General features: G+C 44.3%; 3 protein-coding genes and 1 long non-coding RNA gene across 5 annotated transcripts; 1 reads left to right on the top strand and 3 right to left on the bottom strand.

The window, feature by feature from the left end:
- Window positions 1–722: 722 nt before the first annotated feature.
- ACAA2 (acetyl-CoA acyltransferase 2) lies at window positions 723–18,427 on the bottom strand. The gene is made up of 10 exons (XM_057405684.1): window positions 18,331–18,427; window positions 14,016–14,182; window positions 11,907–12,035; window positions 9,833–9,949; window positions 8,233–8,380; window positions 6,459–6,634; window positions 5,353–5,482; window positions 3,058–3,128; window positions 2,271–2,425; window positions 723–1,376 (listed from the first exon to the last, which is right to left on the bottom strand). The coding sequence occupies exons 1-10, from the start codon at window positions 18,344–18,346 to the stop codon at window positions 1,292–1,294; spliced, it is 1,194 nt and encodes a 397-aa protein (XP_057261667.1). The 5' UTR covers window positions 18,347–18,427; the 3' UTR covers window positions 723–1,291.
- Window positions 18,428–21,238: 2,811 nt separating this feature from the next.
- LOC130597294 (uncharacterized) lies at window positions 21,239–23,591 on the top strand. The gene is made up of 2 exons (XR_008971713.1): window positions 21,239–21,658; window positions 23,307–23,591. It is a non-coding gene; the product is annotated as an uncharacterized LOC130597294 (long non-coding RNA).
- Window positions 22,636–174,425, bottom strand: MYO5B (myosin VB). Of its 2 annotated transcripts, XM_057405669.1 has the most exons (40): window positions 174,346–174,425; window positions 144,980–145,090; window positions 142,048–142,219; window positions 138,978–139,122; window positions 122,921–123,077; window positions 120,260–120,403; window positions 119,234–119,315; window positions 114,460–114,567; window positions 112,114–112,223; window positions 110,274–110,539; window positions 101,588–101,669; window positions 99,887–100,027; window positions 92,757–92,879; window positions 91,427–91,510; window positions 86,171–86,320; window positions 85,943–86,040; window positions 81,509–81,595; window positions 73,055–73,166; window positions 71,424–71,635; window positions 68,671–68,827; window positions 65,938–66,177; window positions 60,557–60,796; window positions 55,055–55,139; window positions 52,385–52,533; window positions 51,486–51,605; window positions 50,226–50,363; window positions 47,398–47,460; window positions 44,388–44,627; window positions 43,480–43,577; window positions 37,338–37,415; window positions 33,960–34,158; window positions 33,218–33,311; window positions 31,850–31,993; window positions 30,609–30,760; window positions 30,174–30,263; window positions 27,823–27,973; window positions 26,375–26,660; window positions 25,103–25,277; window positions 23,946–24,026; window positions 22,636–23,153 (listed from the first exon to the last, which is right to left on the bottom strand). In XM_057405669.1, the coding sequence occupies exons 1-40, from the start codon at window positions 174,370–174,372 to the stop codon at window positions 23,001–23,003; spliced, it is 5,544 nt and encodes a 1,847-aa protein (XP_057261652.1). In that variant the 5' UTR covers window positions 174,373–174,425; the 3' UTR covers window positions 22,636–23,000. The 2 variants fall into 2 exon arrangements, with proteins under 2 accessions (XP_057261652.1, XP_057261653.1); XM_057405670.1 differs by lacking the exon at window positions 37,338–37,415.
- A 5,669-nt stretch (window positions 174,426–180,094) lies between these two features.
- Window positions 180,095–197,307, bottom strand: CFAP53 (cilia and flagella associated protein 53). Its single transcript, XM_057405667.1, has 8 exons — window positions 197,180–197,307; window positions 195,746–195,975; window positions 193,359–193,532; window positions 187,272–187,575; window positions 183,824–184,039; window positions 182,516–182,732; window positions 181,920–182,022; window positions 180,095–180,377 (listed from the first exon to the last, which is right to left on the bottom strand). Exons 1-8 carry the CDS (start codon window positions 197,237–197,239, stop codon window positions 180,161–180,163), a joined length of 1,521 nt encoding a protein of 506 aa, XP_057261650.1. The 5' UTR covers window positions 197,240–197,307; the 3' UTR covers window positions 180,095–180,160.
- Window positions 197,308–209,186: the final 11,879 nt, after the last annotated feature.

The following is a 209,186-nucleotide window of genomic DNA, read 5'->3' as shown; positions in this document are numbered from 1 at the left end:
ACACTTGCCTTGACCTGAATTTCTTGCTAGGCTAGGCAGTCAGGTTTTGAATAACCGGCTGTTGCTCACAATCACCACAGCTCATGCCAGAGGAGTAGCAAGAAGGAGTTGTATACAAGCAATATTTTGACAGCAAACAGAGGATGAGAAAGAGTAAAGGCTGAACTTTTTGCTACTATTTTAGTTTATGAAGCACAATACAGGCCATGCAGAAGTGCATGCTGCTTCTGACATGAGATCTGTCCAATTAACTGTGAGCATCTAACACAGACATCTACATCAGAGCAAGCTGCAAGCTGCTCTTGACAGTGAATTGAGCCTAGAGCACAGTCAATGGCCATCTCATTTCATTCACACCTCAAGTACATCACATCAAATGATTCGTAAGTTGAACTCCACTGCCTGTGAGAGACAAGATAACTTGCTCTGATGTGCACTTCTCGGATTAGCTAAGCACAGCCCCACCTTAGAGTGACCCAGGAGATAACAGATGGTACTATCAGAAGAAGTTAAGAAATGAGTTGCTGGATGTATGCAGACACAACACAACTTGGAAGGCTGGCAGATTTGTTAAGAATTCTCTAGAAACTACCTAGCCAACACCAGTTATTCCTCAGGCAGGAGAAGCAGTCTCTCCAAAAACAAGCACTGACTTACCAAAAGTAACAATTCCCACAGCGATTCACTTTTAAAATAAACAAACACATGAACACGAAGCCCTTTTTTTTTTTCCTCTTGTGTTTATTGTTCTTTTGAGGGGCACAAAGGAAATTTCAGCTTTTGCTCATTTATTTGCCCTTGTAAACCAGCAGGGTACAGGTTATAGCCATCAATCTACAATCAGTATATACTTCAGGTCTCCAATTAAATTTTAACATTTCCTGATGATAAAAGAGGCACACGTGCCAGACAGCAGCAGCAACTGAAATAAGAAGAGTTTAAGCAAAACTTGCTTAAAAAGCTACACTGACTATTTTAAGGCAGGTTTGGTGAAAGTTTGACAGACAATTTCCTCAGGAAATGAAAACAATAATTTCGCCTACAGAAATACATTAATTTTGATTGAAAAGAGGGTTTTAGAAAATACTTCATCAGTGTGAAATTATTACACTTCCTTTAGTTAGAAAGACAGTAATGAATCCTTTTGTTCAGAATTCAGACTTCTCAGCTATTCCTTTACCTTGCAGGAATGGCACAAAGTGAAGGCAGGCAGTGATGCTCTGTTGTCACAAAAGGCAGTAGTTTCTCAGGGAATTAGTAATTCAGGCAACACTGCAGTCTCCAGAATCTCTCAGGCTGTGTTCTCAATGATAATAGCAATACCTTGTCCACCGCCAATGCAAGCGGACCCAACTGCGTATTTCCCACCACGACGCCTGTAAAAACAGTGAGATTGATTTACATTTATAAAACCACAGTAGTTGTTGTCCTGATTTTATGAAAGGAAACTAGCCATCAACTTGGTACCACTAAAGATGACATTTTAGAGTGTATGTCGCTGTTCTAGAAAAATACCATTAAGCCTCAACTGATGTTGAAATATTTCTGTAGAAAAAGGAGTTACATGTCAATCTTTAGCCATTTGAAAGATTGTATGTTATATTGTTCTTAGAAACAGAAAGAATAACATTACAGGACACTTGTGGTTTCAACACGTAATATGAGTGGCGTAAATAAGACAGGATTTTATTGCCAAGGTAGTATTTTAAAGCTAAGTTTTCTGCAGCAATACTCCAAGAAACAGTTTTCTGCAAGGTACAAATTAACTGAAGCTTTGTGGTTGAGCATTAATGTTGCAAGTACAAGCAAAAAGATAAGAGTGATCTCTGCCCTGGGGTGGGGGAGAAACCAGGAAAATTCAGATTAAATGGTGTTAAGCATTTCAAGCAAGCCAAAAAGAGTCAAAATTTCTGAGAGTGGACTAAAGGAGAAAGAAAGTGATGACAAAGCCTTTTAAATGCACCCTGTTAAGAAAGAACAGACTTTGTTCAAAGGCCATTTTAAAAAAGGAAAGCTTCCCACTGCCTACTGTGGGGTTGGATCAGATGTAGAAGAAGCAAAAACCCTGCAATGAGATCAGAATGGAATACGAGGCAAGCTGCAGGACCTGCACTAGTGCACAAAGGTAACAAAGTGTACTTCAGTTAGTAGAGTTCTAATCCAGTCAACTGGAAGATTTTAGTCACACAGCATCCACGCCGAAAATCTTTTGCATGGGTAAACACATCAGCATTGCATTCACTACCAGAAGCTATCGGCTATGTACATACCTCAACTCATGAACCAGATGAGCTGTGATCCGTGAGCCTGATGCTCCCAAAGGATGACCTATCGCAATGGCACCTCCATTGACATTGGTTTTTTCAGGGTCAAGGCCCAAAACCTTTTCAACAGCTAGGTATTGCGGTGCAAATGCCTCATTCACCTAAAACACCAGAGGAACAATACAAACTGTTCATGTCTGACTTGCCACACAAGCCTTCAGTAGTATGTGTGCACACAAGATGAAGTGCACCTCATTTATTGTCCAGGTCATTTTGACAGAGAAAAATATTAAACATATAAAAGCATACTCAGACAACATACGAATTGTCAGGCCAAGCCAATGTAAATTCAAAACCTCCTGGCACATGTGATACAAAGTTCGTATGCAGTGCATTTAAAAAAAAAGAAAGGCATGTTGTATTCTGATGCAGTGTGCTCATAAAGAATCCTCTGCTCTGATTAAAAATGGCCTTGGTCACAAATGGAGAAGTGTGACTAACCTTAAACATTAAAAAATCCAGCCAGCAGAGTAAAACTTCATGTCACATGAGGATTTTTTCCATGGAATTCTATCATGCCATTTCCACATCCACATGCCTAAGGTTGTTTTTTTTTTTTATGTTTTTTATTTTAACAACTGCGCAACTGTTGTAGAAACTAGATGGAAAGAGGTCAGGCAGGCTCCAGACATGAAGAAACACCTACTTTGTGATGGCGGGCTACACGTATGAATGGAATGTTTCTGCTAAAAAGATCAGGAGTAACCTTACTGTTCATATTAAAACTCCTTACCTCTACTAAATCCATGTCCTTCAGGGTCAATCCTGCTTTCTTCAGAACCTCAGTAATTGCAGGTACAGGGCCTAGTTTGAAATTGTATGTGCAGTTACTTAAATGAAAAATTAACTAAATAAAAGCTTATAAACATGACATACATAGGATAGTTTCATAAAAGCCTCATCAGATTTCCTCCCATGAGCTTCTCTGCAGCCAATGAATTCTGGATATGCCACTCACCTGCTTTATTAGGTAGTAACAGAACTCCTAAATCTCAAAACTATTTGGCAGCCTTCTCCACACACTGCCAGGGAAAGTCAGGAGTGTCACTACTGCTGCACAGCTGGTAAACACAGACATAGCTTTCAAGTCAAGAGAACTGACAGTCCCCAGCCAAACAGAACTTCATGGCAGTTTTGAGGTTTTCTCTTTCCCTGTACTCTTGGCTCAGCTTACTCTTTCTTCACAACTTGCAGCCTCCAGGTATACAAAAAAGAAAAAGGCAGGGTGTTCTAGAGTTTGCTGGTCATGTGCTTAGTTATGGGTATTGTTGTTTGATTTTCTTAATATTATTTATCTGAAAATCTTCTAGTAAAAGTCCCCAAGAATAAAATGCTCACTTGGACCCAGGTCTCAGCTACTGAAGACAGTTAAGATTTTTTCTGGGAATATTACAGAATTTGGCCATAAAACTGTTTCAATAAGAAAGCTGACACCTATGACCTAGTATAATCCACTAGAGGAGATGAATCTCTCAGCTACCTAAGGAAAGAGACAGTCAAAGAGAATTTGAAAGGGTTAATTAGATATGTGCTTGTACGACAAAGATATTGAGATCTTAGATGGCCATTTTGGTTATTAGACAGAAAACCCCAATCCTAGAACATTAACAAGCCTAAATTCTATCTCAGTATCAAAAACTGGTGATGAAAACTCACAGTTCAAAGAATAAAAACCATAAAAATAAGTAAATGACAGAAAAGACAGAAAAATTAAAAGTAGGGGCCCAGTTCAAAGCTCAGTGAATTATCAGAAAGCCTCAGGCTGCTTAATACTGAACTAAATGCATCTCATTACAGATTTTAGTATGCCAGTTACCCGTGAGAGTAACGGGTGGGTCTCATGTGTACAATACAAAGACCATTAATGACAGCCAAGCAGACATTTTTTCCTCTCTTTTTCTCTTTTCTTTAAAAACAATGAATTCTCTCACTAGACATTGTGAAGCAGGACTCCTCATCACTATCAGTATGTGAAAGAGCAGTTGCTTAGACTGAGCTCCTGTTCTCAGATCTGTTGCTGTCATGTCAATGAATCTCCTCTGGTCTTTTTGAGATGCTGGGGACAAGCTCTGGCGTTAAGAAGCTGGGATACTAAATGCTTCTCCATATGATTTATGAAGTTTTTAAACAAGCTAAAAGAGTTGCCTGACTTTGAAAGAATGGGCTAGTTTAGAAAGCACAATGACAGCATGAAGTCTAGCGAAAGAAATCCTCCCTCTACATTTGCTTTGAAGGTTGTGTTAGTTGGATAGTCTGATCGAGAAAACAAATCTGACAATGCTTCATTTGCATTTCTACTGACACATGGAACCAGCCAACAATGACTTCTCTGAACAGGATGTCAGAAAGGAAAAGATGCCAGGATACAACACTGTCTACAAACTAAACAGAAGGGAAAATCCTGGTATGTCTGGACTGGCTTTGAGGGTTTGTGTTAACAGCTACTTGATTAAGGAGCGTAAAATACGTGACTGAAAAAAAGATTTGGTTTGCCAAAATAATATCTGAACAGATGTGTATCCTGGAATCCCACCTTAGGTTGAGCAACTAAGTAACTGCTGAAAAGTGTGCACTTTTCAACCAATACTCCTTCAGTAAGAGGTGGAAAAGGCAACTCATAGTAGCCTATTTAAATAATGGGATTTAAAGCTTCAAAACTGGGAAACTAAAGTGAATTTCAGGAGGAAATGGGTTTTAAAAAACATTAAGGAAATATCTTTTTTTTTGAGTAACAGAGAGAGGAAAAAAGGAGGAAAAAAAGGGTGCCTGGGAGACTATAGTTCAGTGTTAATGCTGTAAGTCAGGCAGTGCACATACCCTTCCAGCCAAATTGAGGAGTAAGTCACTCCCTCTGAGTAAGAGGGGTGGAGTGATGCAGAGGAATGGACAGTCAGTAAACTACATGAGCATCTTCAGAGCCTCCAGACTGAGCACACTGCAGTCTCTCTTTCTTTCCACAGAATGCCCAATACAAGAATATTTTAGTGCTGCTTGATCCTATAAAATAATGTGCTTTATTGCAACTTACCAATGCCCATTATGGAAGGATCACAGCCAGATGAGTGATATGCTACTATTCTTGCCAGAGGAGTAAGACTGTGTTTTTTAAGCGCCGATTCACTGGCAATGATGACTGCACCAGCCCCATCACATACCCCCTTGCAACAAGAGAGAAAAGCATTCTTAGTGGAGGAAAAAAAAACAACAAACCAAAAAACAAACAAAAAGTCCACTACACTAAGTATACCCCTCAGAAAAAACTTGTGTCCAAGTCACCAGTATCAACATTTAGCAGACAATTGTATTATTGTTTATTCAAAACAACAAACCACAATCTATTCTGTGGACTGTGATAAAAAGTTAAATAGAGATGTTTAATTAATTTCAGTGTTTTAGAAAAGTAAAATACATTTTTGCCACTTAAAGTCTCCCTTATGTTGGAAACATTGTTCTGTTGACTGGCAAGAACAGTGTTAATATTGTATAATACATGTATTAGAAATTATAAAAGATGCTTTACAGACACAGTGGCTATGATCTATTTTAGGCAGGAAATCAGATTATATGATCACAGTGGTCCTTCTGGCCTAAAGATCATTAATCACTTGGTTAAGATAATGACTGTAAGAGGAACAGTCTGTAATAACATGTTGCTAAGCACCCAGTCTACTCTGCATAAGAACAAAATGTGGTTTGGACTAGAGGATACTAATTGTGGTACAAAGATGATCATCAGCAACAGACCCACCTAACATAATGCATAATTTGTAAAACAAATATTCAGTAATCACTGCCACCAAAAAAAGTACAAAGAAAAGAAGGTGCCTGTACACAGCCACCGCAGGTACCAGCTGTGTAACTCAAGCCTGATGAGGAAGTGTCCATGCCCCACTAAAAGAACACAGCAATCCAAAGAACCAAATTTTAGGACACAGGAGCAGACTGAAGGATCACCTGCCATCTTGGGGCTGAAGCATTCAAGCAGAGGCATTCCATTGCAGAATTAGAAATCATTTTTGTCACGAGACACCACTGATAGCCAAAGGCGGCTCACTGAGACATAAATACAGTGACACTAAATTTGGAGAACCTTAAAGGTGACACTTTCACAACCCAAGGCTTTGACGTACTCACTGAAGCATTCCCAGCAGTGACTGTTCCATCCTTTTTAAAGACAGTTGGGAGTTTTGCCAATTGTTCCAGAGTGGTCTGGGGTTTGGGATGCTCGTCCTTTTGCATACTTTCTTTCCCCTTTTTGGTTTTCACTTCAATTGGTGCCATCTCAGCATTAAAGTAACCAGCATCATGAGCTGCAACCACAAAAAGGAAAATAAAAGGAGTCTGATATAAATATCAAGCTGATTGCACAGCATGACCAATAATCCTATTTTCATACGCACACAACTTTTGCTCTATTTTAACCAAGAGTTCAGGGACAGTACTGTTTATGCTTTATTTTGCTTAAATAGGCTGGTTGGTGCTTTATTGCTTGTTCAGGTTTTTCTTTTAGAAACTGGGCAAAAACTCTAAAAATACATTCTCAAAATTCTCCAAAGGAAGTCTCAAATATTGAAGTTATATTTCAGCTTTCAATAAGTGAACTCTTCTTCCTTCCTCTGTTTTAATACCTAGATTTTTTTTATACACATTCCCCTTTATTGTTGCTTTATTCTACAGCTCTGTCATTCACCAGAAGGCAAGAAGCTGTAAGTCCCACTCAGAGAGGAATGGGGAAAAAATCCTAAGCCACATCTTCTCTGTTGACAACCAGCATAAGCTATTGTATATCAATTAAAATCCTGTCCAAGGGGCACCCCCACAGTATCTCAACTCAAGTCATAATCTTAGAATGGAATTCAGCTGCCTAAGCAACCTGAAATAATTTAAGACATTGTAGCTACCTAAGATGCCCACAAGAGGGCCACATCACCTAAGACGACACTAGGGGCCAATATTCAGGCATCAAAACACCACTTTTCATATTCACACGGTTGATACGAACACACAGATTTAAAAGCAAAACAATTCCTACCTCCCAAAACTAAACCAAGACTGCCAGCCTCTTCAAATCATTCCACAAATGCAACTCTAAGGGATTTAGAACTATGACAGTGAAATTGCCATGTCTAATGTTGTTTAGCTTCTGAACTTCTCACAGTTAATTCTACATAATCTTTTTCTTTCCTGATTAACCACAAGACTCTCTCTTTAGTGTGGAATAAGATTAACTAGTCATAACAAGCAGACATGAAAACAGCAAGGCAGAATCCTTGAAAACAAGAAAGAAGCAAAAGCCCCCTTCAGGGGCAGAGTTTGTAGCAAAAGCTGGAGGAATGGCAGGATTTAGCTAACAAGATGAACAGGAAATGCAACGTATGACTAAGAAAAGTTACAAAAGGCACTGCTGCACACGCCGTAAAAATTTAAAATCTTCCTTTGAGACTAGCAGCTGTTAAAAAGCAGCATCATTAGAATCTAAAAGTATACCAAAGTCTTTCCTTCTTAGGTTCACCTTCAGGTTGCAATGCATTTTGAGGTCCCAGTACGATCACTACACATTCTACTGGCTTTTGGTCTACCATCCTCCTTACATTATTAATCAAATTTACAGGAACCAAATGACTCTAAATTATGGCTTTGGCCATGAAACCACCTAGAGAACAGTTTTTAAACAGGTCCCGAACAAGTATCCCCTCTTCAGATTCCATCTGCTCTAACTGTTCAAGGTTTGCAAAAGAAAGTAAAAGGATTTAGATCAGAGGGCTTGAATATCATCTGAAAATCAGAAGACAAATTACACCAAGATGCATAAGCTACAAAAAAAATTAAAAATACTTTTAATTGACTCTAAAACCTCTAGATTTGAAACTAGTATCATATAAACACTTCAATTCCTAAATTTACTAACCAGCTTTGCATCTCTGTTGCGTTTTGAAAGCATATCGGTCACAGTCTTCTCGCGTGATGTTGTACTTTGCAGCCAGATTTTCAGCTGTAATTGCCATAGGTATTTTAACATGTGTATCTGTTAGAGCTGCCCACAGTGTGTCTTCCAGCTGCGCAGAACATAAGAAAATTATAAAGCACAGCAGTATTAACATTTATTATCGACAGTTTCTAATTATTCAGTAGCCTCTTGAAAACGAACGCCTCTTTGTAAAATTAACTCAGGTTACCTGTGGATACTTTATTTAAATTAGAAAATAGTCCAAACAGTCTGCAGGTTCTTGTGTGCTATTTCAGTTAATAGACATTGTGCTCTAGCACGGTTCTTTCTACTCACATGTGGCCTTGAGAGATCTGAGAAAAGCCTACAAGTCTTAGCATTTCAGTGTATTTTACTGCTGCATGAATTATTTATTAGAGACCTATGAGAACACATGCCTGTCTTTCTGGTTACCAAAAGGGAAAGATGAGGAACTATGAAAAGGCACAGCAGCCTACTGATTCTTCAGGTCTTTCTCTGCTATCAGGCAAAATCACCTTACTGGGACCCAAAGATTCCTGTAGGGAAAACCTCTCCGGTGAGGAAACACCCAAGTTTAACTTCACTTAACCTGACAAAGGCAAGCCCAGTCAGTCCAGACAGGTTTTGCCATCTATCCGTGACCAGCAAAGTTCTGCAAGATCAATCACTCATTCACCTGCAACTGTGTAAGTCAATTATCTTCATGATAAGAACCCAGTGGCACCTAAGGAGACTCAGTACATCAGCAACCTTGTGAAGGTTTTCTTTGTAGGATCTGAGACTTAGTCACAGTGCCACACAAGACTCACTGAACAGAGTTGGTATTTCAGATTCTCAACCTTCATAACAGAAATATAGCAAAAAACCCCTAAGGACTGAAAGACTAAAATACCCTAATTCAGCATTTTGATGTTGGTTACAACCCACTGAGTAAATCGAAAATATCAGAGGAGAGCTGGATCCAGCTGCAAATTTCCCACAGTATTCACTAAGGATTTTTGTCTTCAGAAGAAAATGCAAAAATAAGTTATCTATCAATGTATTTAAAATCAAGTTTCCCCTTTAAAAATTGAGAGATGATTAAAACTTGGAGATACACATGTTCTTTACCAGTTTATCCACCCACTGCTAGCGTTACTAGCTTTACCTAAACCGTATGCCTCTACTTAACAGCCTTTGACAAGGTTTTATGCTCTATACAGTAACTCGATGGGATGTACCAAGTGAAGTAAGTTTTGTGTCGAAGAGTTTATTGATACATTTAACATGGGACAGGAATTCAAACATGGGCTTGGGAAAGCTGGAAAATTGGCACGCCTAACAAAATTGCCTCAACCTACTGTTATGATAATGTCTGAATACTTGATTCATGCCTTGAAGAACTAAATCTGGATCTAATCTCAAGTACTTTAATTTGCAAGGATATAGTATCGACAAGCCTGATACTTTATGTTGCTCTGTAAACATGACTTTGTTCAGAGAAAAAAAAAACACAACAAAACAAACAAACCAACAGGTGAAAAAAAAAAAGGTACTAGACCTTGAGGTCTGCTCCCAATCTAGTTCCAAATCGAATGTTTCGAACTGCGTACGGTGCTTGGCTCATATTTTCAGCTCCACCACATAGAACAACTTCTGATTCATTAAGGCAAATTTCCTGTTAACAGAAAAACAAAACAGATCTAGGACTGGTTTTGTAAGACAGTAAGAAATGTTTTAGAAAAAGACCTCACTGCCTACAGAGCCACAAACAGAGAATGCATTCAAGCTTTGTCACATGTACATTTATGAAGGGTTCACCCTTCTATTAAGATTAGGGTCTGTCTCTTTCCTGACATGCTCTTTCTTCCTCCTTTCAGTAAGGAATGATTATACCAATGATGAAGGAAGAGAATATGGGTGCACACAAATGACAGGATGGAGGAACAAAGCCATTAAGCATCTGCATGCTTGTGTGGATCGGTTCACAGATGGTTGAGCTCTTTCTTTTTGCACTCCCAATCTTCTCAAAAGGAACACAAATTAAACCATGAAGCCTGAAACCAGACCTTACAAACCTAAAAAATAAGGGACATCATTTTATAAAACATTAGACATGCAAGCTGCCAAAATAACCCCCTAAAACACATTAATTCAACACAACCTAAAAGTCCCAATTACTAAACACACCGTAAGTCCACCCAAAAATTATGCTTCTTTAAAATCGGTTCAGTCAGGTGGGCAGTTAAGGTGGTTTGTGTACTGGAATGGAAGCAGATGAAGTGATCTTCATAAGCATTTCAGATAACTACTTAGTAATCAGCGTGACTGCTTTGTAGTCATACAAATGAGATTCTTCCAAGATGCTTCCTATAGTTACTAAAAACTTTGTGCATGTTTGAGCAGCTCAGAACAGAAGCTATAGCTTTGTTCTGTGCCAGGGAAATACAAAAGCATTAGGTGCACTGATGAAATGCCATCTTTGGAAAAGACCTCACAACCACACTTCCAATGTAAGTGGTCAAATTCTCCAATAGACCTTTTTCAGTGAAGACCAACACATACATAGCCTTTGCAGAAAGCACTATCAAAAACAGTCAAGTGGATATTATTGTAAACATGTAACCTTAAGTTTACATTGTCTTTCACATATTTTCCTGGAGAGGATCAGACCTAAAATGATTCTCTAGCCATTGGGAACTTTCAGAAATAAAAAAAAAAAAAAATCAACAACAAAAAACCACCACCCAAACAAAAGCCAACTCTGTGGCTGCTCAAAAAGCTACAAAATACCCTTTAATTTTGTAAAGTCTAGACCACTGCTAGTGTCACAGACCACTGGTCTGTATGAATAAATGAAATAAAAATCACCATACCACTATATCATCCTGCTCAGTACTCAGTGGTCTTGGCCAGCCATTCAAAGAGAAGTTGATTTTCTTCTGTTTTAGAAGAAGCGACTCTACAAATTACCTAACCCATCAGATGTTTTGGATCTTTGAACAAAAACACACAAAAAACACAGTATGCTCCTAACATAGCTAGTAGGTGAGATTCCGTACAATGATCAAAGGGTGAAAGCCTCCTGTTGTGGTTCTGATGGCCAGTAATTCCAATTTGTACAAACAGGATCACAGAATGCAACTACTACACAGCTGAACACTATTTCACTGGCTAACACCAGCTGCATTCCTTATGTTAAACTCAAAATAGCTGTAATGATGATCTTTAAATCCAGCCACAAAGAATCTGCAGAGGCTGAACTCTTCCACAGGACCATGCAGGGCAATAGGAATTTTCTAATAGTGGTAGCCAAAAATCATAGAATCATATAATATTATGGTTTGGGTTGGAAAGCACCATTAAGATCATCTAGTTTCAATCATCCTGCCATGGGCACGGACACCTTTCACAAGACCAGGTTGCTCCAATTCTCATCCAACCTGATCTTTAATTCTGCCAGGGATGGGGCAGCCACAGGTTCTCTGGGCAACCTGTCTGGGTTATGGGATAATAATAATTACTCATCCCAAGCACAAAGTCCACATTTCTACGCAAGCCTCTTCTCTCATTAACTGTCTGATGTAACAAACTGATAAAGGTTACAACTAATGCAGAAATACAGAGCTTTATACCTGACATCCATTGGCAATGGATTGGAAACCAGAGCCACAAAGTCTGTTGACAGTGAGGGCTGGAACTGGGACAGGAACCCCCACACGCAGACCAACATGCCTTGCAATATAAATTGCATCTGCGGAGCTCTGTGGACAGAACAAACAGGTTTTGTTACACTCTAATTTCTTTGGAGTAAAAGTCCTGACAAAAAGTCAGAACATTAAAAAACACAACAGTGTACAGCAGAAATCCTGCTAATCAAAAAGACATCATCCTATATGATCAAAAAGGGCCAATGTCTTAACATGCTTTTTAAAGAAACTGTGTTGCAAAAGTGAGATATCAGGCCAAAAATGGGCCTTCAGATGTTGATACTGAAGTCAGCAGTTTCAGAGTCTTATGTTTTCACTTATCCCTTATTTTTAAAACAGCATACACACAACAGACCTAAGAGCAGAGCCTGCCTGGCAAGGAAAAATTATTTTAAGGTAAATTAAAATTGCCCAGACTAAGAGGGGGAAGGGTGCCAAAAACCAGCCAGTGTGGAAAATGCAGAGATGACATTGCTGCTTCATGTCCACTTGGAGAAATTTCGCAACTGCGCTCTAACTGGACACTGGCCTGATCTAACATGAAATCTTGTTCCTCTGAAGCTTTTCAAAGACAGTTCTACCACATTTCTATTTCAAAAGCAAAATACTGCAAACAGAACACTTCAGAACCCACTCCTTTAATAAACCAGGCTCCAACATGAAACAAAAACAATTAGGTTACTGTATTACAGCTACTGAGTCAGCAGATGATGATGAGCACAGGTACAGCATAAAAAAATTCTAACAGTACTGCTATAGGTTTGCAATGGATCTTTTTCCAGAGAGAACACATGCTCTTGGGGATCATGTCCTAGGTTAATAGGCTTTATAAATACAAAAAAAAATCTGTGCCTAATGCTATGTGCCAATACAAGTTCAGAAAAAAAAAAAAATAAAAATTAATCGAGCCACTTCTGCTGAAGAAGGGGAGTTTAAAATGTTCACAGATTCATAAATATGTAAACTTCATCAAATAATACTTAAAAGCAATACAGGATTAAAAAAAGAAAATCTACTGGGATGGGGGAGTATGATGCAAAGGAAAAAAAATTTCAACATGAAAAGACATTTTATTAGGAAAACTGTATTTTTTTCACATGAAAGCATTACAAGAGATTTGGATGCAGCAATATCATTTTTCTTGGCCCCAAACAGTTCTTACAAAATCTAAAAAGTTGAATAAAAGAAGCTGAGATGGTAGCTATAGGAGACAGAATAATCAAAAGCTACTCTTTAGGATGAAAATCCTTAAGAAGGAGTACTGCATGCTTGTTATCATGAAAGTTCTCAGGATTTTGTTTCTTCTGCACCCTTCAAACAGTGCAAAATAAAGAGTGCTACCCTTAACAAAGGTGAAGTCAGAATAAAAAACAAACCAAAAATGCTCTTTGCTGTCCTGCCTAAAACAAAGACTCTCACCTAGATATATGGATAACTGCAGTTTTGCAATGCTGATGCCCTGCATACAACAGCATCTGCACCACAAGCTCTTTGGAAAAGACATGATTGTCTAGATGCCTCTGCCAATCAAGGCATGTATGCTTTCAGCTCAAAATAAGCTCATATTGAGTAAAAAAAAAAAATATCTATAGAAAATTCAAGGGAAATGGACTCATAAATTACAGTCTCAAGAAAGACAGGAGATTTTAAATCCAGTGAAAAATCACTGTTACACAGTTACTGTCACACAGTTACAGAGCTGAGTTGCAGAGCTCGTCAATAAAATAGCAGAAATGTACCAGGGATTGCCAATTAACCATTTGAAGACTGCACATTTTTTAGAAGATAAGCTTGTCCTAGTTTAAACTACCTTTCATACTAAAAAAGAAAGCTAAGACTTGCTCCCAATAATATCACAAATCATGTGGGGTATGTCCCTTAAACATGAATAGGAAATACTACACTATAAGTGTCACTTCATTTCCAACCCTTTGGTTTATTTTTGGCTGCAAAACAGAGGTAACTATCTATAGGACCATACTGAAGGAGACAACTGAAGTCGTCACCAACCAGCAGATTTTCCATGCTACCAACCTGCATAACACTGCCTACAACAACACTGTCGATGATCTCGGGAGAGACCTTGCCAGCAGCCAGTGCAGCTCGAGCAGCATGTTCTGTTAGGTCAGTGGCTGTGAAGTCCTTCAGCAAACCTCCATAAGTCCCAAAAGGAGTTCTCTTTGCTGCAACAATGAACACACCTGCAAGACAAGCAAGAATTATCCAGATGTGCAGAAGCTAACAAACAAAACCTCACCAAGTCAGCCTCGACATCCTACATTCACAAGCAACTTCATAAATATAGGCAATGTGAATGTACACAGTTCAAGATAAGGTATAGGATATAGCAATACTTTAGACAGGGGAGGTATGTAGAATTAATGGTCAGAAAGGAAAGCTGGGAAGATTCTAGAAATACCTCCTTTACACAAAGAGTTTTCAGAAAGAACAACACAGTTTGGATACCGCTGAACAAAGGAGGCTGCCGCACCACATCAGACATCAGCGCTAGCATACTGAAAGGATGAAAGTAACATCCATGGAATCCCACAGTGGGCACCCCTGAAATAGTCAGGTGAGGAACAGGTCTTTTGAAAAATAAGGAGGCCATTCCCCTATCCTAGAAAAATCAGGCTTATACCCTGAAACAGTTTTCAGAAAGAAAAGAAAAAAAACCCAAACTTTTTATATGCATTTTAACTTTGACTCCTTTAACTTAGGAGGAAAAACCTTCTCTACTCAAAAACTTTGTGCTATTTCCAGAATTATACAGGCCATCTAAACTGTATTAGAATCAGCCTTCCAGTTTCAGAGAAGAATTTCAGAGTTTTCATAGAATCCTAGAATGATTTCATGTTGGAAGGGACCCTAAGGCTCTTCCAGCTCCAGCCCCTGCCTCAGGCAGGGACACCTTCCACTAGAGCAGCTTGCTCCAAGCCCCTGTGTCCAACCAGGCCTTGAACACTGCCAGGGATGGGGCAGGCACAGCTTCTCTGAGCACCCTGTGCCAGCGCCTCAGCACCCTCATAGGGAGAGCTTCTGCCTACGAGCTCATCTAAATCCACCTATCCCCGTGGCCTCTGGACTCGCTCCGAGAGCTCCACATCCCTCTTGTGTTGCTGCCCCAGAGCTGGACTTAGGACTGCAGACAGAAGGGAAGAATCCCCTCCCTTTCAACAGATAGGAGAGCACATGCAAGCACCTGTGTACTGAGGCATTGGCCAGAAGCAGTCTATGTGAATTTTGGCTTGGGAAAAGATGTCTCTGAACCAAACCAAATATTACTGACTGCGTGTCTCTGCTTTCATGTGCACCAACAAGCAGGAGGCAGCCTGTGAACTTTCCCCCAGTTGAACAACAGAGCTCACACCTCCCTTTTCTACAGCTGCCACGAGTTATTTTAAGTAACGCTGGAAAGATACATATTGATGAAAGAATGAAGGCAAATGAAAATGTTCATTAAGCTACTCATGAACACTGTTTTCAGGCTGTTAGAGGCTGCAGGATCCACATTCTTTGCCTGTTTTGTCAGTGACAGAGTGCTCTGCTTCTCACATATCTGGAGCCCAGGCAGCATTTCTAGAAAAGGACCTTCCAAACTGGTGAAGGTCAAGCTTGTCCCACTGACAAGGGCTTGAACACAATGTCAGGATCTAAAACATGGAATAAGTACTACACTTAAGATCATCTGGGAAGTACCCCGAAGTGGACTAAGCAAGTAATGAAGCTTCAAGGATAGGGATGAACATGAAATGTCGCTTTCAAAGACACATAGACAGCAAAACTAGTGTGTCACCCTCACACCCTGATGCTGCCCAGGGGCTTCTTTCTGGGATACCCCAAAGAACTTAGAAAGAAATCTTTGCTAAAGACACTACTGCTGCTCCCTTAAAATGCAGTGCTGACAGGGTAACTATTCAAAACCTGAGAGAAGCAAAATTCATTTCCTCAAAGGAATAAATAGATACTACACCTCCAAACAGCCCACTCTTCAGGTTTTTTAAACACAGAGGGAACACCACAGTCATTGCAGAGGCCTCTGCATATTCAGAGGTCTGAAAAGTAACAAAACTGGTATTGCAGGGAAGGTTCTGTACCCAGGGTTGCAAGGAATGCTCAGAACTGACTCCTCGTCCACATGGTGTACGCTACATCAATTGTCAGTTTTCACTCATAATTTATCATCATGCAACTGAGAGCAAGTAATTTAATTTAATCCCAAACAATTCTTAATCCATTGACTGAGCATGTTTTACTTTGGTTGCACATACTAAAAACAAACAACAAAAAACCCTGAAGAAAACTACTAACAGAGACAAAGTGTGAGCCCCTACAAGATTTTTTAACAAGGGTGAGGATGCTTTAACTGGTTTCTGTCTATGGAAAACCACTGTGATCAACACAGTCATGTAGAATTAGCCCCTGGACTCTCCCAAGTAATAAGGTGAAAGATGTAAATTTATACTAATAGTTTTCAGTTAACTATCCAAGATGTCTTGTATTAACAATAATTTATGGATTGTTAAGTTTGAGTCTTCGTTAAATGTTAATAACATTGGTAAAATAAAGACCCTTTGCTCTTTTAAGGGTTATCTCACATTTCTAAATTTATCTTCCTTGTGACAAAGCAGACTTTTGACAATCATCCTTCCACATCCCTCCCTCAGTCCCCCAAAATTGTGCCATCCAAGCTCATTACACAGGTTTGCGGTATATCAGCTCAGGGAACTGGTCAAGCTAAATGAACTTGATTTCCTCCCTTTTGGCCAGGTTGCTGGTAATCCACATTATTTGCTGAATCACACACACAACACTGTTGCCTTACAAACAGTATGGGGGCAAGGATGGAACTTTGCTCTTACACCATCCTTTCACGATAACAAAGTCTTTCATCGAGGTTACTCACTGCTGCCCACTTCTCAACAGCACTACAGAGCCAACACATAAACCAAAGCAGATCACAGAACCAAGACACCTGAAGACTAACCCAGAGATGGTGGAAAATGAGGGGCTAGTTTTCATTCGGATCAGTTCTGTGCCCAGCTCTTAAGTCTCCATTAATTAGTACTGTCCTGCATTACCACAGAAAGACTTGCAACATCTGCAGTTTTCCAAGGTGACAAACATTGGATGAGAGCAGAATATTACAAAATGCACAGGAATCTGTAAATGTTGGGGCAAGAAAGCAAAGGACAGTCTGAATCCTTACCAAACAATTCAAGACACCTTTTAAATCTGCTTTGCTGCCAAATGGTGATCTGCTATTATAGGCCTGCAACATTCTCCAACCCTCCAACATTTCTCAAATGCACTTGGTATGAAAATACTTGTCAAGTCTTATTCCAAAGACCTAAAAAACAATCAGTTGCTCCCAAAAGTTAAGGAGCAAAAACAGCTTCTGAAAAATACTGTGGCAAGAGGTAAGATCATGAAACAGGCACAGAAAAGCAACATCAAGCAAGTATTACGAGCAAAGCTGCTACAGCTCAGTAAAGCAATACAGAATTACTGCTGCGCTGACCTGACAGGCTGCTGGGACTGAAACCTCAAACCACAACTTACAGGTATGTCATTATTTAAGTGCAGTCTGTCAAGTAGCAAGGCACCATTAAATAGACAAAAAGCCCCATTTCAATACAGTTCAATGTTACTTCTAAACAAATCAAGCATTAAAGGGCGTGTTTATCTAATTTTAAGAGGCCCAAGGTAGAGCAGAAAGCACTTTGAGGAACTGCTGACACTCTGAGTTTATCCCGCACTGTTCATGCTAACAAACACAAGCAAGAGGTGGATGGAACTAAAGAACCCGGCAGTCGCTGCCACTATAAGCGTCACTTCTAATGACTTTTACTCACTGCCCGTTAACACGGGACACACATTCTCACCCTTTGCTAGAGGTGAGTTTGTACCGCAACTGCCTTAAACGCCACAGGAAGTCAAACACAGCCTATTCCGTTGAGTAAAATGGAGCTCAAAAAAGAGAGGACTGCTACCCGCACCGTTTCCAGCTGTGTTTTTTGAGGGTCGCCTCTATTTCCAGCTGTTTATGCTGACACAACGGGAAGGAAAATCACCACGGGAAGTGCGGGGGGGGAACAGGGGAGGGGACCAAAAGGGGCTCCAGAGGCTCCATGTTGGAGGCACCCCCCACTACCCCCGGTACAACAGTCGGGACAGCCGCGCCACACACACACACACACACACACACACACACACACACACACACACACACACACACACACACCCTCCCTCCCCATAGAACCAGACCGGGCCCCGCTCCCCCCTCAGAAGAAGAGTCAGACCCCCAACCCCGACCGCCCCTAGGTGGGGCGGGCTGACCGGCCCTCACCCCGCAGCAGAGCCATGGCCGCACCGCTCCACTCCACTCCGGGCTGCTCCGACGTCCGCCGCGCCCACCTCACCCGCCGCACATTCGCCACGCTGGGGGCGGAGCGGGCGGGCACGCCTAGAGAGAACGTTTAATTAATTAATTAATTAATCTTATTTTATTTCATTTCGAGTTGATTTGATTTCTTTCTCCTCTAATCCATTCTCCGCGCCCCACTCCTGGAAAAGGCTTTGACGAATCGGAGGAACCGGACCCTGAGGTGTTGCCCTGGCAACGGCGATGGGAGGCGCGGGCCTGCTCCCTCCGTACCTCCCTCCCGGTCCGGAACGAGTCGCCGCTGAGCACGCCGAGATCCGCGGGACCGCTGAGGAAGGCACCTGAGACTCCCAGAGGCGGCTGGGGTAGCCCTGAGGGCAGCGACGTCCGCGATGGGGTGAGGTGACCCCCGCCCACCCCCCGAACACTGGGGTTTAATGGAGGTTTGGTGGCCCGGCCGCTCCTGTTTCCCACCTTTAGTTCTGACGAGAGTAGGACTTGCTTCACGGTCTTCAGAAGGACTCTTCGTCACGGACTGTAGTGATGGGACAAGGGGTAATGGTTTAAACTGAAACAAGGGAGATTTAGGTTGGATATAAGCCAGAAACTCTTTCCCTGTGAGGGTGCTGAGGCGCTGGACACAGGGTGCCCAGAGAAGCTGTGGCTGCCCCATCCCTGGCAGTGTTCAAGGCCAGGTTGGACACAGGGGCTTGGAGCAAGCTGATCTGGTGGAAGGTGTCCCTGCCTGTGGCAGGGGTTGGAGCTGGAGGAGCTTTAGGGTCCCTTCAGTACAAACCATGTTGTGATTCCATTTTATTTCCATGCAATGGTAAAATGCTAATTCTTCAGTTGAATACGGTCAGAAAGAGTACGTTTGCACAGTTTTGTTCACTTGCTGTTGAAAATGGAGGAAAATGAATAGTTGCTTCAAATGCATCTTTTCCAATTTTGTCTTTTGCATATCACACAATGGGAGGGTCACCTCTGGAGAAGTCTTTCCGTAGTGGTGTCATCACAGTGTTTCAGTTGAAGTATCCGGATAAGTAGCCACTGCGCTTAAAACTCTTAAACATGCCCCCAATTACTTTTTCACTGACACAAGTCATTTTAGAGACTGTAGAATAAACCACATGAGGAAAAAAAAATTTGTGATGCATAAATTCAGTATTTCAAAGCAAGTTCCTGGTGAAAATGTAACATGTATGTTGCCCTGGATGTCAGACAGCACAGCCTGAACCTCACATTTGAAATGGTGGGTTTGTAGTGGTGGTGCTTGGTGTGATTTGTGTTTTTTTGTTTTTGTTTTTTTTTGTGGGTTGTTTTTGTTTGTTGGTTTGGTTTTTTTTGAGGGTTTCATTTTTGGGTGTGGTTTTGTTTTGTGGTTTTTATTCCTAATAGCACTTTTCTGAGATACATTATACATGTGAAAAACCCCAGTACTGGTCAGTATTGTTTTCTTACTAGGAACTTACTAGGAAAAAAGCATCTTTGTAGACCTCTGCAGAGTGAGACTTTATTGGCTTACTTATAAATCCACAGACAACTTTTTATGAGAGAACAATAAAAATATCCCCACATTTTAATGCTTGTTTCGGAGAAACAGTGGTTGAGAAGTCAGTTACCTTAGTAACAGCTAAAGGCACACAGCGGGAAAATGCTCAACTTAATATTTAAACATAAAAACAGATCCAGATAACAGCCAGCTTTCTCAAAGCCATGCTTGGTGTTAGATTTGCTCTTTAAATAAAGAAGTGCCAATCTGAGGAAAGAAAGGCATGCTTGACCATAGCAATTTAACAAAATTCACATTTGAAAACAAATAGCTGTCAGAAAAGATAACATATATTAAAGATATTTCGTAGACAGTCCTCTTCAAGATGGATTTTAATTGATAAACATCATTATCACCAACCAAGGCATTAAATCCCAGTTCCCATCTACACTACCTAGAGTTTTAAAGTATTTTAAGTATTTATACTGTATGTATAAATTATGATCCTGAAAATGCCAGTGAAAGACCATTATCCCCTAGAAGGCCATTAACCACACTTCACAGTTGCAATCAGCAACAAAATTGTTGCAGAAGTGGGTTCTGCAGCAACCTGTCATTTCGTCTGCATGCCAACCATTGCTTTAGTCAATCTGTTGTTAATTATACCCTGAACACTTTACATCAGAGAGAGGTAGAGACCTGAAGAGCCCAAGAGGAAACTGTTGGCCTAAGATGAATTCTGAAAAATAGCTCTGTTTAAACAGTTTTACAGAAAGACTGAATGCTGCTCTGAATGATTTTTTCTGTAATTTTTAGGTGTTTACCACTATGGGGTGGGGGGAGAAAGGAGTAAGATACAATTAAAAAATTAAATTGAGAGCATCGCAAAAACATTCATTTGGAAACGTGGCGAGAGGTAGATGTAAGAAATAAAAGTATGGTAGATGAGTGGGTGACAGAAGAGCATGGGTTCACTGGGCATAGACCACAAGACAGTGGCATTACCCTTATATATACGAAGGGGAGATGAAGGCACTACTGAATGTAAGCAGTAGATGCAATGCTCGAAGACTGTCTTTTGGAGGTAGTGTTGGTGCCACACAAGAAATCGGTTTTCTTCTATAATTAGTTGGGTGACAGGGGCAAAGATAATTTCTCGGCCTTAAATTGGTCCTTCACTGGTAACAGCCACGCTAAACCATGGTCTGTTTGAAGCAGGGTTATTTATTCACCGGCACAGACCAATATAATTCTTCACAGCACTCATCTTTCTCTTTAAAAATGTGCTTTTTGGATAGCAATATACATATATAGTACATACAGGACCTATTACAGTTTGTATATACATTGATTATATACATGATGTTTAAATCAAAACACAATGCTTATCTAAAAATGTGACTGCAGCGTGGCAGGATTTAGTGTATCTTTACAAGATTTCACCTACTTTAATCCTCTGAGCAGGTAGGGTACCTGGTGATAAAATTTGCTATTTGGATCTGATTTACACCAACTAAAAGCAGTCAGATAAGAAGAAGTTTGTGGGTTTTTTTTTCAGGAACCACAACCACAAAGTTCAGATAGACTTAGACAAGAGCACTATGGAAACCACTCAAGGTGATGAGAAGAGAGGGGCTTTTGCTGCATTTTGGCATGCTGAGCTCCAGTAGAAGGATAGCCACTGACCACTTTGCAGACCCATCACTATTAGGATCACTGCAGCACATCACTCAGCCATGGCTTTTCCCCATCTCAGTGAGAAAAGTGGCTCCGTAGAAACCGATTATTCACCACATCATGGTACGTACTCAGAAAAATAAATGACTTCTGCTGTGAGGAGCTGGCCCCTTACAGTGTCTGCATAGTGAGATCAGGGGGTTGGTCCATTTTAATTTATAAGTCAGGTTAAAAAAAGCGCCTAACAATTTGAACTGATTGCAGTTGTTCACTGAATTTTGTTGTAGACAAAGAGTTCATGCTCACTGTTAGAGAAATACATTACTAACACACTGACATTTTTTTTTGTGTTACACAGAAACATTTCATTGCTTATCCACTCCCTTTATTTTAGAACTATGTATTCTTCATTTATATAACCACTGTATTTGCACAGCTGGTAAAATTCCAGATGTCTGTCAGACTGAATAGTTTTTCCACAGTCCTGCTACAGCTAGGAGTAACCCACTGAACCAAAGTGAAGACCTGATGATTAAATCAGGCTGTGTTAGCACATCTTATCTACACATGAGATTCTGACACAGGCCATGTAAGTATATGAACCTCGATAGCCACTGGATGAAAAGTTTCTGACTTTCAAAAACACAGGGAAAAGGCAATAGCAGATATCAGGGTGCAGCTTGTGTATACTAAACCCAGGAAGCCTAAGACAGTCTTAAGATAATTTCATGAGAACAAAACCCTTGCAAGTCACTAATGTAAATTTGGTAACAGAAGAAAATCCAAACATGCCATTTCCCATGAAGCAGATTCACTGGATGCATTTAGGAGGAGCAATAGCATTTCTTAAACATAGAATTTGGCACAAATTCTGTGTCAGTGGAAACAAGCAGTGTCCAAGCCCATAACCTTAACCAGCATGATAAATACGTACTTGCACTTTCTGCAATTGACTTTCTCAACTCACTGTTGTGATAGGGTTACTAGCAAGAACAGGAGGCAGGATTGCTTGTCACATGATTAATACCTATAAAATCACCTGGCTATCAGACAAATTACATGTCTTTAAAGGAGGCAAGCATGTCTCAGATTTTGGTCTGGATTTAACTCTCATTTCTTCCTAGACACCTATGGAAACCAGGGGGGATCTCACTCCCCATTCTTTTTTGTTAGTGTCTTTTGGAGATGATTATGGGCTTTGAGTGTAAAATCAAACAGTAAGAAATAAATCTACATTTCAAATGTCATTATTTCTGAGCTGCAAATTACTAAAAAAAAAACCCAACATCACATACAGATCAGTCTGTTTTTAACTGTGTAGTTTAGCATCCAATTATCACTATGTATTCATTTGTCTACAAGCCTGTTTGGTCTGTATTTAAAGAGCTCCTTAAATGCCTTTCAGGATTTTTCTTTCCTTGCTGGAGATCTCTGGGTATGAGAGGTGGGCTTAATTGTACTGTCTTCAGACTTTATTGAGAAATTCCAAGTTGAGAGAAGCAGGGAGATCGATAGAGTCCATGGTTATGGAGGATGGGTTGAACGGGAACAAAACTGGGAACATGTGCTTGAAGTCTAACAGCAGCTGCGGAGGGTCATTTCGCTCTTGCAAGTGCATCTATAGGAAGTGTAGGAGAAAAAAATTAATTTAGTTGTTGCCTTTTCTTTGCATTTGTCATGTTTAATATCACAAAAGTTTGAGAATGTACACAATTCTAGAGATACCGCAGAAAAAAAAAAGTGAGAATTCTTTTGTTCTCTAATGCCACAGCCATCTTTTCAGCAAATATCTACAGCAACTTCTACAGTGACTGTAGGAAACACTGCTTCAGAAGAACCCAGATACACTTTGTGCATGAACACAAAGCAAGATACAGGGCTTGGAAACAACATGACCCCCTTGTACAGCAGCAGCAGCACTGCATGTTACCTGCAGACCATTTTTGATTCAGCTACTTGGTGACAGAGACATATTCTAGGAGTAGCTGAACATTATTTCCATTTCCTTTTCCTGCCTCCTCCTTGTGAGCATTAAAAGGTATTCGTGTTTCATTTATTTATTTCTCCTTTGTTACCATTTTCTATCTTCTATCTCTGAAGTAACTCCATTTCACTGATGCTTCGCTGACTCCTGCAACCTTATTTCTGTGTTGTGTTGCTACTGAAGAGCTTTGGAATAGCTGAGCTGGGAAAATGGGTGATTATTGCTCATTGTGATTAACAGGCCACTTATCCCTGCAGCTGTATGTTGCAAGTAAGCATGTGCACATGCTTACTTGCACTAAATTTGGGACAACATGCAGCAGCATGCCTATTACAAAACATCCGAGTTGGTAATGACTTAATACAGATTAGTACTTAATACAGTCATTAGTACTATCTCCTCCATTTTAAAGCCCTTGAAATTTACCTGTATGTCTCGAATGAAAGCTACTGTCACGCGCTCTTCAAACTCATTCACCGGAGTGTAGAGATTAAGTATCTTTACAATCTGTTGAAAACAAAATAGGATTACAGACAATCATGAGAAACCAAACTTTTCCAGAATACAAAACACCACTAAAAGCTTGTCTTGTTATAGCCATAACCAAGGACAGGTTAGACAGGGCTTTGAGCAACTGTGTCTAGTGGAAGGTGTCAGGGAGGATCTAGATGATCTTTAAGGTCTCTTCCAACCCAAACCATTCTCTGATTCTATGATAACAAGTCTCCCATGACACTACTGAGAAGCAGAAGTAGCACAGATATCATCCTGGTGTTTCTTTGCTCACTCTAAGCTATGGAGAGCCTTTACAGGCCTATAAAAGCCACTTCTTATGGCAAAGATGGTCATCTGGGAATACACTTGAACAACAGATTTACACAGGGACTCCGTTCAGTTGGCACAGTGACACAGGTGACCACTTCCCAGTACTTCTGATGTCACCTCTGCAAGACTTCTGAAGCTTCCTCACTTCTGCTCCTCCACTACCACCCATTGGCTTCTCAAGAACACATGTTCAAGACAAGGAGACAGAAATACAGGAGAAAGGATCTCCAAGCACTGGAGATCAGCTCACACCTCTCACTTCTTTCCTCCTACACCATTATCAAATGAGGACCAGGCAATCCAGCAGCAAAAAACATGAGTTCATATCCTTCTGGAATGGAGTCTTATAGTTTATGGTCAGAGCCTGCCAGCTTACATGGGTAGTTATCAACTTCCTGCCCCAAATATGAATCTTTGGTGGGCATCCTGCAGACCTAGCCAGGTTAGACCCTGGGAAATGGCAATGTGTGGGTTTAAAATTCCAAGTGTCTGACTTATATCATGAAGTCTTTGGGGCTGGGTTTCAACTTTGCATGTTTCTGGAGCTCCAGTGTCATCAGTGCCACTGTAGGAGAGGAACCATTGCGGAGACCACCACTGACAGGGGTTAGTACTTACCAGTAGTCCTCAAAAGGACAAGGTGCCCCCACCCCTGGAATGGCATGCTGAGTCCAGGCACTGAAGAGCTGGCACCAGGACACCACCCTTTCCCATTCCTTTGGTTATCCTGTGGTGTGAATCTCTGGCCTGCTCCTTACCTGCTGGGTCGTGAGTGATGTGCACAAGGAGCAGATGGCCTCAGCATCTTCTGAAGTTTTCTTTTTCAGCTGCAGAAGCTGTGCTGCCTGAATCAAGGGCTCCAAAGTTTGTGCTGCTCCACTCTCCTGCAGATTTTTCGCACGGATCCATTCCTCCAGCTGGCTTATGTTAAACCTGGGTAAGCAACCAAGATAAGACATAAGCTGACAGCGCAGAGATAAGACATAACATCTGAAAAATCCTCTACATGACTCAAGGTATGCTGCAGTGCTGGTAGATGTGACTTTTTGTGATTCATATTTGTGATACACATGACAAGACAGAACCAGACCAAAGCTTAATACTCAACAACTCAAAGCAAAATCTATATTCTAGGTACCTTAGAAATAGATGAGCTATGTAACAGCTGAGCACAAGAAAAGCACAAGGGCTGTGCTTTTGTACAGCCTTTATGTTTGTTCAGATTCAAAAGTCAATTAAGCTTTTGACAAGCTTTCAAATGATAACAAAATCCTGCAAGATACACAAGTATCTTTGAAAATATTTACACAAAAAATTGCCTGTGCCTGTGTCCACTCCCAGGCGGATGGGGAACATGCAAATTATCCACTGTGGGAAGGAGAGAGGGTAGCAAAAAAAAAAAAAAAAAAAGGTTTAAATCACTTTCACTACGAAAGAAGTTGATAGATTTATGCCAGGGCTGATAAACATTCATGGCCCCTTTGTGGCAGGTTTGCACTAGATGCCTTTTCAAATTTCAACCCTTATTACACCACTATGCTAAGACAGCAATGGGGAATGTAGGCCTCTCATCCCAGCCCAGCAGATCCTTTGCTGCCACTTCTCTGCAGTTCATGAGAAGCTGGAGGCACTGCACACAGGAGCAGGGGTTAACATCTTTAAGGCTGGAGTCTTTGACACTACAACATACAAAAATCAGAGACATGGCAGAAGGAGAGAACCAGAGACTTCTCCATCCCAGTGTCCAACCTGTCCTACATCACCTGCTCAGTCTTGGTGAGAGAAAGGTGGGGAAAGCATACCCCAGAGAAAATTAGTATAACATATATTTAATTCACAAGTGGCACAGTAAACTTCATCACACAGGCATTACACAATGGGGGTTAGATTTAACTGCATCAGTCCTCTGCTGAATCCAGTTTCCCTCCTTACTTACACCATTGCATTTTATTTTCCTATTTTCCACTACCTTATAAAATTAACAAGGCTTCCTTAAGTAGGTACATCCCTGCCCCAAGTCACTGTCCCACCTTAGCTGCATGCCCGTGCTCCACGAGCAGACATCCTTCCTTAATAGGAGGTTGTTCAGGGCAACTGCATTGATCATGTAGAACAGCTGCTTGAAGACCTGCTGCACGATCTCTGGGTCCATACCCTGGTCACACATGATGGTGTGGAATGCGTTCAGCTGGCGAATGATTTCATCTAGGCTGTAGGAGCTGTCACCCTCTGCCATGCTGGAGGAGCGATTTCTGTAGCCCATTGGTTTGACACCAGAAAGCCCTTGGATACTCTCATTTTCCAACACCGCAGACACTGAAAAAGGGGGAAAATGAGCTAAAAGCACTTCTATCCACCTTTTAGTCACTAGAGGCAAGAACTGATCCCTCCATGAGCAGTTCCAAACATGCAGCAGTCTCAGTAATGCAACATGATGGATGCTGTGAGGTCTGAAAGCAGGACAGATCCATGAATTGCTGGTTTACTATGATAATACAAAATAGTTAAAGCACAAAATATATCTATAAGGTCACACTTTTTTCTTCCTTGGTGTTATTACACAGAAATCACTTAAGATGCTGCAGAAACAGGCAACAGCTCTCTTTTGAGCTGTAATCAGTTCTCTCTGTATATCCACCACAGAGCCTTAAATTCTGCAGTTAAAGTGATTAATTGGCTCTAAAGATTGGAAGAAATGAAGATAGATTAGAAGTAATAACAGCCTGACTAACTGATAGAGGAACAGGACAAATTTCTACAACAAGCAGGAGGTACATGCAGTGATGGTAGGCAGTGATGCCATCTGGTATAGCCAGAATTTGTGCAAGGACTTTTGGAGGGTAAAGGGAAAGAGTCCCAGATACAGAAGGAACCAGCCTGGGAGCTCAAGAAATACACTAGTAGCTAGAAAATATAAAGCACTGAGAACAACCCCTCAATTAGCTTAGCGATGAGGAGGACTAATGTAGATGGGGAGGCAATTCTTCTCATACTGGCTCACCCTGGCAAAACAAGGGCTTTATTAGTCTCTTTTTTTCTCTTCCCAATTCTCTCCTCCCTCATAATGTGCATTTCCACCCATAAAAAGCTTAACTGTGAACATGATATGGAGGAGAACTGTGTTCCTACAGACCCACCAGCACCACCTCACCTCTGTCACCACCTCTCCAATAGAAATGAAGGGGGTATAATTTATCATTGGGGGGTGGGAGGGGGGATCCCTCATCTCTATTAGTTTCTATCATAGGGGAAAATATAAATTCATCCAGGTCTGCCTCCCTAACTCCAGGTCACTGCTAACACAAGGACCTCCTCCAAACCAAGCCCTTATGTTTTGTAACATATGCCTTCTGACCAACTACAGGCTTTTCCTTTATGGTGAGGTCATTCTAGCACCATACAAAGGTCTGAAAAGCCCTCAGAGTAGATAACTACGGTGAAAAAAAAACCACCCTCCTAAAGGCTAATGTGAATTTACCAATCATGTGATGGAATGTGCCCTCTGCTATCTTAATGAGCTGCTGGTAGATCTGGATGGAGAGGTGGTCCAGCACCTGGCGGTATTCAGTCAGGTCAAAGTTCTTCAGACAGTGCTCATTCTGTTTAGGCGTATTTTGTGTCATGAAACCCTGAATGAGAGATTAAAACACCTAGTTTCATTATTCCACCTATTTATAGTCCAGTAAACCACTCTATTAAAAAAAAAGCAACAAACAAACAAACCCTTACAGTACAATATATCCAGAGATGTTACCAAAGGACATTGTTACTCTATTATAGGAAAGATCTAGACTCATAAATCACCTTTGATTTACTCAGCCATTTGTTCATAAATTATTACTACAGGTCTGCTTTTTGAAGAAAAGTACCATTAAGTGAGAAGTCTGCCATTTTAGCTTTAGCAAGGAGCAACATCTGTATTAACTGCAATATATATATGAACTAGAAAATGACATTTCAGTCACTGAGAAACTTTTTCTAGCTATTTATCCCTGTAAGTCACAATTATTTATGGGAAACCAAGTATTTTGAGATTGATAGTTTAGGAAATAATTTAAAGAAATTTAACCACATGCTGTATGTTTTGACAATATTTTTAAAGATCTGAAGTGTGGAAATCTCTCCAAGTAACTGAATTTATTCCCTGCCTTTTGCTGAAGCAGCAGCTGACCTCTGATCCTGCCATGGATGCTGTAGCCACAAGTTCTGGGCTCAGACATTAGTGCTAGTTTTGCTGCCAGAAGCAAATGTGATCTAACTTAATTCTGTAATCAGCACAGCCACTTTAATTGCCTGTTCATATCGTTTTCTTGTTTTGACACCAATTGATAGCTATGAAACTTTTTCTGTTGTTTGCTGACTAGTAAGATATAAAAATACAACATGTACAATTTGAGTTGACTTCAGAATTTCTCCATTTTTCTGAAAAATTCTATTTGCATTGCCAGACTGCATTTAGCTTGGGATTTCCTTTCAAACCTGTTTCCTTTCAGATAGGTTGGATTTCAGATGAAAGAGCAGCATTTTGAAAACTGTTCAGAATTATTTTTCCCCTTTGCTTTTCCACCAAATTATCAACTTAACTTGCAAATAGTGGTTCACTTAACATAGTAAATTATAGCAAAGAATCTGAAATTTAAGTTTGGGTTCCCTTTTTTTCCTACCCTGCTGGTTTTCTGGGGATTTTCCTGAAATGTAATGTTCTTATCCAGGCAGAAGAGGGCGAACAGGAGCTAAACAATGAGTAATTATCATCGAAATTAATTTTCTTTTTAATTTAAATCTTGGAAGTCCAACACTGAGTTTTACAACCAGTCATTATCTTGTGAATGACCTGAATAGTTAATTTGATTCTATGATTTTTTTTCATTTATTCTTAAAAGCTTCATTGCTTAATATATCTAACACAAACCAAAACTAAATGAGAAATGACGTATTTAGCTCTGTTGAAAATCTTAATACCCAGAACATATGGCTATAAGGATGGCAGTGTGTGATGTACTAAGAGGACTATTACGATCCGATTTTCTCAGATCAGCTATAATAAAACTTATTTCACTTATGAAATATTACTAAGGTGGCAAGAAATGAGAGGATTTATTTCCAAAAGCTTACATTATGATTTTCATTTTTGCCCTCTCAAAGTGTGGTTATTTTGATCTAGTTGAACAGAACAGGAAAAAAACTATCAGTAGAAACGTTAAAAAAAAAAAAATTGCAAAATTTGGGACAATTTTCCCCCGCCTAAAAGTCATGGTTAATGAAAAGCTGCAGGACCTACTAGAACTAGGAGATCAGCCTTCAAAACACCCTACCAGAAGGGAATCCCCTGTTTGGACAAATCAAAGTGCATGGTTGGCTATGAAATTTAAACTGTTCTGTTGCATGTGATGTAGGGTTTGTGCCTTCAGGTCTCAAATGTTGAGATCAAATATCAGTGCAATGCCTCATGAACATTTGGTCCACTTCAGACTACACAGAAGGGAGAAATGTTTCACCATGACGGTGATTGCCCAGAGAAGCTGTGGCTGCCCCATCCCTGGCAGTGTTCAAGGCCAGGTTGGACACAGGGGCTTGGAGCAAGCTGCTCTAGCGGAAGGTGTCCCTGCCCGTGGCAGGGGCTTGGAACTGGATGAGCTTTAAGCTCCTGTCCAACCCAAACTAGTCTGGGATTCTGTGATTCTAGAAACTGCCTCATGTTATATCCAAATTAACCAAAGAGTGAAGTCAGAGATGATCCCTGACGAGGGAAGCCACTAGACCCAGGAGACCTGACAAACCTTCCTGGAGGAATACCAACAAACTCAAGATCAATGATGAGTTTCTTACCGCATCTCCGCTGTACTGCTTTAAACAGTGCAGGAGGCGACGTGTATTCGCCAGCCAAAACGATGTCATCTCAAAATCATTACTGTGTTTCTGGAGGAGCAAAATTAAAGGAATGTGAGACTCCCCTCCTTCAGTGGGGGATGCTGGCATAGCAAAACAAAATCATTTTGAGTTTCCTCATTTAGAATCATAAAGCTCTCTCTCTGCAGATGGGCAATATTAGCCATTTGTTCCCTGCAAACATTCTATTTTTAATCTGTAAGTGCAAACAATTATATTGCTAGAATATTAATTCTCCTTGTTCTTTTAAAAAAGGAAGCCATAAGAGTAATATGGTTTGAAAATCACTATGAGAGCTGAATATCACACCTTTTGACATGCTTATTACCAGCTTAGATCATCTCAACCCCAGGACAAGAGAAAATGGATACCTACCTTCAGCACTCTCTTAATGCCATTGATGGTGGAGGTGAGCAAGGAGTGCACTTTCTGGTCATCATTGATGTAATCCGCATGTCTGATGCACATGTAAAGGATATAGGCAGGAAGGCAAGGAACAGTAGCAGACACCGCCTGGGGCTTGAGATCTAGAAGGTTTAGTGAGGGTTTTTTTTGTTTGTAAATCCTCTCAAAATTCACCAACTAGCAGGGAAACAGTGAGCACCTGAGCTGTACTTGTAACCTGGCAAACCTGTCTGCCCCAACCCTGGGAGGGCTAGAGTTTGGCTCTGTGACTTGCATCCCTCTCTGCAACATGGACGCAGAACCAGAGGTACAACTGCAGGACAGATGGACCTGCTGGAGCCTGGCAAAGCAGAAAAGTTGCAACACTACGCCTCAGGAGAGTAGCCTTGTCTGCATTGAAGTTTTTGACAGCGTCCCATTTCACCTTATGGATGCATAGGTAGCATTAGATCTTACTTACCATATAAAAGCCTACCCAAGAGGCACACAAACAACCTTAGAAAAGCCTCCTAAGGCTTTTAGGACTTTCTCCTGCAGAGTATAACCCCCACCACTGAACTCATGACGTAGTAAATCCTTTCCTTTATGATACTGAATCCTAATGGCAGCTTAGGGAATTTGCAGCTTCTAAAGAAAAAGCCTGTTTGATTAGGGGAACTTCAAAGACCACAGCAATGGGCTAGCACTGCTCTTTGAACACTTTTTATATCCTTACTGGTTTCTTCTGGGGTTAGAGAGGGATGGTAAATACTAACACTTTAGCACAACTTCCCTAACAGCATTGAATAAGGGGATGCTACAGCAATTCCGATCAGACCTTCAAGCACAAAGGAGCTCCCAAGTTTATTATCTGTTATTTATCATTATCATCTCATAAACCAAACTACTTCTGTTCCATTGCTGCACAAAATCCACAGGGTCTATCCTTTGCTATCCCCTCCCTATCAATTACCACACTGTATGTAGTTCAGCAAGTTACTGCCTGCCCTACAGCCTCCTTTTTTGATATTTTTTTTTCCTATTCCTAAGGATTATATCCATGCTGGTCTACCTACTTAGTGCTGCACTGATCTGCCTACCAAAACTGCTGTCACCACAAACATGCAGCCCTCAGAAAGGATTAATTTAAGAAGATCTATTTGTCTACCTTGAGATCTCAAGTTTACAAACTCTCCCACTCAAGAGAAGAAGGAAACAAGCAAGCTCCTCACCTGTAATGAGGTTTTGGATGAGAAGTGGCTCATCTTCCTTATAATATTCCAACATGCCCTGAAAATTTTTCTCCTTCCTCTGAACTGCAACTTGCATGTGACATTCACGCTGCCTTCTCTCTGCTGGTACCACAGTCTGGAATGCTGTGAAGAGGAAAGAGCATGAAAGGTGGTACCTGGCAATTGAGAACTTTTCAGTTCCTCCACAGCCCTAGAGCAGACACCAGGACAAAAAAGTTATATATTGTTTCCAATAATGTCATTATCTTCAACAGACTTATAGAGATATAAAGGACCAGATCTTGAATTACCAGTCAGCAGTAGTTCTGACTCTGAATGAAAGAAAGAGCACAAAAGCTGGATTTAAGGAGGGAAAGATGAAGTAATTTTTATTTTCTAAGGAACCACAGGCTAGAAAGTAATAACTCTGTGGGAAACTTTTTAGTGTATGGCTTTCACAGAGAGGAAAAAAAATAGCCAGACAATGAAAATACACTGAAACATCGCATCTCCTGGCTGGCTGTAAAGCTGAAGAACCATGGTGGCACACCATTAAACACTGTGCTTCCATAAAAGCTTAATAAAAGAGAAAGGACCAGCACACAAGTACTGCAGGAAACAGCAGCCTGCTGCATGCAAATTACAGTGACAGAGACCAGCTGTGTGAGCTATGGAAGCTCTCCAGTTATTCAGCTTAATTTCACTTAATGCCTAGTTTTCAAAAATTAGCTCATGAGAATGGGGATCTCTGACTAATCATGGCATCTCCAGAGAATGGGAAGGTCCTTCTATACAACACAGATGTCACATCTGAGATGTTTTCTGATCAAGCAGAATATATGCATAGATTTTAATCCTAAGTGGTTTTAATTCCTCCTTAAAATTGCCATATCAGCACACTTGCCTGCTAACCATTGGTATCCTCTCTCCATCTCCTCGTGGGTCACATCATCAACAGCAATGAAAGCAAAAAGGTTCCTTTAAATACCCTCCAAACCCTGATACACCAAGTGTCAGACCATCATCTCCACCAAGCGCTCGTCCCCCATCACTTCCTGGGCCCACTTCAAAGTTTACCATGTTCAACAATGTTAACAAGCTAAAGCTATAGCAGTGCAGCTGTACTTGCTCGAAGGCAGCCTAAGCATGACCCAGGAGCACCATTTGGACATTCGGTTCCCTGCTGTCACGCCAGCAATTAGCTCAGTGCTTGCTCCTAGTTCAGTGCCAGAATGAACAAAATCTTACAAAACCTGCAGGGACCAACCAAAGGCCAACCAAAACCTGCAGGGACCAACCAAGGCCAACCAAAGAAGCAAAACCAGACTGCTGCTCCTGCACCCCAATGTCTACTAACGGCCAAGTCACCTTGAAAATCTTGGACCTTCTTTATATAAACCTTCAGCTCCTTCTTCAGCTTCTTCTCATTCTTTTCCAACTTCTCTAGCAATTCTTTAAGATCCTGAAAAACAGAAGATGCATTGGGTTTAAAATAAAACATTAAGCCCAAGAACAACTCTAATGGGGAGTTTGCAGCAGGCGATACTTGCAACACACCACCCAGAGCATTTTACTCCTGACTTTTAATCATGTAAACAGTTCCAACACTACTTACATACTAGAGTTTAGAAAGGCAAGAAGTCCTCACCTGACCTCAGAAGTGACCAATGTTCACTCCAGATACAGGAGGTGAGATAGGAAAGATTTATGACCAGCCAAGGCCAAGTTTTTGGAGTTAACAACTGCCCTTCCACACTCCCAATAAATGCAAGTAAGAAGAAGGATTGTGTTATCTGTGTGCATAACTACACGTTACAGTGATCTCATTTGTTAGGCAGTGCCACAAAGTGGACAGGCTTAAAGAAGATGAAAAATAAAAATAAAGCACCTAGGAAGTTACAAAAGTCATACAGCCATTGAACAATAGTCCAAGGCCAAGTACCAACACTCCCCAATGCTCCAGTGGGAGATGCTGAAGGATTCTGCAGAGTTCAGGAGGTGTGAAAGTGACCCCAGTGCCTTTCTTCCTATTCATGGTACCTATCTCCTTTCTCTCAGCATAGCTTTTTTTTCTTCTTCCTTAGGCTGTGTTTTTAGTACAGCCTCTTACCAGATTCTCATTGGTGAGACGTGTAATTTCTCGCTGGAGTCCAAACTCCACCTGAACCTCTGGAGAGAGCTGCAGGGTCTGCAGGAAAGACTCCTGCTGCTTCTCCATCTCTTCTTTCATTGCGTCCATCTGGTTCTTCAAATCTTCCACCTCCTCTTCATGTTCTCTTCTCTGATCCTGTAGCTGTGCTTCCAGCAACCTAAGAAAAGGACCACACCTATCAGCCTGTGTTTTCAGCATTGTGGTTGTAACCACCATTTACATCCTTCAAAGCTGGCCAACTTGGGAGATGTTCCCAGTCAAATTCCAATAAAACTGACACAAGATGGGATATAAGGAAGAAATTATTTACTGTTAGGGTGCTGAGGCACTGGAATGGGTTGCCCAGGGAAGTTGTGAATGCTCCATCCATGTCAGTGTTCAAGGCCAGGTTGGACAGAGCCTTGGGTTGGCCTGGTTTAGTGTGAGGTGTCCCTGCCCATGGCAGGGGTATTGGAACTTTATGATCTTAAGATCCTTTCCAACCCTAACTATTCTATGACTCTATGATTCTAAAGGGGTGCTGTGGCTATCACTGGTACATTTGTCTGAAAATTGTCTGTCATTGCTATACTGAAGATCAAATACTTGTGAAATTAAGAGTAATGAGATCAAAAGTCTGGCTTTTTTTTTTTTTTTTAAAGGAAGTACAAAAACCCCAACAATTCCAAGAGCTGTAACAGTATCACAAATTTGAGTTCCTTTACTCTTTCCATTAGCAAAAAGCAAATGCATGGCAAGAAATCCATGCAGATCAACACGTATGATCTTTTTGCAAAAGCTCAGCTTGAAGGGCATTTGTTTTTGTGCTCATTTCCTTTCAAACTTTGGTTCTTTACTCCTGTAGTAGTCTCTAAATATTAAGAGAATCCCAGACTGGTTTGGGTTGGAAGGGAGCTTAAAGCTCATCCAGTTCCAACCCTCTGCCATGGGCAGGGGCACCTTCCACTAGAGCAGCTTGCTCCAAGCCCCTGTGTCCAACCTGGCCTTGAACACTGCCAGAGATGAGGCAGCCACAGCTTCTCTGTTGATTTTCTGTCATCTTCATCAGTTCCTGCTTTCAACATTGCTACTGACTTTGCCTGGACCCTTCAGCAGGGAGAAAAAAGACTTCTACTCCATAACAAATTGTACCTCCATGACACACACCTGACAGAAGCCATGAAAACCAGCCCTTCTCCCACTTTTAGGTGGGTACCAGACTTTAATAATTTGTCCTGCCAAACTTTCCTACTCCCTCTTCCCCTACTCCAGGTCTCCTTCTAGCCGTGCCCTGAGCCTGTGCACAAGGACAAACTTGGGCAGGAAAATGGCGAACTAAAGTATGCTATTTAGTGAATGCATTAACCAGCTATTTCTTAAAACCATTAATCCAAGGGAAGAATGATTCATTGCTTGGATGTTAACTCCCCTCTGTACACACCTGATGGGAATGTTGATAAACCCACCAAGTGACATCGTAAAGCGTATTCCCTGCCCTCTGGTAAATGGAAATCTCCCCATCAGTCCCCCAGCTCTTTCAAGAAGACCAAAGAAAGTGACTCCAGAAGCTATGAGGACTCTAATGAAGGGCCAGCAAACGCAAAATACTAGTCCCAAACACAGAGACTAATTAGTCACATTACACAGGGTGATGGTGGCAATGAGGAAGATTGACAGAGAGGGATAACCAAGTCGTTGTCCTTCCTGTAGCTCATTGATGTGCTCTTCTGGGCAGAGCTACAGACACTACACCCCAGGCTCATGGGCTTTGTGTCTTTGTGACACTGATGAAAATGGAAATCCCCAAAGATGAGGAAAACTGGTGTTGACAGCTTCACATTCACTCAAGACACACACAGACATGGAGCTGTGCCAGTGGGAAAAAGCTACAACTCTGGGAAACTCATGGAGAAACTAGGAAACTCATGGAAATTCACACCTGTGAGCAGTTCCCCTGCAGGAACAATTAAGCATGGACTATTTTTACTGTTTTGTTTTTTAAAGCCTGTATAAAAGAACATATACTTTCTACGAAAGATCTCTGCATAAGAGGTATTAATCATGCTCCGAGAGCATGGGGTTTGTTATTGTTATTGGAAGATCTAAATAACCCAATCTCTACTCCTATTTTCTCCATCCCAGCCAAAACCAGCATATCCAGCAAAGACAGAAAATCATGTTTTCCTGCTATAGAAACCTTGTCAATAATGCATGGAGTCTCGTAATCATGTCAGGAGTTATATTCTTAATAGGCTTGGAAAATACAGGCCCACCATGAAATTAATATTAAGTACTTAATTTCCATTTTATTTCTTCACATAGGTTCAGATTAACAGTGAGCCGCCTGCAGAAAAACATCCCCCTTCTATAAATTTCCTGTATTGCTTTGGAAAACAGATGAATCATCCCTCTTATTGTTCCTGTTATTGTTTGGTTTTACTCTGATGCCTATATATCAGACCACTTTAGACTACTTCTACAAAAGGTTTGTTTCCCTCTCTATAATGTCCTTAATCACCTCATTTCACCTTTTATATATATATATTTGAATATATATATATATTTGAGCCTCATAATCACCCTGTAGAAGAGCACAGATTAATTAACATTTAATTATCAGCTATTCCAAGCACCAGGTTGAGCCAGGAGAAGAATCCAGGGGTCCTTCTGCCTAGCTGTATTTCTAAACCTTCATTAACTTGGAGGTGAGAGATCATTACAGAGCAAGCATCATCCCCAGGAGATACGGAATTTGCAGGTACTGCCCCTGTGTATCCCGCTGGATATTTGCTCACTAGATCCAGACATGGGAAGGATGGCACTGGGTGTCCACCTTCCTCCTTATACCTACAGGCAATGCACGGATGGGAGCACACAATCATGCAAAGCAGACAGCATCGCAATACAAGCGCGGGGACTCTACTTCTGACATGTCAAGAATGGGGAGAAAGCATTTTCAGGAGGTGTCATGTCTTAATGCAATTTGCAAAAAAACCCAAACAAATTCCATCTAAAAAGGGGCTGGGTTTTCTTTGGCATCGTGGATATTACAGCTTCCCAACACCTTTATCTCACTACTTCCCATTAATGTAATAGAATTCTCACTGAACCACAGATCAGGCATTAATGGCAACAGCCACCAGCAGCAATGCCCAATTAGAAACACAACTCCTCTGAAAATTAGAGGAGGGTCTCATTTCCTCCAGATTCCTACCTCTGGCTGCTCCCAAAGAGGACAACAGTTTCCTATAGAGGACAACAGGACAACAGCAGAGGAAGGGAAAGAAACAAAAAGGCAAGTGAAAGGGGGAGAGGGGAGAAGCAGCAGGGGGAAAGAGAAAAGAGAAAGTGTTTGACCTGGCAACTTGCTTTAAACCTTGATAAGCCAAGCCGAGCTCTCCATCTTCATTGAGATACCCCCAGTCCTCAGTCATGCTAGAAATAACGGACAGAGAAAGGAAACAAGAAGGACAGAGAAAGACAAAAGGTCAATTGCAATAGAAGGGAAAAAGGTGCAGAACCCGTATTAATTTAGTTTTTAAACCACACTTTCATTACACTGTATTTCCTTTTCCACCCTGCTGAAGGAGAAACATGCCCTGCCTGTGCTCCATATGACACCCCTGGTTGGTGAAGCTTTTCCTTCCTCCCCAGCTATAAAACATGTCCTTGTGCATTCCCTTCCTGCCCAACCCACTGCAGTTAATATGGGAACCCAACATCATTTGGGTTGGAAAGGATCATCGCAGATCACCCAGTCCAGCCTTATAGTAGGTTACCATCATTCCTGGGATGTTACTACTTTTACCAAAAAGCCTGACTCCTGGATTTCAGAGCCTGAGTTTTTCTTTCTGTATGACTAAACTGTTTCCATATGACTGCAAAGAAAATTTGGGAAGCCCACATCACACCAGCTGGCTTTAAAACCAGGGAGGAGGAAACAAGGACTGTGAGGGATAAATCAGAGAGCAGAAGTCAGCACAAGGGGTAAGGAATTGCTGCCCAAACACAGACAGGGTAAAATTAAAGGCACAGAATGATCCTTAGCAGCTCCCAACAGGCTGCTCCCTGTCCCAAAATTAAAGCTGGAACAGCCTGCAAGCACTTCCAACCTACAGTGCAAACACAACACAACCCCCTATTTTATTGCTTACTGATCACTTGGAACAGCTTACTTCTCTTCCAGACCTTCTATCCTCTGGCACATCTCACTAATAAGACATTTTAAAAATGAGTTTCTCCATTTCATTCCTTTTGCAGCAGCTTGCACTGATCTAAATAATACTTGCACTGATCTTTCTACTAAATAAATTTTCTTCCTTGTACTTTAGCAGGATCAATCATCAAGTCAAAACCATCAGCCCTTCCTCAGAGCAAACTTTGGTCCAAACAGCCCTTGGGCATTTGTTTCCTTATATCTTAGGTAGAAGGATCTTTATATCAAATCTCTCCTATACCCAATCCAGGCAGAAAAATGCCTCATGTCTCTTGTCACTTAAATACTAAAAGATTCCTTTTAACAGTTGAGTTTTTGTTGATTTTTTTCGTGTTTTGTGTTTTTTTTAAGGTCTAAAAGGCAGGAAACTCATTCGTCTTTTTTAATGAGGTGTTGAACACATGACAAAGAGTGATATAAGCTGGTCAACCTGACCAGGAACATTTGCTACAGCCAGATTTTACTTAGTTTTGATGTCAGTTTAGAAGCAGTTTTTCTTTCTGGAAATAATAAAAAAAAATAAATCACAACAACAACAAAAAATCATTTAATATATCATTAAACTTTCAGACCAAGAATAAAAGAACTAAGTCAACATGCATCTCCTGTTTTGAAAAGAGGTGTAGCAGATGCCATTCCCCAGCAAACAAAGCTCTGCATATTTAAGTGCAAAAGAACAACACAAAACTTTCCACAGCAAATTTTCACACAAGGAAAGCAGTGAGAAATATGATGCTGGAGCACCACCATGAAAGGATTCAAGAGGTGTCTCACCACTGCAGACAGCTTGTACATCTATTTTAGTGTATGAGCACAGCATTTCTCAAAACTAGCAAATATTTCAGGCATTAACATCTGGAAAATTCATCATGAATTTAAATTGAAGTCTTCTTCTCACCTCATGCGTAGCAAGTTTCCAAAAGAGTACATTGGCTGACTGATACAGGGAGGTTTATTGGTCTGATTTGGACTTATTTGTTAGTAAGGCGTTTTTGGGGGGTTCAGGTAATCTTAACAGAACATGTGCTTTGGCACTGAAACCCAAGAAAAAGCCCAGGAAGGATCCTCACTATTTATTTATGTCAGTAATATGGAAAATCTCACAAAACGAGCAGCGTTTTTAAGACATGCATCTTCTTGGAACAGCTCTCCTGCTTCTTTTAATCACCCATGTTGAGGTAAATGAGGAAAGCAGCTCAACAGGGTGCCATTATACTAAGATAAAACTGCCCTGAGAAATCAGCATTCAGTCCATGTCCATCAGCCAGCATGGATTCAGAAATCACCGAGATCCCCTTACCCAGAAGGTCATACTGACCAATACATTAAAAGTCAACAGGAGTCCTTTCAAGCTAATTAGAGTAATTGGTATATGCTAAAATAATTTTGTAAAATGCTGGGTAAATCCATCCTTCTCAGAAATATGGCTGAAAGGAGCTGAAATGACATGGTTTACAAATACTCATTTCTCCTTTATTTCCCTGTCTTGGAGGTTTGGGTCTGAGAGTGCAGCTGGTGACCTTGCAGTTTGCAAACTGCCTTCATGAAAGGAGACATGAAAGGAGACAAATTCCTGCCTGCTGCCTCCCTCTCCTCCTCCATGTAGCCTTGTGCAAGTGACTTAAAGGAGGTGCACATACACCCAACCCCAGAGATGTTACTTTTATCATCTTCAGATCATTATCATCTCTCAACAAAGAAGAAAGCATATTTGATGTTCAAACACAGATGTGGTTGTTGTTTTTTTTTTTAATTAAGTGGAAAACTAATGCACATCACAGATTAGATACAGGACAGAATGAGAAGCAGTGATAAAAAGCAGCACATTGGAGAGTGGTAAGCAGAGATATGAACCCTTTCCCATGGGATGGCCTCTTCCAGCTGCAAAAGCATCCTCCACATGAAGCCCTTGACTTAGCACTGCAGCTGCAGGTGGGAGTTACCCAGAAGAAAATAAAGAGCCATGTATTCTACAGAAATCACTTGGAAGTTATCACAGAAGTTAATTTCAAAGACTAAGCCCGATCCGCTTTGAGCTGCCAGGTTATTATCTCTAACATCATCACCTCATCTTTTGTTGGCTCTAACTTTCCACCAAGATCAAAACAGGCTTGAAAGAAAGATCCCGAGAACTGAAACAGGAAACAACTTAGCTTTACTTTTGTTATTGAAGCAGAAAATTAGCTGGCAACTAACTTGATGCTTTTTTGCAGTTGAAAGTCAGGAAAAAAAAAAGGAGGGGGGGGGAATAAAAATTAAAAAAAAAAAATAAAAAGCTGAGCTCACTGCATCTATTAAGGGGCTGTTTTTTAACTCAAACTTCCCCTTGACCTGGCATCAAAGGGCTTTACCCTGAGAGCAGGCTGGAGAAAGAACTGCTGCATGGGCAGGGTTAGCAGCACCTGGCAGTTTTTCCTGTTTTCCTCCTGCTGTATTTAAAACTCCTGCATTATATAGACATAGAGTGAATAAAAGGTCTATCTCCCACCAAGGTAAAGCCATGCTCCATCCACAGCCTATATAGCTAAAATGTGACTTCAAGCTAGGAGTGACCATCGCAAGTTAGGCGGACCATGGCTTTACCACATCAGTCAGACTGGACTGGTGGAAGAGAATCCACCGCAGTTAGAAACTGCCCTCAGATTGAGAGGGACCAGGGTAAAGAGAAATAGAAATGCTTCTTGCTTATTAGTCCCACTTGAGAATTGCAATCCCACCAGGAAAGCTGTCCATTAAACTGTCCATCATAATCTCAATCTATGAATCAAGATTAGAAAGAGAAAACAGTTTTATTTCTCATGCTGCCACACTTGACTCTAGAGTATGAATGTGAATTAGTGCTGGGTGGAAGAGATATAATTTATATCCATGAATACAATAATCCATGCTCCCTGAGCTTTTGTTTTCATCTATTTTATTGCCATTGACTCCAGCCTACAGTTTAAAAATCAGCTCAATATACAAACAAATGCACAGGGAACCATATAACTGGGAAGCTGGCTGTGATTAATCAGCCACTGGATAAATCACTACAGAAATCAGGGTGATATACATAGAGCTGCTGCTACTGAATTATATGAGCCTAGCTCCAGCCAACCTTCATATGAGAGGTAAACAAGAGGAATAATAAGAAACTGAGCCTGGAGGTAGCAGATTTCCCTTACCAGATTTTAAGAGGCCAAAAAACCACCAAGACCTGATCACACAAACTTCTTAAATTGCAGCTCACCTGTCCCATTGCAAGGAAAGAGATTTGTATTCCTGTGGTAAATTAGATCATTGCAGCATTTCTGATGATTTACATGCTTGATTCAATCCTCCCTGCAGAAGTTTTTAAGTCTCGAAACCAGAGCAGCCAAAGAATCATAGAACCATATAATGGTTTGTGTTGGAAGGGACCTTAACAACCATCTAGTTTCAAGGACTGAAGTCTCTTGGCAGGCTGAGTGAAATCAGACAACACATACTATATCAATGAATGCTGGGGAACAACGATACAACCTGGTCAGGCACATGCTCTACAAAAGCAGCAACTCTTACTTTGACTCAAACTCCTTCACCAAAGCCTGGGCACAGACTAACCATCCCTACACATGTCATACTGGAAAATGCAGTTTAGGGAATAATGAAGGCTGTGCTTGATAATGGGATTTCACATCCCATATCAGTGCCTACACCTCCAGGATAAATTTTGAAGGAAAAGTGACCAAAAAACATACCTCACAGTAGAAGCACACCAAGCCCCAGTGATTTACTGACAAAACGGTGATGTTTAAATCAATCTCATCACTTTTGCTGCAAGAGGTGCAGAAATTTCATCAGGAAGTTTACTTCAGGAAAATAAATATGCAATGGCAACAAACTGGAAAAAAATCCAAACCCTGATCCTGATCCAGCCAGACATAATGTCCAGGTGAGAAATCCTTGTCACAGGAGTCCTAGACCCCAACAATCCCAACTCCTCCAGGTCTCCAGCCCAAAGAGAAAGGTGGCAGAACTAGTGTGGGCAGAGCCTCAATTCAAGCCATCAGGTTTTCCACGTATGTTTAAACACAACGTGAGTGGAACCCAATCCTTCCAGCAAGCCCATCTCTGTACTCACACACTAGATTTCCACAGGTTCTCCCATGGCTTTCGCAAGCAGCAAAGTAGATGCATATTCAGAAAATCCAGCCCATACTATGACAGAAACTTTGAGGGACATACAGCACAGACACTATGCCAAAGTTGACTGCACAGCTATATAGAATCATAGACTCATGGAATGGTTTGGTTACAAGGGAGCTTAAAAGCTCATCCAGTTCCAACCCCTGCCACGGGCAGGGACCCCTTCCACTGGAGCAGCTTGCTCCAAGCCCCTGTGTCCAACCTGGCCTTGAACACTGCCAGGGATGCCCCTCTGCTGCACTCTGGGGAGACCCCCCTGCAGTCCTGATCCAGCTCTGGGGCAGCAGCACAAGAGGGACGTGGAGCTGTTGGAGCGAGGCCAGAGGAGGCCATGGGGATGCTGCGAGGGCTGGAGCAGCTCTGCTCTGGAGCCAGGCTGAGAGAGCTGGGCTGGGGCAGCCTGGAGAAGAGAAGGCTCCTGAAGGGGAGACCTGAGAGCAGCTCCAGTGCCTGAAGGGGCTGCAGGAAAGCTGGAGAGGGGCTTGGGACAAGGGATGTAGGGACAGGGCAAGGGGAATGGCTTTAACCTGCCCGAGGGGAGACTGAGATGAGCTCTTAGGCAGAAGCTCTTTGCTGTGAGGGTGCTGAGGCACTGGCACAGGGTGCCCAGAGAAGCTGTGGCTGCCCCATCCCTGGCAGTGTTCAAGGCCAGGTTGGACACAGGGGCTTGGAGCACGCTGCTCTAGTGGAAGGGGTCCCTGCCCGTGGCAGGGGGTTGGAGCTGGATGAGTTTTCAGATCCCTTCTAATTCAAACCAGTCTGCAAATCTGTGAATCTATGAAGTAATTCTTAAGTATATTCCAAATCCTAGTCTTCTGCTATTTATGTAGTGGAAGCAAACTCAAAACCCTGTTCTGCTCACTTCTATGCTGTCTTTTCTGCCTGACCAGTATCTCCCTTCCTTTGGGGATACACCGCCTCACCAAGCTGGGCTCCTCACCCATTACAGTATGTGTGTGTCTGGTCCTTTATAACCCATCCTTGACTCACGGTGCAGAATACAATCCAAAAACCGGTAACTCTAAAACACGTTGTTGACTTTGGTCTGGATCCCACCTCTCATACTTTGCTCCTTCTGTCAGCCCCTCCTGCTGCTACAAAGTGGTCCACACTTACTGGTTTGTCTTGCACATCCCCTGGTAGGCTTCAATCGCGTCCTCCTGATCAATGTGCTTGTCACTGTTCGGCCATCTGGTGTCACTGGCGATGCTCTCCTAAATTCAACAGCAAAACAGAGCATCATGACATCCTGCACGTCTCTTCCTGTGTTTCAAAGTTACCAATACTGAAACTTCTCTGTGGACTCCATCAGACTAGAAAGTTTCTATGAATTCACATGCAGGCAAACAGACAGTAGCAAAGATCACGAGATGGAAGGAGGATACAGTGAACCTGGGAGGGAGATAAGAGAGGTGGCGTGGACTGAAATACAAAACATAGCAAAACCTCAAGGAATAATAAGGCAGTGAATTAAAAAGCTGAAGTAGAGGATGTTCAGAAAATGAGCTCTTCATTGGAACAGGCTCTAAACAAAAAGCTGTCAAATGACTGTGATGGGACAGGCTCCCTTCTTTCCTACGCACCAGCAGAAATAGCTGAAACATTACAGCTGCACCACATCCAATGAGCAGAATCTGGTCCAGAAGCTCTTTTTCCCCATCCCATTTCCTTGCAGAATAAGCCAGTTGTCACAAAACGTCACTAGGAGCATTTCAGACCATCACACCCTGGTGCGGGGTTGGAGAAACTCTTCCTTTGTGTGGTCTGGCCAGACCTCATCAAGTATGGGGTCAAGCACCTTACAACAAACAGTACAGACCACCATGGGACATATCATCCTGAGCTGCCTGATGTCATGGACTGTATCTTATCCATAGGCAGAACATCCTATAACCCTGCAGAACCTGCTACAATCTCCCAGCTCCATCCTGCCACCCGGAGCCTACCAAAGCAGAAACTGCATTGCACAGGCAGTAAGAGAATTTCCAGCAACAGAATCGGAAAAGGAAAAGAAAATCCATTACCACGTTTTTCCCTATCTCCTTTTGCTGGGCTGCCTTCATAATTTGTGTCCTCAGGATGAGCACCTCTTCTTTCCTCACTTCCAACTCCTCATTGGCCAATTTCAGCTGGTTCAGTAACAGGTTATAACTGTCCTGAATATCGTTGGATGAGTTGTTCTGGGTTGCTTTGTCTGCGATAGCTTTCCTCAGCTCATTAAGCTCATTCTTCAACTTCTTGTTCTCCGACTCCAGCTCTTGCCTCTGGAAAATACCAAGCCATTAACCAGTTTAGATAAACTGTCTTGCATTGCCTCCTCCTTTTCTGAGATAACTCCGTTACCAATGATCACTGAAAGATCAGTTCATGCCAGGATCTGTTTTTTGCTGCCTGACCAGCCATGTGTGGTTCAGAAAAGATTTTTGCTGTAACCAGCAGCCTGTTGCTATTTAATAAGAGCACTACAGGGTGACACAGGTGATTTTTTTTTATTTGTTGACTTTGGTTTTAAACACTAAAGCAAGCCATTAGAGAAGCCAAACATGTTTGTTTCTCCTCCACTCCTTTTTCCTTCTCAATCTAGGAATCACGACCAGCTCCACAACGTTTAGTTCATCTTTCGTATTCATTAGGTAAGCTGGAAGATGTCAATTTACATGACCCTTCATCATGACAGACATCCCGTTAGCTGAGCTAGGGCTGCATGAATTCCCACTACAGCTTCTTTTCTCACACACTTTGTAATTCCCCTGTCCCAGTGCAATGTTTGCAGTTGGAGGATTTCTCACTCTGACATCTTGTCAGTTGCTGGCACTTGACAGGCAGGGGCAATGCTGTACAAGTTTGACACCAACAGCTTCTCCTGAATAATGATGAACGAGCTTCACCGTGTTTCCAGAGACAATTGAAGGACTTATTTGCTTTTGCATGACAGTAAAAGAAAGAAGAATAAAACTCCAGCAGCTAAGACAGACTTTATTTCAGTATCTCACCATGAGGCTTTGTTTGCAGGTGATAACAACACCTCTGGCAGCTCTTAGCCAGCATCCAAAACCTATCTGGAGCATCCCAGCTGGGTCAAGAGCAGCTCTGCTCCTGTGGATGGGGAGTTCTTGCTATGAGTCATAGACAGGGAGGCAGACTCCTGGGGTCCTGCTCACAGACCAAATCCCAACAACACACCTTCTCTTTGCACCAGATCCTCCATCACCAGCTGCTGCAGTGTGGCACTCAGGATTGCTCCCTCATGCACCCAGACCTCTTACACCTCACCTAAACCCAATGGAATCCATATCCAGCTACAACACAGCAAACCCTAAGACATCTAAAGACAAAGCCTGGTGTCTGACTGATTTGGGATCAGCTGCTTCCTAGGGACAGACTTTCATCCATGTGCATTTTCTTATGTCTACAACAGCACAAGCTCCTTCACCACTTAAATCCAAGTGCTTCTCTCTCCTGAGGCTGTTTGACCCTTTCCACACCTTTCTCACACAACCCCTCTTTACCTGTGGGATATCTGCTTCATTATCTGCTTTGGCTGAGGTGAGCTAACGACTCAAAAAATGGCTGGGGATAGGGGGATGCGACCAATTCATACAATTCATACAACGTGTAGCTAGCACAGCTGTGTAAACCTCGTTTCCATAGGAAACGGGTGTTACAATTATAAATCCTTACAAATTATAAATAGCATGCCTTATCACAGCAGAGGTGTGAACAGAATAGCTGATTTGGCATCTGGACAGCCGGCATACTCCTAGCTGAACCAACATAATCAGTAACAGAGCATATTTAGGTACTTTTATGCCATCTGTCATTAAAAAAAGAAAACACACAGAAAGAAAAAGAGCAAGAAATGCATTAGATCCAGAAATTCCTCCACAGCCACATTAATCACAGCTCAGCAGAGGGAGTGTGTGAGACAATGGCTTTTCTGTAACTGTTTTAAAACAAGAGAGTGGAAAGTGTGTGCACTGTGGGAAATTGATACCACACTGGGTTTAACTCTTCTTGCTATGTGGTTAAAGCATCAGCTTGCTTTCCACTCTTTTCTGATCAAGCTCAGAGGCAGGTTAAAGGTAAGATGAAAGCAATTGCATGCTTTTCTACACAAACAGCTTCTGTGATTTTTGTTATTTGCTGGGTAAACCCCCTGCTTTTTCTTTCCCCTCCTCCTCCTCCTTTTTCCGTTCTTCTGTCTCTTTTTTTTTTATTCCAAAATGGGTCAGCCACACTGCTAGCTCCATGGACTGGTCATATCAAGCTGTGCTCTGGTTAGAAGTGAAGCCAGGAAGATGAGGAAAGAAAGCAGTTATCAACAACCCTGCTCCAAGAGCTCATGTCCTGGGCTCTATTCAGAGGTTACATTTAAATTCATTCCCTACTCCTTTCTCACTGGATTTTGTGGAGCAATAGTAAAATATATATATATATATATATATATATATATATATATATACATGGGCAAGACAACCACTGTCTCCTGCCCATACACCCTTTTTGCATCAGCATCAGTGATGGCAGGATAGAAGCCAGAATAAAAAGCTTTGAATGTGGAAAGAGAGATTTTTACTTGTGCCATTTCTTCAGCACAGTCCAGTACACCTATTTATTTACCAAATTATACAGCCAGAACATCCAGAACATGAACTCACACTTGTCCGAACAAGTACAGCATTATGGAGGTGTGAAAGGGGTACCCAAGCACTAACTAATTCACACCTACTGCAGTGTCACATCAAAGGAAACAAAAGACAGTCCCAGTGGGAATAAGTGCAGTGGAAGAAGCACCTTTTGGCATAAATGGGCTTGTTACTGCCATGGATGACTCAGAAACAAGCAGACGAGCAGATGTTGCTGCAGAGAAATGTCTGTGAGCCCACACCAGGCCCAGGAGCTGATGGAGAACTGCAGTTTTCCAACTACATGTCAAAGAGCCAGAGCCAGGTTATTAACACATTCAGACAATTTGTTTAGGGCTGTTGGAGCCATCCAACAGGTTGCAACACTGAGCAGGAGCTTCTCACTCACCTTCAGACTGTTGTATGCAAAATCCTCGTGCTCTGAAGTCACTTCAGTCTTCACTTCTGTCACCTGCATGGATTAAAGAGATAAGTTTATATCTAAAAGCAGCCAGAGGTACTGGCTTGCATCACAGGATGGCTAGGCAAGTCTCCATCAACAGCTGCTGCAGAGCTGCCGGCCAGCTCAACCATAATAATGTTATTAATTGCCATTTCACCGAGTCCCAGCAACAGGTAGTGGGGCAGGAGCCACTTCAAGAGCAAATGGATTAATCTCTCATTAACATCCTGACAACTGTGGCTCACTGCAGCTTCCAAACAATGACAGTCATTAGGGGAATGATCTTCAACATAGCAGCTGGAGAACAGGTTTTTAATCTGCCTCTGTACTAAGGAGAGGTGCTGGGGCAGTCTCCTCTTTCATGTTTCCTGCAAACTGCCAGAGGTGATCAGTAAGAATATCTGCTGAAGCAAGTAGTTACTGCTGATGATTTTATTTGGTCTCTTATTGCTTTTGTCAAAAGATCCATAGATCTCACACCAGAGGGTAACAAAATAATTCCCAAACAAAACAACAGAAGCCCCAGAAATTACAAATATGAAACCAAAGAGTCATGGCATTTGCTCAGCATTTCATGTAAGAGCATCTTTACTGCTTTAAGACACCATGCACACAGCGCTGCTGTTTCACCACATGCATAATAACCCATACTCTGGTGTCTGATCAAGCCACAAAGTCTCAGTTACAGTTGTCAGGGTTAAATCTATACAAGAGATCTGCTATTAAAAGTCTCCTATGCCAAACATCAGCTCACTGAGACTAGAAAGCTGTGTTTTCAGGCTCCAGTTGCAAGCCTGCATGGGCTCCTGCCTCTTAAGTTACCATTAGACTGTTAGGAATCTTGATTTTTATCAGTATTTGGGTTTTAAACTGCTTCCAAGCAAATGACCCAAACTGTAGGAATCCTTAGGAAGAAGACCAGGTTGGACAGGGCTTGGAGCAATCTGATCTGCTAGAAGGTGTCACTGCCTGTGGCAGGTGGGTGGAACTGGATGAGCTTTAAGGTCCCTTCCAACACAGTCAGTGGGTTTGGGTTTTTTTTTCCCCCCACAAGGAAGAAAGATTATATATCAAAGGAATATCCCTGCCCTGCAAAAGGAGAACCCATTCTCCTAACATCTGTCTTGCTATTTCTGATTTACTACACCATTTTTTTCAGCTACATTCTTAGATGATAATTACTGGAGGAAAAGAAACCCCCCCAAAACACCAAACCACACAGATCATAACAATAGCAAACTGAGGACAGAACACTGACTGACATGTCTACAAAGTGCTTATCCGCTCACACCACACTGCTGGGTAGAGTGGAAGCCAGGACTGCAAAGAAATGCTTGAATAACTCAAATGGACTGAAAGCAAGGGCTGCTGGAGATGTGTGTACTCACACAAAATACATTTCAGCTGAGATTTTTTACTATATGATTTTGTGACACTTAAGGTTTGAAGATTGACGCTGACAATATAATACACAATTGTGAAAATAACATACTAAGCCAGCTAAAAAGCAATCATTAAATGCACAGAGTACAGCTCTTACCCAATAGGTGTCCCTATGGGGGAGGAGAGGACAGGTTAAGCCTGACAACTGAGCCCAGTAGTTACGATAAAGTCTTCCTTAATTCCACCCCTATTCTACATATTCATATAATTTAATTCAGATCAGTAGCTCCCACTAACCATCCCACCTTCTACCAATGATCAAGTAATTTGCAAAAAGTTACTTAACTTACTGCTTTACTACACATGCTTAGGGAAGGGTCTTCTTGAGCAAGGGTCTTTTGATTTGCGGGCGTGAGTTTTTAGTATTGAAATTAGATTATAATGAGGGTAGTTCATCAAAAGGAAACCCTTACCATATTGTGCTGACTCGTGAAACCACATACTAACTAATCATCAAGTCATGCAATGGTTTGAATTGAACGGACCTTAAAGCTCATCCAGTTTCAACCCCCTGCCATGGGCAGGGACACCTTCCACTAGAGCAGCTTGCTCCAAGCCCCTGTGTCCAACCTGGCCTTGAACACTGCCAGGGATGGGGCAGCCACAGCTTCTCTGGGCACCCTGTGCCAGCGCCTCAGCACCCTCACAGGGAAGAGCTTCTGCCTAAGAGCTCAGCTCAGTCTCCCCTCGGGCAGGTTAAAGCCATTGCCCTTGGCCTGTCCCTACATCCCTTGTCCCAAGCCCCTCTCCAGCTTTCCTGCAGCCCCTTCAGGCACTGGAGCTGCTCTCAGGTCTCCCCTTCAGGAGCCTTCTCTTCTCCAGGCTGCCCCAGCCCAGCTCTCTCAGCCTGGCTGGTCCAGAGCAGAGCTGCTCCAGCCCTCGCAGCATCTCCTCTGGACTGCTCATAAAGTAGTGTTGTTTTTCAGGTCGCATGACCCTTTAAGAGTCTCTTGTATCTGTTCAGGCTCTTTCACAGTAATACAAGTTTCAACTTTTCAACTAAATAGTATGGAGCTTGGGAGGCTCTAATCACACATATTTTGATGTAAAATTCTCTCACTTTACCAACCCTTGTTTATCAGCTGCAAGTTGGTTTGTCAGTACATGGCATCTTCACGTTCCAGCACCTGCAGAGATTACAGGCCTTGTCATGCATGGTGTCTTCTCTCCACTCCCTGTTCAGTATCACTTACCATTTGCCAAGTGCAAGGGTTGCCTGCGGAATTATTGCCATGCTCAAACCCCAAACCCTGCATTGTGCTTCCTCAGGCAGTCAAGGAAAGCCAGATACCAACATGAAATACTAGTACCAATGAAAACTTATCTCTTACCTGGGGTTTCTTGCTCTCTTCCTCCTTTTTCTTCAGCTGGGTTTGGAGCTTCTTCCTCTCCTGCTCGAGCTCCCTCACTCGCTTCTGTAGCTTCAGGAAGAGGGTCATGTCCATGGCTGCTTCCTCCATCCCAACCTCCTGGAGAGCAACAAGAGAGCAGAAGAAAAAGAAGAGACCTCAGTCAAGCTGTATAACCACACACAGTCCAGATACACCCTGACTGTACATCAGCACCAACTCCAGCCGCAGACAACAACAGGAGCACCCCAAGAAATGGGTGTACTTTCAAAGACCAAACCTCCATTTTGAACACCTATTTTAATGTCAATAAACAGCCAACGTGTTTAATAAATCACTGAATGTTTAGCAGCCAAATAGATCAATGGGTTGATTAGGGCCACAGCTAAGAACATTGAAAACACCCTGCTGTGTCCCTTCTAGCCAAGTATTCATTAATTGTTTTTCAGTTGGCTTCACCTGGAATACTTTATATTAGAGCATGTTCAACACTGATTACTTTGACTTCAGCAAATGCTTTCAGACCAGTTCAGAAATACTAAAGCAACGTAACACAGCAGGCAGCAAAGGGAAGTGGAGGGTTCTGCAGGCCCGGTATATATAGACACAAAATAGGGTCCAGCCAGTGAGGTGGCTGATTCTAGGAACATTCATCATCCATACATGCTTTTCTGTCATGAAAATGGAGTTTAAAAAGCAGCCTATTCCCAGAAATGTAAGCAAAATACACACTTCCCTTTCCCATATGATTCTTAATAGCTAGAGAATAATTTATGCTGCTTTTTTCTGCATTAAGAGACTGTTGATTAAAGGGACTGTGCTGGCCAGCAAACACCCGTGAAGATGCATTGGAATGAAAACACTCAGAGCAAGGGGATAATCAGTTCCAGCATCCTTGCAGAGAAGGATCACTATACAGCCATTGCCTTCAGTGCTAGGAATAATTCCATGTAGCAATGCTGACCACGCTGATGAATTTTCAGTCTTTAAGCTGGTATTACCAAAAGGCAACACTATCATTTTAGAGCCCCATTTAAGCCTGATGTTACAAACAATTAAGCATTTGCCATTGCACTGCAACCCTACAATCCCTCTCACACAATTAACGATGCAATTCTGTAACACAAAAATCAATTTCATCCATCACACCTTACAGTCCAACCTGCATTCCTCCCATGTGCTCCAAGATCCATGTCAATCAAGGCTCTCCTCCTACCCCTGAGCCTGCCCAATTTACTGTACCTCCACCTGTGGCATTATGTCTTCGGTGTCTCCTATCTCAGAGGCTGAGATGGATGGGTAATTGGAATCGGACTCCAAACTGCTCTGGTTGGATGGGTTTCTTCTGTGCCCAGGTGCCTGCTGGCAAGGATCAATGCAGATACGTAAAGCCTTGAGGGTTTAAAGACAGATTCTTCATGAAGCATTGTTTCTTAGAGCAAACATTTGTCTATATATTAAGGTTACCCTTAGAAAAGGCTTGACTGCCACCTTATAGCAAATTCCATTTTCTAGTTCCTATGCCCTACCATCATATTCATGTCTACACAAGGGAATACTTCAAAATATGAAGTGATACCAAAGCTCAGTTTCAAAACCCTTCTTGTATTAAAGGCTCTTCATGACACCAACTGCCCAGTAAGTGTGAACACGCAAATCTTAGCTCAAGATTATGCTGTTCACAGCAAGCTCCAGGGCTTTCTTTAAATACTCAACCATCCACCTAATCCAGCAGCACTGTTATCTAATTTTCAACACTTTCTCAACAGTTCAGCAAAACTGAATCAAAAAATGTTAGCTTTTGAAATCCTGAAGCCATGTTGTTGGGTTTTTTGTTTTGTTTTTAACCCAACACCTACACATGAACATCACTGAAACAAAAAGCAAAACAAGAAGCATGAACCAGCTTTTGAGATTCACAGAGATCTCTAACCAATTAAGAGAGAAGTGTGAATGATTAGACTCCTTCTTGAAGGCACACATATGGTTTGGCTTCAGTGTAGAAGTTCAGTCTTAGAAATATCAAACACAAACTGCACAATAATGTCAGGTCTAGTAGTAAGTTCTAGTGAGTCACATTGTCCACCCACCAATATCGGGACCAGGACATAACAGAATAAGGATAATTTCAGTTTTGTTACCTTCATAATAGTAATTTCATCCCGCAAATTGTCATATCTCTGCTCCAGCCTTGAATACTCTTTTACCAGGTTCTGATAACGAGCTCTCTCTTCTTCCAGCTCTTTCTTCATCTGGATATTTTCCTCAACTGCGATTCGTGCAAATTCATCTTTACAATAAGAAGAAAAAAAACCAAACTAATTGTGATCTTCATCTCCAAAATGAACTTCTTGTAAATATGTGCAGTAACAATGACTAATTAACAAAATACTCTCTGCCAAGAGCCTTTAGAATACAAGGATTCTTCCCTGTGAGGGTGCTGAGGCACTGGCACAGAGTGCCCAGAGAAGCTGTGGCTGCCCCGTCCCTGGCAGCGTTCAACACCAGGTTGGATAGGGCTTGGAGGAACCTGCTCTAGTGGAAGGGGTCCCTGCCCGTGGCAGGGTGTTGCGACTGGACGATATTTAAGGTTCCTTCAACCCAAACCAGTCTGGGATTCTCTAATATTTAGAGACTGTTGCAATATCTATATCTGTCTCCTTGCTATTTGGAACAGTGTCATGGTTTAAACCCAGTCAGCCATAAATCATGCAGTTGCTCTCTCACTCCCCTCACTTCTTGCCCTACCCCTGCTCCCAGAGTTATGGGGAGGAGAATCAAAAGAATGTAACTCCCATGGTTTGAGATAAGAACAGTTTATTAACTAAGGTATAACACAAATCACTGCTGCTACCACCAATAATAATCATAGAATTATAGAATCGTAGAATAGTTAGGGTTGGAAAGGACCTTAAGATCATACAGTTCCAACCCCACTGCCATGGGCAAGGACACCTCACACTAAACCATGTCACCCAAGGCTTCGTCCAACCTGGCCTTGAATACTGCTGGGGATGGAGCATTCACAACCTCCCTGAGCAACCCATTCCAGTTCCTCACCACCCTAACAGGAAAGAATTTCCTCCTTAGATCCAATCTAAACTTCCCCTGTTTCAGTTTTAACCCGTTACCCCTTGTCCTGTCACTACAGTCCCTAATGAAGAGTCCATCCCCAGCATCTGTATAGCCCCCCTTCAGATACTGGAAGGCTGCTAAAGGAAATAACAAGGGAAGAGAATGCAGCACTTCACCACCCGCCTACTGATAACTCACCCCACCATGCCCGACCAAGCACCGACTGATGCCTAGTCCAACCCCTCAGTCCCTATCCCTTCCAGTTAACTCTCAGTTACATCCTGGGCATGACGTGTTGTAGTATGGAATACTTCTTTGGTTAGTCTGGGTCAGGTGTCCTGTCTCTGCTTCCTCCTGGCTTCCCCTCCTCCCTGGCAGAGCATGAGGCTCACAAAGTCCTTGGTCAATCCAAACATTTGAGCAGTAACTAAAAACATTGGTGTTATCAGCACTGTTCCCAGGCCAAAAGTCAAAAACACAGCACTGCACCAGATACTAAGAAGGACTAAAAATGACTGCTACTGCTAAACCCAGGACAAACAGCTTGAAGTCTTCTGCTCAGAGAGCAGAGTCCTCTACCATTTGCGTTCAAGAAAACTCTCCAGCACCTATAAACCATCAGATCTAATTACACTGAACCGTTCCAGCTTCAGTTCCCATGGGCCAGCCATAAACCCACTCGGTTAAAGACCAGCTCAGTACGGAATTCAGTCATGTTTAAGAAGTGGTACTTGCTGTACTTAAAGACTTATTTGCCTGCTTCCCACCACCACATCAACAGCAGCATCTCTTTCTCTTGTCATCATCAACCATTTACCATGCTAAGACTCTGGTGGCTGAAAGTATTTTAGATCTAAATAAATTTATTTATTTGCCAAGACCTCCTTTTTGGAAACAAATCTGGTCCCTCTTTCTGAGAAACCAGGCAAATACACTTGATATATCCTTTTAAGATGAGTGAACACCAAACTCCCTTCACCAGCTTTCCCCAAGATTTGATGCTCTGAAAACATCCTTTAAGAGGTGAAGAAATACTTGCAGCAAGTTTCTTTTTAACACATTCATTCCTTTATTTTGCATCAGGCTGAAAGCAGAAGATACTTCGTAAGTACTGTGAGGCAATGATAGATACAGCCACAAAATGATGCATGATGCTCTTTGTAAATTCTACAATAAAATCAAAGCTGAAAATTGTGATAAAAAGTAAAAAAATCTCAATACAAGCATGAGAGTTTCTTTTGTGGCTTGCGACTTTCCCAGACTGCTTTCCTCTAAGTACCATGTAGGTCTCTGCTTTAAAAACACTCACAGACTCCCATCACATTAGAGAAACCCTTTGTCACAGCTCAATCTCGTTAACTGTGCTGTTCTGTGGATCCTTTTTTCATCAATCTTGGATGCTGTTATGCTCTGCCCTCCACCCCAGCAGCCTTGCTGCCTCCCACATTACCCACAGTAAACGCTGCAACATAACCAAACTAAAAAGCCTTTTTAGGTACTTTATTCCATATTTCGCCAATTAAACCAGCCTGTGTTTTACCACCCACCAGTAGGACAGCACAAACTGAACTACCTGCACAACAAAACAACGACAAAAACCACCAGGAAAAGGCTGTGGGAAGATTAGCACTTTTTAAGGTAGAAAAGCACACAGGAAAAAAACAAGTTATGGGGAGAACAATGGAGCTCCTCATTTAGTAGAGTCATTATAATGCTATAAGAGTTTTTTTTCTTACCTTCAGATTGACACAGGATCCTGCTGTTAAGCTCCTCTTTTTCCTGCTTCAGGAAAGTATTTTCTTCTTCCAAGTCAAATATGTGCTACGAAACAAGGCAAAGAATCTTACTTACTGCAGGTCAGAGCCTTACTGCAGGTCAGAGCCTCTGCAAAGGGATTACATTTCACCTGACTGGAGCTAGGCAGCTTTGTTCAGCCTTTCTTTGCTGTTTAAAAGATCCATCTCCTTGCACACATGATAACTGGCAAAGCATATGAGGAGTTGGAGTGTACAGGAAGTGCACTGCAAGAACAGAGACTAACTTTTCCTGAGTGCATTTTTCCCTTAAATTAATGTTTTCAGCAGAAACTTACAAAATACTGAAATTGGTGACCAGGATCTACAGGAGTGAAATGCTTATAAGTGATCAAGTCAATAAACCAGACGTTTATTTCCACTTCTCAATGGACTTCATCATTATCTTCATGTCTTCAAGAACTGGTTGCTGCTGGGGGGGGGTGTGCTGAAATTCTGCTGATTGTTTCAAGCAATGTAGGACTTAATTACATAAGATCGACACAGTGAATCTGGGCACTAAAACTAAATAATTCAGGCTTTTTTAACTTCATGTGTACTGTATACAGTTCAAGTAACTGTCACTTTAATGCTTCATGCTGCTACAGAACCTCAAGTAAAGGGATGCACGACATGTACCCGGGCTTTTAGTAATAGAAAGGGAGCATATATAGCAATAAATACAAAAAAATAATGAAAACAGAAACTAAATCCTGAAAAATACTGGTGTTTGAGGTTTTTTTTACTATCTCTTTATTAAAAACGAAGGGAAGCAAAACAACTTGTCACAACTACAAGGCTGTGCTGATGCTGAGAGCAACTGATCCTGTAATTCTGTTCATCCTCAGGAATTTTGATGTATTCAACACAAAAATATCAGGTTATCAAGTGCAATATGCTGCTACAGTTAAGCAGGATGGTTCTGCTGCTGTCAGGTAGGAGAAAAAAACTGACATATCATCCCAGCATAATGTCATTCCATCTACCTCCTCCATCTCATCCTCTAGCCACAGCTTAGGAAACAGCTACAGACAGCAGAAGAATCTCAAGATGCCAAAGATAAACAGCACTGTACACACCATAATAAAAGTTTTCTGTGCCCAAGGATAATAATTTTGCTGTCACCACTAGATAAAGTTTGTAGGCAGCTCAGCTGTCACACATTCCTAGCACAGACTTCATGCTCAAATCAAAGCACTCCATAGACAGATAGGAACAACCTCATGGGTCGCAGGCCCTTGTCCTCATGGGGGACTTCAACCACCCTGATATCTGTTGGAGGGATGGTATGACCCAGCACAAGCAATCCAGGAGGTTCCTCGATTGTGTGGAAGACAACTTCCTTCTGTAAGTAATAGAGGAGCCAACAAGGAGAGGTGTCATGCCTGACCTCGTGCTCACCAACAGGGAAGGGCTCGTTGGAAATGTGACACTCCAGGGCAGGCGTGCTTGTAGAGATCATGATATGGTCGAGTTCAAGATCCTCAGGACAGTGAGGACAGCTTGCAGCAAGCTCACTGCCCTGGACTTCAAAAGAGCAGACTTTGGCCTCTTCAGGATCCTGCTTAGTAAGGTTCCATGGGATACAGCCCTAGAGGGCAGGGGGGCCCAAGACTGTTGGTTGATATTCAAGGATCACCTGCTACAAGCTCAGGAGTGTTGCATCCCAAACAGAAGGAAGTGCAGCAGGAGGGCCAGGAGACCCCCTTAGATGGATAAGGTGCTGCTGAGGAAAATTAGAGGGGAAAAAAAGAGGCTTATAAAAGGTGGAAGCAAGGACAGGTGGCCTGGGAAGAATACAGGGATGTTGTCTGGGAAACTAGGGAGCAGGCTAGGCAACAGGGCAGGGGCACCTCACACTAAACCATGTCACCCAAGGCTCTGTCCAACCTGGCCTTGAACACTGCCAGGGATGGTGCAATTCACAACTTCCCTGGGCAACCCATTCCAGTGCCTCACCACCCTAACAGGAAAGAATTTCCTCCTTAGATCCAATCTAAACTTCCCCTGCTTAAGTTTGAACCCGTTACCCTTTGTCCTATCACTACAGTCCCTAATGAAGAGTCCCTTCCCAGTACCCTTTTAGGCCCCCTTCAGATACTGGAAGGCTGCTATGAGGTCTCCATGCAGCCTTCTCTTCTCCAGGCTGAACAGCCCCAACTTTCTCAGCCTGTCTTCATATGGGAGGTGCTCCAGTCCCCTGATCATCCTCAAGGCCTCCTCTTGACTTGTTCCAACAGCTCCACGTCCTTTTTATGTTGAGGACACCAGAACTGCACACAATGCTCCAGGTGAGGTCTCACGAGAGCAGAGTAGAGGGGCAGGATCACCTCCTTCGACCTGCTGGTCACGCTCCTTTTGATGCAGCCCAGGATACGGTTGGTTTCTGGGCTGTGAGTGCACACTGAAGCCAGCTCATGTTCAGTTTCTCATCAACCAACACCCCCAAGTCCTTCTCCTTGGGCTGCTCTGAATCTCTTCTCTGCCCAACCTGTAGCTGTGCCTGGGATTGCTCCGACCCAGGTGTAGGACCTTGCACTTGGCATGGTTAAACTCCATGAGGTTGGCATCAGCCCACCTCACAGGCGTGTCAAGGTCCCTCTGGATGCCATTCCTTCCCTCCAGGGTATCAACCGAACCACACAGCTCGGCGTCATCGGCAAACTTGCTGAGGGCGCACTCAATCCCACTGTCCATGTCAGTGACAAAGATGTTGAACAAGACCGGTCTCAACCCCGATCCCTGAGGGACACCACTCGTTACTGGTCTCCAGCCGGACATTGAGCCATTGACCACAACTCTTTGTGTGCGGCCATCCAGCCAGTTCTTTATCCACCGAGTGGTCCATCCATCAAATTGATGTCTCCCCAACTTAGAGACAAGGATGTCGTGTGGGACAGTGTTGAATGCTTTACACAATCCAGGTAGATGACATCAACTGCTCTACCCCTGTCCATCAGTTCTGTAGCCCCATCATAGAAGGCAACAAAGATTGGGTATACATAGTTTTAGGATATGATCTTCAGTGACTGGACTTGTTTATCACATTCCTGTTTCCACTGGAGACATAAATTAGCTGGAATCCAAAATTTGTCTTGTGTTTAAAAGAAACCCAATAAGAATAAAAAACACTCCACTGAACACAGGTAGAGGCAAGCAGAGTAGGTTACACACTGGCCAAGCAGCACAAATTCTGTATCTCTGGTACCTACATTGGTACCTTTTGTACTTCTCGCTTTTCTTTCTATAGGAATCAGATCTTTGAAGATGCTTCAAACAGCACCTGCTTTGAAGGATTTATATGGAAGATATTCAGCAGTGAGCACTTGTAATGGCTTCAGTCCTTATTTCACTGTTACACTGGAAGCACCTGCTCATGAGATCTGTCTCTTGTCCTCCCCTAATCTTTTGAGGAATGATAATGGCATTTAGGATTTCCATAATAAAATTCCTGGCCAGGCTTTGAATCATCCTAGCTCACCAAGTGAGAAGATTAGGTACTACCAAAATCCCTAGGAAGTTAGAACTCACCCACATCTGATGTTTTAAACTTTATCTCAAATTCAAATAAGAAAACCTATCCTAAAATTTAAGGAGCTGGGGAGAAAAGCTATAAGGAAGAGACTAAAGGATATTTTTTTGGTATCATCATCATAGCTAATATGGAACCCCAGCTAATGTCAATGAGATTAAGGCTCTCATTTCAGATTCTAAAGTGTCTAATGATTTTAGGAATCACCTCCAGGACAAATCCATCCCATCACAACCATGGCCATGGTGTAATCTTGATAATGAAGGTATAAAGTGCTTCTCACCTAAATTCAGTTTCATGACAGTCCCCACCCTTTTGGCAGCTATGAGAACTCAGAAACCTCTATCAGAATTTTTCTTAGAAAGTGTTTTGGCTGAACCATCGTTTCCAGGAAGGAAACAGGTCTTTATCTTCCCACTGACAAGGAATCAAAGGGAGTGATTGAAAAATAATGTCAGAAACGGCAGCCTGCACTGCTCAGTAAAAACATTTTAAAATGAAATCATTCGTTGTAATGGTAAAGTGCACAGTATTTGTTATGCTGTAGGCACTTCTACAACAAGGGGAAGCTTTTGCTTTGCTTTCAGGCTTTTTGAAATCATTCCTTCGGTCATTAAATCAACCTTTCTTCTGATTTGCAAACAAGAACAAAGAGAAACAGTTTTTCCCCAGATGTATCACCTTTAAAATAAAGCATCTTTTCAGGATTTTAAAAGCCTGTGCCTCAGCCATCTAATGAACTGAGCCCTGTGCCAAAAAGGATCTTCTAATTTGATGCTGGAGAGAAGAAAATCACTAATTTCATACATCCTGTGTGGGTGCAATACATGAGCAAAGAGCAGAGCAACTGCTTTTTTGCTGGTCCAGCCAGGAGGCAACACGTGTAAAGGCTGAACACGCTCTTGAAAAGAACTGCCAAAGGTGTATTTCAGCTATGCTTGCTGATCAGAGTAAGTTATCCTGACCACACAGTCCCTACACAGTCCCCACAGCTTCTCACCCAAACCCACCATCTGAGGACTTGTTCACAAGGGGAGGTTGGCCCGGGGATGTGCCCTAAAAGAGCTCCATCCAAGCAGTCTTCCATCATAATAAACCCACAGCTATTCCCAGACCTTTGGGGTTTTTTAATCTCCCAAAGTGTCTTCTCTTCAGATTGTCACACACAAAGCAGTATTGTAGCTGCAAAACAGCTTTTTCTACACAAGTAGAGTAAAAAAGCCCTAAATTCTTTCCAATAGCATGATCAAAGAAAATCACTTCAATTGTCAAATGCAGAAGAAAGATCACAGATTTAACCTGAGCAGTCGCAAGCATTCACAGCAGGAAACTAAACCTTAGTACCTTAGGTTATGAAAATGGGTGTGAAGGTTACTCAGAATGAGCCTGACCAGCAAAAAGACCACAGGTCCCACTCTTCAATGTGCCCACAACACCAACCCCTATGACCAGCTGCAATGGCCATGTACTGCATGGCAGATACTGAAACCTCATTTTCCGTATCAGTCTGGGCTGAGGAAGGACATCCTCCTAATATATACAGCATCAGCAACAGCCTTCTATAATATTTTGCATTACATGCCATGATGAATTGCTGTTCAGCCTATATGATTAAGAGCCCTTATTTCCAGACAGGTCTGGGTTTGGGGAGTTTCTTCTTGGTTGGCAGAGCCAAAGGCATCAAGATAGGGTGTCCTCCTGACATGACGGAGTCACTGCTCCTTTGGGGATGTCCACCTGCCCTTCCTGCCCCATGACCTGGTTAAAAGACAAATTGCAGGGGGTTTCAGTGACAAAGAGAAAAGGTCTTAACTAAAAACCAAATACTTTACCTTTCGGACTTAAGGAGTGAGCTTTCACCAGTACGGCCACCTGCAGGAGACCTACATATGAGATGTGACAGAGGGACCTACCTTTCTCAGTAAGTCTTTCTCCTTAAAGTAGCTGTCTTCCATGACCTTCCTCTCACTATGAGTCTTTTCAAGCTCCAGCCGGAGGTGCTCCATCTCTTCTTGCAAGCTGACAAGCTGGTTGCCATCACCCTGGTGGCTCTGCTGATACCGCAACAGCTCCTTCTTCAGCTTTTCCACCTCAGAGGAGTGGGCTGACGTAAGCGTTGAGAGCTGCTCATGCAGAAGTTTGTATTCCTTGTTCTGTAGCGTCCCAAAAAGAAGAAAGTAAGACCGTAACTGGGACTGATGCATGCACAGATGCACTACAGAAGTAACCATTAGAAATCCTTGAGCATGGTGGGTAATAAACTTGCTATAATGAATATTCCCATGCATATGCCAATAAAGCTCACAGAGCTAAAGGCAATTTCAAAACTGTGACAAAAATCTCAATATTTTGATAATGATTATACAAGCTTTTGTTAAATTGATGGTTACTCTTGAAGTGAAAGCAAACAACACTTGGTAGCACTGGCAACCAAAACAAAAACCTACACTTTCATTACAGCTTCCAAACAATGTTGCTTAATGCAATTGGTTTGTCCTTTTTTTAATGTCTGTAATATTGGGTTTGCAGTTTATCCTTTTATGCCTACTCCTATGCCCACAGGAACCAGGGGTGACAACACACGGTAGCATAATTGCAGCTTTGAGCACAAAGAGCTCCCTAAACCCCAGGTTTTAGTCATGTGCCAGCTCAACTGTCTTTATTTGCTCAAATTTTCTCTTTTTAAAGCATTTAGCAATGATTTGCCCCAAGTTTTTAAAACCTGAAAATTCAGCAGCCTCATTTCATTTTCATGGTTAAAATCAAAGTCAGTGATTAGTCAGTGACTAATAAAACACCGTCGATATTAGCTAGGCCCAGAAAGGACAATGAATTCACAACAGATCGAGAGCTTCAGTGAAGAACCTACCACACAGGTTTGCTAACAACAGGTCGATAATCATGAGAGCAAAATTTAAAGTATAATCTGGGTTTTTCTTCTTGAAAACTTTCAATACAGCTGCAAAGATCTGGGCTCACGTCATGTACAACAGATCCAAAAAGCATTGCTTTCTTAAACAGGGCTTTGACGGATATTTCTCTTATCAGAAAGATCAGTTTTGGCCCTTCCTGGTCCTGCTGGAAAACATCGCTGTCCAGACCAGATGAGTGTTTTGCAATTTAGCTTTCTGCTGTTTCTCAGAGCTTCAATCACCCGCAGTGTGACACCAGCTCATGAGAAACTCGGGAAGTTTTTACTTGATGTAGAGGCATGATAAGCTTGATGTGAAGCAGCCAGAAGACAGAAGTCTTTAAAGACACAAATGTAACATTTGAAAAGTCAATGGACTAAAGAAGTCCTGATACAGTCAGGGTAAACAGTAAAGGCGTAAAGTCACAGATCCTGAGATGCAAATTCATTTAGATTCTCACCCGAGTCAAATAAGCAAGAAAAAAAAAACTTCAATGCAAAAAAAAGCGTGATCATGGAATGAACGGTTTGGGTTGAAGGGACCTTAAGGCTCATCCAGTTCCAACCCCTGCCACACGCAGGGACACCTTCCACTAGAGCAGCTTGCTCCAAGCCCTATCCAGCCTGCCTGGCCTTGAACACTGCCGGGGATGGGACACCTATCTCTGTAACAGGGCCAAAGGCCCATAATAATTCCTGTACAATAGCTGGTTTTCAAAGAACTTTATAACCTAGAAAAGAAGAAAAAAAAACCACAACGATCCATTCAGGAAAGTAGAGTTTCATCTTCTAGGTCTACACAGGTTCTTCTGGAGCAGACAAGCCCTGGACAAATGCATGGCGAGCTGCTGAATACTGGAAACCTGCAGCCATACTTCAGATTCATCTCCTGGATTCCCAAACTGGCTCATAGGATCACTTCTTCTACCATTGCTCTGGTTATCCTTTTGGTCCCTCCCTAGGTGAATTCCCAAAGCACCTCTCTCTTGCTGCAACCTCAGCTCTCTGAAGCAAGATTAAGACATATCTCCAGTGGAAAACCAAGTAAACAGGGGACATCATCTTTTCCTTCACTTCCTTGTAATGAATTATTAGTGAACAGCAAAATTCAGTGCTCTTGTGGTGTTGAGGAAATTCCTTATTTACTTAAGGAAAGCTTTGCAGGGAATGGCAGTGACTACTCTGGTTCACAAATCTCTGCTGCTTCTCCCAGCCTTTGCTTGTTCTCTGACGCACAGCATTTCATGGCTTTGCATCCCAAGGTTTACATATATGATTTGAACAGAAAGAGGGGAGACTGAGATGAGCTCTTAGGCAGAAGCTCTTTGCTGTGAGGGTGCTGAGGCGCTGGCACAGGGTGCCCAGAGAAGCTGTGGCTGCCCCATCCCTGGCAGTGTTCAAGGCCAGGTTGGACACAGGGGCTTGGAGCAAGCTGCTCTAGAGGAAGGTGTCCCTGTCCATGGCACGGGGCTGGAGCTGAATGAGCTTTAAGATCCCTTCAACATAAACCAGTCTGGGATTCTGTGAATTTTGCACAGCAGCCAACTAAGATTTCAATCCATATACAAGATAAATGCACAGGAATGCTTTTTCTTGTTATTAGCTACTAAAGCCATGAGAGAACATTTCCTTCCCTGTATCAAAACAACTGGTCCCTGCTGCAATAAGAGATTGCTCAAAAGACCCTGTTAAACTTGAACTTGGTTATTTTAAACCATTATCCAGCCCAGCAGGGCTGTGATCAGCTTGGTTTCAATCCAGGCCCTGCGAACCAATCTAGGGTTTATTTTGCTACCAACAGCAGAGACAACTTCACCACTGCTGTTACCCGAGCAAGCTTTATTCACAATCAATGCTGACAGAGATACTGCCCTTTGCGTTAACAGTGCTAGGAGCTCACAGTAAGCCTAAATATTGGCTGCATGAACACGTAACACTAAATTAAGCAACAGCCTTAAAAAGTGCGTACATTTAAAGAAAGTCAAGTAACTTAAAAAGAACCCCAAACAAGAAGTGGTCCAATGTGGGTAGAAAGAAGTGGTCCAGTCCGGATATTTCACAGCAAAACGGACTTAAATCTTTATTGTGTGTGGAAAAAAAAAAAATCCCTCACCTGATTTTGAGACTGAATTAAATAGGCCCCAATAATGGATGCTAGAGGATGTGAGCTGAGGCTGACATACAACAGGTTTTAATGTTTTCAGAGAAAGGTCTTCTCTTCCTCAGGAGTGCATGGACTATTGCATCTCTATTCATTCATGAGCTAAAGTAGCAGCAATAAAAACATTTTGCATCACACTAGCTGGAAAATGATACTAATGCAGCTCTCGAGGTAACCCATAAGTATTTTTTTTTTCCTTAAACAGTTAATTGGCATTTTTAAAGCTCATCTTTATAGATTAGCAAGGACTGAAATCAAGATACTTCAGGGAAACAATTGTGCAACAAACTCGCTGCTGCCAGAAAACATGTCCACTGGAACAGTGCTCATTAACACTTCTAAAGCATCCCAGGGAATCCTGTGAGTCCTGAAATGGTGGTTAAAATCTGGTCTCTGGACAGACTACATAATAATACAGAGCAATTCTTTACTGCAAAAGCTACGTAGAAGGCATCAAAGCAACTCTAAAATGTTCTGTGTGGGGACCGAGGCCGATCAAGACAAGCTCCATCCCATTATTTCTGCCTACTTAAAAGCTCTCCATGTCTCCTTCCCTAAACTAGACATTTCTGGTGCTTTCACAATCTACAAAGGGAAAGCTGACATTAACCAGAGACTGTTTTTCCTTTATTGTTCCACCCCCACACCTTTCCTAGCACTAAATGGGCTGGAGCCTGGGGGGGGGGGGGGGGGGGGGGGGGGGGGGGGGGGAATAACAAAAATGTATACTGCCACTCCACTGCCGAGTCCAGTAGCTCAGCAGACCTAACACATGCTCATTGCACAAGTTCTGCCCAAATATATGGACTCATCCTAATTAATTACACCGTTTACCCTCCAGATGAAGGGTCATATCTAACAGGTTTCTGACATTTCCCTGGTCTAGGGTGAAGTGTCCTTGCCCATGGCAGGGGGGTTGGAACTCGATGATGTTAAGGTCCTTTCCAACCCAAACCAGGCTGTGATTCTACGATTCTATACAAATACATAGAAAACCTTAAAAAAGCTATGGTTTGTCTGCAAAATCCAAGTGTGCAAGCAGGCATTTTTGAGTTAAACACCACAGTTTAAAAGTCAGACTCTACTGCGGTGCAAGCCAATTAATACAGCAATGGAAGTGGCCTGCAGTAACGCAAATCCCTGGGTGTCTTGACTCCGCGGCATCTGAGCCAACGCAGAGTCATTTCTCATTTTCTTCATCACAGGACTTCTCACGTCCTGCAGGGATGGGAGTGATTTAAGGCCATAAAAAAACCTGTGTGACGTACAGATCCCTGTTAACATCCTAACAGAATGATAAACTGCAACTACTAATAGTTGGTGCTGCAGTAAGTAGGTATCCTGACTTATACAGAATGTTTCTTCTGCCTGTGAAAAGGCTGGTTAAGGATATAGGTGGATATGAATTTCCCTGCTCATAGCAGCTGATGCAACTGGGTCCATTTCTTATAATCACCCCTGAAAATCTTGCACAGTACTGGGAAGCAACATAGAGAGTATTTACCAGAGTAACTTGCAGACATGTGAGTAGGCGGGGGAAACTCTCCTCCTAAGTGTGTAATCAAACTAATATTCTGCAGATCATTAATGACAAGTGGCAACTGGTAAAGAACTCTGTGTAAGACCATCAAGTCATCCACACAGGCATCTACCATACTGTGCCATCTCATCCCTCATCATGATCTTACCTCTGAGCACGTTACGTCCAGTAACACAAGAACATGCTCAAACTACTTAGTGAAGTATTTACCCAATTTACTGTTTACCTTCTAGGTAACAAGACTCGTGACATATGGTTCAGTACAACAAACTGAGGCAGGCAGTCTGCATTCTTAGTGCTTACAAAGCAGGAAGTGCAATGGAACAATCCAGTCCTTTGGGACATGGGGATTTCACATGGAGCTGGCTTGGGTTTTCAAACAACAGCTTTCAAAATTACCATTTTGTCCTCCACCCCCGGGTCCTTCTGGGCAGTTCTCACAACAGTGACAGTGCAGCTTTTCCAGCTTACCAAGCAAGCTCTTCATAGAGCCTGCTGGAGACCCAAGATCCAAGTGCATCTGCTCTTCCATGGTAGTGTCCCAGATCTATAGCCAGCAGTAGCAGAAGGCTGTCACCACCATGGCATCCTTCCCAGACACCACAGAAAAACAAAATCCTTTCGAGGAAGGACAACAGCAGACAGGCAAAGCAGCAGAGGATCAGCACAGCTCAGGACATACCTGCTCGTCGATCTTCCTCTGGAGCTGGACCACCTTGTTCTCCATGCCAACATTGAGCTTCTTTAGGTGTTCTGCTGAGCGGGCCTCGATCTTCAGTGCCTTCAGCTGCTGCCTGGCCTTCATGCGCCGGTAGTAGCACTGCAGGACAATGGTGGCAGCCCTGACACGGCGGAACCGAGTGCGAGCCAGCCAGCCCCGGGTGTACTTCTGGAGAGTGATGGCTTTGTGCTCCACCAGGATCTACAGAACAGGCACAGGGGAAAAGTCACTGTAAAGGTAGCAACAGCCCTCATCTGGTGCAACACAGCACTCAGCAGTTCCTAATCTGCCTTGGAACAGGATTCTCCTCCAAGGAGCAGTGTAGAGGGTAATGGCTGGAGATAGAAGCTGTTATTTTGCATCCTCTTTCATAGATGGGAAGGGGTACTTCAATCACCCCTCCTGGGGGGAGTTCTCCAATCTCTGAGCTCAACTGATGCAGGCAGGACACATCCAGTCCTCTCTTAGGAGCCATGCTGCTCACTAAAGAAGGTCAAGTCTTGCTTAGCCAGTGCAATGAGGGGTATGATCCTGTCCAGTAGGTAGAAGACTTGATGGGGACTGGGAACATCAGAGCTCAAGTGAGACCTCACCACTTCCAGGATTCCCAGGGCAGTGGTGGGATCACCATCCATGGAAGTGTTCACACACCATGCAGACAAGGCCCTTAGTGACATGTGTTAGTAGTGGCCTTGGCAGTGCTGGGGTAAAGGTTGGACTTGATGATCTTAAAGGTCTTTTCCAACTTAGCTGGTTCTATGTGTTTATGGACCACCCTGGAACAGTACTCGGATACAAGAGATCCACAGCTAGCAGAATAAATACCCATTAACAAACACACCAACACTTAACAACAAACCTACTGTCCCCTCAGCATCAGATGTAATTCGCACCAGAACAGGTTTGTAGATTATTTTTTTGTGTGTTCCACCCCTGCATTATGATAATTTATACAGCAGATAAAATGCTGTCCTGGTGGGATTCCTTATCATGCGGATGACCTTCAAATAAAACCCTGGAGTCCTCTCAGTACAGTCTGCAGCCAGTTCTCTTGCATGATTCAATTTCTGAGAACTTGTATCCAGTTTTGTGAAACTTCTGGCACTTTTGATTTAATTTCCCTCCCAAAATTTACAACTATGTTTTCAGTAGGTGGCAGTTCAACTGCTTTCTCTAAACCTGAAGGCTGACATATGAGATATAAAAGCATGCTGTTAATAACATTCTTATGTTGATCTATGCTGTCGTATTATGAGGAAAGAAATAGCAGGAGAATTTTAAGATTACAAGACACTTTGCTGTTATTAGCTGGGGATAAGTTGTCTCAGAAAAGATACCACAGGAGCTTCTCTTACAAATCTTTTGTTTCACCCTAAGGCTTTCTTTGCACTTGCAAATTTTAATTCAGAATAAAAAGATTGTATGCACTTAGGATGCAGTAGGAGCTGCTCTGAAATGAGCTTTGTACATCTCCAGCCTTGTCACTCTTACAGATGTTTGGGCTGGGGGTGCCCAAACAGGTAGAAGAAACCCTAGTGCATTGACCTGGGGGCTTACTCCGGTCTTACAACAGGCCTTATAACAGCCTGACCTCATGGAGGACCTGTAGTCCTGCATCTGTTGCTAAGCGTGCATTTGAACCAATGCCTGTCTCCAGCACCTATATCCTGGTGCTCCAGAGATAAAGGATGCTCAGTTTTGAGAAGCCTGACCTTCAGAGCCAACTTCTACAACTTAAGATTTTGAGTTATCTCGGTACTCAGAGAGTTTGAATGCTGGACCAGCTGCCTTTCCTGTAGAGGCTTCTGATTCAAAAAATAGATGCTGATAAAGCAGTGGCAGCATAAATTCCTGATCACCAGCATCCAGCTGCTCCGTTTCGGAGGACATCATTGACCTCTCTGGTAGGCTTCCATCAACTCCCAAAGCAAGATTTCCCCTGCTGGCTCATCATGCCTCTGACTTGAATTCCAGTATCCTCACAACTAGGCATAAATTCAGGTGACTATGAAACTAAGGCTGGACCTGAGGAGCAGACTGAAGATTTCCCAGAGTTGTTCTTAGTTTCATAGAATCACAGAATGGTTTGAGTTGGAAAGGACGTTCAGATCATCCAGTTCCAAAGCCCCCCGCCATGGGCAGGGACACCTCACACTAGACCATGTCACCCAAGACTCTGTCCAACCTGGCTTTGACCACTGCCAGGGATGGGGCATTTACCACTTCTCACTTAGTGCCATCAAGCCTTTACTTCCTTGCTTCCAGCTCCTGGTTTACTAATGGAGATAATTAATTAAAGAGGGATTTATATCAATAAATTACTTGACCCAACTGGTCCTCCTTCCATTCTGGAAACAGCACCTGCACCACAGCTCAGATACAAATTCAGCTTGCCAGGGAGGTTTTTGCAGAGTATGGGTTAGATCGAATGACATTTCCAGATTTCCACAATGCCTTCTGGCACCCAAATCACTAACTTCATTTAGCTGCTCTGCTGAAGTGCTGCTGCCAAAATCTTGTTTGCTTGCATAGCTTTAAATGGCAATGCTCGCCATCGCCATGTGCTCTCCGGAAACACCAGAGGCTGTCGGCTTCATAAAACATCAAAGTGGGCACAATAAATACATCACCGTGCTATGCCAGTGGATGTAAGGCTCTTCCTACTCTCCTAATGCCACTCCGTGGAGTCAGTACCTTGTGATAAATCCTCCTGACAATCATGCCCCGAGCAAAAGCCTGAATGGTGATGGCTGCGCTGCGGACCCTCTGGTAAGCTTGGAGGGTCCGTAGCATTCGGTACTGCTTCTGGAAGATGATGGCAGCTCTTGTCCTCCTCAGGTGCTCAGCGAGTCTGCAAAGCACAGGAAAAAAAGGTTAATAGTAAACTAAACTCCCCTTCTTCTGTAATAAATTCCAAACTGGGCAGAGAAAAACTTCTCATCCAAAAGTAGCTTCGAGGTATTCAAGAAAGACCAATTCAGCAGTAGGGTTAAGAGAAGAGCAGCTGATAGCATGTCTCTGTTATAATAATAGGAACATGCATGCAATCATACAGCATCCATGGCACCCAGGAGCACTGGAACTAGAAATTGACACGCCTCATGGTTCCTAACTACCATTTAAAACAAATATTTTCCAGCTTTTCCCTTGGTTTGAGCTCTTTGTCTTGAGTACTTGAGCCAATCAATGTCCAGGTTGGCTTCATTGCTTCCCTAACTATAAAAAGCAAGTGTGCTGAGTATCTACCAACTGAGAGAAAACAGCAGCAAACTGATTTGACATTTAAACTGGTGCGCACTGGTTTAGCTACATTCATGAGCAGATCCCCAGGCAATTCACAGAGAGTAAATAATGAGGGATGTGCTCAACTCCGTGGCATGCTGCTCTCATTCTCCAGCTGAATTCATGTTCAATCTGCTGTTATAGAGGTTAATAAATGCCCATAAAACCTCCACTTAATTTTATAATTAGCTCATTTTGCTGAATTTATTATTTATTGCTGTCTACATGAAGCATTATATAGATCTTTATTGTAAGAATTTATAGATATTCGATCTACTTTGTTTTGTGAAAAGCATATCAAAACCAAGAGACATATCAGACTGGTTTATATAGTCTCCTTCTCATTAGGACCTACTGAATCAGAGCTTATTAAAGAGGACAAGGGATAGTCCATTTCCAAAAGAGAAGAAAGCAGTTATTTAGATGACATCCATCCCTATGAACAGATGACCCAAAAAATCATGTTGAAGAACTGCTGCAGGTGGTTTTGGCACATCTGCTTCCAGCCTCTCCTTTAGCTCATACCCCATCACCTCAACATCACCAGGCATTCCTCCTTTCCCCTTAGAGGGATGGTTGACTGATGTGAACTCAAATATAGAGTCCAAGTCTGTAGGTGTGCATGGGCAGCCCATTGGAGAGGCTGAAGTTAATCATGGACTCTCTTTCTCTTAACCTTCCTCTTATTGCTTCAGTCTCATTTGCCTTGTCTTGAAGTGGGCTTGAGACTGCAGCTATGAGCCTAGAGATGTACGTGGACTTCTAAGGACAAGAAGAACCTGTGCTCAGTTTTAAACAGAAGTCACCAAATTGTCCAGCTTTGCTTATTGGCGACCTTCTCATCCCCAGATTCTCCATGTTGCAAATCCCTTTTATGAGCACAAATAACACCACAAATTCAGTTAGCATCTCTGACATTCTTCCAAAATACATCATAGAGATATTGTATGAATTAGAGGAAATGCTTGGAAAGAACACGGAAGTTCTTCACCTTTAGTACCCTCAATAACTGTTAGAAATCAACATTCATCCAGCAACCAGGAGTGAGGAAATTACTATGCAGGAACCTTGTGGCATAATGACAGCATCTTATGTTGCCCAAGTGCAAACAGTGCCAACTGGGCTGCAGGTTAGGTGTATTAGCAATACTACTGGTGGGCAGATGCTAACTCAGAGCCAGGGAGAGAACATTGCTGCCCAAAACCAAACAACACAGCCAACATAACAAAGCTTCTCTAAGGAGAAAACAAAGAAGGAAATAAACCTGAAAGGATCGAAATATACTGCTCATTACTATCTGCGAAAGCCCTGAAGCCAGCTTGGCTAAATACAGGCCAGTGGCAGTGTTTGACGTAAATAAGGGGCACAAGATGCAAGGTGGCCAGGGTGTTGGGATGCTATTACATTGCTTTACTGCTCCCTCACAACCACCCCACATCTGCTACCAGCAGCTTACTCTCCAGCACATTGTTACCTACACCCCAGAAATCCCAGCAAGGCATCAACATGAGGCTCTTGCACACAGAGAGTTAAACATTGAGTTCTGTTATTCTGTACTGTAAATAGCCCCATTGCCAGTGATTTGCAGTGATCTTTCTCACTGCAAATGATACAGCAAAACAATTCTGAGAACTTCCCTTGAATACCAGGAAGCACAAACCTAGTACCTGCAGAAGAGGAGCACATACCAACCAGCAAAGTACTCACTGAATGACACAAATGCCCTTTATCAGAGGTACTCAGAAAAATATCCGCTCTGTGAAACACTCATCTACATTTCTCAGAATACTGCAGTCATCTGTTTATAACCTAGCTGCCTATGCCATAGCACTGGCTCGGTACCTAGAAATTAAATTTATATAGATATGAAATCATTCAGTTTGAGGTAAAGAATTTTGATCTCTTTACCCTGAATAAAGCTACAGAGAGAGGCCAGGAATGAGTCGTGACTTCAGCAGAGAAGCTTTCACTGTAGTGGCATCTACATGCCCAATATGGGTCTTGTCTTCACAGGGCTTAAAGGCAACACCTCATGCAGAGCATTTTCGATGTTTCTTATATAAAATCCCCACATTTAAGGTCTATAAGATGGAACAGATTGAAAATACAAGTGCCCCAAAGCACCTCCCAGCCAGCCCTTCCTCAGAGGGCTCCCCAGGACCCACCTCCGTGCCAGGTGCCCACGTACGTAGCACTGGATGATGACTGTAGCTTGTCTGAGCTTTTTGTACCTGACCCGCTGCAGCCAGCCCCGCACTGTCTTCTGAATCATGATTGTGGCAGCTCTGAACTTATCTGCTCGCAGTTTCTCCAGATAAGCCACCTGGCCTGCACGGAAAAAGATCTTCGTACGCCCAAAGTGGAACTTGTCTGGATCCTTTTCAAAAACATAAAGGAAACGACATTTAATTAAGGCAAACATTTTTTTTTATTTTTAGTAAAAATAGTAAATACAGCTTAAACCCCCTACACTTTGAATCTATATCAGGTCAGCTCCCATTTATTCTTAATTGGGTGATTAAGGTACTAGGCTGTAAACTGCTTGAGCTTCCATGTACCCATTGAGGAATGCAGCACTAGGATTCAATCTTAAGTTACATATATTTACACAAAATCTGATTTTTTTTTTCACTTTTTTAGGGTTTGTTTCTAAATTAAATAGAGAAATGCAACACCAGAGGACTTCAAGTAAGGATTTCTTTTTGAAAAGAATACATTTTACATGTGAGGTGTCCCTGCCCATGGCAGGAGGGTTGGAACTGGATGATCTTAAGGTCCTTTCCAACCCTAACTATTCTATGATTCTATCTTACATCTGCAAAGTCATGTATGCACTGCAAATGGCTTTCAGCTAAAGGAACCCTTGGTGCATGAGGAGAATGCTTTTTCCAGAGAGGAGCCCAATTGAGTAAATTCCTCAAAATCCCACGAGGAAAGCAAGAGATTAAACATTCTAATCTGGCTAAGGAGCTCTGTGCACTGGGCTGCTCAATGGCAAGACCAGAGGAAGAAACCTCTGTGTTCACATTTCCAATTTAAAAGTAATTCACATGAGTCTCATAGATTCCTAGAATCCCAGACTGGTTTGGGTTGGAAGGGACCTCACAGCCCACCCAGTTCCAAACCCTGCCACGGGCAGGGACACCTTTTCCACTAGAGCAGCTTGCTCCAAGCCCCATCCAGCCTGGCCTTGAACACTCCCAGGGATGGGGCAGACACAGCTTTGTGAAGAAAACCCAGTTTTGTGAAGAAAGGTGGCAACAACTTCTTATTTGCTTGAAGGAAAAGAGTCTCAGTGTCTGGAATGCTTTCTCTCTATATTAGTGGCTATTGAAAGTCTCCCTCACAATACAGGGCATTTACTGCATTTTTCTCTTACTTATTTGTGCAAGAGGTATTTAATGACTGAATAAGGTTCATGGTGCTGTTCAAAGCTGAACTTCTAAAATATGCTCCAGCTATGGCTATCCAAAACTAAAATGAGGGGCTGAGGAGACAAGTTTTCTAGACATGGTCAGTTGTTCACATCCAGCCGGTGACAGCAAACTCTGGACTTCACCAGCACTGAAATGGCATGTTCAGCTTGACCACAATGAAGAGATCCCATATCAAACCTGCTCTCGCTACCTCCTTATGAGACTATCTCATTCTGGAGAAAGCCCCAGGCTGACCAGGCTGAAGAAGCACCTGCACAAGCATCAAGTGAAGTAGGAGCAGGAAGAGCACTTCAGATCATATCAGTGCCATGAGCATTTGTGCTGTAAAAGTTACTGCCAAAGGTTTGGTCACAGCTCACCTTAATGAGGTCTTCCAACAGGGTCTGACATATCTGTTTCTTGTCGCTGTTACAGAGGTCTCTCTTTTTCATAAGAACACGATACCTATTGAAAAAGTCATGGTACGACCATCTGAAAGCAAAGCACACACAGGATTAGTCTGCATGCTGGGCATAATTTCTTTAAAATAAGGCATTTGGAGTCATAGATGACTCAATAAATGAAACTCATGTACCAAGGGATCACTCACCACTACCCTCAGGACGAAAGTCACATTAGTTAGGTCGCCTCAAACTTGATCCCAAATCTCAGCTCTCCTCTGCCACTGAATGACCTTATCTACGTACTTCTAGCATGACACAAAGGCCATGAATCACCATGTTTTCCCTCCTCCTGATGTGCTTTGCAAGCTGCTGCATTTTACCAGTCAAATTTAACAACACTGTTCCCTTTGGAAAGGATATGATCATTTTGAAGACGCTATGGATTTGATTCAGCAAAATATAAAAATGGTTAAAAATGCAACCTTAGACACTGAATTAAATAGAAATTCTTCTTTATTTTGCTTTTCCAAACTCTGTTGAATGTTAATTTTAATCAGTTCAGTAATCCATGTTGAGGTCTGTGGTCCAGACTGTAAAAACAAACACAGAATCTTAAGACTCTGACAAGATAAAGCAGCCACTGGGAAGATGCCTCGCTGTCACCAACAGTTAAGTTTCAAACATGCAATGCTAATAGCAGGAATTAGAGCACTGCGTCTTACTGCTAGGAAATACCATCCCCTGCCACTGCTGTTAGACGTAGAGCCTGCAGACTGCGTCCTGAAATTGGTTCAGCATCTGCCAAGTTTCTGCCTTCTCCAAATTAACACAGTGAGTTACAGACCCCTCAAAACCTGAGTGCTTAATTAAAACACTAGGCATTTCCAGCGAAGTCAAGCATGACCATCATCATTTAAAAATATATGCATAAAAAAGGAAGATGAGAGAGAATTACAATGATTCTGATTTCTGCCCTCTCTCAACAAAGCCATCTGTGAGCTGATCCTCACCCACATGGATATACTGGCAGCCAAGATGAGAATACACAGTATGAAGAGCAGCCACACAGAAACATCTCCTCCTCTGCCCAGCTGCTCCATGCATATCTTTTTTCCTGTATTATTACACCCAACTCTTCTTGCTTTTCCACTTCCAGAGATCAAGAGAGGGGGGAAGAAAGGCAAAATGCATTGCAAAGGGCCAGAGTGATGCTTGTAACAGGTCTTACACTTGGCCACTTTGCAGTGGTGGGGCTGAGCAAGACATCACACCTCCACCTGTGCTCCTCCCATGTTCAAAGACTGCCATCTCTATAAAATGCTTCATAGAATAGAATAGTTCAGTTGGAAGTAACTTACAACAGTCATCAAGTCCAACTGCTGATACAATCTCTACTGAAACTTCCTGAAAGCTAGGATATTTGGTAAAATAGGCATACCAAAAATTTAATGTGTACTTCAAAATACATGACCAACACTGCCTCACATCAGTTCAGAAAATGCACAAGGACAGGAATGCCACTTTAATTAAAATCAATACTCTAATTAGAAGAGTGGAAGAAAATGTTTACAAAGAGAATGAAGGCTTAAAAGCAAATAAATATATAAATAAATGGACTGCTAAGGACTGGGAAGTGCCAAAGTGTCACACAATTCCTTCATGGACACACTGCAACCAGGACATCATTTGCAAAGAATATGGGAATGGCAAAAATCGAGTCGTTAGCATTGCACCTGAAGCAAAAGATAAGATGGAAGGTTCCTAGAGACAAAAGCAAGAAGGAAATTGTGATGAGAGGATTGCCCATGGGCAGATTAGCTCTGGATTACCCAGATATTGCGATGATCCCGTACCAGTCTACATGGACTAGCTCAGAGGCTGAACAGCCAAGGCTACCCACCTTCAAATAACCAAAAGTACTGGATTATCACTTGAAAAAAACCCAAAGACACCTGCTATGGGAGGCTCTCACCGGGGTGAGGTACAAGCAAGACTGCAGGCTTGTGCCATGTGGGGTTTAAGCATAAACTTGCCGTCTCTTTGCTTTCTAGATGTTTTTGTTTTATAATTACAGTTCCCATTTTGTACCCACACCTAAATCCTTTTGTTTTGTGCGAATAAAACGCATTTTCTCTTTCAGCACATCTGAGGCTTCCACAGCTCCAAATCAAACCCGATAGGAGAAGCAGAGCATGCAATGCCCGAGGCACACAGTCCAGCACGCAATGCTGGAGACCTCCTGCCTGGCTTTAGTATTGCTCAAGCTAGGAAGAGCTTGGAAAGGGAGAAAAGGGAAGGAGGGAGTATTCCCATTAAGTGTCCAGAGTCAGTTCAGGGGCTGGTGTTATCAAATGCTATTTGGAGGCCAAAATGATCCTGCAGGTGCCACCCAGGCTCCTCCAGCAAAGAGCGAGTGGAGAAGAGGCAACACATGGGTCAAAGGTGGGCAGAAAGCAGGAAAATCCATCACCTTCCTGCACCAAGACAGACACAGAGACCCTACAATTGCTTTCCAACAAGAAATTCCTTGACAATAGATCGTAAGTCACTGTACACAAAGGTCTTTCTTCAGAGCCTTTTACATTTCACAAGGTGGTAAAAAACGATCTTCCTTCCATCTGTAGTGTAACTAATTCACTTGTTAGGAATTAGTCTCACATGGGATATTGGAAGCAGCAGGAAATGTGCTCACTGACTGCTTTGCCAGGCTGGTGACACCTGTAGTCCTCTATCCACATCTCCCAGCGGTTCATAGCTCAATGCTACACCTCTATGGCACGTTTCACCCTTGCTGCAGTGAGGCTGCTCTCACCAGCCTCACTGATTTAGCAGGAGATGACACTCCTGAGATCACACTCCTTGTATTATTGACCACAGGATACCAAGACAAAAGCTGTGCCACGATGGGGCTCTGCTGGTCCATCAGCAGTTTCACTGGAATACCTGCAGTCCCAGTTCACAGCAAAAGAAAGCTGCAGGGGCTCATAGGTGCCGTTACAGGATCTGCCCCTAGAGAATGGAACAATCAAAGCACTCAGGTTTAATGTAACATGCCTGGTTAAACCACTTCAGGCTCAAAGCAGTGTAAAATTCCCTTACAACTATGTGCTTTGAGAGAAACAGACATGATCCCAGAACCCTACATAGGAGATCTCTCTGGTGCAGAAATACCAAAGCTCCATGCTTTAGTGAACACGGACCTTTTATTTTTTCTGCACACATGTCTTTCCTTTAAGATTCAACATCTGAGAAAAGGGAAAAAGAGAAAATTTCTTTCCCTCCTGCTAGACCACAGAGCGATTCCCAGCACGAGATAAAAGATGTGCCATGTTACTGCACAGCTTAGCAGGTCAGGAGAGATTATGGGAAGGTTATACCTCAATTTGACTTGTTGACAGGTATTAAATTACAAGCAGATCTCAGGCTTTCAGAATGCTGCCACACAGTGCACAGCACTGTACACCTCATTGCTAAGAGCTGGAAACCAACAGCAACTCAATAAATACCATTCCTTATAATTATCAAGTGATAAGATTCAGACAGGTGGTACAGGCAAAGAGCTGTGACCAGGAGGATTTTGGTACCTGCAGAACTGGGAAGGAGGTATGAAGGAATAGATGGATATTACTCACTTTCTCAGGGAAAAACATAATAATCTCAGGGCTGAGATCAAGCACAGCTGACCTCAAAACATAACAATTTTGCTTTGAAGTCAGCACAGGTCACTAAAGGGAAGAGGCAATAGAAGCAATGTAAGGACACAGTAAAATAACTTATGCCTATGAAAAACACAACCCTCCTTGGGCTTTAGCAACAAGGAGAATGCACGAGGGCTTAGCCAGGAGTGGGAGAATTGGTCAACCCAGCAATATCTTTTTCAGCTACAGGAATTAGACAGAGAGAATAACCCATAAGACACACCACAAATTAACCCCTGTACCTGCTGTTTAACAAACAAGATTTGAGTGCTTCATACAAAACTACAACCGGGTGCAAAGCAAAGGGGCTGCTCCTGCCCAAAATCATAGGGAGATGAACCTGAGAGCAGCCCTCGTGCTGCAGAGTCAGCTGGATTGACAGCAACCTTGCAATTAAAGGGAGGGCTCAGGTAAGAAATTGGGGTGAAGTTCTGACTCCCAGGAGGAAGCCTCTTAAAAGCATCTCTCCAGTGAGTGAGCAACTGCCCAAAATACCTCCAACCTATTGTTTAGGGTGATTACAGCAATGTTAATTCAGCAGCACTGAAGAGCAAAACAGAGTATAATAAGAGCTCGAAGCTTTTATGACTTAACCATCATATGGTTTCTTTCAGTGGCCTAAAATAACTGAATGCAAAAATATTTCTATTAAGGGTAAATAATTAATTATTCCCCTTCACCCAAGTCCCAGCTTCGTGTAAGAAATCCTGCCAGTCCCATGTGTAGCCATGCTTCATAGGGGTCAATATTTTAAGCAGTAAGGAGCTGGACTATATTGATCTTCCTACAGGAGCTGAAGCCTGTTTGGGGGCAAGCAAGTTGAATATCTGAGCCAAGATCTGACATGAAATTATTTTAGAAACTGTGGTTCAGGAAGAAAATTTCTCTTGCTTTGTTTACTGCAGCAGACCAGATTTGCCTTTCAATTAGCTCTAAAACATGCAGGCTGGCATGGCTTGAAATTATCTGGAATATATTCAAAGAGAAGAATGAGGGGGAAAAACACCCTCTATTTACATATTACACCTTTGTTGGGAGTGGGGCGAGTGAGCAAACACAACTGCTGGTAGCCAAAGTCATTTATAAGTTTTGTTTTCCTGAAATGACAGCTAAAGGCACATTATAAAAGAAAAGGTTTTATACCCAAGGAAGCTCATGATACATTTCAATTGTAAATGTTTAATGTTTATAGAGTTTAGCAGCTGTGATTTCATACGGAATTGATACAAAGATGCTGCGTCTGACAACCAGCTCCAGCAACCAGAGGAAGCAGCCAAATGCCAAGAGTACTTAAACAGTAAATTTCATACATAACAACTACAATAACGAGTATTTCAGGGAGACTGCAATGACAATGTTATGCAGAGTGATGGCATGCTGGGAGACCACTGTCATTGTACCGTTGACTGGAAACCACAAGAACCAGCAAGTAGTTTTGACAAAATCCAAGTTAAAAACTTGTTGTAAAAGAGTATTTCATTATTAATGGAAATCTGCACCAATTAATTCTCTACAGACCAATCTCAATGTAGCCAGTTTCTATAAAGATGATGAATGGTTTCATAGCACAGAGACATCTTCCATGCTTTACCCACAGAAGGTGATGATAGATTTACTATCTATGCATCTAAGACAGTCCATTCATCACAGTCATTTATGCACATGCTAACAAATACATTTCTTAACTGCTGTGTAACATTTCAAAAGCAAATGATACATTTCCAATTTACTTGAGATAGAGGCACAGTGCAGCGTACCATGGAAATGATAAAATAAAGCCAGGCGTACCCAACGTGGGGAGTGCAAGGCTTCATCTTTCAGTGGGAGCATACCATGAGTTACAGGGGTTGAAGAACACTACAAATGACATTAAAACTTCTTCTCTTCTTAAAGGAACCAGGTAGAAAAAAATTATTGAGGCCTCAAGACATTCAATTCTTAAACCCATAAAGCAACCACAGTGGAGAAGCGTGAAATAAATTATCCAGAGATCTCTGACCCAAGGCCACATCACCCTCAGAAGTTACTCTTGTGACAGTATGCTGGAAAACATTCAGGTGTAAATACTACAGGATGAAAATAAACATTTTTTCCCTGTTTCTGTAATAAAACTTCTCTTGAGATAAAACATCCTGAAAAATCCCTGTTGCCCTAAAGGTAAATTCCTTTCACCCAAAGGAAGCAAAACCCACAAAGATCAAGTTTTCCATTATTACTAAGTGGTTTAAATGTATAGCCTTCTCACGGGGTTAATATTTAAAGAAATGACCCTCCTTTCTGGTTTTAGCCTCAAAACAAAAAGAAAGAGAAAAAAAATAATCCACACTTACTGTGATGAAAACTGAGAAGTACCACATGGTTGTAAAAGTGCAGAAAGAACTAAAACATCTATTACGTTTCCCACAGAATAAGATCCTGTGGAAGCAGCTTTTGCCAAGCTGGTTTATAAAACCAATTCAAATATACAGATTATTCAGAATCTTTCAATGATGCTGTCCAACTCCTGCTTTCTCAAGACAGGAACTTTATGACCAAGGAGGGTGAAGCACTACCAGAACCCAAAGCAAGTATCTTATTTAGCACAGAGCTGTTCCTGTTCCCAATTATTTTCTAGAAACATAAAAAAAAAAAGCAAAACCAAAACTCTGCCCTTGAAGCACCCCAAATACTGAACTAGTGAAGGTTATTCTGAAAAGCTGAAATAGCTTATTTGCACCCTTTTTTTTTCCCCTGGAGGAAGGACGAAATCTGATGAGTTACAGTGATAGAAGATTTCTGTATTCTTAGTATCTCGAGACAAAGACCTCATAACCAAAAACAAGCAAACAGAGCTGAAAGCATCACTTTTGAGTTTTTCACGATGGAGTGGGCTTCACATCAGTCAATTATTTGTCATAAATAGATCTTGGCTGGCCTGCAAGTGCTGCAGTGGTTTCTCTCATCTGTTCCCTTTCCCCAGTCACTAATTATATATCAATTTTAGAGCTGTAGGGCCTAAACCACAGAGTTAAGTGAGCAGAGGTGGGAAAAGGCTGCAAGTTTGTAGGAAAATTATGGATGGGGAGGTACAGGTTCTCCCTGCAGCTATGCTAAGACCAGCAGCAAAAGCCATGGACAGCCCCCAGAGCAGAGCTCCTCAGTCCTCCCCTGGGATGCACTGCTGCAGAGCCAGGAGCCCAGACTGCACCTGGGAGCTTGAGTACTTGCTTGGTGAGCACAAAACTGCCTTTCTGTGGCCTCCTCCAAATGAAACCAGGGCTGTTTCCCTGCTTTAGGGCTTTTACTGCAAGAGGACAGACAGATTTGTTCCTGCAGCGACTTTAACAAAGAAGAAAATAAAAGATCCAACCCATGGGCTGATTTTTAATTCCTCTCTGTGGCTTAGAGATCATGAAATTTAAGAGCAAGTTTTTATTAGTTACTTCCACAAAAGCCTTGAAGACTTTAGAGATGGGGTGGTGCTGGGTCCCCTAACTCCCATGGAGGACCCAAATCTCTACGTACCTCTTCCACCCTCCTGTACTGACAGAGGAGAGAGAAAACTGTTCGGTGGAACAACTGATTTAATTTATTTCCTTCCTGAACCTGAGCTCAGCAGTTTTGGTGGGTTTTGAACTCACCAGTTTTTGCCTGTCCATGGAGGTCACTGCCCAACAGAGGTTAAGTGCATCAGACCCACTTCACCTTATCACGCAGGAGTCACCATCAGTTGTTACTGTTGTTTGCTGCCTTGCAGAAGATGTGAGTAACCAATAAGGCAGCACACTCCTCCCCAAAATCCGGGACAGGGAGTTTCTCATGGTGTTCAGCATCACGCTTAGCTGACTCTTTACGGAGCATATTTATAACTCCTTTGTTCCATAAAAAAAGGCTGATGGCTATGCTGACATTAACACAAAGCTGCTTGGCACTAGAATGCAATTGATGCATTTTTAGAATTATTTGCCCTTGTCATCTTCAAGGCTTATTTATAGTTTATGTTTTCTGATTTATGAGGCCCTAAAAACCTCTTCTGAATTTCATACCATAATCAGCAAGAGCCATGCCACTCATAACCTTTCCTTTTTAAGATGCAGGTGTTTGAAGCCCAGTATGCTTCGGATGTGAGGTGTGAAAGTCTGTGATAGTAACTTGCAACCCTATTTTCTTTCTCTGTAAGTATAATCAAATTCCTTTTTTTTGATGAAATTACTATTGCAGCATGGGGGAAAAAAAAGGAAAGTAAACTGTACAATGCAAGGAGCTTTTATATGGGGAGCTTCAGGCAAGCAGGATAACACTTGCTTCCAAGCAAGAGGGGTGCAGAGGATATAGAGCCGCTGCTTTGCTACTTGCTGTCCACTTCCATATGGGATCAAAGCTGAATTCCTGTATCTGCCATGTACCAGAATTTTCAGAGATTTCACCACAGCAAATTACTCCTCAGGACCAAACTGAATGGATCAGATGAAACACTGGACACAAGAACACACCTAGGGCAGCCTCACTTTGCAGCTCATCACTTGGTAATGAATGTCTTTCATTTGAGGAGCTCACAACCTAATGGGGGTTTTGCAAAATGAAAGAATAAAGAAAAAAGGCAAGAATCTATCTTGGACATAAACCAACTAAATAAAACCCTGTTTGTCCTGAAAAAATGGTGTCTTCTGCTCCCTTCCTTGCCCCAGACAAGGGACTTGCTGAGGAAAGCACACCAGCAGCACACCACCACACTGAACTCCAACCACAGTACCTGGATGGGAAGCCAGCTGCACTGATGCGGATTGTCTCCAGCACTCCACAAGCTCTCAGCTGCTGCACCACTCTCTTTGAATCAAACCTGCAATTATATTTAGGGTAGAGATTAACATAATGAGAAGGAATCCATAGTGTCAACCCATCTGATGGCAACTCCCCTTTAGAGACAGGGATTAGGTTCCAATTTGTGGACAAAAGCTCTGCTCTTGTTATTAGTATAGGGGCTGAAGAAACACGGAGATCCATGGATAGCTTTTGTCCATAGCCATTCCCTTGCAAACTTTAGTATAACCACAAATCCCATGCCTTGCTTCGGGAACAGGTTGCACAAATGTCATTCGTTTCCCCTCCATGTCACAAGATGCTGTGCTTTTCAAGTGCAACAGACCTTCCTATTGCCCTATTACCAATGCCAAGTGGTGCTCCTGGGACAAGATGACAATCTGTTGCAATTAGTCTCTACATCTGTAATCTACCCACATACATAAAACAACACAACTACAATGAAGAAGGGAAGCATCTACCCTATCACAAGCTGCCTGATGAAACAGGCAGTATTACTTTTGCAGCTATAAGGGCCACAACGTATTTCCAGGAAAAAAAAAAGTCAAATTCAACAGCAAAATAAATCTGATATATTAGATTCCATAACAAAACCGAGTAATTAACAAGTCTCATGGATTTGGAAACCTTATGCTTACCAAGAACAGTGGTGCTCATGCTCCGGGCTAAGGGCTTTGGTAGGCATCATGTGGATATTCAAGCTATCTCTCCTCTCAGCTGTCTGCCCTCCTCTTTTCAGCTGGCACTATCCCTTAAAATGGCATCTCATTTCCATCAGCAATTGGTGCTGAAAATGTTCATGCCAACTTCCAGCTGAACACCCGCACTGTGCTCTCTCTGGTTCCTGGCATGAACCCACTTTCAGATCAATCTATCTCTGCACAGAACGAGTCCAGGTACCAGCATTTTCCACTACTTCTCCCTCCTTCCACCCCTGACAGCAAATGCACAAAGAGGTCCCAGCTCTTCAGCTTGAGACACTGGACCCTGGAAGAGGTCGTTGGATCAAGCCTGGACTCATATGATGCAGATGTCCATAGCTGTGTTAGGTCTCCAGAACAAGGCAAGGAACAAAAGCTTCTCAGGTACCTGTTTGTCCCTTCCTGAAAGCCCAAAGTCTTTACACCTGCAGGTCAAGATTTCATGAATAATTCTGTTTGGCTCTTGCTGTGCAAAAGAAGCATAAGAAATAGTCTCCTGCTGCTTTGTGCATCTTTAAATTCCCTGGGCCTGTCAAGTCTGCATCAAGTTATTCACTACAACACCATAAACACGATGCAGGATGGAAAAATCAGCCTTGACTGTCACTCACTTCAAGGAAGAATCCACAAGGGAACAATTTCCATAACAATGTGTAATAAACAGGACTGGCAGATGGATGGCAAGCTTCAGTCCTGGAAGATCCCAGGGAAATCTACACTGTACACAAGGGGAACTTTCTGCAGTGTGGTCAAGCCTTGCTGAGTGCAGGTGAAATGCAGGAACCAGAGTGGCTGCAGTCATTTATCAGCATGGAAAGCCAGGACTCTTTCTAGCAACAACTCCAGCTACAGGCTTAGGCTGAAATAAGGGGCATAAAAGCAAGAAAACACGCATTATTATGAAGTCCTTTTCCTTGCCACGGGAAGTAGAAGCAGCTGGCAGTTTGTTTTTGGCTTGGAAACCCAAGTAAGAGATCACAAACCCTGCCCGAAACAGAATTTGGAAGAAAAACTGTCAAAGTTACAGCTGAAGTCAGGCATTCCCCTCACACATCTCTCTCTGAAGTCTTCTCCATGAGGGATCAACCTCAGATGCAGCCTGCGGTTAGACACAGCAAATATGATCGTGTGGTGCCAATGCTTCCTCCAGGCTGGAAGCCTTACACTTCTCACCCCCCTAAGAAACAAACCTGACATTTGCACCAAGATGTAAAGTAGGAGTGAGAGCAATGCAGAGTGCAGTCTACCTCCCATGTCCAAAAGCTGAGGCAGCTAGATTGTCCCCATGGAGAAAAAGTGTTTCCTCATCTCCAGTCTGAGTATAAGCATAACATAATGTGTCAATTTGTGGCCATTGACTCCTGTCCTACCATCAAACACCACTGTATGATAGCCCCTCTAAATTCTGGAAGGCTGCTGTTAGGTCCCTTGTCTTCTCCAGGCTAAACATCTCATTTTAATGTAATGAAATGTAATGTTCTTGTAAGATGAAAAATGTTGGTTTAGGAAGAGGAAAAGGTCTGTGTTTTTTCAATGAACAATGAACATAACAGAGTGTTCTACATGCTACAAGATACCACTTCACTGCTAACCCAAAGCAGTGCCACTGATGCTCCATTTCACTAATGCCTCCTGACACTGTGTGTTTTTCAGTACAAGTGCCTCTGAAATGCAGACTCCTTTACAGCCATCCCATTATTCTCCAGACCTGTATGAGTTTTACATATAAGCAAATAGACTCTATTTGAGCCACGTTAAGGATACAAATTCCTCAAGCCAGTGGCAGCAAGATCGACACTGACCAAGATTTCCTGCTGAGGGAGGAAGAAATAATCTCTTGCACAAAAAATCCCAGCATAAGACACCTTAACCAGTTTCTTCCAGTTTGTAGATGGGGATGCTCAACCCAAAGCACCCTCCTGTTGTTTCCAGCCCAATGTGACTCCTGCAGTGCTGCTGGCTGTGCAGACACCTGCATGCTACTCCTCCACAACCATTCTTGTGTCTGTTTTGATTTGCCCTCTGTTCCCAAAATCCCAAACTTTGACAACTCAGATATTTGCCAGATTAGGAGCACCACATTGGACTGAGGCATCACTCAGACTGCAACCAGAGACACACAGAATTATCTTCATGGTATTTGCTACCCATAACACCTTAGGAGTACTTCATTTAGGTAATTATTGCATCTTGACAACCAGGAGCTTGCACATTTATAAAACCATGTTAACTGTATCCTGAGCATCACATGGAAAACTGAACTACAAAGTTAAAGGCAAAGAAGTGAAGATGGATGGGCTGAAAGTAGAGCCAAGCAGGGACATGGAATCTTGGAAACACCCTTTGGGAAGGTGAAGCCATTTCAACATGAAGAGCATCTACTACACCTTCACTACAGAAAAGTTAGAAAACACTTTAGTGCTTTATCTAAAGGAAGCAGCCAAACAAAATTGTAATCCTGAATTTCACAGAATTATAGAATCATAAAATTTCATTTAAATTGACAACCTCTGCTATAGGCAACAAGCGATTGAGGCCCTAAGCACCTCCAGTACCTACAAAATGGTACATGAAATAGATAAAAGAAACCCCACAGAAACTGCTGCCCCAGACAGCCAACAAAGCCTTCTCCACAGCTGTTAACTAATCATCTGATGAATCAGTTAAATGTAAGTCAGTTCCTGAATGTTTCCTGACCATTAATACTCTTTGCTTTTCTGTTTGCAGGGGAAGAACAGTCAAGCTGGGGAAGCTTCCTGGGGCATACATATCCACCATCATATCATGACCAAGGCCAAACCCATTTACGGATGCTTTGCCCTCCTTTGCAAGATATTGTCAGAGCCATCTCTGCACTCGAAGGTAGCTGCATGCTCACCAGGAGCACTGAAACTACATTGGATCAGCTGGAGAACACTGCCTCCCTGCTTATGGGTTACAATTATAACTGCTTTCTTAAATGTCACCACCTGCAGTTTATGCCAGAGCCTTTAAAGGACATCACAACGACATCTACAAGGCCCCTGCACACTAATAGCCAAGCCTTTTTAGAGTTAAAGGCAACAAAATTGGGTACTAGTACATTATCAAGATGTCAAATAAGGCTAACAGCTACTTGCTTACAACATCCACAGCTTGCCTTACATCTCTAAACTACAGTGACCGAGTCTGGCTGTTTGCTTCAGCGGTTCACCCAACTGGAAACCTGCCTGAAGTTGATAAAGCCAGCTCTTTACTTTTTCCACATTTATTTTTGAAGTACCAAGACATTTCTATTCATTTTACAAGCCATTTTGCAAGCATAGTACTTACCTCCACTTTTTCATTTCTTTCTGTGCTACTTTTCATAGTTTAAATAGTCATAGTTATGTAAGTTGAAGTGATTCCAAGTTGAAATTTTATAAAGACCCTACCACTGCAAAGCAAGGATGCTCAGTATTAGCAGAGTGTATCTGTGAATTTGTAGGACCTGCATAAGTTTTTATTTCAGGGACACAAAAAACCCACAATGAAAGCAAAGAGAAGTGACTCCAGCAATCTCCAAGGGCCTTCTAGTATAGGAACAATCTTACAAGGGGGAAAATCTCTTTAGCAAGAGGAAAAGTCCAAAGCACACTCTGTTGCTATAATGCTGAACACATTTGCTTGTCTGGAAGCCCACTTACTTGAAGGACAGCTTCTCATCGTTGGGCTTGATACAGCGCACGTAGTGTGGGGTGGTGGCATTCAGGGTCTCCATGAGTAAATGCAGTGAGTTGCGGAACTGAAAGATAAAACCAACAGATTTTATTTATCTCTTCTTCAAATTGAAGAAACAAGATCTTCACTGCAATGATGTACCTGGATCCCCTCATTTCTCTGCCATCGACTGACCCACTCAAATCATACGTTACCTGGTGCCCCACTGTTTTCTTGTGCTCCTTATTGGCAGCTTTGATGGCTGGTCTGGCAGAACGGACACTGACTTTGGGTATTTCCTTTCTCACAGAAGTGGTGGATGCAGCATCCTTCTCATCTTGGAATAAGTCTGCTACCATCTGATACTAAAACAAAAGACAATGTTTGAGCACCTCTGGTGCTGTTCTTTCTTGAGTGAACCCACCCAAGACCCACTGCTCCAGTTATTTTTCATCCATTTTAAAACAGGAAGAGGAAAAAGAGCTGTAAATTGAAAGCAAGAAGCATTTTCCACATAAGTCACGTCACCAGGAACATGAACCATTCTGTTTTGTACTTCATCAAAGCTTGAAAGATGCACATTAAATCAAACAAGAAAAAAGGAAGTAAAAAGAGGATGGTTAGCTCCAAGGCTGGATTGCTGAAGTATTGTTCAAGGCACCAAGTCTCCTGAATGTGAGGTGATGCTTGCTCCTAGGCTTTGTTTCAAAGCAGTCATACAGTCCTGACCACAGCAGGGACACATGTCCCTGCAGTGGGGTCTCTACGTGCAGGCAGGCAGGAGCCTGCTCCCACCACAACCACAGAAGCCCTCTTTTCAAAACAATTAAGAGACGCCAGCACTTCCTAACTAATCACCTGCATTCAGCATGAATGAGCAAGGTGACAGCAGGACCGCTGTTCTGAAGCCCTGGAAGCACTGCATTTAGCTCCTCAGATCCCTGAAGTCTGGGATTCCTGGCAAGCCAGCAGCAACATTTCCACTTCATGAATGGGAGAACAGGTGAGCTGGCAAATCCAGTTAGTGCTGTTTGGGTTTTGAGGGGAACTTGTGTACTAAATAAGTCACAACCTCGTCTGTTTAGCAAGGATGTTAAATTTCGCATCTTGGATCCAGCTATGCACCCACACTGCTGCCAAGCTCCTGCCAAGCTGCACTTACATCCAAACAGCAAATTCTTCAATAAAAGAATTTTCTTCAAGGAAAAACCACTGTCACCAAGTGGGATTTCACTTGTCACAAAGCTGAGCTGGGCTCCAGCCTGGTGACACTGCCAAAGCACCCGTGACGCTGCCCCAGGACCACACACACCACCAGCAATGCCCACTCTGGAGCATGGGAGAAAGCATCAACATCGCACTTCACTTGTCCACACAAAAACACTGGCACAAGGCAGCAGCTCACTGCAGGTTGCTCTTGCCTCCATCCCAGACTCACCTAAAAGCCAAACTTAGTTGTATATCCATTAAGCACACCATTAAGAAGAAAGCAGGGGTTTAACACTATGTAGACATTAACAGGCAGCTCCGTGCTATAAAGGGCTGCCTGGCTCCCTGCCACATCCCTGGACTAAGACAGGAACATTTCCAGCCCCAGTCTCACAGGCTGTTCTCACAGCTTGCTAGCACAGCAGCCTAAATACCACTGTGGAAAGGAAACTCTTTGCATTACACTAGATAATCGCTCACAGGCTCCAGGACAGCACCTGCTCGGGTTCTCCTTCATACTCACTATTTGTATCATTGTCTCTGCAGCTCACTCATCTCCTACCAGAATTAGAGGCTCAGACCTTCTTTGCCTAACCCTGTATCCTCTCCCCCAAAAAGCTATCCTCACAGCTGTATTTCAATGACATGTCACTGTCTTTGACTCCTTCAAACACAGGATGCCTGCATGGCAAAGTGCTTAATGCTGGAAGACCTCCAACACAGGCTCCACTTTACTATCTCATGCTTGACAAAGCAGTAAAATCCTCAGCTATAATTTCAGGTTTCAAAATATCTTCTCAATACACAGCTAGGCGTGCCATCCACCCCTTCATTCACCTGCTATTCATAACAGCACTGCTTGCTCTTGCACAAACACTCAGGAAGAACCTCAGAAGTGAGCTTTCAGCTTGTGTAATGCAAAAAAAAATGGTGTAACCGAGATGGTCTTTAGCAGCCCAGCATTTATTCCACAGATGCTGGGGGATAAGAAAGGACAGATCCCTTTTTCCCAGCTGGTGGAGTCAAAAGCATTGGATCACTTATTTGTAATTACAGAGAACTGGGACATAATAACTTCACAGCATGCCTGTATGCTTTTAGTCAGTGTTCAAATCAGTCTCTTTAATTCAAAGAACATCAACTCTCAACTGTTTTAGCTGACCAGCACTAACAAAACTAATTGGCTTCTTTATAAAGTCCCTTTCACCACCTTGTTGATGGCAGTGACTGCATTCTAATTAGCAGAAGGCAATTCTGCCTTGGTGGGAGTGCTTCTTCAATGATGCACTTGCTGAGAGAAGTGTTTAAGTCCTTGACTTGTTAAATTGAGTGTTCCCCCTTGCCCTGTGTATCACTTTATTGGGAACATAAAGAAGAATGCAGTTAATACTTCATGCAGGCCTGATCCTGAGTACAGGACAAAGTCTTCATGGCACAGCCTTTTGCAACACGAACTTAAGTTCTAATCCAGCTGGCACATTTGAGCAGCAGACTCAGTGCCGGCACTGCTGCTTGTTTTGGTTCAGAGAAACCAGGTTGCTTTTTACAGCCAAAGAAAACAAACATATCTATCTGTTTATACTGGTGGAGAGCACATGGCAGGTGAGAAGCAAAACAATCAGGATAATTGAATCCACCAGCCAGCGGGGCTAGAGAAAGCAAGAGCAGAGGATTAGGTTTGGGAAGCTTTGAATGGGGAGGGTGACGATGCTCCTACCAGAAGAAGCATTGCTCTTCCTCCCTGGAAGGAAGGCACAGCATCAGCACAGGCTGACAACAGCCGTTGCTCCCAGGTCACTAAAGAAATGCCTCAAAGGCAGATAGTTCATCAGACTATCACCCAAATGTTCTCAGAGCCAAGTGTATTTGAGAGTGTTCTAGGCTGGATCACAGTGGAGATGCTGGTGTCACCTACAGAGCCACCGCTGTGCATTCACAAGGTCCTAACACCTTATTCCAAGGCACATTAGCTTAGTTTGCAGGCCAGGTAAACCCAAATATTTGGTTCTGAGGCATACACATTAATGGCTTTTTAGGTCAAGAAAACCAGTGGCAAGGAGCAGGGTTTTGAGGTTTTTTGCTATTGAACCGAAGCCCAGCCTGCTCTGATACTGTATTATGCTCCCTGCATAAGAGAGACAACAATTTCAGCTTTTATTTATGCATTTATTTATGCATTTATTTACTTTGAGCAAGAAGTTAGAGGTGGCACCATCCCTACCACTCTGCAACCCACTAGTCCCGTGAGTTACATCTCTGCACCTATGGGGAGAAGTCTAACTGAAAACCCTATCACTGCCTGCTCTGCAGCACTACCTCCAACAGCAAGTTCAGCACTTGCTAAATAATTCATCATACAGCATCAATTATTCCTGCAGGTTACCTGGTGTTTTTAATAAGCTCTAATCATGCCCGGTTTTCACCCTGGGGGAACTGGGAGCTTCCTGAACACAAAGAACTCTTGATTTGGGCATTATTAAAGCCCAGCTTCACAGTTATTAGACTCACAACTACCCCCACGGATGAGAAAATTGCACCTCTTGCCATCTTCATATGAATTCACTGCTGAGATGCAAGGCAAGCCACTGATGACACTCAAGTCCTTTCCCATTCTCCTCTCTCTTACCTTGGTCAGGAAAAAACTCCTGCTTAAAATGCTCCTAAAAATAATACTTCCTCCATCTCCCCATATCACACTTACTTACGGTGGCATTTGGAAGGTCACAGCCAGCACTAAACCCAAGGGAGGGTGGCATAAAGAAGAGATATCTGAATGCACAACACATCTGCTGCAGCACACAGGGGGAGATTCACAATTTGTAATGAAAAAAAAGGTAATGCAAGTTAATGAAGTGGCCCATGGTGGGGAAGCTTTGAGGTGGTTTGGAGAAAAGCAGATATATTCCTTCGCTACACCACACATAAGGTCTGGTGGAAATAAAGGTGCCTAGAGTCATGCAGTCTCAATTTTGGCTGCTGAATGGAGTGTTGGGTTTTGCAGGGCTGGTTTTCATACTGACTCCTTAAGGGTTAAGGCCATTTTAAGTCTCGACTCATTAACTGACAATGAAAGACTCAAGGTGGCAGGAAGGAACTTTTGGTCTGGTTTTAAACAACAAGGACTTGTCGTTAAAACCTTAGATGTCAGTTATTGATGCTTTTAACCCAACCCACCCAAATGCAGACAGAGCACCCAAGTGCTCATGGCAAAGAATAGCGCAGTAGCAGAAGCCAGTATAAAATCTGCTAGTCTTCAGCTTGAAGCCCACTTGCCAAGGGCTCATTTACTACAGGCATAACCCATGCCAAAGCCTGCAGAACCCCACAGCTTCTGCTTTTCTGCTTCCAACAGCCTGCAGAGCTCATGGCCCTCAGGACTAAGGGAGACTAAACCCCATGTGCCAAAAAGCTCTTCACCAGGAGAGCTGGTTTTCAAGGTCAGTCAATAAATCTTGTTTGGTACCCAATGTACGACGTGTTGACAACTTGTACAATACTCAGGAGAGGAGAAGTACATGGCACAAAATCTTGTAATACAAGAGTGGCAGCAAACATGACCATCAATGTGTTAATTTGTTAATATTATATATTGGCAGCAGTGTCAAATAGCTGTACAGCAGCTGGAATGTTTGGAGTTGCACTGGATTTCCATCATTGTATGTTAACCCTATTTTTGCACCCTAATTATTAAAATAACTAAAAGTCACAGGGCCAAGTATGATGGACTACAGCCAAGGAGAACAGCCATTTTCATACAGAAGGTTGGTAGGGTCAGCAACACTACCCACAATATACAAACTACACTGCTTAAGTGGCTTTTAATCCAAGAACACCTTCAGTGCCAGGTGTTGGGTGGGAAGCGCTGAGTAGGAGTTAAATTGAATTTACTATGTCCCAAAACTAGCTGTTCCTAGTTTTGTTCCTGACCAAAAAAAGAAGAGGATCAGCAGGTTTGGAAAAGATTCATGTGATGCATCTTGACAGCATACCAACACGTCTCATCCAACAAGGTGCGGGAGAGCAGAGGACCAAGCACATCCACACCTGGGCACAACCACAGCCCCCAGCTCCCTCCCATCACTCCTCCACACCCCACTCCTTTGCCTCGTGTGATGCTGTTAGTAGCTGGAGACACCTACGTGTTCACATACATAGCATGCTGTGACATGGCATGGGAATGAATGTATGAAGCACATGCACTGGAAAGAAGCAGTGTCAATTTAGCTCCAACCAAGACCACTACCCCAACTTGTGCCTTTTACCTTGCTGGCTTTCAGGATGTTGATCTGTTCCTCATACACAGTGTCCCTGTTCTTCTCCAGAAATCCCTCACTCTGGTATTCCACCTAGCAGGAGACAAAGGAAGAAGCGCAGAGGTTAAAGTCCAGCCACACAAGGACAAATACCTATAACTGCACCCCTACCGTCAGGAGTTAAGACCTGAAAGACCTGAAAGAGAGAAAGAAGGGGGACCAGCTGGAATTTAAAGGTCACTCTTTATCAAAGAAAGTGAATCTGAATGAAAGCAAACTCCTCACAGACTGTTCCTTAGTCATTAGACTGCTCTATATGGGACCCAACTGCACTTCCATGGCAACCAGGAGTAAAAATGCAAAGATTATCAATACCTCTACATGCTCTTTTGTTCATTCCTGAATGCCTTGTAAGCTGATCAATAAATATAACAAAAATGCCCTGGCTATGCCTCTTGTTTCTGAAATTGCTGAGGGTTGGGATGCAAAGGAAGGATTTAGAAAGGACATAAGAAAATCTTGTTTTTTGCATTCAAAGTTGACTAAAATAACTCACACACATACACAAAAAAGGGGGAAAACTTGCAAAGATATATTGCTTATGAATGATGCATGTGCAAAATCACATGTTTAAGGAAAGGTATTGACCTTTGCCATGAAAAGTGCTGCTTGCATTCAGAGCAGACCCGGTTAGGAGAAGCCCCTGCACAGATCAGAACTCCTGCATGTCATCTGGCTCCTTGAACACATCGCCAGGTTGTTCTTATGTTTCCCTTTCTAACAGGGGTGTTCCGGACAACTGCGACCCCTTAAGATTATTTGCTGTGAAGGACACTTGTCACATCAGGGATTCAGTGAAGCTGGAGCCCATGGACAAGATGCTACAGCACCAGACACTGGGATTTAGAGTCCTACAGCTGGCATCTTGTCCCTCAGAAGGGTGGGATCAGCCCAGGGTCACCTCTTATGCACTCCTCCCCACCATGCCTTGCTGATGCTCACAGCTCCTGCTCTTCAGAAGTAATTCCCTTTTCCAATACACTTTCATCAAGCTGCCCTTATAGAAACCCATTTTGTTGCAGCTTTGAGAAAGAGGATTTTTCTCTCCTCTAGAAAGCACTGTTTAAAGCTTAGTGCGATAGTTTGGAGCCTGAAGTCCTCCAAGCTGATCTAGATTTGAGCACCGAACCGAGATTACTGGCAGCCAGGCATCCCTATCACCAAGAAGCAGCTCACTGGTGCTACAGACTAATTTTCCTTCACAAGGCTCTTTCTTCCCATCCAGTCATTTCCCATTTCTGCATTCACGTCCCAGAACACACGACATGCACCCGGTTACCTTATCAGCAAAGTGCAGGACAATGAAGGAGGTGTTGGACATCCGGGGCTTCTGGAAGTGCTGGCTGTTGGCGTGCCGGTCATACAGCTTCTGAGCCCAGTTCTGGTCAGTGCCTTTGGGAACCTGAATGGAGAGAAAATGGACCAAAAATGTCATGGTCAGGCATGCAGAGGAGGTGCAAGGAGATTTTGGAAGAGCCCTCTTTGGGGGTGCATGTAATCCATGTGGGCTACAGGAATATTTGAGAAACAAAGTCCATCCCCCAGCACTCAGAGCACCAGCTGTTTTATTTTCATGTATATTCTTAAAATCATAGAATAGAATTATGGAAGAGTTCAGGTTGGTTTGAAAAGACCTGTAAGAAAATCAAGTCCAAGTTCCAAGACCATAGAGTTCTTGTTAAGCACAGTAAAAATTCATTTCCAGTGAAAACCACCCAAATGCTGGTTCTGCTCCAACAGCCAGAATAGCTCTTGTGAGGGCAGAGGGGGAAATAAAAAAAAAGATTGAAGAAGTGTTTTTTGCAATTAATTTACACTAATTGCTCAGGCAGTAATATTACTTTTTTAAAATGCAATTTTTGGTGACCAAATAGTTCCACAAACAGCCACTTGAGACAACACACAAGAGGGTTGTGTTTTATTTCATTAAAAATAATGATAACAAAATTATAATTTCAAAATATTAAAATAAAAATAATAATAAAATTATTATTCTTAAGAAACTTCTGTCTCTTAGGAGGCTTGGGAGTTCATTTGGACACATTAACCCCAGTTGCACATAGTGTTGGCATTAATTCAGCAAGGAAATGAATGACTTTTCATAAATCAGCAGTTATAAGTAGGGTTTGAGCTCATGTTCTTACTCAGCACCTGCAGGTTTTACCCACTAAATAACCACAAGATTCCTCAGTTAATGCAAGATAGGGGAGTGGAGACAAAATAATCATTTGGGTTTCTTCTATTATTTTTTAAGTCCATACAGCTGTATAGCAGCAGAGGAGGCCATGGGGATGCTGCGAGGGCTGGAGCAGCTCTGCTCTGGAGCCAGGCTGAGAGACCTGGGCTGGGGCAGCCTGGAGAAGAGAAGGCTCCTGAAGGGGAGACCTGAGAGCAGCTCCAGTGCCTGAAGGGGCTGCAGGAAAGCTGGAGAGGGGCTTGGGACAAGGGATGTAGGGACAGGCCAAGGGGAAGTCCAGATACATTTTTACAGTTAGGATCTGTAGAAGCAGAGATAAATAAAAAGCTGTGGGGAGGAAAGCGAGGCAGCTTTCCCATGTCCCGTGTTGTAGTATGGGAACCGTTTGGATGTTGCATTTTGGACTCCTTCTAGCAGTGTCTATGGAAGAGCAGGATGGAGTAGCCTTGACTGGAAGGAGTTGCCCCATCCCTGCCAGCATTCAAAGCCAGGTTGGATGGGGCTTGGAGCAGTCTGGTCTAGTGACAGGGGGTTGGAACTGGATGAGCTTTAAGGTCCCTTCCAACCCAAACCAGTCTGGGATTCGTTGATTCTGTAACAATATATTGTAACTTTTGATACCCTTATGATTACACTTCCCATAATGACTTACTTTTTTAGGGTGTATTTCTGTCCCTCTCTGCTAACCAGCTAAAACCCCCAAAGCGTTCCAAAAAAACATAAGGGTATTTGGGGAAAACAGCTTTGCTGTAAATAACTGTTGTTTTGTACTTTTCCAGCACAACCAGTTTGCCACAAAGCAAAACTCTTGAAAACTGAGGGAAACAAGGAGAGAAATTGTTGCAGCTGAGGGGTAAGGACCACAGTTAATGGGGTTTGTCTGCATCTCTCCATCCACAGCAGGAGGCACAGACTGGTGGACCCACCATCACTGTCAACAGGACAGCAATGGTCGCACACACATATAATTTCTAACAAAAAATAGCTGACTGGATTATTTAGGTAAGAAAAAGAGAAGAGTCAGAAAAAAAGTGTTAGGCAATATTTAAAATTAGACAGGACAAAGCCTGGAAACCACAGAATAATTGTGCAGAGTCAGGGAAGGCTCTGGATCATCCATCAGGTCTTTACATAGACCTTTATATGAAAACTGACATGGGAAACAGGGGCAGCAAACAGAAGGAAAACTTGAGACAGATAAGGACTATTTTCTAATGCTGCTTTGAAACAGCCTTTGATTTCATGACAGCAAACCAAAGCACACCAGAAAGGTTCTGGACACAGTGACAAGCATCTCCCACCCCCATTAAGTGGAAGAAACGGCTGAATTAAATGAAGCAGCAACTCCTGCAAGCCCTGTTATCACAGATGTATTTATATTTGACAGTTCTAAGTGTAGCCGGTTATGGATACACATGGAAATAGCACAAAACTATATATAAACATTAAAAGGCATTTAGATAGGCAATTCAATTATTCTAATTCTGTGCAGTTCTATTGTACAGAATTGCTATGCAACAGACGTGTGTTTATGACATTTTATAAATGCAGATGAGTTTCTTTTCATCAGCTGTAGTATTTCATATTTATATGTAAAAAGCATCCTTTCTGGTGCTATCATTAGCTGTGTACTGCTCAAGACCGAGCTGGAGGTGCAGAGCAAGAGTACCACAGTCACCTGAGCTGCCAGATGCTTATTTAAGAGATGAACTTCAAAGGCATCACTCCTGCCTCCCAGAAAGAGAGGTTCACCATACCGACACCACTCCCTGCTCACCGTTGTGCAGCCTGGGTATTTTTAGCTGCCTGAGAAGAACCTGATAGGGACTAAGTCCTCGGGATAAAAGCTAACAGGGCCATTACTTGTACTACTTTAACAGCTTTTGGTATTGGTTTGGCAGTTTAAGGCCGCTGGAGAAGTTATTTAGAGACTATCTCATTAGTGCAAGACCTTTTTTAAGGGATGGGGAAGAGAAACCAACTGATTTGCAAGTATTGCACGGAAATCTCTAAATGGGAAAAACCTTAGAGTAGTAGTTTCACAAGGTCGCCTCTTCCGCTCGTCCGCCCTCACCACCCTTGTGCCCATTACTGTGTAAAATTGATCAGGCAGCGCAATCCCAGCCAGTGTCACCTCCCATCTCCAAATGCTGTCTCCTGACCTCTGAGCTGCCAGGACCTTCTGCAACTGAAATCATACAACCCCAGACTGGTTTGGGTTGAAAGAGACAATCTCAAAGCTCATCCAGCTCCAACCCCTGCCACGGGCAGGGACACCTTCCACTAGAGCAGGGTGCTCCAAGTCCCTGTGTCCAACTGGCCTTGAACTCTGCCAGGGATGGGGCAGTCACAAATTCTTTGGGCAGTCTGCTCCAGTGCCTCACTACCCTCACAATAATTTCTTCCCTATATCTAACCTAAATCTCCCCTAAATTGAACCTACCCAGCTGAGCCAGCATCAGCCCCCCAGGCTCAAGTCCACTGCTTTTGTATCAGAAACACCCCAGGGTCAAGAACCCACCATGACCACCACACAGCTCAGGAGATATTTGGGATTGCATGGATTGAAGAGCGAGACTCCCTCCACCATCACCTCCAACAGAAGGACAATTAACTGGATAAAAGAAACAAAGGTCAATTCTGACCTAATCATCTGAAACACAGTAGGAGCTATTTGTATTTTATTTCTTTTCTCATTATTCCATTGTATGTTAAATCCTGAAGAGAGCCTGGGCTTCATCCACGCTCCAGAGACGTGTTCCGCTGCAAGTGATGTGTCTGACTTTTAAGTCACAAAAGCTGACAGCGTGACGTAGATGATGTTATTCTGCCTTTGAATGCCTGAAAGGAAAGCCCAGAGGTCCAATCTCCGTGTATCTGCTCATGGAGCTGAAATCCCCCAGACAGGACAGGGCAGCACAGGAAGGCAGCGTGCCGATTTCTAGTGTTTAAAAACCTAACTATTCCAGACAAGGAAAACACATTTGCTTAAACACCCAAAGTTCACAGCAATGCGCAGAGAAAAGCAAGATGGAAAACCAGTCTGCTAGAAGCAGACCTCAGTGTTTCTGGCAGTTGACAGAAGGACACAGGAAAGGTTAAAGAGCACCTTTTGAAAATATACTTGGCACATTAACAGCGTAACACGATGGCAATGTGCCATAAAACACAGAACCACAAGAGAGTTCAAGAATATGAGAGAGCTTATGCCTTTGGTTAGACACATCCCCCTTTGGCATCCTTGAGGGTCACATCACCCCTCAGCAGAAAGAATTTCACTGAGGTCCCTAATAAATCTTGGATAACAATGATTATCCAAGATTATACCGTGATTAACATATCAGGCCTTCCAACCAGCCCATTCTTAATCAAACCCTTTTAGATGCACATCATGCTAATGAAAATCTTTTTCAGTAGTTTTTCCATTTCCACTCCCATCCCAACAGCATAGGCCAAAGCAAGAAAGCAGCCAGGCAGCAAGACACCTTATGGAGAAACCTGGACATCCACAGCAGCTTCTGACTGTACTCCCTAATGGCACTTGGGAAGCATACAGAAAGCAAGCAGCACTCCAACAGAGCAAGTAGTTTAAGCCTGAAAAGCAGAATACCTCATCCAGCTTTGACACAGTGATTTGACTTCATTATTTAGAGGATTTTCAACTTCCATTGAGGATAATTTACACCTCTTAAAAAAAAAAATAAAAAAATCAACCTGTCTGGTCCTGTTCTTCTCTAAGCAGTGACAAGACTCTCATATGACTTTTGTTAGCTGTACTGCTCCAGCATGTAGCCAACCACCCCCTCCCCAATCTCACATTAAAGACTTAAAGAAAGCCATACTGTGAAGGAAGAACATTAGCGACAAACCCTCCACTTTTGCGCTAATGTTTCATTATGTTGCCAGGACCCCCTCGATGCCCATTTCGAGTCCTGCAGTATATTTATCTGCCACTGAATGTGCTAACAAGATGACTTAAAATTACCCTATTGTGGTCTTGTGCCTGTCATGGCCAGCTCTCCCCAAGACGTGAAACACTGCTGGGGGGTAAAGATTTTCATCCATAAACTGTTGCTTTCGGCTGACAGGCTTTGCTGAAATTTTCATAAAGCTGGAAAACACTTCCAGGTTATTACAAAAGAGACTACTACAGGGCCTGTAATAAAAGCCTGTGACTAATGACAGCATTCCCACTGACAGGTAAATACCCAGATAATTGGCATTTGATGGGGTGCAGGGAATAGGTCTTGTGTTTCATTCTTTTAGACAAAAGAACCCCAAAACATGGAGGAAAACAGTAGTACTAGGCGTATCTACAGCAAAGTTGCCCATATTACTGTTGATGCATAGGAGCTGCTCCGACTAATGCCATGTCATCAGCAGCAACCAGTGCCAGGTGCTTTGTAGAGGAGCAAAGAGTATTATTAGTCAATATGGCATGAGAGAAACTTTACAATACCCAGGAGCTTGTTATCGCCTTAAGAATTTATCAGGATTAAAAGAACAGAGACCAAATGAAATAGTGCCGAGTATCAAGCACTATCTGACCTCCTTCTGAGCCAGCACTGGGTAAGATGCTATTTTTAAGGGCATGGAATTAAGTTTAATTTTTTCTCATTTTTAAGGAGTTTTCATAAGACTAGATTTGAAAATCAGCCCTAGGTATTGCAGAGACACCCAGAATGCCTGTACCTCAGATGAGGTCTGAGCATGGGACATGCAGGTTGGGACAGCCCTGTCATGCCTGGGACTGGAGTCTTGCCACTTGGAGAGAGCAGCTGCTTGACATGTCACCTGCCTTCCAGACAAGGCCAGGTCACACATCTCCTTAAATCCCAATAGGGACACTAGTCTAAATAATGGATCCAAAAATCTTTCCCTCTGATGCAGTGTGACACTCATGCTCTTGGGCCACAGGACCTGTCCCATACCCATGGATCTCACCGACCCAGCAAGAGTTCAGTCTGTCCTTCTTATCACCTTGGCTATCCTGGTAAAGGGGCCCTTCCCTGCTTCAGCTGTCCCATCAATCCCTGCCTCACCCTTCCCTGCACTTGTTCAAAAATGTTTAAAACCCTCCCACAATCAGTAGGACACTTCCTGACACAGAATCAGAGTCTCAACAGAAACTCTTCCCAAAGACAACTTGTTGAATGCACCACAGCAAAACCAGTCTGAGGCTTCACAAGGCACCCACATCCAGCAAGAAAGCCCTTCCACCAGGCTATTCTAAGCCTTAAAGAGGCTCAGTTCATGGTTGAATGGGTCAAGCTTCAACTTCTAGCTACTGCACACTAGGGTGCTTTGTGTCAAAGGGTCTGAAAACCCTCCCACTGTCTGACTTACACCCACTCATGCAGCACTTCAGTTTCTTTATCCTCAGCATCACAATGTTTTATATGTTTTATAGATTTGGTAACACTCTCTCTGGTATTTCCTCATTATCATTGTTGAGCATAGAACAGAACCAGACGAGACATAAACTGCCCTTTTCATCACAGCATCACATTGAGTTTTCCTGTTGAGATGATGATACCTAAAGACTCTGGACTTTCCACCTACTCTTCAAACCAAAGATCTTCAAAACAGGCATCCCACCTTCCAAAGAAAATCTCCCATCTTCCATTTCTTTTCATAAATAGATTTGATAATTCATAGCTGAACAAGGAATGAGTGAGTCCAACCTTTCTTATGGATTCTCATGAAAGTTTGTGGTTCTGGCCTCATTTCTCAACTTTCTGGCAAGATTAAATTTAGGCTAGTATGAGAGAGAGAGATTGAGTAAAATAAGGCAAACTACCCTCCCAACATCACTAGTATCTGAAGCCTGCATGTTAAAGGCAGCTAACTTTACCCAAAATAGCTACCACAAGAGGACTCAGGTTTCCTTTGAGACAAAATCAGATTGGAGACAGGGAGCTCCTGGATAACACTGAAGGAATCAAAAGTCAAAGCAATGACTATTCCTAAGTACAGCCAGGCCAGAAACATGAGTTCTAGCAACACATGGTGAGATCAGGTACCCAGGTTGGTAGCAAATGTCTGCCATGGAGGGTCTTAATGGTCCTAAAGCAAAAAATACCAAGAGCCTACCCCAGCAATGCATGTGAAAGGAGATATTTACTCTCTTGCAAGCTACCACAGGTTGAAGCCCATTCTTCATCTTTTGTAGAAATAAAAATGCCAGTGAAAAGGTAGGTGGTCCTCTTTACCTTGCACTCTTCATCCAGCAGGTCCAAGATACCAAGTTTTGCCTCTATAAGATCTATGCAGGGTTGGTTATCGTAGAAGTCTATGAGAGTCCAAGGGATTCCTTCCTTCATGTACTCTTCTTGTTCCAGCTTAAACACATGCTGAGAATGGAAAAACAGCAGTTACTGACTGTGACTCCAGCCAACACAGCACCAGCAACTTCCCCATTCACCCACGCCTCCCTGATGGAGTATTCTGTCAGGACATCCAGATGTCATAGAAGCTTTAGATGCCCTCACGTACAGCTTTGTATAGGCTCTGCCATTTACTCAATCTAGCTGCTGGCAAGGAAAATAAAAGCATTACACTAGGAAACCACAGGACAGGAGAAAACAGAAAGTTTTTAAATGACTTTCAGTAAAAAACAACAATATCAGTACATCTGGGTGCAAGCCATATATTGAAATGGCAACGATGTATGTAACTCTTGGGCTGACAAAGATCTCTCTCTCCCTTAGTGCTCTGCTGATTAACACTAATGACCTGCAGCAGGTTCACAAGCTGGGAGAGTGCATGTGCCTCTATCTCTGAGCAGAGCTTCACAAAGAGCATCCATCATCCTACAAGGGATATCAGCAGCAGCATCTGACTCAGGAACACTTCTATTGCAGATTCTTGTTTTAAGGAAAAAAAAAAAAGTAAAAAAAAATTAAAACTCCTTGCCTGGCTTCTGTATCTGCACAAGCAGATAAATTGTCTGTAGCTATTTCTGAGATACCCTAAGCATATTAAAAAATGATTTTTCAAACGCACTTTTGTCTTCAAAGATAGCTTTTAAAAATCTCTTCAAACATGTCATCTCAGAGTTTGAATTAATAAGCTTCAGAAGTGATAGCTGGACATACTGAGTAAGATATGAATAGTGCAAATACAGTCCATAATTTACTTTTCATTTTTAGCAGCAGCAGCGATCTGATAAATTAGATATACTGGAAATGTTCATGTCCATGCATATGATACAGTTTCAAAGTGCCAAACTACTCTGGAGTACTTAGCTGCTCATATTTAACAATTTTTCCTTTGTATCCTGAAACTAGTAGTACTTTTTTTTTCCCTGCTGACAACAAAAAGCAGGTGACAACCCCTTCCTGGTTTCACTCCCAGTGCAAGTAAGTGCTTTTATCTAACAAAATAGAATAATCTCTGTTTTTTGTGAGGCAATTTCAAGTGAAAAACAGGGAGTGTGTCCAATCCTACTATTTAATACAGAGCTTTTGTTGCAGAGGTTTAAGCCACACTTAATGGGCAGGTTTCCACCCATACTTTTTCTCACACTGGAAAACTGGACTCAGCACAAGAGCAACCAGGCTTTGGTTTAGGACTGAAACTACACCAAAAAAAAAAAAAGAGAGAGAGAAAAAAAGAAAAATTGGCAAACTATCTACTTATTCAAAACCATCATTGAACCTCTGAGTAAACCATTTCAAGCCTGTTCCAGTATCAAGCTGAGCCACATTGTCAACTTGATGTATTTAATGCAGCTGCAGTGTAAAATCATCACCTGTGAGACGATACCCCAAGGACTACACTCATGCTGTCCATGAGATATGGCAAGGCTGCAAGTAGATGCCATGAAGTAGAAGCAAACATACAATAATCCCACCTTAAGAAAATCCGTATTTTCTGCTAACTTTTATGGAACATTTCCCCGCTGATCTTACCAAGTTGAACTGCTGCTGGAGCTTCTCGTTGGCGTAGTTGATACAAAACTGCTCAAAGCTGTTCACTTCAAAAGTTTCAAACCTGCAAAGTGATGAATAAACCGGCATCAGGCGTTTCTTTGTCTCAAAACCTACTTTCCTCTGCAAGGGTGTCATATGCATGATGGGGAGCACCAGCTACTCAACCATCTCTTCGCATTCCTCCTATCCCAGATCCACACTTTACTCCTCATTCCCTGAAATGTCTATCTTTCCTTGCCACAACTCGAGGGATTTGAGAGGTCTCTCTCTCTCTGCGTAAATGAGGTATCTGGTACGACTGTAGCTTCCTGCCCATCAGGCAGAAGTGCTGTCTGGGATAAGAAATGTAACAGCCTCTCTCAGGGAAAAATATTCTGAAATATTAAGTCCAAGTATATTCCCTGCAAAGGTGATAAAGAAACAGTAGCTGCCGTCTTAAAAGACCAAACATGGTATTTTTAGCGCAATTCAACAGAGCAGAAAACCAAGGTATTAAATCCATAATTATAGCCTCCATATTGCATTCCTGACAGCATAAAAATTGGATACATGTAAGCAAGTGAATTCTGGAAAGCAGAGGGAAAAATAGTGCTTCCAGCTCCAATTTCAACACGTTCCTTAGGAGCTTGGTGTTGGCCTTGGTGATCCTCTCTTCACCAGCGCTTCCAAAGCTTCCCTTGTCAAAACATAATCCAAACCCTCCACAGGCCAACTCCAAACCGAGCTTGAAACTGGTTTCCTAGTCACAAATAGCAAAGAAAAATCTGCAGTTCTTACAGCACAAACTACAGGCAAGCAGCAGAGCACCAGCAGAGCCTCAGGGTGACAGAGGCTGAAGCACTTGAAGCCCAGGGACAGGCAGAGGGAGTTGGGTTTGTTCTTAAAAAAACAGGACCACCAGGAATTAATGTTATTTATATTTCTGTTTTCAAGGCACACTTGGAAGGGAGAGGAAAAAAGTCTTTGACACATGACTGTAAGGATTAAACTAAGGGAACAAGTGGCAAGGCTCCCTCTGCTTAAGAATAAGCTGCTGCAATGATAAATGAGCTTCAAAGTAATTGCTCAGGTAATAGGTGTTGTAAGAGCTGGCAGAACAGACTTAAAGCACTAAAAAAAATGAAGCCCTTTTCCCTTCCTTTCCCCCCCTTGCCCCTACAAACATAAATCAGTATTTCTGGGGACTACCGGGCTGTTATCCATGTGATGCAGCATTGTCAGGTGTTAATGCCCTCACCATACAAAATGCCTGGGCCCTTAAGGAAAGACAATGCAAAAATGCGGAAGAAAAAGGGGGAACAGGAGAAAGAATCCACTTTTGTGCTTTTATCAGCCACACAGTCCTGAAGAAACCCAGGAATGCTCCCCTCTCTGTCTGTGCCAGGGATGGCAATCCCACCAATCCCAGGCACAGCTACAGGTTGGGCAGAGAAGAGATTCAGAGCAGCCCAAGGAGAAGGACTTGGGGGTGTTGGTCAATGAGAAAATGAACATGAGCCGGCTTCAGTATGTGCTCACAGCCCAGAAAGCAACCGAATCCTGGGCTGCATCAAAAGGAGCGTGACCAGCAGGTCGAAGGAGGTGATCCTGCCCCTCTGCTCTCGTGAGACCTCACCTGGAGCATTGTGTGCAGTTCTGGTGTCCTCAACATAAAAAGGACATGGAACTGTTGGAACAAGTCCAGAGGAGGCCACGAGGATGATCATCCATCCCTGGCAGTGTTCAAGAAACTAGGTTCCAGGGAGATACCCCCCAAAAACGGGGAAGGACCCCCTGCCTTCTCACACAGAGGGGGATGGCCTGAGGCAGCCCCTGCCCTGTAGCTGTTGCGCAGAGGTAGGGGACCAAAAAGACGACGAGGGTTGGAAGCAAGTTCCGGGTCGACGTCGTGGGAAACCCTCCCCCCTTCCTGCCCTGCTTCCCCAGGTGTCCCTCCATAATAGGTTCGAGGCCCTGGATCTTGAAGGAGAGGTAGGTGAGAATGCAAGGCCAGCCCACAAGGCCACATAGGAAAAGGGAGTCGACTTTGCACCTCAAGACTGCCTCTGTTAAGAAAGAAAGAAGGGTCATTGTAGTAGGGGATTCCCTTCTGAGAGGAACAGAGGGCCCGATATGCAGAGTTGACCCTCATCATAGGGAAGTGTGTAGTCTGCCTGGAGCCCGGATCAGGGATATCACCAGGGCGCTCCCCAACCTGGTGCACCCGACAGACTATTACCCGCTGCTGGTCTTCCAGACAGGTGGGGAGGAAGCTGCTTCCCGCAGTCTGAGGGGGATGAAGAAAGACTACAGGGCCTTGGGGCGGATGGTGAAAGAGTCTGGGGCTCAAGTGATCTTCTCCTCTCTCCTTCCATCTTCCACTGATGATGTGGGAAGGAATGGGAAGATTCAGTTCATGAACAATTGGCTTCGAGACTGGTGCTACAGGCAGGGCTTTGGATTCTTTGATAACGGCTGGTTTTATAGGGCACCAGTCTGGACAATGACAAGTGAGAAAGGTTTGTCTCACAGAGGGAAGAGGATGCTGGGGCACGAATTAGCAGGGCTCATTTGGAGAGCTTTAAACTAGATTCGAAGGGGGATGGGGTTGCAGCTGGGCTTGCCCCAGTGGGGCAGCGCTCCAGAATTAATGAAGACTGGGAGGCCTCCTACAATCCTAGGGTGAAATCGGTGTGCTCAGCTCGCTCCCTGAAATGCCTGTACACCAATGCGCGCAGCATGGGAAATAAGCAGGAGGAGTTGGAAACCTGTGTTAAGTCAGGAGATTATGATCTGGTGGCAATTACAGAGACGTGGTGGGACAGCTCACATGACTGGAATATAGTCATGGAAGGCTATGTCCTTTTCAGGAAAGACAGGCCAGCCAGGCGGGGTGGTGGGGTTGCTCTTTATGTGCGGGAGGAACTACAGTGCACCGAGTTCTGTCCAGGGACAGATGATGAGCGAGTTGAGAGTCTGTGGGTGAGAATTAAGGGGCAGGCTGGCAGGGGGGATACTGTTGTAGGTGTCTGTTACAGACCACCGGATCAGGGTGAGGAAGTTGACGAGGCCTTCTACAGGCAGCTGAGAGCGGCCTCACAGTCACAGGCCGTGGTCGTCGTGGGGGATTTTAACTTCCCTGATGTTTGCTGGAAGGACCACTCGGCAACCCAGCCGCAGTCCAGGAGGTTCCTCCAGTGTATGGATGATAACTTCCTCCTGCAAATGGTGGATGAGCCGACCAGGAGAGGAGCGCTGCTGGATCTCATCCTCACTAACAAGGAGGATCTGGTCGAAGCAGTAAGGGTTGAGGGCTGCCTTGGTTGCAGCGACCACGAGATGGTGGAGTTCAGGATCTTGTGTGGCAGGACTAGTAGAATACCAAGTAGAATTGCAACCCTGGACTTTAGCAGGGCAAACTTTGGCCTTTTCAAGCAATTGCTAGGGGAAATCCCATGGGCAAGGCTGCTTGAAGGTAAAGGGGCCCAAGATAGTTGGTTGACATTCAAGGACTGCTTTTTCCGTGCTCAAGATCGGAGCATCCCGACACGTAGGAAGTCAAGGAAGAGGGCCAAGAGACCTGCGTGGCTAAACAGGGAATTGCTGGGTATGCTCAAGTGGAAGAGGAGAGTTTACAGGTCATGGAAGGAGGGGCTGGCCACTTGGGAGGAATATAAGGCTGCTGCTAGAGGATGTAGGAAGGCAGCTAGGAGGACTAAGGCATCCTTAGAATTAAACCTGGCAAGAAGGGTCAAGGACAGCAAAAAGAGCTTTTTTAAATACATGGCAGACAAAACTAACACCAGAGGCAATGTAGGCCCACTGATGAACGGGATGGGTGCCCTGGTGACAGAAGATAAAGAGATGGCAGAGTTACTGAATGCCTTCTTTGTCTCTGTCTACTCTGCTGCGGGCAGTCCTGAAGAGCCCTGTACCCCTGAGACCTTAGATGAAGTCAGGTCGACGGAGCGGTTTGCCTTAGTCGATGAGGAATGGGTTAGAGACCAGTTGAGCAATCTGGACATCCATAAATCCATGGGTCCAGATGGGATGCACCCGCGGGTGCTGAGGGAACTGGCGGAAGTCATTGCTAGACCACTCTCCATCATCTTTACCAAGTCTTGGGAAACGGGAGAGGTGCCTGAGGACTGGAGGAAAGCAAATGTCACTCCAGTCTTCAAAAAGGGCAAGAAGGAGGACCCGGGTAACTACAGACCGGTCAGCCTCACCTCCATCCCTGGGAAAGTGATGGAACACCTTATCCTTGGTACCATCTTAAGGCATATCAAGGATAAGAAGGTTATGAGGGGCAGTCAACATGGCTTCACCAGGGGGAAATCATGTTTGACCAATCTCTTAGCCTTTTATGAGGAAATAACACGGTGGATGGATGATGGCAGAGCGGTGGATGTGGTCTACCTTGACCTCAGCAAAGCATTTGACACAGTCTCCCACAGCATCCTCGCGGCTAAAATGAGGAAGTGTGGACTGGATGATCAGGTAGTGAGGTGGACTGCGAACTGGCTGAAGGAGAGAAGCCAGAGAGTTGTAGTCTATGGGGCTGAGTCTAGTTGGAGGCCTGTAACTAGTGGAGTGCCTCAAGGGTCAGTACTGGGACCGGTATTATTTAATATATTCATCAATGATTTAGATGAGGGAATTGAGTGTACTATCAGCAAGTTTGCTGATGACACTAAGCTGGGAGGAGTGGCTGATACACCAGAAGGCTGTGCTGCCATCCAGCGAGACCTGGATAGGCTGGAGAGTTGGGCAGGGAGTAACTTGATGAAATATAACAAGGGAAAGTGTAGAGTCCTGCATCTGGGCAGGAACAACCCCAGGTTCCAGTATAGGTTGGGGAATGACCTGTTAGAGAGCAGTGTAGGGGAGAGGGACCTGGGGGTACTAGTGGACAACAGGATGACCATGAGCCAACACTGTGCCCTTGTGGCTAAGAAGGCCAATGGCATCCTGGGGTGTATTAGAAGGGCGGTGGTTAGTAGGTCGAGAGAGGTCCTCCTTCCCCTCTACTCTGCCCTGGTGAGACCCCATCTGGAGTATGGGTTGGAACTGGATGATCTTAAGGTCCTTTCCAATCCTAACTGTTCTATGATTCTGTGATTCTATGATGTTGTACCTGGAGCCAGTGTAGCCCGTGCCAAGCAGAGGATGCTCAATTCTTCCCCATCCCACAGGAACTGAGCTTTACAATCTTTAATGTAACAAGATCTGGTGTATGGGACCAACAAATGTTTGATATAAACGCATGACCAGAGCCTCAGTGATTAGCATGTCCTGAAAGAGCTCCTGCTATGATTGATCTTGGTTGTATGGCCATTGCATAATGAGGATCACTGCCTTCATCTCTTGTAACTAAAGGTACACAACCTTCCCAGGACTCTTTGGAAATACCAACACCTGCAGGTTCATGATCAGAGGAACAGGGCAAGAAAAGCTTTAATTGGAACAGAGATGAAAAGGCAATGGTGAGCTAGGTGGAAATACCCAAGAGTGGCAGTACAAGAGAGAAAGATAGCAGAGTGGAAACTCTTTCGACTTCAGAGACAGCAGGTGTGATTTATGGACCCTCTCAGCGGGTGCTGGTCAGGGGCAGAGCAGCTTTACTACATCAACTCCAAGGGAGATCATGTGAAATAGCTAATTAAAGGATTCTGCCAGTGCAATTTGCTAACTGATGGAGCAGACCTGTCGCTAGCTTCATGTATGCACTCACCAGGAGGTCCTACCTGCCCAGAGTGACTGCACTGACATGACATCCTAATGGGAAAAGCAAACAAATGGCTGTTTGGTTTCTAATCCTTTCAGTGCACCATACCTTGGTGTATTAAATAAGCTTATTCATGACTCCAAACCATCCCTGTGGCTTCCAAGAAGGCACATCATCAGCAGGTACGAGGCGACAAATACCACATTTTGGCTTTTCTCCTATTCTCTATTCTGCTGTGCAACTAGTATACCCTAAATCCACTGCAGCATCAGGGTTTATGCTAAAATATTTAAAGTTCATAAATAAGTCCAGCATACAGCTGGCCATGTGGGTGTTCACACTTCACATGGCAAACAGAGGGAAAACAAGTTATCCCACTCAAGTCCAGGAATGCCACATGAATTCACTCTTCAGATTTCAGTATTGCTACTATAGCAAATAGCATGCTTTCAAATAAATACAATAAAGGCTTTTAATGCTTCACCCTCTCACCTCAATGTTAGAAGAGAATAAAGAAGTCGAGCATTAGAGATTTAGGAAATAAACCCAATCATCTCTGCACCTCTGGCTTGGCTCCTGTCTCTAAAAATCCCACTTATGGGGACAGCTGGGGCAGCTGTTTCCCAGCTGCAACACTGGGACAGAGGTGCTTTGGGAATGTCAGAGACATGTGGTGAAGGCTACTCGCAGGATCCTGCCTTTCTAGCTTAATTTCTCTCTCAGAGGAAAAACAGACATGGGGGGAGGGGGAAGTCCAATATTTAGCAGAATGCATTAAAACTCCCAAATTACTGAGTCTAGGGAATGACATGACCTTCAAGGACTGCAGAGAGCCAGGCTGTCAGCACCTAAAACCCCTGAGTTGTGAAATACTCGGTATTCAGACAGCCCTACCCCTTTATGAAAGGGATTTAAGAGCTCTTTAAGATTTAAGATTAAGATTTAAGAGCTCTTTAAGAGCTTGGGCTCACACACCAGCATTATGGGCTGAAGCATGGACACCCTCCTCCAGCAAACCTGCTTCTTTTGATAGGACCTGCAGGTCCTGGAGGAAAAGAAGCCCTCCTGTACCCTGCATTGACAGGAGTGCTGTAAAAGCGTCTCTGGACGTGATGCACCAAGGACCTGCATTTGAGGCATGTTTTTCTTCCACACTAACAGGTTTTCAAGCCCTGCTTAATCTTTCATGAGTGTTACATCCTCAAGTCTCCTTCAGGTTTCTGAAAGACTGATCTGATTTTCTCACTCAGACATCTAGTTTTCTGCTGTGACCCACTATCGGCTGCATGGCTTCATCCCAAAGCTTGCTTTATGACACTCCAGCCTGTAGAAATCTTCATCTGTAGGGACATTGATGAGAAACAGCTTTTCCATCTCATACAGCCTTTGAACCAGACTGTGCCAATCCCATCTCATTATTTAACATCTTCCAGGTCCTGTGTTATCTATTGAAGAGAGCCCAGACACTTGCAAACCTTTGAGAGCAACCTCACCATCTCAAACCATCTCAAATACCACTGATATCCCAAACCCAAAAAGAGGACTGTATTCTTATCATACTTAATACAAGTGTCCCCCTAAACCTTGCCATAAGGCCACAGTCACTGGTGGAGATGAGCAGGCAGTGGACTACACTGATGCTCCAGCACATTCTAGCAGCCTTTCTGCTGCTGTGGCTGCTCAGCAGATGTTAGAATCAACATCCCAAACACCAGTAGCTGTAGAAACCCCATGGGAGGTTTCATACCAAGATCAAGCTCCAGTAACTGTGTAGGTATCATAGCCATAAAAGCTTTCTGCACCTGACCCAGAACAGCTTTGGCAGGATTTAATTCTGAACTTCAGGTTCACCTAGACCCAACAGACCTTCCCGAGAAGTCTGCCATTACAAGAGATTTGAGATTGAGCAAGCACAGCAACTGCACTGGGTCAGGGACTGGTTCCTGAAGCAGCTACGACTCATCCATCCCTCATTCTCCTCCAAAATAGGGGCATCTTTATATGTTCAGGGAGCACAGCTGGTTACTGCTGTCCCACTTAGAAGCACAGAATGGTTTTGGTTAGAAGGGATCTTTGAAGGTCATCTAGTCCAACCTGCATAAGTAAGGACATCTTCAACTAAACAGGTTGTTCAGAGCCCTCTCCAACCTGACCTTGAATATTTCCTGTGATAGGGCATCTACCACTTCCCTGGGCAAACCTGTGACTTCTCCCTTGCCCTTACTCCCCCAAAAGACAGAAAATGTATGGTGTTGAAAGAGGAGAAGGGAAAACCTAAATCCCGAAGACCTCTTCCCTTTGCCACCCCACAAGTCGCAGAATCCCTCCCTTTCTCCTCCACCTTCTGCTTCTTTGCAGCACTTCAGCTAAAATGAGCGCAAGCTCAAGCTACCAGCTCTCAAGCATCAGGGTGACAGGCTGGACAGTAACTGGCATGCAGTCCGAATTTAGAACAGCTCATTGCCCCTGAGGTTGCAGGCTGCAGTCCTTGCCCTCTGCTATGGTAGAGCTTTTTGCACCTTACCCTGTCCTGCAGCAGGTTTCCAAAGACCTCTGAAAGACAAGGGCCCTGCAGCATCAGTTTCACTGCTAAAGAAGCAGTTTCTTCAAACCACACAGCAACCCCAGGAAGAGCCAAGAGCAGTCTTTGGTCTCCATATGGGCATCTTTACCCCTAGCTCATCTTTAAGTGTGATGCCTTAAATAACACAGGGGACAGAAATCCAAAATGGGAATGGCGCGGGAGGTAAATCCCAGAAGGCATCACTCAAACATCTGTGTGCTCAACTCTGGGGTTAAGGTGGCACAGTCTTAAGGAGGATCTAAAGTGCAAACCATACACTATTGCACCCCTTTCTATTGCTCCCATTACCTACCACAAGACAAGGCCAAGAAAAATGTGAGAGTTAAATCAGAAAGGACTAACTAAACAGCCTTAAAAGCAGAAAGCTTGCCTACCCGTAGATATCAAGCACGCCGATGAAGGAGTGCTGCTTAATGGTGGTGTGCAGGGACTTGTTGATGTGTTGCATGATCCATCTGAAGAGTCGGGCATAGATGTGCTTGGCCAGGGCGTTCCTGGCATTCACCACTTGCTGCAGGGACATGCTCTTCACATAGGTCTCGGCCCTGGTAACCAGCTTGCGATGGCAGAGCCAATGCTCCATCTGGCTGTGCTCCACACCCAGCAAGCTGCAGAAGCTGTTCAAGTGATTGTCCTCACTCTGGGGGTAACAAGAAGCAAAGTCAGCAGGTTGGTGACACCCCAAAGCTGGAGATTCAACATCACGTTCCCAGATAGTGCAAGAAACAAGCAGCATTTCATAACTGTGTAGGGAAATACTGTGTTTCAATGTGGTTGACAGGAAACAGGAAAGCAATGGGCACTCATCCAGTTGAGCTAGCCTTCATGGATATGGATGAAATGGCTTACACGGAGCTCTGAATAATAGTATACCCTGTAGCTTTCCTCTGGTCTGGCCATCCTCAAGGTCTCCGTTTTCATAAACAGCAGATAGCCACAATCACTGTCAACAGGAAGGAGCACTTTCTACTTTACTCCTCTTTGAGCTGCAGCTACACACTCCTTCACAACAACCTTGATTAAGCCTGAAGTTAAAGGCTAGGGAATGCCATTACACCATGCCTTTCACAAACTAACTCCCTTTTGAATAACAAACTCACAAAATGTGCATCACCAGAAGGGCTTGTGTTTTGCATAATCAATACAATGAGATATGAGCTTCATTTTCTCTAGTGCATTGTATTTTCTTTCCCCCCTCAAAGTAAGACAAGGCCGTTCTGCGTCTCTGTTGTGCCGAGGTAGTTGACACTGCATTTTGGACAATGAGAAATTAATTTTCTTTTCCTCAGTGTAGTAACACAAAAGTAAAGGAAGTAAACAGTTTCCAGATACATACATGTACAGAAGGTGAATGGGTTTGGAGGAGGGGGGGGAAATGCATTTTAAAAGACCTCTAGGATGCTCTATTGCTGGGATATGTTTTTGACTACAGATTCAAAGTCAAAACAGGACCGATTTAATAGCATGCAATTACATCTAAAGGTAATTAAACAACATGAACTCCTTTATAGAACTCAACACTGTCAGAGCAGACCATTTTCACATATCCATGTTGCCAAGTATCAAGCAAACTACCTCCAGTATCTAATTGAACACCACGTTACCTCAAGGGTAACACTAAAAGTGTGCACAGAACCTGTTTCAGTACTTTAGTTAGGAACCCCAGTCTGGGATGTAATGATAGCGTTTCCCATATAATTGCCTTTTTTTCCCCCTCTTCTGAACAAACACAGAAACAGAAAAAAAACACCACTAAGGCATTTTTAGTCTTATTTATACATGCTAACTAACTGTGCTGTGCTCCTTTGGATACTGGATGGCCACATTACAAGCAGCAGCTTCATGGGTTTGCTAATATAAAAGTGGTTCTAGAGCATCACACCTTTTGCTGGTGGGAGTCACTGTTCACCCAATACTCTGGGCACCAAGTCTTTTAAGAAAGCAAGAAGAGTTAAATAGGGGTTGGGATGTAAGGTGGTAAGCAGCCTTTACATCACCTCATTCACAGGCTGGCTAGAGAGGAGAAATAATGCATTGTCTTCCAGGAAAGTCTAAGCAGCCAGGAAATTATGGTGTGTTTTCAAAAAATTCAAAGAAAACCAGCAGAAAAAAGGGCTTTCTAACAAAAGATACTGCTGTGAAGCTGAACACAGTGTGGCCCGATTTATGAGCATGCAAAGCTCCCCATGTACCCCACTCTTGCTGGTGACCTACCAATATACTACAGGCATCGCCGTCTCGTTCCACTCGGATTTCCAAGTTCCCTAGGTGCAGAATGGCAGCAATTATCCTAAAAATGGTCATCTGATGAGACTCCTTCACTCCTATGGGAACAATTGATAGCCAGTTGTCACAACAGAAAACAAACTGCAATTTTCAGTTCATTTGAAAATGCATACAGTGTTTGATTTCCTTCCCAGGATGCTGCGTTTCAGAGCTATCAGACCTCTCCCAACAAACACATCATAAGCACTCAGTAAAGTCATCGCTCAAAAATGAGAGCGGAGGATGTGAGAGGAGCTGCTTATGTTATTTCTTTGGTTGCATCGAAGCAGTTTTATCACATATGGGTTTAATACTATTGTGAACATGTACAAAACCAAGGACACTACTCCATAATGATCAAACAGGCCCAGAGCTGTAGGAGTTCTGTGGCTTTCACAGAACAAGGAGTCACTTCTCTGTGATCTCAGTCTAGCAGCAAGATCTTGCTGATAACTGGAGCAAGGAAGTTACAACTTATTGCTGGCATCCCACAAACAGAAGAGAAAATTAAAGCCATATGCATGATGCACAGTGCCTCCAGACTGGTGCTACCACTGGATACAACAATTCACCATGGAGGTGATGCAGAGCTCTTATCTTACCATCCCCATTGCCCCAATAGGAGCTATGTCTTGTGGGTCTTCACAGGGATTGTAAGATATTATTGTTATATATTATTTTTCTGGCAGGATTTTGCAGGCATTCCCAGCAGGAGCTTTGCCCAGCAGCTGCCTGCACACAGCTTTCTTGCTGCATCTTGCACTTTTACATCCCAACTGGGTTTCTGTACCCCTTTTGTGTTCAGTGCTGGTGTCCTCATTACACACCCAAGGTCTGAGACATTACCTGCTGGTTTTTGAATTATCGAGAGCTTCCCCCTCTCGGGATTTCTCTGTTGTCAGCACAGTGAGAAACGTTTCAAGGTTACTGAAAGGAGCAATGCTCTGCTGTTACTTGGCACTCTTAATTGAAGTTAAGCCTGGCTAGGGTGGAGATTTGCAGATAAATATGACTTCTTGTTACACATACAAAGACAGGACTAGAAAGCGTAGTAGCAATTTCACCAGTCCCTGAACAGAACCAGAGAGAGCTGGGAAACACTGAAAAAAAACCCATGATAAACAAAGCCAGAGGAAGCACATGAAGAGCAGTAAAACATCATCAAATTGGACGAGGCCTTGAGTGATATGGTTTAGTGTGAGGTGTCCCTGCCCATGGCAGGGGGGTTGGAAGGTGATGATCTTAAGGTCCTTTCCAACCCAAACCATTCTATGAAATTGGTCGTGGAGGGAGATGCTCACACAGTGCTTCACAGGGACCAGCAGGAGACAGGGGGTCAGCCTGGGGACGTAGAGAAGGGGACCAAAGAAAAACTATACATGGGGAGGGGGAGAAAGCTCCCTGGGGTTTACAGCCCCCTGGGCAAGTTTGGAGCATTCAGTGGAGTAATTTTTAAGTACTTCACCAAAGTCATACAAGCCAGATGAGAGGAGGGTTAATACAAAGACAAGACACTGCTTGTACCCCAGAGAAAAAGAGGTTGAGTCCATCTAAAACACAAAGAGGACAAATGCTGTGTGGTTGCAGTACATCTGTTCAGAGGCATTTCACAGCCAGCTGTGAACATCATGAGCTTCTCTCCCAACACGTGAAATGCAGCAGTGAGGCACCAAGACTTACCGGGATTTAAAAACATGGTTTCAGATAAATATTAATAAACAGGGAAAGTTTTCACCTGCAAAAACTGTTTTTCCTTTCAAAGATCTGGTGCTGCAGGCAGGTGATGGCATTGCTCAACTGCAGCATGCGCAGGTGGTTGTTGGAGTGGTAGATTTTGCAACTGGCCATGCAAATGTGGACTCTTCAGAGCACGGATGTAGTCAGCAAATTATTCCCAACCATCAGTTACTCAGTACAATACTGTGCTGGTCTGAAAAGTGACATCACCCTCAACCCAAATACAAACTGAACTGCAGAGTAATAGCTTTTTTCCTTCTTGTAAATAGGGTAAAAACTAGCAAATCAAAGCTGCAGTACAGCTTTGACTCCACAATGGTTTATGTAGGTTTCTCTTAAACCCAGTGTCTTTCTCCATTTCACTGCTGCTTCACAGAGAGCGGTATGAAACACTTCGCAGCTCATAGTAAAGAACAAGGTAAAGCCAACTAGATCAATAGGAAATATGGATTTTTATACCTCTCGGTGTTAAAGGAGAGCCATATAGTGCAGGCAAAACACTGAATACATTTGCAAGAGACTTCTGCTAGGAAGGTTCCAATGAGAGCAGCCCCTTACCAAGTAGGGTGAAGGCATGCCTTGTTTTCTCAAAGTCATCAGCATCATCCACACCATCAATAGACGTGTCACCTCCCTGAGATGTGTAGAAGTAGTCTTCAGCACACGCTAGGAGAGAATAAAGAGAAGAAATACATCACCATGCAGCACTTATCCCCCTGCAGCCACTCTCCAGAGTGTGTACTGGGATGCTCCCTGTCCCCCACCACCTCATTCCCAAAGGGCACCCACCTCTTTTGAACCACAGTTTACTCAGAAATGGATGAAGTACAACCTTGATAACTGAGTGTAGCTACTTCTTGCAGTGATGAAACCCCTTCCCCATGCAAAGCAAGTTCATTCAGAGCAGAGCTAGGGTGTATTTGCAATTCAAAAAACGTCTGTATTGCATGGGTGTTGACTGTTTGAAATATGTTACTACTTTATTCTTTTTATCCTGTTTCACATACCCACGACTGATTCAGATACTTTAAACCCTTTTCCACATAATGCCTTAAACCTGGGGAGCAAAGGGAATGGAGAATCACCTGCAGTGCCAGCATTACACCATTTGAGTACCCGTGCTTTAGCAGTTATTTCAGGACAACACAAAACTAAATCCTACGGAGACTGAGATGCATTTTAAATGCAGATACAACAAGAAGAGACAGCAGGATTGATACCCATTTTAAAGCTGCACAAGCAATTGCCCCTCCTTTAAACAAGAGCTTAGCTGGGGCCAAAACTATAAAGATACAACCCAAAGGCTGCTAGGCTGAGTGCTGGCAGAGCTGGAGCAGGCTTGGGGAGCCCAGGAGGTGGGCAACTTCCCCATCCTACCCAGAATCAGTCCTCAGCACCAGCTTCGGCTTGCTTCAAACCAGGGAGCAGTGACTTGTAAAGAAAATCTCAAAAAAACTCATTAACATTCACAAACATATTTCTGAATTATCATGGAAGTAACGACGAAACCAGCCTACTGTGTGTTCCACATCAGCCTGCTGGTAACCTTTAAAATCACTGCAATTTGTACCTTTTTTGAACCACATTGCCACCAGAAGGTCCTCATCCCTTCCCAGACCTCCTGCAGACGCTTTTGCATTAGCTGTACTTTCAGGCTGTTAAGAAAAACATTTAATTCTCTCTGGTATTCAAAGCCCTGGGACCCAGAGATTTCAGTAACTCTGCTCATGGCTGCAGCATCAGGAACAAGGCGCAGAAAATGTTGTCTGGAGTCAGAGAGCTGATGTCCATCCTGGTGCTCCCAGCACAACAGAACTCACCCAGCCTGTGATGGACCACCTGTGCTGTGGAGCCAGGCTGAGAGAGCTGGGCTGGGGCAGCCTGGAGAAGAGAAGGCTCCTGAAAGGGAGACCTGAGAGCAGCTCCAGTGCCTGAAGGGGCTGCAGGAAAGCTGGAGAGGGGCTTGGGACAAGGGATGTAGGGCCAGGCCAAGGGGAATGGCTTTAACCTGCCCAAGGGGAGACTGAGATGAGCTCTTAGGCAGAAGCTCTTTGCTGTGAGGGTGCTGAGGCGCTGGCACAGGGTGCCCAGAGAAGCTGTGGCTGCCCCATCCGTGGCAGTGTTCAAGGCCAGGTTGGACACAGGGGCTTGGAGCAAGCTGCTCTGGTGGAAGGGGTCCCTGCCCATGGCAGGGGTTGGAACTGGACGAGCTCTAATGTTCCTTCCATCACAAACCAGTCTGTGGTTCTAGGATTCTGTGATTAACAGCTTGATGTTGCTGCACATCATCCTGCAAGATGCATCCCAAGCTGGTGGTTGTTGATGGTACAAGACATCAGTCGCCAATTTCATACATCAATACTGGGATCTGTTTCTGCCTCAAGTCATCTCTGGTGTAACTGGTTCTAATATTTGTATTTCAATCTGTATGCAATGATTTTAATAACCACAGAAACCATTTGATTCACTGCAAACAAATAAAACACATTCCTGCTTTGCACCATTGACCAGGCATCAGTAAGTTAATCACACTTGGGAAGGCACCGTGCTGATTACTGACTCCTGCATTTTTAAGTCAAATATTTATTTTCTAGTTTAAAATCAAGCCTTTAGAAGAGCAAACACTTACTAGTTTGCTCTGTTGGGCTCACATAGAGACTCTCTTTATTTTCCAGCATTTTACAATATAAAAGATAGCAACAACAATTCTTTGTGTGTGTTCAAGACCCAAAGGAGAGAAAAAAGCCCCAACATTTGACATGGAAAAATATATATCCTCCTTGCTAGCTAAGAAAAGATGGATTTTCACATCAAGATACTCTTGTTTTGTATAAGCCTTGGGAAGATAAGGTTGACAGGTATGTAAGGTACAGCTTACATGAGTAAAAAAAAGTGTGTTTTGACTAGTCATCTCAAGATACAGGCTGGTACACCTGATGCAAAGTTGGTAATGAAAAAAATCCCTCAAAAGAAAGAAGAACCAGTCAACTGTGCACATCTGCACTCACAGAAAACCACCCACCACTATGAATTCAACAGGTCAAGGCAGAACCTGGTTCACCCCAACAAAACTAGCTCATGGCACCCATGTACCCCAAAAGCCATCCCCACCTAGCACATGAGAAGCTACGAAAACGTTTTGGGGAAGTATTTTTAAGTTACTGCAAAGTGACAGTGCAGGAAACACCAAAGACTTTGGATTTTGGAAAGAATCACTTCTTTTCCAGTTGCTGCATTCCACCCGAATGCAGAAGCCGCAGGATGTACGGATACCTGTGTACGCTGCAATACAGCAAACACACAAGTACCATGGAAAAGTGGAGCTGGAGACTGACACACACTGACAGCATCAAAGTTTGATTAGAAATAACCCATCCTTGTGGGCTAACAGCCCTGGCACCCATTGCCTCCTACGGTGCCAGCTGCTGCCATTACACATTGTCCCTTGAGACACTGAAGTTGAGAGCCACAGTCACAACAGCATAAAGATGTCCTGGATGATGCACCAGGAGAGCAGAGTGCTCTCATTCTTCACCATTACTAGTCACAACAAATACAGACAATGCTTTTAAAGAGCTGTGCTGAACAAGAGTGATACTTCCTCTGATCCACATGTTCCCAGGAACAGAAAGGTGGTTTCACAGCTGGAGCTCTCCCATATCAACTCATCTCCCAGACTGAGCTGAAATAATTTAGGTCTGAGTTTTAAGATGCCAGCAGACATTATCATTATCCATGCTATCTTCGCAAAAATGAGGCACATAATCCCATGGGAGAAACTCTTTAAAGTGCTCAGAGAGATGTGCTTTGGGGTCATGTGAGTCTGCAATGGGACCAAACACGTGCTCCTCAATGGTACCTGGGAAGCTGCTGTCAGAAGAACATCATTTTGGTGCCCTTAGAGACCAAAAGGAGCCCCAGGTCCATCACAAGCCTTGACCTACGTGCAGAGCCAGGTTTCACACTATGGCTGGTGTACAGTGAATCATGCAAAACCTTCACCCAGGAAGCCTGAGACAGACATTATGGTTATGCCTAGACAGTCTCTGAAGTTATCTTATGACTTGGCAAACTCATGATGTGGTTGTCTGATTTGGTGTCACTGAGCAGAATATAGACTACAGTTGAGTAACACACTGACATTTACTGCTGACAAAAGGACAAGAAGAGGGGTGCTTCAATGTCAGCACCAGCACTCAGTAAGTGTAGCCCACATGCCTACTGTGACCCAAAAAGTCATTAAGACAAGCCCAGAATTATACAGGAACTGAATCTCTCTTGATCTGCCATTCCCCCATAGCTGTGATGGAAACCTCTGAAGGACTGCAGGGGCAAGATGCTCTGAGCTGGGATCACAATCCACCTTGCTCACCATTTGAAGTACTTAAAAGCACGTTTTAAGCCTTGCTTCTCTTCTTAAGCAGCAGCAAATGTTCAAGATTTTAAAAACATAATTACAACACATCTCTATACCCGCTGCTGTAAACCCTTTTATTCAGGTGTCTTACAGAGGTTTTGATGCAAATCCTGTCAGAAAAAACAACTCGAGAGTTTACCACTGAAAAAAATATAATGGATCATAACTGCTCCTGCCAAGACTCTGGCTGGATCAACCCATACTCACATATTTGATTTAAAACACGTGTTTTTATGCAAGTTTCGCACAATATTAACACACGATCTCCCTGCATTAGCTAGTGTCTACCACAGTGTGTTGTTTCACTGCAGTTCTGCAGGCAGTTTCTACAAAATACATAGGCTTCTTCTCATCTCCCACTATGGCTAACCTCCAGGAGAAAGCTCCTACCACCGGCAGCGCTTGCAGAAACCTAACAGCACCAACCAGTGCAACACAAGCTTCATGCACATTCTGAAGCAAGCTGCTGCACAGCAGAGGTCATGAGGGCTGGTGTCTCATCACAGATTCACAGACTGCTTTGAGTTAGAAGGGACCTTAAAGCCCATTCAGTTCCAACCCCTGCCACAGGCAGGGACCCCTTCCACTAGAGCAGCTTGCTCCAAGCCCCTGTGTCCAACCTGGCCTTGAACACTGCCAGGGATGAGGCAGCCACAGCTTCTCTGGGCAACCTGGGCCAGCGCCTCAGCACCTCATCCCTACCTCAACCATCCAATGTGCCGCATGCCTGAAGATGGTATGAGCAAACCTGGGTGCCACTGGGGACAAGCTGCCCTTTGAGCTCATCTCCCTTTACCTCCTCTCACTGAACAGGCACACATGACATCAATGACCTGCATTTCTAACCTAATCCTGTCTTCCTGTTGCCATCACAACTAGCAGCCACACCAGTGCACAGGGAGGTAAAGTACTTACTTAGCCCAAGGTCTTTGAATTCTGGGAGACTCGCTGAGGCACAAAGCTGATAGAAGATGTGGTAGTTGCGCTCGTCCTCCGCCTATGGGAAAACATTGAGTTACCAGAGGCACAAAGAGGTTACAGCACTGCTCCCATGCTCAGCCCAGTGCTCACTGAGCCCAGGGCTATCCCCACCCCATCTCCTGCTTCCCACCATCAAGACCCTCTCAGTGCCACCAAGAAGACAGAGATCTTTTGCCATTTGGGAAAGAGGAGGTGCTAAGCCTTGTCCTGACCCATGTACCTTGCCCATTTTGCAAATGAAATAAATAACTTTATATTATCTTCCATGCCTTATCCTTACCTGGGATAGCTGTGCTAACAGAGCTAGCAAGCACCACTTTGCAAACTGACACTGCAACATAAAAAGAGGGGGCCTACACTCATGGCTTCCCAAAGTTGTTTTTTTTTTGACTTTGTGGGTTTGGGGGTTTTGTTGTGTAAGGACACAAGTGTTTCAGGCGCTTATGACCTAGATGCCAAGCACGAACAAGAAAGCTTGTCCTGAGCCCAGCACAAGAAACCTGTGTGATGTGTCACAGCAGTGACATTAGCCTCCTCAGCCCCTCTCCTGCTTCTCCTCCATCTTCAGACCTGAAGACTGTTGCCTCGAATTTATTTTTCCTAGCTTTTCATGAAAAGCCTCTTTTTCAGTAAAAACCTCTGCTGCTGCCCAGAGAAAGCTTTCCATCCCTGCCCATCAGCCAGGCCAGGAGCATTGGTCCCTCCTTTGGGCTCCAGCCTCAGGTAGATGGAGGGAACAACCAGAGCCCAACTAACAAGTCTCCCAGGTACTTATGAAGTCATCGTGATCATCAAGAAAAACTGCAAAAGACTGAGTCTGAAAGACACATCTTGGAGCTGCCTCCACCAGGAAAAATACTTTTAGAGTGATATTTTTAACCCACAGAAAGACCCAGACTACTAAATTTCCTGGACTAGAACATAAAAAGAAAGGAAGAAAAAAAAAGCACAACTCCTCACCTGGAATACAACTCGTGATTTTTCCAACAGGTAAGTCCTCATATTGGCACCAATGATGCGGTATCCTTTATCAAAGCCAATCTGAATGTATTTCCCAAAGCGACTGCTGTTGTCATTCCTTGTTGTTTTAGCATTTCCAATTGCCTGCATGAAACAAAATTAAACATTAACCTTTAATTTTTAAGTTTTTTTAAACATTTAAATGTGTAATCAGTGTTACATAAACACTCATGGGAGGATTTGAGGAAAACCCCTTCCCAGATGCAGAAGGCAGAGCAACAACATGACTTTTGGGAAAATTCTTCCCTGAAAATCTGGTGTTTCAGAATTTTTATAGAAGAAAAATACACAGAAACAGCAATGAGTATTTGCACAGTAGTTAGATCATCTACAACCCACCAGCCACAGCACTCCTGTTTTGTCTTTTCCGCCACTATTCCCCTGCTCTGAGATGATGTGCCTCAAGCAAGCACAGAAGTAATGAAAGGGGATGGACATGTACAGACAAGAGCCCTCAGGCGCGTCTTGAAGGATGTCTGCCTGTCCCAGCCTTTATTTGAAGACTACCTCAACCTATGGCACAGCTCCTGGGGAACACGCCAAGCACACATACTTAGCAAGAATCACAGTATTACCTACAGCATCACATTGACATCCTCCAAAACTTTTTGATCATAGAACCTAATGCCTCCAATTGCATGCAGTGGACTCCCCAGGGAGTTACTCTGCAGTACATTGCTGCCTACTGAAAAGAGGCTGTTGCACATGCAAAGCTGCTCCTTGCTGCCTGGCCCTTTGGCTGCTCGACCTCTCCATTAAGTTTTGAGGGTTCTTTGACCCAACAGCCTCAGCATCGCACTCAGAGCAAGCCCTGCCTGCTCCATGCCCTATCCATTCACCACCAATCCAACCCCTATGTAGCTAATGCATCTCCTTCCTCCAAGGCCCATTTATCATAGAATGGTTTGATTTGGAAGGGACCTTAAAGCTCATCCAGTTCCAACCCCTGCCACAGGCAGGGATACCTTCCACTAGAGCAGCTTGCTCCAAGCCCCATCCAACCCCTTTACTGCAGCTCACCCTTCCACATCACTTAGAGTGCTCCCAGACTCACAGCCCCACTTTCCACCTCCAACCCTCCAGCACTTACACCAGACCATACATAAAAGCAGCAGGGCAGAGGCAGAGCATTTGCACTCCATTTCTGCACAGAAACTAATGCCCATTCCCCAGAAAATGGGGTTCACAAACTGCTACAACACACACCACAACCAGGTATTTTGCTTGCTGAATTGAGCATCCAAAATACTCTCATTGCCTTATCTCATGTGCTTTAATTCCTTGGCTATAAAGCAGATACCTGCCCCATCCTCCCAGCAGGGACATATATCCTACACATCAAACACAGCCCTAAGGACTATTTGACAACACACACACCCCTCTACTCCATCTTCACGTTAATTCTGGGGGTTTTGCACATCAGGCAGTTCTCTTTCTTGATTTTTGCATGAAAAATGTTCTCAACAGTTTCCAGTAAAGACAGACAGGGTCCCTGGCCCCAGCACTCAGAAATTACATCCAGAACTGAACACAGGCAAGAAAATTAGAGCAACAAAACTATGGAGTCACACAGAAGAACAGTTTGCACTATGAATTTTTCCTTGGATGCTTTTTAAGTGTTTCCAGGTATTGCAGCTACATTTCACAGAGGCAAAAGAGACGAGCAAGGAAAGGAGTAAGCCAGCATGAAGCCCACGCTGCAGCAGATCATTGAGTGTTCTCTGCCAGCCTTACAGTTCTTACTCCTCACTTGCACAGTCACTTGTTTTATCATTCCAGCTAGCACCCCACATCAGGCAGCACGATGCCAGACCACACATGCTGCTTCTGGGTCTGGGGTAGGCTTGGTTTTTGTCCTAGATCAGCCACCACCTCAGTGTCTATTATGACAATTCTGGCCATGAGTGGTGGGAAACCTTCCTGCAGGTTAAACCAAGCCTAAGGTTAAGTACAGGACTTGAATTGTTTTGCAAACAAAGGCACTCTGACTCCAAAATCCCTTTGGAAAATAGGTTTAGACATTAATTTTCACCATCTAGACATGGTGCAATGAAGTAAAGTCACTTTTCCCCTTTTATATTTACAAAAGGAGAGTTTTTTCCTCAGAGTAAGAATTTCCCTATAACGAGGCTTGTTATTTCCCTATATGACCGACTGCAATAGAAAATTAACAAAAACAGAACTGCATTGAAATATCTGAAAACAGATTAATCGTTTTCTTTTATGTTTCACCCTTCTACAAGTAAATAAAATTAGGAGGTACCATGCAGTGGTAAAACAAGGAGGAAGGTGAACATGACAAAATACTAATGATGAGCCTACCACTCAGGTTCTCCACTCTGAAGCCCCATCAAATCCCAGCTCCTGAAGCCATGCTGGGGATGTACGGACTCAAATTCAAGACCATGAAATAGAGGAGCAATCGGGCCTAGCTAAATGGAAGCTATCAGTGTATTTCTGTGCTGCAGCCCAGCTCAGGGCTGTTGTGAGGCTGCAAATCAGGTTTGGCTCACAAGCCCCTGCAGCTCTCACTGTTCTGTGACTTCTGGAGACACACAGAATTCACTGCAAGCAGGACAAAGGAAATGCTGCGGCTTTTACCTCCATAACTGGGATCGATGAGAGGACTTTGGTCTCGATGTTGGGCTCGCTGGCAGAACCACCAACGGTTGCAAAGAAGCGCATGGCATATTTGGCAGAAACTGTCTTTCCAGCACCAGACTCCCCGCTCACAATGATGGACTGGTTCTTCTCATCCCTGTTGCAGCAGAGGAGAAAAGCATTTGTGAGTTAATCCGCTTCCTTGTTAACAGTTTGTTTGCATCATGACATGATCTTTCATCTTCACAATGTCATCGACTCCCTCGCCTTATTGCCTATGTTATGGATGCTGGATTTATTCTGTACTGCACCAAAATAATGGTGAATAATACACAGTAGTGGTACATCTCAGCTAAAACATGAAGGACATTTTGAGCATCTCCAGAACATCTCCAAACGCTTGCAGAGACAGGGGGAGACCAACTTCTGCATGAAGTGCTGTGGCTTTCTTCACTCCTGGAGCACATAGCCCTGCACTGGGAAACCCATCCTTTCATACCACAGTAACAAACCTTCTCTGCTTTACATTTGCCTGGAGAACAACAAGCACTGGCTGAATATCAGTTTCTAATATTATATATCTTATTTTTCCCCTCCAACACTTTCACTCTAGCATTTGAGATCTTTCTCTACAAAATAGTTGTGGAAGTTGCTCATGTAGCCTATTGCTAAGCTATTATGCTCAAAATAAATTAAAAACAAGTAGTGAGATCAAGCACCTGAAAATAGTGCCCCTCTACTCTGTTCTCGTGAGACCTCACCTGGAGCATTGTGTGCAGTTCTGGTGTCCTCAACATAAAAAGGACATGGAACTGTTGGAACAAGTCCAGAGGAGGCCACGAGGATGATCAGGGACTGGAGCACCTCCTGTATGAAGACAGGCTGAGGAAGTTGGGGCTGTTCAGCCTGGAGAAGAGAAGGCTGCATGGAGACCTCATAGCAGCCTTCCAGTATCTGAAGGGGGCCTATAGGGATGCTGGGGAGGGACTCTTCATTAGGGACTGTAGTGACAGGACAAGGGGTAAGGGGTTCAAACTTAAGCAGGGGAAGTTTAGACTGGATCTAAGGAAGAAATTCTTTACTGTGAGGATGGTGAGGCTCTGGAATGGGTTGCCCAAGGAAATTGTGAATGCTCCATCCCTGGCAGTGTTCAAGGCGAGGTTGGACAGAGCCTTGTGTTGCCTGGTTTAGTGTGAGGTGTCCCTGCCCATGGCAGGAGGGTTGGAACTGTACGATCTTAAGGTCCTTTCCAACCCTAACTGTTCTATGATTCTATTCTGTGATTCTATGAAATTGCAGACATCCTACAATTCTCTATGCAGTCATATGAATATCAGTGTTTTCGCATATATACATATATAACATCTGTTTAAAACTTTGGCAACAATAATACAAAGCATGTCTCTGACATCAGACTCACACTATCCATCCCCAAATCCTACCAAATTGTAAGCCACTGCTCCAAAGCACAAAGGTACTTCTGGGATCAAGGGGTAAAAACAGACAAATGAAGAGTTTAAAAGCAATTTCTGGTAGACATCACTAAGTAAAGCCTGTTCCACTCCCGAAGCTTTGCAAAAGCTTTTAAGAATGACTCACTCCTTAACAGAAGGATGGGGCAGACTTACCCTCCCTCCAAGCACACACCAAATTTGCTTACAAAAGTGTTGACACCTCCAGGGCACAGGACTTTGCATAGGGAAGTTGAGGGTGCCTCACCTCATGTAGCTTTTGAGCTTTGCATGGAGTGCAAGACTCACCCTAACCCCTTTTCTACTTACAGAATTCATCATTCACACAAAAAATCCTCTTGCACAAGTCATCATGGCTATATTAATTACCCAGCTCTTCCCACCATGGGTGTACAAAGTGGTACCCATTAGATACATCCCAATAATTAATCAGTTTAATGTGCCTGAGCTGCAAGGCAAAGAAAGGATCAGGGCACTAAGAGGAGCTCATTTTGAGGAGAACTACATCCCTCTAGGCAAAGATCTGCTGGCACTGAGAGCAACTGCCTCTGGTGCAGTGGGAGCTGCTCCCTATGGCATCCTGGCACAGGGCAAACGCAACACCTCTGCAATCTGGCCACAGACTTTGGGAAGGAAAGAGTTTTCATTGCAGGATTTGATATAAGCTCCAAAGCTACCAGAGGTATAGGGATAAGCTGTAAGTATGTAATTGAGTATGGTTTTAAATAAGATAAAATTAAACTTCCCAGAATCTGCCCAGCTTCCATGAATCAGAGCTGAATACAGGCACACAAAAACATATATACCAGTGCAACAGTAAATTTAGACTTTGCAGTTCTTTTGATGTCAGGAAACACCATAAAAATGCATTTCAATTTAAGATACTTGGTTCAAGTTTATACCAGCAAGAGACGAGAACAGGGGCTAAATGATTGCCATATATCACTCTTTCAACAAAAATACAAAGATGCTGCAATACCACACTATTACTTTCCCCTGCTGTCAGGCATGTACATCTTAATTCCTTCAAGAATTCTGACCCTATAAAGTAAAACATGACATTTTGGAGCAAACCACAACTTTGTGACACTTCCAGCACTGGCAAGCTGATTTCCAACTCTGTTTATATTTTACAGGTACCAATTCACAAAGTGCATCTTATCCACCCCTTATCCAGCTCCACCAGTCTCCTGGGCTTCACCCATTAGGAAGCCAAGAGGAACCTCCAACCACCTGAGAACTGAGCACAACTTCACCCAGGCAGACAACAACCTGGAGCTGGTGTTCCTGGTGACTCACCCTAGGTGGGGACAACCTGCACATCTTACCCAGGACTTGCTAAATCATGGCTATATGCCCCCCCAGTACGTCTTGGCACAGCCACCGTGACTCTGCTGCAGGCAGCCAGCTGGCAGGATGCAGACAGGGGCCTGCCAACATGCCTGTCTCACACCTCTACACTTCCATGGGTATGCAATAAAGCTGGTTTTGTAGCACAAGCCACCAGACACATGAACCCAATGGAGGAAACCTGTGCCAACTTCAGTTAGGAAGGAAGACTAAGCACCAAAACCAGAAGTATGCTGGATAAACCCACATCAACAATTCCTGGGACAGGTGATGGCAGCGATATATCATGGTTTATCTCTGGTTAAAGTAGGCAACAAGTTTCACCCCTGCATTAATCTTTATGGACAACCACTTGCTGAAGTCCAGCAGTGAACATCCCATGTTGGTTATGAGTAGGAAGCAACACATAAAACTTGTGTTGGCTACAAAGAAATTACAGAATCATAGTATCCTAGAATACTTAGGGTTGGAAAGGACCATAAGATCAGTTCTGGCATGGACTGCAAGAGCAGATGAACAGACTATTCTTCATCGGAGGTGAGGAAGAAGCAGAAGAAAGAGGTGACAACCAAGATCTCTGCCAGCAAGCGCTGGCCTTGCAAAAGGAACTCTGCAAATGCAAAGGAGTCTGTCTGCCTTAAAGCTACACTTGCCTGAAAGTCACTTGAGAATTTTTGCTCATTCAGTTCAGAAAACATTTCACTACCACTTTTTTTTAAGTTAAGATGAAAACTACACCATTTTGAGAGAGAACTTTTGGATGAATGAAGCCAATAAAGCTCAAAATAGAGGAATTTTGCATTACTTGGCATCCACTCAGCACTGCTACAAGGTACTGTTCTCTAATATGGCTTTTTTCTATTTAAGATTCAGAACTAATACTTCTTGCTACCGAACTTCTCCAATCAGCTTCCTGGAATCAGGGTATGCCTGGCTGAAGCAGGCAGAGACCAACCCATCAGGGAGATCATCCAAGGGGATTTCCAGACCCACAGTCTCAGTGGGATTCAGGTCCCATCATGAACTGCCTTTTACGTGGCATCCTGAGTGTTGTACTCCTGTCTCTAGTTTGCCTTATTTTAAAACTACCATCATTCCCCAAAAGATATTGAACCTAGTGATAAAAACCAAGGACAACACCATTTACTGCTACTACAGCTGCTTGGCCTCATTTTATTATAGGTTCTCAAGAATTTGCCCTAACAGCTGATGTGCAGCTACATGGAATGGGCCAGGCAGGTTCTCCATGCATTGCACAAGAAAACTTCTGGAGCTGTTTTATATTAGTTGAAAAATGAAAGTTAAAAGAAAGCTGCTGGTTTCCACCATTCCATGATTCCAAGCAAGACAGCAAGGCTGCTCCAGCTCCTGCTTTTGCAGTAATGTGTCTCCTGTGTTTTTTCAGTGGAAAATGCCCATTCAGACATTTCTTTTTCAACTTCAGGAACAAAAGCCTTCAGGAATAAAGGCTACAGAGGCTTTCCCTTCTTCAGCATACAAGTTAATCAACTGCTGGTGCCAGCAGGGAAAAAACAGATGAACCCCACAGAGCAGCTGGTAGCAAGCAGGCTGCTCAGCAAGCAGAAATGGTTAAAACCAAGCAGTTCTTGTTTGTATTCAGCATGGAATAAAATGTATTTAAATGTTTTCCCATTGTGCAGGTGCAGTACGCTACGAAGCTGCTTGAAATACAGTCAATTTTGGCAGCATCAGCACAGAATTACTGTGGAAATAAAGCCTGGATAAAATGGAATGCTATGGGTGAATATCATGCTGCAGCATGGCAATGCTGTCACATCTCCTCCGGGGGCTTATGTGGCTCCTGTGCACTTTGGGGATGCCACCCTGGTTTGTAATGCTGCTATGAAGTGCATAAGTGTTCTTCTCACCAAACACATGATGCATACCTGCTAGCACACAACATGCTCATGCTCATCCAGCGGGATAGAGCATGCAATGGGGATGAGGTTTCAACAATGGCCAAAGGTGTTGTTCCCAACTCATGCTACTGCTGCAGCTCAAAACTAGGCATGAGGCACTTAAAGATGCAACTCCCCAACCTTCACCCCCAAACCTTCACCTTCATGGGCCTGCAGAAGTTTAGTTTCTTCACTTAGAGAAGCTTTCTAAGACAGCCTGGAATATGAATACCATGGTCTGAGCTACAGCCTCCACTCATTAGAGACACTTACAAAACCATCAAGGAGCATATGTCCAACCAGAACGAAGTCCAGGATTGTTTCTTCAATGCAAGATGCCAAAGACTTCCAAAGCTGCTATGTAGGTGAGTAACGCATCTCTTTTTTATCATGTTATGAGCAATGCCCGTCACAACTCTCACCCTTGGCCAGACATGCAGCAAGAGTTGGGAGAGGCGAATACGGCAGTCACTAGAGTTTTGGTGTTTCAACACTACGTGAAAAATACCATAGAATCACAGAACTGTTCCAGCTGGAAGGGACCTTTCAAGGTCCAGGTATCCTGCAATGAGCGAGGACATCTTCAACTAGATAAAGTTGCTTGGAGTCCCATCTAACCTGAGCTTGAACGTTTCCAGGGATGGGGCATCTACCACTTCTCTGGGCAACCTGTGCCAGTGCCTCACCACCGTCATCATAAAAAAAACCCTTCTTCCTTATATCTAGTCTAAAGCCTCATATATACCAGGTTTTTTTTTTATTAAGGCAACATCTAAAGGTGTTTCACAAGGAAAAAAGAAAAGTCAGCTGTCTATGAAGAGAAAGGGCACTTCAAACAGATACCTTCACTGATTAAGGCTAGCTGCTGATCATCAGCCTTTGCATTGAGGAAACGGATTTCCCTGTTTAAGCAGCCAGTCCTTTACCTGCAGCAATGCAGAGAACACCGCTACCCCTGGAGCCTGGGAAAGGTGTGTACAAATGTCAAAACTTCAAGCCTGCCCAACTGGACACACTCTCCAACTGTACCAAGAGCTACACGCATTCTGGTTGCATCAGAGCAATCACACGTGAAACACTGCTCAGTGTTTCCATATGAGTTACCTGTCTCAGTCTGGGAATGTCATTAGTAATTGTAATATATGATATCCCATCAATTTACCTGGTGAAGTCAGAGCTGAATGTCCCTGGAAACTCCTCACTGCAGACAAAGGGATGGTCAAACCATAGCAATAGCAAAAGGGTTGGATCCAAGGACAGTGATGGACCCCTCTGTCAAGAAGAGACGGGGGACATCCCAGTGTCCTTGTACATATCCAACATCCTTAACCTTCCCCAACACAGCTTGAAAGCAGGAGTATTTGAAGATAAATATACTCCAAATCTTCTCCAGACCTGAAGCACAGTCAGAATTTTTCCAAAGACAGCTTTCTTCAAAGCAGCAACCTACAGCAATGAGAAGGGACCTAAAATTTACAGGACTTGTTTTTATAATCATGTCTTCAGAAAACCATCACTGGCACCAGCAGCTTAAGCAAACCACTGCAAACTTCATCCTGATCACAGCAACAAGAGTAAAAACAGTTGCACTGAAACCACAGCTCCTCTGAGAGAGAAAAAATATCCAAAGCAAACCATGACAGAGCCAGATTCTGAGAATAATTATCAGAGGTCACTCCAGCTCTAATCCCAGATCCAGCACTAATTCTGTGTCGTGGAACAAGTCAATAAATCTCTCCGCTATGGACATCATATTTAACCTACTTCTTTCAGGATGCTTGGAGGATTAGTGTTCATAAAGCAATCTGAAGATTAAAAATGCTTTAGGTACTGTAGTTTGAATTTATCTTCACCACAACAAGAACACCCACAAAGACCCAATGCACAGCAAGCTCTAACACAGTGCTGTATTGACAGTGCTGTGCAGGCTAAAGAGTTTAGCTACTGCGTTACGTTGTTAGTGATACATAATAATGCAATAATTTCATTACCACAGGATTGCATTGCCTCGAGTGCTAACGACAGTGATGAAAACCGAGATGGGTCTAACTCTGCCTTCACATGAATAAACAGAAGTTGCACACTATAAAGATTAAAATCAGCGTGTTCCAGCATTGTAATGTGGATAAGAGCTGCCTCAGAAATGACCTCTGAAGCCAGGAATCATTCCCATTTCAGTGGGATAAGTGGAGTTTGGGGCAGCAGAGCTGCTGCCATTCTCGGCAGCAACGTTTTACTTGTTGGCTTTAATTTGGGTATTTAATAAACCAGGCCTGGCATCATCAGTCAGCACATACATGAAAACACGACTTCGGGGTAGTGGGACTTCCCTCAGAGAAACCCAGGAGGACATTATTTAGCATCTGGTTGAACAAGAGTGTTTAAGGGCATGCTTTCCCTTTGCGTTATCACACATCTGCTGCAAATGCATGTTTTAAGCCGCAGATGCTGAAGCCAGCAGCAACATAAGGATGGCTTTTCAAGTGCTACATGTTTTTCTGGGCCTTTCTTACACTGCAGCTCTCATAAACAATATGAATTATTAGCCTATACATTTTTTTCTCTTTTTTACCTTTTTGTTATTTTGATGTAGACAAACTTTTACATAGTGACTTGTACTGATGGGGAAGAAGAAATAATTTTTTCACCAACATCCTACACCAAACATGAGGTACATCACAGCTCCAAAATACATTTTGGCCAGAACCACCTCAAAGCTGCTGTACCCCTTCTCCATCCTGGTACCATCACAACTGTAGAGACAGCATTGCATTTTAATGCAACAAACTAAAGAAAGAACACAGTAACATCCCATTTCAGTGATGCCAAAGCCTGGTGTAATGTCCATCAGCTTCTGCAGGTGTCCCTGGGGGATGTTAGATCATGCACATCCAAGTCTTACTTCAGAAGATGCATCAGGGTCCATCCTGAGCAGCTTCCAAGCCAATTTGCCTACAAATACATGGGTTTTAGCAACAAGTTAGAGAGGAAAAAATGGGCTTGAATCTCTCAGGGTCATAGAATCCCAGACTGGTTTAGGTTGGAAGAGACCTTAAAGCACATCCAGCTTCAACCTGCTGCCATGAGCAGAGACACCTTCCACTAGAGCAGCTTGCTCCAAGCCCCTGTGTCCAACCTGGCCTTGAACACTGCCAGGGATGGGGCAGCCACAGCTTCTCTGGGCACCCTGTGCCAGCGCCTCAGCACCCTCACAGGGAAGAGCTTCTGCCTAAGAGCTCATCTCAGTCTCCCCTCTGGCAGGTTAAAGCTTGTCCCGTATGCTGGGAAAAGCCTACAAGTACCAGTTTGGCCCTAAATGGAAAGGATGAGCTCGTAGCATGATGCTCAAAGAACAGGTAACATGCAAATTAACCTTCTCTTCTGCAGCAGTCGCCGGCAGCACCGTTCCTTCTGTACAGCACTATTTAACACGCACACCAATGTGATGTTTCTAATGCTGAGGTCAAATACCACAGTGCAAATTAAGATGTCTTTGCAGAGGTCGGAGCACTTTTAATGTGATGCTCCAGAAAACTCCTCCTGTGAGAGCAGTGGAAGTCCCACTGGTCCCAGCTCATCGAGGGACTTTCTCCCCAAACTGCTTTGTGCGGCCAGCTGGAAATGCCCCTTCGGTAGCAAAGAAAATCCTCAGTGCTCAAAGTTCCTGCAAAATGCTGAGCTGTCTCCAGTCTTCCCACCAATCCCTGAGGGCAGGATGACCTTCTCCCAGGATTTATGCTTTGCATAGCCCGTTGGGGAAGAACACAAGCTCCTCGGCCACACTTAACGCGAGGTCAGCAATTCTTTTGTGCGCCGTTTCTAATGAGAGCAAAACACGCACCCTGCCAATTTTATTAGCTCTCTGGCACCCTGATGCCCTTTTCTGCGCTGGGATCACATCACACAGCTCTGACCAAAGACACCCGCAAGCACTGGTCCCTGTGGAGCACTGCAGCCTTAAAGATGGAGGAGGCTTTGTACTCCATCCTCCCAAAAAGTATCGCAAACAGGCAAGAATCATGCTGGCTTTCTTCTCTCCGAGCTTGTAAGATGCTACCCCAGCAGTTCAGCTCTGCAGGCACCAGGAGGACAAGTCTATTGTTATTCCACCCCATGGCAGTCCCAGAAAGTCTTTCCTGCAGACTTCATCACCTCAACCATTATCAGCCACTGAATCTTTTAGAACTCCTGCTTGACCATCTAATTAATTACAGTTGATATACGTTGGGAAAACACCAGAAAGATTTTCAGAAACCACTGGGTTCTCTGCCCTGAGGTCTCCAGAACTTCACTGAGGATATGGCAAGCAGTGACTAGGAGGTGGGCAAGGACAATCACAAGTTGTTGTGTTCTGATGTAATTATGATGCTTATAAACACCTTTTTGAATGTTTAATGATATTTGGTGTTACAGCTTTCACACCTCAGAGCTGGAACAGCTCGTCTGCATCACAGCAGTAATTACATATCCGATGCAGCCTATTAAAACTCCTTCCAATATTTCACACACACAGTCGTTACTCTTAGTCACACACTGACCTTTCTGTGCCTTAAGCTGTCCCATGCCAGTGCTGTCCCATTATGTGTATTTATGATTTCTCTGTAAGGGATGTCTAATTTATGATTAAAGCTGCTTTCAGATAGCACCGTATTCATTCCAAATTGCCAAAAAAGAAAAAGAAACTAAAATAGGATCATTTAGTTGGCCACTTAGAGCCTCTCTGTCCTCTCCCATAGCAGGAGAAGTAAGACTAGAGGGTCTCTCCTCCAGTACCTGACAAACACTACCTAAGTCTCTGCCATTTTTATTCTTCTTTCTTTATATTACCTCTGGAGGAGCTGTGTACAGCTGCTTCTGCAAACCCTGAGGTTTCACATCAGCATTGACATGTTCATGGGGTAGCTCTTCCAAAGCCTCCTTCCTATCCCACTTTTAACTCTAAACAGAAGAGACCCCACTCGGTTTCTCTGCTTTCTAAATTCAAGGCTGTTAGTGATTTTATCCTCTGACTCTTTTTGAGAGGTACCTGCTGCAAATCCCTGCTGAGCTGCAGCACAGGTTGGCCCCACAGTTCACTGTAAACCCTCAGCCCAGCCTCATTCACCAGGAGACATGAAACCTTTCCCCTTTTAATACAACGCAGCATTCAGCCTTATTTATTGTGCCAGACTGATTCCTTGCCCATCCCTGTTGGGGGTTAATCTCTCTTCACTCCTACCCATTCTCTCATTGTATGGCTTTAAATCCTCTTTTAAAGCTTGAAATTTAAAGTGCTTTCAAATGACCCCCCACACACACACACACACACACACTGTACCCATACCCCTGCCCATCTTTATGGGGTTAAGCGCAGGGCTGATGCTGCAATTTCTGCTCTTTTTCAGCCCTGGCATTGATCCCCAGGGCAGAAGAAAGCATGGCTGTGGCCATGCACAGTCCCAACAGCACTGCATCTTGCAAGACACGGATCATGTGTGGTGTTTGTTGGTGTAGGCAAGCAGTGATTTTTACATTTGGGAGTAAGCTTCTGACAGTGCAATGCAAGACCTGGGTGCACTAACTTCCAAACAAAACAGAAAGACACTACTAAATAGTTACCCATCTGCAGTCCTAGTACTTAAGTATTTAGTGACAGAAACAGCATGCTGACAACAGCGCTGAAAAGGCAAGACACACTATTTCCATATTGCTCACAATCTCAGAATCACACAGGTGATGCTGACCCTGGTTTGAATCGCAGGCACCAGGGTTTCTCTGGTACCCACCAAGCAGTCCAGAGGTGCAAACCCAGCCCCCAGATAATTTCTATGTTTCTTGCGTTGTTTCTTCTGCAAAAACTGTTGACAACAGTGAGGAGATCCTCACGCTGGGGAGGAGGAAACTCCAGTTTAACCATCAGGGTACCAGAACACTCGCATTCCCTCTGATGTTACAAGTGCCGTCTGTGAAAGCATCAGCCTGATGGATACACAAGTGACTAAAGAGCATGACTTCACCCAGTCCACATGTTTCTTGGCAGGCTGCTGTAAGTCTCAAGACTTGCAAGTTACTCGAGATCTTTTTCATCATAAGATTTGAACACAGCACTTATCTTGTGTTGGTTAGCAGACATGGACTGCTGCCATGTCACACCTGCTAAGAGTTCCACATATGTGACTATAAAGTTGCTACCACAGTGAGATAGAGACATGCTCATTGGAAAACATACAGAATATACAGTAAAGGGTTTGTGATGCTTTTGATGTTTGATTTATGATTTGAGCAAAGACTACCTTCACTACATGTTCCCCATTTTTGGAAGATGTTTTACAGCCTTAGGAGAGCCCATTCTCCTGCCCCATTGCCCACAGCAATGACACACCACATACTTCTATCACCTAGTGCTGTTCAACTTTGCATTTTATTAATTATATTCCATTATTTTAAAAGTAAGTAAATAAAACACCCATTAAGAAACCTTACTTGGATTAGCAAGTCCTGGCCTGAGTGAACTCAACTGGTACAAAAGGAAGAGGTAGGGCATAAAAAGCCACACAAATAGATTCAGTACTGTAGCATACTGCAGTAATTTTCCCAACACTCTCAGCTCAGCATCAAGGGACAACACAGTGACCACATTAACAAGCTGAGCTGGCTGAGGATAGCTTGGGAGAAGAAAAACGGGGCTGCAGACATGAAAGAGAACTAAATAGCCAACTAAAGCCCCCAAAGGCTGGAAATGGAAAACTGGTGTTGCACTGTCCCCATGCAAACTTCCATCACCTTCACAGAGGTGGCAATAACCAATGGGACATACACATCAAGAGGAATGTGGGTTAGGGTTAGAAGTGACAAACAATCCCTGCTCCTGCATGGGAAGCTGCTGGTCAGGTTCACATCAGCAGAAATGAAGGTTCAAGGGGAGTATTCTTGCTAGACTCCAGGCTTCTGCCCAGACTGACGACACACAAGGGAATCAGAGCCACCATCAGGATCAGGGCACACAAGGGATCTTTTGTTCTTCTGTAAGGAAAGCAAAATGCAATCAGCCAGGACACTGGCAGCTATGCTGCTGCTCTGAGCAATCCTGGCTGTCCCCACAAAGCTTTCAGCTTGCTTTCAGAAGCACAAATATCTTCTGCAGCACTCAGAGGTGTAAAAGGCACCAACACCCAATGCATCTCACTAAGTGTATCAGGAGGACAGAAACGAGGAGCAGAGGAGATGGTTGCAGTGCCCTGCAGATAACATGCATCCCAAAGCACAAATTGCTTCGAACCCCACAGCCACAGCTATTAGCAATCACCAAATGATCCAGTTTTCTACCACCCCAGCACTTGACTCCAATGCCTCTGGCAGCAGCGCTTGGAGCAAGTTAACTCCATGCTGTGTATTTAGCTTAAAACAATATTGTTTCAGTGAACTAGGTGCAGTTAGTCTCACACTGCCTATGCAGGGAGTTTATAAAGAGCTGGTCACTGTAAAAATTACAGGCTGTCACATGTGAATTTTAATCACTTGCCCTTTTTTAAGCTGTTTTACACACAAGCGCTGCAAACCATCCTCCTTCGGAAACACCTTCATTTAAAGGGGAGTTTTAACGCATGCATATGTACATAGGTGTTCTGAACTATTGCTGCCATAAAAAAGGAATCAGATGATGTTGTACACCCTCTGCAGTCCCTTTTTTTTTCCCTTTTAAAATGTCATTTCCTGATCACTGGGTAACACCAGAGGATACAGCAGATCTTTACATACATCTGTGAAGGTGCCTCCAACCCCATCTTACGGACATCATCAGTTTGAGGAAGGAAAGAAATCATAGGACAACTTCACTAACACTTGTACACCAGCAAACATCTTAACTTCTGCCCTGGCACCCTGCCTCTACAGGGCTGTGGCATACTAGAAACCTAGAGAATTTAAAATGAAATAAAAGAACCAAATAGCTTCCAACTTCTCCCATTTACAGAGTCTTACATTTTGGGCCCTTTTTCCTTGGCATCTACTCAATCCCATTCAATCGCCTCCATTGCATCTTCCCAGTGTGCTCTGTGACACTAATAAAGCTAAAATGTACATATGTAAATATTTATTACATATATATATTATGCTTTTTATATACATATATATGTGAGTACATATTTTATATTTATATCTGCTTTTATATACATGAAAACAGATACTTATATTTTTATACATTTCATATAAATATATGTATATATTTATATATTTTATATTTATTTATAATAGATGATAAAGACATAGAGGTGATGGAGAGATAGAGATGATAGAGATATAGAGAGATATGACCTTGCCTTCTGCACTGTAAAAGAGCTACCCAAACTGACCTCATGGTTCCTGATTACATCCATGCGCTATTTCTCCTATAAAACCAGACACCTTGCAGCCCTCTTTATCCAGGACTTCATGAAAAGAAGGAAAAGTTTGCCCTTAGAGCACCACTGAACTTGAAACTCCGCAGCAAGGGAGAAGCCAGCACCATGAGCCTGCTCACACGCTCAGTCCAATTTTGCTCTGTTTGCCTGTGGCCCCAGAAAAGCCTCAATCACCATTTCAGCAATGGGGTTTTTTGAAGGGTTTATTGCCTCAGTGCAGTGTCTGATCCCAATGAAGCAGTTTACTGAGAAGTCAGCTAATGAAGTTCTGCTCCACCACACAAACTGCATGAGTATTATCCCATGGACATATATCATTGCAAAACTTGGAGATGACACTCCACCAAACATCAGACAAGCTCATGCAGAAATAACTGCCTGGTGACTACAGGAAATTATTTATTCACCACCTTTTTGCTCACTGGTGTTGCAAATAACATCAACTGCTTTCCAAATAATCTTCCATGGAGAAAGCTTGTTTTACCCGTCTGATTTTCTTACTTACACTGAAGACATTCTGATTGAAAGGAAACCAGAGAAATTCAAACAGAATGCACATCTGCAGCATTGTTCTTGCTTTTCTATGATGTGATTTGCATTGTTTGTTTTTAGAATAATTTCTTTATATATATATATGTGTATGTATATGTATATATATACAAGCCTATATATGCATATACACAAGCACACACTTAGACAGAAAACAAACAAACCCAGAAGGCTAGCTAGAGATTACTGCTCTCAGTCACACTGCAGGTTTGACCTTTTGAGATTACAGGTTTGAGTTTTATTCCCGATCTATCGGATGCACCAGACATGATGCAATTGTTTAAAAGCTAAAGATGCTGCAAAACAAGTGATAGCTTTGCACCAGTTTAGGTTTAAAGTGCTCACAGACCTCCATCCTGACGGCTGAGCTGCCCATGTCCCACCATGCTCACACACACCCCTAAGCAGAGCTGCAGATACAAGGCATCCTGCTGAGTCAGTTTAAAAAGAAAAACAAAAAAAAAAAGGGCAAAATTAAGTCCTGTCCAATGCACTACATCCATCATTCATGAGACACACTGTCCATACGCCCTGCTCCAGCAGCTCCACCACTCTCCCTGCAGCACTGCAGAGGGAAAAGCATGGATCAAACTGTGGAGACACAACATCCACTCAGAAGCTTTCAGATTTAAAATATAGTGTGCTTCACTTTAAGAGCCATATTTTAAATAATGAGGCAGATTCCTATAATCCACGTTACAATCTCCTCTCAGCCCTATTTGAATCCCTCTTTTGTTCCAAGCCTGCAATTACCCTAATACCAGCCTGAGACATAAAGCACCAGAACAGCTCTAACAGTGAGCATCTTGTTTATTAAGAGCTCTGAAGGTGGTTATTTCCATGTCTCCTTGCAAACATAGCAGTCCTAACCATGCACAGGCAGCAGCTATCAATTATAGGTGGCTGTCAAAAGTAGACTTATTCTGATGAGGAGGACAACAAAGTTGAGCATCTCTGGCTAAGGCTCTCTGTTAGCCCACTGCCTGCAAAATGACATAGGCATGACGGAAAATACCAAGTCGTCCCTAGCACAGACTTCAACAGAAAATTAAGTCCTTGTATTTTAGACACATACCCAGGAAAATCAATGGGGCCTCCACACTGGTCAGCAAAACCCTGACATCCTTCAAATAGAACAGTGCAGCTTGCCGCTCAGGCTGGATTCATATAACAAGAACACAGTCCTAAGCGTTCTTTTTTCTATAGACAGCTCCTCAGACTTCTAAATTCTTCTCAAAGCGGTTTTGCTCAAAGCACAAGCACTTGCTGGAGGGCTGAACTGAGGCGTGGAGTCAGTTTGGGAGCAATCCCTTCCCTCCAATCTCTGCCCATGGCAGTGTTCCTCCAGATTCATTTCTAGATTGAACTCTGGAGCATCTCTGATTATAAATGCATCCTAACTCACCAGTTAAAGATGAGACACAGCAGAAAACAGGCTGCAACCCTTGGTAAACGGTTATGTGCTTACTCTTACTATTAAAAGCCCAGGCAGCAAAAAAAAAAAAAAAAAAAAAAAAAAAAATCACAGCTAATCCACAAGAGCATCTAAACACACTGTGAGAGTCCAGACAGTTATAATGAAATGATCCCTGGTGCAAAGCTCTCAGCTTCCTCTCAAACTCTCTTTTAGATCATGGCTCATCAAAACAAAATTCTGCATCAGCCCTCAGCAACACACAAACAGACATAAAGAGAGTAAAATTCACACTGCATTGCTCTGGTGAAGACATTGCTTTAAAGGACCTGTAAATATTACCAGCCACCTTCTAACTCAAATTCGCAGTGCCTCCATAAAGATGACTAACATCAGCTCCCTTGTTTAGTCTGATTATCTCCCCAAATTATCTGAAATGCGGTTTCCTCTAAGCTATTACACATGACATTTGCAGAGTGGTTTGAATTTCTTCCAGGAAACTCATCCAAGCAGCAACAGGAGAAGGATACCCATCTGAATCATGGTTGCACTGAAAACATGAGCTCCCAAGGACCAAAGTTCCCCACCAGCCCAGCCTGCCTGGCAGCCTTGGCAGCCAACAATGGGGTCAGGTCAGTAAGCAGAATTAATCAGAAATGCCTGACCTCAAAGAGATTTCAGTGTGAAGCAGTTCTGCACCATGCAAGGGAAGCTGCTGCAGGAACCACGTCTTGCATCTCACAGAAGGACAGAGCTAAGCACCCGTGGGTGAAGACAGCTACCATGATGGGGAGATACCATACCAACTTGGGGTCATAAAGGCACAACAGAAGACCCCGTATTCTCAGAAGAGAGGAAAACCTGGGTGTTTCACATGCTATTCCACAACTTCCTTTTAACTCCATATTTGCAACATTTAATTGCCTATTTGATCCGACAGCTCGATCTGACCACACTGACTGAGCGACCACTCACCTGGCCATCTGCTTATAGGCTTCCTCTGCCACGGCAAAGATGTGAGGATCCATATCCCCCATGTTTTGGCCACTGTATGCGTAGATGACATCTTGTCCGTAGATTGGCAGCTGCTCATATGGATTAATGGCAACAAGTACAATACCTTGGAACAGATAAATGGACAGATATGTTACAAACCAAGCACAGAGTTAATACTTCAGGCTTTTAAGGGCTTGCGTTAGTTGTTCCAATCAATCTGGTGAAGGACTTCTACTTCTTATCTCAGCATCTCTTGACAGCTAGGCAATAAGCTCCCACATAGCTACAGAGAGGGCACGCAATACTGGTGAGAAGAGCAAATACATAATAGTCTTCATTGTATGAAGGCAGATTTTGCAGGAGGAGTGAGAAGAGGAGCTGAGGAGTCCGTGAGACATTCCTTCAAAAAAGCAATTCCTGTGCAACCAAAGCTCTGCTAGACCCAAACAAATATCCCAGATTTTCCCCTGGCTTAACTCTTGAATAAAAACTCGTAACAAAGAATGTACTCAAATCAAAATGAAATGGATAAATCACAGGAAATGAATGCCAGAGCCTGCATTAAAGCTTTAATGTCTCTTTCCTCCCCAGCAATAGGAATGCCGCGCCTGGCTGGAGGAGGCAGCAAGCCCTGGAACTAATGAAATTAATGAGAGGCAAAGACACGCGTGGTGCTACCTGTGCGCTCGAGGGAGCTGGTTTGCACCCTACAGCACTGAAGTACTGCAAAGCTCCACCTCCAGAGCACCTTCAGGTTTTGCAGGTTTGAATTGCTGCTGTGAGGAGCTCCAGAGAGCCTGTGGCCGGTGGGACCGGGTGCTGTGCACCAGCCCGGAAGATTCAGGGCTTGGGCACGCTGAAATCACAGCGAAGCACAGGAACTGTCAGCCTGCAGCAAACACCAGGATACGTGACAGGAGGCCAAGAGCAGCCAAGTCATGTTCCATGCCTCCGTGCATCACAAGAAGTGAGAGCAGCAGTCAAGGAGGGGATTCTCTGCTGCGCCCTGGGGAGACCCCCCTGCAGTCCTGATCCAGCTCTGGGGCAGCAGCACAAGAGGGACGTGGAGCTGTTGGAGCGAGGCCAGAGGAGGCCATGGAGATGCTGCGAGGGCTGGAGCAGCTCTGCTCTGGAGCCAGGCTGAGAGACCTGGGCTGGGGCAGCCTGGGGAAGAGAAGGCTCCTGAAGGGGAGACCTGAGAGCAGCTCCAGTGCCTGAAGGGGCTGCAGGAAAGCTGGAGAGGGGCTTGGGACAAGGGCCTGTAGGGACAGGGCAAGGGGAATGGCTTTAACCTGCCCGAGGGGAGACTGAGATGAGCTCTTAGGCAGAAGCTCTTCGCTGTGAGGGTGCTGAGGCGCTGGCACAGGGTGCCCAGAGAAGCTGTGGCTGCCCCATCCCTGGCAGTGTTCAAGGCCAGGTTGGACACAGGGGCTTGGAGCAAGCTGCTCTAGCGGAAGGTGTCCCTGGCCGTGGCAGGGGTTGGAGCTGGATGAGCTTTAAGGGTCTCTTCCAACACAAACCAATGTGTGATTCTATGATATCAACCCAACAGCTTCACCTCACCATGCCTTGCTCCCATCTGCTTCTTGGTTCTCTTAGAGTCATGCATCTGTTTCCCTTCGTCGCTGAAAACACGCCACAATGCCAACCAGGCTGAAGCCCTATAAGCCTCAGACAATGGCTACTACAAAAGCACTCTTCTCTCCTCAATTACTTCATAAGCAAAGCACAATGTAAGTAGCACCCACATAGAGCTTTGCAGCTAAACCTACACCTGCTAAGCCCAAATGGCTAAGCCTAAACCCATGTATCTTCGTTATGACGATGCTGTGCTCAAGGTTACCATGAGCCCTCACAAGGAGCTGCAATAATGAAACCTCACTGATTTTGGATGATAGAAGGCTTGCAGCTGACTGGGAACACATGCAGCTGCAAAAGTCTGCAAGTTGTGACAGCAGTCTAACATTACACACCATTAAATATTTAAAGGAAGTCACCACTACTGCCAGCCACTGAGGCCATGTATTTCAAGGGCACTACTTTAAGAGTCACCTCCTCCTGCCACACATTTCCTCAAGCACCCTAAGTTGGAACACTGGATCATATCTGTACCAGCCTTAACCACACAAACAATCCCATGTATTTTGCTGATACCTTGCAACTCACCACTTAGAGAATCATTAGTCTGCACCACTGCTAGCAAAATCACTTTCACTGCCAGTAAGAGGGTTCAACATTCAATACTCTCCAACATAACTAAATAAAAAGGGCTGAATTGTCTTCTTCCTTTTCTTTTTTTAGGTTGCAGTTTGTTGCCATCCATTCACAGGTAACAGCTGTCTTGAATGGTTTTGGTAGGCCACCCTCCCCGAGAATGACAAACCCAAGTTCACACATAGAATCATAGAATCACGGAATAGTTAGGGTTGGAAAAGACCTCAAGATCACCCAGCTCCAATCCCCCCTGCCATGAGCAGGGTCACCCCACACCAAATTATGTCACCCAAGGCTCTGTCCAACCCAGCCCTGAACACCGCTAGGGATGGAGCATTCACACACCCTCTTTCTGCTTTGCATTGAGTTAAATGTCCCTCAAAGTCATCAAGAATAGGAAGGAAATAACAGTGCAGCAAGTTTTTTTTTTGCAGTCTTTTAGAAGGAAAATCCACCACAGACACTTGTCAGCTGGGCCACATCTTTCTGGCATGCTGCTGCTCTCCAGTGGTTTGCTAGATCCCACTTTTTCCCCCCCCTCAGACTGCCAAGCACATGCAAAGGTGGCCTCAAACTCATCTGACAAGACACCCCCACCAAGAGATACATGGACCTTGAGCTCAGGAAGTTCCCAGTGCACCAACCCTCAAAAAACACCTCTGGTTTTGCAACCTAAAGCCTATTGACACACACTCGTGTCTCCCACGCATCCCAAATTCACAGCCCTGGACCTTCCTCATGCCACAGCCTCTCGCTTGTGGTCTGAGGGGGTTTCTATGTGGACATATTCTATCCACTGCATTCCAGGAGCTGAACATGTGGCCTGGACACTCACCGCAGTACGTGTAGATGTGGTTGGACTCGATGAACCTGACTTTGAGGTTGTGGAGCACTGCAGGCTCATGCAGGTAGCTCAGGGCAGTCAAGTCATTCTCTCCCACAAGGATATCTGGATTGCGCAGGAAAGGCAATTCATTTCCTTGCGGGTCAATGGGATATTCGTAGAGCTGAAGAGACACACAGAAAGAACATCAGAATACCAAAACCAGCAGCTCCTTTAATGTCTTACAACTTATCCAAGCATAACTCCATCCTGACAATACAAAATACATACACATCCTGCCCTAAAGGAAATGAAAGCCCCTTTGTGTTACATCCTATAGAGATGTGGATGGCACACGACCAGGTGACAGGTCATCCACCCCTCTGGTAAATGTCTTTCTGTCCGAAAGATGGTCCTGGTGGACACTGATGGTAGATAAGCACCAACCTGAGAACACCTGGGTTGTTTTCATGCCAGCCTTGGGTCAAATTGCCTTTAGCCAGCTCTGACCAGCAGCAGGTACCATACAGAAAACCACAGCTTCATCTGATCTAAGCATCTTCATGCTCTTTGAAAAGCAGCCTTATTTCAAACCAGACCATATTCTCCCCATCAGAGCGATTTCTCAGGTAATCTTTAATTCAGGTTGCTTTTAAACTCAAAACCTTATAACCCTTCAGGCAGAGAAGGACACGGATAAGTGAGGAGCCCCTGTTGTTTCAGTACCTTAAGAGCCAGCTTATGCTGTTGAAGCATACAGCTGCCCATATGCTAATTACTTTTGACTCATCCCTAAACGAAGCAGACACCAGCTAAAGAGAAAAAGTGTAATTTCCTTCCTTTACTGTGGAGGAAACAAAATTCTTGTGATCTTACTTCGCTCAGGGTGCCTCTGAAAGGGGTCCTGACACTCAGATCCCAGCAGAAGGGAAAAAAAGGCACCGCTACCATTGCTTTGGCATTGGGTTACTGCCTGTGCAAACAGCACAAGAAAAGCTGACCCAAAGTGCACAAGGACAGGCTCCTGCAGCACATCTGACAACCTCGGCCTTGTTTTATACTCCAGTTCCACATTGCCAATGCCAATTTTCAAGAGTCTGCACTCAGTATCACATCTTAATGGCAAACACACCAGGGATCCCTTGTGATATTAAAAAATCAGCTCTTCATTCAAAGGGAGTACACTTGCATACAAAGTGCAGCCAGAAACCACAAAATCCATGAAAATTCACTTTAAGCACAAGGACAAAAGAGAAGCACTAAACAGTCGGGTAGTGCATGTTGGCTGTCAGGAACAAAAGGCTTTCAACAGCTTCAAATGCCCCAAAGGTATGTATGCTCAGGATCTCTGATGCACACGTGTGCTGTTCCCCTTCACTAAAGCTTTTCAGCCTAACATGACTTGGGACCAGGCAGGGTTTAATACAGTAAAGCATCAAACAGGGGTCTCTTGCACAACCTCAAAATGAGATGTTCTTGTGTTTTGCCATGACAGTGACATGCTTATTAAACTACCAACACCTAGTGACCCTTTAATCTCCTTGTGCTTTAATGTTGCTGACCCTGTATGAAAAGGCTAGACCTTACAGGACTTCTTAGACCCTCTGGTTCCAGAAGGATATCCAGATTAAAGATCACAAAGAAAGGGAAAAACCCTCTCCCACCCCAACCCCAGAACTAAAACTGCTGAAGATCTCAAGATCAAGGGTGGAGGTTGCAGCACTCAGCAGTACATGCAGAGGTACTTTGGCAGCCTGAGCACAAAAAGCAGTATGAAGGAGCTGCTGTGGATGAGATGGGCACCCACCTTCACTCAGGCACCCCAAAAAGAACACCATTAGCACTGCTCATGAAACATGCCTGAAGCTGAAGCCTGTATTGCTTTTCATACCCATCACCAGTTTCTTACAAAAGCTTGAGCACTGCTGCTTGGTTTCTCCCAAGGTTTCTGCCTTCTTGTCACAGGAACAAGAGAAAAATCATATAATAAACCTGCAGCAAGAGTCATCCCTATGGCCCCCAATGTCGCTGGGAGGCAGCAATAAGCTGCTACATGATGGAATGGTGGAAACATGCCCATCTTGTGTAACATCCTTCATCATGAGGCTGCCCAGAGAGGTGATAGATGTGCCACCCCTGCAGATATTCAAAGCCCAGCTGGATGTATTTCTGGGCAACCTGATCTAGTGGAAGAAGTTGCAGGTGGGGTTGGACTGGATGAGCTTTGAAGGTCCCTTCCAACCCAAACCATTCTATGAGTCTATGAGCATGAAGCATCATGTCATTAGAGAAAAAAAATACACCCAAATAACGATTGATATGACTTGGAACATTGTTAGATTCAGGATGGTGAATCCAGGAGGTCCAGGCACAGGGCTACTGGGCAGGGAAACCACCAAGGAGCAAGGGGCAGTGACTCATAGTCCTATGCAGAGCTTCTCATTTTTGTCTTTTAGAGATTTTTTTATTTAAAATAAAAAAATGGGGGAAAAGGTTTTTTATGGAAGATTATACTTAAAGAGAAAAACTAAGGCATGGAGAAAGCTGTTGCACAGAAGTCACTTCTGTGTTCTAAGTGACTTTTCCATTGGTGGCCAAACTTGAGTAGATTCCACTAGTCTCTCTCTTTCCAGTTTGCTCAGCAGCAAAAAGCATAAACTGATATTTCTAACACAGTGTTGCTATTAAAGAAATCATTCTGATATCACAGACTATTACAACTTTGCCAAGGGATGAAATGAGACGAGAGAGGTCAAGGGCTTTTCTCACAACCCACTCTAACACAAGTGCCTGGGGAGGGAGCGGGCAAGGAAAAGCTGGAAGTGCTAAGGCAATAGAACACGTTAAAATACTTCCTAAAAATACGAGATGGCTGAGGCTTCTTCACACATTAATTCAAAGCTTTACATTTCTGAAAAGTATAAAACGACATTCAAAAGCTTACAGTTTCATCTTCAAGTTTCAGATGCAGGCTTTTATCTCCCACTTTATAATCCTTGATAACTTCTGCCGATCTCCAAACTTCATCAGGGTCAGGAATCCAAACCCTTGTGTACTGCAGAATGAAGGGAGAAAAAAATATATATATATAAAAAAAAAAGAGAGAGAGAGAGAGAGAAAGAAAAAGTTTAAACGTAAGGAAACCTCAGGAAATTAAATCAGAAATAAATTAATTCACCATGGATACAATTCCGCACTCAGTGTAAAATCAGCGCAGCTAAACCATTTATTTCAGTCAAAAAAAAATCTTCTAATTTTAGGTTTTGGGGTAAATTATAGACCAGAAGTCTGATTTTCAATCAGGCAGGGTGTACACTGGCTTGTTACCAATCTAATGAAGCAGGGCAGAGTCTCAAGGCAAGATGTGGAATTTAATTTCCCTGGGAAAAAGACAGCCTTCCAGAAGCTTTTATGAAATAATGCAATTCTCCCCCAGCAGACCGTACACCAAAACATATTTCTTTTCATCAAAATGATGTTAGGTTTCTCCCCACAGAGCATGCCCTAAACCAAACCCTCTGCCGTGGGGCTAAAAGCAAGCAGAAGACACCAAAGCGAACTACTTCAGTTGGAGGCAAACAGGCTTTAGGGCTCCAGAAAGATGCTTAGATGAAACATTTAACCTTATTAACATCTCCAAAGTCAGGGACACCCTTGATCATCCAAGGGTAAATCCCAAAGGCAGACCAGTACAACCTTGCCAAAGTGTCCACAAAAGGATGAAATCCAAGAGCAAGCAGCACCACTCACACGTAACGAGATGGCGGCATTACCCAAAGCCACAGCACCTCCTGCTAATGAGATTTAATTGCTTTTATGATGCAAAGATAAATACTTTGCTCAGGCTGTGTAAAAGCATCCCCCCTGTGCTGAGCAAATAACTGCTGCCGCGCCGAGACCCCAGTGCATGCTGTCAGGAACTGGGACGGAGGCACTGCAAAACCAGCAGTAACGCTGCAACCTCCATGCATGGGTTTCCCTCACTTCTCTACATCCACCTTTCTTTTGGCCAGAGCAGGCACCAGTTTCCCTGCTCATGGAGCTACTAGGGCAAGGTCCCAGGAGCAAGGAACCTAAAATTGCTCCATCTCTGCAGCGAGTCACCTTGAGCCGGGCTTTTGTTGCTGGACACAGATTCATAAAGCCAGCCTGATGCTGGACTTAGCCAGACAGCAGAGAGTCAACAGGAGTCCTTCTACAATCACTTATTGGCATTTTGGGGGAACATCTCCTAGACTCATAGAATCAACCAGGTTGGAAAAGACCTTCAAAATGCAGTCCAACTGTTCCCCAGCACTGCCAAGGCCACCCCTAACCCATGGCACTGAGGCCTCATCTCCATGATGTGTGAACACTTGCAGGGATGGTGACTGCAGCCCTGCCCTGGGCAGCCTGTTCCAATGCCTGAGCACCCTCTGGGGCAGGAATTGTTCCTCAGCTCCATCTAAACCTGCCCTGGTGCAGCTCCAGGCCGTTTCCTCTTGTCCCATCCCTTGTTCCTTGGGAGCAGAGCCCAGCCCCTCCTGGCTCCATCCTCCTCTCAGGCAGTTGTAGGGAGCCATCAGGTCCCCCCTGAGCCTTCTCCAGATTGAATCCCTCAGGTCCCTCAGCCCTTCCCCATCACACTTGTGTTCCCTTCACCAGTCTTCCCCCAGCTCTTCCTGTCCATTGCAATCAGAGCTATATAAACTCATTCTTACACAAAACACAAGGGTTGGGGAAAATCCCAGCAAATCCAAGTGACACCAGCATCGCAGCACCAAAGATGGTTTTGGCTTTCATCTTAAAGCCAAACCCCCAGCACACAATGGCCAAATAACACTCGCAGCAACCCAAGAGTTAAAGCGGCAGCATCTGCCTACCAGCCTGCTCTGCAGCTGAAGAGCAATAGATTTTTATATGTATCTTGTGTAATTATTTATAGAGCTGCTCAATAGCTACAGCAGTGGGAACCTTTAGATATTAAATAGAGCTACACAAATGTATTGCCAGAACAGCAGTTTTATCTGGGAGGGGAAAAAATGAAATAAATAAGTAGACTTTTCCCAGCACCTCTATCTCCCCACGAGCCTTCAGTGCTTTCCCTGCCACAAAGAAAGGAAGCTGCCATAGGGAAAGGACAAGTTTGGGACCCCAGCCCTATCTCCGCTGTCTACTCCAGCCAAGCAGCATTGCAAGAGATGAAACATCCCTGCAGCACAGCCAGGAACCCATCTTTAGCTGGACCATGGTGCAGTGGGCAAGATGGGGACGCACCAGCCTTCCTCACCTCCTGCACCTCAGCCCAGTTTCTCCTGCTCCAACACCATGGGAAGGGCTTTTCAAACCATTGCTGCAGCTCTCACTCCTCCTGCAGAGTGCCTTGCCTGCCTTTTCATCCCCACCACTGTGGTTTCATCCAGTGCCAGCTCTCTGTGGCAGAAAGAGATGAAATATGCTCTAGAAATGCCTGAAATAGCCAGGGATCGGCATGTACCCAGCTCAAGGCAGCCTCAAAAACAAGAGGTTGCTGGTCCTGGCTGGAATCCTGCAAATCCTCCACCTGCACAATGGGCTGGGCTGAGACATGGACCTGCATGGACAGACGGATGGGAAGAGGGGCTCACTGACCCTAAAGCAAGCCCAAAACCATGGTGGTGCTTGCTCATGTTTTGGTGGTTGAAATCTGGGTGCACCTCCAGCAGCAGTAAGAGGTCACATCAGCCCCTCTCAGCAACTCATCATCAGCCACAGCCAGGAGCTACTCAACACCCAAGCATGATGCAAGGTTCACCAGTGCGGAAGGGTAGAAACTCCCAGCATCCAACACCCAGGAATGAACTTACAACCTGGTGATGGACGATTCACGTCCTGTCAGCCACCCTGACAACAAAACAAGACAATTTGCATAATATAACTGATTTTCCAAGACTCTGTGTGTACACAACACGTGTAAGGGATCATGTAGTACAGGAGGCAGTAAGACAAAGGTGTTCCCAAGGTCTCAGGAGCCCTGGGAATAGCTTGCTCCCTGGCTGGGAGATCCTGAATGCAATCCCTGCTTAAGCACTCCCTACACAGAGCTCTTCCCGTCCTGCTAAATAGCTGCAGGCTGTTAGAATAGGCTGTTATGAATGCATTTCCCCAAGCATCTATAATGCTGTCGTCTCATGCATGCATGCACAGATATCTGAAGAGGAGATCACCTTTTCTACTGTGCATTTTCATCATCCTCGCCTCCTTGCTGCACTCCAGCAAGGAGTGCCAGTGCTCAGCCTTCCAGGCAGGGCAGGCTGCTATACAAACCTGCATCCAACTTTCCCTTTCACCCATAAATTCCAAATATGTCAAACCACACGGTGACAAAATAAAAGCATTTTGCCATTCTTAGATCTTTACAAGGTCAGCTTTCGTTAAAGCCCAACGAGGCTTGGAGGCAGCACATGCTGGGGGAACATTGGAGCACCATGCTCATGTCACCTGTCTTCCCTGTCTCCAACTTGTGCAGCCTCCAAAGGGGCTTCACATGCTGTATGTTTGCCAGTTAAGCTCCTATAGATGACAGCCACCAGGTCACCAAAACCATGCCCCCAGGCAGGTACCCACTCAGGCAGGAGGAGGGCATCTCTGTGAACCTTTACTTCCAGAATCTCACCTCTAGCATAATTATTCCCTGTTATAGGCCATGTCCTGGCTTCGTTAGCTATAACCTCTTGATCTTCTGGAGGCGCTTGTTATAAAGGGAAAGGGCAGACACGTCTATGTCAAAACACTGGGACTGGAGAATTATAAGGAGGCACAACCCTGGGCAGACCACTTAACCTCCCAACACACGTCTCCATCCAAGAAGGCGTAAAGAAAAGCATTTCTTTAATCCTCAGGGACTCCTTTGAATGATGTGCTAGCGTAAATCAGAAATAGCTCCACATGCTCAAGAAAAAATATGATCTGTTTTGGTTTGTTTCTTTTTAAACAAGGTTCCCAATAAAACCAAAGCAATTCGGTGCTCTCAAAGCCTCTTGCATTATTCCACCCAGCTTAAGCAGAAGCTTAATAAATTCAATCCGCACCTCCTGATTTGATTTAGATTTTAGCAGGCTGCCACTGTGGATGCAGATTAAAACCAGCATTAAATTAGAAGAGGCAGGTTTTGTTTTGCTGTTTGAAAGCCCTCAGCGCCAGCCAAAGGCACTCCCAGCAAACTCCAGGCGATGTGCTTGGAGGATGCTCCATCACAGCAGGAAGGGATGCTGGTCTGCTCAGAAAGAGTTACACCTCTGTGTACTCTGTGTGGACAGATTGTCCATTAAATTGTCCATTAAATAAAGGGTATAACTATCCATTAAATTAAGAAAAAATGCTTAAAAATGAGCTATTTCCGTCTAGTCTGGGGGTTTGGTGGTTGCAAGTATTTGTGGCAAGTTGGAAGTCAGCAAATCCATCTTTATTATTATTGGGTTTTAATCCCCAGAGTTATTTCAGGAATGGCAATGCTCACAGCTGACCCCAGGAAGTTTTCATTGCTCCTGAGTTAATGGCACATTTCCAGAGGCATCCTTCCAACAGAACTGCAACCAGAAGGAGGGCACAGCAGAAAACCCATAATGCTAGCAAAACAATAGCACTGACCACCAAGCAGTTATGATTTCAGTAACGAAGACGCAGACATGGTGTCTCACAACCAAGGTTCTTCCACACAGATTAAGAAAAGACTTACAAAAGGACTTTAGTAGAAAGCAGAGACAGTGATGTCCAGCTTAGAAAAACAAAGGTGAACACACAAATGTCAACTAAGAACAAGCAGACTGGGACAAAACACCTGCTATTTTTCCCCCTTTGCTGCAGGCTTATTGCAGCTTCATTCCAGACTGTACAAAGAAATAACATGGCTCAGTATTACTTGATACTCTTCAGGAGGACAAAAACACATATGAAAGAATAAATAGCAGTCCTTGCTTCCCCAAGAATGTTTATATTTATACATACTGCATGTGAATGCTTAAGCAGCTCACTTTGAAACAGACTGATAACTGCCCTTCAGCTCCCACAAGCCATCTATTACTACATTTAAAGTTCCCAAAAACTTTGTTTTTCCCAAGCAAAAAGAGCAAAATACAAGCTCTACCTTAAATTAAAAGTGGTCCATACCAGCACAACTCAGGGTTTGATGCCATCTTTCTTATTTTCCTTAAACCACTATTAAAAATTACCCTACAGAGTTAATTTGTAGAGGCTCCTGCTGCAAAAATCCCCAGAGGATTCTCCTTGAAGCCACCGTGCATGCTAACAGCATCCCTCCTAGCTCTGCACTACAGCAAACGAGCTTCTCCTCATTAACCAGCACTGGGTGTGCAGTCCTGGGCTGAACTGGGGTCACTACCACGAGTGTTTTTGCACATCCGCTGGTAATATTCCCACTGCAGCAGGATCCCCTATCCCCTGTGATTAACAGGCAGTTATTTATGAAGTTATTTAGCTGTGCTAAAATTGCTTGTGCAAACCACCCTGCTTGTGGGTGCTGGGAAAAGCCACTCGATGTGTGCCGTGAGCAGGAGAGCATGGAAAGGAACCGGCTCCAAGGCTCTCCTGGGTGCCTTGCAGCCCCAAAAACACTTTCTGCCCCACTTGGCAGTGACTCAAGACCAAAATCTGCTCTGCCCATGACGCAGTGAGGCACAGATGAGGTGCTCTGGCAGCAGAGGTGGTTTTTGCCCTGTTCAGGGACCTCTCTTTTAAGTTATAACAACAGCTTTGCTATTATTATTTACAATATTGACTATCAGGCCAGAGAGCAGATCATAATCCTCCTTTTCCCATCCTCCAAATGAGATTTTCATCCCAGGAGTGATTTCTCCCCTGCCCAGCAGACAAGCAAAGCCCATATTTAGGTCATTGCTTCCCAAGCCGTGCTGTGACTCCAGGACAGGCTGATGTCTGCATCTCGCTCCAGGCTGGCTTCTCTGTTTGCTGCTGGGTACCACCAGCTGCCAAACCCTCACAAGGGTCATGAGGGGATGACAGAGGGTTTCAGTGCTTGATACAGAGCAGACAGGGATGCTCTGGTGTTGCACAGCTCTCCCCTGACTAATTTCTGCAGTGCTGGTACCCAATGCTGTGATGCCATGCACGAGCCCAGCATCCCCTGCCTGGCCAGAGAGCATTCACTCACATCAAGAACCTGAAATAGGAAGAGATCCACTTCTTCCTCACCATAAAAAAACCACCCAAAAAAGGCTGAAAAGAGAGGTCATGACCAGCCAGTATTTCAACACATAGCAAGGAACACCCAGTACACCAACATCATGCTCAAGGGGTAAGGCAAGAAAAATAATCCTGTGTTTTACTACCAAAAAAAAAAACCACACACACAAAAAACATCATTTTGAGCTACAGAATACAAATGTTAACTTGCTGAATGTTAAATGCAAAGGTAAAGACAGCAGCATGCTGCAGAAGCATCTTTACTTCTTCAACACGAGAACAAGCAATTTGTTGAGTTTCCCAGGGCTGATAACTCACTAACCCAAACAGCCAAGCAAAGGCAGATTAGCCTGATCTCACTGTTCCTCACCCTCCTCATGCCATCTGCACAGAGACGGACACAGGGAAAGCACATAAATGCACACCCAGACCATGTCCCCATCAAGGCAGAGCTCCTAAACTTGCAGAGCATCTCTGTCCATCCCAGGTCACTGGATCTGAGCTAGCAAAGCACATGCTTTGCTGATGCCTCGTAGGTGCAGGAAGGTTTTCCTCCCCTCCCGAAGGGCTGTCACACGGACGGATGGCTCCACGCCTCCCACCAGCACTAAATTTCTCTTTGGTGAATTTTATTCCCCTGCCCAAATTAACTCAGATGGTGATTTGCATGAAATGTCACAGCAGCTGAGCAGCACTCAGCATCTTGGACAAGCAGCGTCTGCAGCATTTGTCCACCAGCTCGTTAGCAGCATTGCTAATGAAGGGGCGGAGGTAAAACTGGCACTGAGCAGAGCGGGGCTGCAGGCAAACCCCACATGAGGGTAGAAATACTGGGGGCAGGCTCAGAGGCTTCATTTTAATTAAACATGATTTCCAGGAGTAATCAATATTCTTACGTGTAACTAACAGCCAGCTTGTGTCTTCCCATCCTCTCCCCTACCATTTCTTCCATGGCGTTTCAGCGGCACTCGTTACTGCAGGCTTAATTAAGACTGATGAGTTCAGGACCAAGGTCTCGGGCGGACACGCAGCCCTGCTCTCACTGCAGCAATTGGCTGAAATGCAAAATCCCTCTTGCAATAAGTCATTAGATGCTGCAAGACCAGGTACAGCCCCAGGTGGATTGGGACAGGGTGAACAGCTTGGTTTTAACCGGGGTGGGGAAAGGAGTCCCTCCTGGGCTGGGGAGTGATCCCATCGTGGGCCACAAGACCAGGATTTGCTCTGGGCTGTGCAACAGTTCTTGTACTTCTACTTTGCTCCTCTACTCTAAGAAAGGACAGAACCAAACCTCTCTAACACAGTCAACAAGGCTTCACCCGCAGGGGATGTGCATCACCAGGTTGAGCACAGGAGCCCTTTGCCTTTGGTTGCTCTGAAGCAGCACTAGAGAAGGCTGAGAGCTTGCAGTGGGAGAAGCAGGCTGCTGTCTGCTGCAAGGGTGCAGCCAGGAGCCTGATCAAATCATGGGGTACAAGGCAGGGCTGCTCCTTTGGGTATCTAAATCTGGATTTAAATCACATGCTCCACTGGAGGATTTGGTACAAACCCTGGCAAAGCCCCTTCAAAATGTAATATTCACCAGCATTAGAGAGCTGCACCAAGAGATGCAGTCACCAGTCTGCTGGGTGGGACACCTCTCTGCAGGTCCTGTCCCATAAAGCACCATGAGTAGGGGATCACTAACTCAGTGAACCAGAGAGATCATTAAGGTTCTCTTCTATCAGGCCTGGATGAGCCCTGCAAGATGCTCATCATCACCATCCAGTCTCTGCCATGACGCCAGAAAGAGGGATGCTCTGCAGATCCCCTAAACCATTGCAGAGTCCATGAGGAAGCACAACAGCCTGGGGCTAAAGCCAACCCAGATCATGATGCACTTGACTTGCAGCTCCTCCTGGAAGAGCAGCAGGCATCAGGGCATCAGCAGTGTGGAGCAGGGGGCTCTACACCTCCTTGCCCAGCATCTCCCCTTTGCCAGGCACCCATGGGATGCTCACAACCACCACCAGCACCACTCACCTGATCCAGCTCCTTCCAGTGCTCCTTACATCATCTTCCAAGTCATTGATTAACAAATGTTAAACGTTGCCCAGGATCTAGAAAAAAAATCCTTGACCTGGTGTCTAAGGGGAATCAAGATGAGACTCATGGTCCTAATGCAACCACGAGGGTTTTTATTCCAATAAAGGCTGCTGGGGTTTCCCAGGTTTGATTTTGCTTTTTTAATTCAAAACCCCATGCAGGGGATAAGTGTCTCCGTAGCATGACTTATCAAACAGCCTGCCACACTGCAACTTAAATCCTTCCAGGCTACTTTCTGCAAATCCCTCTTGATTGGCATTAATTACCCTTCTCTCGCCTAATTCTCAATTAATCAAAACCTTGAGCAGTGTTGTGGTGTAATCTTGTCCCTGCAGTCCCATTTTCCACCCAAACTCCACGTAAGCACCTTGATGAACATAGGGTGTACCCAAAACATGCTCAATATACACCATATATATATTTGATTATTAATAAAGTAGTTAAGAAACAGCCTTTCATTTTTAATTAAGAAGTTAAAAATACCTTTCCCCCCAGGTTTTCACAGTCCTCTATGCATAACATAGCCTCATGATGCTTTAAGGAAGCTCATGAACATGTTCATTCCCCAGTGCAGTGACCACTTCCCATTAAATGGTTTCCTGGGAGAAGCCCCGCTGGGCTGCCCCAGGATGTAGCCAGGGGATATCAGGACTTGGAACCGGGAACAATAAGAACAGTGGCTGCCTCTAGGCTGTTACTGCAGTAACACAAGCAGCATTCACGGGTGTCACAAGCATCTTCTGAAACTCGGGGTACAAGCCACCTTGCCCCCAGCTTGAGCATTGAACCATCCTCCCCACCAGGCACTGCTATGCCCAAACAGCACCATCAAAATCTACCTTTAACTGCAAAGAAACATTTCCATCAGACTGGATTTTCATCCTTATTAGAAAGAAGTAATTGGATTAATCTACCTGTACAGTTATCCCTCACCTCTCCAGAACTCATGCATTAAAAACCCTCTCATAGCATCACTCCATGCATGCTTAATTCAAAGGGGTTTTGACCCCTAGTTTTATGTATCAGGCATTTCTTCAGCACTTTGTAACCAGAAGGATGTTCTGTAAACCTCCCCCCCCCCAGGCCACCTCTGCATCCTTTTCATCACTGAGCAACTGAAGGAAAACAAATTGATTACTGAGGCCTTAAGTAAGAAGTGTTTTACTGGTTGTAATTAAAAAATCCCAGTAATAAAGTTTGATAGCAAGGAGATACTAGACAGCTGAAGAACAGCACCAGGGATCAAGATGCAAAGCTGGAATGAATACATTTAATTAAAATATCTGAAGCAGTGAACAAACATTCATACCCCCCTATTTGCTTAGGAACAAGAGGGCAGAGAAAGGGTCTCCTGGAAGGAAGGACTTGCATTTTCATTTTGTTGCAGTAATTTTCAGGTCTTTGGGAACGTGATTTGTACCCTGCTCCTCTTCTCCCAGGACATCCATACTCCAGACCTCAGATGCTCACTTGTAGGATGAGTTACTCTACATTAGTGTACATATTTTGTCTCTTCTCCCCAGTGAGACAAAGAAAACAAGCAAGATATTGCAAGTGGTAAACTGAAATTGGTTCAAAATACACCTCTGAGGAAACCCAAACAAAAGGCAGGTTCCTTTTTCATATCTAAAATAGAAGGTACGGGATGGCTAGACAGTCAGCTCTGTTCTCCTTCGTATTTCTTTATAGCTTCAAGTGTCCAGCTAAAATACTGACATCTGGACTTTCCAGCACTGACATCCTGCAGCCTCTTATTTATACCACACAGCAGCTCCCTGGAAAGCCATTCCTTAAATCCCATATACAATTTCCTCCAATAAACATAAGGGAGACGAAAGCTTGAATAAGGAAGGAGCAGGAAAAGCTGTCTCCACCACCCCCTGAATTCTGAATTGCAGGAGGAGATTTGGGAAGTGATGCCATTAACAGAACATTGTTTGCTTTGTGCAGGAAGGGCTCAATGAAGGACATCAAGATGCAGAAGGCTGTCCTTGAGGGCTGCAAGAAGACAACTGCCCCCACTTCAAATAAAAGGATAAAATAAACATAAAAATAACCACACCACCATTTTCCACCCTTCACCTTCTGGCTTGGATTTCTTCCCTGGCTTGGCAACGTTTCCTGCTTGTTGGAAGGGCAGATGCCTCAGCAGCACACAAACACGCACTCCCATGCGGATCAAACGGCTCTCATGAACCAGCGAGCGTCAACACAGAAAACACCCCAAGCAGAAAGAGAAAATAAGAATAACTTAAAGGAAAAGAAGCTATCACAGCCGCCTGTGCTGCTTCTTCCTTCCCTGTCCCCAAAGCACACCCATTCTGTTGTATGTGTCTTGGATTGACACACAGGACAACATCCATATCCCAACAGGAGATGTATTTATTCATTTAAACACTGCTCCTTGCATTACAAGAGCATTTATTTAATCCTCCTAAGCAGTTACCTCTGGGCACAGGTAGTGGGTACAGAGTTTTAGTGCAAGTAACTCTCAACTCTGGCTCTTCTACCATTACCAGCAGCATCACATCACTCCAGACACAGCCCAACTATAGGATTTCCATCCCACAACACATCCCCCAGCTCAGGTCCAGGGGGGTTTGTTCCAAGACCAGGAAACTCAGTTCCTATCCAAAGGATGTGTTTCCCTTTGGGAAGGACATACATTTATGGTCACCCTTCGGCTGATGCCACTTGCCTTGGAGCCACCGAGTCCCACCAGCACAGTTTAAGGGCTATAATCTGCTTCAAGCAAAACTACTTCAACCTGCTCTCACTACCCACAGTGAGGAAAAAAAAAAGGATTATTAATTAGAAAAGCAGCGAAAAGAATGAAAACACACCCAAAGTTATAGTGGTTCAAGAGTGCATGAAGACAACAATGAGAGATGGAGAGTGGCTCACTCAAATTAGGGAAAACCGTCACTTAAATCCATCTCTACCAAGAATTGCATTGCAACGTTTTTCTCTCCTCTAGGTAATGACTTCATGCTTCACTAGGTACATGAATAAATCAAGGGAAAAAAACCTTAAATTAAATAAACATTATGTTACCCCAGTTTATTTTGCTGTGAAAGCGAAGCTTTTGCAAATTGAGCTGCCAGTTCCCAGCTCCTAACACAAAATCCCAAAAATTTCTGCCCTTTCTGATAAAATATTAGTAATATTAGAATATTAGTAATATTCCCAAGACCAGAGCTCCTGCAGACCCCATGGTCTGGTGGCTGGATGGGGACGCCTGAATTTGTGCAGCCCACCACCATGGGCAAAGCTCCAGACAACCCACAGCATCACTCACATCATGGATTTGTTCTGCAGGACTTTCAAATGCATTACAAGAAGCATTAGTGGTCACGCACATCCATGCACACAGCAGGGATTTAGGACTCAGAAGAGGATGTGATCTACAAAAAACAGAGATGCTGAAGCAACACATGTCCCTTCATAGCTGTGTTGACTTCCAGTGCCTGCCCTTTCATCTCCCCCTTGGACTCCCACACTATGGAGAAATTGCTGAAAACCCTCAAAAAGTTATTTTTAGATGCTTTCTTAGAGAAAAAATAACCCGTTTGGATCACCGTATATGGCCGTTGTTTACAGCCACCTAACCCGTGAAGCACAGATCAATGTGTCACTGCTGGGAAATGCCAGATTTCAGCACGTGTTGGGGCTGCACACACACAGGGGGAAGTCAAGTGGTTGTGGGGGAAAAGGCACAATCCTCCCCACCACCACAACACCCAAACCCCGAAGCCTTTTTAAACCTCATGTGCAGATCAGCAGAGGCTTCTCTGCTTAACAGCTGGCATGTAATGAGAAATGTGTATTTCAAGAAACATTTTCAGAGCCTTTAGCATCCCCTCCTCGACAACAGCCACTTAAGACACATTTCAAGCTCCACAGCAATGAGCCCTTGAAATCCTGTTGCCTTTTGGAGCGTGGTGTGTCCACACCAGCTCCCACCCATCAGCTAATGGGAAAAGAGGCTGGTGTGAGCCAAATGGCCATTAACTCAAGCAGCAGCAAGAGAAGAGGTCACGGTCACCCACCTCCTCCTCAACAGCAACATTAGAGATATAACTCCATGTTATGCTGTTCACAGCCATTTCTTGTTAAGCCATTGCTGGTGGGCACCCACCAGCATCTTCAAGTGCATGTCATGTCACTTCTATGTAAATCTAGATTTGTTGTACGAAGGCTCCTCACCCCCATGAAACTCTCAGCATAAATGTGGATGCTCAACAGTTGAGACAGAAGAGGTCATACCAACCTAAAGAAAGCCTCAAGCAGCGGTCAGGGCATGCATCATGATGCACTAGGCTGTAATGGTTCTTTCTGCAGATTATGAAACCTCTTGAGAATATCCCTTAGTAGAAGATTTCTTCAACTGCCTAAAACTTGAGCTCCAAAGCTCTGTACCCCATGTACCTGGTGCTTAACCCTGCACAAGCTCTGAGGCATTAAGAAAATACCAGAGCAGGAGGTGGCCTTGCATGACCTCCCATTTGCAGGGGAATTGGCACTGTTTGAAAGACAAGGGCTCAAGCACACAGCGGCACCAGACAAGGGACCACAGCTCCATAGGCTTCCCAGCAGCACAGGGAAGGTGCTCAGGAGAGGTCCAAAAGCATGATATGTCTTTTGGTGCCCATAAATAAACTAAATCCAGGTCCTTTTGTAGTGACCAGCAGACGGTGCTCTTCCAAGTACAAACAACGCCTCCACTCTTGGACAATTACAGTCAGTTAGTAATTTAGATTAAAGAGGTGATGCTGATGATGCTACTGCTATCCACAAGCCAAAAGTGACCCACAGACCTGAATTCCAAGAGTGAAAACTCCCAGAGCCCTGGTTCACAGCATGACTGCAAAGGTTCAAGGTAGTTTAACCTTCAACTTGGAGGGTTAAAGGCATTTTACAAGGGCCTGGAGGGGAATGGCTTTAACCTGCCCAAGGGGAGACTGAGATGAGCTCTTAGGCAGAAGCTCTTCCCTGTGAGGGTGCTGAGGCACTGGCACAGGGTGCCCAGAGAAGCTGTGGCTGCCCCATCCCTGGCAGTGTTCAAGGCCAGGTTGGACACAGGGGCTTGGAGCAAGCTGCTCTAGTGGAAGGGGTCCCTGCCCGTGGCAGGGGTTGGAGCTGGAGGAGCTTTAAGGTCCCCTCCAACACAAACCAGCATGGGGTTTCCTAATTTATTATCCCAAATCAAGTCAGCTTTTCAGACTTACAACAGCTGGCACCTCTTCCTTGTAGAAGCGTTCTGTACTGTTATTGAATCACCCAACCTTCTAAGGAGCTGATTTCTGCTTATTAGGAACAAAGCATCAAGCATGACTACAGGATTAAACTCAAATTCATGATCTGAACGTCTGTTATTCTCCATATACATCAAAACTGCCTGGGAGATCTGAAAAGGTGGTGGCTGAGGAAACAAGAGTTACTACTCTCTGAGCACAATTATGAGCCTTTATTCAAGCAATAGGCATTTAATGTGGAATTTCAGCTAAACTCAGGGCAGTCCACAGGTAGAAATTCTGAGAAATAGCTAGATACATACACACACACACATATATAGAGATAGATAATGAAGCCACATGAGTAGGAATCGGAACTTGGAGTGGTTCTTCCATAAGCTGACCACACTAGAAGAGCAGGTAACGAAGCTCTCACCTTTTCAGGCCAGCTCAGGAGGGCAGATTATGCCTGGGGATAATCACAGGGAGATTGGCCTCATGAGAGAGCACCAGGAATCCAACTGCAGAGTTACCCAAAGGCTTAGCTAATAGATGAAAGTGGGTTTCCATCACATCCCAAATTGTACCACTGGGATCAACTCCCTCTTCTCCCTAAAACCACAAACGTACACTGACATCCATTTCTCCAGAAATGTCAGAATATCAGATGCAAGTCTCAAGTTACCATAATTATCAGAATATAATTCAAGAAAATAAGGTATAGTCAACTCTGGTATGGAATAATGAGGAATAAAACAACCTCAAACCACTGACTTGACAAACGTAAGAGTGGCTTAGATTCATTTTTGATGATAGAAGTCATGCCCTTGCCTCTGTTCTTCCCAGGATATCAAGACAAGCAGCATGTAGGTGCTTTCCACACTTAAGATCATGCCCACCCTCTTCATCTCCTTCACCCAACAGCCAAGCAGACTACCAAATACCAACCAGGTTTTGCCACCATTTCAGTTTACCTTCTCCCCGTGGCACTCTCACTCTGCTACTCCCCACTAAGCCAGCTCTCCCTACAAGGATGGTGGCAAGCCATAATCAGAGCACTATTAAATCCACTGTCAGAGCACAACCTCCTTACTCCCAACCACAGTGGAGATAAGACCCTCTTCTGAGCTTCTGTAAACAAACTCAGAAATACTTTAGTAAGTGCAGAGACTAGAATGAGACAGGAACAGGTCCTATCAGAGCATCAGCAAGATGGATTCAGCAGCAGAAATCCAAATATTTGCCTTCCCCTCCCCTGTCAGCCCCATATTGTATTTGCAAAACAGGGTCACTTCCAAATGCAAAGCTAAAGGATGTCCTCAGCATTAACTGCACCACAGAGGCCAAGCAACCCTGCAGAGCAAAACCTGCCCAGCTCAATACCCAGGGACCTGATGGTCACTTCCTGGTGCAGAAGTGTCCGTATTTCCATGCTCCCTTCACTGCTGCCATTTCCAGCCATGGGAATTGTGGATCTGAGCTCCAGCCTAATGCATTTTGGAGAAACCACCTCAGTTGAAACACAACGCTGCCCAAATCTTTGCAAGGTTTGCAATGATAGCACTGGTGACCACAGCAAGGAGCAGGGGACAACGTGGCTGTCACCGGTGGGCACAGCATGGCCACAAAATGAGCTCATTTGGGCTGCCAGCACTGATGCCCCAGTGAGAAACCCCAAGGGACTGGTTTTCACAACAACTCTTTTCATGGGAAAGCAGTTTAAGCTGTTTAAACACTATTTTAGCCTGTTCTCAGAGGATGTTTCATGCCTTCATTGACTACCAGCAACGCCCTGTCAAAAGGCTGGGCTTTGCTTGAAAGGCAACCAGAAAACATCAGCATCCCCACTGCCTGCTTCCAGACAGAAACACCAGCTGGGGAAGCTCATGAGCTGGGATTTTCCCTCTTCTCCAATGCTTCTGAACTCCTTTCAGGATATGCATGCACAGGAGAAAGCCCACATCTTGTATTACCCTGACACTGGAGAAAACAAGTCACAAATCTCTCCCCATTGCAAGATATAAAACATAGAGGCTCCTCCAGTACCTAGACAGACTTCAGCAGCTAAAGGTTGCTATCAGTCCTAATGTGCGTTTGATCACTACAGTAAACTTATCCCCAGCATCGTATGGCCAATCTACAGAAACCAAATGCAAGAGAAATCCTCAGAAACTGTTTAAATTGCCCAAAGTGGGATGTTTTGTGAGCACACGGAAAGGATGTGCAACACATAGAGAGGTCACCATCTGCTAACCCCATACACGAGAGCTCAGGGCTCTAATCTGGGGAGCTCAAAGCATCCTCATGGACCAGAAAAGCCTCAGTAAGGCACATGCCTGGTGGGTAGGACACTGCTCCAGCGTGCAACTGTAGGACATTGCCACCAGCACCAGCAGCATTTGGTTACTGAAGGAACACTTGAATCCTGAAGAGATCCTTTAAGATTTCTTGTGTCACTTCAGCCCCACAAATATTCACGGCTGGTTTAGTGGCAAAAAGCTACTGCCACATTTTCACACTTGTTCTGGCTGCCCACATTCAGTGCAATCAAGTGCTTATGGGATGAAGAAGGCCCTGTCCGGTCCATCACTGCAGGTTTTGTACCAGGGCAGAAGATCTATACATGTTTCTCTGGTGGCTTCAGCTTTTCTTAAGCTCTGCCTGGAACTGCCAAGTCTCCCTTTTTCACTGGCCTGCTTCCATAAAACAACTTAAACATCCTTAATACAACTCAACTGTCCAACATGAATCCCTTGGATGGGCACCGTGACTCCCAAGAGACTACTCCAAGGCTGAAATAGGGGCACTGGACAACTGTGTTAATGCAGCAGCCAGCTTTTAAATCAAACATAAATCATATACAGAACCTGTAAGAGACAAGGGTCAGTGCTCTTTATGGGGTTAAAGGAGGTAAGGCAGACGCAGCCAGGGCCTCTTCCATCTCTCAGGCTGTTTGAAAAGCTATTCAGCTTTCAAATTATGAGCCATGGTTCAGATCTGCATTAGTCTCCAGCACGTCCAGCTGCTGGGCTGGCTCCTTCAGGCCTTGGCCACTACATTTTGCTCTGTCCTGACTTGCTAAATGACGTGTGTTTCGTGTGAGCAGGAGGAGTGGAGTCAAGTCCTTCCAAAACAGCCTCTTCCCTCCCAGACAAAATAACTATATTGAAGTTTAGCCTGACTGCAGGACAGGTTTGTCCAGATCCCAGGTGTATTTTAGCTCTTCCCAACTTTCCAGCTGCTTCCCAGGCACATGACAGTGAGCAGGCAGGCATAAGCATCCCTGGTGCTTACAGAAGCAGTAAGACCACCTTCCTGCCCAACCAGGTACTATCCCTCCTGAGTCACCCAAAGAACACAGATGCTCTCAGCAGCATGAATGACTTCAATCAGGGCTTCAACACCTTCTGTTGGTGCTTCAGGAATTCCACTGGGGCACTGCACAGGAGACAACGATAATTTGGAGTTCAGAACCCCAACGAATACCCCAGTGACCAATTCACCAAACACCCAGAGGTATGTGTGAAGGAAATGGATTTATCTAGACAAGGGCCACACATCTTCCAGCTATCACTGTAACAGCATGTAAAAGCAGCGCTCATCAACAGAAATGCGCCCAAATTCTGTCAGTCCACTGGCTTTGAAGCTTAGAGGCAGAAGAAGCAAGACTTCAACCTGAGGAAGGTGCTAGCTGGCTTAGTAAAGAGGGGCTCTTCATTAGGGACTGTAGTTGATAGGACAAGGAGTAATGGGTTCAAACTTAAACAGGGGAAGCTTTGATTGGATCTAACGAAGAAGTTCTTTACTGTGAGGGTGGTGAGGCACTGGAATGGGTTGCCCAGAGAAGCTGTGAATGCTCCATCCCGGGCAGTGTTCAAGGCCAGGTTGGACAGAGCCTTGGGTTACATGGTTTAGTGTGAGGTGTCCCTGCGCATGGCAGGGGGGTTGGAACTGGGTGATCTTAAGGTCCTTTCCAACCCTAACTGTTCTATGATTCTATTCTATGCTTGAAGTTTGTTATAATGTGGCTCTTAACAGAACAGAATTTAGGGAACTACTTGAAAACAAAATGTTTTTTTACTGTGGAAGAGCAGCGATGAAGTCTGTGGCTGCAGGGAAAAATAGATCATTAAAAAACACCTACAGCTGCTTGATCATTCAAAAGGTTATTTTGACACACATGTTTGTTTTGCCAAATGACAACAAGAGGTTGAAAATTTGGACCCCCATGCAGAAACCAGGAACATCCCAAAGTGGATGTTTTTCATCTTCTGATTTCCAGGTGGGCTCTGACGTTGCTCAATCATGTTGGACGTTCACAGCACAGCCAATTGCAAGATACTGCCAGATGTTTAGCTGCAACATGAAATGAAGGCAGAACTGTTGTTGCTATTCTCTGGAATGATTATAAATGTGTTTTTACTAAGGGGTTATAAGAAGTTTTAAGCAGACCAAGTTGGTTTTGCTCAGCTCATATGGCTGCAATGGTAAAACCTTGCACAAAGGAACAGTCACAAGTTGCTTGACAGAACTTGCAGCACTGAAAATTATGCAATTAGTACTTAAAGAATACTCTCTTTTGTTGTCATTGAAGAATAAAGTTTATACACTACAAAAGCAAGCATCGGGTTTGATTTTCTCACAGTTTTACAATATCATAGCGCTGCACCTTTCTGATTTCTGTTGCTGTTTTGGCCAGAAGCCCCACAATGACATAGGAATAGGGGTGAACTACATAAAAGGGTTCTGATACGAAAAAAACACAGAAACCTAGCATTACAGACTGATATTCTTCTGTCTTCATGTACTTAAGATGCATTTCATTGGGTGGACACCTTCCAGGACCCTCAAGGCAAACTCCCACACTAGATTCCCCATCTCCAACCTGTGCTGGTCTCCAGCAGCTGGACCAGAGCCATATCACACCAGACCACAGCTCCCAACACCATCACGACGCCCTTCAACCACCCACTGTGCTCAATGGAGCATCCCAAAGGTGATAGGTGTCAGCAGCCTGGGATCTCTGGATAACACAAATATGTCAAAAGCCAGCTGGTGACAGCACTTTATTCTTCTAAAACAAAAAACAAGACCCAACAAAACACCAGATTAGGAAGCAAACACATTGTGCACCTGGGAGAAGTTCAGCACAACAATATAAAATCTAATAATTATAAACAATTATTAATTATTTCTACCCTGTGAATGTTTCACCCTCCCCCACAGCTCAGGGCAACCTCTATTGTCTGAAAAGCGTTTATCTGAAAGTGGGTCATGTCTCCTGGCATTACTAAATCTTCCCAAATTTCCCCCCGATTAGTCAAACGAGATATCCTCTCTGACATCTGAGTGATTGAGGTAGTGTGTAATGCCATTTTTCCCCTGAATGAGCCACATCAAAGAGGGTCATAAGCCCAGAGATGGCACGCCGGATAAAACAGTCGCCAACAGATTGGCCACACAATATTACTGAGGAAAATTAAATGGGTTTGTTGGAAGGTTTTCCCTTTAAAAACATTCAGCCTTTAGTACTGAACGCGTGGAGACAAGAAACTGCTCCCAGAGCTGCTAAAAGGATGAAGCCTCACTAACTTATGATCCGATAGCTAAACACACTTCTGCACACTGAAGTCCTAGGGATTTTTTGTATCAGCCACAATATCTAGCCTGGTCTTCACACGGGGACACCAAAAGCCATCATGCCAGCGATTAGCGGCAGCCCAAAATTGGGTAATACCTCACAAGTGATTGAGTATTAAAACAGAGCCATCTGTGACTAAAAAGAAAAAGGATGAAAAAGCAGTAAACCTGCTACCCAACAGAGAAAATACCATTTCAAATTGGGATACAACAGGAAGTAATCACTCAGCATGATTTATATCCAAAGGGTTCAAAATTATCATACTTTGGAGCATGGATCTTGGGAGGATGCTCAGGTGGGGCAAGTGGTGCCCCAGGGGCTGGGGCTAAGCCCCTTGCTCAAAGGAAAACAGTTGGAGCTCCTGAAGTACCTATTGGGTCTACAATTAGATGAATTCTGAGCAAAGTTTAGTGAGTAACAGCAGGGTTTGCATTCTGCTGATTCACTTCATGTGACCTGCCAGCACTCAAACTTTGCACCAGAGCAAAGACTGTCAGGGGACAGGACCTTTTCGGTCAAAAAATAGAAAATAAATTTAAAAAATACATGTAAAAAAATAGTGAAAAACCTGAAGAGTTACAGACTTCCTGGCATTGCCAAATAGAATGTTCTATTTCTGAGAACAGGCTTTCTTCTAAAAAGTATGGATTTCTGTACCACACTGTTCCTTGGACAAAGCAGAAGGCCCCAGAGAGGCTGCATTTCTGCGAGATCAGCGTGTTTTCTGCCTGCTGCTGGACTTCGGGATGCAAATGCTGGCGCAGCATTGCTGGGGAAGGAAAATCCTCCTTGCAGCTCAGTCTTTGGGGTCTGTAAGGGGCTGTACAGCCTGAAACAGCCTTGTCCATCCCATCTCCTTCAGCATGGAGCGTCGGGTGCTGAAAGGCAAATTCAAGCAAGTTTTGCTCCTGAAGATGATTTAGGCCTACCCTGATGGAGAAGCAAACGGGTATTTCATGTTTCTAAGCCAGGCAGCACTTCTTGTGTCTATCTGGCATCGCAGCGATGGCCTCCACACTCCCACACCAAGAAGCGGGTGCGAGCACAGCCATCACTTACCGGAACAGCAGCGGGGAGGGCAGAGCACGAGAGAACGAAGATCAGCTCTGACAGCCCCGGCACAGAATTTGTTTCGGCATGGCAAAAGCTCACAAGGTTTCACAGCGAGCAGGCAAGGGGCCGAGCAGCAGGAATCACCCCAGGGTGACAGCAGTGCTGTGAGGCTGAAACCCACAGCCTGTCCTGACACCAGTTGCACCCAAAGCACCAGCGCCCTAACCTTGAGCATCAGTGTTGTCTAGAGTCCAGACCTGCATGCTGAGACACCTCGGGTTTTCCTCCTTCCTTTTTCTTTGTTTTTATTTAAAAAGGAAGTATTTTATTTAAGAACCCTGATTCCATCCTCCATGGCGGGGTGGATGAAGCATAAGCATCCATCTCACCACTATGCACAGGGAGGAAGAAGTTATCACCTCACTGAAACAAGGTCCAAATGAAAATACAGGCTTTAGAAAGCAAAAGAAAAAAAGAAATAAAGCAGAAGGAAAGTAGAGCAAGAGATTTCAAACCTGGCATTTCTGGGTCTTCAGAGAAGTGCCATGATCTACCTATCCCTCTGGACAGGATCTTTATAATGCTTAGGGCCATAGAACGTGTGTTGCAGGACAGACAAGGGCAGTCCAGCTCAAAAGAGAGTCCCTCATCCAGGGACCCTGGTCCCCTAAAAGCCATCTAGCCACAAACAACATGTCCCCAGCAGCACTTCAGCTGCCATGGTCAGAGTCAGATAGGAGAGGAAAAGCAAATTGCATCTCTACAACACCAGAATCTGGGGGGGAAACCCCAATATTCAGAGTAGGGGAGTCCCTGCAGACACCCCAAGGGCAGCTCTCCACCAGCCTTACGGTGAGATGTTCTCACCCCATGCAGATATGACTTCCAGAAGAGCTTCTTAGTGCTATTTAAGATCTTCCTCAAGCCAAACCATGCCTTGTTGATACCACTACTACAAGATGGTAGTGCAGATGTTGATGGTCTATCCCATCAGAAAAGTGATTTACCGATAAAGGCAAGCAAGGGGACAGCATAGTGACACAAGGCATCAATCAAATGCTGGATGAGCAGCAGACGTGGGCCTCCTTTTCCTTTGTTATTCTATTTTTTACCACTGAACATGATGGTGAAAGCAGGCATCAGCTAGGCAAGAAACAGGCACTACAGAACCATGGGAAAGGCTTGTGAGAGCCACACCAGGATTCGCACATCTACCTCCTGCTGAGGTCTGCATGGGTCTGGAGCAGGACCTGATTCTCCTGCACCTCCACCTCGCCTCTGAAGAGGACACATGGTCCTAGCAGGACATGTGGGGCCAATCCAAGACCACTGTAGTCCAGTACTGCCACGTGAAAGCCACCTCCAGCTCTCCATGCCCACCCCATCAGGAGATCATGTCCTTGACTGAGACCATGCCGTGGGTACCGCTCCTCCAAGACAGCCAGACATCACACTCAGTATCTAAAAAACAGCAATACCCACAGCACCCATGCTAGCAGCGCTAAAAGTAATTAAGAGCCATAAATCCACAAGGAGTTACTCAGCTTAATTAGGTTGAAAATTATAGCTTACATCATCTCGGTACCTCCGCATCCACTTGCTGCCTTGAAATATGCTTACACTGTCTTTTCTGCTCACATGGGGTGTAGCACCAAGGACCAGCTTTCACAGCAGGCACAGGGATCAGATTTATTTTAAACAAATAGATTTTTAAACAGTTTTCAACACCCATTTTTTAAGGCACATGTCGGCTGCTCACATCCAGCCTGCTTGGGAACTTGGTTTGCCTGAGCCACCCAAAATCATCCCTGTGGGGCTTTCAGAAGAAACCAGGCATTCCCACCACTGTCCTCCATGACTTTTGAAAAGCCATCTTTAAACACATTAAGGGTCTTTTTTCCTTTGAAGAGGGGTGACTCACCAGGACATGTTCCCAGGAGGTAAGGTGTTATTTTGATAAGTAGCAGCTGTGATTCACCCACAACATATCCTGCTCCCAACAGCACTGTAAATGGTGGTTAGCACATCCTACCAGCACCTCACACCTCAGTGAGGCTATCATAATGGAGCTTGGGCAGTGACTCACTGGAAGGGTGAAGGTAGGGATCAACTGAGATAATCCCTGGCTTTCACCAAGTGAAACACGTCCCTTCATGGAGCCCACCAGACCCACAAGGCTGCCCGTGGTTCAGCAGCATGGGAAGTGGTCACAAGCTGAAAATGCAGGTCAACCTCAGGCATGGAAAAGGTGTCCTCAAGGAAGAGTTAAACTGGGAGCACGTGGCAAACAGGGACTCATGGGCGAAAGGATGGATGAGAACCAACAAGAACATCCAAAAGTCAGGATGGACAAGTGGACAGAGCACATATCTCCAAGCCACATTAGGTGGAACATATCAATACCAAGCACCCAAACAGCACAAAACCACCCCACCAGTACCCATATGGGAAAATAATGGCTTTAAGCTAACAGAGGGGAGACTTAGATTAGACATTAGAGAAGCACCTTGTGAGGGTGCTGAGGCGCTGGCACAGGGTGCCCAGAGAAGCTGTGGCTGCCCCATCCCTAGGCAGGCTGGATGGGGCTTGGAGCAACCTGGTCTAATGGAAGGGCATCAAGACATGTTACTTACATGTGTGTCACCTGCTGCAACTGCCACAGCAGGGTCTGAATGTCCTAACAGCACTACCAGCTTCATATGGGCACGTGTGGGGGACTAAAAGCCAGTGCTAAAAAGACTAAAAACCAGGCTAAAAAGCTGATACTTAAAAGTGGTGAAGGATGCTGTCACAGTAGGTCAGCAGCACACACTGATAAAGAACCTGCACCACTGTCCCAGCACATCACACCAAGCCATGGATTTGGGGCCATAACTTGCCATTAAGGGCTTACGTTCCTTATAGTAAGGGTTTATGGACCTATGCTGCTTACAGTTCTTGTAGGCTTATAGGCCAGCATTTGACATGTTTAAGCCGTTCCCATGACTCACAGGTTTCAGCTGGCTGGAGAAGACTTTGGACACAGCAAACCAAGGACAAAAGCAGTGCACAGCTGGGAGAAAAGGTCACACTTCCAGGCTGCAGACTCTTCCCTGTTGGGATGTTCCTCTACAAATCCTCTAGATATCACAGCAAAGAGCAGAAATACTAAATCCTTAATAGACTCATTAGTAAAATTGAAGAGTTTACTGAGCCCTGGATAGCATGTTAATGAGCATTCAGACAAGGAAGGCTACATAAAGCCCATCACCCATCGATCTCTGGACCTTCCCAGCCCTGCCACTATCCCTTTGGTCTTTTCTGGAGGACCAGGTTAAGCCAAAAGCCAACCCAAGCCCTCAAGACATGTCTTGCAGCAGGCCAGGGGCATTCGAGGGCAATTGCCTTACACAACCCACTCAAGAGACAGAAAGCTCACAGGGAATGTTACCAGTTCTGCTAAATAACAAATTCTTCACTAAAACAGTTTGCAAGTGCTCCAGGTATCAGGCAAAGCTTGAGGTTTTGCTGCAGTAAAAGCAGTCATTTTCCTCATTTGAAGTGTAGTTCATGCTGATATTCCTTTAACAGCCACAAAATGCCTCTGTTTGCAGAGCAGGTCAAAGAGCACAAAATAATGCTGCAAAAGAAACCGACTCAGGGCTTCAACTTCACTACATGCTATTTATTACACCACCGACTAACTCAGAAGGTCCAAAGTCCACCTTCATGCTAAAGTTAAGCTACTCCTCTCTGTACAGCTATTGCAGTAAGGGTACACTGCTCCTTTTTTGGCCAGAGCTACAGACTACTTGGTGTGCAAATTAAAATCTCAACGCGCCTATGATTGCACTGCACTACAGCAAACTGAGAGCAACTTCAAACGTATATATATATATATATAAGCAAACATATATATACATATATACACACACACACATATATATACATATATATATACAGACACATATATATATACATATACATATATACACACACATATATATATACATATATATATATATATGTACACACATAGATATCCACCCTTCACCCAAAGTTAACCCAGCAAATTTCTGCAACTCTGGCTTATGAGTATTGGGATTCCCTACACACGAATTTCATACCCTTAGCACAGTATCAAGGCAGGCATTCTTGAAAATAGTATTTTAGAAAGGCAAGTTGACTAATCCCAACCACCAAGAGCACATAAAGCAGGAATCAAGCTATTTAATCCCCGCTGGAATAATTCCCAGGGCTGTGCCCCAGCACCTGCACTGAGTTCCATGTTTGTTAGCTCAGTGGCTTTCCTCTAACCCCAGCACAGGTGCTGTTAAATGCCCAGCTGAGACAAACAATTGCACCAACAGAAGACAAAACCTGGTTATTTTTGCAGTGCAAAGTCCCTGCACAACGTGCCTTGAAGCAGGACACACAACTGCAGAACGCTGAGAGAGCATGGGGCAGACTCCGGCTATGTCCTGCCCATCAAGGGAGGGCAATGCACACAAAGCCAGCAGCACTCACCTCCCTGCACCTACTCACTGGGCTGAATGGTATTCAAGCCCCCAAGCTGGGCTCTGCCCTTGGTAGGCTGCAGAGGTGGCCATGCCCTTGGCACGGTCCCCAGCCGCAGGGAGCTGGCTGGAGCAATCATATTTTACATCTCGCCGATTCCCTCTCCACGACTGCAGCTCATATGGAGGCAGGATCAGGAAGAGCCTGGGGACACCAACGGATCCGGCTCCTTCGGCAAGATGTCCCCAGCGTGGCCTCCGAACTGTCACTACCTTCCGTGGTGTGACCCATGCACATTCTCATAGTCTAAAATAAAGAGGAAAAAAACCCAAACCAAGCAAAACCTTCAAGTATAACGCACTTTTTCCTAACAGTAGCAGCAAACGGCAGAGGCAGGAGCTCAGGACCAGCGGTCCCGTGGAAGTCCTGGGACTGAGCCCCAGACTTTCCCTATTGCCAACACTTACTCCCAGAAATTTCTCTCTACACAACAGACAGAAAATCTTCTCTTTCCTTCCCCACTGCTGCTCAACCCAAAGCAGCTGAGCCTTGAAGGATAAATCATTTTCAGAAAGGTTTTATGCCAGAAGGTTTATGCCAATTCATTGACTCAATCACTATGTGATCGCACTGGCAATATTTGCTTTTGAAGAGTTTCTCCCCAGGGTAAGAAACCACCAATTCATTCCAGCTACTTTATTTAATACAACTTTAAGTGAAAACCAGAGAGTTTTCTATACCCGACACTGGCCATTAGAAGAGGATCTTTTAATGCATTAAGTTCTATCATCTGTTAAAAAATACTTGGCAAATAACAGTCACTTTGCAAAAAGGGAGGGGGGGAATGAAAAAAGAAAGAAATACCCTGGTTTTTGCTCACCCAGAGCATGCAGACCTTCTGAGGAGCATTACCTGGAGCTGTACAACACTCGAGGAGCAGAAAGGCACAGCTCATTCCCTAGCCTGGCAGAAGCAGCATTTCACATGGGGTTCAGAGGCTACACTTCAATTAACACATTTCAAGAAGTACCTTTAAGAGAGCAGAACATCCAGAAGCAAAACCAATTATAGTTTAGTCATATGAAGAGCTTCAATACAGTAACAAAGGCTAGACACGCAAACAGGTCTGATCTCTGGTTTAATACTGCCCATCAAACCATTGCTGGAGACAGCATCTTCCAGGGAGGATGTCCTCCCTCCATCCTGCCCAGCACCCACCTCAGAGGAGCAGAGCATCCCCCTTATCTCATTACAGAGTAAAGCTGACATCTGCACAGGATTGGACTGCAGTTACCTTGGCTGTAGTTTAGCTGCATCAGCAACAGGTTTCTTTGGAAGGCTCTGGATGGACAGGAAGTAAAGGACATTGTAGCAGAAACCCCAGGGACACGTCAGGAGCAGGACTGGCCCCAGGCAGCCTTAGGAAGACATTTGTATGGCGCTGGAAGTAGTTGCCCAAGGAAGTGTGAATATTCCATCCCTGGCAGTGTTCAAGGCCAGGTTGGATGAGGCTTGAAGCAAGCTGCTCTAGTGGAAAGTGTCCCTGGCTGTGGCAAGGGGTTGGAGCTGGGTGAGCTTTAAGGTCCTTTCAATCCAAACCAGTCTAGGATTCATTGATTCTAGCTGGAGTCCTTAGCACCATTACATCCCCTACTCCTCCTGCACACACTGATGCCAGTGGCTCCAGGACCAGGTCTGGAGGACCCTTCACCATACAGCTTCTCTACTGCTGAGACATAAGTCCCACTAAAATTCTGTTTTCTTCTGCAACAAAATAAACCCCACAGCCAGGCAATCCCAAAGTCCCCAGGTACTGCATCAGGAGTAAGAAGAGTATTATAATGGTCTCCCCATAACTATTTACACAAGTGGAGTCCTACATGATTGAAGGTTGATGCAGTTTTGGAACTACTCTCACACTCATAATTAGGCAAAGCTGTTAATTATCTTGTTTGATGGGGGCTATTAAACATCAGTCATCCCTGCTCTTAAAAGGGGCACAGGCGAGACAGTGCATGGAGAGAGCCTCCACCAGCAACTCGGAGGTGCTGTTGTTTCCATGATGGGTTCCTCTCTAGTTTAAGTGCACAACAAAATCACCAGCATCGCTTAACAAACACGGCCTTAAGCACCAAGGAAATGCTGTGTGTCCCACAAAGTCCCAGGAGAGCTCTGCAGGCATCAAGTGGAAGCTAAGGGCTCTCTAAACAACACATAGCTGGTCCCATTGCAGCCCAGCAGGAAGGAGAGGTGGGACGACCTCAGAGGTCCCACTCAGCTGCTCTGAAGTGGCTCCCCAGTAGTCTCTCTCATCCTAGTTCAAGCAAGAGGAGGAAGGACCACAAAGAAGGTCCCAAAGGACCCCCATTGTGGCTGTGCTAATGCAACCCCTCACACTGGATCTATAGGCTTTCAGCAATACACCTGTATTAATTCCAGCAAGCCAGACTGTACACCTTCCCTTCAAAAGCCTCATGCCCACCCTGCTGACAAGGCAATCCAAGGAGCCCCATCTGCTTCATCCTGGGGTCCTCCATCAGCCGCTGGCAACCATCAGGTTAAGCATGAGGCTGTTAGTTTTGTTAAAGCCTTTTTTTTTGCTCTTTTTCTCACATATTCAAAGTCACAGGAAACATTTTCCTGCTGCTTCAAAGCCCAGAACTGGCACAGACACCCCATGCAGAAGAAAACACAGCAGGATGGTCCTAAATTTCACCACAATGCCAGTGCTCAGCCCCACAGATGACCCATACGGGTTCAAGGCACCATCCACAGCTGCACCACACCAGCTTGCCCACACAGGACAGACGGACACGGTCAGAAGAGCCAGCTCTCATCAAGATTCTTTGCTGTTAGTAAAACTGAATTAGAAATTAATGACAGGCACAGATTGTCACCAAACCCATCACTTCACAAATGCCTCATAGAAAAGTCCCTATACAGCACCAGGATCACAAGTGATGATGTCCCGACAGGCGCCATATACCCACTCAAAGAATGAACATGGATACAAAGCTAACCAAGTCTGCATAAAAACACCACATGGGTTAACTACCCGATCATCAGGTTAAGAATCAATTAACCTGGTTGTTGGGGATAACACCGCACTCCCAGCCAGCCTCCTTCCTCCCCAGCAATGCTTCCCATCACATCCACGCACTCATCCGACGAGATGCTGCGGTCGGCACATCGGATCAGTTCAGCCATGGCTTTATTTGTGCTCCCCATCAGGTTTTCCAAGGAAAAAAGGTTTTCCAAACCTGAGACTTTGCTTTTGAAGTGCTCCTGAGAAGGATGGAGGTCATCCCGCTCACAGACAGCCCCATCGCTCCAGTGGGGCTCCTTTAATTCCCGGAGGTTCAAAGGAGAAGCTGCCAGACTCACAATTCATCCTGCATGCGTTTGGTATCGACAGCCAAAAAAAAACCTAAGTGGCAACCCCCAATATTACATAAAAGCTGTCTGCAAAATGAGTTACAGAAGCAGAAATCTACCTCAAAGTTAAGCCTGGGAGGCTGGCACAGAGACAAAAAGTGTTTCCTTGAGAGGGCTGGTGCCAATCTGGCAGCATCCCCGCACTGACCATGGTCACAGGAAGAATTTAAAACACTAAAATTCTCATTATTGCAGCAAAACCTGTTCCGAAGCCAAGCACTTTGCTCGATGAGCCCCCTGCTTAGCGTTATTGATGGTTTTTACTGAGCACATTCTCTGCATCCTGGATGCCCCACAGCACTCCCTAGCCTTGGGAAGATGTGGAGCACAGGCACAGGGCTCGCTCCCTGTGCCAGTTATCGCTCCATACCGTGCAAGGAGCTCTTTCATCAAGCCAAGTCAATCGGCAAAAATCTCTCTGGACACAAACCTCGTGCTGGGAAGGGGGCAGAAAGCCCTGATCTGTGCGGGATGTACTCCCTATCCTGCTCTGACCGAGGAGCAGGAATACCCTGTGCCCTGCTTCAGTACCCTGCAGCCACAGGATAATAAAAGAGAAAGAAAACACAAGTGACACCTTATCTAGGTTTCAAACTCTGCTCAAAAACCAAGCACCGGAGCTTCCCGTCATCACAACGAGCCACTTTTTAGGACAAATCCGTGTTTCTCTCTGGGAAGCGACGGGAGGGCAGCAGGATGCAAACCCGGCGACACCTTGCGAGGCCACCATCCCAGAAGCCATGCCACCTCCCCGACTGCCACCAGGAAGCGGGTGCCTTTGGCAATACCACGGCCGAGGGCTTTATTTGAGCCACAGAACGAAAAGGACTCCGGAAACCAGGCACCTCGGGAGCATTCTGGTTACTCACAGCAGTTGTAAGGACGGGTTTTCCCTCTCTCCCCCCGCCCCATACCCCGGCGCTGTAGGAATACGAGGAAACAAACTATTCCGTGTGGATCTGGAGAAGCTGAGCGCGGTTTGGAGCCCGCTCGGGTGACGGAACCCCACCGAGAACAAGGCCAACGCTGCCACAACCCGGACCCGCGGGCGAAGCCCGCTGCTCCCTATGGAAAACCGGGGGAAGCCCGGAGGGGAGCGATGAGTCCGGGAAAAGTTGCGGGGACCCCCCCACCACCACCCCAAAACACAAGGAAAACGCACACGGACACCGGCACCCCCCTCACCTTGGTGTAGAGCTCCGAGGCGGACATGGCAGGGCCGGGCTGCGCTAAGCGAGGGGCATGGGTCCGGCAGGCAGCGAGCGGCACCGAGCGACCTTTACACCGCCGCGTCCGGCGGGGAGCGGGCAGGAAAGGGAGCGACGCGGCCGGGCGGCAGCACTGGAAGAAGAAGAAGAAGGAGGAGAATGAGGAGGAGGAGGAGGAGGGGGCAGCACCGCTCCGCCTCCGCCGCGCCCCGCTCAGGTATGGGGCGGTGAGGCAGCGCTCAGCCCCCTCCGGCTGCGTTCGGTCCGTCTAGGATGAATTCAGGCTGGGCTCGGTTCGGCCGCGCTCAGAGCACTGTTAGGGCTCAGATCAGCTGGGCTCAGCACTGTTCGGACCCAGTTCTGCCGGGCTCAGCACTGTTCGTGCTCAGCGCAGCTGGGCTCGGCTACGTACGGGCTTAGATCAGTTGGGCTCTGCTCTCTTCGGGCAGAGTTCGGCCGGGCTCAGCACTGTCAGTGCTCAGTCCAGCTGGGCTCGGCTCGGTACAAGCCCAGTTCGGCCGGGCTCAGTACTGTTCGGGGTCAGATCGGCACGGCTCGGCAGTGTGAGCAGCGCTTTCCCTCGCCGCCTGTATCGGCTTTTATTGCTTCTTTTTTAAATAAACCCCTTTTTACATACATTTTCCCCTCCCCGGTCCCGGCCTCTTCCCTGGTTTCCCCAGGAGACCACTCTGGTCCTGCTCCCTGCAGCAGGAGGGAGCCGCTGAAGCAGCCACCCTATTTGTTCTTGGGTTTGGTTTTGGGTTCTTTTCCCTTTTATTCTTTGATTCTTCTTCCTCTCCCGTGGCAGAAGGGAAATTAAGGCCCAAGCGGGTGCCTCTTGGTGGTTTGAGGCTCTGCCGTCCCTCCCAAATAGGGATCGCCATATACTGGGGTGCAAGGAATGGCCTTAACAGGGTGTCCTTAGGCAGGACACGTCTGTGCAGGGATGAGCAGCACATGATCCCGCTGGAAACACATGCAAGGAATGCTCCAGGGATGGTTTTTCTCTTGTCGCCTGCATAAAGGTGGGTTTGAGTTCCCATTGTCAACACTGTGTGCTCCTGGGAACTGGTGTGTGTTGCTTTATCCTACACCAACATCAGGAATGTTTTTTCAGACAGAAACAGCCCAAAAGTGTCCCAGTCCTCTTGGTCCATGGCCACACTGCCTCCCTCCATCCCACAGGGATCACCCTGTGCTCCAGTTCCTGTTTATAAGACACCTTCTGAGCCTGAGAAGGATGATGTGAATGCAAAGTATTCCTAATTAATCACTATTACTATTCATTATCATCCGAGGTGTTTTGCATATTAACTAAGGAGGCAGAAAATGTGCTCAGCAGGAGTTTATTCTCTGCCACGGTTGTTTACTCCATACTGGGGATCCCTCCTGCCATGGTTTCACGCTGTGCCGTTCACAGGGGCACCCACAGCCTTTCTTTAAAGCCATTGCTAGTGGCATCTCGCCCTCTGCTGCTCATCCTTTGGGAGGGTGAAACTCCCCCCTTTGGCACCTTTCCACCTTACCGCCCCAGAGCCAGCTGGGAGGACAGACAACATCGCAGATATCTCCCATTTCCAGCTCTTAATCCACCTCCAAATAAATTGCAGGTGGCTCTGGGAAGGAGCAAAGAAGGGGAGAAAAACCTGCACCCTACATAGAAATTACCCTGGGTAACACATTTGACAGCCTAATCTCTACAAAGCCTCCAAAGCTTTGTCAGGCAAACAAAACTTGCTCCTCTCCTTTTATTAAATCAACTGTAAAAACGAAATACCAGTGCAATCAGGAGCAAAAGTGTCAGTGAAGCCTGACTAGCAGCGATAGCCCAGAGGCAAAGCACGGCTGTTCCCATAAAATACCAGCCGGTGCCATGCATGATTTTCTATTAATCTAAAACTTAATGATAATTAGAAACGAAAAAAACTAAAATTACATATAAAATCCTTGAAGTATGTCCGAAGTGCTGAGTTCCTGGAAATTGTCTCCTTTGGGAGGCATGAGCTTCTTTCCATTTGGGAATCAGAACTTGTGTTGATGATAATATTTAACAAGTGCTCACTCTTAAACAGCAATTTATAGTGCCACCTTTTGCTTGCACGTTGAAGCACTTTGGGTGGGAAAATAACTACATACTAGGAGGTTTTTTTTCACCTCTAAGCAGAGCCAGTGGCTTTGCAGCTACAGGATGTGTGTCAAATGTGTCTACTCCCTCAGATGCTCACAGGTTCCAGCCTTGTCCCCCTGTTACAATGCAATGTGTCCCACGGGCTGGGCTGCTGGAGAGGGGCTGTGGACAAGGGCCTGTAGGGACAAGCCAAGGGGAATGGCTTTAATCTGCCCGAGGGGAGACTGAGATGAGCTCTTAGGCAGAAGCTCTTCCCTGTGAGGGTGCTGAGGCGCTGGCACAGGGTGCCCAGAGAAGCTGTGGCTGCCCCATCCCTGGCAGTGTTCAAGGCCAGGTTGGACACAGGGGCTTGGAGCAAGCTGCTCTAGTGGAAGGGGTCCCTGCCCGTGGCAGGGGCTGGAGCTGGATGAGCTTTAAGGTCCCTTCCATCCCAAACTACTCCATGATTTTATTATTGCTTGCTGGTTCTCTAAGTTAAAACCCTAACACAAGTGTTGGTTGGAGAGAAGCAAAGGCACGACCACACTTTGAAGTGTGTGCTACTTGGCACCTTGTTTGCCCTTTACTGTGAGGAGATGAAAGGAACTGGAACAAGATGGAAATCAGTAGGATTAAGGAAACTCTTCAGTCTCAACAGACAGCACCATTCTTAGTGCATCGCTCACCTGACTCTTAGGGGAAGTGAGAGGATGCTTCTCAAGGAGTCTGCTCACCCACTCGGCCATTCATCAGCCTGGTATGAGCCTTATGCATTCTTCTATTCCAACCTGAAGCCTTCAGAGCTCTCAGCAGCAAAGGGGTCATCCCCAGCAACACGTTCATTGACCACTAGTTTCCCTTCAGAGGTGTTCGGTTAGCTGTTATCCCACGGGAACCCATCTCTGCTGAAGGCAAACCTGTTCCTATTTGAACTTTCATTTTTGTGCAGATTTCGTGTTCATTGCAGAGGAATTTTGCCTCCAGGAACAGGAGCTCAGATACTTTATAAATACTTGATAGCTCTGACCACCTCTTCAGAGATACTATTCTATTAAAAAAAGACTTATGGTTTTGGATGGCTCAAATTCACTCAGCTCACCAATGTGATAGTTTTTGCCTCTCATATTGGGTGTACCCACCAACAGTGTCACAACCTTTAATAAAACACTTTAATTAATTCTGGAATTCTGAATGTGCTATTATGATCATTTTTCAAAGATGGGTCAAAGTAGTAAAGAAAAAAAAAAAAATCTGTGTTGCTTGTGCAGGGCCACACCAGCAGACCAGGAAATTAATCTCTTAATCATTCTGCCAGTTTGACCCAGCAGGGAGAGCAGAGACCTATGATTACCTGAGCTCCCTGGACTGATGAGACTATTCAAGACCAGGTTGGACGAGGCCTTGGGTGATATGATTTAGCGTAAGGTGTCCCTGCCCACGGCAGGGGGGTTGGAACTAGATGATCTTAAGGTCCTTTCCAACCCTAACTATTCTATGATTCTATGATTCGCATTATTTGGGATGGCCTTTCCACTTAAAAATAGGAGGAGCCACTCTGTGTGGCTTTGGAGATGGCTGCTGAAAAGCATCATGTAAGGGCTAGACATCCTGATTAACAGCCCACGCTCCTGGTTTGCAACAGACATTTTCTTTCTCAGTGTCATAGAATTCCAGGGAACTCAAGGATCATTCGGTCCATCCTTTTTAGACATGGCAGGACCTAGACTAGATGTCCCAGCACCCTGTCCAGCTGAATCTTAACAGTGTCCAACACTGGGGCATCCACCACTTCCCTGGGGAGATTATCCCAGTGGCTGGTTGTTCTCATTGGGAAAGATTTTCCTCTTGTGTCCAGTCAGTCTCTCCAGGAGTAACTTGTGCCCATCACCCCTCATCTTTTCCATGGGACTTCTTGTAAAAAGCAAATCTCCATCTTCTTTGTAGCCACCCTTTAAATACTAGAACAGACATCCCTTTTTGGATTCAAGGAAGAAGACATGAAGAGGCACTGCTCTGCTCTGTCTAGTCACTTGTCTTGATGATCACGGTGAACTCATTCCTTTTCTATCTGCTATCTCAGGAAGCTGCTCTCAGAGAAGTCCTGTCTGTAAGCAAGGATAAAACCCCACCACACACCTTCACCCCTCAGCAGGGCAAGGTCTTGGGGCCAGGTTATTCCACCATTAACACCCATAATTAGCTGTGTTGCTCTGCTAAGATCACTGATACCATTTCAGATTAATACGTCTCTTCCTGTCCTTTTGCAAACAGATGCACATCTTTCTCCACAGACAGTGTTTGTCAACTTGTTGATGCTTTAAACCATGAAACTGAGGTGACTGTGCAGGCAGTTTATTTCTGATTCATTCCAAGACCTCCTAAGCTCTAATCCCAGCCATTTATCAGCTTCCCCATGCATCTGTTCATGCTCCCACAAAACAAAACCCACAAGAGTCCTCGTACTTGCCAACAGGGAGCCAAACACTGGGAAGGGAAGATGGAGAGGAAAAGGGTGAAAAGGCAAGGGCTGCAGGAAAGATGGTAGAAGCTGAAAAGCTGGAGAGAAACATCTGCAGGTAACTAACAGCAAGGACTCAAGTGGAAAAATGCAAGAAAGCAGCTAAAACATTTCTGGGTGCCACACAGCCTATGAGCAAGAAAGAATATGAGGCTGTAAATGGATTCTTCACTTCCTTCCTCTGAAAAGGACAGCGGGAAAACTAATGAAATACACAACAGGGAGCTGTTCGCTGGCAATGCCCTGGGAGAAGCTGAATTGCACCCACCTCTCCTTTGGCATAAAGAGCAATTTTGTTCATTGACAGGGGGAGCTAAGTGTCCTGTGGGGAGCTGTCCCTCCTCCCCACTGCCAAAACCTTTCCAAGAGCTTCCTGTTGACATCTGACCATTTTTTGTGTTGCTCTGTCTTAAAATGTTGCTTAAAATGTGCTCTGCAATCCCATTCTGTGTGTTCAGACCATGGCACCGGCAGCAATCCAGGGGCAGTCCAAAGAGGCAGAGTTGCTGTCAAAATTATAAATAATAACCCTTTTTGCAAGAAAATGATAACTTCAGTCCTGCACAATTAATTCTGTCCAAGCAGATGTCTTACAGACAAGCTTTGTGACTCCAATATTCCACAGATCATTCAAGGGCTATCAGAACACGTGCAGAGCAGTATCAGCTCTTTACTGCCCATCTCATCTAAAATAGATTCATAGTTTTGTGTTTAACAAGGGAAATGAAGATGAATCACCAGGTAATTTTTGTCTAAATACAAAAAAAGACTTTGAAAATATTTGCAGTTTGAAAGGCACTTTAATAAAAGTTCACTAAAACTCTTATACAAGTTTTCTTTGTGCAGATTTTAAAGGATGCCTACATACCATTTGTGCCACAATCCTTTATTATACTGCAGAGAACATACAGTTGTCTTGTATTAAGATGCCACACACTTTGATCTGGATTAGTCATTTTGTAAAAGTCCACATGGAAAAAAATTACCTTTAAAATGCTTGTTTCTTATACAAGTAAAATACTATTTCTTGTATTTTCCAGTTAAATATTTTGAGCATCACAGTGGAGAGGGGTCTACTAATTCAAGTCAGGTATAAACATCTTTAGAAAATGTTTTTAAAGGCAACTGAGGGAGCTAAAATACCATAGTGGGTGATCTTCTTTAGAGTCAAGACATTAGTTTTCTTCTGAAAGGGTGGGTTTTTGCTACTTTCTCAAGAGGTATTGATAGAATGTCCTGTACCTTTTCTTGGTAAGCTCTCTCTGCTTCTAGACTCGATTCATAATCTCGCTGCTTCTCTTCTTGCTCAGCATTGCGGGCCTGTTGTCGACAGGCCATTTGAGCCCTGAGTTGCTCTTGGTATTCTTTTGCTTCTTTTACTTTTCTGTAAAAGATATATGAATAGCTTATTTATGAAGTGTGGGTAAAAAAAAAAAACCAAACAACATAATAATTTATTATTACTATTATTACTATAGCTATTAGCATTCAACTTTGCACTAAACTCCTTTTAGGTGTTAAGAATAACTACCATTCTATTAACCAAATGCTACCTGCTAACCTTAGGGTCTTTAGAGTATTAACTGCATTCTGTAACATTTTACAAGGCAGATTGCAAAATCAGTGCTCAACAAAGAGAGCAAGAACAACTCTTTGTAACCAGGAATGGCCCCTTCTCTGCCCCTCACAGTGGTGGTGAGAGGACAGAGAATCAGCACATCAGGTCTCTGTCCTCTCCTAGCTCAGGCTTGTTGCTGTAGCAGCCTTATACCCCATCTCCATGCCCTCATTCTGAAGATAACAAGTCACTGCCAAAGGGAAGGCAAGGTGCAGGCTCCTGCTGCGCTGTCATACTGATATTCTAGGAAATGGCTGTCAGAAGAAATCATTCTTCCCTTCCACCTCAAGACTCATAGATTACTTTCACGACCCTCTGGAGAAGCAGTGGAAGTCTACCTACTTGTTCAGGCACTTCTGGAGCACGAGTCAGACAGACTCACACAGTCACTTAAAGTACCAACAGTCTAGTCCAGACTTGTGCACTAACACAACACAGTTGAACCACAAACCCTGACTGACACCTCTGAACAACACCTTCGCTAAGTGAAGCATATCCAAAATGAAGCCCAGCTTGCTTCCTTCAGAAGGGTGAGGTTCCTGCTGCAGCCAGGAGATTGTTACCAATAACACCGTCAGAGAACACAACAGATACTGTCTATAGAAGAAGCTAACCAGTTACCTCCTGCAGACAAGTGTGGAGACAGGGCAGGAGTCCAAAATGGAAATTGAAGAAGCGAAAAAAGCCCGGGGCCCTAGGCTTTCATGACACCCAGAGGAACATTTCAGCTATTGCATGTAACTACATTCTCACCCTGAGGAGCTGCAAGGGAAGGAGAGCCCCGTGTAGCTGGGTTTCGTGCAGTAGTCTGTTATTCGGGTGGCTGCCTATATGATTGTTTTAAGGGATGCATGTGTGTGGAGTTTAGTAATAAGCAAAAACACACTAGTTCTCCTAGGTAACCAATGAACTAACCCTTTATTAACCCTCCTCCCCAAATTCTGCCACTCATAAAAACAGCTCAGAGTATGAGGGGATGTTTTTAATAACCATGATTGATGCAAGTCACATGATGTTCCCAAAAGACCAAAATAAGGATATGTAATGAAATACCATTATTTGTATGATGAGATTGGAATTAGTGATTTAATAACAACTGCAGTTTAACAGAACTGCTGTTGAGCAGTTTAGAGATAACAAGCTCCACAGTGGCAGAGCCTCTCTGTACAGAATAAAGCCCACCCAGTGCTCTTAAAATTGTATGAAAATAAGAATTATTCTTTCCACAAGCTTAAAACATTGATCTGCAATGGAATGAACTGAAGGCATAGGGAAAAAAAAAAAAAAAAAAAAAACAAACACAAAAACCTTGCATATTTTTCTTTTTCTGTATGCTTGAATTCACTGATTGCTTCAGCTAGTAACTTCTTCTCCTGAGCGAGTTCTTCCTGCTTCTTTACATTTCTCTGCACTGCAAAAAAAAAAAAACAAACAACAAAGCCTTTTAAAGATAACAGCACTGCTAAGCTTGGAAGGACAGCAAGGCTGTGTTCAAGCCAAGTAGCCTAAACAGAAAGCCTGAGTTCTGTTGCTTCTAAAGAAGCACACAGAACAATGGCAAGTGTATTCTCAGCTTAGTTTTTCACCCACTCAGAATAGATTTCACATTAAGAATTTAATAATAATATAGTTAATAATAATGACTGCTTGATCATGCGTTCTTTCCTTTACTAGGCTTTGCTGTGGTGATACAATGGGAAATTAGTGCAGGGAATGTCTGTAGGAGTGAAGTTTCAGAAGCAGATTCAGACGCAGTAGCATTGTTGTCCAGTCAGCCATACAACCTGCGCATGCTGGGCCAGATGGTCTTCCCAAAAGCAGCGTGCTGTACTCCCTTTACCTTTGCCAAGACTCACATTCATGTGGTAGGTTTGGTGCCCAGACAGTGAGCTGTTACTACTTACACTTCTCCTCAATCTGCAGTTGTCTTGTATTCAGGACATCATTCAGAAGCTGCTTTCTAGCCTCCTTTTCTAGTCTCAATTGCTCAGCTTTTTTGTCCCAAATCTTTGCTATCTCCTCATCAACGATCTTGTCCTCTTCTTTTTGTCGCTGGTTCTCCTCCTCCTGCTGTTGAGCCAGGTGCGCCAGGTAAGTCTTCTGCTCCTTTAACAGCTCTTGCTGCAAACACAGAGACATTTGCAGAGCTGAGTAAATGACTTCAAAACAACTTTCAAAACATGAAGAGAAGTGGGGCTTGCAGCCACTGGGAACTGAGAGCTCCATTCCAAACCCTGCCATGGGAAAGAGCTGCACAGAATCTTCTTCCTGGCCAGTCAGCAGTGCTTGGACAATAGCATAAGAGCAGAATAAAACCAAGTGATCCCTTCCCCCAGAGAAGCTCAGCTGCCTACAACACTGACATTTCACAAACTTCCTGCAGCTACTTCACCTTTACCTGCATTAGAAGTCTTGGGGTCCAGTAAGCATAATAATAAATATCACCTCTTCTAATTTTGTGCCAAGGTCTAACAGTGAGTTTATACAACTTTCTCACATTAACTCACATGAGCTTCTAAATAACTTGAACAGAGTAATGAATGCATCTCTCTGCTCTGGCTTAAAGTTACCTTGAAAGCTATTTTCACCCTGAAGCTGGACAATCTACTTGTTTTAAATTTAGGAAGTGACAGTCACATCCATCAATTCACAGCATCTCCAAGATATTTAATATGAGGTTTTGCATCTGCATATGCAGCTATCTACATAAATGCTGTATCTGCATCTTGGCTTATCCAGCTAAGACTTAAAATAACTTCTTAGCATTAATGAATTAGAAGTATTAGCAGTTGTAAATACTTAACAAATCAGGTCCATGAAACAAAAAATATTTTTCTAACCTCCATTATACCCATGTAGTGCAAGGATGAAAAATCTCGGGTGATTTATACACCATGATATTGGTAGAGGGACAAGAGTCCAGGATTTCTTAAAAGCTCCCTTCTTTCACTTAGCTTGGTATCCTTGCTGATTGCAAAGCATGCTTTAAATTACTCACTGTGGTTTTAATAGATAATGGGTTTCCTCAGAGGAGTAGAGCTGTGGCAGGAGGAGAGGTGACAGACTATGCAAGAAAAGAATCAACTTGTTCAGAGAAAAGGGCTTGTGCCTGATCTCATTTATACTGTGCAGTATAAAGCACTAAAGGCCACAAAATTAGTCTAGATGAGGTACTCCCCCACAACTTCACAACAAACACCTCTAGGCCTTACTTTTCTTCTTGCTTTCTCAATGTTCTCCTGGGGGTCCTGAAGAGCTTTTTCTAAGATCTTCATCTCTAAGGCAAGTTCAACTTGTTTTTCTTCATTAAGATGATTCTTCCTGTCCTGTGCTGCACTGAGCAGCATATCCCTGCATTCCCTCTGTTTCTGCAGTTTCTCCAGCTGAAGTTGTTCATTTTCTAGTTTAAGCAGTTGCTGTTCTTCTTCCTACAATGGTAAAAATAGCCAGCTTGTAAAATCATTGCATAACTTCAAACTAAAGTGATGGCTCGAATTAGTTTAATTGGAACATTGGACAGCAAAAATAAATATTTAAAGCCTTTCTTGCTGACATTAGAGAATCAGTGTGATCCATTGAACCTGTTAAAGAATGAACATTTCAGCAAATCATTCCCTAGAATTCAGGATTTTTACATTTAATTATCACATGCACTTCAATATCAAAACACTGAAACGCCTGATGTTCTCCAAGTATTTCAAAGGGTAGACAGAATCATCTCTTCAGAGAAATCAATATCATTGCAGCATTCATGATCTATGTCCAAGTTGTCACATGCCGCCATAACCATTAACCAGTAATAGAACCCTCCTGTTTCTGCATGTATTACCTGTGCCATGTTTGTGCTGGATGTCCAGAGCACAGAACTAGTGAACATAAGGTTGTATAAAATAAATAATTGGATCTTTATATTTTGATGGGCAATTACTGAATTTCCATGGTTTCAAACCATTCCATTTTATATTGGAAAGAAGAGAAAAAATGGACAGTAGAGCTGAGTTCTGAAAAAACAAACAGTGAAAACCAGAAAACGTATTCAAGATCAAACAGTTCTATTCAAGAATATTAAAAAAATAATAATAAAAATTAATCCCAGAGTATCATCAATAAACTAACTTAGCATAATTCCTGAACAGCCTGCATTTGAGTAAGTTTGCAAGCACAACTGCACTTAAACATAGTCATAAAACAGCATGTGACCATCATTAACTTATCTACAGGCCTCAGAAGCAATGTGTCGGCTGTCTTGAAGGTACAGTTTTTTTGTTAGCCTGTTTTTAAATTAAATATCTCTTTTGTAATGTGAACAATTCTTCTCAAATGCATTAGCAGGTTTGTCTAATCTTCCCCATACAGAAGTACAAGCTGCATTTCTTAAGGAACAGAACTTGTTACGCTGGACATAAAGCACTCACTGATTTTTCCAGTGCTTCAAAGCCAGAGCTAGTTAACAGTCTAGTGGGCAAGCTGCCACATGTCGTAGACTGAATTCTGACACCAGTGAAGCTGTGTGAGAGTGTCCAAAGATGGAATCTGTGGTGCTTCTTCTACGAAGGTATAAACACTGGGGTAACACAACACTGCAAGTGTACACAGAAATTGCTACCAACCATCCATCTGTAAGCTAGGACCAAAGTGCTATGGCAGAAACCCATGTAGCACTTGTGAGACTACAGCCAGAATAATGTGATTTCAATCACCTTCTCAGGAAATCATACTTCTTTAACAGAGAGAAAAGAAAGAGCAGCAGGAAGATGGCTAATGTCACTAGTGTAGCTAATGCAAAATTGCTGTCTCTGTTTTGTCATCCAGCCTGAAGCATTCTGATGCACACGTGGTATTTCATGGCAAAGGCGCAAGTTTTAATTTACTAAATAATCTACTTCAAGCAGCAACCAGAAGAAACCATTACACATCGAGACACTTAGTTGTCCTTGGTGCGTCCTTCATCCAGATGAAACCCCTGACCATTAGAGGCTATCAACTCTGCACTGAGAAACTTGTAATGGGGCCATCTGCCATATCCCTCTTCTGCGGATAAAGGATTATATCCCATTTTCAATACAGAAACTCTTCTTTATGGACCCTTTGAAGAAAGCTTTTTTCTGACACCAAACCACTTCACCAGAAATTTATGTCCTTGACAGAGCCCAAGGCAGCTCTCTTCAGGGGAAGCTACAGAGTCTTCTACTCTAGTCGGATATTTCTGAAAAGGCCAGTTAAGTACAAGAGTTCTTTGCCTGGAAGGTTTGGCAGTGCCTTAAAAGTTGTTAGAAGAAGACAATTTCATTCTGCATGTTTTTAAATAAGTGAAACATTACAAGTCTAGCTTGAAAGAAGGACTCTACTGTTTTACAGGCAGGATTTTCAGAGCGTAGAGTCATTATTTTTACAAATCAGTGGAGTATGTATCTTGCCAACATCAGCTTCCAGTGTCTAACACAGTACCCTGAGTGATTATTCAACTGCTACATGTAAATAGCTGCAAAATGAAGACTGAGTCTGAACTAAACAGTCTCAACTCACAAAGTCAACAAGAATACTGTGAACCAGTGACCCCACTAAATCCAGCACAACTACAGCAAGCCTACACTGGGGGAAGATAAGGAGAAAAATTAAAAAAAGGGTAGCGGCCATTTTGGCCAAGGTAGTCAAATGCCTCCCGTGATGTGATACCCAACAGCAGCCAACAACAGCAGGTGAGAGAGCTTGGGCACTGCTTGCTAATTTGTTTCTAAAAAAAAAAAAACCGATGTAGATTCTGAAATTCAGTCAGCTGCAGCATAATCAGTTGGGATTTTTCATATAAACATGTCTCCTCATGTACGTATCAGGGTCCTGAGCTCATCAACAGGCTCTACAACCTCTCTGCAGGGTTTGCCTACCTGTGCTTCCAGCCAGCCCCGATGTGAGCCTTGGATCAGAGAGCTGGGAAAGACTGGTGTGGGCTAAGAGGAGTCACTTCAAGCTGCAGTTAGGTTCTGTCTCTTGCCCTTGGTGCCTACAAGAGCTGTGCTGCAGGTATGCCTATGCCTGAAGTTGATCCTGATCTAGACCTGCTGACTTGACTTGCCGAGCAGTCTAGACTTTTAGATGTCAGCAGTTACTGACAGCAGACTTCCTCTGTTCCATTTCTTTGGGTACTGTGGGACTCCTGACACGGAGGACAGTGTACTTGCCTGTCCTACTGTCACCTTCAGCTCCTGGCTCCAATTCCCTTCTGGGAGCAGCACACTCTTGGTGTTTCCTCCCAGTGCATTTACCATGATCATTGGACATATATATCATGGTCTGAGATCTGGTCTGAGATGTAGTGCTGGACTCTCCAGCTATCCCACAAGAAAACGGAAATCAGAAAACTGCAAAGATGTGGGGCAAAAGGTTAAAAACATTTCCATTTCCCGCAGAGGCTCTGAAAGCCTTTGAATGCCAAAATCCTTTACGGTGCTAAGCATTCAAAAGATGTATTTCCCTCTGTAAACAGGAATGCATTTGCCACAGCTCTGGAAAAGAGGCTTAGCATAATAGGGAAGTCTCAGATGCTAATGGAATCAGTGAAGAAGATACAAATAAGGTACAGATTAATCTAAATGTCTACTAAGCCTATCATTAGGAGGGCCTCAGACACAACCCTGAATTGAGAATGATAACAGAAATTACCAGCAGTCGAGCCTCTTCCTCCTTCAGCCGCTTTGCCTCCTCTTTGTGAGCCCTCAGCACTGCTACCTGGGCATTGAGCGCATTCAGAGCTTCCCGATTCTGTTCTGCTACTTTCTGCATCTTCACCGCTTCTTGCTTTTCCTTTGCTAACATATCCTCCTTCAAAAGCTCTTCAACCATCTGGTCTTCCTTCTGCTGCTGCTTTTCCAACTCCTCCTTCAGTGCTACCTGGGCCAGCTGGTCTTCAAACACTTCTTTCTGATGCTTCTTCATCCACAGTGTACGAAGCTCTTCAGATTGTTCTCTGAAAGGCAACATAAATGTTAAAAAAAAAACCTAAAAGTCTCAAAGTAATAAGCAAGTCTGGAGGTGTGATGGATAGAGGTCCCCAGCTCATAATACTCAAAGAACCATGGGTCAGGATACCAAACTGTTTACCTGGTCTGACACTGACTCCTTGTGAGACCTAAGGAATCACAGAGAGCCTGATGTGATGGAGATTTTGACATGAATGAGTTGAAGAGCAGGTCCTATATCTGCATTTGTAAAGTATATATATACACACATGCACAATATATACATACATTTTATACACACTGTGTATTTTATACAAAATATATATATATTGTTGGAACATGCAATGTGTGGGGTCTGTATATTTCTTTTAACATATAAAACAAATGCACACTGCACTTGCTCAACATGTAGGTTGCTCTTTATTCAAATGAAGACTTAGAATATCTTTATTAGTCACTTGAAAGCTCATCCATACTCAGGAAATACTTTGAGCACGGAAATTTAGGTTCAACAGGAACCACTAGAAATTTATTAATTTTTTTAATGAAGTTTTGTGGGATAACTCAGAAAAGTTGCAATGAAAGTCAGGAGAAGCTAGAAAGTCAAACAACTAATGCAGCTTTCAGTTTTCACTTACTCACTGCAAATGAGTTGCATATAAACAGGTATTTGTCCCCAGCTGAAGAGCACTCAACTGTTTATAGATTCTGCCTTTATTTTTGCAAACAAAACACTATTGAGATCAACATATGCTATTGAACAACATCTAATTTGAACAATATGCAAGCATTTTAATCTGTTCTGTAACTAAGATATAAATTTTCACAAAATCAAAATGGGAAACTGGCAAACAATGGTGAAGATCTACAAGCGTTCAGGATCTACAAGCTCTAAGGATGTGTGACAGACAGACGTGAATGCTGTGAAGTAAAAAGATATCTCAATTTCGTGCTGAATGAAACCATATCTTCTACAGGTTACTACAATCCTAATTAGGAATTCATAGCAGATATTGTAAGACATCATTGACTGAATCTCAAACCATGGCATGACAGCAGCAGTTACCTGTACAATGTAAAATACTATTACTTTGCACAGCATTTAGCTGACAGTCCTGTGTAGCAAAAATATTTAATAGCCATCAAGGAACTATTTCACAGAACTCAGTCTCCACACTGGGATAGCTGAAGTTGATTTGAATAACTGCAGCAACAACACAAAATCTGAATCCCATTGACGAAGGTGTAATTTATTTTTTTTTAATACTTAAAAGCAAAATTAAATTTGCCAGCACTAAAAGTGGGTATTTGGTCGTTTGCTTTTTCATATTCTGTGGTCCTGCTAAGGACCTATCTTTGCAAAGTCTTTACTTTTCTAAATGATTCTGAAGTCCAGTATAGCTCATGGAGGCCTCAGAAACAACTCAAATTTGGCCTCTCCCTAAGGTCAACTGCCATATCCACTGGCAATGACGCAAACAGGGAAAATATAGCAAAACAGCATGTGGCTGGTGATCTGTAACTCATTTCTGCCCTAAAACTAGTAAGACTATGCTCTGAAATTATGGCTTCGTCACCTCCTGCTCACCTCCTTCTAACAAGCACAGAATGAGCACAGCTCCTGGTATCATTAATATGCAGCTGAGGCAAACACCAGCATGTAAATAATTATTTGTTGGCTTACAAGATCTTCCAAAGCTTTACCAATAAAACTCCATGCTAAGACAGCCTACTAAAAAATACTTACGGTTTATAAAATGCAAAAAGCATTCCCCCAAATAGCTCTACTCTGGTTCAGAACCGGTTGAACAAGCTGCTGACAGACAGAACAAGTGACAGTGCTGAAAGCCAGACTGACCCTGTTCTCACTTCCACAACAACAGTCAAACTTAGAGTGAAGCAGTCCAAAATCAGAGCTGACTGTGGAAGGGAAAAGTGGCTACACCTTGCTGTCCCTTGCTGCTGTAGCAGTGAGGTACAGCCCAAGAACACATTCCATGACCTGTAATTTCATGCAGAAGCAGGGGTCTCACTATGTTTTCTTTCTGTCAGCATTCACTGTTTGCTGCCTCACATTTCAGCTGTAAGTTTCTGAGGCCAAGGGCACCCCTTTCTTCATCTTCTATATGTAAAGCACCTAATGCCATGGAGCCTGTGGTAGAAGGTGCTAGGCACTATATACAAACAATAAAAGGGACAGCAGTGTCATGAAAACAAAATTCTCATTTTGCTTGATATCCAGAAGGTATTTCTAACCTCCTAACTAGGAGGAAACAACAGCAATCTGTCAAGTTCCCTTTCATTAACACCACACTGCTGTAAGATAAAGCCTGCCACGCTTGGTACTTTCGCCCCCCTCAATCCTAGGATATGCCACATCCTCTAACCAAATGCTGGTTCTTTCCTTAGTCAGGCTTGTATCATCTAAAGGAGAAACTGTCCCTGGAGTGAGGAACCATCCTTAGCATAGCTGCAGAAGAGAAGGGTGAAGAAATGCAGTAACAAAGGAGCAGATGCCGGTGCAGGCTAGTGAAAAGGAATGGTTTGCCTCTTGTACAAGACAGGAACCTTTTGACTACTGGTTGTCCCAACAATGAAAGCAGAGAGAAGCACAGAGATGTGCAGGCTGTAAGCAATGGCACGCTCCAAGAGGTGTCCCCGTCCTTCAAGCAGGTCAACAAACATACTACGTTATTGCCAGTTTTCTTACATTTTAGCACTGGGGTCTATCTTCCAACTCCTGGGCAGGAGCTAGTGGTGATTAAAGACTACAATACTAATTACTATTCATGAAAAAAGTGTTTCTCAAATATTGTGAGGCAAACATGCCATTATTAAGATTTGAAATCTTACACCATTAGAAATAACTGTATTACCTTAACACAATGGGTTCAAAGTTCTCTCAGCAGTGAAGGAATAAATAATTACTTATTCTTTTTCATGACTATAAACTAATCTGAATTTTAATTGAATTCTCAGAAAGGAAGAGAAGTTAAATAAAAGTTCAGCACGGTTAGAATTTTAATATAAAATAACCCTATACTTGCTTGATTTCGTCAAAATAATTCCTTTAAAGCAGCTTTTACAGCAACCTATAAACATCTGCTCCCCCAGATGGCTGGTTTTCTTCCTCACTTTGCTATCCTAAGCTTCTTAACATTAGAATGTGTGTAGCTACTTCCCAAAGACAGAAACTGCATTTATTCCCCACCACTCACAGTTATTTATTCATTTTATGGCTGCAATACAAAGTTGCTGTGATAACAGCATCTCTGTATGGATGTTTGATGTGATCACAATAAAAAGGATGTGTTTTATGCAAATTTTAAGATCCTGCAATTTCCTTTAAAGATACCAATGCTGAACATGCCCTTGGGCTAAAACTGGCTGAGTATCTCTTCATACAAGTTGTTGTAGCCCTTCATGAAAATGAATTCCAGTGTGACTTTAGTAGTCCAAGGATTGTGCCCTCTATGACCTCACCACAAAGGACTCTTCCTGGCTAATATCACCACTGAGAAGCTGTTAGATCTATTACCCTTGGGCTACAGCTCCAAACCCAGCCCACACAGCTGATAAAAGAGCATCCTTTTAGTATTCTGAAATAATGTATTGGAGTGTTGTACACTTCAGGTGCTCCCATACCTCAGGCTGAGAATCTATACTGCAAAAGAGTGGAGTGACTTTCTTAAAGTTAAGAGAAATAAATAAGTCTGTATTCGGTTTCAGAAAGACATTCCAAATAGTTGTAAATTCACAGGCAAAGAGAAACAGAAAATCATGTGTATATCCACCTGCTGTTGAAATCATCTCCCTGGGCTCCTCTGGCTGTGCCCTAGAGCAAAGGTTTCCAAAGCAGGGTGCGTAAGACAATCCACTGGGGAAGAAAACACATTTTGTAACACTAATAAGTAGCATTAAAATTAAAAGTGTTTACTTCTTCTTTACCTTGCCCTCTTTTAATTTCAATTTTTGCATATGCTTTATAATGCATATAATATACTACTATAATACTACAAGTACATAATTTATAAATAAGTAAATATATTATGCATATATATTTATAGCAGCCTTCCAATACCTAAAGCGGGCCTACAGGAAAGCTGGAAAGGGACTTTTGACAAGGGCCTGTAGAGGCAGGACAAGAGGGAATGGCCTTAAACTGACAGAGGGGAGACTGAGAGAGCGGACTGGGAAAGGTAGAAGAATGATGGGAATGATCCCATGAGACTGAGTCAATAATGTATCAGCAGGGTTGTACTGGGAGAAAACAGGACCTGAGACATCAAGACAGGTAACTGCAGTATGAAAGTCCAAGTGTGTTATCAGCAGACGATGAGATTCACTGGTGGGATTCTGTCTGCAATTACAATACCTAAAATCAGGCATCTACATATCAGCTAAATTCTAATCAATGAGAATCTACCCAATCACCGGCCAGGGTGCAGTTCAGCTGACAGACCAGTATATGGCTAATTCAGTATAACATTAGATTCCTTTAACTGTCCTGATCTCAATGAAAATTCACTGAGTAGAACAGGATTTCATATTCAGTGAATATAAAGATAGCAACACTTAGACACCTACCTTTAGGTGTCTAAATCAGAAACTGAATCATGACTCCTCAGCATGCAAGACAAGCTACAGGTACAAAATAAAAGGCAGTCCAGCAGCACCTCCTCAAAACAATTTTAAATGTGAATTTCAACTACTGCATGATGGATACGAACTAGAAATTGTCAGTTGTGAGGGCCATATTTTAAAGCCAGCATGTGAATTTAGACGTGAACGCCCTGTCTTAACACCTGCCTCAGTCAATGAACCCCACACTTAAGAAATAGACATCTATCTGTGAAATTAGTTAATTAGAGCTCATACACAAGTGAAAGCAAGTGTTGATTTTTACTCCTGCACACTGAGAAGCAGGTGTTCTGGATTTCCATGGTGGGAGAGTAGCAAGAGACACTTCAAATGATTACAATTAAAATACATTAATATTATTTTCATCCCTTCCTCAGAAAATCAGATTTCCAAGAACTGAACAAGTCAGATTTCATGCCAGGGCCTCAGAGCCTGATATACACCTGTAAATCTTAATGACTTTGGAAGATGTTGACAAGCTCAGCATCCAGGAACTTCAGGTTGCATTTAAACTTCACTTTTGGCTGGAACTCTTGAATATGCAGTAAATAAAAACACTGTCTTATTGGACAGTCTTCACTTTTCAAAGATCTTCAATGTAGCTTAGGAAGTATCATTTAGGCCAAATTAATCTTCCATAAACGCTTTTCACTCCAATAGTATAAAGCTGAAATAGATTATGCCAGAATAAGGAATGACAAAAACAGCTGACTTGGCAGGTGACAGTGCAGGGATGCTCACACAGGACTCAGAGTTTCATAGTACACTTGAAAGAATGTTTTCCTAGTATCTCAACACTTAAATAATGGGGATAGTGAAGATCTCTGTACCTGTTGTCTTCATCTCTACTAATTAAACTTTTTTTCTCACATATTTTACTGAGCATTACAGCATTACAAATTTGGTCCCTGGACCACAGAAAGTCAAAAACAGGTTATGCTCTGCTCCACTGCATGCAACATAGCTGAGGCCTTTCAACTTCTGGCAAAGCTCACACACCTTTATCCAAACCACTTTAATTTGGTTTTGGTTTATCATTTCACTCACATTCATCTTTTCTTACTCAGTTTATCATTGTCACCTTGTTAAATGGCTTCTTTATATCTACTTCAGGCAAATTCTCTTTTATAAGATATTTTTATGGTGATACCTGAATTGCTGCTCTCTCTTTTCAGCCACCAGTTGTTGTCTTTCTTCTTCTCTCTTCTCTTTCAGTAATTTTGCTCGCTCCCTCATCTTTGCTTGTTTCTCCTGTGCTGTTTCTTCAAGTGCCTCCATTTCAGCACAGTACCTACTTTCCTCTGCTTCCAGAAGCTCACAAAGCCTGTAACAAAAATGTTTAAAGAAAAGCTAAAACAATCCTTCTGTTGAGTAAGTTTGAGTTTGTTATGAGCACAAAATAGGTACTAGGCTCCTTTCAACATTTCTTGCAAATGCCAAAGAAGGGAACATCAAATTTTAACTCGGGGATCATTCCTGTTATGCCCATGGAGGGAATCTTACAGCACAGTATGAGCTAGTCTGTCGTGGCACAACTTAAATTCCTGAGCTTACAAACCCACTTCTGATGCTACTTTACAACTCCAGTCCCCCGTTAAACAAATACTATATTTGTCACCAGATGAAATTAATTTCTTCTTGTACTAGTGTTATCCTTCAGCATAATCCCTCCCTGGTATTTACCACCCTTCTCTACACATCTGTAACTATCTTCCCTTAAACTACCTTCTATTATTTAAGCATCACTCCATAAACCACTTCAGTCTGAAAGAACTTGATGAAAAAAGTATATCAAATCAGCAATTTTTAAACATTTTGCCATTTACCTCTCTATTTGTTCTAGCAAAAAGAAAGGTGGAGGAATTCAGGAATCCAGAAATTCACTCATTTCAGCCTGAATCCCCCAGCGTTTTCCAGGAAATTACTCTCACTTTTATGTAATGGTGTGCCGTGCTACTACATGAGCAACATCGCTCTAGGACCTAAACTGCCACTGCCAGTGGGAGTTATAGTAGCAAAGCCAAAGACTAACCAATTTTGGAAACTGAATTACAAAGTTCTAACTATACACCAAGCTGAGTCTCCATGCAAAGACAACATAGGGATATTAAGTAGCTAAGTAAGAACAAACCCCATGAAGATCAACAACACCTGGGGAGGAATAACCCAATGAATTGGTACACACTGCAGGCTGACTGGCTGAGTGCCTCTGCCACAAGGGACCACCGGGTCCTGGCTGACATGCTGAGCAGAAGCCAGCAATGCACCCTTCCGGCAAAGAAAGCCAACAGCATCTTAGTCTGCATGAGGAAAAGCACTGCCAGCAGGTCAAGGGAGGCAAACCTTCCTTTCAGGAATGATCAGACCTCACACAGATTGCTGGATTCAGTTCTGGGCTCCCCAGGACAAGAAAAATACTGACTTAGTGAAGCGAGCCCCTGTGAAGGACCTAAGATAATTAAGGGACTGCAGCATCTCTCCTGAGAGGAGAAACTTCAGCCTGGAGAAGGTTCAGGGGAATTTACCTATTTATATTTACCTGAAGGAAAGGAATGTGGAAAAGGGTCTTCTCAGTGGTGCACAGTGACAGCATAAGAGGCAACGGGCACAACCTAAAGCATGTGAAATTCCATCCGAACACAAGAAAACTCGGGTTTGTTTTGGTTTGATTTTTAGCTGTGAGGGTGGTCACATACTGATGCAGGTTGCCCACAGAGGTGGTGAAGTCTCCATGTATAGAGATAAGCAGAACCTGCTGTACAAGACTGCCTCAGCAGGGGGTCAGACTAGATTATCTCAGGAGGTTCCTTCCAACCTCTGCAAGTGGTATACAATTGCTACAAAGACATACCAGAGCAGGATACCTAACCAGTGACCTTCACAGCTCCAAAGTCACTTAACATGAAAAAGTAACTGAGAAGTAGAATCATATTAATTTTTTTTCCCAAAGATCAACACAGCTCAGTTGTGTTCTTTACAAGACTGTGATATGCCTCACCTTTATTATTCTGACTTTTGAAATTCTTTTACTTTTGAAACTTTCTCTAATGAAAATTACTTGTATGAACTAAACATTGACTTGATGAAGCTACAAAAAAACACTGTTACACCCAGCAATTAAAGCTTCTGACAATAAAGTACTCTTCACTCTCTTTAAAAATCAAGCAATTAAAGTTCATATACTACAACTATATACTGAATATACTACTACAAAATACTACTTTTAATTTGCATTTGGCAGACTAGGTTCTAAACGCCACCTAAACTGTACTACTTAATGTGTTTGACGTGATCTCTAGTGACTGGTTCACACATCAATAATACTAATGGCAGCAAATAACTACTGTTTGCTGTACACTACTGCTTGGCCAACAAATAAGCACAACTCATGATTTCTGTTAAAATAACAAACATCATGCTCCAATACACAGTATAACATACAATGCTGAGCTCCAGAATGTTTTTCCCTGTCATCATTCCTCTAAGTTAAGTTGAAAATAGTAGGGCAGATATTGGTATTAGCTACTTGTTTGCTACCTCATTCTCCTCTCGTCAATCCCGGCCAGATACTCCTGCATTGTCACGTCAACCTTTCTCTGCACAGCACTGTTCAGCCATTTTTGCTCTTTGCATTGCTGCCACCTGTAGACCTTGCAGTACTGGTCGAACAGCTTTATTAATTTAGTCTTTTCAAGGAGTTCCTTTTCTTTCTGTCTCCAAGCCAACACAAAATTTTCATTTCTTTGCTCTTTAGGAGGCTTGGCTCTCTGTAAGAGAAAACATAAGTCAGTAGTGAAAATATAATCAGTTATTCCACTTTTTGTTTTGCTTTTGGTTTTTAGCTGAATTAATCACCAAATAAGACAATCTGTGCTTGAGCCCAGAACCCCCCGTGTGCTGGGCTGTACCCCCAGGGCATGAGCAGCAGCTCAAGGAGGGGATCCTGCCCCTCTGCTGCACTCTGGGGAGACCCCCCTGCAGTCCTGATCCAGCTCTGGGGCAGCAGCACAAGAGGGACGTGGAGCTGTTGGAGCGAGGCCAAAGGAGGCCATGGAGATGCTGCGAGGGCTGGAGCAGCTCTGCTCTGGAGCCAGGCTGAGAGACCTGGGCTGGGGCAGCCTGGAGAAGAGAAGGCTCCTGAAGGGGAGACCTGAGAGCAGCTCCAGTGCCTAAAGGGGCTGCAGGAAAGCTGGAGAGGAGCTTGGGACAAGGGCCTGTAGGGACAGGCCAAGGGGAATGGCTTTAACCTGCCCGAGGGGAGACTGAGATGAGCTCTTAGACAGAAGCTCTTCCCTGTGAGAGTGCTGAGGCGCTGGCTGAGAAGCTGTGGCTGCCCCATCCCTGGCAGTGTTCAAGGCAAGGTTGGACACAGGGGCTTGGAGCAAGCTGCTCTAGTGGAAGGTGTCCCTGCCTGTGGCAGGGGACTGGAGATAGATGAGCTTTAAAGTCCCTTCCGACCCAAACCAGTCTGGGATTCTACGATACATAACACCAAATGATGAGAATTTGGGGTTATAAGGGTAAACCCCAAGAGGACTGCCTTGAATAGCACAACACCCGTACAAGAGCATGAAATGGCTTCAGGTGCCCGCACTTCCTTGTCTCCCATGCTACAGCTTCATTCTTGCCCTATACATGCAAGGGGATGTTTATAGTTTGCTTTATATGCACCGAACAAGTGTCCTCACCACAGGTCACCCCCAGCCATCTCCCTCCAACCACATCTCCCCAGTGCCCTCCCACACACAGCCGCACCCTACGGCGAACACACGGGACCTGTGTATCCGCGAAGGACAGACTTGGCCCCACAGGGGTGCAGCTGGGAAGGCTCCTTTAGGGACCCCCAACTCCTGCAGCCCTCTCCCCGCTCCCAGCTCCCCTCACAGGGCCCGGCATCGGGTTGAGGCTCTCCCACCGCGCACCCCCGACTGGAGGGGAGGAAGCTGTCCCCGTCCCTGCTCTGTCCCTCACCACCGCTACGGAGTGCGGGCCGGGCCCGGCCACCTCCCGGCACCGCCGCTCCGCCGCCATGGCCGCTCGGCCGCCTCATCCGTTGCTATAGCGATGCGCGGCGGCGGATGTGACGTCATGACGCAGCCTGCACGGAGGGGTGAGGGAGGTGGTGGGCTGTAATGGGGGCGGGAGGGGACTCGCGACCCCCGGGGGCAGCCGTGTGGTGCCGCAGGTCTGCAGCCCCTGGCGCGGTCCCCCACAAGGTCCTTTTCTTTAACCTGTAGAGAGATGGATTTAATGAGTGCGCTGATAAGATGGTTGGACAGTTGCATGCAGCTCAATGTCTGGATGCACACCAGTGACAGATGGTGGCCCTCAGGGGTCTATACTGGGATCAGTAGTTCATCAGCAACAGAGTGGGGTTGAGTGCACTGTCACAAGCGCGCAGGTGACACACCCGACGGTAGGGATGCGATACAGAGGGCGCTGGGCGGGTTGGAGAAGTGGAACCATGCAAACACGATGAGGTTCAGTGGGGCCAAGCACAGCGTCCACCCTGTAAAATACGAGCTCACTCCTCTAATAGAGATAACAGGGTTTTATTGAGGGACAAAGTCAATAAAAGTAACAGTGCTGGGTGCATGACCGTAGCCAGAGGTGCACTGATTAGCATTTGTTACAGGTTTATATACTTTCACTACTGCATTAGTCATATACACATTCATAATTCCTGTGTATAGGTAGGGAATATTATAACTAGCTCCAGGAATTTATTAGCATAAGTCTCTTGGTGTCTGTGCACTGCTCTGCAGTGATTGTGGGTGGGGGTGTTGAGGATGAAGTAAGCAGTCTTCCTCTTGTGAGCAGAGATCTTCAAGATGAAGTAAGCAGTCTTCCTCACAGTGTACTTTCACCTTTGGCATGGTTGGATGCCCCAGTAATCACAAATTAGCTGAAACCAGCTATATCTGTAATTCTGATAGCTGGCAAAGGTTTAGAACAGTGCAAAATTTATTGCAGGATGGGCAGACAAGGAGTATCCCAAGCTAGCAGATGGTTGGGAGGCTCTGTCTCTAAACTAACTGATAAGTAGAAGGATGGTGTGAAATAACTCATTCATGTTTAGTGGGGCCACTAGATTCCACAGACTTACAACACATTCTTCTTTATCTTCGACTTAAGTTAGACTAAAAGTACTTTAACCCTATGTTTTCCAGGCACTACTTTCCTTATATCAAGCCCCCCCCCCCCCCCTTCACACACACACACACACACACACACACACCCTTTTCTTTTACCTTTACAAATTCTTTTGCTATGTGACTCCATTTTACTCAAGAGTTCTGGCCAATTTCAACTTGTCTAGTCTTGTATCTTTAGTGAGATTTGTGAACTCATACAGTTATATCCACATAGCAACACGTATGATTCGTGAAAGCAAATACATTTATGTGTTTATCACAACCCCCTGGTTCGGGCAGCTCCCGGTATCAAGACAGGCTGGGGGACGGAGGGATGTAGAATAGCCCTGAGGAGAAGGACTTGGGGTGTTGGGTGAGAAGCTCCCCATGACCCAGCTTCAGTGAGCGCTTGAGCCCAGAACCCCCCCCGTGTGCTGGGCTGCACCCCCAGAGCGTGAGCAGCAGCTCAGGGAGGGGATCCTGCCCCTCTGCTGTGCTATGGGGAGACCCCCCCCCTGCAGTCCTGATCCAGCTCTGGGGCAGCAGCACAATGATCAGAGGGGTGAAGCTCATCTGCTGTGAGAAAAGGCTGAGACAGCAGGGCTTGTTCAGCCTGGAGGAAGAAGACTCAGGGAGGCTTTATTGTGGCCTTTCAGTTCTTAAAGGGGCCTATTAAGAAGGATGGGGAGAAACATTTTAGCAGGGCCTGGTGTGATAGAACGAGGGGTGATGGTTTTAAACTAAGAAAAGAGACATTCATGCTGGATATGAGAAAAAATTCTTCACAATGAGGGTGGTAAAACACTGGCACAGGTTACCTAGAGAGGTGGCAGTTGCAGCATCCCTGGAGACATTCAAGTCTGGATGTGGTTCTGGGGTACCTGATCTAGTGGAAGGTGTCCCTGATCATTGCAGGGGGGATTGGGCTGGATGAGCTTTTGAAGGTCCCTTACAACCTGAACCATTCTATGAGTCTATGATTCAGAGGGTGACAGAGTCCAGGCCCTGGAGCCCCTCAGAGCAAAGTGCCTGGCTGGGAAGTGCTAAGGACATCTAGTGAGGGGAGAGCTTGCACAGATGGGTAAAAGAGTGAGAAAGTTTTGTGTTAATATGTGCATAAACCAGAGATTGAGTTTAATGGCAAGAATAGGCTCCCTGTGCCTGCGGGTTGGTGGTAGCTGTGTGAGCCCCACAGAATCAGCTCCTGGTCAGGGAGGGCAGTCATCTTTGAGGCCTCCTGTGGTCCATGTCCTGCTGATGGACAGGCACCGGAGCTGCCTGGGATGGAGGATAATGGTAATTAAAACAGTGACTGTGGGTCAGAGATTGCTTCAAGTTACTTGCCCACAGAGAAGGAAAAAGCTGTTGCTCTGTCTGCCAAGAACTTCTCGCAGAAAATCAGGACTTCACTGATAACAAGTTGGAAAAATTATCCAAAGGAAGAAAGATCAGTGTTTAAAGCTGATTGTAAAGCTTGTTCTCATCCAACTGAAATATGCAATGCAGTTACTTCAGGTAACGGTCACAGGATCCTTGCACAATCAGACAAAGTGCTGTGTTACACAGCATGTATACACTGTGTTTCACACACATATATTATGCCGCTGAAGCAGTGCTTGAACTGGAATATCTTTATTTCAGTGGAGACTTATGCTATCATTCTACTGTAACTTAATCTTTGAGATGTTTAGGAGATGTAAACAACTTCACACCAGGGAACTGTGGAAACCCTGAAAACTCATATTTAAGGGCTAGGAGGGATGAATTTCTTGGTATGTTACAGTTTTGCCTAGGATGATGTCCAGGAAGCTAGGGACCAGGTTAGGAAAGCTAAGGCCCAGTTAGAATTAAACTTGGCTAGGGATATTAAGGATAACAGGAAGGGATTCTACAGGTACATAGGAAATAAAAAACAGACTAGGAAAAACGTAGGCCCCCTCAGGAAGCTCTCGGGAGAACTGGCTACACAGGATTTGGAGAAGGCTGAGGTTCTGAATGACTTCTTTGTCTCGGTCTTCACTGGCAAAGGCTCTGACCACACCACCCAGGTCTTGGAAGGCAGACGCAGGGACTGTGAGAATGAAGACCTTGGGCCCACTGTAGCAGAGGAACTGGTTTGAGACCATCTTAAAAATCTGAACGTGCACAAGTCCATGGGTCCTGATGAGATCCATCCGCGGGTCCTGAAGGAGCTGGCGAATGAAATTGCTAAGACACTGTCCATCATATTTGAGAAATCATGGCAGTCAGGTGAAGTTCCCGACAGCTACAAAAAGAGAAATATAACCCCCATTTTCAAGAAGGGGAAGATGGATGACCCGGGGAATTACAGACCAGTCAGTCTCACCTCTGTGCCTGGCAAAATCTTGGAGTAGATTCTCCTGGAAGGCATGCTAAGGCACATGAAAAACAACAAGGTGCTTGGTGACAGCCAGCAGGGCTTCACTAAGGGGAAATCCTGCCTGACCAATTTGGTGGCCTTCTATGATGGGGCTACAGAACTGATGGACAGGGGTAGAGCAGTTGATGTCATCTACCTGGACTTGTGCAAAGCATTCGACACTGTCCCACACAACATCCTTGTCTCTAAATTGGAGAGACATCAATTTGATGGATGGACCACTGGGTGGATAAAGAACTGGCTGGATGGCCGCACACAGAGTTGTGGTCGATGGCTCAATGTCCAGCTGGAGACCAGTAACGAGTGGTGTCCCTCAGGGATCGGTGTTGGGACCGGTCTTGTTCAACATCTTTGTCGCTGACATGGACAGTGGGATTGAGTGCGCCCTCAGCAAGTTTGCCGATGACACCAAGCTGTGTGGTTCGGTTGATACGCTGGAGGGAAGGAATGCCATCCAGAGGGACCTTGACACGCTTGTGAGGTGGGCTGATGCCAACCTCATGAAGTTTAACCATGCCAAGTGCAAGGTCCTACACCTGGGTCAGAGCAATCCCAGGCACAGCTACGCATTGGGCAGAGAAGAGATTCAGAGCAGCCCAAGGAGAAAGACTTGGGGGTGTTGGTCGGTGAGAAAATGAACATGAGCCAGAAATGTGCACTTGCGGCCCAGAAAGCAACCGTATCCTGGGCTGCATTAAAAGAAGCGTGACCAGCAGGTCGAAGGAGGTGATTCTGCCCCTCTGCTCTGCTCTTGTGAGACCTCACCTGGAGCATTGTGTGCAGTTCTGGTGTCCTCAACATAAAAAGGACATGGAACTGTTGGAACAAGTCCAGAGAAGGCCACTAGGATGATCAGGGGACTGGAGCACCTCCTGTATGAAGATAGGCTGAGAAAGTTGGGGTTGTTCAGGCTGGAGAAGAGAAGGCTGCATGGAGACCTCATAGCAGCCTTCCAGTATCTGAAGGGGGCCTATAGGGATGCTGGGGAGGGACTGTTCGTTAGGGACTGTAGTGATAGGACAAGGGGTAATGGGTTCAAACTTAAACAGGGGAAGTTTAGATTGGATCTAAGGAGGAAATTCTTTCCTGTTAGGGTGGTGAGGCACTGGATTGGGTTGCCCAGGGAGGTTGTGAATGCTCCATCCCTGGCAGTGTTCAAGACCAGGTTGGATGAGGCCTTGGGTTACATGGTTTAGTGTGAGGTGTCCCTGCCCATGGCAGGGGGGTTGGAACTTGATGATCTTAAGGTCCTTTCCAACCCTAACTATCCTATGGTTCTAAGATTTTATGAAGTCAAGAATAAACTGTTGACTCCATGGAAATAGAGTAATGCAGCAGCTAGGGATGACTTGAAAATCGTGGCAAATGGCAAGCATAAAACTTGTAGTACAACAAAGCAGCAGGGGAGCCAGAAAGACTAATTCCCCTTGCTGTGTGTGCTGCCTGATGGGGTAATAAAATAATATATTATTTATGGAGGAAATACTGTGCAAACCTTTTTGAGCAAAGGATTTGCCTGTCAAGTAAGTAAGAAATCCAAAGACAAAGAAACTCTTTTTCATGGGATATGCAGCTGTAATTGAGACCAGCATTGCCGGGGCTTCATTCTAGATACGTGGGGCATGGGAATCTCACAGTGCTGGCAAATAATTGCAGATGGTTTCCTAATCTGTCCTCTGGAAAATCAAAATTGCTGAAAAGGTGACAGCATCCTACTGAATGTTGTTGCAGGATATGAAGGCAAAACATCAGCACCTGGTGTTTTGTGGGGTGAGGTGTTTTGACTTAAATCACTGCTATGCAAGATACTGGTGGATGAAAAGTAGTTTTCAAGGCCCAGATTTAAATAAAACGCTGAGCTGATTATCTAAGGAAGAACTAAAAGGGAGTGTTTCAGGATGTGTTTGTGTGAATATTGATAGTTCCTCTAGCACATATTTCTCGTCGTTTGCTGCAGAAAAGAATTACTGTCACTCTAAGCTATATTATTAACCTTTTCTTTTCTCATAAAAAATTTAGAATATGGGACAAAATCAAATCAGTTCAAATTTTGTGCTGTGGCAGATACTAACGCTGGTCATGGGAAACTCCTGACAGATGTGGGAGAAATGCCATTGTCCATCATATATGAAAAACTATGGCAGTCAGGTGAAGTTCGGGACGACTGGAAAAAGGGCAATATAACCCCCATTTTCAAGAAGGGGAAAATGGATGACCCGGGGAATTACAGACCAGTCAGTCTCACCTCTGTGCCTGGCAAAATCTTGGAGTAGATTCTCCTGGAAGGCATGCTAAGGCACATGAAAAACAACAAGGTGCTTGGTGACAGCCAGCAGGGCTTCACTAAGGGGAAATCCTGCCTGACCAATTTGGTGGCCTTCTATGAAGGGGCTACAGAACTGATGGACAGGGGTAGAGCAGTTGATGGCATCTACCTGGACTTGTGCAAAGCATTCGACACTGTCCCACACAACATCCTTGTCTCTAAATTGGAGAGACATCAATTTGATGGATGGACCACTGGGTGGATAAAGAACTGGCTGGATGGCCGCACACAGAGTTGTGGTCGATGGCTCAATGTCCAGCTGGAGACCAGTAACGAGTGGGGTCCCTCAGGGATCGGTGTTGGGACTGGTCTTGCTCAACATCTTTGTCGCTGCCATGGACAGTGGGATTGAGTGTGCCCTCAGCAAGTTTGCCGATGACACCGAGCTGTGTGTTTCGGTTGATACGCTGGAGGGAAGGAATGCCATCCAGAGGGACCTTGACACGCCTGTGAGGTGGGCTGATGCCAACCTCATGGAGTTTAACCATGCCAAGTGCAAGGTCCTACATCTGGGTTGGAGCAGTCCCAGGCACAGCTACAGGTTGGGCAGAGAAGAGATTCAGAGCAGCCCAAGGAGAAAGACTTGGGGGTGTTGGTCGGTGAGAAAATGAACATGAGCCGGAAATGTGCACTTGCGGCCCAGAAAGCAACCGTATCCTGGGCTGCATCCAAAGCAGCGTGACCAGCAGGTCGAAGGAGGTGATTCTGCCCCTCTGCTCTGCTCTCCTGAGACCTCACCTGGAGCATTGTGTGCAGTTCTGGTGTCCTCAACATAAAAAGGACATGGAACTGTTGGAACAAGTCCAGAGAAGGCCACGAGGATGATCAGGGGCTGGAGCACCTCCTGTATGAAGATAGGCTGAGAAAGTTGGGGTTGTTCAGGCTGGAGAAGAGAAGGCTGCATGGAGACCTCATAGCAGCCTTCCAGTATCTGAAGGGGACCTATAGGGATGCTGGGGAGGGACTGTTCGTTAGGGACTGTAGTGATAGGACAAGGGGTAATGGGTTCAAACTTAAACAGGGGAAGTTTAGATTGGATCTAAGGAGGAAATTCTTTCCTGTTAGGGTGGTGAGGCACTGGATTGGGTTGCCCAGGGAGGTTGTGAATGCTCCATCCCTGGCAGTGTTCAAGACCAGGTTGGATGAGGCCTTGGGTTACATGGTTTAGTGTGAGGTGTCCCTGCCCATGGCAGGGGGGTTGGAACTTGATGATCTTAAGGTCCTTTCCAACCCTAACTATCCTATGGTTCTAAGATTTTATGAAGTCAAGAAAAAACTGTTGACTCCATGGAAATAGAGTAATGCAGCAGCTAGGGATGACTTGAAAATCGTGGCAAATGGCAAGCATAAAACTTGTAGTACAACAAAGCAGCAGGGGAGCCAGAAAGACTAATTCCCCTTGCTGTGTGTGCTGCCTGATGGGGTAATAAAATAATACATTATTTATGGAGGAAATACTGTGCAAACCTTTTTGAGCAAAGGATTTGCCTGTCAAGTAAGTAAGAAATCCAAAGACAAAGAAACTCTTTTTCATGGGATATGCAGCTGTAATTGAGACCAGCATTGCCGGGGCTTCATTCTAGATACGTGGGGCATGGGAATCTCACAGTGCTGGCAAATAATTGCAGATGGTTTCCTAATCTGTCCTCTGGAAAATCAAAATTGCTGAAAAGGTGACAGCATCCTACTGAATGTTGTTGCAGGATATGAAGGCAAAACATCAGCACCTGGTGTTTTGTGGGGTGAGGTGTTTTGACTTAAATCACTGCTATGCAAGATACTGGTGGATGAAAAGTAGTTTTCAAGGCCCAGATTTAAATAAAACGCTGAGCTGATTATCTAAGGAAGAACTAAAAGGGAGTGTTTCAGGATGTGTTTGTGTGAATATTGATAGTTCCTCTAGCACATATTTCTCGTCGTTTGCTGCAGAAAAGAATTACTGTCACTCTAAGCTATATTATTAACCTTTTCTTTTCTCATAAAAAATTTAGAATATGGGACAAAATCAAATCAGTTCAAATTTTGTGCTGTGGCAGATACTAACGCTGGTCATGGGAAACTCCTGACAGATGTGGGAGAAATGCCATTGTCCATCATATATGAAAAACTATGGCAGTCAGGTGAAGTTCGGGACGACTGGAAAAAGGGCAATATAACCCCCATTTTCAAGAAGGGGAAAATGGATGACCCGGGGAATTACAGACCAGTCAGTCTCACCTCTGTGCCTGGCAAAATCTTGGAGCAGATTCTCCTGGAAGGCATGCTAAGGCACATGAAAAACAACAAGGTGCTTGGTGACAGCCAGTATGGCTTCACTAAGGGGAAATCCTGACTGACCGGGAGGCCTCCTGTGATGGGGCTACAGAACTGATGGACAGGGGTAGAGCAGCTGATGTCATCTACCTGGACTTGTGCAAAGCATTCGACACTGTCCCACACAACATCCTTGTCTCTAAATTGGAGAGACATCAATTTGATGGATGGACCACTGGGTGGATAAAGAACTGGCTGGATGGCCGCACACACAGTTGTGGTCGATGGCTCAATGTCTGGCTGGAGACCAGTAACGAGTGGTGTCCCTCAGGGATCGGTGTTGGGGTCGGGCTTGTTCAACATTATCATTGGTGACATGGACAGTGGGATTGAGTGCGCCCTCAGCAAGTCAAGGAGAAGGACTTGGGGGTGTTGGTTGGTGAGAAAATGAACATGAGCTGGCTTCAGTGTGTGCTCACAGCCCAGAAAGCAACCGAATCCTGGGCTGCATCAAAAGGAGCGTGACCAGCAGGTTGAAGGAGGTGATCCTGCCCCTCTACTCTGCTCTCCTGAGACCTCACTTGGAATACTGTGAACAGTTCTGGTGTCCTCAACATAAAATGGACATGGAACTGTTGGAACAAGTCCAGAGGAGGCCACAAGGATGATCAGGGGACTGGAGCACCTCCTGTATGAAGACAGGCTGAGAAAGTTGGGGCTGTTCAGGCTGGAGAAGAAAAGGCTGCATGGAGACCTCATAGCAGCCTTCCAGTATCTGAAGGGGGTCTATGAGGCTGCTGGGGAGGGACTCTTCATTAGGGACTGTAGTGACAGGAGAAGGGGTAACCGGTTAAAACTTAAACAGGGGAAGTTTAGTTTGGATATAAGGAGAAAGTTCTTTCCTGTGAGGGTGGTGAGGCACTGGAATGGGTTGCCCAGGGAGGTTGTGAATGCTCCATCCCTGGCAGTGTTCAAGACCAGGCTGGACAAGGCCTTGGGTGCCATGGTTTAGTGTGAGGTGTCCCTGCCCATGGCAGGGGGGTTGGAACGGGATGATATTAAGGTCCTTTCCAACCATAATTATTCTATGATTCTAAGTCTCATTGTCTCAGTTCTTTTCCTCTATAGAGGATGCATCTTGCTGAGCACACTTGTTGGGTGAACTTGCTATTTATCCTGTAAATTCCTTTTAGTGCTCTAGCTTTGTTACTCTGTATTTAGCTGACCAGCCTTTTAAGAAGAAAATCCTATACTGGTTCACTTTAACACAGTAAATGACAAAATCAACACTCTGAAATTGGATGGTGCTTGGAGAAACCTTCAAAACCAGCAACACCAGCCCCACAAATTCTCAAACCAAGAAGCGTTGTTTTTTAATCTCACAGGGGGGCAGTTTGGCTCCTGCACTGCATTTTGTTTTTGTCTGGCCAAGAAGCAAGCAGCCTATGCTGATAAACACAAATGAACACAAACCTTTGTTCTCAGCCATCATGTAAGGTCAACTTAGTAAAACAAAGAAATGCAGGTGGGAAACTGCTCTGGGAGAATCCGACTGTTATGTCTTGCTTTCTTTAGCTCAACTGCAACAAGAAGTTAATTTTTGAAATAATTTAAGGTCTCTGGGCAGCTGCAGCTTCTCTGGTCAACCTGGGCCTGGGCCTCACCAGCCTTATAGTACAGAACTTTCCCCTCTTTCAGTTTAAAACCATTCTCTGGTGACCTCTCACTACAGGCCCTTGTCCCAAGCCCCTCTCCAGCTTTCCTGCAGCCCCTTTAGGCACTGGAGCTGCTCTCAGGTCTCCCCTTCAGGAGCCTTCTCTTCCCCAGGCTGCCCCAGCCCAGCTCTCTCAGCCTGGCTCCAGAGCAGAGCTGCTCCAGCCCTCGCAGCATCTCCATGGCCTCCTCTGGCCTCACTCCAACAGCTCCACGTCCCTCTTGTGCTGCTGCCCCGGAGCTGGATCAGGACTGCAGGGGGGTCTCCCCATAGCGCAGCAGAGGGGCAGGATCCCCTCCCTGAGCTGCTGCTCACGCTCTGGGGGTGCAGCCCAGCACACGGGGGGGTTCTGGATTCACTGCACACGGGTCATGGGGAGCTCCGTGCCAGCCCCACAGCAGCGGTTCTGCTGTACCAGGGTCCCATCTGCCATGGGATCTCTGACCCTCAGCGTCCCCTCAGGACCCGCCCAACCTGTGCTTGACCACTGCCAGGGATGGGGCAGCCACAGCTGCTCTGGGCACCCTGTGCCAGCGCTCAGCACCCTCACAGGGAAGAGCTTCTGCCTAAGAGCTCATCTCAGTCTCCCCTCGGGCAGGTTAAAGCCATTCCCCTTGGCTTGTCCCTACAGGCCCTTGCCCCAAGCCCCTCTCCAGCTTTCCTGCAGCCCCTTCAGGCACTGGAGCTGCTCTCAGGTCTCCCCTTCAGGAGCCTTCTCTTCCCCAGGCTGCCCCAGCCCAGCTCTCTCAGCCTGGCTCCAGAGCAGAGCTGCTCCAGCCCTCGCAGCATCTCCATGGCCTCCTCTGGCCTCACTCCAACAGCTCCACGTCCCTCTTGTGCTGCTGCCCCGGAGCTGGATCAGGACTGCAGGGGGGGGGTCTCCCCATAGCGCAGCAGAGGGGCAGGATCCCCTCCCTGAGCTGCTGCTCACGCTCTGGGGGTGCAGCCCAGCACACGGGGGGGTTCTGGATTCACTGCACACGGGTCATGGGGAGCTCCATGCCAGCCCCACAGCAGCGGTTCTGCTGTACCAGGGTCCCATCTGCCATGGGATCTCTGACCCTCAGCGTCCCCTCAGGATCCGCCCAACCTGTGCTTGACCACTGCCAGGGATGGGGCAGCCACAGCTGCTCTGGGCACCCTGTGCCAGCGCTCAGCACCCTCACAGCAAAGAGCTTCTGCCTAAGAGCTCATCTCAGTCTCCCCTCTGGCAGGTTAAAGCCATTCCCCTTGGCCTGTCCCTATAGGGCCTTGTTCCAAGCCCCTCTCCAGCTTTCCTGCAGCCCCTTCAGGCACTGGAGCTGCTCTCAGGTCTCCCCTTCAGGAGCCTTCTTCCCCAGACTGCCCCAGCCCAGCTCTCTCAGCTTGGCTCCAGAGCAGAGCTGCTCCAGCCCTCGCAGCATCTCCATGGCCTCCTCTGGCCTCGCTCCAACAGCTCCACGTCCCTCTTGTGCTGCTGCCCTGGAGCTGGATCAGGACTGCAGGGGGGGTCTCCCCATAGCGCAGCAGAGGGGCAGGATCCCCTCCCTGAGCTGCTGCTCACGCTCTGGGGGTGCAGCCCAGCACACGGGGGGGTTCTGGATTCACTGCACACGGGTCATGGGGAGCTCCGTGCCAGCCCCGCAGCAGCGGTTCTGCTGTACCAGGGTCCCATCTGCCATGGGATCTCCGACCCTCAGCGTCCCCTCAGGACCCGCCCAACCTTTGCTTGACCACTGCCAGGGATGGGGCAGCCACAGCTTCTCTGGGCACCCTGTGCCAGCGCTCAGCACCCTCACAGGGAAAAGCTTCTGCCTAAGAGCTCATCTCAGTCTCCCCTCGGGCAGGTTAAAGCCATTCCCCTTGGCCTGGCCCTACAGGCCCTTGTCCCAAGCCCCTCCCCAGGTTTCCTGCAGCCCCTTCAGGCACTGGAGCTGCTCTCAGGTCTCCCCTTCAGGAGCCTTCTCTTGTCCAGGCTGCCCCGGTCCATCTCTCTCAGCCTGGCTCCATATATTGTCAGTGATCCGGGCCAGGTTGGATGGGGCCGTTCCGCAGCCTCCGCATATTCCCACGTCCAGCTGCAGCGTCTGCGCACGCTCTTAAACGGCCGCCAGAGCGCGGCGGCTTTAAAAGCGGAGCCGTTCGTGCCCAGCGGCACTTTCCCTTGCTCG

Source organism: Pezoporus wallicus, unplaced genomic scaffold, assembly GCF_028554395.1.
Source record: "Pezoporus wallicus isolate ANWC-B61680 ecotype Strahan unplaced genomic scaffold, APGP_CSIRO_Pwel_v1 scaffold_13428, whole genome shotgun sequence".
Lineage (NCBI taxonomy): Eukaryota > Metazoa > Chordata > Aves > Psittaciformes > Psittacidae > Pezoporus > Pezoporus wallicus.
This window is presented reverse-complemented; position numbering and strand designations above follow the sequence as displayed.

What these genes read in the sequence shown, in the direction of transcription:
- ACAA2 (XM_057405684.1), bottom strand. An exon ending in CCATTGCCAATGGATGTCAG is followed by an intron (nt 9,950 to 11,906) that starts GTATAAAGCTCT and finishes TTCTGTTAACAG; the next exon opens with GAAATTTGCCTTAATGAATC. An exon ending in AGGACATGGATTTAGTAGAG is followed by an intron (nt 2,426 to 3,057) that starts GTAAGGAGTTTT and finishes CTGGTGTTTTAG; the next exon opens with GTGAATGAGGCATTTGCACC.
- MYO5B (XM_057405669.1), bottom strand. Translation starts at nt 174,372, where the DNA reads ATGTCCGCCTCGGAGCTCTACACCAAG. An exon ending in TCCTGCACTTTGCTGATAAG is followed by an intron (nt 91,511 to 92,756) that starts GTAACCGGGTGC and finishes GTCTCCTGCTAG; the next exon opens with GTGGAATACCAGAGTGAGGG. An exon ending in ATGAAATTACTATTATGAAG is followed by an intron (nt 51,606 to 52,384) that starts GTAACAAAACTG and finishes GATCCTTGCCAG; the next exon opens with CAGGCACCTGGGCACAGAAG.
- CFAP53 (XM_057405667.1), bottom strand. Translation starts at nt 197,239, where the DNA reads ATGGCGGCGGAGCGGCGGTGCCGGGAGGTGGCCGGGCCCGGCCCGCAC. An exon ending in ACTGCAGATTGAGGAGAAGT is followed by an intron (nt 182,023 to 182,515) that starts GTAAGTAGTAAC and finishes TTTTTTTTGCAG; the next exon opens with TGCAGAGAAATGTAAAGAAG. An exon ending in GAAAAAGAAAAATATGCAAG is followed by an intron (nt 180,378 to 181,919) that starts GTTTTTGTGTTT and finishes TATCTTTTACAG; the next exon opens with AAAAGTAAAAGAAGCAAAAG.